The sequence below is a fragment of the Furipterus horrens genome, unplaced genomic scaffold, assembly GCF_987537825.1.
Source record: "Furipterus horrens unplaced genomic scaffold, mFurHor1.1.pri manual_scaffold_2, whole genome shotgun sequence".
Lineage (NCBI taxonomy): Eukaryota > Metazoa > Chordata > Mammalia > Chiroptera > Furipteridae > Furipterus > Furipterus horrens.
The window spans coordinates 45,121,762-45,410,119 of record NW_028327172.1 but is presented as its reverse complement, the minus strand read 5'-3'; the positions used below and the strand labels follow the sequence as shown (position 1 = coordinate 45,410,119).

Sequence of the window (288,358 nt, the reverse complement as noted above, 5' to 3'; positions counted from 1 at the left end):
ACACAAAACAACTAAAAACAGTACTAAAACAAATACAAATATATGAATATTCACAGCAGCACTATTCTTAAGAGCCAAAAGGTGGAACTGTTACAGAACCCCTGGGCTGCTCCAATTGAAAACAAACCCACAGGCTCTTTAGTTAGGGGTCCGATTGCCCGCCGCCAGAATTACAACTCTTAATACTTCAGTTGAGTGAAAAGAAAATTGTTTATTTAACAGTTACACATATCCTTGCCTCCCCCCTACCAAACCTAGCCAGTTTTAGGAAGGTCAGAAACACTGTTTCCCTACTTCCCAAACACAGTTCAGCTTTACCAGCGGCTGCCAATCATTCAATCTGATTGGGGAGGTCCTTTCTGTGCTGTGGTGCCCTTCAGCTCTCAATACAAAACTGCCAGGATTCTCAGCCTCCTTGCAAACTGCCTTCTTTCTGTCAACCATGTGGATCTCCTCTCCTTCTCCAGAGCACCCCTGCGAACACCCGCCAGTGAGGGAGACAGCCCCAGAGCACGACGCCCCCTAAAGTGTTCGCAGCTGCCTATATATCCCTGACTGCGTCCTCTGACGCAGTGGGTGTTGCCAACAGTTCTGACCATTCACAGAACCCCACGTAGGCTCTATGTGCTTTCCATACTGTCCCCTGGTTCAAGACTCCTCCCATCCACCTGAGGCCTTGAAAGCATCCAAGCAATTTTGCATAATGAAAGACACCAGCCACAGGCTTCAGGCGTGTGGAGGCATTCTGAAAGCTGCTTCCTTCTCCCCATCGCCCAGCCGCAAACTCCGGGGATTTTTGGACTCCCCTGTTTCTGTAACAGTTTCCCCCCTCTCAGACTTAGACCCTTTATAATCTTATAAAGGACAATGGGCAAAGGTCTCATACTCTTCTAACTGCTTCAAGCTGGACATGGTCGTCGCCCTACCTACATTTGGGTCTAGAGATCCCTAATAAGAGTGGGGGTTGGAGGGGAGGGTGACCTTCCCATATGGGGAAGGATCTTGCAGACTCCAGGTCAGTTGGCTGTTTCCTGGTAGTGGCATGTTCGGTTTCCAAGGGCTGGCACTGTTGGACTAGTTGGCATCCTTGTCGTATTCTGAGGGCAATAGAGTTAAAAGGTATCATTAACATAACTACTAGATGACAAGAGGCATGAATTAATCTCTCAATGCCCTACATTAGGAAAAGAAATGGCTTCTTTGGAGAAAGATGTACAAGGTGTGTCACACCTGTCCAAAGCCCTTTTGCCCACTTCATTTAGCTTGGGCTGAGGGGTGTACTTTAAGATTTCCCCCCTCTCAGACCTCTGGGCCCTTTCTGTCCAAACCACTATGACAGAAAAGAGAGACCAGTTTTAAAGTGAAGCCCACAGACCACCCCATACTTCACCAACTCAACCACTTAGTTCAGGCAAACCGTTGAGTCTCAGGAGGTGGGGATGCAGATGGACTTCTTAAGTGAGGCCTATATGTATAGATAATCACTCAGGTAGAGATCATAGGCTTATGCCCTATGAAAACAGAAAACACACACACACACACACACACACACGTTAATTCACACAACACGATTCACAAACCAGGCTCTAAATTTGTGAGACTGTCTTATTGGGAAGACCTCCAGTTGCAAGGCACTTGCTATTCTTCTTGCCTGTAAATAAAGCATCCTTTATAATGTCACAGACCTGGTCCAACTTTTAAATGAAAACAACCTTTAAATGAAAATAAACTTTAGGGACAGTTAGCTGCACTAGTTTATGGTCTACCACTGAGCATTGTGATTTTCTTTGAGTCTTGATTTTTCTCCCTAAGATCACCTTCCTTGTCAGTAAAGGGACTGCATTAAGTCCAGTTTTAATTTAGCTTGTTCATTTGCATAAAAACAACAAGAGCCGTGATTGATCACATATGATCTTTAAGTCTACTTTGCTGGAACTTACACTAGGAACCTTCATGTTGACTTTTAGTCTGCCCATCAGGGCACAGAAGCTGAGCCACACACCTGCCATTCAGCCTTGCCTGCAAACACCTGCTTTCCCAAATCCTTCAGGTTTTCCATTGTGCCTTAAGGTTCCTTCTAGCCACCTTTCAGGAAAGCAACCTTCGTTCCTTCCCTGGAAAGATTGCCATGAACCGCACAACCAACCAAGGTGCCAAGCTTTTTCTTCTGGACTTTCCTTAGCTTCAAAAGTCAAGTCTAGTTCCTCAGGGCTTTCTGGTGACAGCCAGAGCCTAAGCATGCCTCCCTCAGGCATGTCATTCCAGTCAAAGCCTTGGTTAACCACACCTTTATTAACAACTGGTCTTGTTAGTTTTATGCAAAGAAGCCTAATGTCATTACTTACTCCTTTAAATTGCCAAATTCTGGAGGGATCGGGTAAGGAGAAAAATATACATTGTGAAGGAAAATCCTTGTCCTTCTAATAGTCACTTAAAATTGCATTTCCATACCTTATACATTCGTTTGTTCACTGTCCTACATGTGAAGTTTTAACTTTCCCTGGGAAACCTCAATTTTCCTTTCAGATTATATGGCCAGTACCAATACAGAGAATTCCAGACCTCTCCTAGGTCTCAGAGAATTCTAACCAATACAGAGAATTCCAGACCTTTCCTAGGTCTGAGAATTCTAGACCTTTCATAGGTCTCAATGACCAATACCAATACAGAGAATTCCAGACCTTTCCTAGGTCTGAGAATTCTAGACCTTTTGCAACATACACAAACTTTCCATATATACTTACCCATTCAGATTTAACCATGACCGATTTTCCAATTCTTGTTCTTTTCCACACTGTAAAGAACTCTACCCAAACTCAGTATTTGGCAGCTAAAATTTTTTCTAGATTAGCAAGCACATGCCTAAAGCAAAAGAAACATTTTTATTCTGTGTTGCGGTTCACTGTCCTTTTTCGAAAGAGTAATTTCAAATCTTCTTCCGGAGTGCAGGCCCAGCTTTCCCTTTCGGTGTCAGTTACAGCAGCAGGGTCTGTGTCCTCCTCAGGCGGTGCACATTTTACCCGTGTGTGGTGTATCCACACACTCCAGCATCATCGCAAGATGTCGATTTAACACGGGGGGGGGACAGACGCCGTGTCACTCCCGAGTCGGACTGCACAGCCATTCTCAGCGGTGCAGATAGACTCTTAAGAAGCTACACCATCGTCTCTCGAGACGGACGGCTGCCGACGACGATGACGACGGTGTATCCAGGGCTTGATTCCTACTAGCTTCAGCGAAGAATGTATTGTTAACAAAACATCATAGGGACCAGTCCATTGTTCAGCCAGCTGCTGTTTGGGAACTTGCGTCTTCCAGGTCTTCAGTAAGACTCTGTCCCCAGGTCCGAATGGGTGCAAGGGTTTTCATTTCTACTTCCCTTCTTAAGATTTGGACACTCATTGTTCCAATTTCCCTTCTTTCTGCAATAGGCACACTGGTCCTTGCCCAATGGCTCTTTCCTCCTCTCTTTAGGGTCCTGTTTCTTCCTTTGGCCCCTCCAGCCTGTTTTAAAGAACATCAAGTCCTGTCTTCTCTTTCTACTCCCCTTGCATGGTAAACTTTAAGTGCAATGTCCACTAACTGAGAGGGGCTCATTCCTAATACCCCATCTATACGTTGGAGTTTCCGTCTAATATCTGGGGCACTCTGCCCAATAAATGTCATGTTCACTATTCTTACGTTCTCTTGTGCCTGTGGATCAACATCAGTGTACTTTCTATAGGCTTGATAGATCCTGTCTAAAAACTCAGAAGGATCCTCATTTGACTTGTGCTGAATAGTCTGTACCAAATTCAGGCTTTTTGACTTGGATATCCCTTTTCTAAGTCCTTCCAATATACACTTCCTATAATGTTTCAAGGGGACTAGGCCTCCACCATTTGGGTCCCAGTTAGGCTCTGTCCAAGGAATTGCCACAGTTGGGTCAGGGGTTCCATGGGGATCTTCTCCATGGAGACGCTGAGCCTCTTCATTAGCCTTACTTATAACCAGCCGCTTCTCATCCCCAGTTAGCAGAATATTTAGGAGAGCCTGTACATCTGCCCAGTTTCAGTTATGGGTGGCAAAAATGGAAGCCAGACACAAAAGGCCACATGTTATATGAGTCTACTTATATGAAATATCTGGAGTAGGCACAGGAGCTCAGAGGAGAAGGGAATAGGGAGTGACTGCTTTACAGCTATGGGGTTTTCTTTTGGGGCGATGAAAACATTTTGAAACTAGGTAGAAGGGATGGTTGAACAACACTGTGAATGTATAAATGTCACTGAATTATGCACTTTAAGAGGGTTAATTTTTCCCTGGCTACTGTGTCTCAGTTGGTTGGAGCATTGTCTTGTATCCAAAAGGTTGCAGTTTCTATTCCCAGTCAGGGCCCATACCTAGATTGTGGTTGTGCTCCCTGGTCCAAGTGTGTAAAATCTCTGGTTTGGGTTCATATGTGACGCAACCAATCAATGTTTCTCTCTCACATTGATGTTATTCTCTTTCTCTTCCTCTTTCTCTTAAAGCACTCTGGTTTGGGTTCATATGCGATGCAACCAATCAATGTTTCTCTCTCACATTGATGTTATTCTCTTTCTCTTCCTCTTTCTCTTAAAGCAATGAAAAAGAAAATCTTCAGGTGAAGGTAAAAAAAAAAAAGATGGTTAATTTTATGTTAAGTGAATTTCACGTCAGTGAAAAATATGCATCTGCAAAAGAAAAAGTCCAATGCACTCAACAGACAGCCTTGTGGGGTATTGGGGACCCTGAGATGAATGAAACCTACCTGCTAAAGCTGGTAGAGCCCCAAACCTTTGACATTGAGAGGGGGTTACCTTCTGGGATTCACACTGTGGATTCCTCTCACTGCTTATTATTGTCACCACCATGCAGACTTCCAGAGCTGCTGCCCCTCCCATCTTAGCGATTTGGGTTGGTATGACACAGAATCCATCCTCTTAGTAACTGCAGTGGAGAAGCCTGACAAATATAACCTTAGCCATGTGATCAAGGTTAACATTAACAGTGGTAAGTCATGTTGATCTTATGTACCCTTGATCTGATGGAATGAGAATGGCGCTTTACCTCTGTGATCCTGCTCCTAAGAACACGTGAGTCCCATCTAATCATGAGACAAATATCGGAAACACCCAAGTTGAGAGATAGCCTACAAAATATCTGGTCAATACTCCTCAAAACTGCCAAGACCATCGAAAACAAGGAACATTTGAGCAACTGTCTCAGGCCAGAAAGAGGGCAGGGAAACATAATGATTAATGAGATGTGGTATCCTGGGACAGAAAAAGGACATAAGTTAAAGCTAAAGAAATCCAAAGAAAGTATGGACTTTAGTTAATATTAAGGTATCAATGTTGGTTCATTAGTTGTGACAAATATAAATGTCACAATAGAGAAAACTGAGAGAGGGTATATAAGAATCCTCTTGGCAACTTTTCTGTAAATACAAAACTATTCTTTTTAAAAGTTTATTTTTAAAGGTTTTTAAAAATATTATCTAAAAATGCATCCTTTTAAGATTCTTCATTACAAAGGTGGTAACAAGGCTGTTCAGGCAGAAATAACATGGGAAAATGGAGAGAGTAGAGTGTGACCTACTGGTATATCAGGGGACATTTGTTCTCCAGGGGGAGAAAAATAAGGCCTTGCCAGATTGCAACCCTGCTTTCCACATTCCTGACCTGCCTCTCCTGACTTGGGAGCACCCCTATAGACACCAATACCTTTAAAAATCCAGACTAAGAGAGTCGGGATCTCTCTTCCATGGCCTAGGACCCTGCTTTCCAGGCCCTGGACACATATCTTCCCTGGTAAACTTATACCAGAAAGAACCTCACTGTCTTCCCACAGCGTGGAGTCTCGAGGCCTGTTGGTTATGTTCTAAGTCAGCGGTAGAATGTCTTAATCCAACATAATATCCACAGATGTTCTCACCCCCTAACCAGGGCTATTTCCTTTTCTAAGGAGCAAATATTCCTGCATTTGGTACAGGAGGATATCATGGATGCCTTTGACTGAGGCCTTTCTCAAATACAAATGCAGGGCAGGGAAGGGTAGAATTTAAGAGGAATGGTTTGGAATAGACTATCTAGGGTTCAAATCCTGATTCCATCACTTGTTAATTTACTTAAACCCTGTAGCCCTCAGTTTCCACATCTGTAAGGTAAGGATGATAATAATAATGTCTATTTTACAGGATTGTTAGAGGATGAGATGAAATGAGATAATTCATGTAGTATGCTTAGCACAGCACCTGGCATAAGGTCTCAGGCTTCTATCAAGAATCTTGAAGCTGATGAGAAATCCACAGGCTCCAGGGAAGTGCCACCTGCCACTAAGGTCAAAAGTCCATTATAATACAAAAGCCAGAATAGAGAGAGAGGACTGGCTGGAACCTGGAGTGAGTGGAGAAAAAGGAAGGGGATTGACTCATGGCCAAACTTGACTCTGAGGATTATCAGTGAGGAGACGGTTGCAGAGTGGCCTTCGAGGGTGCGTGTCTGCACCCAATAGTACCTTACATTCACCAGTTTTACTTTATAAAACTGCCCATGTCCATCCCTGTGAGGACAAGCCTGGCACCAGACACACACCTAGAGAAGCCAGGAGGTCCAGGAGGTCCAAGATGTGCATTGATGTGGCCTGAGCTTCTGGAGTGTCCGTGATGCGTCAGACATTAACCCTTTAGTTGATGGACCATGAGGAGGCCTGGGCAGTACACCCAGGGACAGTCAGGGAGCCAAAATAATCAGAAGTCTCAGGATATATAAGCCTCAATTGTACCTTAGCACCTAGCAGTACTCCTGGCACACGATAGGTGCTTATTTGGGGGTGGGGGAGGTTACCAAATTACTTTATTTGAAGGAATGATACAAATGAAAGAACATAAGGAGATGATTTGATACAACTTATAGACAAGGTAAAGGTAACCTCAACTTGCATGTACTGGCTTGGTGATTAGGTAAGTGAGCCTAGTGAGTATGGGAAGCCAGCATAAGACTTAGCTCTTATCATTGTCTCCCAGGGAGTGCTTATCAAAGAGATAATCTGCCATGCCAGATTGTGGGAGCCTCCGTTTTGCACAAGTTGGTTAAATGGTCACCTCTTTCAGGTAATGAGTCTCAAAGAAGTCACACAAATGGTGATTGTTCTTGTCAGTGGCCAGTTGTGCAATCCCGGTAGTGACAGATTCACATTTTTTCCAAATGTAACACACACTCCATTGCATTCAACCCATAATTCCAGTCATCACAATCAGGTTTCTTGATATCTTAAAGGAAGATATGGCCAACCTTATTGGTCCTGCAGTTTCAACAGTTTCTCAGCATGTTCCCTCTCCTTGTGAGATTGGTGAAGAAAATATTTGACAAAGTTCTTCATCATGGTCAAAGTAGTAAGACATGGACAAGTAGACATAGGAAGCATAGAGTTCCAGGCTGATCTGGCAGTTAATGGAGGCCTCCGAGTTCTGGTGGTAGTTCTGGTGCACCTGCAAGTCATCATGGCAGGTGGCTGAGGAGAGGTGACAGCTGTGAGGGCCTTGTGGGTAGTTCAAGGGTGCTGTGAAGAGGTGGCTTTGAGCATCAGGCTGGGGTTGGGGTCAAGTGTGGGTTCCATCCAAGCACTGTTGAAGCAGGAAACCATGGCAACTCTCCACAAAGAGAGCAGTAGTTGCTTATTGAACACACAAATGAGAGAATGCAAGGTCTCTATTCTCAACAGAAATTTCCAATGCGAGGTGTGGAAAAAGGAGAAACTTTATTTAAGTGAATAGTTTGCAAACAGGAAAGCGCAGTCTCTTTTGGATGCTAAAAGTTTGCCTTTAATTAAAAGATTTTATTTATTTATTTTTAGGGAGAGAGGAAGGGAGGGAAAAAGAGAGAGAGAAACATCAATGTGAGAGAGTAACATCAATTGTATACATCTTGACCAAGGACCAAACCTGCAACCCAGGCATGTGCCCTGACCAGGGTTGAACCAGCAACCTTTCTCTTTGCAGGACAATGCCCAGCCTAGTGAGCTACACCAGTGAGTGCCTTTTATAGAGAAAGTTCCCACCCTGGTTCCTGATTGGTCCATTTTTATGCAAATGAGGAATCCAAATTTACACTGCTGGTTAGTCCAAATTATACAGGCTTGATTGGTCAGATTAGTGCATTCAGATTGGTTATTGTGTAGCAGTTCCGACTGGTCAGTATAGATGATATACTGAGGATATAGCTGCATGGTTCTGTCTGGACCAGTCAGGTCTCTCAGGCCATTGGTCAATATTATACCAGGAACTCTTATAAGAATTGACTCAGCAAAAGTGCAGTGAAGCAGGTTGAATGTTCGGTCTGTAAATTTTCCCTGAAAAGCAGTGTGTGAGAAGACTCTGTCACTAATGGTTGCTAGACTCTGGTTATTACCATGGGAAGTTCTTCTTGGAAGATGTATACTTTCTTGGGGTTTACAGTCCTCAGGGTGTTCATAGTCTAGCAGGGAGACATGGCACATTGCATACCCAGGAAGACGCTTGCCTAGCAGTAGGTCTGGACTGTGGCCATCGGATACCTTGAGGGAGTGCATAACTTTCTGGGGGATGTGTGGGAGGATGGTGTGAGCCTGGGTTGCAGAGCAGGAGCACTGCTGCATGCCTAGCTGTCCCAAGTGTGCTGGAGTTGCCATATGACTCAGGGCAGGGTAGGGCTGTAGGCTGGAGGAAGGGCGGGGCACCCAGAGAAAGTGCCAGTGAACCCCAAGAGAAGCCAGCCTCATCCCTGCCTTCCTGCTTTATTCCTGCCCTCATGTACTGCTTCTGGGCAAAGGCCACAGCAGGGGTTCACAGACAAGCAATAGTTTCAATGGCATCTGCAACATAAGTAGCAAAGATCAAAATGACATAAAACTGGGGTGACTTTCTGAGTGCCAAACATAAGCAACGTTCTAGAAATTACTTTAAAAAAATAATAAGGGCAGCTAAGCATAACTGAGCTGGAGCCTCTGCTTTGGGAAATCTTGTCTTAACCTAAACATCTAGTACCTCATCTCCCTAAGCCCCAGTTTGTCGTTTTAAATCTGGCACTGGAGATTATGTCTGTAGAGGAGCTGCTCATTCAGCAGGGGTTCAGTGACAAGGAGCTAGACATCGCCTGTCGCTGTCACTGCATCATCCCGACCATGGCTGTGAAGGGGACTGGGCAAACATGCTAAATGCCACAGGGGCCTCCATGTAGGGCAGAAAGTCATTCATTCATCTTTCCTAATATTGCTGAGTGAATATGATCACCTACTAAAATTGCCCCAGCAATACCTGATGATATAATTGGTTCTCTCAGACAGCCTCAAGGAGCCGATCCGTCCCAAAGCTCTCAATCAATCCATCTCCTGTGTTGGGTTCTCAGCCTAGTCCTAGAGGACAGGAGAGAAGAGGAAGACCCAGTCCCTGTCCTCCAGAAATGTAGAATCTCATAGGACAGGCCACTTTCTGAGTGGTGCCATGCCATGATGTGAAGCCTTCCCAGGTCATGGGTCCGCAGCACCAGACCAGCTGCCCAGCTCTGGCTCTTTGCCCAGTGACCTCTCAGCCCGGTCTGTACTGATCCTCAACTTCCTGTTGTTCCCTCAACATGGCAGGCCTTTGCCTGTGCTCTTCCCGCCATCTGAAAAACCCTTCTTCCTCCTCTGATGGGGAAGGCCTTCTGGGAGGCACTCCCTCCTCTGTTCTCCCTCAGCACTTTTAATATTGATTGAAGGTTGCTGGATGGTAGGAACTAAATAAAACAGCATGGGCCCTACTTGTATGATGCCTCCAGTCACATGGACTCCTCAGTCCTTGTGTAAAGGACAATTATCTTCCCATTTTGTGATTGTGTATCTGTCTCCCCACCAGTCTGTGAGCTCCATGGGGGTGGGGGCTGTGTCTGTCCCGATCACTGTTGTGTGTTCAGTGCCTGTTCAGTTGATTGAATGGCTCTGTGTCAGTGTCAGATAATGAGTCTAACAGCACTCTGAGAACTCAGAAGAGGCAGTGCTGATGCTAGAAAATAGTCAAGTGGCTTCCTGCAGTGGGTGGAGTTTGCATAGGAGGGGAAGGGGCAGGAATAGAGCAAGGACGTGGAGGTAGGAATGAGTCTGGGTTGTGTAGGAGATGGTGCGGTGACCTCCCTGCCTGATGGGAGGAGCAACGGTGAGGTTAGCGGGATTCAGGGCAGCAGGAGTTCAGGTGCTGCCTCTTGGGGCCTTGCTGCCTCTCTACACAGCTCTTGGATTCTCCTAGCTCCTGGTTCTCTTTCACTCATTCCTATACCTTTCAATAGGCATTGAGAAGTCCATGTGTAAGGGATCCAAAAAGCAGCAAGGTAGTTGGTCAAAACGCTGGTCATCTGAAAGTCTAGGACTCTCTTGAAGTCCCAGCTCCAATCACCTTTCCCACCTGGAGCTGCCATATAAAATACAAGTCACCCAGTTATATTTGAATTTCAGGTAAACAATGAATAATTCACCAGTACAAGTAATATTTGGGACATGCTTATGCTAATAAATGACTTGTTGCTTATCTGAAATTCACATTTTTACTTGCTTAACCTGACAACCCTTCTCCCACCCCCCACTCCCATTTCAGAATATGCCACTCACCTCTGCTTGAGCCTCCAGAGAACCATTAGAGAGGTTCTGAGTCTCCTGCAACATACTTGACAGAACAAGAATGTGGAGCTGGAAGAAGCATTATAGACTGTTTAGCCCCATCATGCCCCCACATGTGGACTAGGAGACTGAGGCCCAGAGGTGGCAAGCTCTTGGGCCCCTTGCAACTCCTTGTCTGCAACCTGGGCCTCCTGGAGAGCAGAAGGATCCTTAGGAAAGGCCAGGGCTCTTCCAGTGGAGGCAAGGCAGTGTTTCCATTTCTGCTCTGACACTCCCCCCCAACCCCCACCCCACCTTGGGCAGTTTCCTGGATCCTGACACCCCCAGGTGAATCATCTCTACCTGCCAGGCTAGATCTAGGGTGGCTCCCAGGCCCCGGCTCCTCAGCTCCTGCTGGGCTCCCTGCCAGGAGGAGCTGAGTTGTCCTGGGTGGAGGGGGTCTCATGGACAGGAGCAGGCAGTGTGGCTGGACATTGTGGGAGAGGCTGGTCTGTCTTCCAGATGGCCAACGCCCTCAGGCCCTTCTAATAGCTGGGTCAGATGGGACCCTCCCAGGTGACTCAGCTCAACTCCCAATGGGAAACTGAGGCAGGGAGTCGGGGGCAGGGACTTGGCCAAAATCACCCGGACGATCAGGCCCACAAGCAGGTTTTTTTCCCTATCAAACAGCCATTCCATGCTCCCCATGGAATTTGCACACCCCTACCCTGTTCCGTGCTTCCTCATCTCACTTTTCCCTCCTTGACATTTTATTATGTATTATGTATCTGTTTATCGTCAGTCTCCAGTTAAAACAGAAATCCTGTTCACTGTCTTGAGATGCTAGAACAGAGCCTGGCACTGAGTAGGTGCTGAATAAGCATTTGCTGAAGGAAATTGCCCCTGTTACATCTCACTTTGTGTGGAACACATTGCATGATGCCACAGTCCCCCTGTCCCCACCCGCGCACCCTGTCCTCAGACATGCATTGCAGCCTGTGCCAGGAGCACAGCCCTGTGTTGGGCTGTGAGGTTCCCACGTCAGAGTCTGTGGCTTCCTCCTCCAATTGCAGTCCAGCCTGTGTCCTGGGACTGAAGATGTAACAGCAAGGGCTGAGGTGGACTGAGAGTGGGTTTAGGAGTGCTGCTTGGTGAGAGGCTGGGCTCTCACCCGTCTGCCCCAGTGCTCCCCTCTGGACCAGACAAGGCCACAACACCTGGGGATGGCCAGGGTGTTCAATCTCAGAGTCACATCAAGCTGACCACTCCCAGCCGGTGTGGCCCAGGGGACAGCCTTAAGCCGAGAGCTGATGATCTATCTGCCTCATCTTGTTACCTGGCCCGTCCCCACCCCTTGCTAGGATTCCTTCTGCTTGTCTGTACAATGACGGCCTTAGGTTGATGATCTTTAAGGTCTGCCAGCCCAGCCCACCTTTGGCTTGTTCCTACTCCACCCCTCTCCAGACCTCTGCGTCAGCCACTCCTGCGGTGCCCTGGGGGTGTCCCTTGTCCTTTGGCTCCAGATTCTCCCTTTCATCCTGGCCAGACCCTTGGCTGTCCCTATCCTCTGTTCTTCTCTGGGGCTCAATTCCATGTCCTGTCTTGCAGACCATTAGTGGTTGGGGCCAGGGGACTGTTTGGGGGGCACCTGGGACACTTCAAAGTCACCCAGAGAATGTTACTGAGAGAGCATTTGCCCAGACTTGCCTGGCCCCAGCCCTCTGACTTGTATCCATCTCTAGTCACACAGTCCCTGGTATGTCCAAGGCTGAACCCCGTGCATTCCCCCAGAACTGCTGCTCTCTCAGCCTCAGCACAGGCACCTCCAGCCAGCTGGTCACCTGGGCCAGGAACCCGAGGTCCTCTCAGGTCCTCCCTGCTCTCATCCCATTTTTCATTCAGTCCTTGTCATCCCCTCTGTGACATCCTAGGGATTGCCCCCTTCTCACCTTCAGCAGTCTCACCACCTTCAGCAGTCTCACACTTCTCCCCTGAACCCTGAAAGCAGAGAGCTCCCTGATACCACTTCAATCCATGCTCCATGCAGCAGGCAGAGAGGGATCTGGCAGCGAATCCAACCTCATCACTCTCCTGCTCAAAATTCATTCATGGCTCCCCCTTGCCCTCGGGATAAAGTCAGTTCTCTGGCCTGGCATTCAAGGTGCTTCTTGATCTGGACCCTGCCAGCCTTACCAGCTCACCTCACAGTGCTGTTTCACTGACTGCTGAGCATTCCCCAGATCCCAGCCTTGGCTCAAGCCATTCCCTCCACCTGGAATGCCTCCCTCTTTCCTAATCCTGCAATTCTCCCACCTTATAGTCATCTGGAGAGTCCATTGTGAGAATCAACTTGTTATCTAGGTGGAATGGATAAACAAGGCTTTTCTCAGGGTGATATGTGAACTTTGAGAATCAGTCAATATTTATCTATTTATTAATGAACACATATCCTTGTTTCAAAAAAGGATTTGGAGTGGGATGTTAAATATTTATTGAGTGCCAGCCATATGTTGGAAAGCTCCATGTACACGTGCACATACCCACACTCCCACTTGCAGACACAAGCCCAGGGAATCACAAGGGCCAGGACACAGGGCTCCAGTGTTAGGCAATTCATGGGAGTTGGGAGGAAGGAATGGAAAGCTAGGGAGGTGGGGGACAACAGAGAGAAGGGCATGACAAGAGGCAGGAGCAGAGGCAGCAGAAGGAGCAAAGGCTGGGGAGAACCATAGCTTCCCTCTGTGACCCCTGCTGCATTTTCCTTTCCTCTTGCCTGGGTCAGCTTCAAGACCTGTTCTCTTGCAACATTGCTGGGCAGGGGACAGAGTGGGGATAGAAGCAGAGAGGGTGAAGACTGTGGGAGCCCCTCAGGCGCCAGATTCCCCATGGGAAGGAGCCAGATTTCTTACAGGAGGGAGCCTAGGTTCTCAGCCAGCTGGCAGCCCTGCGGGCACAGCTCCCTCTGGAGTTCCCAGCGCTCTTTTCACTCCCCATTCACCCTCTCTTTCCCTGCTGACCAGTCTGTATGTATCACCATATCCATCTAATCTGGTAGGAAACCAAGGATCAGAATGGTGGTGACAGAGCAAGGACTCCATTCCTTTGTCCTCAGAGGTTAAAATCCTTCCTCTATCAACTATCCCAGGTGCCATCTGCTGAATCCTTGATAGCTGGGCACAGCATGGGGTGGCATCAGGGAAGGACCTTGAGAACTGTTGCCTCTGTGCACCATCCAGGCAGGAAGTCACTAATGCTGGGCTTGATGTCCACAGGCTGTTTTAGATGCTGGGTCCCTCTGAGTTTCCAACCAGCACCACAAGACCTGGACTCCAGCCTCAGCTTTGCCATCACTTGCTAATGACTCTGGCCAAGACCATGGCCCCTCTGCCTTTTCCCAAGGTCCTGAGCTCCCTAATCTCTGTGACTTCTGGGTTTCCATGGAATTTGGTTCGTCTGTCGGCAGAGGCTGAGAGCCGGACCAGCTCCTATCCCATACTGCTGGTCACCACTAAGGGGTGTTCTCCAGGCAGTGGACATGGTGGCCAGGGGTTAAGGATTCCAGTTTTATCTGTTGTAGCCAAAGCTGGGGCTGGCTTGGTCTAGACTCCAACGGACCCCAACTGACCCCAACACTGAGTGGCTGGGAACTGATCCAGCTTGAGCTGAGGCAGCTGTCAAGGCAGCCCTAAAATTAGCCCCAACAGAAACACGAGGGGGCACTGGCCCAGGCTCCAGGCTCCCAAAGCCCTAAGGGATTAAGCCCACACCTCACTCAAAGCAGGAGAGGTCAGCCAGAGTTCTGGCAGTGAGCCTGCCGTGGTGCTGAGTGGGAGAATCACAGATGAGTGTGAACACATTTCAGGAGAGGGGTTGAAGGTAGGCGCCCCCTACCAGTTGCCTGAGCCCTGAAGTGGTTCCCAGCCCCCAGCCTGTTAGAGGCTTGGGATGGACCAGGGAGAAACCTTGCTATTTATACTCTTCTAGAACAAGGTTGAGGGGGCAGCCTGTCCTTCCAAGGCTGACTTGGGTAACATTATACCTTGGCACCACTCCCAAGCAGAGAGGAGGACACAGGAGGTATAGCAGCCTACTGTGAGAGTAGATTGGTGGCATGGGAACAGGCCCAGGGCCAGCCCCCTCCCACTCAGGGATAGCAGCTGTGCTATCTGCCTTGATACTATTAGGATTTTTTTTTTTAATGTATTAATTGATTTGAGAGATATAGAGAGGAAGCACAGGGAGAGAGAGAGAGAGAGAGAGAGAGAGAGAGAGAGAGAGAGAGAGAGAGAGAGAGAGAGAGAGACCGTGTTCCACTTATTTATGCCTTCATTGGTTGATTCTTATATGTGTCTTATCAGGACAATGCTCTAACCAACTAAACTACTTGGCCAGGGCTCTGAGGATCTTATTAAAAGCAGATTCTGATTCAGAATGTCTGGGGTGGGGTGTGAGAGAGTCTTCAAGGTTCTAACGAAGTCCTAGATTGGTCTGCAGACCACAACATTGATCATGAATCTTACTTCCCAGCCACCTGGACGGACCCTCAGACCAGGCTCCCTATCTTCTCTGTTCCACAGGTGTTTCCCAACCCCATCCCAGCAGAGCTGGCTCGGGCACCTCGGCACATCATACAGCAGGTGGCTGACTATTTCACTGTGGGTTTCTGCATAGGCATGTAGGTATCTGTGGCAATCCTTGTGGGTTTGTGTACACTGCATGGGGCTTGTTACATGTGTTGAGAGTGTACAAAAATGCATGCACACAATAATAATAACATTAGTTAAAAATTTTTAAATAGGGTGCATGAGAGACCACCCAGCTGGCTGTGGGCAGGAAAATGCTAAATTTCAGTTAGAACTTAGTGAAAATCTTCATTTAGAAGATAGCTTGAGAGCCCACGGACCTTGGGGAAAGAACACCTCCCTTAGGCTCTATGTAGGCTTCCTAGAGGCAGCCTTTGGGCTTCTGAGAAGTATCTGCTTGGATTGTCCATTATTGTGCTCTTCCTACTTTTTGGGACAGCCATATGTGTTTCCACTGATGCCAGATTAAGAGACTTATGGCCAATATGCAGGTGTAGGTAAACATGCTTCACCTCTGCACACAACTACAGCAAAAATTACAACTAAACTACAAAACAAACATTACCCAGACTCATCAGAAAATCAAGCTGTAGGGAAGTCTGACAACCAAGGATTTAAAGAAGCCACATTAATTCAGGTGAGTGCCTTTTTTACAATAGGCTACGTTGCTAAGACAGGGAGTCAAAGCAGCTCTACCTAATACACAGAAACAAACACAGGGAGGCTGCCAAAATGAGGAGACAAAGAAATATGACCCAAATGAGAGAACAGAACAAAACTCCAAGAAAAGAACTAAATGAAATGGAGATGAGCAAGCTATCATATGCACAGTCCAAAACCCTGGTTATCAGGATGCTCCAGGATATCATTGGGTACTGCAACAGCATAAAAAAAGACCCAGGCAAAAATGAAGGTTGCATTAAGTGAAACAAAGAAAAATCTGCAGGGAATCAACAGTGGAGGGGATGAAGCTGCGACTCAAATCAACAATTTGAAACATTAGGAAGAAAAAAAAGCAGTCAATTAGAATAGCAAGAAGAATAAATAATTCAAAAAAAAATGAGAATAGAATAAGGAGCCTCTGAGACCTCTCCAAATGTACCAATATCCGAATCATAGGGATGCCAGGAGGAAAAGAGGAAGAGTGAGAAATTGAAAACTTATTTGAAAAAATAATGAACAAAAACTTTCTTAAGTTGGTGAAGGAAATAGAAATACAAGTCCAGGAAGCAGAGCATCCCAAACAAGTTGGATCCAAAGAGGACCACACCAAGACACATCATAATTAAAATGCCAACGATAAAGAGAGAATCTTAAAAGCAGAAAGAGAAAAGCAGTTAGCTACCTGCAGATGAGTTCCTATAACTGTCAGCTGATTTCTCAAAAAATACTTTGCAGGCTAGAAAGGACTGGCAAGAAGTATTCAAAGCGATGAAAAGCAAGGACCTACCACCTAGTTTACTCCATCCAGCAAAACTATCATATAGAATGGAAGGGCAGATAAAGTGCTTCCCAGACAAGGTAAAGCTAAGGGAGTTCATCATCACCAAGCCATCATTACATGAAATGTTAAAGAAAATTATATAAGAAAAGGAAGATGAAAACTATGAACATTAAAATGGTGACAAATGCACAAATATCAACAACTGAATCTAAAAACAAACTAAGCAAACAACCAGAACAGGAACAGAATCATAGATGTGGAGATCATTTGGAGGGTTATCAGCTGGGAAGGGGAAGGGGGAGATAGGGGAAAAAGGTGCAGGGATTAAGCAGCATAATTGGTAGGTACAAAATAGACAGGGGGATGTTAAGAACAGTATAGGAAATGGAAAAGACAAAGAACTTATATGCATGACCCATGAACATGAACTAAGGGAAGAGAATTCTGGAGGGAATGGGGGTATTGGGTAGAGGGGGGCAAAGGGGGAAAAACTGGGCAGGGCAGCTGTCATAGCAAAAACAATAAAATATATTTAACAAATTTTAAATAGCTAACCTTTATTGAGCACTCTGGCCAGGCAAACCACTAACAATGTTACACATATCTAATTTAAATCTCATAACAACTTCAGTGAGATGAGAAAATTGAGGCTCACAGAAGTTAAGTGACTTGATCAAGATGACAGCCTGATAAGTGGTCATCATGGCTGCCAGTCAGGGCTGGGCTACATGTGAGCACCCACCTTGGTGCATGTGAGCTTGGGAGCATGTATGTGACTGGGTGGGCATGGGTGAGTGCAGGAGCAGAGCAGCAGCAAGGATGAGGTGAGGGAGGAGCTGTGCACAACGATTCAGAGACTGTGCAGAAAGCAGGCGGGGAGAGGGAAAGAGACACAGGCAGGAGTCAGACCAGCCTGGGCATGAATGCTCACACTGCGGGCTGAGCTTCGACTTCCTCCTCCGTGGAATGAGTGTATAATAGGGGTTCCATGAGGTTGCTGCTGTGAAAGAGAAATGTGATAATGCACTCGATATGACTCGCCTTGGGCCAGCCGGACATACAGTAAATGCTCAGGATGTGAGCTGGTCCTTTCCGCCCCTCTTGACCGAAACGCTTGGCCATCTGGGAAGTGGTTTCTGGCCTGGCTGGTTGCAGCCAGTTCACTGATTAAGAGGAGGCATCTGGGAGGGCCAAGAGTAAGCAGGGGCAAGGCCCGTAGGGCAGTGGTGGAGTCAGAGCTGAAAGGACAACCCAGGGAAAGAGCGACATCCAGGCCTAGAGCCTGGCCCACTGCTCCTTGAGCTGGCCCAGACAGGAGAGCTTGCAAGACTAGAGATTCTCCCAACTCAGGAGAGGCCCTGTCAGGAAAGCAAATACCCTGTCCCTTGACCCAGCCTTCAGCTACACCAGACACATCAGTCCTTATGGTTCTCTGCAGCCTGTTCCCGCTGGAGACAAATCCTCTGGGCTGGGCTGGACATCAGTTAGTCCAGACCTTTGGAAGTCCTTGATGATTCATTTTCTTTTCCTCCACCCACAACCCTAACCTTGCTACTGCAGCTGAGATGACACTCCACACTAGGAGTGGCTCCCAGCATGGGCCCTGTGAGGCAGAACCCTCACCTGCCAGGCAAATTTGCTGCCTGAGTCACTCCTGTGATAAAGAGCTACCTCCAGTAGGCCTCTGTAAAAAGGTGGAAAGTTGTCTTAATGGGAATTCATCAATCCTGGGACCCAGAGTGGAGGGGTACTCAGACAGATCCCTGGAATACCCAGAAACAGGTGCTGTGGAATGGAGTCCAGGACACACTGCTGATGAGAGCAGGTTCACGGTGGGAGACGAGATTGCAGCACTGGTGGGTCCAGATAGCGCACTGCATTTACGTCCTTCATTTTCCATGAGAGGGCCAGGGTCACCAGGAGAAGGGGCACAGAACCCACCCCAACCACTCACCTAGGTTGCTGGTGGGAGAGCTTCCAGAGGAGGCTGTGAATACCTCAGGCTCTGGCGCCTCCATGCGGCATAAGGGAAGAAAGACAGGGCTGTGCAGAGGTTGGGGAAACTGGTTCTTTGGTTGGTACCACTGCAGAGAGTACTAGAGGGAGGGCACTCTCCAGTTACACTGCTTCTGCCCCGACTAATCAGAATCCAATATATACCTCCCTTACCAGACTGGGAGCCTCCAAAGAGCAGAACGGGGTCTGATCCATCACATCCCTCGGGTGTTCTGGGAACGCATTGTGAAGGTCCGAGGAGGTGGTTTGAACTGAATTTACTTCAGTATAAATGGAAGGAAACAGTGTGGAATGTGGACAAAGATTTATGCACCAGAATGTTCGTCAAATCCAAGTCTGGAAAAGCAAAAGTTATGTTGATTATTATTGAAGTGGGTGAGAGCTACAAGGGCTCGTTATACTATTCAATTCATTTTTGACTGTATTTGAAATGTTTTAAAACAAAAGAGTTGATAGAAAACATAAAAATCTAACAATAGAAATCTAAATAAATTATGATGCAGCTGTGTGAAGGGATAATTCTAGAGACATCAAAATGCTCTCATGGGGTTCTTTTGTGTTTAATCATAACAGCTTTATTGACACATAAATCACATAACATAATTTACCCACTTAAAGTGTACAATTCAATGGTTTTTAGTATATTTATAAAGCTTTTTAATCATCACCAAAATCAACTTTAGAATATTTTCGTCATCCCCCAATGAAACCCATTAACAGTCAGTTCTCATTTGTCCCCAAGCCTCCCTCTCCCCACAACCCAGCCCACATACCTACTTTCTGTCTCTAATAGATTTGTTTACTCTGGACATTTAATGAAAATAAAATCATATAATATGTTTTCTTTGTGTCTGACTTTTTCCACTTAGCATAACATTTTCAAGGTTTATCTGTGTTGTAGTATGTATTAGTACTTCATTCCTTTTTTATGGCTGAGTAATATTCCATTGTATAGCAATACTACATTTGTTTAACAATGCATTAGTTAATGGACCTTCGAGTTGTTTTCATTTGGAGGCTATTATGAATAATATTGATAATAACATTTATGTTTTTGTGTGGATATATTTTCATTTCTCTTCAATATATTCCGGGAGTGAAATTGCTGGATCATATAACTCTGTGCTTTACTATTTGAGGAAGCCAGACTATTTTCTAAAGGGAATGCACTATTTTAGATTCCCACTAGCAGTGTACAGGGTTCGCATTTCTCCACATCCTTGCCACATTTGTTATTATCTATCTTGCCATCCTCGTGGGTGTGGCCCATGTAATTTTCAATGTAATGGAAAATGTTCTTGGTGTAAAGTTAGATTTTTAAAAAATAGGCTATAGAACTGTTTATACAGTGTGGTCTCAACTGTATAAAATATATATGTCTACATAAATCACACTAAAATAATTTACCAAAATGTTAATATAGATATCTGTAGACAATTTGGGGTGATTTTTATTCTTTCCTGAGTTTTTGACAAAGTGAACATGCATTGATAGGAAAACAACACAATATTATAAAAGAAGGTAAGAGAAAGTTAATAAATATTAGAGAGATAATGCAAATAAGTTAAAATAGTACATTAAAATGTATTAAATGAAGCTGATTGAGCACCATGTGCAGGACTTTGGGCACTTCGGGGGAAGTCTGGGTGGGGATGGGGGAGGCAGAAGAACCAGGCCACTGACTCCATGTTATGAGGTGTCCAATAAAGACCATCATCCTCAGTGGAAATCAGGAAAGGCTTCACGGAGGAGACAAACTTGCTGGCTAGACCCTGAAGCAAGAGGCAGATTTAGACTCCTGGAGATGGGGTGTAGGTTGCAGATTCCAGGTACATTAGACACAGTCCTCACCTCTGTGCTCATAGCCCACTGGGGTTGCAGACTAGGGCTCCAATGTATCTATAGGCAGTGACAGTGGTCTGAGCAGGCCGAGCTCTGTCCTAATTTGAGTGACTGGCCTTGCCCAGTGTGCTGGAGGTGAGTGTCCTAATCTGCAAAATGGCCATAATAACCTCCCTTGAGCATTATGATCATGAGCATTGAGTGAAGTAGGAGTGTGAAGTAGCCTTCAGCACAAGCCAGGCCCACAACAGGTGAGCAATTTGCTGCAAGGAAAGGAGAGGCAAGAGTGACTCTATGGATGGGATGGTGGGGAGAGGGGGGGTTGAGGGGAGGAACCCCGAGCTGGGCCTTGAAAGATCGAGGGTTGGTCGAGGAAGGGGCTGACATTCCAGGCAAAAGGAGCTGGGATCCTGAGTTCCCAGGAAGAGGCTCCTTTGCTTAAATGAGAGGCTGAACTGGGGTTGGGGTGTTGGAGGGAGGGATGCCAAGCCCTTCTATGATAGAGGGTACCACCTCTTATCTACTTTCACCAGCTAAGGCCAGAGAAAGCAGAGCTGGCTCCAGGTCACATAGGGAGATCTAGGCCTCCCTGCTGAGTGCTTTTCTGCGGAAAATTGTCCCAGGACTTGGGGTGGGGATGGAGGGGAACTGCAGTGGGAATCAAGATTTGCATCTGAGCCCTGTGTGTCTTCCCCTCCCACCTCTCCAATGAGTGGCCCCCCTAGGATCATGGAGTTGGAATAAAGGGAAGAGGCAGTTTTATTTTCTTCTTTACCCCTCTGATTTTTCCAAGCCCTCCACACTGGGCAAGCACTACCTTTGTCACCGTAGTAAATGGCACATGCTGTTGTTGCTGCTTTTTAAAGAGCATCTCTAGGACAGCTGGACCAGACTTTACAAAAAGTCAGTGTCACAAAATCCTGCAACTTATTATCGAATGTTTCTTGGGGAAAAAAGTATCCAGGGAGATAAAGCAAATGCGGCAAAATGTTGACAATTGAGGCCCCCTAGGAGAAAGATATGTGTATGTGAGTGTTCATGGTGCGGTACCACTCTTTCAACTTTTTCATAGATTTGAAAAAAGTGCTTAGAAAAAAAAGCAAGATAGAGAACCATATGTATAATGTGAACCCAAAATTGAAGTATCTAGCACACTTCTAAATAACCCACAGGTCAAAGGAGACATCTTAAGAGAAATTTACAAATATTTTGAACTAAATAAGGAGCAACAAACAAAGAAACAAAATCTTTGTGACCTTGAGTTAAGCAAAGACTTTACAGAAACAATAACAAACATGATCCACAAATGAAAATACTGATAAATTGGATTTCATAAAAATTAAGAACTTCTGCTCTTTGAAAGAAACTGTTAGGAGAATGAAAAGACAAGCCTCAAATGGGAGAAACTATTACAAATTACATATCCAAGAAAGAAGTTGTATTCAGAACAACTGTAAAAGAAAACTATAAAAATATTTTAAAACTTAATAATAAGAAAACAAGCCACCCAATTTTGGGCAAGAAGGTATATGGATGGCAAACAAGCAGATGGAAAGGTTCTCAAAAGGCAAAAACTAGTTGCAGTACAGAGAGAAATGGATGAATTCACTGTTATACTTGGAGACTTCGACACCCCACTATCAGATATGGACAGATCCAGAGGGTAGAAAAGCAGAAAGGACAGAGTGGAGCTCACCAGCACCAACAATCAACTGGATATAATTGACATCTATAGACTACTTCATCAAACAACGTAAATTACATATTATTTTCAAGCTCACATGGAACATTCACCAAGATAGACCATATTGTGGGCTATAAAACACACCATAAGAAATTTAAAAGAATAGAAATCATACAATGTCTACTCTCAGACCACAGTGGAACTAAACTAGAAATGAATAACAGAAAGGTAATTGGAAAAATCCCAAATTATATGGAGATTAAATAGCACACTTAAAATATTTATTTATCTATTTATTTATTTTAGAGAAAAGGGGAAAGGAGAGAGATAGAGAGAAACATTGATTTATTGTTCCACCAATCCATGCGTTCATTGGTTGATTCTTGTGTGTGCCCTGACCAGGTATCAAACCTGCAACCTTGGCATATTGGGATGATGCTCTAACCAGCTGAGCTACCCGACCAGAGGCTACATAGCACACTTCTCAATAACACATGGGTCAAAAGAGAAACCTTAAGAGAAATTTACAAATATTTTGACCTAAATAAAAACAAAAACACAACTTACCAAAATTTGTTAATTATGTTATTACAGCTGTCCTGATTTCTCTCCCTTTGCCCCCCACTCAACCCAGCACCCCCCACTCCCTCAGGCAATCCCCCCACCATTGTTCATGTCTGTGGGTCATGCATGTAAGTTCTTTGGCTACTCCAGTTCCTGTGCTGTACTTTACATCCCCGTGGCTATTATAACTACCTATTTGTACTTCTTAATCCCCTCACCTCTTCACCCATTCCCCCACCCCCCTCCCATCTGGCAACTATGAAAATGCTCTCTGTATCCATGAATCTGTCTCTGTTCTTGTTTGCTTAGTTTGTTTTTAGATTTAATTATTGATAGATATGTATTTCATGCCATATTATTATTCATAGTTTTGATCTTCTTTTTCTTAAATACGCCCCTTTAACATTTCATATTTTACTGATTTGGTGATGATAAACTCCTTTAATTGTTTTTTGTCTGGGAAGTTCTTTATCTGCTTGAAGGGAAATTTACAGCATTGAATGCATATATTAGAAGATCTGAAGTCAATAATCTAAGTATCACTTTAGGAAACTAGAGAAACAAGAGCAAATTAAATCCAAAGGAAGGAGAAGCCCCTTTGACTGACATCAACCCATACCAGCAAGGTATGGCTTTACACGCATGTTCTCATTTAATCCTCACCATGTCCCCTGAAGTATAGCTATTATGAAGCCCATTTTACTGAGAAACCTGAGACCAGAGTTCAGTAACAGACCAGAGTCCATGTCCCACTCCTAATCCAAGGGCTGTGGCTCAGCTCCCTGGTGGCCAGAGAGATCATAGGATTGTGTCCCTTAGGATCAGTTGGTAGGCAGCCTGACCTAACCCTGGCCTTGAGGAAAGAGGGAGGCCCCAGGAATCAGGACCACCAATGGGTAACCTGTTTGAGGCAGGAGCCCTGTATCCACCAGCACTGGGGGAAGGATTTGTGTTGGCCACACATAGCTGGAGGCTGTGACCTTTCTGACCTTATAGTCTGGCACTTGCTCTTCCGTCTCACTTCTGTCACCCTCAAGCTTACACAATACACTCATTCCTCCATGCTTTTGCACAGGTATGTTCTCTGTGCATGGAATGCCTTTGTTCACAAGGCAAAGAACTATCATTCTCCAAGACCCAGTTCCAAGTGTCTGGCTCTGGCTCCCACCTCCACTTCACCCCTCTCCATTAAATCATAATTGATTCCTTGAGGGTCCCAGTACCTGGCCCAGGACCTGGGCAAAAGCTAGTCAATGAGAGTTGTGGTGTTGGTAATTCCTTTCCTCATGGCCCTGTGGTGCTCAGAGGCCCACCTCTGCTCTGGACTTCCTGCCATTGCAGCCCACTCGTGTCTGAGGCCAGAACCCCATTTTATCCCAGCACCTACCATTGAGTGGCACAGAGGTCCTTCAGTGGGCGTAGGGTGCCAGTGCATTCCCAGTGGGAGCCATATTCCACGGATTGGGCCCCAGGTGGCGCTGTCAGCCCAGGCAAGAGCTAGGGAGGGATTGTCAAACCCACAGATTCCAGAGCTGCTTTTGCTCATCCCATCCAGTGCGCCCATGCCTGATTTCAAAGTTCAGGGTGTCAGAGCTAGATTGACAGTGGGGATCCTCCTGTCCCCCAGATACAAATAAAAATGATCCTTACAAGGCCATCCAGCTGAACCGAGGGGGGCCAGATCTCCTGAGAGGTCTAGGGATAGTGAGCAACCACTTGGCGCAGTCACCCCAACTCTGCTGCAATTGGCTATTTGATAAAACAGCCCCTTTCCCTCTCTGAGTCCAAACCCTGCTGTCTCCTGTGAGTATTGAGAGCTGAAAACATGGCCAGAGTGATGGGTTTTGGTCCTGGTCCTGGTGTGCAGTGCTGGTTTATGTCCACTCCCCTGAGCCCTAGAGACCCTGGCTGTGAAATGGGGGCTGGACTTAAGAGCTCTGAGCTGTAGGAGCCAGGATCTCCACTAGGCAAGAGAGGCCTTGGTGTGGGGCCACTGCCTTGGCCAAGACAGGCCTCTCCTGGAACGGACAGACGGGAAGCTTTTTCCGGGAACCGGAAGGGCTGGCAGAGCCCAGGGCCAGGCCAAGTAACCACAATGGACCCTTGTGTGGAGGTTTAGTTTGGACCCACCCGCAGGCCTGGTCCCTGGGCTGGGGTGGGCCCTGCTTTCTGACCTGCAGCCAGACCCAGCTCCCAAACAACCCATCCTAGGCCCAGAGACAGAAGTGTGAGATGGGATTCTAGTCCAGTTCCAGAGCGACACCCACAGGCTTGTCACCAGAGCCTGAATTTCCACCACCAGCCTTCCTGGAATCCACTTGCCTAAATGACTTCACACAAAGTGAAAAAGCCCATCTTCGCAACCAGACAAGAGCCCAGGGGGCAGGGGCCAGTCTTCTCCTTAGATCAACTAAGGGGGCTCAGGACAGCTGTGGGCCAGTCGGTTCATATATGATGAAGATCCCTGGCTTGGGAGCATTGCGGAGACCTCAGCTCTAGTTCTAGCTGAGCCTCTGTGTCCTCCTCTGCCAATGAAGGGGCAGGAGGGTTGGTAATACTCATATGAGGGGACCCAAGTGCTGGTGAGGGGAGTTTCAAAACATCTGGCGCATACTCTGCCTTGGGAACGACTCCACCCAAACCAGACAGGCTCCCCTCATTCTCCCTTCCTCCTGCAGGCTCCTGACCACACTCGGTCCTGGAGTCCTGCCTGAGGGCCTGAGCTGCCTGCAGGAAGCCCTTTGCACTCCTGTGGATTGCACACTGTTTTCCCTGCTCCGAGCAGCTATGGTCTCCTACCCATCACTCCTTGCAACAAGGGATCTCACCTGCCTAATGCTCATCTTAGCAACTATTGCTGGGACCTCTGCCGTGGCCGGGCTCCCTGGGGCCACTTCACATCAGCCATATCCGTGGGGTCAGGAAGCTGCCCTAAGCATGAAAGGAGATAATGTGTGGGAAGGGGCTGTATGGAAACTGTAAAGCACTGTAACAATCATGAATTGCTAAAAAGCAAAACCCCATACTCAGGTCAAAGTTTAAAAGGCTTAGTCTCTGAGATAATAGAATGTGGCCAGTGCAAAGGTGGACCTGATGTCTGTCTGCATTAGCAGAGGCATAAAGCCTGGCACGTGGGAGGTGACCAGCCAGCTCTTCTCTGGAGCTTTGTGCTCATTCCTCAGAAATGGCTTTAGCACTGATACCTCTGTCTGAGCAGTTTCGGACCCAGATCGGAGAAGATTCAGAATCACTGTCCTCCCAGCGTACTAGAGCCATTGGGGGCCACAGGACAACTGACTTTGGAACCCCAAGGAGACAATGGGGATGTCTCAGGAGGCTGGTTTCAGCTCAGAGTGAGAAAAGCAGCTCCAGCAGAAGGGGCTGCTTCTAGAGCTGGCAGTGAGGGTGAGAGCAGCAGGGGGATGAGCCCAGCTGGGAAGTCTGGAGAGAACTCCTCTCTTGGTGGAGTGGACTGGCAGCTTGGGAGGCCCCTCGATGTTAGAGCTGTGGAAGAGTCTGTTTTTAAATCAGTCTAAGAATCTGAGCTTCTGAAGCCAGTGGTGCCTTGGCCCAAAGCCAGTCGGTAGTGGGTATCTCAGCAACACCAGAGCCATGACATCAGCTATTTGTTTTGTGTGATTTTGTTGCAGGGCGTGGATCAATACACCTTTAAAAAAATCCTGTCAGCAGGAGGCCAGTTCCTGCTGTCCCAAGGTCATTTCTGTTTATCTTTGTCTCTGGTACAACTGGGTGGCTGGGAGTCTACACAGTGCCTGGAGTTTGCCCCTGGTTTCCCCCTCCCCCCACATCCTTGCATTGTCAGCCCTGGGTCCCAAACCCAACTTAAGTAAGAATGAGAACACAGGCTTTCGAAGTGGAAGTGGGCTTGAGTTTCTGCACTGCCATCTATCTACCAGCTGTGTGACCTTGGGCAAGTTGCTTTGCCTCTCTGAATCTGTTTTCTGACTTGTTAAACATGTACATGAGCGTCTTCCTCCAAGGCTGTGGAGATTGCGGAGACTGTGGGTCAAGGACTTGGCACATCACAGCTGCTCAGTAAACTTGAGCTCTCTTCTTCTTGTACTTTCCTCTCCTTGGGAGACATTCATGCAGTGAGAATCCTGGGCTGGGGGTCATGACATTTGGCCTGATGTGTAGGTTTTGTTGCTCACTGGCTGCCTGACCTCAGTCAAGTCCCTGTCCCTCTCTGATAACTCATTTCATTACTTAAGAAATAAGGCAGAGGCACCAAATGGTCTTTCTAGGGACTCTTCCCTTCCCCAGTCCCAGAGAGAGAGCATTGCCTGCTGAGTTTGACATGCCTGAGTATGGGAGGTAAATGCTCCAGCCTGGGTGGCAGGACCCTATGAAGGCTGGACCCTGTCCTGACATGCCTTCTTCCTTCCAGACCTTGGTCTTCTCTTCTGTGTAATGGATTGAATGCCATGGGACCCCCATAGGGTCAGGACAAGGCCCAGGCCAGCCCTCTGTTCAGGAGCATCCTATTTTCTATCCTCCTGTAGTAATAATCTTAGGTTCTGTTTTCCTTGTGGTAGAATCCACCTGCATCCAGCCTCAGTGTCTTTCCTTCCACATGTCATCTAAGACCCAAGAGCTACCGAGACTCCTACCTGACTATTCCCTTCTCAGTACTCAGGGACTCATGCACCTCCAGGTCTCTCTAGGCCCTCTTCCCTGAAGTCATGAGGTTTCTGCCAGTAGGGAATTATCTTGACCCCTTCCTACTCATCTTACAAGAATAAGAAGGACGCTCACTTGAGAAAAGGTCCCCAAGTACTGAGGCACACAAGCACACTGCCTGCATTCCCACAGCCACAGAGATGCCCCTTTCCCTGAAGCTCTGCAGAAACTTATGTTTCAGGTAAGGCTATATACCCAGAGGGCTTTAGCACTTTGCATATCCTTGGAGAAGTAGCCAGAGCACTTGAGAGAATCCTGTATACTTTGGTGTCACCAGCCCTAGCATGTGATATGCGAAGAGACCTGCTGAGTTGGTCTGATTCCAGCAGCTGGCAAATGGCAAGTTCACAGCATCACACCCATTTTGTGGGCTATAGAGGTAGGCCACCTGGAATACTGAGAGGCCCTCACATGTGCTGGGAGCAAAGCCCCTGCTTGAGGTCATCATGGGGCCACCATGAGGCCCTGCCCAGATACAGCCCTGCAGCAGGAAGAGGGCTGCCCAGGTTGGGAGGCCGGGTTCACTCTGTTGGGCCCCTGGCAGAGCCTTGCTGCTTCCTGGATCTGAGTCTTCTCCTGCAGAGGCAGCCAAAGGTAGAACTCAGGGTTACCCTTCCTGCTGGGACGGCTGTCTGAGTTGGCTGCCCTGCCACCAGGCTGGCAAAGTCTGGCTAGGGAGTCCCCCCTACCCCCGCCCCGAGGCTGGGGGCCTCCTCTGGCCACCTGTAGTCCTAAGCCCTGTTTCTCATGGACTAGCTGACTACCTTGTGCATGACAGCACAGTCCCCAGCCCGAGTGCACCTAGGGACAGGGGATTGAGTCAGCTTTATCCTCACAGCCTATTTTAGGGTTTGGCACAGAATAGATACTAAGTCATTTCTGCCATCTCTGCCCTGTGTTGAGTCCTCCCAGTACTGACCCATAAATGCCCTGGCAGGGACCTCCTTCCAATAGAAACAAAGAGGCCTTGGAGTGAGTGGTCCTTAGCTACAAATGATGAAATGCTAATGTTAGCTTTGGGGCAGATCCTGAAGGGAAAGTGGGGTCCATGGAATGGGCTGTAAAGAGCCTTGTGGGCTGTATCCCCCCCCCCCCCAATCCCTCTGATTATGGTCCCAACCCACCCTCTGCGTGGAGCCTGGGCTCCAGCCCATCTAGACAGGCTGCCTGTGAAATGCTGGATTTCGGAGTATTCTATCTCAGTGCCAGGCCTTTCCCTATTTTCTCCTCGGGGATGTTCTGCTCATCCTCTTCTCCATGCAGACCCTCCTGGCTCCAAAGTCCACTGATTGTGGGACGCAGGGATGACTTTTCCTCTCCAAGTTTCCCAGCACTCCCAGTTTTTCCTGCTTATCAGCTCACCTGGCCCCAGAGTTATTGGTGCTGTTTGTCTTATCTGTCTCAGGAGGACGCTCAGGAGGCAAATATCAGCCTCTGTGGTCTCAGTTTCACCATCTATAAAATGTGGACAGTGATCCCTACCCTCTCAGATTCATGTTAGGATTAAACAAATTTATTCTGGTCAGAACCTAGTACACAGTCACCCCAGGTGTCCACATGTGGCAGGAGGTAAGCAGAACAAGCCTGCACCCAAGATGCCGTGGCCTCAGGGCTGGGGTTCTCAGCTCTGTGGAAAAGCTCCACCAAGCAGCTAAACAACTCTCCTCACCTCCAGGGCACAGGCAGGAGTGGCTCAGGGATGTGGGAGGCCACGAGGAGAAGGTAGGCACATTATTACGTCTCCAGGTACCAGGTACTGGCAGAGCAAAGATTGCTAGCCTTCACTGGGCACTAGTTATGTGCCCGGCCCTCTGCTAAGTGCATCACCGACTCCATCTCATCCATGTACACCTAGTTCGTGGGATCCTGGAGGAGCTGTGGCTGCCACTTGGCTCTTTCCACTGCCCCCACGCTAAACCGGTGATGCAGATGGATGCTTATTTATAATCCCAGATGTCATGTCCTCCCTGCAGTAAAAGCAACCCTACACCATGAGAAACTGACTTAAAAAATAAAATAAAATTAATTTTGGGATAACTTTAAATTTATAGAAGAGTTGCAAAAATAGTACAGAGATACCATATATACCTTACCCAGTTTCCCCTGTTGTTACTATCTTCCATTCCTATGGTACATTTAACACAAGTAAGACACTGATATCGATAAATACTATTAACTACACTCCAGACTTTAACTGGGTTTCATCTTTTTTTTTTTTTTTTCAGTAATATCCTCCTTTGTCCCAGGATCCCACCCAGGGTACCATATTGCTTTTAGTCATCATGTCTCCCTACTCTGGTCTATAACAAGAGGAAGTGACTTTTTTTTTTTCTCATTTTTTTTATTTTTGGTTTTTCAATTACAGTTGTCCCCTTTTTCCCCAATTTCTCTCCCCCACCCAACCCACAGGAAGTGACTTTTTAACTGATGATTTTTCATATGGGAAACAAGAGGATTTTTTGGTGTCTTTCTTCAATTTTACTTTCACTCTGTCACTTCAGAAAATCCCCATCAAGCATGACTTTGCTACCTAAAGCAGCCACTCAAGGTGACAGCCCTCCGCCTCTAGGCCCCAGGACTCCCCTCAGGGGCCCTTACCCCTCAGTTTTTCTCCTTCCTCTCTCTTTCTTACTGCAGGGATATTTCATTCTGCCTTGCCACACCTACTTACCGTCTGACCTTGTCTTTAAGTATGCCAATGGCTATTATTCTAAGAATTTAAAAACACCTGAAATTTTAGTTTTAGTCCTACTTCCCTCCTGGGGTCAAAACTTGATGCTCTTAGAGGAGCAAATGGGGAAAATCCCCAAAGCAATATTCTCCCCAACTCATTCTCTCTTCCTCCTTCCCTTGCAGTTCCCACATCCTTTTGGGGAATCCTGTGGTTCCAAGGGCACCACCTCCAGGGGTGGAAATAGGACCTTGACCAATGAGCACATCACATCCCTTGGCCACAGTGATTGGGTTCAGAAGAAGCTCTCACCCAAGATGGTCCAATCAGAGTGAATCTCAGGACTCATGCAGGCATTCTGGTTCACAAGTGCTGTCTTGCTCAGGTCGGTGGAATGCCCCCTCCGGAGATAAGAGGCCAGTGGCCATTTTGTTACTGGAGCTGGTTGTAAAGGAGTTTCAACATGCTGAGGTAGACGTATGAAGCAATTCTGTTTTTTTTTCACTCTTTAGTTATTCCTTTAGCATTTCCTTTTTAAAAACATCATAGGTAGAGTTTGTGTAACTTTCTAGTCTTGTTCAGTTATTAAAACTTAGACCAGTCTAGTTTAAAACTTCTATTTCCTCTCCAATTCATAACAATCCTCCCGCCCCACCCAGCTAGAATTGTGACTAGAGGGGTTTGATACGCCCTCACACACTCTGCTCTCTTTTCTGGTCACAAACTCCTGGGGGTGGGGAGGAAAACTTGGGGAGTTCTGCCAGCCTGACCTCACTCTGCAGTGGAGAGGGGTCCTTGGCCTTACTCTGGTTCTGTCTGCCTTGGTGGCCTCTGCGATGTGGTGGCCTCCATAGGTATGTGTGGTTTTGGGTGCTGTTCAGCTCTACCTGGGTCCCGTCATTGCCAAGGACTCCTGCAGGTGGGAGCCGCCTGGCTTTCCTTTGTCTGCCCCCAGCAGCCCCTCTCCAAGTTGAGGGTCCCACTGCTGGGCCCAGTGGCCACTGGCCGGCGCTCTAGTTCCTGCTCCGCCTCTAACCTTCATGTCCTTTCACGTGGAGCCATAGGAAGTATGAGGAACTGGGAAGGGTAGTCCCATTTTCCTCCCAAGCCCATCATATTCTGATCTTGACAAGCTTACTAGCATAGGCCCTTCCTTGGGCCTCCTACCCACCCTCTATGTTCACAAACATCCCCAATCTCATGGGAACGTGGCCCAGGTCATCCCTGCCCATAGCCCTGCTTTTTCACCACTGTTTATTCCAGCAGCAGCACCAGGATGAGCCTGCAGGTTCTAGCTCAGTGAGTGTCCAGTGGGAGAAGCTCCTCTCCTTCTGCAGGCACCCCCATTTTCTTCAAGCGAGCCTCCCGGATACCTCCATGCCCTCCCCGTCCCCATATATATACACTTAGCTTTGATGGGGAAGAGAAACAGGGATATTTAAAGCCACTATTGGTTGAAACGTGGAAGTATTAGCATTAAAAGAAGCCTGGAAAGCTAGAGAGTAGAATTTCTCAACCTGAATCCGCTCTCCCTCCCTCTGCCTCAGAAACTAGCTCAGTCCCCACATCTTTGACCGCTCCCTGCGTGCCTCAGCTCCAGCCTCCCTACCTCTCCCTGTAAAGGAGGGAAAAAATGGATTTACTGAGCTTTCGCAGAGGTGCCTGCCACAAGATGCCTTCCTGGTCACAGTAAAAATAAATGGTGGAGTGTTTCAAATTCCAGAATCCTTGGCATTTGTTAGTTTGCCCTTCAGTCTCACCAGCAAGTAAGGGACCTATTAGGTGCCAGCAAGTGCCAGTCCTCCTGGGTACCAGACTCTCCCCAGGGGAAGAGAGGATGCCCAGTGCTTTGGCCTGAGCTTTAGGTTGGGTTTGAAGAACTTATATTAGTTGCTGGCCTTCTGCCTGGCCCAGTCCCATGTCTCCTGACAGGGACTCAGATTCAGGGGGCTGAGTGTACCTGCATCCCTTCTGCTTCTCCAGTGGGTACTTACTTCTCCAGCCAGAGCTGTGCTGCTTCTTCTTATTCTCTGAGGACTGCCCCACTCACCTCCCCCTCTTCCTCCTCCCACTTAGCTAACAGGGAGAATTTCAGGGACAGTATAATTCAGGGTACCAACAAGCAACAGATGGCCCACTCAACTGAAAATGGAAGGAGGTGGTTTTATTTATAAAAGGACTATTTACAAAGGGTAAGGGAATCTCAAGTGCAATAATCTGGAGCTAGTAGCAGCCAGGCTGTCACCACCTTTAGGCCTGAATGCTCAAAGGTGGGGGGAGGGGAGAAGTTCCTGGAACCTGGAATGACAGTCATGTGGAGTCAGCCTCTTTGAGTGGAGCAGTGACCTTTACTTGAGGGCTAGAGCCAGTCACCACAAGAAGGGAGCCAAGGGAGTAAATACCCTGACCTCACTCTCCTCCCTTCCTCGGGTCTCCAGCTGGGACTTTCCATTGGCCAAACCCTACCTGAAGCCAGAAACACTGAATTAATCCTGTTAATTAAGTCTACGATTGGTCTGCTTCCTGAGACGGGGTAGAAAATGGAAGAGATCCAGCATAGGGAATCCAGTCTCGGGAATTCTGCTTTTTCTCAGTAAGATTTACTTATGAACTGCACCCCTGGTTATCTGTTCTAGCAGGGCTCAATTCTCCAAGCTTCGGCCAAGTGCATCCTGTCCTGTCCTAGGGCTCATGGCTCAAAGCACAGGTCTCGGAGGCCTATCTCCTTCCTGCTATCTCTAATTCACATGACTCCTTCCCTAATCACTGCATATCCCTTTAAGTAGCTCTGGTTGTTCTTGCACAGAGATGGAGGCATTGATTTGCAGCTTTGAATTCATATTTGATTCCTACTGCCAAAGCCTAAAGCTTCTTAATTTTCTGCCACTTCTTTTCCTGCCTCCTACCACCACCCTGTAACATTTCTGTGGGAAGCTCTAATCACAATTCAGTAACCCCTTCTCTTGTGCCTGGGGCTACACTTCCTGCCACCATCTCTCCTTTCTGGGCACATGGCCTTGACCAGAGGTTTCAATGCTGTCTGGTAGCCAGCTCCACAGTGGCAGCTCCAGTTCCAGGAAATCCTGTCTCCGAAGCTCAGGCTAAAAGGGGAAGGAGCAAGGGCCCAAATCAGCAGAGGGTATCTGCCCCAGTCCACCTCACCCCTTCCTGGAGATGCTCTAGTTTCTTAATAAATCACATGTCCTTCAAGGCTGAATTAAACAGCCATTCCCAGCCTGGGGTCACACAAGGAAGTCTGGTTTTGTTTTGTTTGTTCGTTTGGTTTCTTGCCTTCAGTCTCCTGAGCTCACTTCACAGGGTACATGTCTCCATTTTTCACTGACTGCTATTTTGCCATCCCCATTTTTGGTATCAGTGCCTTGTTTTCCCTTGGGAGACTGTCCTGCTTGTGCGCTCAGTTCAGGGAGTTTCTGTGTGGCTGACCTACCCTCCCAACTCCAGTGTTGTGTAAAAAAACCAGACAGTCCCATGAGACTTAGTCCTGAACTTTCGTCAGAACTGTTGGGAAGGTAAAACTCTTCCCAATAGGGCGGATGATGTCAGGACAGAGCTCATGGGGGCCACGTTGCTACCACATGAGGAGTGTAAGCTGAGAGAGAAGCCCACACAGAAGAAAACAGGGCAGTGAGATGAAGACAAATTCCTTGTGTGCCTGGATCTAGCCATACCTGAAGCTAGCTGATCTACTCCTGGGCTTCACTTCTGTGAGCCAATAATTCTGACTTCCCCTCTCATGTGTTTGGGTTTTGTTTGTTTGTTTGTTTGTTTAAGATTTTTAAGTCATTATTCTGTTACAGTTGTCCCAATTTTTCCCCCTTTGCCCTCCTCCGCCCATCCCACTGCCCTGCTTCCACAATTAATCCCCAAACTATTGTCTATGTCCATGGGTCACTCATACATGCTCTTTAACTAGTCCTTCCCCTTCTTCCCACCATTATCCCTCTCCCCCGCCACTCCGGTCACTGTCAGTCTGTTCCATGTTTCCATGCCTGTGCTTCTATTTTGTTCATTAGTTTATTTTGTTCATTAGAGTACTCTTATAGGTGAGATCATATGGTATTTATCTTTCACCAACTGGCTTATTTCACTTAGCATAGTATTGGGTTTTGTGTATTTGATTTGCTTAACACATTAGAAATGAATTTCCATGGCTTGCTATCAAAAGGATTCTGAATAATACTTCTAAAAAACAAAATCCATTCTTGTTCAGGCCACAATGCTAACCTCACAGCCACAAATTCCCTCTGGCATTGAGACAATATTTCAAGGCCGTCTCTACCTGGGCTGGATCAGCCTGGCACTGGCACTTTAGCGGTGATGGGAAGGGAGGATTTTCTTTTGTTTTGTTTTGTTTTTTTTAATTGTGGTAAGAATATTTAACATGAGATTTACCTTCTTAAGAAAATTTCAAGTGCACAACACTCTGGGTACAGTACTGTATGTTTGGTTCTTTATTTAGAGTGATTCAGATTCAGTTGAGAATTCCATCAAAAACCGTGGGCATGTTTCCAAAATGCAGCTCAGGTGTGTCCACACTCCCACCACAGCCCCCACTCACTTCCCTCACCAAGAAACACTTCTCTTTACCTTCACCACATGACCATAGTGACAAATGGTCATTGTATTGAATATTTCTATCTAGAGATGGAATTGGTTTTATATCAAACAGTCCATCGCAGTTCTCTGTCCCCCGAAGTGACCCCAGGCCCTACTCCTCTCCAGGACCTTCCCTGCCCCATTTTCTTGCCCTCCTCTTTTTTGCAGTACAGATAGCTCTGGGCTTCTCTTGCTTACTCATGCCGTAAGACTGTAATCTAGTGTAGGAAAGGCCAACACCCTAAACAAGACTTAAAACAAAATTATTATTAATTTTTTTTTTGAGAGAGAGGAGGAGGAAAACATAGATTTGTTGCTCCACTTACTTATGCATTCATTGGTTGATTCCTGTATGTACCCTGACTAGGGATCAAAACCACAACCTTGGTGTATTAGGACAACACTCTAACAAACTGAGCTGCCTGGCCAGGGAGGGCTAGGCGCTAATCTTTAGCTTTACCTTCTGACAAGGGGAGTTGAATGTACTGGGTGGCCTGAAAGGCTGCACCAGAAGCATATATGAATGTTACAAGGGGGTCGTGAAATATTTTCTCATAGCCAGTGCTGTCCCACAACAGTCTAGGCAGCCTTTGAAAACAGTGACCTCTCTATTGTTAGAGATGTTCAATAAAGCCTGGGTGACCCTTTGGCAAAATTGCAATGGAGAATATTTCTACAAGATTGAATTGGCTGAAGCAGATGGCCTTTGAGGACTCTTCTGGTCTTGAACTTTGATATTTGAAATAGTTAATTCAATGAATGAAAGTTGAATGACTATTTAATACTTTGTTGGTTGAATGAAGGTTGATTGTTAAAGAAAGTGAATGAACAAGTGAAATTAACTAGTTGCTCCAAAAAATACAAAACACTTGAGTGAATGAAGACTGATTCATTTATTGATTAGTTGAATAAAGATTGGTTGGTTGGTTACAAGAATAATTTAGAAATACAGGGTGTAGATGAGTAGGCAGGTTGAATGAAGGTTTGATGGCTGATAGGATTCAATTCCTTGGTTCCTACTCTGTTCTCTTATCTTGCCCTTTATCCTACTTGTCTCTTTCCTTTCCAAATGTATTCAAAAGGAAATGTCTTCATTTGTGTGCTGGGTGTGGAAAACATTGCAGTCTAAAGATTCCTTTTGCATAAATCATAATTTCACCTCAGGCAAATTTGGTTGCCTAGGCACATGCCCATGGCGACTGGTCTAACCTGCTTCAGGATTGATAGGAAATCTGAATTTAGCAACTTGGCCAGGGGAATGGAACTGAAGGTCACAGCTGAGGCTGGGCTTCTTTGGCCCTGAGCCCGGGGCCCCATCTGGGCATCCTCACGTGTAGGCAGAAAATGCTGTCTTCTCTGTGGTTTAGCAGAGCATACTTATTTGGCAAGGAAATATTTTCCCAAACTTCCTTTCAAGGTGCTTAAAATTCCATCAGTGGAATCATCCCTTCTTTGCCCAGAAAAGCCATAAGACTGTTGAGGTGATACATTCTAACAACCTATTGTTCAGATATGTGTGTTCTGGAGTAAAAGGTGAGTGGAATCAGGGATGGGATGTCTGTAAAGCTCTATTGGCTAGATTAACCAACTGTTACTGTCAATTCCTTAAGTCAATTTGGTTTGTTAGCTGAGCTCAGCGTCTCTGAAGAGGTTTGGTGGGATCTGGGCACTGGCCGGATAAGTTTTGATAAAGGTAGTGAACAGGAAATAACCTGAGCCTTGAGTACTATCTTGGGCTGTAGACCTGTGCAAGGGGCATGATGTAATCCTAAAGATGAGGAGCAGCTGGGGAGTTCTTGAAGGGTACCTGATAAGGAGTCACAGGCAAACGAAGTGAGGAAAGAGGGCCAGAGACATCCCCGTCCATTCTCCAGGGTTGTCTTGAGCTGGCCTGGGTGCAGAAAGGGATAATACACTTGTCTCCCCTTCACCAGGCCCCAATTCTTGAAGCTAGAGAAACCAAGAACATGAGAGCCACATGAACTGGTAGGGTCACTCCACCAGTTTAAGGTACAAATTATGGCCACACACTCCTCCCCATTAATTGTTTGAGCTCCCATAAGATCCTATCAAGAGGAAGTCCAAACTGCTCCTCTGGAGGCCCTTTCTCCCACCTCACATGACTGCTCAAAATCCTTGGGGGCTAGCTCATTCACACCGAAGTCAATGCTGAGCACCAGCCTTGTTCCACCTCACTGCTCAGAGCCCCAGCAGCCATGAATACATGACTCCCAAGTCTCAGCTCTCGTTCACACTCCTGTGCTCAGGAAATTTTCTGCAAGAGGACACTCCAAAGGGGCTTCTGGGTCCTCAGGTGCAGAGTTAAGCCTGGTCACCAGTTCAAGGCCCTTTCCCCACACCATTGAGCTCCCCTTGGAGACCCAGGAGTCCTTTCCCACTGACCAGTGGCGCTCACTGGGAATGGTTATCTTAGGAGAGAGTGAAATAATTTAGACTCTAACATGGGAAGGGTCTAGGTCTTCTTCCATTTGTACCCTGGGAGCTCCCTTGTCTCCTGCAAGTTTGTTGCCTTCCTCCCCAGCTCTGTATGCCATTGATCTTGGGAGAGGCAGCCTTTGTCAGGACACAGAGGGTCCTGCTTAGTTCTGCCAGGGTCTTTTTAAATCTGATAACCTCAAGTGACTGCCAGAGCAGAGAGGGCCTCCCCCAAGGTGGCAATCTAAGCCGTCTCCTAAGGACGAAAAAAATGAGAAGCTTCCTGCCACTGTTATACTTGGCCTCCTCCAGTTAGTACCCCAGAAGGGAAGTGAATTCAGTGACCATGAATCAGGGACATTTTACACTATGCTGCCAGTTTCCTCAGAAGTACCTCTGGGACTGCTGGGTGGGGCAGGACAAGGAAGGAGAGACCAAGAGAAAGTACCCTCACACATGAGCTGCACCCCCCCTACCCTCACCAGCCTGTCCCTCCTCCAGTTAACCACTGCCAGCTTCTCACCCAGACTTCATATAGCCTCTGGGTAAGTTTTCCTCTATAAAAGAACTCTGCAGCTAAAATATATATTTTTAAAACTCCAGGCCAACAACAGTAAGACATTAGGATGGTTATTATTATAAAACAATAAAAGAATAAGTGTGTCTAGCCTGTGTCCCTAAGAGTGTAACCAAAGGCAGGTCCAGCTGCCTGATGCTTCGAAAGCTAATACTCCAGAGGCAGGTGCTGATGTAAAGGGAAGTGGTTTATTTCAGGTGCCAGCCATCTGGAAGATGGGAGACTGTTGTCTTAAAGCCCATCTCCTGGGAAGATGGGGGACTCGCGTCTCAAAGCCCATCTCCCCATCTCAGTGGAGGCAGTGCTTTTTATAAGGAGGGAGAGGGTAACAGAACAAAGAGATCAAGGGAGGGGACTGAGAAGTTCTCTACGTGCAGACGAGCACAGTCCATTCTGATAAGGCAAGTGAAGGTTCGGTGTGCATCAGCCCTGCTTAGTCATCCTGGTTTTATGTCATCCTGGTTTTTACATCATCCTGGCTTCATAGTTGAAGGTCAGCAAATCTCCCGGAGCTGGGATGCCTGGAATCTGTATCTTTTGAAGTTAGTTCCTAGGATTCCTATACCAAAGTATGAACATGCTGTTTATCTACGTGCTACATATCAGTCAGAGTCAGCATTTACAGAAACAATGTCAAAAGAATGATGAGGTGGGTTACAACTCCCACTGTTTTAATTCCCACTGTTGCAGGAGAAATTGAAACATGTGTGCATTGCTGGTGGGGATGTAAAATGGTGCAGACACTATGAAAACAGTTTGGTGGTTTTGCAAAATGTTAAATGAAGAATTACCATATGATTCAGCAATTTCACTTCTACGTATATACCCCAAAGAATTGAAAGCAGAGACTCAAACAGATACTTGTATACCCATGTTTATATCAGCATTATTCACAACAGCCAAAAGGTGCAAACAACCCTAACGTCCATAAACAGATGAATGGATAAACAAAATGCGGTATTTCCATATAATGGACTGCTGTTCAGCCTTTAAAAGAAATGAAGTTCTCTCACATACTACAGCATGGATGAGCCTTAAAAACATTATACTAAGTGAAATAAGCCAGGCAAAAAAAAGGGCAAATATTGGATGATTCTATCTACATGATGTACTGGGATAGGCAAATTCATAGAGAGAGAAAATAGAATAAGAGGGTACCAGAGACTAGGGGGAGAGGTAATGAGGCGTTATTGTTATTGTTTGATGTACAGAGTTTCTGTTTGGGATTATGGAAAAGTTCTGGAAATAGATAACAGTGATGGTTGCACAACATTGTGAATGTATGTAATGCCAATGAATTATACTCCTGAAAATGGTTAAAATGGTATGTGTATATATCTTTTAACTACAAAACAAAACATATCCTGGCCACCTTTCTTTGCTTAAAGCAAAAAGTTGGTAGCCCCACCTCAGGTCAAAGGCCCTCCCTGCCCAAAGGCATGATTTCTGAAGGCACTGAAGCAGGCTGCACCCTCAGTTCCATCAGCTGCATCCCAACAGTGATATTTCTTTCTTACTCTGTGGCTGTGAGATCAGATGGAATGAGAAATATGGATCCCCCAGCCAGAATCCTACACAGAGGAGCAATTTCTTCCACTGTCGTGACTGGAGGGGCCCTTAGGCTTTACAGAGCCCACCTCTTTATCGTACGGATGGGGAAACTAGGGCCCAGAAAGGAGGCGTGAGCTGCCCAAAGCCACACGCTTTCCTGACTCACAGCCCAGTGCTCTCTCCCTGGGCTGGGGCTGAGAACAGACCACCCTGGAGCTGGGAAGTGATGATCTATGCCCTCTGGTCTCTGAGGGCTCCTCTGCTGGGTGACGGTGGGGGCCAAGTCACTGAAAGCTGCAAAGGTCCCACACCCAGGTGAAGAGGCAGCCACCCCCACCTAGGTGTGGTGGAGATGCTCCACCTACCCCCAAGCATTTCCCTACCCATACTCCCTCCACTGGTGTCCCACTCCTCCCATCTGACAGTACCCAACTCATTTTTCTGGTTGGTTTCTCCAGGAGACCCCTCCAGGTACAGGATGACAAATGACAAGACAAATTGATGGGTCAGAAGAGTAGGGCACCCAGATTAGTATACCTGGTCCACAAACTATCAAGTGCTGATATGCCTGTGGCCCAAGGTCACCGGGGCCTATGGGACAGACAGTTCCTCCTACTCCAGCTGTTCTTTCAGGCCTAAAATTCCCTGGCTAAGGGACAGAGCTTCAAACCTGTCCTCAGCAAAGCAAGAAAGGCTTGATAGAATCCCACTCCCAGCCCCACAGGACACACAGCAAGTTTACACTACAGTCATTCTGATGAAAAGCAGTGCCCAGCACAGAGCTGATCTCAGAAATTTTTTTTTAAATACAGAGCTCTTAGAATGTCATCTCCAGTGTCTAGATTCACACAGGCAGCAGAGTCTGGAGGGAGGGAGGATCAGAAAATATTTACAGTGAATCAGTGCAGAGACAGAGATCAAACAGACCATGCAGTGGAACGAGGCCCTGTCCCTGCCTGGGGTGGGGGATCTGGGAGGCTGTCCTGACAGAGGGCACTACTAATTAGAAATCTAGGCCATCTATGGGAGCTGGGCAGGCACCAAGGGGTAGGAGTTGGGGGAAGGTGGCCCAGTCAGAGGTGGATCAGCTCTGGCCCTGCCTGGGGGCCCCAGTGTGAGCTGGGATGGGGGTGTCTAGGAAAGGGTGGCTCTAATTAAGGCCCTGGAGGGAGGGGTGGGGTGGGGGAGCTTTAGGGGGGGTCCCCACACAGGTGAGGGCTAGGCTCCCTGACCTAGGAGGAGCCAGATGTGGGCCTCCCAGGGTGAGTCTCAGTGGACAGCCTGGCTGGTTGTTCTTTCTGGGCTGGCGGCTTTCTTGCTGATGAACTCCAACACGCCTCGGACTTTATCTCTGCCTGCTACCCAAACTCCTGGGGACTCCACTTCCCTGCCTGTGTCTCCACCTACCAGCCCCGTGCAGCACTGGCCTCAGAGATGGGGTTGGAATGGCATGAGGCGTGTGTGGGGCGGAGTGTGGGCTGTGAGGCGGGGAGGGTGAGAGGGTAGGTAGCTCATCCCAGTTTGGAATCCTGTCGTGTGAGAGTCAGATGGGGTCATGGGGATAGTCCAACACAAACTAACCATTTTACAAATGAAGAAACCTAGACTCAGATCTAGACTCAGGAAGGGAGTTGTCTAAAGCTATTCAGTGAGCTGGGAGCAGAGATAAAATTAGAACCCAGGCTTTCTGACCCCAGCTGAGAGCCTTAGTTCTCTGCCTAGGATCTGTTAGGAAGGAAATAAGCATTTTAGCTAAGCAGTGAGTTTCAAAATTGATAAGTCAGCTTGAGACACTGCACTAAAGTTAAATATGGTCACTTTAGCAATTCTTTGGAACCAGTTTGCTGATAAAGCGAGACGTGGTGCTAGCACTTTGAGCCACCTCTTTTATAGGATACTTTGCATTCCAGCCAAGCCAGAATATCCTCATATTAATTTGTTTAGATTATTATTAAAATGAAGGTACAACATTTAAAAATTTAGATAGAGAATTTGAGGACACTCATGGCTAAGGTTGGAAATCCTCAGGAAACTGGGGAGCCTGGTTTGAGAAACATTGGGCTGGAAGGATAGACAATCCTGACGAGGAGGTGGGGACAGGGCAAGGCTAAGCTGCAGAGTCAGTGTTGATGGAGCACAGTGTGGGGATGGACTCCTGCCCTTTGCCCAGCCCTAGCCCTCTCCCTGTGATGGGCAGGCCAGAGAGTGTACTTTCTGTGGCTTTGACCACGTGGAAATCTGTAAGTTTCAGACCGAGGTCAGAGTCCTTCCTTAGGCCTCACTGAGGGATCCTGGGCTCCTTTCTGGGTCTGGGTCTTCATTCATAACAAGATAGAGTGAACTTGTCTGGAGGGATTGGTGGGGAAGGGGCAGGCTCAGGAGCATCCACTTGTTAGAGCTGCCCCTGCAAACTGGGCAGTTTTCCTGGTGGTTGATAGGTCCAGAGAGGAACAGATCTTTTTACCCTTTACTCCAATTCTGAGACATTATCTTTCAGAAATAATGCAAGAAGAAAAGACATGGCTCTAGGAAAGACAGATAATCACCCTTAAGTTATAAGCTAGAGTTTGCCTCCCAACCCACCCCAGCTGCCCCACTCCAGCAGCCTCCATTTTCATTCATAATCATCTAGTCCTTGTAGCAGCCCCAGGAAACGAATAGGTACCCCCCCCACCCCCCCACCCCAGCTCCCCCAGGCCCACATGTGCTCCTTTGCCAAAGAGATCTCAGGGAGTTATCACTGTCTGTGTTCCCATTTCTCCCCCCACCCCGCCCAGGGTAACTTCCTTTCTATTCTATATCCCTTGGGCCCAGCAGTTCACCTGGACCACTGTAAGTACCCAAGTAGCTGACTGAGGGAGCAATGGAGACCGAGGGCACATCTTCCCACTGAGGCTCTGTAACAGCTCTGCACCTGCCAACCCAGAAGGAAGCACACCTAGTGGCAAGCCAGAGAAACCAGAGCTCGTACACAGTAGTCCTGAGCATTGGCCTCTGGGGAAAAGGAAGGCTTTAGTGAAATAAGAACCAGAACTGGGGCAACCTTTTTTGGTTCACCCTCCACTGGCCTCACAGCTTCTTTAGCTCAGCGACGCCCAAGATTCCTGGCATGCTTGCCTCTGGCCTTCTAAAAATACTCTGGCTGCCCAACACCTCCCAGATGTCTAAGCACTGAGTCTGTGATTTCCCTGCTGGTAATGGGTCAGCCCTGACATGGGCAACCAGGGGTGAGTGGCTCAAGCAGTTCCAGTCACTTCCTCTGCCTCTCCTGACCCAGCCTCCTGAAAACTTGACCCAACCCCACCTCCCAACCCCTGCATGGCATGCAGGGATAGACCTGACTGCCTGAAATGAGAGACCACAGAGATTGTTGACTCCAGTCCCTTCTTGGAACAGATGGAAGAACTGAGGTCCGAGGACTTGTCCAGGGCACACTAAGGTCCTCCCCTACCCAATTTCCCAGGACTCTGCTCAGGCCTGATGCTACCCTACTTCCCACGTGCTGCCTGCGGTCCATGTCTGTGAGCCAGATCTGACTTCCCCACACCAGCTGTAAGCTCCCGACAGCAGTGATGGGAAGAATCCCTGTGATCCCCATGTGCCTGAAAGAGCATCTGGTCCAGAGCACATGTCAGTAAAGGTAGATTGGATTAAACTGTGGAGTGGCAGCCAGGGCTGTGCACGGAGCCCTGGGCTTGGGGACAGAGCCTCTGTGTTCTAGTCCAGGGCTAGCCACTGTGATACTGTTTGTCCTCATCAATTGCTCTGGTTGAGCCTCAGTTTAATGGGGGCTGGACGAGATGGTGTCCAAAGACTGAGCCAGCTCTGCTGTCCTGAAGCCATGAACTGGTAGCTGGTAGGACAGTCCCATCCTCTCATCTGCTCCACTTTGTGTGGGGAAGAGGGCATGTGCTCTTGGCTCCACTCGGCTCCAGGCTTGCAGCTTCTGCTTCTCCTCAAGCCTCTGAACATCCCACTTCTGGTCCCAGCATCTAGGCCCAGCTCTTCCAGTGGTACCACCCTCTGACTGCTGCTGGGTACCTAGGAGTGAATACCCCCATCCCACCTTCCCTTGCTAACCATGGGATCTTGGGTGAGGCATTGACCTTCTCTGGGCCTCAGTTTTTTCACCTCTACAATGGAGATACCCTGGCTGGTTTGGCTCAGTGGATTGAGCGTCGGCCTGCGAGCTAAGTGTCGCTGGTTCGATCTTCCAGTCAGGGCACATCAGAGAAGGAAAACTCTGACTCCAAAAAACCTCCGCTGCCTTGCGGCATACCTCTTCAGGGGAAAGGCTAAGGGAGTAAACCCTGACAGAAAATCTGGAGCCGGAGTCCCTAAGGCGGTTTGACGTTGTAGTCAACACCGGCAACTCCTGCGGCGCACCTGAACCCAAGCTGTATTGACTCCGTCTTTCCCTTGGACCCTTCAGCTGCGAAGAGAGGGGGGGGGTCTGCTGCATGGGCAACAGCAGACCCTCCATATCACCCTGCCCAGGCTCTGTAGCTTCAGCTTCACTGGAGAGGACACTCCAGCGTCATCGCAAGATGTCGATTTAACACGGGAGGAGACAGATACCGTGTCACTCCCGAGTCGGACTGCACAGCCATTCTCGGCGGTGCAGATAGACTCTTAAGAAGCTACACCATCGTCTCTCGAGACGGACGGCTGCCGACGACGACGCCGACGACAATGGAGATAATGAGCCCACCTCAGAGGAATGTTAGGAGGAGCAAAGGACATTCCACATCTCAAATTTCAGTTAGCAAAAATCCTCCTGCAGAAAATCTTCCCTGAACTCCCAGAATGGCCCTGGTACCTTTGTTGCCTCTCTGGTTGTGTCCTATCCTCCCCTGCACCATGTCAGCACTGCATGGTCATTGTCTCTCTATGCATCTTTGTGCCTCTATGCACCAGGGTGGGGGTTCCACAAGCCCAGGAGTCCCAGGGCCCAGAACAGTCTTCACAGGTGAAATGCAAAGTGATTGACTAAAGCCCGGGGAAAGGAAAGGGTGGTGCAGAAGTCAGGGAGTCTGACCTAAGAGACGTCTGCTTGACACTGGGCTCTAATAGTAGGAATATAGGCAGCTCCTCAGAGCCCTTCTCTCATTTCCCTGTTTGGTGAACTTATCTTTCAAGATCCTGGGAAGCATCTTCTTTTCTGAGAATCCTGGTCACGCTCTCCCTTGGGCCCCCAACACCCTCCACTGTAGGATTTCTTTATGTGTCCATCTCCCACCTCTGGGAGTGAGTGTCTGAAGACAAAACTTTGTTGGGTCTTATAGGTCAAGCACTGGGTTTGTCATGAGTCCAATAAAAATGTTGGAGAGAAAAACTAGTTGGAGAAAATGATTTCTGAATCTGACTTGGGGTTGAACTGCCTGATCTTTTTTTAAATTTTATTTTTCAATTATAGCTTATATTTCATATTATTTTGCATTAGTTTCAGGTGTACAACATACTGGTTAGACAATCATATGCTTTACAAAGTGGTCCCCCACTATATCAAGTACCCACCTGGCACCGTACCTAGCTAGCTATTACAGTATTATTGACTATATTCCCTGTGCTGTACTTTACAGCTCTGTGACTATTTTCTAACTACAAATTTGTCCTTCTTAATCCCTTCACTTTTTTTACCCAGTCCCCTTCTTCTAGCAACCATCACTCTGATCTCTGTATCTATGAGTCTATTCCTATTTTGTTTATTTTGATCTTTAGATTACACATGTAAGTGAAATCATATGGTGTTTGTCTTTTTCTGTCTGATTCATTTCACTTAGCATAATATTCTCTAGGTCCATCCATGCTGTCGCAAATGGTAAGATTTCATTCTTCTTTACGGCTGAGTAGTAGTCTATTGTATAGATATACCACCAGTTTTTAAAAAAATTCTCAGCTGAAGATATATTTTCTAATTGATTTTAGAGATAGAGAAAGGGAGCTAGAGAGAGAAACATTGATGTGAGAGAGAAATATCACTCAGCACCTCCCGAATGTGCCTCGACTGGGGATTGAACTTACCACCTAGATGTGTGCCCTGACCAGCAATCAAACTCGCAACATTTTGGTGTACGGGATGACATTCCAACCAACTGAGCCACCCAGCCAGGGCTGTACCACCACTTTTTTATCCACTTGTCTACTGATGGGCACTTGAGTTGCTTCCATATCTTGGCTACTGTAAATAGTGCTGCAATGAATATAGAGGTACATATATCCTTTTTGAATCAACATTTTCGGTTTCTTCCACACAGAAGTGGAATTGATGGGTCATCAGGCAAATCTATTTTTAATTTTTGGGAGATTCTCCATACTGTTTTCCATAGTGGCCACAACAATCTGCATTCCCACCAACCGTGTACGAGGGTTCCCTTTTCTCCACATACTCACCAATACTTGTTTGTAGAGTTATTGATGATGGTCCCTCTGACAGGTGTGAGGTTATATCTCACTGTAGTTTTAATTTGTGTTTTTCTGATGATTAGTGATATTAAACATCTTTTCATATGTCTGTTGGCCATCTTCACATCTTGTTTGGAGAAGTGTGTATTCAGGCCCTCTGCCCATTTTTTAATTGGGTTGTTTGTTTTTTGGATGTTGAGTTGTGTGAGTTCTTCATAAATTTGGGATATTAATATGTTATCAGATGCATCATTGACAACTGCTTTCTTCCATTTAGTAGGCTGTCTTTTTGTTTTGTTGATGGTTTCCTGTGCATGCAAAATCTTTTTAGTTTGATATAGTCCCACTTGTTTATTTTTCTTTAGTTTCTTTTGCTTGTGGAGGTACATCAGAAAAAATATTGCTAAGAGAAATGTCAGTGATTTTACTGCCTACGTTTTCTTCTGGGAGTTTTACAGTTTTGAGTCTTACATTTAAGTCTTTAATTCATTTTGAGTTTATTCTCACATATGGTGTAGGAAGACAGTCTAATTTCATTTTTTTTGCATGTGTCTGTCCAATTTTCCCAACATCATTGAATAGACTGTCTTTATCCCCTTGTATGTTCTTGCCTCCTTTGTCATATATTGTTAATTGACCGTAAAGGCATGGGTTTATTTCTGCACGCTCTATTCTGTCCCATTGATCTATGTGTCTGTTTTTATATGAGTACCATACTGTTTTGATTACTACAGAGTTAGAGTATAGTTTGATATCACGTAGTGTGATATCTCCAACTTTGTTCTTCTTTCTCAGTATTATTGTGGCTATTCAGGGTTTTATTTGTGGTTCTATATACATTTTTGGAATATTTTTTCTAGTTCTGTGAAAAATGCCATTGGTATTTTGATAGGAATTGCACTGAATCGGTAGATTTCTTTGGGTGGTATGGACATTTTAATTATGTTAATTCTTCCTATCCACGAGAAGGGTATGTGCATCTATTTATTTGTATCTTCTTCAATTTCTTTCTTCAGTGTCTTCTAATTTTCTTAGTACAGGTCTTTCACCTCCCCAGTTAAATTTCTTCCTAGGTATTTTATTTTATTTTATTTATTTATTTGATGCAATTGTAAATGGGATTGTTTTCTTGGTTTCCCTTTCTGATATGAACTGCCTGATCTTTAATGCACCCCCCAGGCTTGGGGATGCTATTAAATTACCAAAGTGAAAGAAGCAGAGGGGCAAGCTGTTGTCTCCCTTCCTCCAGAGGCACCCTCCAAGCATGTGGGGGTTATGTGTGAGTTGGTGACTGACAGAGAGTGCCTAAATTTTTTTTCTCTGTTGAGGGAGGGTTGCAGAAATCAGATTTTAGGCATAAAAGGTCTCTGGATATCCTAAAGTTGTTCCTCAAGCCCTTGATCTGAGCCCATTTACTCATATTTTACACATCAGTTTTATGCCCCTGGTGATCTGGTTGTAAACAGTTTTAAAGGTTAATTGGCAGCCAGGCTGGGAGTGAGAGTTGCTGTTGTAGATAGGCAGGCACCCAGCAAGGCAGCAGGGAGAAGCACCTGATGGGCAGGTAGAAGGGAGGTGGAAAAACAAAACAATATTATATAGGAAAGGGCACTTCAGAACAAGACAGACTAAGACCATTTAGTTTAGGGTCAGGCATCCCTAGAGATAAATGCCCCTGAGTACTTCACTTCTCTGGGAAAATCTTAGTTTGACCTCAGTCACCCCATATGTAAAATGAAGAGGTTGCATCAAGGGCTCTGAGCGTTTATGATTCTGCAGAAGTTTCTGCATGTGAGGCCTTTCACTCCCCAACTATACAGGTCAAATGATGTTTTGTTAAAATCAAGACCTCTCTCTGCTGGGATTTTGGGTAATTAGGCTTTCCTGCCACAAATCCCCAAGGGTGAAGATTGTCCTGGGCTATCCGGGCTGGTCCCCCCAAGGAGAAACAAAACTCCCCAGGAGCTGGCTCGAGATTGTGGTCCTTGTTCTGCTTGCTGCCCATGGAGGGTTGTAAAGGAAGCCTGGCTCTGAAGGAAACGGAAGTGCCTGGGGTCTGACAGTTGGTCTCAGCACTCTGCAGCCAGAAGGGAAGTAAAACTGTCTGGGCATCTGGCAGCTTCAATGAAAGTCCATGAGACAGCAACAGGTGAGGCCTGGGCAGAGCTGTGGCCCTGGCTAGGGGAGGTCCCTGGAGAGTAGGTTGGCACAAGACCTTAGGGAAGGGCAGGGGGAAAAGTCCTGAAACTGGTTCATGACCTTGAGCAAATCTCTGAGCCTCTTTTGGCCCAGTTTCCCCACTTGCAAAAATGGAGTTTGAGTTAAATTTGCCTGTGCCCTGAGGATTTGCCTGGGCCCTGGGGATAGACAATTTGGTAACAAGGAATGTGGCCTGTTACCTTGCTGACAAGGGACTCACAGCCTAGTGGGAGATTGGTACGAAATTATGGGATAGTCGTGATTATCAGTGTATGTATAGAGGCTGAAAATTCTCCACAGAGAGCACCTCCTCCAGCCTCAGGGAGGGCTCCTGAGAAGCTCAGGTGGCTAGCCCAAGGTCACAGAGCCACAAAGCAGTCCAGCTGGGCCAGAGACTTGAAAGGGAGGGGAGTTCAGAAAAAGACAACAAAATGGAAGTCTAATCAGCTTGTGCTTAGTGCTGTCATCAAGACCTGAATGAAGCTGTGGAGACTCAGGGGCAGGTGGATTAATTCTGATCTAGAGGAAAGAGGGAAGGCTTTACAGAAAAGCAAGAGTTCTGAGCTGGAGTTTGAAAGATGAATATGAGTTTATCAGGCAGAGAAAATAGGGAAAGGCCAAAGGCAGAGGGAACAGCATATTCAGAAGTGTGAAGTTAACTAAAAGAACCTGATCAGTCCCAGAAAAGTGCATGCATATACTGTGTTCAGAACAAAGGGTACCTAAAACCGTGAGGCTGAGAGATAAGGTCGGGCAGGCCAGCAGGAGTCATGCGGTGAAGGGCCTAGAATGTCACTTTAAGAAGCTTGGACTTAACTTGTAGGGCAGGGGGAGCCATAGGAGTGTCTTGGGCAGAGGAGTGCATAGTCAAAATAGCACATTAGAAGGCTTGCTCTAGCTGCTAGGAGGGCAGAGGGTAGGAGACAGCCGAATTGGGGGAGAGGCAGAAATGACGGCAAGGAGGCAGTGACAGAGGACTGAGGGTACCTCAGTCAGTGTCAGGCCCAACTCCTGTCAAGAAATTGAAACTTTCAGAGCCTACACAGGTGTAGAGGAAATGAGAACTGAAATCTAGACCCTGCTATGGCTATGGTCTGGGCAGGTGCGGTTAGCTAGGGAAGTGAAAGTGTTGGGGTGACTGGCAGCCCTCAGGCAGAAGCCCAGTTCCAGGTTAGGGCATAGTAAGGGGTCATGTCCTGAGGGAGAGCAAGGGGAAGCCAGCTACTGACCACTGTGTGCCCCACCAAGTCCCTGCCTCTGGCTCATGCCCTCTGGGATCCTGCTTCTTTCTGTCAACCCTTTGCTGAACTCTCCTGAGATAAGCTTTTCTCCCCTTTCCTCTCCACCCATGCAGCACCCATGGTTCCTGATAAGCCTTGTCTGATCCTCCAGGGGGCCTGCCCTGAGCAGTGACTATTCCTGCTTTCCCTGGCCCTGCCCCTACCCTGCCTGAGTGGTGGCATGACCATGCTCTGCCTTGAGGCATGTCTTGTTCTATGGTCTTGGTTCACCACACTAGTCACTGTTACCTTGCTGCAGGTGACCTTCTCTCATCTGACTCCACCCACGAGAGTTCTTTCAGAGTGACAGTAAGTCATAATCGGACCTTGGGGCCCCCAAAGAGGCCACATTGAACATCTCTACCCAAGAGCAGGGGCGTGGGAAGGATGTTCATGGACCAGGTTGGTTGGTTCCTTGTTCTGGGGAAAGTCTTGACCTGACTGAGCTGAATAGGCAAGATCCAGGTTGAGGGTCCTATATTAGTTAGGTAGAAGCCTGGAAGGAAGCAATCCATCTCAAACAGTCCAAGTGAAGAGACTTAATGATGAGACTGCTGTTCTGAGTTGTGAGTAGGTTAGAGGAATGAACAAAAGGATGGTGAGACACCCACCCAGCACCTGGAGACTGGAGCTGAAAGAGGGGCAGGCATCATGTTACTGGAACCCAGTGAGAGGCAGGGCTGCCTGGCAGGACTGGGATCAAGGAGGCAGTGGGGACGGCACCAAGGAGGGAAGGAGCCGAAGGATAAATAGCCCAACCTCTTCCCTCAGCCTCAGTCTCCTGTTGTTTCTCAGTATCTAAACCCAAGTGGAACCCAACTTGGTGATGCAGCCCACTGGAGCCAGCCTCATAGGGCAGAGTGCAGCGCCAAGAGTCAGGGTGGGGGTGCAAGTAGACTAACCATCTCCATGCCTGAAAAACTGTTACCCAGATGAACTCTGTATGATGTTTATGGCCTTGACCCAGTCATTTCTCTGTGATCAGTGCTGGGTTGGAGAAGGTTCTCCTGGCTGCCCCAGAGAGAAAAGCTTCACCTTTACATTAATTTTGCTGCCATCTAGAAAGCACTGTCTAGTCTTGCTAATTACAGAACTAGAGAATGACAGAGCCATGTGGGACTCAAGGGTAACCACCCCAAATACACAGTAACTAAGGCCCAGAGAGTGCGAGCTGGGCCCAGGGTCACGGGGTCAATGTGAGATGACATCAGGGAGGTGTTCAGTTTCTAGATTGTACATTTATGGCCACAAAACTAGACTGCAATGAAGCCAAATTCAAATTGGTCAGTCTCACTTTTGCATTGGACCCAAGCTCTTAACCAAGACCCTAAGCTGAGGGCCCAGTGTGCAGTGAGGAAAGGCACTAGAGCTAGTGTCACCCAGCTCAAGGTGCCTTGTCCTTCACACCCGTCCATCATCCCCTTTACGGTCCAGCGATTCACAAGCCTCCCCTGAGAGGAGAAATGGTGAGGTCACAGGCCCAGTGTAGGGTGTGAGGACAGAGGGCTGAATATGAATAGACACAGGCCTGTGCAGCCCTTAGTCACGCCCTCCCTTATGGTGCCATACTGGGTCTTCTGTTCTGTGACCTGGCTGCCACAGCTGGTAAACCTCTGGGTCTTCAGGTTTTCAGACCCATCCATCCAGCATGCCTCATCCTAGGTGCCAGGGATACAGGGACAAGCAAGATATTCTCCCAGAGGTCTATGGGGATGAGGAGCACTGATAGGGTGGGTGAAATAGGAAATACACATGTCTATTACAGAGCACAATCAATACCATAAAGGAGGATCGCTTTTAGAATTTAGAACAAACATCTAAGTGGGACACCCAAGGCACAGGCCACCTTTGTAGGTTCATTTCCCAGGATTCACCACTCAGACTGTTCCCAAACATGGCTCAGGCCCACCCAACCAGTGGTTTTTGCTCTCACTGTTGCTCTTCTGGGAGTGTCTACCTTCCATAGATCAAGGCCCACATCCAGTGCTGCAGTGACCACTTACTCAATTAAAACATGGCAGCCCAGTTCCCAAGAGGAGGGGCTGGGTGAGTCCAGAAACTCTTATAGAGTGGCTAACCTGTGGACACTGGAATAAAACCATCTGGGTTCAAATCCTGCTTCTTACTAACTATGTGATCATGGTTAAGTTACTAAACTGCTCTGAGCCTTAGTTTCCTCATCCTTAAAGTCAGGGTGTTGTGAGAACCAAGCGGTTAACACAATGAAAGCCCTCAGAGCTGTGCCTGGTCATCCATAAGCATGCAAGAAATGTTAGCTATTATTATTATTACAGCTATTATTAGAAGGCAGCCTGGTGCACTGGTAAACACCTCCTCACACCCAAGCAAACTGGTGAAGACACACACTGGCCCAATACACAGCCACACTTGGAGATGGGGTAGGGTGGGGAAACATAACCCCATTTTGGAGTTGAGTGGAGGCTCTGTGGAGGGAGGAGCATTTTTTCACATAACAAATGTTTTGGGGACAGTTTTCACATGGCATGTACTTCCTCTCTTCCTACACCAAACTCACTGGATCTTCAGAGGAGGGGTCTAGGGCCCTGCATTTTAAGCAAGCATCCCTAGGTGGTTCTCAGCTCAGGCAGGTCTGAAAAATATGTTTGGATTCTAGAATGCTAGGGCAGGCATCTTGCCATATTCCAAGTTGGGACCTGAGTTTTATGGGGGATACCATCTTTGATGGCAGATTTGCATAGCAGTTAGCAGCACAGATACTGGAGCCTGATTAATTGGGTACAAATCTCAGTTTGCTCCTTATTGGTGGTGTAACTCTAGGGTAAAATGGAGCTAACAGTATCTACCACAAAGTTGTTGTAAGAATTAATTACTTATGTGAAGTGCCGACACATAGTAACTATAATTTTATAATGTATGAGCTATTACCATTACTGTGCCCAGTGTAGACAAGAATCAGAAAGAAGGCGGGGTGGTGGATCTGCTGCTTTTTACCCCAGGATTGGCTTTGCCTACAGTGTTGGCGGGGGCTCTCTCTTTTGGGAGATTCACCACCTGCTCCCTTCTGCTGGAAGAGCTTTCCCGAGCCAGGGAATTCCCTGCCATAGTGACTGGTAGCAGCTCCCAGCATGCTGATGCGACGTGCTCTGCCCACAGCAGCATAGTGGAAATCAGATCACATCTTGGGGTCGAGGCTGGACTGAGAAGACAGGCAGGTTTTGGTGTTGGAGGTGTCCATTTAAGAGGAGGCATGCATGCCCTAGAGGAGCTCCTCTCCCCACGCTGGGCCAGCCTTGGCTGTGGGTGGTGCTTAAGCTCACCCAGGCTACAGGACATGAGTGCTGCAGACGGGAAGGGTGGGTGCTCAGGAAGAAGAGGCAGGATGCCAGGGCATCTGCCAGCCCTTCAGGACGCTCATCTTGGCTTGCTGCCCTCCCACGGCAGGGAGCAGGCAAGTGTGTTTTGTTTTGGCATTAACTGGGCAGGCTGTGGGAAAATAGGCAGCAGGCTTCCTAAGCTGAGCTGGCCTGCTCCCTTTACAGGCCTGAGAATAATGGTCACAGAGCTGCCACTTCCCCTTCCTGCTGTCCCTCCCCCACAACTCCATCTCTCTCCCCTGGTCCCTGACTGACCCCTATCCCTCAACTCAGCCTGGAGCGTCCTCTCAATGGAAGAGCTCACAGAAGGGTGGCATCCCCCCTCCCCACCCTCCAGATTGGGCTTTGGAGAAACTCCTTGGTGTCACAGAGGAGGAACTGAAGGCTGATGGAGGGCTGGAATGTCTGGGGGCCTCACAGTGAGTCAGGGACAAAATCCAGGACTGTAGTTGGGCTCAACCTCCTCCCATGGGAATTCCTCTTTTTGTGTTTTATTTTTTTTAATTGACAAACAAAACCAGAACAAAATGAAGAGAAACTGAAGAAAAACATATGCACGCACAAAGGAAACTCACATGTGTGGGCCAGCACAGTTGCAGGCATTTTAAATAAACATTCTCATTTAATTCCCACCACAATCCTCCAAAAAAAAAAAAAAAAAAAAAAAAAAAATCATGATTCTCCTTTTATGGACAAAGGAACTCAGTTGAAAAGAGGTTTCAGGACTCGGTCAAGAACCAAAGCTAGGCAGAAGAGGAACGGGACATCTAACTTAGGACTGTCTGACCCCAAATCCCCGTGACGTCACCCTTCCCCTGCAACCTGACTGTCCTACCCATCAGTTCTAGTTCCACAGCATTGTACTCACAGAGCAGCCCCCAGGAGGAAGGCCCTTGTCAGCTTCCCACACAGGCAGTCAGTCACTCAGCCTTCTCTGATATACGGGCAGCCACTTGCTCACACAGCTCCTCAGCCCCTTATTGATCATGTACCTGTTATCTCGTTGGTTCTGCACCACCCCTGGGAGGAAGATGGGGCAGAATTTGGGATGTGCCAAAGGTCACACTCAACAAGTGCCTGGCAAAGATAGGACTAGAACCTTGGTTTCTTGCCTTCTGATGTCAAAACCATCTGACTGCCAACTCTTGGGACTGGCTGTTCTTTCATCCCCACCCCAAGTTGTAACACTCCCTGACAGGGGTGCCAGCTGACCAGATAATTCCCTGCCCCTGTGCCTGCCTCTCAAGGACTTACCTCTGCCCTTAGACCCCTGCTAGCACCTGGTGGAATTGGGGTTCCTATGACTCTCTTGGCCCTATATGCCCTTGACTCACTGCTATAACCTTTGGTCCATGTGTTGAGATTGGAGCTCCTGCTTATGACTGAGCCCAGAATAAGGGGCTTGTTGAGTGATGTTGGATGGAATTCAAGGTCTAGTTCTGCCACAGACTCACTTTTTGTCCTAGGGAGAGCCCTGCCCTCTTCTGATCTTGAAGCCTCATTCCAGTGGGCTGTGATTCTCTCTCTGTTCTGAGAACTGACTAGTGGAGGAGTCAGGCACACTCCCACACCAGGCTGACCAGGTTGAGCGGATGAGCTCAGGCAAGAGCAAAGGGCCGTAATATGTGTGTGTGAGATGGAGGTGGAGGGGGAAAGGTGACTGGAGTAGAGGGAGGTGAATGGGAATGGGGCCCACAGACTGCATTGTCTGCAGCAGCATCCGCAGCTAGGCTCCATGGGGCAGGGGCAGGAATAGCTGGTCTCTGTGCCAATGTGAGTAGGGAAAATGACAGAACAGGAAAGGAAGGAGACTATGAACAAGGCTAGGAACCCCAGCTGCAGGAAGGGCAGGGCACGTGCTTTGGTGCGATATGGGCAGATGCGATGGTGGCTACCTTCTCTGGAAAGAGTGCTGGGTGCCCCCTCTGGACTGGGGTTGGCTTCTGTTCATGTTCTAGCTATGTTCCAGGGGTGCTGCATACTGGTTTTTCCAATGTTCACTCACATACCTGCTCCAGGCCAGCTTTCAATCCTGGCTATGACTTACTTAGAATCATATTCCTTCTGGGAGACTGCACCATAGCACACACGCTGGAGGGAGGGCATAGCTTCAGAGCCAAAAGGAGCCAGAGGCCAGCCCCGGCTCTTCTGTCCTAGTTATGTGACCTTGGGTAGGTTGTTTCACGTCTGAGCCTCAGTCTGTGAAATCTGTGAAATGGGGTCCTATATATTATGTGGGGTTGTTGTCGGGATTAGACACAATGTAAATGGCATGCCCAGTTCAATGCCTAGAACATGGAAGAGGCAACATAAATGGTAACTGTTATTAATTTCTTCCCAGGATGAGAATCCCATCTGTGGCCTCTTTAAGGAAGGGAGCCAGTGCCTACTTACACAGCCCAAGGGATTGGGGAGCTCATCCCTTCTGGGGGCAGCTCTGCCTAGAAAACCTCCTTCTCTAGATGCAGCTGAGATCTGTCCCAGTTCTGTCTCTGGGGCTACAGTGCATGCTGTTCAGTGACATTTCCCAGAAAGAATTTTAAGAGACCTCACTGGTAACATGGTGCTTTGCCCAAGCTGCAGGAAGTAGGCTCTGAAGTGCCTAACTTGGTTCAAGGGGGTATATTTTAAATCAGGCTTGCGTAAGTCACAGAAACCGCTTTCTTCATCTCTGTGAGTTTAGAACATATGGATTTTATCTTCCCAAGTCTACTTTTTTCCTGGGTGAACTCTCCTAATTCCTTTGAACATTTCCCACGGAGACAAATGGGAGACCTGAATTCTGGTCCTAAATCCATCAATTCAGGGAAAGTTACTTATTTTCACTGTTTCCAGTTCCCCATGTGTAAAGCGAAGAAACAATACTATCTCACAGGACTACAATGAATATTGGCTTGAAAAAGTAACATGAAAGTTTGGGGTTTGAAAAAGGCACATGATAAATATCAAACATATATTTTTTTAAATCCAATTTTTGAAAAAGCAGTTAGTAGGTAAGCTTATCTGATGGGCTTAACTTTTTATAATATCTCCAAAGGAAATCATTCCAGAAAGTCAATGCTAGTCCTGGTTTCAGTATAATGGCAAATGGGTGGAGGATGCCCTCCTAAATTCATAAAGTGAAGCCTCAGGGTTTGACTTAATCTGTGAAGAGCCTATTAAGTTCCAGGCTCTTCACTTACCTTATTCCGCAGTTGGGACCAAGTTACAGCGAAGGCCCAGCAGGTCAGTGGCAGAGGCTGGATCCCAATATTCAGCACCTTTATACCCCTAGTGCTTATTGCCAGAGGAGGGAGGTAAAGGGAGGATAGTCTCTGGGACAGACTAGATACACCCCAGACTAGGGTTCAGCAAATCTTTGTTAAGCACCTTCTATGTGTGGGACACTACAGCTGGGCAACCACTGTTAAGGTGCTCCTCTGTGGCCCCCCCCCCCCCCCCAACTAGCTCAGTGTCATTCATGAAATGGTTGGTCTGGAACTCAGTCTTGGCTGAAGGCCTAGGCTGATACTGTCTTGTTTACTCCTGTATCCCCAGGGTCTGGTACAAGGCTTGGCACAAAGCAGGACCTTAGCAATATTTTTTGAATGAATGATGAATCAGTGAGAACTTGTTAGGCACTATGTGCCAGGTTCTATGGCAGGAGAAATTCTATTTAATCGACAAGCCTGCAAGGCTGGTATTATATTCCTATTTTACGAGTGAGAAAAGAAAAGCTGGAAGAGAGCAATTGACTAGCTAGAGGCCTCACAATGAATTAGTGGTGGAGCTGAGACTGGTCCCCAGCCTGGCTACTTTCACCCTGGTCCTGGGCTCTAGCTGTTGACCCACAGCTGCAGGGAGCTGGGCCTCCACCCACATATTTATTCCCTTGCCGCAGGCCTTCCCTAATAGTAATAGAAAACTCTAGTGACTGCTGACTTTTAAATGGCTTCAAGAAAACTGGAAATATTAAGCCTGCACTCCTAGTTTATACACAGCTCTGGATTAAAACTGACTCAAGCATAACTCTGATTGTATCGCCTTCCTGCTCAAGAATCTAGGCTAACTCAATGTAAACAACCTGGGTTCAAGTTCCATCTTCCCAATTTCTGACCATGTAGCTTTCAGCAAAATACTTGGGTCTCTCCAGGCCTCACTCACTTCCCTGTTTTGCCTGACTACACACTTCTGAGATGTCTGGGATGCCAACTTCTGATAAAACTATGGGCAATCTAGTTCTCTATCCACACAGGCTGTGGCTCCAGACGAGGTATTTTCATTCTACTAAGGATCCCAAGGAAAGCTGATACTCCCTACCGGCAGATAGTCTGGACAGAGCAAGAAGGTTAGGAGTGGGTGAGTGCCTGGATGAGCATCCTCATTGGCAGATGAAGAAGCCTGAGCTCACCCAGCCAGATAGGGTCAGGCAGAGCAGTCTAGCACCAGAGTTCTTGACTCCCGGGCAAAGGCTTCCTTTGCCCCTGTTGCCTCCTCTACTTTTCCTCATGGTTATTATCTGCATCTGTTTCTCTATAACCCAAAGGACCCTCTGTGACCCAGAGATTCTAGTCCTGCTGTGTGCCCTTCAGAAAGTCCTCAGTCCTCTATGGGCGATAGCCTCCCTATCTGTGAAATGTGGGCTTTGACTTCACCGACCTCAGTGTTCGCTTCCAGCACAGAGTCCATGCTCTCTGACTTGAAGCCCTGTAGCAAAGAGCCGTTTTGTTTTTCCTTGCATGGCAACTAAACTCCCCACCCCCCGCAGCAGGCACCTGCGGCCGACTGCGGAAGGACTTGTCCTTGCTCGCTCCCTTAGTGCCTATCTACCCGGGCCATCCGCTCTGGAGAGAAGGGTGTTGGAGGACCGAGAAACAGCAAAAAACTGAACTTTCCTACTGCCACAGGCATAGTGCTCCCTTCCAATTGTAAAAACTTCACTGCAGACGTCCACGTCGCCCCATCCCGCACAAACACTGCAGCTGCAAAAGCCAGAGGGAGGTAGGGGTGGTTTATGCGCGTGCGTCGGCGCAGAGCCCTCTCCCGCCCACGTGCGCGCCCCGGGTCGGAGGCGCGCGCCGCGGCGGGCTGGCGGGAAAGCGCGCGGGAAGCCCCCGGCCGGCTCCCAGTGTGGGGGAGGGAGGACTGTAGGCGTTTGGAACGTGCCACTCTGAGATAGGATGGGGGAACTTTCGTGCGATGCTAGCGTTTCTGCCTCTCCTATTCGCCCACCGATCCGTTAGTTTCCCCAGTCGCCGCCACGATACGAAGCTCCGAGCTACGTCCCCGCTCCCTCCCTGTCGCCTGGCCCGGCTCCAGGACCAGCTCTGGCCTGAGCTGTGCCCTCCGCCACCGGACTGGGGCGCTGCGCCGCGCGGTGGGGCCGGAAATTCCCGCGGCCTGAGTGGAGGAGCCGGAGCCGACAGCGTAGCGCCGCCTTCCACCTCTCCACGCTAGGCGGGGGCGTCGGGCCCAGGAAGGGCCGGGCTGCCACATTGGGGCGGGGAGGGGAGTGGGCTCTTCTGCGAGGAGCCCAGGAGCCGGCGGAGGGCGGGGAGCCGGGCGACGCGGCTGCTCCTCGAGAGCCGCTGGGCGAGCTGGGAGACCCCGCGCCCCAGCTCCTGGGCCCCCGCCCCCTCGCGGTCTCCGCCTCCTTAGCTCACACACCTCCCGGGCAGCTAGAGCCCCAGGCCTTCCCGGCGCTCCTCCTTCTCTTCACTCTAGCCCGCAACCCGGGTTCTCCTGCCACCCGCCGGCCTTGCTCCCTCCGGGGCAAATCCTGGTTCTCAAGCTCTCCTTTCTCACACACACTTGCTGGGCTGGTCCCTCCTCTCAGCCATTCTTTCTCTAGTCCTACCTAACGCCGCCGTTGGGGCAGGATTGATGTCCCTTCAGCATCATGCAGCCGCCACCGAGGAAGGTGAGGGTGCAGAAGGGAGGCTTTGGGGCTTTGGAGGGGATACGTCCACGGGACGCGGCTGGGGCGACCGCTGCGCCCCCTCCCCCTTTCTGCAACGGGCCGTGACTGCTGTATCCTCTGGCTTGTCACCGAATTGCTGCCGGTTTCAGGCGGATGAAATGTCTTTCGGACGGAGGGGCGTCCGGGGTTCCTCCCCTCCACCGTGCGGGAGACCCCCGACATTTCATAGGAGTTTCGGGTGCTCATTTGTGTGTGTGCGCGCGCATGGCAGTGCTGCTCGTTGCAAAGTGCATTTTCGGGGCTGCATCGAGGGGAGGCGGGGGAGCCCCTGCAGCTTTGCGGAGCCTTGTGCTTGTGTGATTGTTTAGTCTGCACCAGGTTTGAGCCCTCCAGCCGCTTGTCGCCACCCTCGCCCGTTCGCACATTTGCAAGAAATTTGTTTCCAGCTTAGCCTTCAGATTTGGCCTGCTTTTCTCAGGGGTCGGGCCGAAAAGAAGTTGGAAGTCACCCCCCCCCCCCCCATCCTAGGGGAAAACAAGAAATTAAGCATTGCCTTTTCCACCCCCCTCTTTGTCCCGTGCCTCTGGGTCGGGGGCGAGGAGTCAGTGGTACTGCCCCAGGGAGAGTGAGAACCCGGCAGTGCGTGGCGTGTGCATCGCGGTCTGGGCTTGGGGTGGGAGTGACGGGTGCTCTGGGTTTGTCAGCAGCTTCCTCGCGGAGCCTCTTCGAGAACTGCTTCACTGTCTTCTCCAGCTTTCCCAGGGGCTGAGGCTGTGTCCTTGTCTTTTTAATCCTGCAGATGGTTACTGAGTGTCTACTCTGGGCGCTGGGTGGAGGAGGCTGTTTCTGTCCTCACCTCGTGGGCAAACATTTGCTGAATGCCTCTTTCGGGTCTGCTTCCTCTTCTTTCTTTCTTAATCCGGGTTTCTCCAATTATGAGTACTTTTTTCTTTCACACACGTACCCCCACCCCTCTGGATAGCCCCGCTGTGGTGGAGGGGATCCCAGGCCCACTGGATCTGGAACCCTGGGGTGCCGGCCTGTCGGGCGAGGCACTGGCCAGCTTGCATTTGCTGTTCTAGCCGTTTGAAGTGGAGCCGCCACAGGAACCGGCTTGCTGGGGTGGCTTAAAAGCATTGCATATCCTAAAAGGTCACTTTTGCTTTCTCCTATGTGAGAAAGAGATTTGTGATTTGATGCGCTGTCAGCGAGTGTAGGGCATCATCCTGAGACTGTGCTTTCTCGCAGCCATTATGGAATAATTTATGTAGTCGATTCAAGCATGTAATTTCATTATTGTGTACATTTCAGTCATTAGATTTTAGGCGTTCTTATGCTCTTCTGGCTCTACTCTGCTCACCTCTCCTAGTGGTTAGTGTCTTTGTATCCTTTTTGGAAAAAATAGAAGACACTTTAAAACTTTAAGGGGACCTAGCTATATACTGAGCTTGTGCATGAAATAGGATTACTGGCAGTTTATTTTGCACCCCTTTAATCTGTAATTTTTATATTTGTGTACTTATATTTAGCTGCTGTTTCAGGTTATTTGGCTAATTTGTTTTCGTTAAGTACAATATCTTCACACAAAGTTAGGTGGCTAATAATGGATTTTTGGTCTTCAGGGGAGAGGTGAGCAAGAGGTACATATTCTGATAAGTATTTAGTATATCCATTAAGTAGTTTTTGTTGTTGGTAAAGTTGCAACAAGGCCTTCATAAATATATGGTATATTTTAGGTGAAAGTTACACAAGAACTGAAAAACGTTCAAGTTGAGCAGATGACAAAACTTCAAGCCAAACATCAAGCAGAATGTGATTTGCTTGAAGATATGAGGTAAGGTTATAGTGAATTGTTTGAGAACTTCTATATCTCTGTTTCAAAGAACCTTTTAGTTACCAAACCCCAGGAACTGATGATGGAATTTCCTTTTGGATTTCCTGCTGTAAGGCTGTCAAAGCTTTGACTTAGCTGGAAATTATAACTGGCATTAACACAATACAAATTTTTTTCTTTTAGTGCAGGAACCTCTAACATACACATAGTTTTGTGAAAAAATAAAGAGTCTTAAAACTTTATCTGTCAAAATACAATCATTGAAGTAGAAATTCTTACTTAAATAATCTTTCTACTGAGTTGTAACATATTTGTTGACCTTAACGATTTCACACGGATTTTTAAACTTAACACCTCTGGTTAATGGTTAATATCTGGGGGTGAGCCAGTCAACCTCAGATGATTAGATACTAGTGTTATTTGTTAGAACATGACAAATATTACTTTGTTTTTGAACATTAAGTTTTGTGCGAAATGTGTTTATCATATTTTATCATTAAAGTTACCTGTATTCATGATCAAGGTAACTTTGAATTTAATGGATAAAACATTGTGTTAGCATTGTGAAAATCAGTATTTTTCTTTACAGAAAGAAGCATAACTCATTTTATTGAAAGAAACACCACTATTTTATTTCACAATCCTATAATACAAACTGACAGTTTAACAAACATACTTTGGTAAAGGATGAAAGATGATTTGCATGTTGAAGCTGAGTGGCTGCAATTCTTATTTTCTTTAGTAATATGTTTATCAATTGGAATTGGGTCTGCAAGCCCCAATTGGGTCTCAATTGCCTTTTTTTCCTGTGGTGACAACGTGTTGGTTTTATGAAAGATATTAACTATATGTTTTAATAAAATTATGTGTTTGGATAGCTGAATTGTTTGTAGCCCAAAGATTTTAATAAAGAGTCCCCCCCATACTTAACTTATTTATGAGTATTTCTACTGTATACCTGTATTTTCTGGTTTATTTTAAAAAAAGATTTTTTTTATTCATTTTTTGAGAGAAGGGGTATAGGAGGAAGGAAGAGAGGGAGAGGAACATTGATATGTGAGAGAAACATCAATTGGTTGCCTCTTGCACACCTCCAGTCAGGGACCTTGTCTGCAGCCCAGGCATGTGCCTTGACTGGAAATCAAATTGGCAACCTTTTAGTTCACAGGTTGGCACTCAACCTCTTGAGCCACACCAGCCAGGGCTCAGGGTTTCTAACTAAGGCATATAAATTTAGTCTCATCCAGTCTTGGATGTACCAAGATCATTGTTTTTTAATTCTGTATTTGTTTCTTTTATTTTTCTTGTGGCTGCAGGGACATTTTTAGACTTAAATAATCCTGTATAAGATACCTAAAACTCTTAATATGGTTAAAAATTTTAAGTTTTTAACATCTATTAAGTGAACTGAGTTTGTAACACCTATTTTAGTAGAAACCTCTAGATGAAGAAAATAAGTTTTCAGAAGCAGTTTAGGAAGACAAAATTAGTGTGTAAATGAAGATATTCTTCAGTTTTGTATGGTCACCGGTCATTAAGGCTGTTGATTATATCTTTTTTTTTAAATTGATCTTCATTTTTTTTTTTAAATTTGAATCTTGACTCTGAATTTCTTTTTTTAAATTTATTTATTTATTTTTAGAGAGAGGGGAAAGGAGAAAGAGAGGGAGAGAAACATCACTGTGTGGTTGCCTCTCACGCGCCCCCAACTGGGGACCTGACATGCAACCTAATTATGTACCCTGACTGGGAATCGAACCAGCGACACTTGGTTCGCAGGCCGACGCTCAATCCACTGAGTCACAGCAGCCAGGGCTTGATTATATCTTATAAAGACTTCTTGCTTGCCTTCTTTTATTTTTATTTTTTCCTTTGTTTGCGTGTACCTTGGTAAGGGAGCTGTATGGTCAAATATATGGTTACACAGTCACTGCTAAATTGATGTAGGTTGTTGCTCCTCTTGCTATTGTTTAGTTGTTTGTATTATTGCTGACCCCACCACATTTTATTTCCAGTATTGCAGTTGTATCCTAAATGTAGTAGTGTTCTCATATCTCCCAACCCGCCCACCCCCCTTTTAAGTCAGGCCTTCCACATTGTCAACAGTTAGCTTTCAAAAAAACATTGCTTATTATACATCCATCAGGTTCTCTGTGACCTTTTGGATAAAGACCAGACACCTCTACAACCCAGCTGCAAGCTTCCTTTCCTGACTTAATTACTACCATTTCATGCCCATGCGACCTTCCTCCTTAATCCTCCCCGCCCTGGTCACTTAGGACTTCTGGTTATCTAACTGTGTTCTTTATATTCTTGCCTTTGCTGTGTTGTTCTCTTTGTCTGTTGATACCCTCCTCTCACTTTTTCACCTGACAAGTTCTGGTTACCATTAAGTTAGCAAGTTTGTTTTTCTCTATGATCTCAGGAAATAATTTTGATTTTGCACATGATTCTGACTTTCCTTCTCATGTGAATTCCTTGAATTCAGGGTCCAAGTTACTCATTTTTATATCTTTGTACCCTTTATTTAGGCTGAAAGAATTGTTGTTTTTTTCTTTTTTAAAGATTGTATTTATTTATTTTTAGAGAGAGGGGAAGGGAGGGAGAAAGAGAGGGAGAGAAACATCCATGTGTGGTTGCCTCTTGTGCGCCCCCAACTGGGGACCTAGCCTGCCACTCAGGCATGTGCCTGAGAATCGAACTGACGACCCTTTGGTTTGTAGGCTGGCATTCAATCCACTGAACCACACCAGCCTGGGCAGAATTGTTAAATTGTTGTACAGGTAACCTGTGTATAACACAGTTGTTAGGTTCCTAACAAATGCCATGTTATGCGAATCCATGTTATACGAAACCAAGAACTGGAACAAAAAAGGGGCTTAGGTTCCAAAAATTTTCAAAAATACTATATATATATATATATTTTAAACATTGGGCATTAATTCTTTTTTTTTTGAATTAATTATTTATTTGTTTGTCTCTTTATTAATTTTTTTAGAGATAGGGGAAAGAAGAAAGAGAGAGGGAGAGAAACATTACTGTGTGGTTGCCTCTCACTTGCACCCCAAACTAGGGAACCTGACGTGCAACCTAGTCATGTGCCCTGACTGGGAATCGAAGGGCATTAATTCTTGGTACTTTCTTTTCCTTTTCTTCTTCTTTTTTTTTTTTTTTTAAGATTTCATTTATTTATTTTGAGAGAGAGGGGAAGAGAGAGTGAGAGAAGCATTAATGTGTGGTTGCCTCTCGCACACCCCCAACTAGGAACCTGGCCCACAACCCAGGCATGTGCCCTGACTGGGAATTGAACCAGTGAGCCTTTGGTTCGCAGGCCAGCGCTTGATCCACTGAGCCACACCAGCCAGGGCCCATTGTGTTTTTATAATTAAGAGAAATATCTTGATTAAAGCAATTTTCATCAAAAGTATTACGTATTAATATGAATTAAGTAATGTTTTCTTTGTCATCACTACTAAGCTCCACTAACCGAATGCGTTTTCTTTTTGACAAGGTATCCTCATCCTCTGAACTTTCTTCAACATTGTCTTGATTTCTATGCTCTACTTTTTGCAAAAAGTCTGTTATTTTAGATTGCTTGCTTTTAGCTGAGAGATCTTTATTAAAAAGTGCTAAGCACTTTTGCAGTTCTGTCTTAAACTTTGTGCTCCTTTCAGTGCAAGGATCTTCATTTAAGAAATATGACTAACTGTTCAGCTAAGTCTAGGCCTTTCTTTAGGCTTTTTAGAGTAAATTGTTTAACTTCTTCGTATCCATCAGTGCTATCGTCCCGTAAGTTACCTTGGCACATTCCGGATGTCACTTCCACCAAAATTGCTTCATCAGTTTCTTCTTCTACCAGCAATTCTTGGATATTGTCTACCGTCATATCATGTTAAGAGTGAAACCGTGTTATAGAGGTACCATGTTATACGGGGAGTTCCCCCAATTCTCTAACTGTATTATAGAAGTACCATGTTATATGGGGGATACCTGTATTTAACTGCACCGTATTTGTTTTTAGGTGAGATATTTAGAAGCTTTATTTGTAGAGGCTCTAAGGGTGTCTGTAGAGCTTGTGTTATACTTTGATTCATGTGGGCACTTTAAAATGTACTGTGCTATTTTATGTAGATTATATCTATATTCATATATAATGTGTAAATACAGAGATTGTTGGTGCTCCAAGGATTTTTTATTATTTTGAAGGAGTCATTGTGTTATTTTTTTATATTAATAGAAGGAATTCCTTTACTCCTATATAGCTCTGAGCAGAACATTATACCACTTACTAAAATGAGTTTAGGATTCTGATTTGCCTTCTTTTTTTTCTGTGATAATACTTAATTGGAAGTTGAAAATTGCCTACTCTTGTTATTCATGATATTAGTTGCTTGAGGAGGAAAATGGTCTGGCTTTTCTGGTCCATTCTAGAAAGTGGAGTGACCTTTTAAAAATTCATTGGAAATCTCTGAACTGGGGTTTTTACATGTGTTATGTTGTAAAGGACCTTGCCTGCTTTTCCTTTTTTGAGGCTCCTACCACCCTCTTCCCCCAAATCCCATAGACAGCACTCCTTCTAACCCATGGCCCCCCAAACAGTGTTATACTCAATTTAAGTTAGTATGAATTCACTAAAAAAGGTGCAAATAGATTTTTTTATTTTAATATAAAGAAATTAGTAGTGGAAAAGTTTTTATGACTTTTAAAAAAGTTAAAAAAAAAAAAAAAAAAGGCCACAGCACATTGAACTGTAAACAGGAGAATTTTATACTTGGTAGTCCCGCCCAGCCCCCACCCCCCTTTCTCTCTGGTCATCTGGAATTTTGAAGGGAGGAGACCAATTATGATACAGTTTTTTTCCTTTGCTCTCTTCCACTTCTTCATTTCAGTTGTTTCAGTGGTGCATTTGGAAGCTGGTGTGTTGGGAGTAAAGTAATGGAAGGAGAGAGAACTCATTTGTTGTTAATCAGGTATCATTATATAATATGGAAAAATCGTGGAATTTTAGAGTTAGATGGATACTGTCACACTTGTTGATTTTTATAGATGAAAATGGAAACTGAGGCACAGTGAGATGAAGTGAACCATATTAAGTAGGGTCCTAAGACATTTCTACTAATTTCTAGACAAGAGCACTTATCTGTATTTCCCAAGCTTTTAACCAAGGAACTCATTATGGGTCCCATTTTTTGGAAACATTTTTGCCTATCAAAAAGTACATTTTAATTAATAGTTTGTTTTTCTATTATTTTTACTTCTCATACATTAAGCTATTAGTCAGCTTTGAATCAGTATTTTATTTTGTTTTATTATTTTATTATAATTTTTAAAGCATATTTTATTGATTATGTTGTTACAGTAGTTCCAATTTTCTTCCCCTTTGCTCCCCTCTGCCCAATACCCCCCTGTCCTCCAGCAATCCCACCCCCCTTCGTTCATGTCCATGGTCATGCATATAAGTCCTTTGGCTTCACCCTTTCCTATATTATTCTTAACTTCCCCCTGTCTATTTTGTACCAACCAATTATGCTTCTTAATCCCTGTACATTTCCCCATTTCTCCCTCTCCCCTCTCCCAGCTGATAACCCTCCAGATGATCCCCATACCTATGATTCTGTTCCTATTCTGGTTTGCTTAGTTGGATTTTGTTTTTATTTTTTAGATTCAGTTGTCGATAGTTGTGAGTTTGTTGTCATTTTAGTGTTCATAGTTTTGATCTTTTTCTTAAGTAAGTCCCTTTGACATTTCATATAATAATGGCTTGGTGATGATGAACTCCTTTAGCTTTACCGTGTCTGGGAAGCACTTCATCTGCCCTTCCATTCTAAATGATAGCCTTGCTGGATAGAGTAATCCGGTTGCAGGTTGCCTTTCATCACATTGAATACTGCTTCCCAGTCCCTTCCTGCCTGCAAAGTGTCCTCTGAGAAATCAGCTGATAGTCCTATAGGCACCCCCCTGTAGGCAACTCTCTGCCTCTCTCTTGCTGCCCCCAGGACTCTGTCTTTATCTTTCACCTTTGGCATCTCAATCATGTGTCCTGGTGTGGTCCCCTCTGGGTCCAGCACGCCTGGGACCCTCTGTGCTTCCTGGACCTGTATGTCCATCTCCTTTGCAAAATTTGGGAAGTTTTCCACATTTTTTTCAATTCTTGCTTCCTCATTCTGCACTGGTTGACTGTTTTTTCTTCCTTCTGTTCCAAATCATTGATTTGAACCCCGGTTTCCTTCCCTTCACCATTGGTTTTATGTGGATTTTCCTTTGTTTCATTTAGCATAGCCTTTACTTCTTCACTTATGCGTCTGCTGTACTCAAGCATATCTGTCAAGACCGTGAGCATCTTTATCACCAGTGTTTTGAATTCTGCATCTGTTAGGTTGTCTGTTTCCTCATCGGTGAGGTTGGCTATCTCCTTGTCACTTAGTTCTCCAACTGGAACCTTGATCCATTCCCTCTTTTGGGCCATACTACTGTGTCTCCTCATTCTGACAGGCTCCTGTGTTTGTTTGCCTCTGCGTACCAGGTAGAGCTGTTGCTCCTGTTACGTAGTAAGAAGTGGAGCCTTAGGGATTCAGGACAGGGTGACCCGTTTCACCACGTTGTGGTGCTGTATGTGGGGGAGCGGTCTGAGAGGGAACAATGCTGCCTGCCCGGCACTTGCCCCTTTTCCAGGCACCTCTCCCACTTCCGCACCGGACTGGAGCCTCTCTAGTTGCTGCCCTGGCCGTCGTTCCCAGAGTGGGTGAGTCTGCGAACGTTCTAAGACCGTGGGGGTCCTTTAAACAAGCGGACTCTGCTGAGAGACCCACAATTTCTGCCTCCACCCTAACACCCACTGTCTGCACAGTCAGAAGCAATGAGGCTTGATTTTCCCTGGTGCTGGGACTGTAAGCTGCAAGGTCCGGTGAGGAGGTGGGAACGCTCCCCAGGTGTGCCTCCCGACTTTTTAAAACGTGTGACTGCGCTTTCCACCCGCCTGCTGCTGCCGCCGCTGCTGCCACCACCACACCGCATCCTCTCTGCCCTGGCTCCACCCCTCCTACCTGTCTGGATGAGTATTTGTTCTTTATATCTTTGCTGGACTTCCATGTAGTTTGATTTTCTGGAAGTTCTGGTTGTTTCTAGTTTTGAGGTAGTTGTATTCCTTCTTAGTTGTGGAGGGAGACGCAACATGTCTGTCTATGCCTCCATCTTGTCCGGAAGTCTTCTTGAATCAGTATTTTAAAACTATCACATGAAATCAGCCAGAGGCAAAGATACTTAAAACTTTACCTCAGAGAAGGCTGAGTATGGTTTCTCTTAGATTTTCTAAAAAGCTGGAACTAGCTCAAGAAGCACCTGTCCCTTCCTTTGTTAACACCTGGAGGCCTAGCGAATTCAAGTGAGGAGTTACTATACTATATGGTACTTTCTCTAAACTGTAAGTTCATGGGAGTCAACTGGGGATTGGATTCTGAAGTCTGTTTACGGATTCTCTGAGACTTTTATGTCTAGAAAGGAAACTCAGAGGTAATTTGGTCAAGAAGAGTTTTAAAAATATTTTATTTACTTATTTTTAGAAAGAGGGAAAGGGAGGGAGAAAGAGGGAGAGAAACATGAATGTGTGGTTGCCTCTTGTGTGACCCCAATGGGGGACTTGGCTTGCAACCCAGGTATGTGCCCTGACTGGAAATAGTACCAGTGCCTTCAGTGCGCAGGCCAGCACTCAATCCACTGAGCCACACAAGCCAGGGCTAAAAACAGGTTTATTGAGATATAATTCATATACTATACAATTAACCTATTTAAAGATGTTTAGTAATATATTCATGGGGTTGTACAACTATCACCACACTTTAACTTCAGAACATTTTTGTCCTGCTTAAAAGAACCTCTGTACCTATTAGCTGTCACTTCCTGTCACCTTCTTCAGACTTAGGCAATTACTTTCTCTCACTATAGAAATGGAATCTATATAAATGGAATCATACAATATGTGGTCTTTTGTGACTGGCTTTTACTTAGTATAATGTTTTCAAGGTTCATCCATGTTATAATCTCAGTACTTCATTTTTCTCTATTGCTAAATAATGTTCCATTAATCAGTGGACTGGCTATTATTAATAATACTCCTTTGAACAGTCATGTACATATTTTTGTGTGGACTCTTATTATATACCCAAGATATTATATATCTTGGGTATATAATATACCTAGTAGTGGAATTGTTGTGTTGTATGGTAATTATGTTTAACTTCGTAAGGAACCTTCAAACTGTCTTCCAAAGTGGCTATATCATTTTATATTCCCAATAACAATAATGTATCAAGTCCAGTTTCTCCACATCTTTGCCAATGCTTGTTGTCTGTCTTTCCATTATAGCTGTTCTAGTGTGTGTGAAATGGTATCATATTGTGGCTTTGATTTGTATTTCCCTAATCGCTTATGATTTTGAGCAGTTTTTTCATGTGCTTATATATATGTTCAGCTTTATGATTTGCAAATATGTGCAGTATTTGCAGTATTTTTCCTGCTCTGTGGAAGAATCACCTGACGTGATTTTTATGTGCATTAAATTTTGAGAACCAGTTTAGTGGGGTAAAGAATAGGGACTTTGAAAGTAGACCAGAGATTGAAACTCAGCTCTGCCACTTATTAGTTGGTTAATCTTTGACAAGATACTGAAGTTCTCCGAGCCTCATATTTCGTGCACATGAAACAAGTTTAATGCCTTCCTTTTTGCATTTCTTTAAGTGTTAAATGAGATATGTGAAATGCCCAGTGTGGTAGGTATTCAGCATTGGTAGCCACTATTGTTAGTGGAAATTGAAGGCCAGGAAGGATGTTGTCTTTTTCGAAGTAACCAAGGAAGTTGATGTTCAATTAATTCTAAGAGAAACAGGGTTTTTACATTCTTACACTTCTGAAATCCAGATACTTCTCACAATTGCTTTTGGCTATGATACAGTTGCCCTTGTCTATTTGTGCATAGAACTTGAAGAATAGTTATCAGCAAGATTGGAAGAAAATCCCAGAGATAATTGTTGGAATACAAATCTTGGGTCACCTGGCCTTTTGGTGGCACAAAGTTTGATATTGTGTGGAAAAGCATGGTGTCAAAGACTGATTCAAATTTTGATTCAGAAGAGTTTGACTCTGAATGTGACCAGTTGATGCACCAATTTGTTTTATGTTTTTCAAATTATGCACAAGAGTAATACATACTAAAAATCTAAGTTTAAAAGAGATCTTTTAATAAGTATAAATAAAATTGTAAGTGCTAGGGCATTCTATCAATTTAATTGGCAGCATTTTTCTTTTTTTAATCTTCACCTGAGGATATGTTTATTGATGAGAGAGAGAGAAAGAGAGAGAAATATCGATTGGTTGCCTCCCATGTGCGCCAAAACTGGGGATTGAACTTGCAACCTTGGCAGCATTTTTCCGCAATGCAACATAATGTGTCTTGCAGTCAGTGGTGTTTTAGAGATGATAAAAACTGGAAGCAACAGACTGGACTCCAGTCTTTTTTCATTTATTTAGCAATCACTATCGCTTCTCAATCTAGTGTTCTTTCAAATTAGAACTTAAAAATGATGTAAATCATGAAATGAAAAATTTTTAAAAACATGATTACAAAGAAAAAGATCAAGTAGGACTATAAATGTTTCTCTGAGAGAGAGGAAAAATAAAACATTACCTGATTTTAAAATTAAAAGATAACATGGAACTTCAACTGACAAATGAATTTAAAATTTAAATATACACTTCCCTGTTATGGTCAGTTATGAAAGAGACTAAGAATAGGAGATTCAAACTAGGCAGAGGAAGAAATAGGGAAATATAGTTTGAGAGGGTCTATTTAATAAAACTTTTTGTCACAGACCATTGCTTACTTTCATTGAAAGAGTCAGGGTTTTAATAATACCCTTTTCTATCGTTATTTAATGATATAGCAGCCAATAAGCCATTATTCATAGATATTTATGTACTCCTAAAATTTGAAGATTTGGTTCTGAACGGGATAGCCATTGCAGCCCACTGTGGGGAGAAGTTGTTTTATGATTTATAGATTTGAATGGAGGATATTTTCATGAGCCAGATGGAATTAAACTTGGAAGTAATAATGAAAGTTACCCACTACTCGGGTTAAGAATAGAGGTTGAAGAATTTTTGTGTGCATTTTTCCTTGATTTGGTCTTTTTGCCACACCCAGGTACAGTAGTCCCTCTCTATATCACGGTTCACTTATCGCGGCCTCACTGTATTGTGGGATTTAAAAATATATATTTAATTATTTATCGCGGATGTTTTGCTATATCACAGGATTTTGCGGTACTGTATACGTATGTTGTTAAAGTTACGTAGGTTTAAGAGTGTAGAATATGTTAACATAAGTAGTGTTTATATAAGTGTGGGAAAAGTTACTAAGGAATTGGGAAAGGTTAATAAGGGACTAGGAATGGTTTATAAGTGTGTGGGAAGGGTTTATAAAGCCTTAAAATATATATAAATACTAAAATAAATATAAGGTTCCTACTTCGTGGATTTTCACCTATCGCGGGGGGTGGGGCGGCGGAGGTCTAGAACGTAATACCCGTGATAAGTGAGGGAATACTGTATATAAATAAGTAAAAGAGACGGTGAAGGTGATCTATGTGGTAGAGAAGCTGTAATATATTGAAACAAGCACTAGTTTAGAGACCTACAACCTGGGTGGAATTCTAGTTCTTAATCTCCTATTAACTGTGTGACTTTGGCCACAAGTCCCCTAAACTTCTCGGGGCCTAATTTTTCTCATCTGTAAAATGGCAATATTTATAATACCTTACGGGATTATTTTGATAATTAAACGTAGTAATGTGTATAAAAACTCTCTGGCACAGTGTGTGCAACATAATAGATGCTCAGTAACTGTATGTGGACTGTAATTTTGTTAAGTAATTGAGAACATCAATTCAAAAATTATGGTCTGTGACTTATCCCCTAAAGAATTAATCTGTGGATTAAAAAATATAATGGACCTCAAAGATAAACTGTTCAAGTAATTCTAAAGAATTTTCTTCACCAAATTCAGCACTCCTAGGTACCTTCCATCTTTTTTTCTTTTTTTAAAAAGATTTTATTTATTTTTTTAGAGAGAGGGGAAGAAAGGGAGAAAGAAAGGAAGAAAAACATCAACTGATTGGTTGCCTCTTGCATGCCCTCAGCCTGGGAACTAGCCTGCAACTCAGGCATTTGACCTGATTGGAAATCAAACCCGCAACCTTTTGGTTTGCAGGACAACGCTCAACCCACTGAGTCACACCAGCCAGGGCATTATCTTCCCTATTTGTGTGCGTTGGCAATGATTCTCCTCCTGATTGTTGGATGTGTTCCAAGCATGATATTCTCATTCTTTCCTTCTATTAGGGAAGATAGTTTCTACCAGAAATTAGCCAATTATCCCTTATATTTTATTGGCTGAGTTTGCTTCACATGCTTGTGCATGCCTAGCTGCAAAGGAGTCTGGGAATGTGATTATCTTATAGAGGTGGTCTTTGCCAGCAAGAAATAAGGTATTTGGTTACCAGTACTATAGCTTTTGCTACATTACTGTTTTGCTCTGTTTCCCACAGGGACCCATTTCTGATTTACTCCTAGTGTTGTTCATAAAAGTGTAAAAAATGTGTTGGGGTTATATTGTGAAAGATATAGCCAGAATTCCAATTTTCCCAGATGGGAGTAAGGAACTATAGAAACCATTGTGTCCCCTCCTCCCAACTACTTTTGAATTACATGTCTTAGGTCTGGAGTAGGTTTTTGTACTGCCAAAGGAAATGGGCCAATAGGCCAGGGGTCTCTTAGGATCCTCCTTTTAGGAATATGAGTGGTTAAATATCTTGCCACTTTTGGTTTTCTGATAATTTGGAGAAATGGCTAAGGACTGACAGGCTGTTGTAATGTATTTCTGTCTGAATTTCTTTTACATCTCAAGAGAAAGGATTAATATGTAGTGAAGTGGCTAATCTGAAAGCAAAGAAGGACAAATTGGAGCTAAAAATATGCCTAGCTGAATAATTTGCCTCTTAATTGAGGATTGGCAAGTCAGTGTTGGAAGTATCAAGTATAAAGCCTTTATACCTGAGGAGGCCTGTGGTGGTAAGTTGATGTTTTCCTTTGTAAATTCTTCGAATGTTCATTTGAATCCCACGGATGCTGTTCTGTTCTGCTGGCGTCGGTCTGCAGGACGATGATCTGCTACAGAAGCAGGAGTTAGTTTGTGAGTCCGGTTTGTGCTGTTGTCTCTTCAGTGACTAATTTGGGAACTAGGCACAGAAACTTGTAGTCCTGTCCGTTGTTCCATTGCTGCAGATTTCCTGTCATGTGCTGGTCAGAACTCACTTCACAGGACTTTGCTGATAATTTTATTTCATTTTATGGTGTCCTCGCAGTTTCCCTTGATCATGCTGTATTTTAACATTCCACGTATCTCCTTTTTGGCATTCATGTATAAGTGTCTTGTCATCCAGATGTTTTCTGTTTTGCAAACTTTGCAATAATCCCAGTTCAAAAAGAAAATGTTACTTCTGGTGTTATGAAAAGTGTTATTATGCCTGTGGTCCCACAGGAAACAATTGGGAGTATATGTCCCTCAATTATATTTTAGCAGTATTTGTTTTACGCCCATTGGAGGCTGGAGAATGGAGGTGAGAGGCAGAGGCTTTTTATTATATACCTTTTTTGATATGTTGTGAATTTTTGAACTATGTGAATGTTACCTACTCTCAAAACTAAAATTAAATGATTCTCTATTAGTAACATGTTACTGCATGTGTAGTAATACAACACATTGTAAAAGTTCACATTAATTGATGCTAAATGTCATTTTAGGCTTTTAATTAGTTTTTAGTGGAGTTATTTTTATTAATAGACTTTACTGTCTATTACTAATGTTTACAAGTATTAAGAATACTTGGTTTACTTCCCTGACTGGTGTGGCTCAGTGGGTTGGACATTGTCCCGCAAACTGAAGAGTCACTGGTTTGTTTCTCAGTCAGGGCACATGGCCAGGTCCCTGGTTGGGGGCATGTGAGAGGCAACCGATCGATGTTTCTCTGGCACATCAATGTTTCTCTCCCTCTCTTTCTCCCTCCCTTCCCCTCTCTCTAAAAATAAATAAGTAAAATCTTAAAAAACAAACAAACTCGATTTACAAACTTCTCTTCATAAAATGAATGGCCTCCAGATGGTTATTGCTTGGAGTTGGGGAAATGGGCTGTGTGTGCTGCTGTGTTCCTTTTCTTCTGCATTTTAGAATTGTTTTGTCCCCAAACAGGCAAACTTTTAAGGTGATTGGATTCCTGTCCAGTCTAATTTTATCTTATGTAATTCTATTCAAAAGTTTTACATCAAATCATTTAAAATATTGTTTTGTGGTAAAATGTTTTTTGCATTATTAGCCAAGTTGCTCCATGGGGGAGCTGTTATGTCTGTTTTACTATAGAGGTATTTTATATAATAGTTTTCTCAGCTATATTGAGCTAATTGAATATCTTTTAGTATTCTATTTTTAACTCTTGCATTTTTAGCTCTACCTCTTTCTGTTTTTTAACTGATTGTTCTTGTTACACCATGCGTCTCTAATTTATCACTTATATACTTAGAGTTAATATTATGCCATTCTACATAACGTGCTTACAATAGTTCAATTACTCCATCACAGACCTTATAATACAATGATAGCTGTGCTTTAAACACAGTTATATTTTAAAGAGATTAAGAGAAGAAAAAAAGCCTTTTATGTTTACCAATATTAGCTCTCTTCTTTCTTTCTCAAGACCAACATCCAGTTTTGAGTTTCAGTCTGGTTTCATTTCCTTTTGGGCTGAAGAACTTCCTTCAGTGTTTCTAGTGCAGTTCTATTGGTGACAATTCTTTTAGCTTTCACTTATCTGAAAGTGTCTTTACTTTACCCTTATTTTTGGAAATAATTTTTGTTGTATACAGAATTCTGGGTTGACAGTTGGCCATTCCATTGTCTTCTGGACTTCATTGTTTCTCATGAAAGTTAGCTATTATTTATTTACTTATTCTTTTCTGTGTAATGTACCTCCCTCCCATTAGCTTTTTCCTCATTATCTTTAGTTTTCTGTACTTTGAATGTGATGTGACCAGTGTGGTATCTTTGTAATTATCTTGCTTGGGGTTTACTAAGTTTCTCTTTTTATCCATAGGTGATATTTTTCAACAAAAATTGGGAATTTTAGAGGCCATTATTTCTTCAAATATTTTTTCTGCCCCGTTCTCTGTTCTTTGCTTTTTGGACTCCAATTACACTTATGTTAAACTGATAATAATCTGTGTTCTTCAGGTTGGATAATTTCTTTTGATCTCTTTTCTGGCTCTTTAGTCCTTTCTTCTGTAGTTTTCAATCTACTTTTAAGCCCATCCAGTAAAGTTTGCACTTCTGATCTTGTATCTTTAAGTGTTAGAATATTTATAATATTTATAATAGCTATTTTAAAGCCCTTGCCTGCTATTTCCAACATTGCAGTTATGCCATGGTCTGTTTCTATTGAATGCTTCTACGATAATGGGTCATGTTTTCCTGCTTATTTTCATATCTAATAATTTTCGATTGATTGGACTTTGTGGATGACACATTATAGGAATTCTCCGTTGTGTTGTCTTTCTTTAAAGACTGTTGAATTTTGGGGTTTCAACTGAAAGCCTGAGTGTCCAGGGTATGCAGCCATGCCTCCACCCTGGCTAAACTGGAATGCCAATGTTTTGCAGCTGTGTGCAGCTTCTGGCACTTGTTTAGCTCTCAGGCCTGCACCAGTGACTCAGTTACGCCCTATGGAGTCTCACCCTGGCTTATGTGTAGCTCAGTACTCAGACAGGGGTGGTTCAGGAACCCCCATGCAGATTGCTGAGGCTACCCCTTCTGCATTGTTGCTTCCTTACTAGTATGCTGTCCTGTCAATTCTAGCTTACTCCCATAGCGGAGAACTCAGATCTCTGCATCTCAATACAGTGAGACCATCATGCTTGGCTTACGCTCCACTTCCCTGTGATATAGTTGGGGAGGTGTCCCAGGCAGAAAGCTGGAGTGAATGTGGTTCACACCTCCTGTGCTGCCAGCTGTTTCATACCTGAAAAGAGTGGAGTTATATATTTTATCCAGTTTTATAGACATACTCGAGGGGGACTAGGCTGGTACCAGTTACGTCATCATGCCTAGAAATGGAAGTCTTCTTCTTGGATGTAGTGGAAGGAGATATTTAACTGTCAGTAAGATTGTGTATTTATACATATTTAATATCTATGTAATCTTAATCCTCTGCATTTGGATATATGTTTGGATATTCCATATTTAAATGTATGTACAGTAGTCTCTAGTATATCGTGGTTCACTTATCATGGCCTCATTGTATTGCGTGGTTTTAAAAAATATTATATTTAATTATCATGGATTTTTTGCTATATCATGGGATTTTGCGATACTGTATACATATGCTGTTGAAGTTACATAGGTTTAAGAGTGTTTTTAAGTATGGAAAAGGTTAATAAGGGAGTGGGAAAGGTTAATAAGGGACTGGAAATGGTTTATAAGTGTGTGGGAAGGGTTTATAAAGCCTTAAAATATATATAAATAATAAAATAAATGTAACGTTCCTACTTCGCGGATTTTCACCTATCGCGGGGGAGGGTCTTTAAACAGCTTTATTAAGATATAATTTATACACCCTGTAATTCACTCATTTAAAGTGCATAATTCATGAAGCCAAAGAACTTACATACACTACCCATGGACATGAACTAAGGGTGGGATTGCTGTAGGGAAGGGGAGTACTGGGCAGAGAGGAGCAAAGGGAAAAAAAATTGGGACAACTGTAACAGCATAGTCAATAAACAATAAAAAAAATGAAGTGCATAATTCAGTGGCTCTTGATATATTCATAGAGTTGTGCATCCATTAACACATCAATCTTAAAACATTTGCATTACCACAAAAAGAGTCCCACACCCCTTAGCCATCATCCTTCTTGTCTCCCTCCATTTGCCCATCCCTAGGCAACTACTAGTCTACTTTCTAGAGATGTATTTGTTCTGTATATTTCATATAAATAGAATGGTCCAGTGTGTAGTTTGTTGTGACTGGGTTCTTTCACTTAGCATAATGTTTGCAAGGTTCATCAGTGTTGTAGCATCTATCAGTACTTCATTCTTTTTTTTTTTGCTAAATGATATTCCATTGTTTGGATCAATCACATTCTATTAATCCATTTATCAGTTGATGAACTCTTGGGTTGTTTTGCTTTTGTCTATTGTACGTAACACTTCTGTGAACATTTATGTATAAGTTTTTTTCGTATACATGCGTTTTCATTTCTCTTGGGTATATGCCTAAGAGTAGAATTGCTGCGTAATCTGCTAACTCTATGTTTAACTATTCTAGTAACTGCCAGACTGTTTTTCAAAGGAACTATGCCATTTTACGTAATGTATGAGGTTTCTGATTTCTTCATATGCTTATAAACACTTGCTTCTGAACATTAATTATATGTCAAAGCCTCCCAGCAACTATGTATTATATTATTATTATTCTCATTTTATAAATGAGGAGTCTGAAGCTTAGGGTGGTTAAGGTACTTGCCCTAGATATAGAAGTAAGAAATGGAAGAACTGGGTTTGAACCTGGGTTTATGCCTGACTTTTTTTTCTCATTGAAAACTATCTCTACAGATACAGCAGTTGAAATCAAATGAAATTTTCATAGTATTCCGAGCAGTGAGAGAGCCTAAGTAGATAGATATTTTCTCAGCCTTTATTAGGTCTTGGCAGGAATCCATTGAACATAAAAGAACATCTTTTTCCTGGTTTTGATAGCTGTACTCAGTTTTCTTGAAAGTGGAAGACAGCTGTCTTTTTCACTCAGGATTATTTTAAATAATTGGAGGCACAGCATTTTTAATACCCACCACGTCCAGACATTGTGGATGGAGTATAGTATCTTCTTTCAAGAACTACCACTTAGAATAGATACCAAAGAAGAGGTGTAAGATTCAGTGCCTTGCAGATCTTTCAGTTGGCCTGATTAGTACAGGAGTGGAAGAAGATCCATTGTCTGGAGTTTCATGTTTTTTCAGATCTAGGATTGTTCAATGATTGTATGAAACCCTGAACTTTTAGGGATCTTTTGGCTCTTCTGATAATTATATTTAGGGTTTAGGTTTTATTTTGAGATATTTCCATAGTTGAAAATGCTCGTCTGTCTTTTTTGTTATAAATTAAGAATAGACAGTTTTATGGTGATTGAGTGAGGGATACAAAGTTTCCAAATAGCAAGTTTTTTTTATGGCTACCTAATTATATTTATTTGCAACTTTCTTACAATGTACATAAAATAAGCTATACCCCATAAATAGCTTAGAATCACCTCATATTGTTTGGTAGAAATGTATATAATCTCATGATCATTATATTAGTAAACTCACTTTAATAGAAAAAATTCTTTACATGTTTGAAACCAATAGGTTACAAAAGTTATTGAAGTGCGTCTTACCTAGAATATGAATTGCTGTTAGCCTGTTATATTGTTTCATTTTGTATAGCTATATGTACGAAAACAAATATTCTCCTGAGGAGACTTAATGATCTTAAACTTACTTTCAGGAAAATAACCAGATTTTCAAAGCTCCATTAGTTTATAAAATAAATAGATAAAAGAATAATAGCAAATTGTAAAACTCTTAACAATTTTAAAACAGTTTTGACAGTGGCCTATTTTGTTAATGTGCCTTTTGTCATTGATCTAGGTCTAGTCTTTGTATGTTAGCATATGTGTTGAAATTAAGTATCCAAACCACCTATCTGTTATACATCTGTATCATTTTAAGGAAGGAGAAAGCAAGGAAAAAGACTTCAGTGTTTAATTTTATGTAACTCTTCCAGGCAGAAGGCTGTGAGAGATTTTACCTGTTATACATCCGTATCATTTTAAGGAAGGAGAAAGCAAGGAAAAAGACTTCAGTGTTTAATTTTATGTAACTCTTCCAGGCAGAAGGCTGTGAGAGATTTTACAATGTATCTTTTAATTGTACAATGTAATTCGTGGATAAGGGGTAAGATGTATCTTGCAGTAAATATGTTTAAAGACACATCATGTAGTAAAAAATGTGTTAACATTTATTTGCATTCTATAGAAACATCAAAATTTTTCACTTGATTAAAATGTTTGATATGTGTTGTCTGTCATGATCTGAAAGGAATGTGTGTTCCACTTTAATAAAAGATTATCTCACTAATAAATGTCTCCCACTCTTTTCTTGGCAAAGAAAACTTGGCACCTTGAAATGGGTTTTAAATGATATATTATAGATGAAAGTATTTAAAGTCATGGTGTTTAAAGGTGAATCTGATTATGGTCTTCTGACAAAATGATTTTGGCAACTTGGTTAATATTGATAAATCTTAATAGAAATTAATTTTTTTATGCACCACATAATGACATTTGGGTCAACGCTGGACTGCATGTACAAAGATAGAGATGAAAAATTCCTCTTGTCTAGTGACATTGTAATGTTGTAGCACAACACATTACTCATGTGGTTGTGGTGATGCTGGTGTAAACAGACCTACTGTACTGCTAGTCGTAGAAAAGTATAGTACATATAATTAGGTACAGTACATAATACTTGATAGTGATAATAAACAGCTATGTTACTGGTTTGTGTATTTACAATACTATACTTTTTTATCGTTATTTTAGAGTGTCATCTTCCTACTTATAAAAAACATTCATTGTAAAACAGTATGTTGTATTACACACAGCTGCCTCATACATTGTGTGTTCACCTCATCTCTTGATTGCATCACTTTTTCTTGCACTTGATTTAATCTTGTATTACTCTGTACAGTGACATGCTGTAGAGGCTTGTAGCCTAGGAACAAGGGCTAGGTTTGTGCAAGTACACTCAATGTTTGCACGATGACAAATTTGACTCATAGCATTTTTCTCAGAATATGTTTCTGTTGTTAAGGGGTGCGTGACTACTTAAAAATGCAGTTTTGAGCCAGTCAAGATGTAGGCATAGGCACACATGGCTCGCCTCTTCACACAGCCACATCAGAATTACAACTAAAATGTAGACGATCCATCAGCCAGAACCATCAGAAATCGAGTTGAATGGAAGTCTGACAACTACGAAATTCAAGAAACCACATGCATGGAGACGGGTAGGAGGGGTACAAACGTGGAATGGGCTGGTCTCTCACCCACGAGTGGTAGATAAAAATTTGGGAAGGTATCTCAGGTGTGAGGAGTCCCAGCCTCATGCCAGGGCCCCTCAGCCCAGGGTTCCAGTGCCAAGAAGATAAGTCCCCACAACTTCTGGCTTCAAAAATCGGTGGGAATTGAGTCGGTGGAAGAAACTGCTGGAACCCCAAGCAGTTCCTCTTAAAGAACCTACACATGGTCTCACCCACTCAGATTCACCCCTTCTGAGCTCCAGCACTGGGGTAGCAGCTTGAAAGACACCAGTGGTATACAGGCAGGAACTGAAGTGTCTGGCATCAAGGCGAGCAAAGGCCATTGTCCCTCTGCTAAACCCTCCCCGAACAGAACCAGCAATCTGGTGCCATATCCGAGACTCTTATCAACGTGGCTAATACTGTTTGACCCGACTTGGAGATCCCCAGAGACTGCCCCACCCAACTTACAGGCCCATCAAAGTCCTAAATCCTCTCAAACACGCAAAAGCTGGTCTCAGGAGCCCCAGGCCTGGCACTACCAGCAGCCAGCTTAGATTCAGCAGTTTAGTTTTGCCAGGGAAACTCCAAGCCCAGCACAAGTAGTAGCCATCTCAGATTGCTTTATAGCTCAGGCAGGGTGCCCTGTGCAAAACGTAGGTGAGGGCTGCACCACCTGGGAAACACCAGTGCCAGCGCACCCAATGGACAGCTACAGACCATGTTGGAGCACCACCACCCTGCCCCTGCACAGCTGATCTTCCATGGAGGGCGGAGGTTGGTGGTCAATGGTCACAGCCAGTCCTTGCAGCTGACTGGCCTGGGTAAATCCCTCCCACTAATCTGCCAATGGCAACCAAGTTCAACTACAAGAGGAGAGTGTACTCAGCCCACATGAAAGGTGCACCTCAAGTACTCAACTTGGGTGATAGGAGAGGCTGTGCCACTGGACCCTGCAGGATACCTACTACATTAGGCCATGCTAACAAGACACAGAGTCAAAGCAGCTCTACCAAATACACAGAAACAAACACAGGGTAACTGCCAAATTGAGGAGGCAAAGAAATATGGCCCAAATGAAAGAACAGAACAAAACCCCAGAAAAAGAATGAAATGAAATGGAGATAGCCAACCTATTGATGCAGAATTCAAAACTATGCCCAGAGAAATGATTGAGTACAGCCACAAAATAAAGGAAGAAGTGAAGGTTATACAAAGTGAAATAAAGAAAAATACATAGGGAACCAGCAGTGACGGGAAGGAAGCTGGGATTCAAATTAATGATTTGGAACAAAAGGAAGAAATAAACATTCTCCCAGAACAGAAAGAAGAAACAAGAATTGAAAAAAACAAGGAGAGGATTAGAACTTCTGGGACAACTTTAAGCATACCAACATCCAAATCATAGAGCTGCCAGGAGAAGAGAAAGAGCAAGAAATTGAAAACTTATTTGAAAAACTAGTGAAAGAAAACTTCCATAATTTGGCAAAGGAAATAGACATACAAGTCTAGGAAGCAGAGGTCCCAAATAATTTGGACCCAAAGAGGACCACACCAAAATACAACATAATTAAAATGCCAAATGTTAAAGATAAAGAGAGAATCTTAAAAGCAGTAAGAGAAAAAAAGAGTTCCCAGAAGACTGTCAGCTGATTTCTCAAAAGAAACTGCAGGAAAGAAGTATTCAAAGTGATGAAAAACAAGGACCTACAACCAAGACTACTCTATCCAGCAAAGCTATTGTGTAGAATGGAAGGGCAGATAAAGTGCTTCCCAGGCAAGGTAAAGATAAAGAAATTCATAATCACCAAGCCCTTACTATATGAAATATTAAAGCAGCTTATTTAAGAAAAAGATCAAAACTATGAACATTAAAATGACAGCAAACTCACAACCATGAACCACTGAATCTAAAGAAACAAAAACAAAAACTAAGCAGACTAGAACAGGAACAGAATGATAGGTACGGGGATCATTTGGAGGGTTATCAGCTGGTAGGGGGAAGGGGGAGAAGTGGTGCAAGGATCAAGAAGCATAGTTGGTTGATACAAAATAGACAGGGGGAAGTTAAGAATAATATAGGAAAGAGTGAAGCCAAAGAACTTTCATGTACAACCCAGGGACATGAACTAAGTGGGGGATGGGGGGAGGATTTCTGGAGGGATGGGGGTACTGGGCAGAAGGGGGCAAAGGGATAAAAGTTGGGGTAACTTAACAGCATAATCAATAAAATATACTTTAAAAGAGATATTTAAACATCCCCAAGAGATTTTTTAGAATGCAAAATATGATAAAGTGATCAGCTTTGGGAAAAAATACAGTTTTAGTTGGGGGTGATTAACCCCTGCTTCCCCAGGTCTTTCTTGTGTGTGTGCCGTGATATCAACACTTTTGAAAAATATGAGGATATAGTCATCTTCTATCACCATGCTATTTCTTACTAAAATGACCTGAATACTACTTAAAGGATGTAATGTTTTTTTGAAAATTGGAAGATTTCTTGTGACTCTCTTCATCTTATGGCCTGTTTATGACGAACGTGGGCTTTGGATTTCTTGATAAAATTGTCTCTTTTCAGGTAACTCAGTTTGATGACATTATTTTTTAATTTATGGTGCATCAAGAGCTGAAAGGAAAAGAAGATTAAAGATGTCCAATTAAAATGAGTCAGCTGGTAAACACATGTAACTAGAAAGAAAGCAGCTCTATTTAGACTGTATTTGATAAATCTGAGAGGTGATGCCCCCCCAACCACTTTGAGACCACTTTGATGCTGGGAAGTGTGGAGTAGGGGAGGGAGCTGGGGAAGGAGGGTTATGTGATGAGGGAGATCAAAGAACTTTCTCAAATTCCTGAATATTGCCATCACAATGTGATGACATTATCTTCTTTGAAATATTTTGACTTCCCAGAATTAAACATAGCTTATTTAAATGTAGGTGCCAACAATGCATTGTATTAGTAAGAGAGTCACCTGTGAACTTTACAATATTACAGATGCTTATGTCCTGCTTATGTCCTACTCTTAAGATTCAGAGTTGGTAGATTTGGGGAGAGGCCTGGACACTTAGTCCATGTCTTGGCTACTGTGAATAATACTGCAATGAACATGGGTGTGCAGATATCTCTTAAAGATGGTGATTTCACTTCCTTCAGATACATACCCAGAAGTGGGATTACTGAATCATATTCATATTGTAGTTCTGTTTTTAATTTTTAAGGAAACTGCATACTGTATTCCATGATGGCTGCACCAGTTTACATTCCCACCGATAGTGCACATTGACCAACATTTATTTCTTGTCCTTTTGGTAATAGCCATTTTAATAGGTGTGAAGTAATATCTTATTGTAGTTTTGATTTGTATTTTCTGGATGATTAGTGATGTTGAGCACCTTTTCATGTTGGCCATTTGTATATCTTTTTTGGAAAACTTTACAGGTTCTCTGCCTTAATAGGAATTTTTTTTTGCTATTGCATTATATATTTTGGATATTAACTCCTTATCAGATATATGATTTGCATATATTTTCTCCCAAGCCATAGATTGCCTTTTCATTTTGTTGATTGTTTCTTTTGCTGTGTAGTTTTTTAGTTTGATGTGGTCCCAATTACTTGCTTTTGCTTTTGTTGCTTGTGCTTTTGTGTCATATACAAAAAATGTTGTCAAGACCAGTTTCAAGGAACTTTTGCCCTATATTTTCTTTTAGGACTTTTACAGTTTAAGGTGTTACATGTAAGTCTTTAATTAATTTCAAGTTAATTTTTGTGTGTGGTATAAGATAGTGGTCCAATTTCATCTTTTCTATGTGAATGTTTAGTTTTCCCAACACCATTTTTTGAAGATACTATTCTTTGCCCTCTCAGTATTCTTGCTTCCATTGTCAAATATGAGTTGACAGTACATGTATGGGTTTATTTCTGGGCTCCTTATTCTGCTCTGTTGGTTTATATGATGTCCTTTATGGCAATATCATACTGTTTTGATTATTATAACTTTGTAATTTAGTTTGACATTATAATTCTATTTGGAAGGGGTATTTGCTTCATTCATTTTTTTAAATTTTAGTTTTAAAAATTCATCTGAAATATTTGGTTACATATTTCATCTACTTCATGGCAGCATTTTTCTCATGAGTGTCCTTTGGCTGTTCTTTCCTGTTCTGTTTTTTCTTTTTTAAATTTATTTGTAGAGATTCTGTTCCTGCTTCATTTTCAGTTATTTCTTTTTGAATTATGAGTGTTTTTTTCCTATACTACATTTTGGGATATCAGAAGTAGGTATTTCAGGGTAGCTATTGTCTACCAAATTTACACTAATTTTCTCTGTGACTAGGATTATGTGTATGAATTTATTTCTCCGTAACAAGAGAAGATGGGCTGCTGCAGCACCATTCATAGTGCAATTGTCCAACTATCTTTTTGCTACACTAGCAGCCAGATTTCTGCCAGCATAGCTTGTTTGTGTGGTTCTCTAGTACAGTATTCCCTCACTTGTGGCAGGTATTATGTTCTAGATCCCCGCCCCCCCCATGATAGGTGAAAATCCATGAAGTAGGAACTTCACATTTATTTTAGTGTTTATATATATTTTAAGGCTTTATAAACCCTTCCCACACACTTATAAAGTATTCCTAGTCCCTTATTAACCTTTCCCACTCCTTTATCAACCTTTTCCACACTTTTATAAACACTACTTATGTTCTTAAACATATTCTACACTCTTAAACCTATGTAACTTTAACAACTTATGTATACAGTTCCGCAAAATCCTGCGATATATCGAGAAATCCGCAATAAATAAATATAATATTTTTAAAAATCCCGCGATACAGTGAGACCATGATATAGAGAGGGACTACTGTACTGTCCCCTCTACTTCTTCAAACTGTGAACAGCAAAGCTCTCTCTACCAGCCCATGTCCCCTGATTTTTTTAAAAATATGCTTTATTGATTATGCTGTTACAGTTGTCCCAGTTTCTTTTCCCTTTGTCCCCCTCCGCCTAGTGACCCCCTTCCCTCCAGTTGTCCTCCCCTTCTTAGTCCGTGCCCATTGGTTGTGCATATAGTTCTTCTCAACATCTTCCTGTCTACTCCACTCCCTCCTACTATGCTTAATTCCTGCACTATCTCCCTCCCTTACCCTCCTTCCCCCTCCCCGCTGACCTCCCCCAATATGTTCCCCATACCTATAGTTCTTATCCCACTCTCGTTGCCTACTTATTGTGCCTTTGTTTCAGTTCCCTAGCTTCTGTCATTGGTTGTTGTGATACAGTCTTCATTTTAATGTTCATGGTTTTGATCCTCTTTCCCCTAAACAAGTCCCTTTAACATTTCATCTAACAGTGGTTTGGATCTAATGAACTCCTTCCGTTTTACTTTGTCCTGGAAGCACTTTCTCTGCCCTTCCATTCTGAATGACAGCTTTGCTGGATAGAGTAAATGTGATTGTAGGTTTTTGCTTTTCATTACTTTGAATTTCAATTTCTTTCCAGTCCCTTCTTGTCTGCAGAGTTTCTTTTGAGAAATCAGCTGATAGTCTTATTGGGACCCCTTTGTATGTAATTCTCTTCTTCTCTCTTGCTGCTTTTAAGACTCTCTCTTGATCCTTAATTTTTGACGTTTTGATTATAATGTGCCTTGGTATGGTTCTCCCTGGGTCCAGCTTTTTTTGGAACTCTGTGCTTCCTGGACCTGTAAATCTCTTTCCTTGCCCAAGTTAGTCAAGTTCTGCTTCATTATTTTTTCACATAATTTTTCAGTTTCTAGTTCTTCTTCACCTTATGGCAACCCTATGATTTGGATATTGGCCCACTTGTAGCTGTCCCATAGGTTTCTGAGCCTCTCCTCCTTTTCCTCACTTCTCATTTCCTCTTTCTGCCCTGGTTGACTGTTCCTTCCCTATGTTCCGATTTGTTGATTTGATCCCTGGTTTTCTTTCCCTCACCACTAGTTTCGTATGTGTTTTCATTCATTTCAGCAGGGCTAGCCTTCATTCCTTCCCCATCTTGTTTAAGATCTGCTATTAGGTCTGTAAGCATTTTTTATAACCAAAGCTCTGGACTGAGCCTCAGAAAGATTTCCTATCTGCTGCTTCGTTAGATTACATATTTGCTGTCTGGTCAGCTGAGTCATCGGGATGTCTCTCATGATCTGTGCCATCCTGACAGTTTGTGTTTACCTTTGCTTCCTGGACGGGGCTGTCATACCTCCTACGCTATAGGGGGCGGAGCCCCATGCACTCCTCACAACCAGGCGACCCTTCTCACCACACTGTGGCGTTTTGAGTTGGGGTGGGGGTCCAAGATGGATTCCTGCCGTTTACTCTCCGCTGAGAGACCTGGAGCCTCCTCCTCCATCCCCATGCCCTCCAGCCCTCACAGTCTGAAGCAATGCGGGTCTGCCTTCCCCAGCATTGGAATTGCAAGCTGACGGGTCTGGTCTGCAGCTGGGAGTGCTCCCCAGGCGCTTCTCACCTCCCTTTAAATACAGGTGTCTGTACTTACCGCTGCCCTGCTGCTGTTGCCGCAGCTGCCGCCGTTGCCGCAGCTGCCGCCACCAGCACAGCTTGACCTCTCCACCTCGGCTTTGCTCCTCATACCCATCCGGATGAGCACCACTTGTTTATAACTTCATACGTTGGACTTCCATGTAGCTTTATTTTCTGGAACTTCTGGTTATTTCTTGTTTTGCGGTAGTGTATTCCTATTTAGTTGTGGCAGGAGATGGAGCGTGTCAGCCTAGGCCTCCATCTTGACTGGAGTTGCCTCCTCATCTTGACAGGCTCCTGTGTTTGTTTGCCTCTGTGTGTTAGTTGGAGCTGTCGCTCCTGTTATCTCATATCCCCTGTTTTTGTTGTTGCATATGTGGTTTAAACTTTATACCTCAGGAAGTGCACTTAAAGAAATATCCTCTTCCCATCCCCTTTGCCTTTTGGAGCCTCATGCCTTATATTTACCTTTATTCTTCAGTTCAATTGTCTCTTTTCTTGGCCTATATTCCAGTTATTTTTATATGTTTCTAGTTTTTTTGGAGATCATATTTGTATTTATGCTTTTCTTTTCTTTGCTTTTGGGTAATTTCTTAGAGAATATGTGAGATTCTGACTTTGCTCTGTTATCTAAGACCAGAAGTACGTACTTAAAATGTATTTTTTGTCAGTGCTTTGTATATTCATTTAGTAAAAATGTTTAAACTGTATTAACTTTTATAATTATAAACTGCAGGATGTTATATTTTCACTTATTTACCAATACTTTTTCTAGTATTTTATGTGCCAACTCTAAGTGCTTTGCAAATATGTACTCATTTAATCCTTATAATAATCCTGTGAGGTAGGTGTTCTTTTTATACTCGTTTAATTGATAGGAAACTGAAGCACAGTCAGGAAAATTAACTTACCCAAGGTTACCTAATTAATAAGTAAGAACACTTTCTGCTTTTCATTCAGTGACTCTAGCATTTGTGGTTCTTGGCATAATCTATTTATACCTTATGCTAATGAATCCCTTGAGAGCAGAGTCCATCCATGTCTCTTTCATCTTTATAGTCCCACTGCATATTTAGTAGAATACCTGTAATTTAGAAGATACCCAGGGAATGCTGGGTATTAGAAGCCAAATAATTGCCTTTCTGCCAGACTTATGTAGCTTCAGTTGTTCATTCTACTTGCCTTGTTTAAAAAAATATTTGTTTTCTCATGTCATCATTTTAATGCTGTTGCTATATTTGCTGTAATAAAACCTCTAAAAATAGCCACTGCATTCCAGAACAAAATTATAAAAGTTTCTCTATAAAAGAGCTGCAATGTGCTGATAACATAAGCACTAGATCTCTTACCCCAGTTTACTGTCCATGTTAAAAATTATTTTATATTTTAATATTAGTTATATTTAAACAGTATCATGTGTAAAATAACAGGTCAGCTACTCAAGGTAGTAAGAATGTGGTGGTCATCTTGTAGTTCATTTGATTTTATTGCTGAGGTTTATTTTATTGTAAGAATATACTTGTGTCACCAGTTGTTGATCTGTTATCCTACTGATGGATGCTGGGATGTTTCCTGTTTTTGCCTATTTATGAATAAAGGTGCTACAAATATTTTTTGTCAAGTGTTTTGTGGCATATGTTTTTATTTCTCTTGGTAAATATCTAGTGTTAGAATTGCTATGTCAAGATAGTTTTTTGTTTAGTTTGTTGACATAAGAAACATTCAAACCTGTTGAAGATTTTAAGTTCTTTTTTAAAATTTTTTAAATTATATTTTATTGATAATGTTGTAACAGCTGTCCTAATTTTTCCCCCTTTGTCCCCCTCCACCCAGCACCCCCCACTCCCTCAGGCAATCCCCCCACCATTGTTCAAGCCCATGGGTCATGTGTATGAGTTCTCCGGCCACTCCATTTTCTATACTGTACTTTACATCCCCATGGCTATTCTCTAACTACCTATTTGTATTTCTTAATTCCCTCACCTCTTCACCCATTCTCCCACACCCACCTCCCTTCTGGCAACCATCAAAACACTGTCTGTATCCATGATTCTGTCTCTGTTCTTTTTGTTTGCTTAGTTTGTTTTTTAGATTCAATTGCTGATAGATATGTATTTTTTGCCAATTTATTGTTTATAGTTTTGATCTTTTTCTTTTTTTTAAAATATGCTTTATTGATTATGCTGTTACAGTTGTTCCAATTTCTTTTCCCTTTGTTCCCCTCCACCTAGTGACCCCCCTCCCTCCAGTTGTCCCCCCCCCTTTAGTCCATGCCCATTGGTTGTGCATATAGTTCTTCTCAGCATCTTCCTGTCTACTCCACTCCCTCCTACTATGCTTCTTAATTCCTGTACCATCTTCTTTCCTTTCCCCCTCCCCACTGACCTCCCCCCAAAATGTCCCCCATATAATTCTTTTCCCACTCTCATTGCCTACTAAGTGTGCCTTTGTCTCGATTCTCTAGCTTCTGTTGTTGGTTGTTTTGATTCAGTTCTCATTTTAATGTTCATAGTTTTGATCCTCTTTCTCCTAAGCAAGTCCCTTTAGCATTTCATATAACAGTGGTTTGGATCTGATGAACTCCTTCAGTTTTACTTTGTCCTGAAAACACTTTCTCTGCCCTTCTATTCTGAATGACAGCTTCGCTACATAGAGTAATCGTAGTTGTTGATATTTTCCTTAAAGAAGTCTCTTTAACATTTCATATAATAATGGTTTGGTGATGATGAACTCCTTTAGTTTTTTTCTTGACTGGGAAGCTTTTTATCTGCCCTTTGAGTCTAAATAATAACTTTTCTGGGAAGGGCAATCTTTGTATAGGTCTCTGCTTTTCATGACTTTGAATACTTCCTGCCAATCCCTTCTAGCCTGCAAAGTTTCATTTGAGAAATCAGCTGACAGTCTTATGGGAACTCACCTGTAGGTAAGTAACTGCTTTTCTCTTGCTGCTTTTAAGATTCTCTCTTTAACCTTTGGCATTTTAATTATGATGTGTCTTGGAGTGGGTCTCTTTGCATTCATCTTGCTTGGGATTCTCTTTGCTTCCTGGACTTGAATGTCTTATTTCCTTCACCAAATTAGGGAAGTTTTCTTTCATTATTTTTTCAAATAAATTTCCAATTTCTTGCTCTTTCTTTTCTCCTTCTGGCATCCCTGTAATGCAAATGTTGGACCTCTTGAAGTTGTCTCAGAGGCTACTTACCCTATCTTCATTTGTTTGGATTCTTTTTTCATCTTGTTGTTCTGATTGGTTGGTTGTTTTTCTCCTTATGCACCAAATCATTGATCTGATTTTCAACTTCAATGACTCCACTGTTGTTTCCCTGTAAATTGTTCTTTATTTCAAGTAGTGTATTCTTCGTTTCTAACTAGATCTGTTTTATGCTGCTGAGTCTTCTTTTTTTTATGCTACTAAGATTCTTGAGCATCCTTATGACCAGTGTTTTGAACTCTGCATCTGATAGATTGTTTATCTCCATTTTGTTTAGCTTTTTTTCTGGAGTTTTGATGTGTTCTTTCATATGGGCCGTGTTTCTTTGTATCCTCATTTTGGCAGCCTCCCTGTGTTTGTTTCTATGTATTAGGTAGAGCTACTTTGATTTTGTGTCTTGGTAGTGTGGCCTAATGTAGTAGGTATCCTGTGGGTCCAGTGGCACAGCCTCTCCTATCACTCAGGCTGCATTCTCGAGGTTCACTCTTTGTGTGGGCTGAGTACACCCTCCTCTTATAATTCAGCCTTGATTTCTGTTGGCAGGTCCATGGAAGGGATTTCCCAGGCCAGTCAGCCGCAAGGATTGGCTTTGACCACTGACCACCAACCTTTGCCCTCAGTAGGGAATCAGCTGTGCAGGGGCAGGGTGGTGGTGCTCTGGTGTGGTCTGTACTTGTCCCCTGGGTGTGTAGGCTCTGTGATTTCCCAGGTGGTGTAGGTCAGGGTCAGTCCCATCTGTGTTTGCCTGGGGCCACCTTCAAAAACTGTAGCGCAGTCTGAGAAGGCTGCTACTTGTCCTTGGATGGGAGATCGCAGGCAAAGCCAAGCTGTGAATCTAGGCTGACTGCTGCTAGCGCTGGACTGGGGCTCACTGAGGCCAGCTACTGCTTGTTTCAGAGGATTTTAGAAGTTGTGAACCATGAGCCAAGATCGACCATTCATATGGAAAAGCAGCTTGGGTGGGCCCATAAGTTGGGTGGGGTGGAGTCTCTGGGGATCTCTAAGGCCGATCAAACAGTGTTAGCCAGGTTGATGGCAGTCTCAGATGTGTCACCAGCTCCCTGGCTCTGTGGGTGGAGGATTTAGCACAGGGACACTAGCCTCTGCTCGCCATGATGCCAGACACTTCAGTTTCTCCCTGGATTCCACCAGTGCCTTTCGAGCTACCAATTGGTGCTGGAGTTAGGGCGAGTCTGAGTAGGTGAGTTTGTGTCTGAATTCTTTAAGAGAAACTGTCCGGGGATCCAGCAGTTTCTTCCACTGATTCAATCCCTGCTGGTTTTTGAAGCCAGAAGTAGCGCGGACTTATCTTCCTGACACTGGAACCCTGGGCTGGGGGACCTGGTGTGGGGCTGGGACTCTTTGCTCCTGAGATATCCTTCCTGAATTTTTATCCACCACACATTGGTGAGAGACCAGCACATTCTGCATCTGCACCCTCTTACCAGTCTGGATGGATGTGGTTTCTTTAATTTCGCAGTTGTCAGACTTCCATTCAACTCAATTTCTGATGATTCCTAGTGATGCTTGTTCTATATTTTAGTTGTAATTTTGATGTGGTTGTGCAAAGAGGCGAGCCATGTCTGCCTACTCTGTCATCATGACTGGAAGTCAAAGAATTTTTATAGGAGTTTATTTGAATCAAACTGATAACATGCTGGGAAGCAAGATTCAAATGCTTTGGAGAATGAGTTTTGCAGTTTCAGGTATACGTTTGAAATTAAGGAGGGAACTAAGGAAGATTGTATGAAAGTGGGAGATAGCAAGGTAGGAAAATTTATGATAGGATTACAGAATAGTTTGCAAGATTAACTGCTTCCTAGAGGGTAATTACTCTTATGAGGGATCTGTGAAAGAAGCATTTCTAGGGTTGTTAACCTAGATACACAAGAACAATGAACAGGGCTGGCTTAAATTTAAGATAAACTTTTTATAAGCCTAGGGTGTGAATGCCCACCGTGCATGACCTGCCCAGTGAGGAATTTATGATCAGTTCACCTCGTGAGGTTACTTTTGGTTAGATTTATCACAAAGGCCTTTTTGTTTTTTTTTAAATCCACAAGTTTTATAAGAAATAACCAGTTTTTTTTTCCTGAAGTAGTATCAATTTACATTCTTACCAACAACATGTTAGAGTTTCATTGCTCTGTATCCTCATCAATGTATATATCCTATACACACGCACACACACAGTCTTGTTACCATTCTGGTGGGTGTGTTTGTTTTAATATTTTATTTATTTATTTAATTTGTTTGTTTATTTTTAGAGAGAAGGGAAAGGAGAAAGAGAGGGAGAGAAACATCACTGTGTGGTTGTCTCTCACTTGCACCCCCAATTGGGGACCTGATGTGCAACCTAGTCATGTGCCCTGACTGGGAATCAAGCCAACGACACTTGGCTTGCAGGCCGACGCTCAATCCACTGTTTTAATATTTTAAAATTAATGTATTATGTTTTTTTAGAGACAGAGGGGAAGGGGGAGAGAAAGAGAGGGAGAGAGAAACATCATTTGGTTGTCCTTCATGTCTTTTCTGACCAGGGACTGAACCTGCAATGCAGGCGTGTGCCCAACGGGGAATTGAACCTGTGATCTTTCAGTTTGCAGGATGACCACTGCCCAATGAACTGAGCCACACTGGTCAGGGCCTTTTATTTTAATTTTTAACAGTCATTATTATGCTTATTGATATTCCATCTCAACTACAACCATTAATATGAATTTAGGTGTTCTGCTTATCTTAGTAATGAATTACAGAGTTCAGGAGTCCCCAAGAGAACTCTCATTTCTGACACCAACTTAAGGTTTGAAGGTCCCCAAGACCACCCTCATTTCTGACATGACTTGTAAGGTTGCAGGTCCCCAAAACCACCCTCAGATTTGATAATTTGTTAAAAGGACTCACAGAACTCACTAAAAGTTTACTAAAGGTTATGCTTTATTATAGTGAAAGGATATATTTTTAAATCAGCCAAGAGAAGAGTCGTATTGCTTAGATAAGATTCACTGCACATTGGCTGACCTTAGTCTCTGACTCCTTCAGAGGTGGCCCAAGCTCCAATCTCCCTGCGTTTGTGCTCCCAATAAATCACATTGTTACCCTGGGCTGTGGAGTGGCCTAATGTCCACAGGTAAACAAAAATGTTTTTATCAGGCGTGACATTCCAAAGGTTTTGGACAAGGTTAATACTTTACACTTATCTACACTCCTTGTTTTTTTCTTTAAGTATATTTTATTGATTATGTTGTTACAGTAGTCCCAATTTTTTTCCCTTTGCTCCCCTCTGCCCAGTACCCCACTTCCCTCCAGCAATCCCATCCCCCTTAGTTCATGTCCATGGGTTGTGCATATAAGCTCTTTGGCTTCACCCTTTCCTATATTATTCTTAACTTGCCCCTGTCTATTTTGTACCAACCAATTATGCTTCTTAATCCCTGCACCATTTCCCCATTTCTACCCCTCCCCTCTCCCAGCTGATAGCCCTCCCAATGATCCCCATACCTATGATTCTGTTCCTATTCTGGTTTGCTTCGTTGGATTTTGTTCTTATCTTTTAGATTCAGTTGTTGATAGTTGTGAGTTTGTTGTTATTTTAGTGTTCATAGTTTTGATCTTCTTTTTCTTAAATAAGTCCCTTTGACATTTCATATAATAATGGCTTTGTGATGATGAACTCTTAGCTTTACCTTGTCTGGGAAGCACTTGATCTGCCCTTCCATTCTAAATGATAGCTTTGCTGGATAGAGTAATCTAGGTTGTAGGTCCTTGCTTTTCATCACTTTGAATACTTCTTGCAGTTCCTTCTTGCCTGTGAAGTTTCTTTTGAGAAATCAGCTGATAGTCTTATAGGCACCCCTTTGTAGGTAACTCTTTGCTTTTCTCTTGCTGCTTTTAAGATTCTCTCTTTATCTTTCTCCTTTGGCATTTTAATGATGATGTGTCTTGGTGTGGTCCCCTCTGGGTCCAGCTTGTTTGGGACTCTCTGTGCTTCCTGGACTTGTGTGTCTAATTCCTTCACCAAATTTGGGGAGTTTTTCTTCATTATTTTTTCACATAAGCTTTCAATTTCTTGCTGTTCCTCCTCTCCTTCTGGTACCCCTATGATTCGGATATTGGCATGTTTAAAGTTGTCCCAGAGGTTTCTAAGCCTCTCCTTATTTTTTTTTTCAGTCTTTGTTTTCTTATTTTGTACTGGTTGACTGTTCTTTTTTCTTCCTTATATTTTAAATCATTTATTTGAATCCCAGTTTCCTTCTCTTTACCATTCCTTTGTGTGGATTTTCCTTTGTTTCACTTTGCATAGCCTTCACTTCTTCCATTATGCGTTTGCCATACTCAAGCCTGTCAAGCCTGTGAACATCTTTATCACTAGTGTTTTGAGCTCTGCATCTGTTAGGTTGCCTATCTGCTCATTTTTTAGGTTGGCTATCTTCTCATCTCTTAGTTCTCCCACTGGAATCTTGATCCTTTCCCATTTTTGCACCATACTTCTCTATCTCCTCATCTTGATAGGCTCCTGTGTTTATTTTGCTCTGTGTCTTAGGTAGAGCTGTCACACCTGTTACATTGTAAGGATTGGAGCCTTAGGTATTCATCAGTACGGGGTGACCCATTTCACCAGGTTGTGGTGCTGTGTGTGGGGGGAGCGGGGAGGGGCCTGTCTGGATGAGTATTTCTTCTTTATATCTTTGTTTGTTGGACTTCCAGGCAGCTTGATTTTCTGGAACTTCTGGTTGTCTCTAGTTTTGAGGTAGTTGTATTCCTTCTTAATTGTGGAGGGAGACACAGCATATCTGTCTAGGCCTCTGTCTTGACTGGAAGTCACATGTGTGGTTTTTTGTTGTTGTTTTTTTTTCCTTATATCTGACTTCTTTCATTTAGCAAGTATTCTTTAGGTTCATCCTAATTGTAGCATGTATCAGTACTCTATGAATATACCATATCTTGTCTATCTTTTCATCAGTCAATGGACATTTGGGTTATTTACACTTTTTTGACTTTTATGAATAATGTTGCCATGAACATTACTTTATAGGTTTTATGTAGACGTATGTTTTAAGTGTTTTTGTTTATACAATGGTCACCTCTTACCCATTGTTTTGCTTCCCACAGTTTTAGTTACTCATAGTCAACTGTGGTTTAAAAATATTAAATGGAAAATTCCAGAAATTTAAAAAAATTGTAAGTTTGAAATTGCATGCCGTTCTGAGCAGGATGTTGAAATCTTACACATTCCTGCTCAGTCCTGTCCAAGTCATGAATCATCCCTTTGTCCAGCATATTTATGCTGTATACTCTCTCTGCCCATTTGTCACTTAGTAGCCCTCTCAATTATGAGATAGACTGTCATGGTGTCACAGTGCTTGTGTTTCAGAAACCCTTATTTTACTTAACAATGACCCCAAATAGCAGGAGTAGTGATTCCGATAATTTGGATATGCCAGAGAGAAGCCACAAAGTGCTTCCTTAAGTGAAAAGGTATATATTTATTGGAAAAAACATAATGTATATAGGGTTTGGTGTTATCAACAGTTTCAGGCATCTACTGGGGTGGGGGGACAAGGTCTTGAAAAGTATTATCTGCAGATAAGGGGGGACTATTGTATACCTATGAATAGAACTGCTGGATCATATAGTAAGTCTATGTTTAACCTTTTGAGGCATTCCCAGACTGTTTTCCAAAGCAACTGTACCATTTTACATTCCCTCCAGCACCATGTGTGAGTTCTAATTTCTTCACATCCTTGCCAACACTTGTTCTTGTCCATCCGTTTAATTATAACATCCACCAATATTTTAAAAGAGGTTTTATAATACATTGGTAGTGACTTTTAACAAATACCTTTACATTTTATATGAAGATTATCAGAAGATTTTTTTGCTTTGCTCTCTTCATATAGTGAATCATACTTTATTTCCTAATATCAATAATGTTGATTCTGAGTAGTTGTCATCTGGATTTGTTTTCTTTATTTAGAACAGGAAATTACTTAGTAAACATGGACTTGTTTAGTAATAACTAAAAATTCCATTGAGAATTTTAAAATTAGTTGATATGCATGTTCAGAGTAAAAGACTTAGTTCCCATCTTCTTGGAGACTTTAGTTGTTTCATTCTTATTTCCAGATGAGTTTAAAAGGGTAATAAATAAACAACCTAAGTATTTACTTTTATTTTTTAAAAATATTAGAAATACCACCTCCTTCAAAATATAGGTAAATTTTCAGGTTTTTTTTTTTAAATGATGAAAGTGTAAGCTATTTCATTTAACTTAGTTTCTTTTACCTGAGTATTTACATTGGGTAGGGAGATAATGTATTTGGTAGCACTAGTCATAATATTCCTAAGTCCAATTTAAATTTTTACTTTTTTAAACTAAACTTATTGGGGTAACATTGGTTTATAACATATAACATTATATAAGTATACAACTTTATGCTACATAAACTGTGTTTTTTTTTTGTGTGCTCACCATCAAAAGTCTAGTTTCCTTTTGTCACCAATATATTTGACTCCCTTTACCCTCTTCTTCTTCCCCCACCTCTCTTCCCCTCTGGTAATCACTATACTGTTGTCTATGTTTAGAGTTTGTTTGTTTTGTTTGTTCATTTGTTGCTTTTTGTTTTATAGCCCACATATGAGTGAAATCATATCGTTCTTGTCCTTTGCCATCTGACTTATTTCACTTAGCATAATACTCTCAAGATCTATTCATGTTGTCACAAATGGCAGTATTTCATCTTTTTAATGGCTGAGTAGTAGTCCATTGTATATATGTACCACATCTTTCTTACCTAGTCATTGGTTGAAGGACACTTAGGTTACCTCTTTCCATGTCTTGGCCATTGTGAATAATGCAACAATGAACATAGGGGATAAGTGTTTTCAGTTTCTCGGGTAGATACCCAGAAGAGTCATTGCTGGGTCATATAGTAGCTCTAGTCTTAATATTTTGAGGAGTATCCATACTGTTTTCCATAGAAGCTACATGTGCCAATTTACATTTTCACCAGGGGTGTACAGGAGTTCCCTTTTCTCCACATCCTCTCCATCACTTATTTCCTGTCTTATGGACAATGGCCATTATAACGGGTGTCAGGTATCTCATTGTGGTTTTGATTTACATTTCCCTTATAGCTAGTGAAGTTGAGTATCTTTTCATCTGTTGGCTATCTGTGTGTCTTCTTTGGAACCATATCGGTTTAGATCCTCTGCCCATGTTTTAATCAGATTGTTTTTTATTGTTGAGTTCTTTATATACTTTGGAGAATAGCCCCTTGTTGGAGGTATGCTTTGGAAATATCCTCTTCCCTTCTGTTGGTTGTCTTTTGTTTTGTTGACAGTTTTTGTTGTTGTTGTTGTTGTTGTTTTTTGCTGTACAGAAGCTTTTTAATTTGAATTAGTCTCCTTTATTTACTTGTACTTTTACTTCCCTTGCCTTTGGGGTCAAGTTCACAAAAACCAGCTTCTCTGAGACCAAGTTTAGTACCTATGTTTTCTTTCCTTTATTTTATTGTTTCAGGTTTTATATGCATGTCTTCAATCCATTTTGAGTTATTTTTTGTGTATGGTATCAGATAGCAATCTAGTTTCATTCTTTTGCATGTGGCTTTCCAATTTTCCAGCATTATTTCTTGAAGACTTTTCTTGCTCCATTGTATGTTTTTGGCTCCCATTGTTGAAAACAGTTGCTCATATATGTTTGGGTTTATTTCTGGGCTCTGAATTTTGTTCCATTGATCTCTGTTTATTTTTCTCCAAGTACTGTACTGTTTTGATTATTGTCACTTTGAAGTATAGTTTGAAGTCAGGGAATGTGATACATTCAGCTTCGTTCTTTTTTTTTTTTCAAGATTGCTGTGGCTATTTGGGATGTTTTGTGGTTCTATATAAATTTGAGTATATTTTGTTCTATTTCTGTGAAAAATGCCAGATTTTGAATGGGATTACATTCATGCTATGGAAGGCTATGCACCACCAAGTTCAGTAATGTAAAAGAAATGAACAAATTCTTAGAAATATATAACCTTCGTAGACTGAACCATGAAGAATTGGACAACTTAAATAAACCAGTCAATGGTAAGGAAAATGAAACAGCAATCAGAAACAAAAGTTCAGGAATTCTACCAAACATTCAAAGAGGATTTAATACCTATCCTTCTCAAACTCTTCCAAAAAAATTGAAGAAGAGGAAATAGTGCCTAACTTATTTTATGAGGCTAATATTACCCTGATACCAAAACCAGGCAAGGACACACACACAAAAAGAAAATCACAGGCTAATATCTCTGATGAACATAGATGTAAAATCGTAAACAAAATATTAGGAAATCAAATACAACAGTACATTAAAAAGATAATACATCATGATCAAATAGGGTGCATTCTGGGGATGCAAGGATGCTTCAACATATGCAGAAAATGCATTTATAAGATACAGCATCCATTTGTTATTCAAATATTCAATAAAATGGGTATAGAAGGGAAGTACTTTGTACATAGTAAAGGTCATATATGACAAAGCCTCAGCTAATATACTCAACAGTGAAGAACTGAAAGCTTTTATTCTTTGATCAGGAACAAGACAGGGGTGCCCACTTTCACCACTGTCATTCAACATAGTACTGGAAGTTGTAGCCAGAGCAGTCTCGAGAATGAAATATAAAGCTCCAGATTGAGAAAGAAGAAGTAAAACTGTCACTATTTGCCCATGATATAATTCTATATATAGAAAACCTTCAAAACTCCACCAAATGACTATAGAAACAATACAAATACAGTAAAGTTGCAGGATACAAAATCAGTATACAAAAATATGCTACATTCCAATATACTAACAATGAAATATCAGATAAAGAAATGAAGTAAACAGTTCCATTTGTAATTACAACAAAAATGATAAAATACCTAGGAATAAACTTAAAGGAAGTGAAGGACCTATACACTGAAAACTATTAAGACATTGATGAAAGAAATTGAAGAAAAAGAAATGGAAAGATGTCTTGTGTTCATGATTTGAATAAATAACATTGAGATGGCCATATTACCTAAATCTGATTTTATTTTATTTTATTTTTTAAGTATATTTTATTGATTATGTTGCTACAGTAGTTACAATTTTTCCCCTTTGCTCCTCCCCTCTGCCCAGTACCCCACTTCCCTCCAGCAATCCCACCCCCCTTAGTTCATGTCCATGGGCTGTTCATATAAGTCCTTTGGCTTTACCCTTTCCTATATTATTCTTTTGTTTTTTAAAATTATTTGTTTGCTCGTTTATTTATTTATTTTTAGAGAGAGGGGAAAGGAGAAAGAGAGGGAGAGAAACATCACTGTGTGGTTGCCTCTCACTCACAGCCCCAACTGGGGACCTGACATGCAACCTAGTCATGTGCCCTGACTGGGAATCGAACCAGCAACACTTGGTTCGCAGGCTGATGCTCAATCCACTGAGCCACAGCAGCCAGGCCTATATTATTCTTAACTTCTCCCTGTCTATTTTGTACCAGCCAATTATGCTTCTTAGTCCCTGCACCACTTCCCCATTTCTACCCCTCCCCCCTCCCAGCTGATAACACTCCGAATGATCCCCATACCTATGGTTCTGTTCCTATTCTGGTTTGCTTAGTTGGATTTTGTTTTTATTTTTTAGATTCAGTTGTTGATAGTTGTGAGTTTGTTATCATTTTAGTGTTCATAGTTTTGATCTTCTATTTCTTAAGTAAGTCCTTTTGACATTTCATATAATAATGGCTTGGTGATGATGAACTTTTAGCTTTACCTTGTCTGGGAAGCACTTGATCTGCCCTTCCATTCTAAATGATAGCTTTGCTGGATAGAGTAGTGTTGGTTGTAGGTCCTTGCTTTTCATCACCTTGAATACTGCTTGCCAGTCCCTTCTTGCCTGCAAAGTTTCTTTTGAGAAATCAGCTGATAGTCTTATAGGCACCCCTTTGTAGGCAACTCTTCGCTTCTCTCTTGCTGCTTTTAAGATTCTCTCTTTATCTTTCACCTTTGGCATTTTAATCATGATGTGTCTTGGTTTGGTCCCCTCTGGGTCCAGCTTGTTTGGGACTCTCTGTGCTTCCTGGACTTGTATGTATATTTCCTTCACAAAATTTGGGAAGTTTTTCTCCATTACTTTTTCACATAAGCTTTCAATTTCTTGCTCTTTCTCTTTTCCTTCTTTCACCCCCATGATTCGGATGTTGGCATATTTAAAGTTGTCACAGAGGTTCCTGAACCTCTCCTCATGTTTTTCAATTCTTGTTTCCTCATTCCGTACTGGTTGACTTTTTTTCTTCCTTATGTTCCAGATCATTGGTTTGAACCCTGATTTTCTTTCCTTCACCATTGGTTTTTGTGGCTTTTCCTTCGTTTCACTTTGCATAGCCTTCACTTCTTCTCCTAGGCATTTGCCGTACTCAAGCATATTTGTCAAGCCTGTGAGCATCTTCATCACCAGTGTTTGGAATTCTGCGTCTGTTAGGTTGTCTATCTTCTCATCTGTTAGGTTGGCTATCTCCTCATCACATAGTTCTCCCATGGAACCTTGATTCATTCCCTCTTTTGGGCCATACCTCTCTATCTCCTCATCTTGACAGGCTCCAGTGTTTGCCTCTGTGTCTTAGGTAGAGCTGTCACTCCTGTTATGTTGTAAGGGGCGGAGCCTTAGGTATTCATCAGTATGGGGTGACCCGTTTCACCAGGTTGTGGCGCTGTATGTTGGGGAGGGGTCTGAGAGGGAACAATGACGCTTGCTTAGTACTCGTCCCTTTTCCAGGGACTTCTTCCACTTCCGTATGGGACTGGTTCCTCTCTAGCAGCTTCCCTGGCTGTTGTTCCCAGAGTGGATAGGTCTGCAGATGTTCTAGGACTGTGGGAGTCCTTTAAGCAAGCAGACTCTGCTGAGAGACCGGCAGTTTCTGCCTCCGCCCCAACCCCCACTGGTTTGCACAGTCAGAAGCACTGAGGCTTGATTTTCCCCGGTGCTGGGACCGTGGGCAGTGCAGTCTGGTGAGGAGCTGGGATCACTCCCCAGGTTTCCATCCTGACTTTTTAAAATGTGTAACTGTGCTTTCCGCTGGCCTGCCGCTGTTGCCACTGCTGACACCACCACACCGAGTCATTTCCACTCTGGCTCTGCCACTCCTACCTGTCTGGATGAGTATTTCTTCTTTATATCTTTGTTTGTTGGACTTCCATGCAGCTTGATTTTCTGGAACTTCTGGTTGTTTCTAATTTCGAGGTAGTTGTATTCCTTCTTAGTTGTGGAGGGAGATGCAGTGTGTGTGTCTAGGCCTCCATCTTGGCTGGAAGCTAAATTTGATTTTAATAAAAAACATGGTTGTAAAAAGGTTTGTGCATATGCTTGTGAGGGTTCATTTATTTACTTAAAAATAAGGACTATATTTTTATCAAACACAATACAAATTCCTACTCAAACATCAGAAAATATAGAAAGCAAAAGCAAAAGAAGAAGGTTAAAGCCTATAATCCCACTACCAAGAGAAAACTGACATTACTATTTTGGTATATCTATATGTAAAGAGAGAGACAAATATAACCCCAATACACACACATACACACATGTGTGTATCTACATATGTAAAATACAATATATAAATGTATATATACATTGTGTGTGTATATATATATATACACACACATTTATAATACATAGTTTATGTGTTTTCTCTTAAGGTGAGTAGACTAATTGTATTGTAAAGGACTGTTAAATGCTTTATAATGTGCTGTACACCATAAGGAAAATGTTTTTTCTTTTAAGTATATTTTATTGATTGTGCTATTATAGTTGTCCCAATTTTTTCCCCTTTGTCCCCCCCCCCCCCACTCAGTACCCCCATTCCCTCCGGCAACACCAGCCCCCTTAGTTCATGTCCATGGGTTATGCATGTAAGTTCCTTGGCTTCACCCTTTCCTCTACTATTCTTAACATCCCCTGTCTCTTTTGTACTTACCAGTCTTAACTATTTTTAAGTGTATAGTTTAGTGGTATTACGTACATTCATATTGTTCTGCACCTTTCACTATCATCCATCTCCAGAACACTTTTTATCTTGCAAAACTTAACTCTGTGCCCATTAGATAATAACTTCTCTTATCCCCTCTTCCCAGCCCTTGTCAATCAGCATTCTACCTTGTCTATATGATTTTGACTACTTCAAGTACTTTATATAAATAGAATCATACAGTATGTGTCTTTTTGTTACTAAATTATTTCACTTAGCATACTATCCTCAAGGTTCATTCATATAATAGGATAAGTGAGGATTTTCTTACTTTTTAAGGCTAAACAATAGTTATTCACTCAAAACAAATGTAGTAGAATCTCAAATGATTGTAATTCGTATACAAGAAATGAATGACATTTTAAATACTTGTTACAGTGGGAATTTTGGCTTATTCCCTTTTTTTTTTTTTTAAATTCCAGCTCTTTATATTTTTTACTTTTTCCTGTGATATCTTGCCTTAATGAAGTGCTTTTAAGAGCACACATATCTGGCACCTATAGAAAAAGTCTTTAAACTCAGACTATTCAAGATAATTTGCCAATATTATCATATTTCATTGAATCTACCTTGTCTGTGGTTTGTAAGATATGCTGTTATTTCATTACTGTTAAGATAGAAGAAAATAATACCAATCATTAATAAAAGATGAACCTCAATATAATAAATGTTAAAATGTGACAAGTGTTTACCATAGAATCTATGAAATATACATGTATGGAAAGGGTGTTCCCATCATACCACAACATGTATTTTGTTTTAAAACTCTTATAAAAGACTAGAATGAAGTGATTCAGCTATGTTTTTATGTTGAGAAGCTGATCAAAATTTTATTTTAACCTTGCTTTCTGTAGTTTCATCTACATTGGTTAAGTTAGTAAATATTTTTAGTGCCTACTATGCACTGGCCATTTCTAATAACAGTAGCAAACATTTATATAGCTTTTATTGTGTGCTAGACACTGTTTTGAGCACTTTATGTATTTTAATTAACTAAATCTTACATTATCCCTGCAAGGTGAGTATTGTTACTATCCTCATTTTACCAAAGAGAAAACTGAGGCACAGAGAAATCATGTGACTTGGCTGAGGTCATACAGCCAGTAAGTGGTGGAGCTAGGATTTGAATGTAGGTTGTCTGACTCCAAAGTCTACTATGTAAACAGTATTCCTACGCACATAGGATGAAAGAAAATTGTCTCTTAACCAGCTTACCAGGAAATATTTGAGGGTGTTTTGATAAATTTAAATGAAATTATTGTTATATATTTGGTAATGAATTTTTATTGTGTTTTTTAGGACATTCAGTCAGAAGAAGGCTGCTATTGAAAGAGAGTATGCACAGGTAAGCTTGGAAATGGAGGTCCCCATCCTAGGTATACCTGTTCTTTATAAGGCATAAGGGCATATATTTGTTGGAGAGAAGCCTTGGTATCCCTGCAGTCGCGTTTTCTTCTTATTTATGGCTATCTCACTTTGATTTCTATTTTACTCCATTTGAATCTTCAGGTGAGGATCTAAGTTGTTCCTTACTACAAAGAAGATTGTGAACATTTTGGGAGGAGATAATATTTATAATGTTTATAAAGTAATTACAAATATACATAATAATGAGTACAATTATCTCTTCTCCCTTATATATCCCACTCTCTGCTGTTTTATGAAAGGTAAATTGTTATTTTTGTTCAATTGGGCATTTATTTCTCATTAGGATAGAGAATGATGTGCTCTCAGTTGTTAGTATGGCACAGAAAATGTAAGGATTTTCTTCTTTTATTTTAGTTAAATTCTTACTTTCTCCCAGATAGCTAAATGTGCCAAGAAAAAATTATGTTCATGTATCATTTCATGGGTATGTAAGAATTAATAATGTACCCTTCCTTGTACAAAAATAGTTTAACATAATTCTGAAATTTTGGCCCTTGTAAGCATCACTTTCTATGTGGAGTAAAATTCTAAAATTGGTCACTCCTCCAAAAAAATTATAAAGGTAGTGTTTATAACAAAATTTTAAAATACAGGGTAATGTTAGAAGGAAAAATTAACACACAGGAAATGCTCTGTATGGTAACCACTATTGCTGCAGCTGCCATTGATATTTTTACTATAAAATTGGGACATGATTTTTTTTTGTTTGTTTGTTTTTTTGTGCCTTGTCAAGTTTCCATTTTAGTTCTATTCTTATGCCAAGTAGCTCTTTGTCTGTATTTTATTTGATAATCTTGGAAGAGAATTATCTGTTCCTTGAAAGCTAGATAGACTTAATTTAGTTAGTTTTTGAGTGCTTCTTATATATCAGGGATTTTATATAATGAATAGCATCAGTTCTAATATATTGGTGTTGTACCTTTATGCATATACAATAAATACTAGTAATAATAGCTAACATTTATTGAATCCTTACTTTATACCTGGAGCTTTGCTGATTATTTTACATATACAATGCCTTATTTTTGTTCTCCTGGTGATCATTTCCATGTCTTTAAATAATGTGCATGTAATGTTCTTGATTTATCAACTCTAAACACTGCTTCGTGACCTCTTACAATAAATGAAAAATTAGCTTTCTAAGCCATTTCTTTCCATCTTGTTCTTTCCAATATAATTTGGTACTATTTTAGTGCCTTTGTTACTTTTCTAACTCTAAATGCTAAATTTAGACTTCTATCTCTTTTTCTATTAAATATATGTATATATTTACGTATGTGTGCATATATATATTATGTGTTGTATGTACACAATAAAATGAAATGACATTTTACAGATCAGTCAAATTTACCCTTGAAAAATTTATTTAGGGGAGTCTCCAGTTCGCCCTCATTTGTTTCAGGAGCGCAATGGAGACCAGAGTTATAAGCAGACTCAGTCGCACCAAGTTTTTGTCTTTGGAAGTGGAGGTTTTCTTTTTTTTTTGAGGCAGTTTTAATTGCTTTCAATAAATACTCCCTTAAGTGGCTAAACATTGGAAGAGGAGAAAGAACACGTCGGTTGTTAAAGAAGGGAAGGAAATCACTACCTGATAAGCGTGATTTCTCTGGAAAGTAACATATATATAAACCAGAGTATTTAATAAATCCCTAAAATGTCGAGATTTGTGCGAGATCTTAGCAAAGCAATGTCTCAAGATGGTGCTTCTCAGTTGCAAGAGGTCATTTGACAAGAGCTAGAATTATCTGTGAAGAAAGAACTAGAAAAAATACTCATTACAGCACCATCTCATGAGTTCAAGCATACTAAAAAAGACCTTGACGGATTTCGTAAGCTATTTCATTAGATTTTTGCAAGAAAAGGGACCTTCTGTGGATTGGGGAAAAATTCAGAGACCTCCAGAAGATTCGATTCAACCCTATGAAAAGATAAAGGTCAGGGGATTACCTGATAATATATCTTCTGTGCTGAACAAGTTGGTGGTGGTAAAACTCAGTGGCAGTTTGGGAACCAGCATGGGCTGCAAAGGCCCAAAAAATCTGATTGGCGTGAGGAATGAGAATACATTTTTGGACCTGACCGTTCAGCAAATTGAACATTTGAACAAAATGTACAATACAGATGTTCCTCTTGTTCCGATGAACTCTTTTAACACAGATGAAGATAGAAAAAAAATACTGCAGAAGTACAGTCATTGTCGTGTGAAAATCTACACTTTTAATCAAAGCAGTTACCTGAGGATTAATAAAGAATCTTTACTGCCTGTAGCGAAGGATGTGTCGTACTCTGGAAAATACAGAAGCTTGGTACCCTCTGGGTCATGGTGATATTTACGCCAGTTTCTACAACTCTGGTTTGCTCGATATCTTCATAGTAGAAGGCAAAGAGTATATTTTTGTGTCTAACATAGATAACCTGGGTGCCACATGGATCTTTATATTCTTTATATTCTTTTTTTTTAATTATATTTTATTGATTATATTGTTACAGTAATTACAAGTTTTCCCCCTTTGCTCCCCTCTGCCCAGTACCCCCTTCCCTCCAACAATCCCACACCCCTTAGTTCATGTCCATGGGTCGTGCATATGTTCTTTGGCTTCACCTTTTCCTATATTATTCTTAACATCCCCCTGTCTATTTTGTACCAACCGATTATTCTTCTTAATCCCTGCACCATTTCCCCATTTCTCCCCCTCCCAGCTGATAACCCTCCAAATGATCCCCATACCTGTGATTCTGTTCCTATTCTGGTTTGCTTAGTTGGATTTTGTTTTTACTTTTTAGATTCAGTTGTTGATAATTGTGAGTTTGTTGTCAATGTTCCTAGAAGCCGTTTTCTGCCTGTCAAAACCACATCAGATCTCTTGCTTGTGATATCAAACCTCTGTAGCCTTAATGCAGGATCTTTGACAATGAGTGAGTAGCGGGAATTTCCTACAGTGCCCTTGGTTAAATTAGGCAGTTCTTTTACAGAGGTTCAGGGTTATCTCAGGAAATTTGAAAGTGTACCAGATATGCTTGAATTAGATCACCTCACAGTTTCAGGAGATGTGACATTTGGCAAGAATGTTTCATTAAATGGAACCATTATCATAATTGCAAATCACAGTGACTGAATCGACATCCTACCTGGAGCAGTATTAGAGAACAAGATTGTATCTGGGAACCTTCTTATCTTGGACCACTGAAATGAGAAAATACTGTGTACAGTACACTTTATACTAATTATGGGCTAGTTTCTTTCTTATGATGAAATGTTCTCTAGGATTCTAAGATAGGTAGGTACATTACTGTTTTACTGTAACCTGCAGTGTTAATTTTTAAAATAGTTTTCTGCAGTATGCTTTTAGCCTAAGAACAGCACAGATGGAAGCAATAATTTTCTTGTTGGAAGAGGATCCTGAAAGTTCACCTTAAAGTGCAATATTATTTAATCTTAAAACTGGGGCAGCTCTGCTGAAAAATCTTTTAACAGAGGCTTCAGTGATAGTCACTTTGAATTGCTTGTGATTTCAAAAATAAAGCTGAAGCAATACATGTGTACATTTATACTTTTCAATTAATTTAAAAAAAAGGAGAATATAGGAAAAGGTGAAGCCAAATAACTTATATGCACGACTCATGGACATAAACTAAGGGAGGTGGGACTGCTAGGGGAAAGGGGGTACTGGGCAGAGGGGAGTAAAGGGGGAAAAAATTGAAACTATTGTAACAACATAATCAATAAAATATACAAAAATTTTTATTTAAATGTCCATCAAGTAGATTATGCCTGGTTTTGTTTATTCAATTTTATATAATGTATGTAAACTAGATAAGGTACCTAATAACGTATATTTCAAAATTCATAGAATAATCATATTCAGAAATTAAAGTGTTCTAGTGTCTCTCTGCTTGGGCCAGACATATTAATTGAGAGCCAGTTTGCTGACTCTTCTTGTTTGTTATTTTCCCTTTTAGATGACTTTTCTTAGTTCTTCTCACTCTTCAATGTTTTCACAATTTTTCAGTTTATTTCTTCAGTTTATTTCTCCATCTTCTTTGGTTGGCAAAATGGTGTTTTTACTTCTTGTTAATAGTAGAGAAACCCCTAAAATAATTGGTACATTCTTCCCATGGATTTTGTCTGTATACACTGATTATGTCAGGCTCATTACTGCATTACCAATCTGAAGACATGCCCTCTTTAGTGATATGGTGTGCCCAGGGAGGACAACTGCTCCATTTAGGTTAATTCCTTTTCTTCTCTGGCTCAATATAGAATTGAAAGTTTCAAAATCGAAATAATAACATGTATATATAAATAAGATGAACAGATCTTGTGTATACCATTTGACTTTTTATGAAGCAAACAGTTTCAAATAACTACTACTTAGATTAAGATATAGAAGAACATTACCCTGTAGCCCAGAAGCAGTCATTATTCATAGCTTCCAGTACACTGACTTTTATCAGAATAGTTGTTACCTTTGGATTTCTGACTGTTTTGGAATTTAAATTGAATGGTATCATGCAGTATGCATTCTTCTGTATCTGATTTCTTTCATCCAGCATATGTTTTTGAGCTTCACACATGTTGCATGCAGGAGTACGTAGTTCATTCTTTTTTATTACTGTATATTGTCCACTGAATGAATATATCACAGTTGTTTTCCCAGTTTACTAATGATTAAAATTTGAGTTGTTTTCAGTTGTGGATGATTTTGACTAATACTTCTAAGCAAAAGTTTCATACATGTCTTTTGATGGACATATGTATATTTCTGTTAGGTGTACACCTAGAAAAACTGCTGGGACATTGGGTATATATATATCTTTGTTCCACTTTAATTGTTACAGCCAGTGTTCCAAAATGGTTGTACCAATTTACACTCTCAACGGCAATGTATGAGAGTTCTGGTTACTCCATATCTTTGCTAATACTTGGTATTCTCTAAAATTAAAAAGTGACATTTGATTAGCATGCATACAGGAAAGTGTGCAGATCCTAAGTGTACAGCTCTGTGAATTTTCAAAGTGAACACACTCATATAACTAGTACCCAGATCAAGAAACAGAACATTAACACTGCCCCAGAAACCCCTGTTGTTCCCCCGGCATTTGTGCCCTCACTGTCACACAAGTAGCCACTATACTTTTTTTTACAAACAGCCTTATTGAGATAAATATTTGATATATAGTAAACTGAACAACTTACAATTTGGTAAGTGTTGACATGTGTATATCTGTGACACTACCACCACAGTCAAGGTAATGAACGTGTCTATAATCTCCAAAAGTTTCCTCATATGCTATTTATACTCCCTCCTTTCCACTCACCCTGCCTTGATTCCTCATTCCCCATAGTCTTCAGACAACCTCTCATGTACTTTTATCATTATAGATTAGTTTGAATTTTTTAGAATTTTAATTTAATGCTATATAAATGAAATCATATAGTATGTACTCTGTTTAGTCTGTCTTTTTCCATGCAGCATAATTATTTTCCAATTTATCTACGTTGCTGTGTATGTTAATAGTTTAGTTCTCTTTATTGCTGAGTAGTATTCCATTGTATGGCTATAGCACAATTTATTCAGCTGTTGATGGGCATTTGAGTTGTTTCTTTTTTTGGTTATTATAAATAAAGCAGCTGTAAATAACTGTGTGAAGACAGTGGTTTCATTTCTCTTGAGTAAATGTGAGTAAATGCATAAGAGTAGACTGGATGGTTCATTTTTAACTTCTCAAGTAACTTCCAAACTGTTTTCCAGATAGGTTGTATCATTTTACATTCCTACCAGCAGTGTATGACTGAGAATACCAGCTGGTCTATGTCCTCCCCAAGACTGCTTATGGTCATTCTTTTCCGTTTTAGATATTGTAATAGATTTGGAGTGGTATTCATTGTGGTTTTAATATGTGTTTATCCAAAAATAATGATGTTAAGCATCATTTTCATGTGCTTATTTACTATCCATCCCATATTCTTTTATGAAGTGGTTTGTTTTCTTATTTAAAAAAAAGCTTTTTATTGTGAAAAAGTTTCAAGCCTCTATGAAAGTAGAAAGAATTAGAACAATGGATTCTTATTAGCCATTACCCAGCTTCAACTATTACTAATGTATTACAAAACTTGTTTCATTTATAGCTCCCCACTGAGCAGTCCTTGCTAGTTCCTTTTTAAAAATATTTTTTGTGAGACATAACATGTATGTCATTAAAGGTTTATCCATTTTAATGTATAATTAAATGATTTTTAGTAAAAATATAGAGTTATTCAGCCACCAGCACAATTCAGTCATAGAACATTTCCATCAACCCAGTGAATTTCTTGTACCTGTTTGCAGCCAATCTTTGTTGCCTGAGGCAACCATCAGAAGACTATTTCTATAAATTTCCTGGACATGTCATAAAAATGTACTCTTATGGTATATAGTCTTGTCGGGCTTCTTTCCCTTAGCAAATGTTTTTGAAGTTCATACATGTGTTATCATGTACCAGTAATTTATTCCTTTTTATTGGTGTTGAGTATTTCATGGTAAGATACATATTACATTTTGTTTACTCATCCACTAATTGATGGATACTTGGATTGTTTCCAGTTTTAGCTATTATGTATAATGCTGCTGTAGACATTCACATATTAATCTTTATTTGGACATATGTTTTTAGATTCTTGAGTGTATACCTAAGATTGGAATTATCAGGTCATTGAGTAAGTTTATGTTTAACTTTTTAAGAAATAGCCAAACTTTTTCAAATTGGCTGTACAATTTTGCATTCTCACCAGCAATGTATGAAGGTTCCATTTCTTTTGCATCCTTACAAGTAGTTACCATTGTCTGTGTTTCTAATTATAGCCATTATTGTGACTGAAATCATGGTGAATAGTGCCGCTGTGGACAACTTGTATGTGTCTTTTGGTGACTATGAGTGTTGTCTGTTGGGTTATTGGGTATATGAGGTCTGTCCAGAGGTATCCAGCTGTGTAATGTGAAAAACAGAGACATTTATTGAAGAAGATACAAGATACAAAAAGCATTGTACGTAGGACAATGATGCCTTAGTCCCCTTCGAAGTAGGCACTTTGGGACTTCACACAGTTCTCCCAGTCATCATCAGCTGCCTCATTGTAGTTTCCTGAATCTCATTGATGGTCTGAAATCTCTTCCCTTTCAAAGATGATTTTAGTTTTGGGAAAAGCCAGAAGTCGCAGGGCACCAATTCTGGGCTGTAGAGGGGCTGAGGGCCCTGGGTGATTTGATATTTCACAAAAAAACTGCACCAGACGTGATGCATGAGCAGGTACATTGTTGTGATGAAGCTGCCAATCACTAGTTGCCCATAGCTGCGGCCTTCTGAATCATGTGAATAGTCCCCATGAAGAAATGTTCAAGCTTAATGCAAAAGTTGATGCAGATTTGTTGCTCTACTCACTCTGTCATTTTGAACGCAATGGCCACACAGTATACACGCTCACTCAACAGTGCCTACTGCCCCCACTGTCTAGTACAGTGAAGTCATCTTCGTTTATGCATGCGCATTCCAGTCCACTCTCCTTGGCTGCCAGGTTACATTGATGTTGCACAAATCATTCTCATTATGTTAACAATGGCTACACTTTTTCCAGCCAGACCTTGTATACCTAAGGAGAGGATTTGCTGTGTCACAAGGTATGTGTTCAGTTTTGGAAGATACTACGCAACGTTTCCTAAAGTGATTGTTGCAATCACTACCGGCAGTGAATGAGAGTTACAGTTACCTTAAAACCTTGGTTTTGTTTGTGTTTTTCATTTTGGTTTTTCTGGTGTATATTGGGGTAAAGAATTGTGGATTTGATAAGCATTTTCCAGATGATTGATGAGGCTGAGGAACTTTTCACATATTGATTGGACATTTGTATGTTTTGTTTAGTGAAGCACCTGTTAAAGTCTCTTGTTGGCCTTTTCTTATTGATTTATAGTGTTTTTAGATTATGGATTTGAATCCTTTGTCATATGTACAGGGTGGGGCAAAAGTAAGATTGAAATTGTGAGTGCATTAAAACAAGAGTTTATTCTTGTATTATTATTTATTAATTGTATTATTTATTTGTATTAGAACTGTAAACCTACTTTTGCCAACCCTATATGTGTTATAGATCTCTCTTCAATTTCATGAAGAAATGTCATGTTTTGTGGCTTGCTTTTTATCTATTAGTTTATTTTGATGAAAATGAGTTCTTAATTTAATGAAATCTAATTTATTTTCCTTTATAGTCAGTTTTTTTATGTCTTATTCGAGAATATGTTGCTACCTTAAGGTCTGCCTAAGATGTTATATAGTGTTTTGCAATTTTTATTGTTTAATCTTTTACATCTAGTTTCATGAACCATCTCAAGTAAACATTTATGTATGGTGCTGCATTGAGGTCAAGATTTCATTTTATATTTGGATATCCAATATAGACAGCACCATATGTTGACAAGTATACCCCTCCCCCTTCACACTGTATTAAAATGATATTTTGTGGTAAATTGGGTAAGTGTATATGTGTAAGTCTATTTCTGTTCTTTATTTCATTAATTAAAAAAGATCTTTTTGCCAATATTGCACTGTTTTAATTACTATAACTTCATAATAAATTTTAGTATCTGGTAGTATAAGAGCCTTCACTATTCTTGGCCCTTTATATTTCTATATACATTTTAGAATCAGTTCATTTGTTTTCCCAGCATGCAGGTTGGGGTTTGGATTAGGATTGCTTTGAATATTTATGTCAATTTGGGGAGAATTAACATCCTAACAATATTCAGTCATATAAATCATGAACATCTCTATTTAGTTTTTCTTTGATTTTTCTCAGGTTTTCTACTATTTTAAATACTGGAAAGGTTTTGAGTTCATGAAAACCCTTATTTTGTTGGAGACCTCTTTTCCTGAGCCTGCAGCCTCTTGTTTTAGTCTGGGTTTTCTCTGCAATCACTGTATAGATCTTACTTGAATATGTTTTTATTACTTTCTTGTGTTGGATTCATTGATTCTTGTGTCCTATTTTTCTTCTTAGTTTCCCTTTTAAAAGAAAAATCTTTATTGATTTGAAAGAGAGAGGAAGGAAATGGGGAGGGCAGGGGAGAGAGAGAGAGAGAGAGAGAAATATTGATTTGTTGTTCCACTTATTTATGCATTCACTGGTTGATTCTTGTATGTGCCCTGACCAGGAATGAGCCCACAACCTTGGCTTATGGAAACAATACCAGACCAGGGCTTTTTTTGTTTTGTTTTGTATTGTTTTGTATATATTTCATGCAGTAATTTCCTAAGAAGGTTTTATATTTGTATATATGTGTTTATTATTTCACTATAACTTAATAAAGTTTTGTGAACAACAGGCTTTGAATACACAGAATACTTTTAAGTCCCTATTGTGATTATAGAGAGCTGCACACTTTCCTTCATGTGGATGTGACAAAAATGAAAGATATTTTTTGTAGAATATTCTGGAAATCAAATAGAAGGAATAAAAAACTATCACCCATCTTGTAGCTATTGCCTTTATTAATTAATTAATGTTTTATCATACAGCCTTGTAGTTTTCAGATGAATATGTATACAGTTTAAATATAGAGTGAATTTATTTAAAATTTATAAACATACTGTTTTGTTCACGGTATCCTCTCTTCAGTTACCAATATTTTATTAATAATTTTCCTTCTGTGTCATCATTAAAATAGCTTCATATAGAATTTGAGGTAATTATATTTAGTTTTATTTGGTATAAATAATTTAATATTTTGTTGGGTATTTCAGTGTTCCTAATTTACTTTTTATATAAATAATGTTATTTTTCTAAATTTAAAAGCCTATATATTCTTTTTTACTTGAGATTTTATTTATTTTTAGAGAAAGGGGAAGGGAGGGAAAGAGAGGGGGAGAAACATCAATGTGTGGTTGCCTATCGTGCACTCCAACTGAGGACGTGACCTGCAACCCAGGCGTGTGCCCTGACTGGAAACTGAACCTGTGACCCTTTGGTTTGCAAGCCGGCACTCAATCCACTGAGCCACACCAGACAGGGCTATATACATTTTAAAATCAACTGAAAATGGGAGCATTTGTCATTATTGTGGGAATTTCTTTTAGAGAGCCTACTAGTTGTTAAATCGGAAGTATGTGAAATACCTTTGTTACCAACTGTCTAATAATCTTTGGTAATGACAATATTAAAAGCTTTCTTTTCTGAAAGTTTCATAGGTTTCTCTGTAACTATATTTATCATTGGTACATCATCTACATAGTCAAGATTATTTAAATACGTCAAAAGAAATTTAATTGAAATTTATATGCGCAACTGCTTTAAACTTCTTATTTCCTCTGTCAATTTTATCAGTTTTAAAATGGTCTTTAAAAATAATGGTGGTTGTGTTTTTGGTTCCTTTTCAATATTTTTGTCTGGTGGTTCATCTCTGTCAGAGCTCAATCTTGTGAATGTTGATGTTTCTTTACTTAGACCATAGTTGAATTGGAATCTATTCTCTGGAAAGATTTACTACATTTAATTTTTTTATAAGTACTATTTTAAAATTAAAAGTTTATTTTAGGATAGACAGTTTTCATGTGTTACAATATTTATTGAGCATTCTTCTAGGTACTATGACTATAGCAGTGCCCAAAAAAGAAAGAAAAGCCCTAGCACTCATAGAGTTTATTTTCTATGGTTGTGTGTTGTCTTTCAATTAAATATATTAACTTCTTTCTCTTCAAAGCCACTGATGGCATTATAGTCAGTTGGGAAAGATAACCTTTATAGAATTATTGCTAGGGGTGTATGTTGTCATCCTCTATACAGAGGATTGATTGGTCCGAAAGGTTGAGTTTTGTGAAATTTAGAGAATATACAGATGAGCCATCCCAACAGAAAAATATTAGAAAGGAAAAGAATTCAAGTGGGATTGATCATATGACAGCATTTTGAAAAATTGTACCTCAAGCACATGCAGAGTAAACTTGTAATGCATTTTTAGGGGAATGTTAGGAGAAAGAAAATAATATTGCATAATCTAATATTTACACTTGAAGGGATTTGAGCCCTGGACTTTTTCAAGTTGCTTGGTTCTTTCAGTTTCCTACAAGAGTATTAATGTTTATTTTTAAACAAAGTTTGTGAAATTCACTTTGTAATTCTCCAGAAATAACAGATGTGTTGCATATCTATTTATACAAACAGAACAAATGAATCTCTGAAAGTACAGAAGGTATACAAGTCACTAAACGTTAAATATCAGGATAAAATCAGCTCTGGCTTTTGACTGCACTTAGCTAACCACTGAGGTGTTGGTAAAATCATTTGCAATACTCAAGCTGAAATTGCTAAAGGCAAGTTCTGTGTATTAATATACTTCCTGTAGTCTTTGGCAGAATGTTGCTAGTGAAGGAAGGATACAAAAGGTTACTGTGGCTGGAGAAAAAGAGCAGGAAAAGATTGTGGACTTTAAGGGCGGCTCCTTGCCTCAGGATAAACACAGAGCAAACCCGGACACCCTGTCAAATAGGCTGCAGTATCACACTGTTGCACTTAAAGTTTCTACTATTTATATTATTAAAAAAATAAATTTATAAAGAGTTGGGCATACTACCCATAAAGTTAGTGTTCACATATATATGTGGTGGTATTCTTTTTTGGTAAATTTCATCAGCATAAAAGTTTAAAATGTAACTTACTGGTAATTTAGCTTGTGCAGTTAGCTTTCTTGCCATTGCTATTAAAGAAGCACTGGTAAACTTATTAGAAATGGTGGGCTGTATAGTTGGAGCTTTCTGTTCTGCCAGTATCCTCATGTAGAACAATAAGGATAGCTATCTTGAGAGAAAATTGAGGGTTCTTTTCTTTTTAAGATTTTATTTATTTATTTTTAGAGAGAGGGGAAGAGAGGAAGAAAGAGAGGGAGAGAAACATCAATGTGCGGTTGCCTCTCACACTCTCAACGGGGGACCTGGCCCGCGACCCAGGCATGTGCCCTGACTGGGAATTGCACCAGCAACCCTTTGGTTCACAGGCTGGTGCTCAATCCACTGGGCTGCACTAGCCAGAGCAAGGGTTATTTTCTGTGTTCATGTTGATACTTCTCTTTTTTTTTTTTTTTTTTAAGATTTTATTTCTCTATTTTCAGAGAGAGGAGAAGGGAGGGAGAAAGAGAGGGAGAGAAACATCAATATGTGGTTGCCTCTCGCAAGCCCCCAACTGGGGGACTGGCTCTCAATCCAGGTGTGTGCTCTTACTGGGAATGGAAACAGCAACCTTTTGGTTCGCAGGTCGGCACTCAATCCTCTGAGCCACACCAGCCAGGGCAATACTTAAAAAAAAATCCCTACCTGAGAATATGTTTATTGATTTGGGGGGGGGGGGGGGCAGGAAGGAAGAAAGGAAGAAAAGAAGGAAGGGAGGAAGGGAGAGGGAGGGAGGAAAAAAGACAGAGAAACATTGATGTGAGAGACAAATATCAATCATTTCCTCACATATGTTCCCCAACCAGGGATCGAATGCACAACCTAAGTATGTGCACTGACTGGGAATCGAACCCGCAGCCTTTTGGTGCACAGGACAACACTCCAGCCAACTGAACCACCTAGCCATAGCATGTTGATACTTATTTTTAAAAATTGTTTATTTTATATTGGTGTGCCTCAGCTTGCAATAATGGTTAGAAATACATTTGGAGAGAAGAGTAGACTAATTTTTTTCTCAAAATACTTGATATAGTTTGGTTAAAAATTTTTTTAACCTAACAGTATTCCTTCTATCGCAGTTCACTTATCGCGGCCTCACTGTATTGCGGGATTTTAAAAAATATTATTTATTTATTATTATTTAATTATTTATTGTGGATTTTTTGCTATATCGTGGGATTTTGCGGTACTGTATACATATGTTGTTAAAATTACGTAGGTTTGAGAGTGTAGAATATGTTTAAGAACGTAACTAGTGTTTATAAAAGTGTGGAAAAGGTTAATAAGGGAGTGGGAAAGGTTAATAAGGGACTGGAAACAGTTTATAAGTGTGTGGGAAGGGTTTATAAATCCTTAAAATATATATAAATACTAAATTAAATGTAAGGGTCCTACTTCGCGGATTTTCACCTGTCATGGCGGGGTCTAGAACGTAGTACCCGCAATAAGTGAGGGAATACTTTATTAAAAGAAGAAATGCTCAATTTGAGTAAATGTTCATATTCTTGGGCACATAAATTTGCTATTTAGCTTTGTCTTTTCATGGCTGTTCCCGATCACACATCTCAAATGAGTGAAAGGAAATTATTGCTTATGTTGCTTCCATTCTTTTTCTCCCCAAATATCATTTATATTAATGAATTTAGTGTTAGACCAGGATAAAACAGGGAATATGTAGAGGGGAGAATTCAAACTAGAGCTGTTCTTTCTTTCTTTCTTTCTTTTTTTTTTTTTGTATGTTAATGTTCCTTCCCTACCCCCTCCTTTCACATAGTAGACACTGGTCTGCACATCTCTTCACTCACTAGCTGAGTTTGGGCCTCCTGCTTCAACCATTGATCAAAAACCATGATTTTTAAAAAATAGTTCCCCATCTCAATCTCTCTGTATAAGTTTCAGTTTTATCTTTTAGAATCTTAACTTTCTCTGTATTGTAGGTTCAACAACATATGTAGGATGTTTTGTGTCAGACACCATTCTAAGCATTTTACATGCATTAACTTATTTATGTTTTTCCAATAATCCTTTGGGGTAATAACTATTATTCTCATTTTACAGATGTATAAGTAAAGTAAAGTAACTTGCTCAGAGTCTTCTGTCCTCTACCTATGCCACCACTTTCCTTCAAGTAATCTATTTCTGGGCACATTTTCAAAGAGACATGTGTTGCCATCTTGACCTGACTCTTCATATGCTAAACTCTTAATAAAATGTTTTTGCGGGTGGCAGATGGGCATGCAGAAGAAGATGACCAAGAATGATAATGAGTCTGGAAATCATGCTATTTGTGAAAATGGTTGACGAGACTGCAGATTTTAAATAGCCTGCATTATGGATTTTGTGTGTGTGTGTGTGTGTGTGTGTGTGTGTGTGTGAATTTACTATGACTAATTTTTTGGAACTCTGAAGTGTAGAACTAGGAACAAGAAGTAGAGGTCAGAATGACAAAAGATGTTTTCTATTTAGAAATATTTAGAGCAGAGACAGAATGGGAGGAACTGTGTCTTCCAGAACTGTTGAAGTAAAGCAATTGGTAGATCTTTATATAATATATTCCTCTCCTTAGAAGTTTTTGTTTAATACCCCTCATTGCTTATAGTATTGTATGACAAATAAAACATGTGGAAAGGCCTTTTCTGTCTGAAGGGTACCAATTTGCCATCTCTGATTTAATTGTTGTAGATTTTAAATTTGAATCAGACTGAATTCTGAATTTTGGGATCACATTATTTTTACTCAGCAGAACTGCTTTCCTTCACCGAGGTAATGCTTAGACATATGAGAGTCACTATTCACTTAGTAATTTGTTCAGTCTTAATATTTAAAAAAATCTTAATCATTTATCAAGCACTTACTGCATCACTGGTAGGCATGATGCTAGGTGCTAGGAATATGAAGAGACTGAATGGTGTGTATGTTTGTGTGTGTGCATATTCAGGAGGTTGGAATATAAACTGGTTAGTGCTGGGATGTTATCAGGTAATATAGGGAGTGGTGTGAGGTGAAGCTGAGGAACAGATAGGAGCTATATCATGTAAGAGCCTTATAAAAAATAGCCTGATAAAATAGATTACACTTATGGTAGGGATATTATTGTGGATATTGCTTATCAGATCATTAACAAACCATATATTATATGAAGGGTAGGAACATCTTTGCTTACCCTATGCTTTCTCCTTGGGAGAGTGCAATTCTTATTACTGATAACGTACCCATTTTGCTTTGACCACCTGGGAATTAGTCTGAGAAACTGTAATCTTTATATCCATATTCTAAATTTTTACCTGGTCTTTATTATTATGCTTAATTTTCTCTGATTCTGTTTTTTTTGTACATATTTGAATATGCTATTATACATAATCTGATAATCCATTTTAGATTCTTTGTGAAATGAAATTGTCGACCAATAAAGATTTGAGGCTGTAAAACAAGTCAGGAGTTTATTTGGGGTCTTAAAGGATTTGAATCTGGGAGACAGATTCAGGGGAAAACCTGAAATATGCTCTGGGGAAGACAAGGAAAGCCAGATATTAAAAGGCAAAAACCACAAGTTGTAACAAAAGAAACTTACCCTATTGGCTGTCTAACATGATGTGATGACTACTTCACAAGGATTGTTCAGGTCTGGGTGGCGAGATGCTGGGGCAACCAAGTTCCAGCACGTGCTTCTATGGAAAGCATGAAAGTACAATAGTGAAAACCTCATTTAGGTCCTCTATGCAAATGAAGGATCCTGGCTAATGAAACAGATTGGTTCCTTTCAAGATGAAGAGTGCAGACAATCTGATTGCAACAGTGAGGAGGAAGTAAAATTCAGGATGTGGTCTTGCAACTGGTTCAAAAGTTCACAGGTGGAATAAGCGTAAGGCAAACCTCTTCATGACCTCCTGGCTCCATTTTAGTTCCCTTGACACAAATGACTGTCATGGCAATCTATACTCACAAACTAAGACAATAAACTTTACTCTTTGTTGGACAATGCAGCATACACTTATGAAGAGTATAATGCATGAATTAAAAGGCAGAACAAGTTTTCCTGTAGGGAAGCTACAAGGAATTTACTGAGAACTACACCAGCATTAAAAAGGACATAGAAACAACCAATAGGAGCCAGGAGGAAATGAAGAGTACAATTTCTGAATTGAAGAACACAGTGGAAGGAATCAAAAGCAGTCTGGATGAAACAGGATCAGATCAGTGAGCTGGAGGACAACATAGAAAAAAGAATGAATAGATTTTAAAAGAGCTGCAGGACAATATGAAACACAATAATATACATATAATAGGAATACCAGAAGGAGAAGAAGAGCAAAGGATAGAAAACCTGTTTGAAAAAGTAATAACAGAAAACTTCCCTAACTTGATGAGAGAAAAAGTCACGCAAGTCCGGGAAACACAGAGGGTCCCAATGAAGATGAACCCAAACAGGCCCACTCCAAGATACATCATAATTAAAATGGAAACATTCAAAGACAGAGAATCCTAAAAGCAGCAAGAGAGAAACAGGTAATAACATACAAGGGAGCTCCAATAAGGCTATCATCAGATTTCTCAACAGAAACACTACAAGTCAGAAAGGAATAGCAAAAAATATTGCAAGCAATGAAAAACAAAGGCCTACAACAAACAGTACTCTACCCAGCAAGGCTCTCATTCAAAATGGAAGGTGAAATAAGGAGTTTCCCAGACAAAAGAAGGCTAAAAGAATACATCTCCACCAAACCAGCATTGCAAGAGATGTTAAAGGGTCTGCTTTAAGAAGATGCAGAAGCAGAGAGAGACAGAGAGGAACACAGGTACAAAGGGTAAAAGTGAAAATGAATAAGTACCTATCAGTAATAACTTTAAATGTAAATGGATTAAATGCAGCAATCAAAAGACATAGGGTAGCTGAATGGATAAGGAAACATGACCCACATATATGCTGTCTACAAGAGGCCCACCTCAGCACAAAACATCTATACAGACTGAAAGTGAAGGGATAGAAAAAAAATATTTCAAGCAAATGGACATGAAAAAAAAAACCTGGGGTAGCAATACTAATATCAGACAAAACAGATTACACAGCAAATTCCATAACAAGAGACAAAGAAGGACATTTCATAATACTTAAGGGAACAATCCATTAAGAAGATATAACCCTTGTAAACATATATGCACCCAACATAGGAGCACCCAAATATATAAGGAAAATCTTAGAAGACTTCAAGAAGGGTATTGACAGCAACACACTAATAGTGGGGGACTTTTTCACCCCATTGTCAATAATGGAGAGATCTTCCAAGCAAAGAAACACCAAGGATATTGTGGCACTGAACAGCACTGTAGATCAAATGGACTTAATTGACATATACAGAACCTTTCACGCCAAAGAAGCAAAATATACATTCTTTTCAAATGCACATGGAACGTCTTCAAAGATAGACCACATGGCAGGACACAAAACAAGCCTCAACAAATTCAAGAAAATTGAAATTATATCAAGCATCTTCTCAGATCACAGTAGCTTGAAACTAGAAACCAACCTCAAGGAAAAAACTCAAAACATTCAAATTCATGGAAACTGAATTACATGCTATTAAATAATGAATGGGTTAACAATGACATCAAGGAAGAAATCAAGAAGTTTCTGGAAACAAATGAAAATGAACACACAAGAGCCAAAAACCTATGGGACACAGCAAAGACAGTCCTGAGAGGGAAGTTCATAGTAACACAGGCCTACATAAAAAGGGTAGAAGAATCTCAAATAAAAACCTAACCCTACAGCTACAAGAACTAGAGGAACAACAACAAACAAAGCCCAGAGCAAGTAGAAGGGAGGAAATCATCAAAACTAGAGCAGAATTAAATGGCATAGAGATTAAACAAACAATTCAAAAGATCAACAAAACTGGGAGCTGGTTCTTTGAAAAGATAAACAAAATTGACAAGTGTTTAATTAGACTCATCAAGGAAAAAAGAGAGAGGACCCAAATAAATAAAATCAAAAATGAAAGAGGAGAAATCACAACCAATGCCACAGAAATACAAAGGATTGTAAGAAATTACTATGAAGAACTATATGACAAGAAATTTGACAACCTGGGTGAAATGGACAGACTTCTGGAAAAACATAATCTTCCAAAACTGAATCAAGGAGAAGCAGAAAACCTGAATAGACTGATAAGAACTAGTGCAATTGAAGCAGTAATAAAAAATCTCCTGGTTCACAAAAGCCCTGGACCAGATACCTTCACAGGCAAATTTTATAAAACATTTAGAGAAGAACTAACTCCTATCCTTCTCAAAACTATTCCAAAAAATTCAAGATGAGGGAAGATTCCCAAACTCTTTCTATGAGGCCAGTATTATCCTAATTCCAAAACCCAGTAAAGACAACAAAGAAAGAAAACTACAAGCCTATATCGCTGATGAACATAGATGCTAAAATCCTCAGCAAAATGTTGGCAAACCGGATCCAGCAATACATTAAAAAAATCATACACCATAATTAAGTGGGATTCATCCCAGGGATTGTATGGTATTCACAAATCAGTTAACATAATACACCACATAAAGAAAATGAAAGACAAAAATCACATGATCATATCAATAGATGCTGAAAAAACATTTGATAAAATTCAGCACCCATTTATGATAAAAACGCTCAGCAAACGGATTAGAGGGAGCATACCTCAACATAATAAAGGCCATATATGAGAAACCTGCAGCCAACATCAACTCAATGGGCAAAAGCTAAAAACTTTTCCCCTAAGATCAGGAGCAAGACAAGGGTGTCCACTCTCTCCACTTCTATTCAACATAGTCTTGGAAGTTCTGGCGACAGCAATCAGACAAGAAATAAATAAACGGAATCCAGATTGGAAAGTAGGAAGTAAAACTGTCATTATTCGCAGACAACACGATAGTGTACATAGAAAACCCTCTATACTCCACACAAAAAAATACTCGACCTAATAAGTGAATATGGCAAAATAGCAGTGTGCAAAGTCAATGTTCAGAAATCGAAGGCATTTCTGTACATCAACAATGAAATAACAGAAATAGAAACTAGAAAAAAAATCCCATTTACTATAGCAACAAGAAAAATACTGAGGAATAAACTTAACCAAGGAGGTAAAAGACCTGTACTGAGAAAAGTACAGAACACTGAAGAAAGAAATTTAAAAAGGTATAAATAAATGGAAGCATATACCATGTTTGTGGGTTGGAAGAATTAACATAATTAAAATGTCCATACTACCCAAAGCAATTCATAGACTCAATGCAATTCCTATTAAGACACCAATGACATATTTTACAGATCTAGAACAAATATTCCCAAAACTTACATGGAACCAAAAATGACCCTGAATAGCCTCAGCAATCTTGAGAAAGAAGAACAAAGTAGGAGGAATCACAATACCTGATATTAAACTATATTACAAGGCCACTGTAATCAAAACAGTCTGGTACTGGTATAAGAACAGACATATAGAGCAATGGAAGAGAATAGAGAACCCAGAAATAAACCCAGGTCTCTATGGTCAATTAATATTTGGTAAAGGAGAAAGGAGCATAAAATAGATTAAAAATAGCCTCTTCAATGAAAGGTTTTGGAAAATCTGGACAGGGACATGCAAAAAAATGAATCCAGATCGCCAACTTACACCATACACCAGAATAAACTCAAGATGGATAAAAGACTTAAATGTAAGCCGTGACACCATAAAAGTCATAGAGGAAAACATAGGCAGTAAAATCTCAGATCACCCAGGCAGCATTATTTTTGCCGATATATCTCCCAGAGCAAGGGAAGTAAAGGAAAGAATAAACAAATGTGACTACATCAAACTAAAAAATTTCTGCTTGGCTAAAGAAAACATGAGCAAAATGAAAAGGGAACCTACCGTATGGGAAAACATATATGCCGATGATACCTCAGACAAGGTTTTAATCTCCAAAATATATAAAAAATTTGCTGTGACACCATACCAAGAAGACAAACAATCCAATTTAAAAATGAGCAAAGGACCTGAACAGACACTTCTCCAAGAAGGACATACAGAGGGCCAATAGGCATATAAAAAGATGCTCAACATCACTAATCATCAGAGAAGTGGAAATTAAAACCACAATGAGATATCACCTCACACCTGTCAGAATGGCCATCATCTATAAATCAACAAATAACAAGTGTTGGTGAGGATGTGGAGAAGAGGCAAGTCTCATGTACTGTTGATGGGAATACAGATTGGTGCATCCCCTGTAGGAAGTATGGAGCTACCTCAAAAAACTAAAAATGAAACTGCCTTATGACCCAGCAATTTTACTTTTGGGAATATATCCAAAGAAATCCTAAACACTAATTCAAAAGAATATATATACCCTCATGTTCATTGCAGCATTTTATATATAATAGTCAAGATTTGGAAGAAGCCCAAGTGTCTATCAGTAGATGAGTGGATAAAAAAGCGGTGGTACATTTACACAATGGAATACTACTTGGCCATAAAAAGGATATCTTACCCTTTGCAACAGCATGAATAGACCTGGAGGATATTATGCTGAAATAAGCCAGAGAAAGGCAAATACCATATGAATTCATGCATATGTGGAATCCAATGAACAAAATAAACTAACAAAATAGAAAGAGACTCATAGATGAGAACAGACTGACATTTGTCAGGGGAGGGGGGTTGTGGGGCTGGGTATAAATGGTAAAATAATTAAGCAAAACAAAGCAACCCTCATAGACACAGACAACAGTATGGTGATTATAAGAGGGGAATGGGGTGGAGGAGGTAGAAGATGGTAAAGGGGGAATAAATGAGAATGGAAGGAGACTTAACTTGTGGTGGTGATCACACAATCTAATAAACAAATGATTTATTTGAGAACTGTACACTTGAAGCCTATATAGTTTTATTAACTAATGTCACCCCAATAAAGTCAGTAAGAAAAATAAATTTAAAAAATTTTTTAATGTTAAAAGGACATGGTTAGTATCTCAGATTAAGTCTTAGTCTAATAAAGAAATAGACCCATAAACAAATAAAGCTAGCTCATCTTGTTATGCCTTATAGAATTATTATCCATTATTAAATAAATGCACCTTTAATGCTTCTCATTAGAACACTGCTTCATAGTATTGCCCATGTGAGAGAAACTTCTGTACTTTAAATCATTAGTTGAGGTGAGTTTGGATTTGGGATTCATATCTAAAATTACTTTTTTTCTGTTAATATGTGTTATGTCATTTACAATCAACAATCACATAGGTCTCCTGTTATATGTGAGAATTAGTTGTTCTGTAGTAGGACTGCTTTTCTCTTTGATGCACTCCTTGCGACATGCCACAGGGAATTTGGATGAGCCACAGAGATGGTACAGTATTTTAAATCAGCTGTTCTCAACCATAACTTCCAGTTTGAGAAAACGTGGTCTAACCGTTTACTGTGATGTATGGGAAAAAGTAATGAACAGAAATTTTATTTTATAAGCCAGCCTTACTCTAGCCTAAGCAGTTTTCATTTCTAATTCTCTAAATTGGCTTATTTCATGACTTTCTGAGAAAGGAGGAGGTGATCTAATGCTTTTACTTTAAAAGAGAGAACCATTAACAACTGTCCAGGAAACATTCCATGATAACATCCATACCTCACTTCCCCACCTATAAAGTTCTTGAATGCAAGATTATATTTCCCTCGTGATTTATGTCTAGCTCTTAGAATATCTGACACATCATAAGTGCTTCAATAACATTTGATGCATGAAATAAAGAATGTACTTTTTAAGTCTGCTGTGTTGAAAATTACAATTCAGAGTAAGAATCAATAAAATATTATTCGTAAGCTGAGGAAGTGGTGTTGCTAAAAGGAAATCGAAGCATGTTTTTTAACCAATAATTGAGAGCTGCAAGTAGTTCCTTTATCTTCGCAGAAATTAATCATTTTGAAGTTTAGATATAAACAGTTTGCAAAAACTTTATTTCTGATAATATGGTCAAACCCTTATATCTATTTAGTGACTTTTTTTTCTTCCATTTTAAAGCATTTTATATATACATATATATGTCATACATATATATATACATATATATGTGAATTATACCCTTAGTCTTCATACACTAATAAATGTAAACCAAACATTGATTCAAGGAACATGAATTTTTAATAATTGTTACTAATGTTATTAACTGTCATTTTAATGAATGGTTATTCAAAAACATTTTTAATTAGACATTGGAACTTGATGAATTGTTGAAAATGAGCAAGTAGACCTTTTAAATCAGGTTTTCAGAATAGATGCAAAGATAAATAAAACTTGATTCTTATCCTTGAAGGGTTTATAATCATGTAGGATAAATAAATGTGTAAGTGAGTATAGTATAACAAAATGAAGTAATTTTCAAATCAGTTATATGCAGCAAGATTATAAGCAGACAGAAATAATCCATACTAGTAATGAATGATTAGGGAAAGCTGTGGATTAGGCATTCAATATCAGTTGCTGTTGGAATAAGATAGCCAGTTCTTTAACACTGAGGCTTCCTTTGTCCTGGTTCGCTGTTTTTAAACACTGAGGCTGGTTTTTAAATTTCATGATTTCCTAATCTTGTCTATTTGCTAAAAATGGGTCTGGAGGATAAGAATTTTGTAAAGGGGCAGTATCGTCGTCGTCGGCAGCCGTCCGTCTCAAGAGACGATGGTGTAGCTTCTTAAGGGGCAGTATAGCCTGATGGTTATGAATATGGTTTGAATCCCAGCACTGCCACTTATTAACTGTGTAACCTTGATCCATTTACTTAACCAGTTGGTGCGTCAGTTTACCAGTCTGTAAAAGAGAAAAATAATACCATGTAGGTTTGTTGTGTGTCTTTATTTCTTATTAGAGTATGCTTTGTTGTGGATAGACACCTCATAGCAGATTAGATGGGTGGAGATTCTAAGATGAACAAGACATTGTGTGTGTGAGAGACAGAGAGGGAGAATACGAATATGTGTGTGTACTAAAAATTCAACTGTGTAGTGCAGTGAAAACAAGGGCAGGGAAAACGTATTTTAGAGCAGGTTTTTGAATCTGGGATTTTTATATTATGTCCCAGATTTCAGGAAGAGAGCAAATGCTTTCTTGCGTTTTTTAAAAAAAATTTTTTATTACTTTATTTGTTAATTTTTCTGTATATTTTAAGTATATTTTATTGATTATGTTGTTACAATAGTTACAATTTTTCCCCCTTTGCTCCCCTCTGCTCAGTACGCCCCTTCCCTCCAGCAACCCCACCCCCTTTAGTTCATGTCCATGGTCATGCATATAAGTCCTTTGGCTTCACCCTTTCCTATATCATTCTTAACTTGCCCTTGTCTATTTTGTACCAACCGATTATGCTTCTTAGTCCCTGCACCATTTTCCCATTTCTACCCCTCCCCCCTCCCAACTGATAACCCTCCAAATGATCCCCATACCTTTGATTCTGTTCCTATTCTGGTTTGCTTAGTTGGATTTTGTTTTTATTTTTTAGGTTCAGTTGTTGATAGTTGTTTGTTGTCATTATAGTGTTTATAGTTTTGATCTTCTTTTTCTTAAGTAAGTTCCTTTGACATTTCATATAATAATGGCTTGGTGATGATGAACTCCTTTAGCTTCACCTTGTCTGGGAAGCACTTCATCTGCCCTTCCATTTCAAATGATAGCTTTGCTGGATAGAGTAATCTTGGCTGTAGGTTGCTTTTCATCACATTGAATACTGCTTCCCAGTCCCTTCCTGCCTGCAAAGTGTCCTCTGAGAAATCAGCTGATAGTCCTATAGGCACCTCCCTGTAGGCAACTCTCTGCCTCTCTCTTGCTGCCCCCAGGACTCTGTCTTTATCTTTCACCTTTGGCATCTCAATCATGATGCATCCTGGTGCGGTACTCTCTGGGTCTAGCTCACCTGGGACGCCCCGTGCTTCCCAGACCTGTATGTCCATCTCCTTCACAAAATTTGGGAAGTTTTCCACATTTTTTTCAATTCTTGCTTCCTCATTATGCACTGGTTGACTGATTTTTTTCTTCCTTATATTCCATATCATTGATTTGATGCCGGTTTCCTTCCCTTCACCATTGGTTTTGTATGGATTTTCCTTCGTTTCACTTAGCATAGCCTTCACTTCTCATGCATTTGCCATACTCAAGCATATCTGTCAAGCCTGTGAGCACCTTTATCACCAGTGGTTTGAATTCTGCATCTGTTAGGTTGTCTATCTCCTCATCTGTTAGGTTGGCTATCTCCTCGTCACTTAGTTCTCCCACTGGAACCTGATCCATTTCCCCTTTTGGGCTATACTTCTCTGTCTCCTCATTCTGACAGGCTCCTGTGTTTGTTTGCCTCCGCATCCCTGGTAAAGCTTTTGATCCTGTTACGTTGTAAGGGACGGAGCCTTAGGGATTCGTCAATACAGGGCGACCTATTTCACCACGTTGTGGTGCTGTGTGGGGGGGAGGGGTGTGAGAGGGAACAATGCCGCCTGCCCAGCACTCGCCCCTTTTCCAGGCACCTCTTCCACTTCTGCACCGGACTGGCGCCCCTCTAGCTGCTGCCCTGGCCGTTGTTCCCAGAGTGGGTGGGTCTGCGGACCTTCTAGGACCATGGGGGCCCTTTAAACAAGCAGACTCTGCTGAGAGACCCGCAGTTTCTGCCTCCACCCCAACTCCCACTGGTCTGCACAGTCAGAAGCAATGAGGCTTGATTTTCCCCGTGCTGGGACCATGAGCTGTGAGGTCTGGTGAGGAGCTGGGAACGCTCCCCAGGTGTCCCTCCTGACTTTTTAAAATGTGTGACTGCACTTTCTGCCAGCCTGCTGCTGCTGCCGCTGCTGCCACCACCACACCGAGTCCTCTCTGCCACGGCTCTGCCCGTCCTACCTGTCTGGATGAATATTTCTTCTTTATCTCTTTGTTTGCTGGACTTCCATGCATTTTGATTTTCTGGAACTTCTGGTTGTTTCTAGTTTTGAGGTAGTTGTATTCCTTCTTAGTTGTGGAGGGAGACGCAGCGTGTCAGTCTACGCCTCCATCTTGGCCTGAAGTTACTTTCTTGCTTTTTTAGAGAATACTGACTTTTAGGTTTGGAACAGTTCTGAAATTCTGAGGATTATAAAAACCTGGATGCCAGTTATCTAAGAATGTTCTCTGCTTTTAAAAACATTTTCTTGACTCTTTAAATATGATTAGTGCAAAATTAATGGGACCCCTTTCTATTTAATTTCCCATTATTATTTTTTAACTAGATGTCTGTATTTCTGTATTAGTAATTTAAATCATTTAATCTGTTGTGAAGAAAATTAGGCACATTCCAAATTTTTTTTTTTGTATCCTATTATATCGTACTCAGTAAATTCCTCAACTGATGTCATACTGAAAGGATGTTAAGTTGTTAATATACAATTTTTGCGTTGGCTGGTGTGGCTCAGTGGATTGAATGCCAGCCTGCAAACTGAAGGGTCGCCAGTTCAATTCCCAGTCAGGACACATACCTCAGTTGAAGACTGGGTCCCCAGTTAGGGGCATGCGAGAGGCAACCCATCAATGTATCTCCCACACATTAATGTTTCTCTCCCGCTCTTCCTCCCTCCCTTCCCATCTCTCTAAAAATAAATAATTAAAATCTTTGAAAATAAAAGTGTACAAACCTTTTAAAAAAAGATGTCAGTATACAATGTTTAAATGTTTAAAAAGTTATATATGTCCCCTTTTATGTATATCCAAACATATATCAAAGTCAAAAGAATATGACAGTTAACACCCATATATCGATCTACATTCTACCATTAACATTTTATATACTTTATTACATAACTCTTCTTCTATTAATTTGTATCATTCACTAATCTATTACATTTTGGGGTGCATTTCCAAATAACTTGCAGATATCAGGACACTTTCCTCTAAATACCTCAAATATACTTTTTTTTTTTTTTGAGAAATTTTTTTCTCCCCTTTTTATTTCATTTAGAGTTGATGTTGTAATACTTTTTCCTCTCCATTTATGAGCTTTATTATAATTTTGGACTGAATCCACTGTGGTTTATTCTATTACTAAGCCTTCTCATTGTTAATGCTCAAAATTAGATCTGCTTTTTTTTGTGTGTGTGTCTGTTTTTTTAAAAAGGTACTCAATAGTCCAATTCAGGCAGTTTTTAAAAGTATTTTATGGCTTATGTAATTGTAGCTTTTTTCTCTTGCAGTTTGTAATACATGCTTTAGAATATGACTGCTGAAACGAGTTTTGAGGACAAACTCTTCTGTACCATTAGACATTTGAAGTATTGTTTACTTTCTTAAAAAAGATTTTATTTAGTTTTAGAAATACGGGAAGGGAGGGAGAAAAAAAGGGAGAGAAACATCAATGTGTGGTTGCCTCTCATGCACCCCCAACTGGGGACCTATCCCGCACCCCACAGATATGCACTGACTGGGAATCTAACCAGCAACCCTTTGGTCTGTGGACCAGCAGTCAGTGTTTTGCTTACTTTTAAACTATGTACAAGGCTTCAACTAGGTTATGAACTGTTTGTAGCCAGGAATTATATATCTCATAATTCCTTGTGGCTCATACTTCTTGAAAGGAAGAACTCAAATACTTACTGATATATAGACTTTTTTTATATCAATGCTCAAATTATTTTGGACACTATTTATTTTTATAAAGTTGAAAGTTCAAAAACAAAGCCCAACTTATAGTTTTCAGCAGCTTTCAAGAATTTGTATTCATTATATATATAATGTATTTTATAATGGAATTCATAAAAATCATAATAGGAAATTATGACTAGTAAGGCATTGTTTTCAGAATTAGAGGATAGCCATCTATTTTATAGACTTTGAATTTTCAGCTCATGAAAGAATATAATGACCTACTCTGCACATAAGTTTTTACAAAAATAATTGACCCATGGACATTGAATTAGATAATCATTATAGATTTAACATGTTATTCTAAGACTGGATTCCAAGTAGCAAATAAAATCCAAAACACATCAAACTAAAATTATCTTTTCTACTGTTTTCATGGTTTCTTCTATATGAAATCTATATAGGATAATGGTTTGAAAGTGCGGTTAGATAAAAATTACAGTTGGAGAAGATTGATCCTTTTTCTCTCTCCTCCATTACACGTTCCCTGTAGTTGGAACTCTTTATGTGTCTGGCTTGAAGATTCTTTGTGTGTCTTCCAAATTTAGTACTTCTCCCCCTTTCTGGGTCAGATTTTGATTCTTTTAAATCAAAAATAGGCATGCAAATTAGAATTCTGGATACCAAGAGACAGAGACCATATAAAGGCGTTTACATGTCTTTAATTCCCTGTCGATGATAATACCTGAATAATATCTAAACTTTAGTTTTCCTAGACCTCTATCTTCAGGTAGAAATGTTTAATCATCTTAAAAGTACTGAGCTCTGCTGATGTCTCTGTTTTTTGAAGGATTGGGTTAGAAAAATATGCCTCCCCAATGTAATGTTCAGCCATCTAGAGCAAAGGTTGGCTATTGGTTTGTTTGTTTTTTTTGTAAAGGACTGAATAGTAAATATTTTAGGCATTGAGGACCATACGGTATCTGCTAGAGTTGCTCAACTACACTGTTGTAGAGTGGAAGTAGCCATAAACAACTGGTAAACAGATGTGATTATATTCCAATCAAACTTCGTTTAGAGAAACAGACAGTAGGATGTAATTTGCCAATCTGCGTACTAGAGTTGTGCATCTTGAAATATCTGTTGCAAAGACTTTGTTTTCCTAATAATTTGTAGGTGGACACTTTGGTAAAATATAATAAAAATGAACTACTAGAAAAATGAAATTTTTAAAGACAAAATACAAGGTTAAAATTTTAGATTGAATGGATAAACAAATTACATTTTAATAAAAACAAAACAGTCATACATAAGGAAAATTAGAAAAACTAAATGTGACTTGAAATTCTTTTCTAGCCTATTAATGTAGAGTTGCTATTAAATTCATAACATTTTTGTCATTCCACAGTACTAACTACACACAAAGTTGAGTAAAATTACAACTTCCATTTAGTAAATGCTTGTATGTTTGCTCTAAACAAACACTGTATATATCAATAAAAAATTTAATAGGACAAATGAATTTGCTTTTTGCTGTTAATTTATCTGATGTAGGTTGGATTAACAACAGTGCTACTGACAATAGATAAAGTATATCTAAATTATCCCTACATTTTAACAACATTCAGAGTAGAGAAACCAGACTCATGTATGTTGATGAGAGTTGGAGAAGAGATTTCAAAGGAATTTCAGCAAACCAGATATTTATTTCTAACTTCTCCTAAACTGAAACAAGTACTTTTTTATTTTCAAAATTCAATTTTCAGTTTTTTATTATTATTGAGTTCTAACAATTTTTCCTCTCGAGCTATAGTGAAATTTAAATTACTTTTCAATTAAAGAAATGGATTCTGGGTTCATAAGTTTCCAATATGTGGATCTTCTCTTGATGGGAAAAAGACTGAAAATGTTCTATAAAATTTGTAAGGTGTGTAGTGATAATCTTTCAACAAATCTACAATATCTAATCATATTGACTTCATTGAAAATTATTGTTAAATATTGGAACATGTCATAAATATCTGTAGGAATGTGGATCTTTCATGCTGTATTAACTTCCTTTCTTGCTTTGATCTTAGTGGCCATTGAGAAACATTTGTATACCTACCTTACATGGAAGTATGGAGACCATTAAAAAATACCAAATATGTAAGACAAATAAGTCTGGCTGTCCAATTCACATCTTTAAAATGTTGGTACCAATTTTTTAAAATCTTACAGAAATACAAAGAGTTCATTTCATAATTCATTTTCTACAGCACATTTCTCCTTGATAATTTTGGAACCTCAGCATATAGTAACAATAGTATATGATCAGTTTTTATATTATCAATGAAGAGAATGCTCTCTGATATATTGCACTAACCTTTAAGTAATTTAACATTATCAATGTCACTGAGCATGCAGCTTAGGTGACTTTTTAAAAAATCATAGCAATGGTTTCTTGATGAAGGAAGCAATGCATTGATTTATACTCTGTAGTAAAATTGTTAATCTGAGTAACTGTCCAGAATATGTTTCTGTTATTACATTTGCACCATCAGAATATACCATTACACAAACTTTAAACTCCAGATCACATTTGTTGACTACATAATCCTTTATAGATTTATACAATTCAAAATTAGTTATGTTTGACAATGAAGCTGAAAAAAATTTTTTCCTTTTCAATGCCATCATATTGAAATCATGCATATACTAAATTAATTGCCATATTTTCTTTGTATTTATAATGGTTCAATAAAAAACATTTTGCTAGATTAGTGTATTCTGGAAATTATTTTTCATGTTATTAGCCAGTTCCTGAATGCATCAAACTATGGTATCATTAAAAATTGGTTCTTTGTTGCAGATTCACTGAATATTTCCAAGCATACATCTTTGATGTAGTGTTTCTGTGTGTATGTGTATATGTATATATATATGTGTGTGGACTGAGCGTCGGCCTGCGAGCTAAGTGTCGCTGGTTCGATCTTCCAGTCAGGGCACATCAGAGAAGGAAAACTCTGACTCCAAAAAACCTCCACTGCCTTGCGGCATACCTCTTCAGGGGAAAGGCTAGGGGAGTAAACCCCGACAGAAAATCCGGAGCCGGAGTCCCTAAGGCGGTTTGACGTTGTAGTCAACACCGGCAACTCCTGCGGCGCACCTGAAACCAAGCTGTATTGACTCCGTCTTTCCCTTGGACCCTTCAGCTGCGAAGAGAGGGGGGGTCTGCTGCATGGGCAACAGCAGACCCTCCATATCACCCTGCCCAGGCTCTGTAGCTTCAGCTTCACTGGAGAGGACACTCCAGCGTCATCGCAAGATGTCGATTCAACACGGGAGGAGACAGATACCGTGTCACTCCCGAGTTGGACTGCACAGCCATTCTCGGCGGTGCAGATAGACTCTTAAGAAGCTACACCATCGTCTCTCGAGACGGACGGCTGCCGATACGATACGATACGATACGATATATGTGTGTGTGTGTGTGTGTGTGTGTGTGTACATATATATACACACACACATTAGTTTTAGTATCCTTAAGAGCTACTATATAAGGAGCTTAGAAAGCACTAATGTTTATATGTTAAAGAAGGAACATCTGCTTTTCTTGGCTGTGTAATTCAGTATTCCTCACTTTCATATTAATTTTTTTGTTTTGAACTTACATCTTTATGTTTTTTATATAAATGCCACTTTGGTTCATTATAATATTTTATAGCAAGAATACTTCTGCAAATAACACACTGTGTGTGGCTTTAGCACTTCACTGTTGATTTTATTTAAAAGTAAAATTAGATGGAACTCTTTGGTCTTCTTTGTTTTCAAATAACTTCCATTGTTATCATTTGATTTGTTACTTCTGCCCCACTCAGAGAAGGCTGTATCTTTTCTTGCCAGAAAAAGGCCAGTTTTAAACTTTTTGCAATCTGTAAATTAGAGGTGAAAATACCTATTTGCTTAATTAATTTAACAGAAAATATTAACTTATAAGTTACAGGCTTGATTAAAATTTTAAATGGTTATAAAATGACAAATTATGGAAATAAATGTTTACATTTTCTCAGATTGTTTTATCTCTTGCCTTATAGTTGACAAATTACCAATGGCAAACTACTGTAAAAGTATCTAAGTGCCTACATTTAATTTCTGTACTAGGTTATTGTGGATGAGTAACTGTTGGTCTAGGGATTACTGGGGGGCCATTGTGAGATGTAATGACTTGTTACTTTTCCTAGGGTAGAAATTCTGAGTCTTTGGTGAAACCCAATTACAACTTTCTTTTGCCTTGCTCGATATGTATTAGAATAAATTTCTTCCCATGCCTGTGTGTGGAAAATAATATCCAACCAACATAAAGGGGTTCTAGGTAGGCAATTTCCATATGTCCTGTTGTCTCCCTGTGTAAACACGAAAAGCTTGCTTAAGGGCTGTGGTTGTAGTTAATGTCTTATTTGTTCACTTGATACTGAGAAATCATTATGGTGGTGCCTGGGTTCCTATGTCCATTTAATGATTATTCCAATGTCCTACCGTAATGGGACCTGTTCAAGAGCCTTGTATGTTCAGCAGCTACCTCTCAAATCTATTTTAATGAAGAGTGACCTATTCTATATATGTTTTTAGCAATCTTGTTTCTGTATATGACTTATATATGGATGCACATATCTATATATATGTGACATCTCAATATATATAAAAATGTCCCTTTGGTTCTACCTATCTCTATATATCATGGAATTGCTTTAATGACTTTTAATGGGGCCTTGAACCATAGTCAGACCTGTTTGTTTACATGTTATCTATGGTTGCTTTCTTGCTACAATGTCAGAGTTGACACAGGGATCAAATGGCCGGCAAAGCCCAAAATATTTACTCTCTTGCACTTTACAGTAAAAATTGGCCGATCACTACAGGCCTTGCAGCCTTTGTTGAATTCAGCGATAGTAATTTCACTATCTATCAAAGCATTCATGTTCTAGTTGGAAAGTTCCTATTTATATTGAGCAAAAATCTTCCCTTCCCATTTATACTTGAATGACCTATGTGACTCAGTTTTAAACCTTTTACAATACCTATCTTGTTTTCTGTCATTATTCCTCAGGTATTGATATTCATATCAGAACTCAATTTAATAATCCTGTAGATGTGATTGACTCAGAGAAGGGCAGACTGTTTCTCCTGTGTTTTATTATTTTTAATTTTACTAATGTATTTCATATGTACTGGTCACTCAATGGTGTTATTACTGTTAACATAGGCTAAGTTGCATTATCCTTTCAGGTAGCTTAAACTAAAAACCACTAATCTTTTACTTATATTACCATTAAATTGGATCTTCACCATCCTGTACTGAACCCACAGCAGGACTTCTATTCCTGTACAACTTTGTTGTAATGAGTTTAGTCCACTGTGTCAGTATATTGAGAAGGCTTTGACTTCTGATTAAGAGAGTGGCACAGGCAGACATGGCTCACCTCTTCACACAACCACATCAAAATTACAACTAAAATCTAGAACAACCATCACTAAGAACTGTCAGAAATCAAGTTGATTAGAAGTCTGACAACTATGGGATTAAAGAAACCACATCCATCCAGACTTGTAGGACACGGATGCAGACATAGAATGGAGTGGTCCCACCTACATGTGGTGGATAAAAACTTGGGAGGGATATCTTGGGACCAAGGATTCCCAGCCCCACATCAGGACCCCCAGCCCAGGGTTCCAGTCCCAGGAAGATAAGTACCCACAACTTCTGGCTGCAAAAACCAGTGGGGATTGAGTCTGTGGAATAAATTGCTGGAACCCCAAGCAGTTCATCTTAAAGAACCTACACATGGACTTACCTACTCAAACTTCCTTCCTCTGAGCTCCAGCACTGGGGTGGTGTCTTAAAGGGCACCAGTGGCATCCAGGGAGAAATTGAAGTGTCTGGCATCAAGGCGGGCAGAGGCCATTGTCCCTTTTCTGGGCCCTCACCCTCGTAGGGCCACAGAGCCAGCAAGCTGGAGCCATATTTGAGACTCCATCAACCTAGCTAACGCTGTTTGACCAGCCTTGGAGATCATTAGAGACTCCACCCCACCCAACTTATGGTCCTCACACTCTGCTTTTCCATACAAATGGCTGATCTTGGCTCATCCTGCACAACTTCCTAAATCCTTTCAAACAAGCAACAGCTGGCCTCAGTGAGCCCCAGGCCAGCCACTAGCAGCAGTCAGCCTAGATTCACAACTTGGCTTTGCACAGGAATCTCCAAGCCCAGCACAAGTAACAGCCATCTCAGATTTCTTTATAGCTTAGGCAGGGTGGCCCTGGGAAAAACACAGGTGGGGACTGAACTTGGCCTGCACCACCTGGGAAACCAGGGCCAGAGCACCCAGTGGACAGCTACAGACCACATCGGAGCACTACCATCCTGCCCCTGCACAGCTGATCCTCCACAGAGGGCAGAGGTTGGTGGTAAGTGGTCACATCCAAACCTTGCAGCTGACTGGCCTGGGTAAATCCCTCCCATTGACCTGCCAACAGCAGTCAAGACTCAACTACAAGAGAGGGATGTACTCAGCCCACACAAAAGGTGCACCTCAAGTACCCAGCTTGGGTGATACGGGAGACTGTGCTACTGGACACTACAGGACACCTACTACATTAGGCCACACTACCGAGACATGGAGTCAAAGCAGCTCTACCTAATACATAGAAACAAACACAGGGATGTTGTCAAAATGAGGAGACAAAGAAACATGGCCCAAATGAAAGACCAGATCAAAACTCCAGAAAAAGAGCTAAATAAAATGGAGATAAGCAATCTATCAGGTGCAGAGTTTAAAACACTGGTTATAAGGATGTTCAATGAACTTTGTGAGGACCTCAGCAGCATGAAAAAGACCCGTTCAGAAACTAAGGATACACTAATTGAAATAAAGAACAATTTACAGGGATACAACAGTGGAGTTGTTAAAGCCAAGAATCAGATCAATAATTTGGAACATAAGGAAGAAAAAAACAACCCATCAGAACAACAAGAGGAATAAAGAATCCAAAAAGAAAAACAAAAATTTAGGATAGTATAAGCAGCCTCTGGGACAACTTCAAGAGGTCCAACATTCACATCATAAGGGTGCGAGAAGGATAAGAGAAAGAACAAGAAATTGAAAATCTATTTGAAAAAATAATGAAACAAAACTTCCCTAATTTGGTGAAGGAAATAGGCATGCAAGTCCAGGAAGCACAGAAAGCCCCAAACAAGGTGGATGCAAAGAGACCCACTCCAAGACACATCATAATTAAAGTGCCAAAGGTTAAAGAGAGAATCTTAAAAGCAGTAGATTACCTACAGGGGAGTTCCCATAAGACTGTCAGCTGATTTCTCAAAAGAAACTTTATAGGCTAGAAGGCATTGGCAAGAAATATTCAAAGTCATGAAAAGCAGGAACCTACAGCCAAGAATGCTCTTCCAAGGAAAGCTATCATTTAGAATCAAAAGGCAGATGAAGAGCTTCCAAGACAAAAAATCCTAAAGGAGTTTATCATCACCAAGCCATTATTATGTGAAATGTTTCTTATTTAAGAAAAAGAAGACCAAAACTATGCACAATAAAATGGCAAAAATACATATCTATGAACAATTGAATCTAAAAAACAAACTAAGCAAACAAGACAGGACAGAATCATGGATATTGAGGATGTTTCAATTGTTGTTAGATGGGAGGGGGATGTGATGGAATGGGAGAAGAGGTGAGGGGATTAAGAAGTACGAATAGGCCCTGGCTGGTATGGTTCAGTGGATTTAGCACCGGCCTGTGAACTGAAAGGTAGTTGGTTTGATTCCCAGCCTAGGCACATGCCTGGGTTGCAAACCAGGTCCCTGGTTGGTGGCATGCAAGAGGCAACCAATCTATGTTTATCTCACACATCAATGTTTCTGCCCCTCCTTTCTCCCTTCCTTCCCTACTCTCTTAAAAAAAAAAAAAAGAAGAAGAAAAATCTTTTAAAAAATTTTAAAAAGAAGTACAAATAGGTAACTACTTACTTAATAGCCATGGGATATAAAGTACACTATAGGAAATGGAGTAGCCAAAGAACTTATACATATGGCCCATGGACATGAACAATGGTGGGAGGATTGTCTGAGGGAAATGCGGGGTGCTGGGTGGAGGGGACAAGAGAGGGAAAATCAGGAAAACCATAATCATATAATTTTAAAAAGAGAAGGTTTTGCATGTTGATTTTGTCATTTACATATTTACTGTTCCTCTTAGCTCTTAGTCATGTGAGAATTTGATAGCAATGAGTTACTTGATCAACACCTTGCTATGTTTACATGTTCATTATTCAACTCGAAATTTTCTGTGAACTTCTCTTGGAGTTTATGGTACATTGCTCATCAACTAGTCATTCCTCACCTTTTCCCTTGTGCTGAAATATACATCCCTGACTCACTGACTTTGGACCTGTTCATATGGCTTCTTGGACTAATAGAATGGAGGTGGAAGTGACAGCAGGCCCCTTCTGAGATGAGGCTTTAACAGGCCTGACAAATTTCTTCCAATTCCTTGTACTTCTGCCATTTACCACAAGAAGAGCTTGCCCCAGGTAACTACTGCCCCTTCAGACTGGGTCCCAGAACGAAATATAAGTGAAAGTGAACTGAATTCGACCCACAGCCTGAGGCAGTGTAAGAAATCAGCATTTAATGTTAGACATTGGCATTTTTGGAGTTGTTTGTTACACAACATTAATTCAGCAATAGCGATGCATATATAGTTAACCAAGCCATTCTATTTGTAGGGAATCATCTCTGAAATGCCTATTACCTGTATAAATAACAAAATATGCCAGTTAATAGGTTGTCATAAACCCTGAGTAAAGGGAGTTCAGAGGTAAATTTTGGATATTTTATATGGTGAGGTACATGGCATGGGACAAGGTGAGAGATCATTGTTGATGAAAGAAACTACCATTACTAAACAGAAGACACAGATATATCCTGCTGCTCTAGCTATGCCACAGATGTTTTAGGTCAATTCTTTACTTTTTACCGTTTGACTTGTTATCATTGTCAGATTTCCCACTTCTTTCTTTTATGTTTTTCTGTCTTTCCTCATGCCCTGGGAATTTTGGTTTTTTTCCACTTTTTACCCTTTTGGAAATAGCTCATATTTTTACAGGCTATATGTACTATGTAAAGAAAAAACAAGCCCCAGCCAGTTACCTCCGTTGGTTAGAATGTCATCCCAACACACCAAGGTTGCAGGTTTGATCCCTGGTCAGGGCACATACAAGGATCAACCAATGACTGCATGAATGAGTGGAACAACAAATTGATGTTTCTCTCCCTCCCTCCCCACCTCCTCACTCTCCCAACCTCCCTTCCTCTCTCTCAAAATCAATTTAAAGAAATTTTAAGAACCCCTGACTAGTGTAGCTCAGTTAGTTCGTCCTTGTCCCGTGAAGCAAAGGTCATCAGTTCAATTCCTGGACAGGGAACATGCCTGGGTTGCAGGTTTGGTCTGGGTTCGGGGAGTGTACGAGAGGCAACCAATCGAAGTTTCTCTCCCTCTCTTTTCCTTTCCCCTCTCTCTAAAAATAAATAAATAAAATCTTTTAAAAACTAAAATAAAAAAGAAATAACAAAATAAGATCATTGGAGTTCTAATTCTAGGTCCCATTTGTTAACACAATCGCCCTAAATAAATTATTTACTCCATTTCCTCTTCTACATAGTGAGCTTAATAAGTAACTAACAGTGGTTGCTAAGCTGAAATGAAATGACAACATCATCAGTGTCATTTCTATTGTATATACAGACATTTAGCACATGCTGAATGAATTCTGAGAGATTCAGTGTTTTGCACATTATAAAAAAACTCAATATGTTTTATGGCATTTTCAAAAGCATAGTCCTACAAAGTACTTGTTAGTATCACAGTGATGCCAAGTGAAAAGAGAGCTCCACTTCTATTTATAGAAAAAGGGTACATAAATATTTGCCACTAGAAATCATGGAACAGTTTTATAGATAAGTTTTATGTTACATCATGGCTAATACTTTATTTCAGGACTGTGCGCATTATCTTTGGCAGCGAAGAGGTACTCTCAATGGCTGGTACCTTTTGTTGTATCTGAAGATAAGAATCCAAGGCAGAGTATAAGATTGCGTATGTTCTATTTCCTCTTCTAGTTACATTTATTCAAAATATAAATTCAAGTATATATATATCATGTCATTTAATATTATGGATGACTATGTTTGTTTTCTTATAACCTGGATAAAATACAGTAAAAATGATGAAGCTAACAACTTTTCTATCCCATTATTTGAGCACATGTCATATGTTTTGACTCCGTTTCACAAAATTTTTTTTAATTTAAAAATTGTCACTCTGGCTGCTGTGGCTCAGTGGATTGAGCGTCGGCCTACGAGCCAAGTGCCGCTGGTTCGATTCCCAGTCAGGGCACATGACTAGGTTGCACGTCAGGTCCCCAGTTGGGGGTGCAAGTAAGAGGCAACCACACAGTGATGTTTCTCTCCCTCTCTTTCTCCTTTCCCCTCTCTCTAAAAACAAACAAACAAATAAATAATTTTTAAAAAATTGTCGTTTTAACAATTCAAATAATACAGATGTACATAAGGTAAAATTGATTGCTTTTTAAAAATTTCTTTTGAAATTCACCCTCTTATGTTTGGTATGAATCTTTTATGTGTGCTCATTTAATATGTATAGTTTTTTATAAAAATAGGATTATACTTAAACTTAATCTACATCTTTCATATTTAATAGTATTTTTATCATTGATATTTTTCTCAAGTGAATAAAGATTTCAATTTTATTGGTAACATCATAGTTCATGTTATGGGTATAAATTACTTAACATTCACACCAATTTAAATTGTTAAGAATAATACTGCAATGAACATTTTTGTTTATCTTGCTATACTTGTGCTTTTAATTCTAAAAAATAACATTCCTACAGCAAAGTATATCTGCATTAAAATTTTTAATATATTATCCCTAGCTGGTGTGGCTCAGTGGATTGAGTGCTGGTCTGTGAACCAAAAAGTTGCTGGTACAATTCCCAGTTGCCAGCCAGGTCCCAGTTAGGGGCATGTGAGAGGCAACCGACTGATGTATCTCTTACACATTGATCTTTCTCGCCTTCTCTTTCTCCCTCCCTTCCCCTCTCTCTAAAAGTAAATAAATAAAATCTTTTTAAAAATTTTAATATATACTAATATATGAAACAAAAAACATTTTCCTAATGAGTAAAATCTTTTAATTTTTCAACAATTTATATTATTATTAATGGGTTTATAATAGTTCCCCTTTATGTGCAGGGATACGTTCCAAGACCCCCAGTGGACTCCTAAAACTGCAGATACTGAATTCTATGTTTACTATATTTTCTTCCTATGTAGTAGTCTGCCACTCCCCCCACCCCCCACCCCCCGTTGTCTGCAATTTCACTTTATTTCGTTTCAGTTACCAGTGGTCAACTGTGGTCCAAAAATATTAAGTGGAAAATTGCAGAAGTAAACAATTCTTAAGTTTTAAATTGTGCACCATTCTGAGCAGTGTGATGAATCTCACACAACTCCCCTCTCTCCCTTCCAGGATGTGAATCATCCCTTAGTCCAGTGTATCCATGCTGTGTACAGTAACTGCCTATTAGTCACTTGGTAGCCATCTGGTTGTCAGATTGACTACTGTGGTATCCCATTGCTTGTTTTCAAGGGAATCTTATTTTACTTCATAATGTCCCCAAAACGCAAGAGTAGTGCTCATGGCAATTTGTATACACCAAGGAGAAGCCATGAAGTGCTTCCTTTGAGTGAAAAGGTATGTGTATGTGTATAGGAAAAAACATAGTATATGTTTCATATATCTACTGGGGGTCTTGGATCATATACCCCATAGATAAGGGAGAACTACTGTACATACATACCTATGATGAAGTTTAATTTATACATTAGGCACAGTAACAGATTAACAACAATAACCAATAATAAAATCAAATAACTATACTGTAATAGAAGTTATGTGAATGTGATAACTCTCAGCAAAACTAGCACAGATGTCTTTTCTTTACAATTTCACTGATAGAAAATTCATTCTTGCCATAGACTTTTAGCAACATCAAAATATGATTTTTTTTTCTCTTGAATCACCAGCATCACTACTCTTGAGTGTGGGGGCCATTATTAAGTAAAATAAGGGTTACTTGAACACAAGCACAGCAATATCTTGGAAACCGATCTGTAACCTAGATGGCTACTAGTGACTAATAGGGGGGCAGGGGTCACTGAGGCTGCTGAGAGGAAACAGCGGATAAGGGAGGACTGCTGCACAGGAGGATCCGGTGCGTCTCACCCTTACCAGTAGCACTGATTGCCAGTCATCACTTTTTTTGCCAAGCTGGGTCAGAAATAGTATCTAATTTTAAGTTTCATGTCTCTGAACGCTGGTGTCTCTGCATGTTCTCATGTTTATAGCTATTTGCAATGCATTTTGCTGTATTTGCTATTTACATATTTTTATTATTGGTTGTTTTACTTTTTAAAATCAATGCATAGGGGCCTCCCAAAAGTTCTTGCAGAAATTCAGGCAAGGGACCTTTTTAACTTTCCTCCCCATCTTTTGTTTTAGAATATTTTTATATGACATACTAGAAAATTAATGAATTTTTTTATATATAATGTGTGCATTATTTTATATACAGTATTTATACACCATTTGCCTAATTTTAAAAGATTTTATTTATTTATTTTTAAAGAGAGGAAAAGGGAAAGAGAAAAGGGAGAAACATTAATGTGAGAGAGGAACATCAATTGGTTGCCTCTCACATATGCCCTGACCGGAAATCAAACCAGAGACCTTTTCCTCTGCAGAATGATGTCCAACCAACTGAGCTATACCGGTCAGGGCTTGCCTAATTTTAATGTATGTCTTTCTTTCTTTCTTTTTTTTTTTCAGTATATTTTATTGATTATGCGGTTACAGTTGTCCCAATTTTCCCCCTTTGCCTTCCCTGCCCACTACTCCCCTTCCCTCCAGCAATTTCTTCCCCCTTAGTTCATGTCCGTGGGTCATGTATGTAAGTTCGTTGGCTTCACCTGTCCTTATACTATTCTTAACTTCCCCCTGTCTATTTTGTTCCTACCAATTATGCATCTTAATTTCTGCACCATTTCCCTCTTTCTCCTCCTTCCCCCTCCCAGCTGATAACCCTCCAAATGATCCCCATACCTATGATTCTATTCCTATTCTGACTGCTTGGTTTTAGTTTTTTGTTTTTTTTTTTTTAGATTCAGTTGTTGATAGTTGTGGGTTTGTTGTCATTTTACTGTTCATAGTTTTGATCTTCTTTTTCTTAAATAAGTCCCTTTAACATTTCATGTAATAATGGCTTGGTGATGATGAACTCCTTTAACTTTACCTTTTCTGGGAAGCACTTCATCTGCCCTTCCATTCTAGATGATAGCTTTGCTGGATAGAGTAATTTTGGTTGTAGGTCCTTGCTTTTCATCACTTTGAATACTTCTTGCCAATCCCTTTTTGCCTGTAGAGTTTCTTTTGAGAAATCAACTGATAATCTTATGGATAGTCTTAATAGGTAACTCTTTTCTGTTGCTGCTTTTAAGATTCTCTTTATCTTTAACCTTTGGCATTTTAATTATGATGTGTCTTGGAGTGGGCCTCTTTGCATCATTTTGCTTGGAACTCTCTGTGCTTCCTGGACTTGTATGTCTATTTCCTTCACCAAATTAAGGAAATTTTCTTTCATTATTTTTTCAAATAGATTTCCAATTTCTTGTGTTTTCTCTTCTCCTTCTGGCACCCCTATGATTCGGATGTTGGTGCTTTTGAAATTGTTCTAGAGGTTCCTAATCCTCTCCTCATTTTTTTGCATATTTGTTTCTTCTTTTTATTCTGCTTGAATGTCTATTTCTTTTTTATGTTCCAAATCATTTATTTGAATCCCAGCTTCCTTCTTCTCATTGTTGATTCCCTGTATATTTCTTTATTTCAATTTGTGCAACCTTCATTTCTTTGCTGTGTCTTTGATTTCTCTGAGCATCCTTATCACAAGCATTTTGAACTCTGCATCTAATAGGCTGGCTATATCTGTTTCACTTCATTCTTTTTCTTTGATTTTGTTCTGTTCTTTCTTTTGGGCCATATTTCTTTTCCTCCTCCATTTGGCAGACTCCCTGTGTTTGTTTCTGTGCATTAGGTAGAACTGCTTTTACTCTCTTAGTAGGATGACCCATGTAACAAAGGCATCTGTAAATTATGTGGTGCAGAGCTTTAGGTAATTGCCAGGGCAGGGCTACCGGCTGTACTGCTTTGTGGCTCTGTTTGCGGTAGGCGGCTCAGGGGGGGACAATGCTGCTGCATGGCTTCTGGCAATTTTCCTGGCTCTCCCCATTTCCAGTCACTTCACCTGCTTCCTGTGTGCGAATGGCGCCCTTCAAGTTGGTGCTCTGGGGTTTGCCTATGTTCTAAAACCATGCAGGTCCTTTAAGAGGCAAAAATTTGGCAGTTTCATCCGCTGCCCCAACCCCCACTGGTTTTTACAGCCAGAGGAGATGGGGGTTTATCTTTCCAGTGCTGGAACCTTGTGCTGTACTGTCTGGCCTGGGGCTGGGATCTCTTGCTCCCAGGTTACCCCTCCCAGTTTTTATCCACCACATGTGAATGTGGGACTGTCTGTTCCACCACCACCACTTGTATGAGCCCCACAGGCTCTCTGCCCCGTCTCCACAACTCTGCCCCTCCTACCCATCTGGCCGAATGTCGCTTCTCTAAATCTTTGGTTGTCAGACTTCCATACAGTTTGATTATCTGACAGTTCTGGTTATTTGTTTTTGAGATCTGGTTGTAATTCTTCAGATGCTTGCATGAGGAGACGTATTTTATGGTCAAGCTTAAGAATGAAGTGATAACTTATTCAGTATCTGTGTCCTAGGCACTGTGCTAGGCGTTGCATGAACTTAATTTAATACTCACAATAATTGCATACCTTTGGTTGAATTTCTGTGGGTTTGACTTGAGGAAATTTGTAACAGGAGATATCCTGTCTGTAATTAGACATAACCATTATAACTCTTACTCAGATAAGCAACCTTGGCTCCTAAGAAGTTGATTTTCTTGAGTAAGTAGTGCTATAGCTCAAATGTCTTAGCCAGCTGGATTCCTTCCACCATCCTCCACAGTAGTTATCCTCGCCTTAATTTTACAGTGTCAGAAAAACTGCACTTGGAGTAATATTAAATTAAGAACAATGAAAAGTATGTCTATACTTTGCTTGCAATGGATTTTACTTAACAGATGAGAAACTTAATATTTACTTTATATATTTTTTGAAAAACAAATTGGGTTTATTCTTGAAATGTATTAGAATAAAAGAAAAAATTGACCACCTAAATTTAAATCTTAATTTTAAGAATTATTTTATGTTTTTTAACCTAAAAATTACCTTACATATATGTAGAAAAGTTATATATCTGTTTTACTGAATTATAGTTGATACAGGAAATATCATAGAAACTTTAGGAGCACCATGTTCTTGTTGTTGGAAAAGGAATAGTAGAGAAGTTTGTCCAGGGCCTTCTAGAATGGTTGTACAGTTTATGCCCTTGCTTAGTTAGGGTTCAGTAGGAAATTGAAATCCAGTTCTATCTTTCCTCAGCAAGCGGAATGCCTTATCATAGGCCCTTTGAGAAAGGGACCTCTTTCCTTCACAGAGATAAGGTTGCCTTTCCAAGCTTTTCCTGTGGAATTATATCCTCCCAGAGGGTGCTCCTTTTCCTAATGTGTCTACTAAAATGGTCTCTAAATCATACAAAGGTGACATACAGGGTAGCAGCAGGCCCTGAATGTATCAATAGTAACACATTTGGAAACAAAAAGAGTTACTGGTCACTTTCGCTGGTAAATATTCTGTTTTCATCGGATAAGCTAATTGCTGTAACCAACAACCAAAAAAATCTCTAAGGCTTTGCAAATAGAAATTTATTTCTCATTCATTTAACACTTTATTGCACACATTTGTGTGTATGTATGCATATATATTTAGAGAGAGGGGAAGCGAGGGAGAAAGAGAGGGAGAGAAACACCAATGTGCAACCGCCCCTCATGTGCCCCAACTGGGGACCCAGCCTGCAACCCAGGCATATGCCCTGACTGGGAATTGAACCAGCAACCCCTTGGATCAAAGGCAGGCACGCAATCCCTGAGCCACACCAGCCGGAGCTGCACAAATTTGTTGAATGACCTTCATGTGATGAGTTAGTGATCTAGGCGCTTTTAATCTTGAGGCTCCAAGATTCTTTAGAGCTCATGTCCTCTGCATCCAATTAGCAGAGGGGGGAGAAGGAAAAGGATTGCACATGGGAGATCTTAATAGGCCAGACCTGGATATGTATGCATACTTCTCACATCCCATTGGCCAAAACTCAGCCAAATGATCACATCTAATTTAAGAAGAAGCTGGAAAAACTCATCTATGTGTATGCCTTGAAGAAGAGGAGACTATGGATGCCACTAAAGCTAGCAGTCTCTGACACATTTTTGATTGAAAAAATACAGAAATAGTATTTTAATCTGAAAATATTATTTTTATCTATATACAGTATACACTGAGTCAGAGAAAACCATGAAAGTTGTATATAATTTAGCTGATTAATTTCTTTAATTATATAAATGGTTGCTGGATCTAGTAACCAAGATAGGAAGGATCAATTAAACCAATAAAAAATTTAAATTATATATTACTTGACAGGTATCCCAGAACACTAGATACAGTGATGAATACTTGCTAATGAAAATTAATAATTTTTGCATTCACTACTGAATAGAGCCTTTTAGTGGTTTAATCCATGATGCAGAAAAGTGAAATTTGATATAAATGTTAAATATTAATCTGCACCTTTTTAAAGGTTTATATATTAGCCTATATTCTTAAATATTTCTAATGTTATTATTAAGGTGACCCTTTTAAGTGATTCATGTGATCTTATGATTTGCTACTGCTGTGTTCTGAGTTAATTAAGAAAGGGAGTGGGAAATTACCATAATTAGGAAATAGGATTCTTCCCATTGAGCATATGAGTATAAATGTATATGCATAAATTTATATAAACCATCTAAGATCTAATGATTTGATGGTCCAGGCATTTACAATAAGGAATTATTTGAAACTATGAAACATAATAGAAGTAATTTTTAAATGACAGCAATAGAAATGTACACTAAATATATAACTATAGAGCAGATTGCCATGTAATTGCCATTGAAGTAAAGAAATATAAAATTTCCAGCTCCTGGAAGCTAGCTCCCTGTGTGTCCTTTTATAAATTATACCCTTTTTATTTGCCTCCAGAGGTAAGTACTACTCTAACCTATGATAATCATTGCTTTTCTTCATAGCTGTGAATGCATCCTTAAAGAATATAGTGTAGTTAACCCCATTTTCAAACTTTATGTAAATGGAATCACACCGAATGTGTTCATTGAATCTCATATCAGTCATCATGTTTATAAGATTCACGCTCCTGTTTTGTGTTGCTGTATTTGTTCATTTTCATCATTCTATGGTTTTCTTTTTCTTTTTTTTTCTTTTTTTTTTTAAGATTTTATTTATTTATTTTTAGAGAGATGGGAAGGGAGGGAAAAAGAGGAGAAGAACTCCCATGCATGAGAGATACATCAACTGTTGCCTCTTGCACATCCCCAGCTGGGGACCTGGCCCGCACCTCAGGCATGTGCCCTGACTGGGAAACAAGCAAGCAACCCGTTGGTTCGCAGGCCAGTGCTCAGTTCACTGAGCCACACCAGCCAGGGCTATGACTGGCTTCTTTTACCTAGTGTACTGTTTCCAGGGTTCATCCATGTTGTAGAATGTACTTCATTCATTTTTATTGCTTAATAATATCCCACTGACTGGATGTACCTATGGATATACCATATTTTATTTATCCATTCTTCAATTGGGTTCTTTTTACTTTTGGGCTGTTATGAGGAATGCTGCTATAAAGTTTCATGTACAAGTTTTTAACTGAACATATATTTTCAGTTCTCTCAAGTATACAATTAGGAGTGGAATTACTTAGGCCATTTGATAACTTCAACATGTTTGAAACTGCCAAAATGTTTTCCAAAGTTGTTACACCATTTTATATTTTCACCAGCAATGTATGAGGGTTCCAGTTTTTCCATATTCTCACTAACAGTTGGTATTACTTGTCTTTTTTTTTTTTTAGCTATTCTGGTGGGGTAGTAGGGAATGTTTTGAACAGTATAGTTTACCACATTCAATTTGTGTATATCTACTCTATACCTGCATCAGAATACATAGACAACATTTTTAAAGAATCAGGTATTTCTCTCACTTGAATGTAGAGACTGACTTACTCATCTGTTTGAATTTAGGGCTGAGGAATGAATAATTGAGTGAACGAATGTATTGAAGAAAGGGTTTGATAAATGCTATAAGAAACATAAGCAAAGCACTTTGTGAGGGTTTACTACAAGGAATAATAATTTCAAAACTGGAGCCAGGTCATTTTTAAAGGAGTTTTGAATATGAATTTGTGTCATGAACAGTGAAGTTTGTGTTAACTTAATCTTATATCTGTGATGCTATTGAGGTAAAAGAAGTTATCTGTTTATGGTTGGTTTAACCCTAAACGGTACATGTATTCTTAATTAAACATTTACAAATTGGTAATGTCTTTTAATATACATATATATTTGATATCTATGAAGAATAGCATAATCTCTGTTTCTAAGCTTTGGAGAAAAATCCTCCCTTAAATATCATAACTTGATTTCTAGAAATTATCAAGTGTTGTATAGGTAGATGAAGTAGCATCTTAGCTTCTTGTTAAATAAAGCAGGTAATGTCCCTTCATCTTACAGAGGAGGGAATTAAGGGGTGAGTATGTCAAGAGAGGTAAGTAAAAGGAAAAAAATACTGTTTTTGAATCCTGTAGAATCAAAAATCCAACAGCAATAATATTTGACAGAACTAATTCCAGAGAGAATTTAAAAATCAAGTGTTAGAGCAGATAACTTAAAAACTACTAGTTAGAAACTAAGGAATCTGGTAACTTTTTAAAATAAAAAACAAAACCCAAAAAATCTTTGATGAGATAGTACTAGTTAATAAATGCTAGGTAACAGCATTCCCTCATCAGTGTTGTACTTCAAACTGGATGGGTTTCTACCTTCAGCCTGCTTCTTTATGCCCCTGGATGAAAAAGAAAAACACTGCATGTATGGAGTAAGAATGGTTCTTATCCCAGCTTTGCCGGAGAATATTTATTTCATAGTTAACAAGATGCAGTGGTCGAAGTTAATGCATTACTGTATATATCTTATTGGTAAGGGAAGGTATAACCAGCAGAGGAGACTTGGTATTTGTTAAGAAGGCAGAGCTGCCTAGCAAGGAGAGCTTGGGGGAATACCATGTAATAAGCTGTGTATGGTGTTTGAGAAATATATCTCAAACACAAGTACACATACATGCACAACCTTACACAGCTCCCACCCCACCCCAGTATGTAGCCTTCTTTTACTTAGTAATATATGTTTAAGGTTCCTCCAGGTCTTTTAATGATGTGTGTTTGTGTGTGTGTGTTTGTTTGTGTATCTCACACATTATAGTTGTGCCCTTAATGAAAACACTCTGCTTCCAGCAAAAAAAAAAAAAAAAAAAAAAACCTGCTTGTTTTTCCACATGACTGCGGAACAATTATAGCTTCTAGGAGCCCTTCTCCTGTTCCTGGGAAAATAGCTGGGTTGGCTGGTATTTGCATAATCGTCTTTAGGGCTATTGTGGGCGGGTTTCGGCTGCTGACACAGAGCTACAGACTGGCCACCTGTCCAGAGCAAATGAACTCAGCTTTTGTGCAACATTATTATTTGTTTCTCTACAGTGTTATTTCTGAATAATGAATAATTTGATTAAATATTGTAAAACTGTTATGTAGGAAATGTTTGTGTTGAACTTAAATCTTCTATTTTAGGGAAATAAAAATTTTCTGCATATTCCACTGGCACAACTATATTATTTCCTAACCCCCTCTGGCATAGTTTTGTATCTGCTTTTGTGAAATTGCCCTCATGAATATTAATTAGGGATGTGAGAATTTAAAAAGAAACTTCAAAATGATTTGTATTCATCCTTCTATAAATTATAAATTAAATGTCTGTTTTCAGGCATCCATTTCACTTAGTGAAATAATTAATGAAATATTTAAAGTCAGCAAAGGAAGAAGAAATATCTGTGGTTTTGAAATAAATACTAACCAGTCCTACTTCATTCATTATCCTTGATAATTAACCTCTTTACTCATTTAGGAAAGTTTTGTCCTAATGATGCACATGTTGCTATGTTAACTAATTTTGTCAATCATTTACATTCATCCTGTGATAGGAAATTTCTCAGTTTTTTACATGTGACAGTGTTGATGTTTCTTGTACATAATGATCATCTGAACTGAATATTTATGTTAGAATTAACTTGTAATTGATAGACCCTATAATCATACTATATAAGAAAAATCCCAGGGGTCAGTGAATTAGTAAACACTTTTTAAAATTACTTGCCAGTTATTTTTAGACAAAGTTTACATGGCTATGACAGTGATCACTTCTCTTAGTTCTCATTAAATATATATTAATGAGTGAAAGGTTGAGTACTGCTGGTAGACATTTTGAGTACCTATAGTATACACATCAGGTACTTTGTATGTGTATGTTATTTCCTTTGATTATTATAACTGTCTTTTGACATAGATGGTATTATACTTATTAAAATCAACTTTAATTTTTAGCAGTTTTATGGTTATAGCAATTTAGAGCAGAAAGTACAGAGTTCCCGTATGTCCTCTCTCCCCACACAGGCACAGCCTCCACCGCTACCAACACCCTACACCAGAGAGAGTGTTATGTTTGTTACAGCCATTGAACACACATCGACACATCATTATCACTCAAAGTCCACATTAGGGTTAACTCTTGGTGTTGCACGTTCTGTAGTTTTTAGCAAATGTATATAATGATATGTGTCCAGCATTATGATATCATACAGAATAGTTTCACCACACTAAAAATCCTTTGTGCTCCCCCTATTTGTTTCTTCCTCATCACCTAACCCCTGGACACCACTGATCTTTTTACTGTCTCCATAGATTTGCCTTCTCCAGAATGGCATATAGTTGGCATCACACAGTATGTACCTTTCAGATCAGCTTCTTTCACACAGTAAAATGCATTTAAGGTTCCTCTGTGTCTTTTTATGACTTGATAACTCACTTCTTTTTAGTGACGAATAATATTCCGTTGTCTGGATATTTGACGGTTTATTTATACATTCACCTACTGAAGTATTATCCTTATTTTACAGATGATGAGACAAAAGGTAAGATCAAGTGACCTGCCCAAGCTCACATGTATAATACATGTCAGGTCTGAGACCAAAGCCTGTGATATAATCAGTGGTCTCTGAAGAAGGTTGTTTACACTGCTGGGGGTGTAGAAGATGAGTGTATATATATGAAGGGGGCTTAATGGCACTCTGTTTATTCACCTTTGTGTATTGTACTGTACTGCAGTTTTCATCTGATTAAGTTGATTTACAGATGATATTCTCTAATTAAAAGTAAACTATTTTGAAGTAACTAAGGATCAGGCAGTTGAAATTATTATTTGCTTGTTGATCTCTCACATTCCTGTTTCTGCTTTAAAGAAGGAACTGCTTTTACAGCTGTCTTGAGATCAAGTGGGCCGTTCAATCATGCTGACTAATCTAATACTTTTCTTATTGTTTAAAAACAAGAGCAACTAGCTTGTTTTCCCCCCAAGTAAAACCTTCCTGTCAGAGAGGTATACATTTCATACAAATAGTTATCAATTAATGTAAGTCTTGAAACATAACTAACAAAATATTGAAACACATTACAAATTCTACAATGTTTAGTGACTTTTTAATGTTTTAATAAGCCAAAACATATACATTTTGCTCTAAAAATTGATAAGCCATAATTTATGTTTTCTAACTGATGGTTAAATATTATAAAATAAACTTCCCCAAATTCAGTTTTTGCCAACAAATAATATTAATCTTTATTAGGCAATGACTGTAACACACAGTGGAAAAACATTGCTTTTCTTACTAATAGCTTCCGGCAATTTGGAAAGAAAATTTCACAAAATGTGAGGGAAAGGAAAAACACTCATAAAAGTATAACCATCATTTCTTGGTTAAACAATCTAGATTTGCAAAATGGAAAATGAAATAAAAGCTGTTAAAATAGTAGAGGTAAGCTAAGTAAGTGCTTTTTAATTATTAGGGTTTTCTCTTAAAGCTTGCATATAAAGTTCTTTGGGAATAAATGGAGGGACTCTACAGGAGAAACAAGACTGGAGGGGGAAAATTATTGATGTAAACTTGAAAATGATTAAATAACTGACATTTAATATTTAACACTGGCCTTATGCCTCCTAAAGGGAATATACCTTTTATTAAACAAACTTCCAAGTTATATACACATATTGGTACCAGCATTATATAAATTGGACATTTAATATTTCCTCTCTGTTTAAGTCCGACAAGATTTATACACATACTTGCTTTTATGAAATTGTCATAATATTCAGTGGAGAAGTAAGCATATTTCAGGCAGATGCTGTTATGTCTCATGTATATGAAAGCCAACACTGTGTTTTGTGTATGCGTAGTGAATTAACTTAAGATGATGCATCACAGTTCCAAGGAAACATCTTTTTTAATGTGTCTTAATGATTCTATTATAAGTGCTGCAATAGTAATGGTGCTTTTATTCTGAACCGAATAAAAGAAAGATATTGGAGAGTCTTTCTTAAAGAAAGAGAATAACCTTATGTAAAACTACTTTGAGAGTAGATATCTCCTGGGTACTAAAAAGAAAAGAATTCACTGTATGTGTAAGCATCAGCTTCAAAGAACAAATTGGATGCTTACAAGTTAAAATTTACTCCACCAGCCCATCTCCCACATTTCCCCTACTATTTTTTACACCACCTATTTTTCACCTAACTTATGCCAAGCCCTTTTTCCTTTCTCAGTTGGTCAAATTTATGTTTGCTTTTTTCAAATCTAGTTCTAATATAGGTATGTTTATTAAGATTCCTGACATATCTCACTTTAGGAGAGGGAGTGGTTTTCCTCTTTTCTTATACTTCTGCTAAACCTAATATTGTTTATATTATAATCCAACAACCTTTTCTGTAATTAAATAGCCTCCCCCTCCCACAGGATATACCATCATCCATCCAGTTGTATAAGGTCAAACTCCAAAGGATCATTTTTGTTCTCTCCATCCTTCTTACCTCTTCCATAGCTAGATAGACCATTCCAATCATGTCAGTTTTCCCTGCTGCATATTCTTGTACTGGTTTTCTATCTTAGTGTCTCCACCACAGAGGAAGATATTATTATTTCTTCCCCAACACTGTGATAGTCTTCTTTGGATCTGAAGAGTCTCTTATAGATAACATATAGTTGGGTAATTTTTAAAAATCTGTTGTGCCAATCTGTCTTTTGAATGGAGAGTTGCCATTTACATTTAAAGTAATTATTGATAAGGAGGTACTTCTGTCATGTTGAATTAGTGTCTCTTGTGTTGAGTATTTTTGCAGTGAAATGTTTTAATTTTCTTCTTATTTCCTTTTGTGTATATTGTATAGCTTTTTTCTTTGTGGTTACATTTAACATTCTAAAGTTCTGACACTCTGATTTGAATTTATACCAGCTTAACTTCAGAAGCATACAAAAACTCTAATCCTTTGCAATTTCATCTCCACCCTTGTTATTTATGGATGTCAATAATTACATCTTTGTATATTATGTGCCCAAAACCAAAAAGTTGGTTCTTATTGAATTAGTCAATACAACTAAACTAAAGTTAATAGTAATGCTAGCTTTTAGACTAACAATTTTTTAAAGTGTTATTCTCTTAAATTATGTAGAAAACAAAAAGTAGAGTTATAGACCACTTTCACAATAATACTAGCTTTTATAATTGCCCATATATTTACCTTTAGTGAGATCTTTATTTCTTCATACAGCTTCAGGTTATGTCTACGGTCCTTTCCTTGCACCCTGCTTTTCTTACAAAACAGGTATAGTGGTTATAAACTCCCTCAGCTTTTGTTTATCTGGAAATGCCCTAATTTCTCCCTCACTTTTGAAGGCCAGTTTTGCTGGATATAGTATTCTTAACTGACAGTTTCTTTTTTTTAGCACTTTGCATATTTGGGAAGGCACTGTCTTCTGCCCTCCCAAGTTTCTGTTGAGAAATTTGCTGATAATTTTACTGGTGAACCCTTGTATATGGCAATTTGCTTCTCTGATGCTACTTTCAAGATTTTCTTTTTGTCTCACTGTGGGTCTCTGTGTTCATCCTGCTTGGAATTCATTGAGCTTCTTGGCTGTTTATATTCTAGACAAGAAGACATTTATCAAATTTGATAATTATTTCTTCATATAATCTCTCAGTCTCTATCTCTCTCCTTCTTCTGGTATTCCCACGGTGCATATGTTGGTCCATTTGATGGTGTCCCAAAGGTTCCTTAGGCTCTGTTTACTTTTTTTCAGTGGAGAATAGGAGTGCAACCATGGCTGGCCACCTCTCTCTGCCTCCACCTTCTTGATCAGAAGCAGCAATCAGTGGTCAGAGCACAGATCTCTAATATTTGGAGGACAGGGCTCTTATTGCTCACCCTGCATGCAATCTGCTCCAGGCACAAGTGCTGCCTACCAATAGGCTGCGATGTGGGAGTTAATTAGTGTTGAGCTAAGTACAGAGATAGGCCAAAATTAACTTCATTTAATGTCCAAGCAATCTCCTGGAAGTTACAAGTCTTTAAGAGATTTTGGAGGTGCAGAATAGTCACATGACACAGATTCTGCCATTGCGTCTGTGGACTGGGTCAGGAGATAGATTCCTGGCACTTCCTGCTCCACCATCTTCCCAGGATCTTCTCATGCAGTAGTCTTCTAATTGGGGATATGTAACTCAGAAACAGGCAGGAGGAAGAGATACTTAGGGCAGTGAAAGATACTTCAAAACTTTCCTTAAGCATGGGGTGAAGTTCTCTATTACTATTAAAGTAATTTAATAATACTAAAGACAATCATTGTATAAATTACATCAGTTTGAGAATTGTCCAACTTATGCAGTAGACTTGTAAATTTTTGAATGTCATTTGCATAATGTTGAGAATTTCATGACAAAATATATAGTATAGAGATAATGTTTTCTATAATTTTATAGAGCCATCTGTATTTTGGGGGAAAGAAATGGATACAGAATAACCTGTTCAAGAGCCATGGAGCACACTCCCGCTCAGCTTGCTGATGTAAATGGTCAAAAGGTTAAGCCATCAGTCCATTTCCCAGTGTCTACTGAACAGTGGCTTTCTTTGTGTTGCTTCACTTGTTAGAGCAATATTGAGAGATAAAACAAAGCAGGTCTTACATGAGACACTAATGGCTTTTTTAAAAGTTGGAATGGGATGTTATTGGATGTCCCAAAGAATATATTGATAGTACCTTTTTATGGAAACCACTGTTCCAGAGTAAACTATATTTAGAAATCAAATCAACATTTTACATCAGTGATGCTCAGGTGAACATAAATACATTTGTATGTCTAGTGCACCAGTTTTAGAGAGTATTGTTGTGGGCTAGGGGAGTGATTTTAAAAACAAAAACACTTTTTGAAACAGCCATATGTTTATTTTCCTTAGCCACTTAATTGGGGTAGATTTTATATCTACATAAATAAATCTTTTATTTAAAAGATGTAGCTTTATGCATAACATAAAAGGGAAGCCAATTAAGTATAGAATGCTTTCGGAGGCATGAAATGCTATTTAGGACTTTTCCTATAATGGCCACAGAGTATTTCTTGAGCGTCCATGCAGATGAGATCTTGAACAGCTGCATGGAACACACAGAAGTCATGATTCCTGTCACTGTGAACTAACTTGAATAAAGTCTTTCATCTAAAGCTCTCACTGTTTGTCTATTTCTTGAATCCTTCATCTCATCTCTGAAGGGCTCATTCAGTTTAATACAGTTCAACTTTGTGGTGATGTAGAGCTCTAGGATTGCTGTTGTGACTTATAATGCACAAAAAAGGTAAGTTAAAAGTAATTTAAGAATTTTTTAAAGATTTAGATAAAGTCCATACTAAAATGGTGGGGTTTTGTTTTTTTTTTGCAAAGATTTAGAATAACTAGATTCTAAATTCAAATATAACTAGTTATATGATCTTAAGTAAATTCTATATCCTCTTAGTGTCCAATTTTTCTGTGGTTCTAACAAATCCTAACAGAGTGCAGAGGAAAAAAATCCTTTGAAATGCTTTTAAGTTTGTTTTATATAATTCAGCCCTGTTCATAATCTGAGGCTCATATCATATCTCATGTTCTGTATGATGTGTTCTTCAACCACTTTAGCAGTGATTAAACTGAAAAAAGTCACTATCAAATTATTTAGATGTAAAATTTTTTGTATAATAAGGAGGATCCTTTTCATTTTTAAAAGATTTTGTTTAGTTTTAGAGAGAGAGGAAAGGAGGGAAAAGAGAGGGAGACAAACATCAATGTGTGGTTGCGTCCCAAGGGGCCCCAACTGGAGACCTGGCCTGCAACCCAGGCATGTGCCCTGACTGGGAACCAAATCAATGACCCTTTGGTTCACAGGCTTGTGTTCAATCCACTGAGCCACACCAGCCAGGGCCCTTTTCATTTAAAAAAAAAAAAAGGATTTTATTTATTTATTTTTAGTGAGGGGGAGTGAGGGAGAGAAAGAGGGAGAGAAACATAGATCAGTTGTCTCTGGCACTCCTGCAGCTGGGAACCTGTCCCACAACCCAGGCATGTGCCCTGACAGGGAATTGAACCAGTGATTGGCCTCTTAAGTTTGCAGGCTGGTGCTCAGTCCGCTGAGCCACAGCTGCCAGAGCTCATTTATTTGTATTTTTAGGGGGAAAGTTTGGTGATTTATTCATTCATTTATTTATTTATTTGTTTATTTATTTATTTAATTTTATTGTTCAGTTACAGTTGTCCTAATCTCCCCACCCACTTGCTCTCCCCGCCCCAACAGAGCTCATTTAGGTATAATTTAAGAAAATATCAGGTGATCTTCCCCTCATCTCTGCACTTATATCACATATTGCCATTTATTTGGCAGTAACCTATATGCTGCCTCCCATTTTATGTTGCATACATATTCCTGCCTACATATTATGAGTTCTTTAAATTCAGGGAATATGACTCATTTGAACCTTCACAAAAATTAATATATAGTGCTAACGATTTGATTTTTTGTTGTTGTTGTTGTTGTTTTGGAGTATACATACATGTTCTCTCCCCGTAGTGGAGAATGTCAACTTTGACTTTAATTTTACCAAGGAAATTATTTCTTATATTAAAACTATCTGGTCATAATCTTAGAAATCTGCTGTGGTTCCCCCACCACCATTCCCCACCTTTAGCATATGAAAATTAGGATCCAGGAAAACTTTGACTCAAACATTTCTGACTGAGAATGGCAAAAATACTGAAGGAGTTTCAGTATTATACATTAGAAATAAAATAATGTAGGTGGCATTTATTTATGTAGTAAGTGAATATTATTGGCATCAACTAAATGTTAGGCTTTTTGCTGCTATAGCCTGAAGACATAGTGATTTTCTTTTAAAAAAAGGCAAGATTTCTACCTGATGGAGTTTATAGTTAGTAAACAGACAAAATAATATTTAAACCAAACAGTAACAGTGTGATAAGGATTGTGAAGGATTAGGGTGGTGTGAGAGAGAACTGGCTAGAAGGTGAGGTACTTTGTATATAGCAATTAGAAAAGGCCTCATAGAGAAAGACACAAAGTAAAACCCAAAGGATAAGGAAGTGTCTACGTTGTGGTCTCTGAGTATGGTTTTTCTCTGAAAGGACTCAGAATTTCTTGGAAAATTAGCTTACTGAAGATCTGGACTAGAAACTGCAAAAAAAAAAGAAACTATCGAAATCTGTTGGGATCACATGATAAGGGAGCCAACTTGGAGGGACTCCAACTGACCACAGGTGTTACAATTAGGACATGAAAAGGATAGTGACTGCAATAAATTGAAACATACCTTTTATCCAAAATATATTAGTTCATAATGTTACTTTAAAATTTTATTGTCCACCTTAGGACCAAAGTTGAGCAATGAAATATTTATCTTGCCTTTCCTCTGAGATAACCAAATTGTTCAAAAATAGATAGCTCTTTAAAAAGAATTTTAGCTAGTGAACGCAGAAAGAATGATAAACTTCTGTTTTAATGAAATGAAATACCTAGGCAATGAAACTTCTCACATTTTCATATATATTTTGAATATTTTTTGTGCTAGAAAAATTTAAAAATAAGTTTAAAGGAAGAACAGTGAGAATTCAGCAGGTAGGAATGGGAATGGTGGAAAGATGTTTCCCTCACATAGAAACAGCATAAACAAGATGTAGAAGTGAGAAAATACTGTACATATCCAGAGAAGACTTGGTAATTGGGTTCCCCAAAGTACAAGGTATGTAGGTGGTAGTAACGTGAATATGCAATTATATGTGAGTTCTCAGAATTCACAGTCCCTGGAAATAATGAAACTAAACTATTGCCAAGTTCAGAAGGAACTTGAGATTCAAAGGAGCTTCTCTACAGTTCCTGCTACCCTTTGGCTCATTGAAATGGTAACCAGAAGCATTCAACAATGGCTTTAATGAAACCAAATTGATTTGGCAACAGACCTTAGTAAAAAGGTATCATGTAGAGAAAGCAGCATTAAATTGACTTGGGCAACCTCTGCTTAAAATATGCAGTCTATTACTGTGATTGCACTTTATCTCAGCATTTTATTCATTTTTTAAAAATTTGTATGTATAGAAATGAGCATCCCAAAGTTAATGATTTCTAATCCATTACATTAGGCCCTGAAAAAGTGTTAGAGGACCAATATGTTCCCACCTAAAGGCAATATGTTCTGTGTTCACAGTGAGTAGTTTAAACCTCACTTGCCAACAAAATAGTCTCCTCTGTTCAAATCCTGACACCCGCCATACCTGTTATAGATAAATATTCTGTTTTGTTCAGGTTCATGTTGTATGGATAACAGTAAGTTGGTGGGCATATTTCCTTGTGAAACTAATTTTTTCATTTGAAGTGATTTGTGCCATAGTGTTTTTTAAGAAGTAAAAAAGCCCTTAAAATCTGTCTTGAAAAGTATCGGCGTGGAATAACACCAAGGTTTATTCATTGATTTTTTAAAAAATAAACAATGTATATATCTGTCTGCTTCAAATGTTATTACCATTCCTGGTATATGAAAATTTGGCTGCTGGAGTTTAGAAATGCAGTACATGTCACAGCAAAGGAATAGCGGGAAGCTGAGATGCCAAGCTGTGTAATCAGAGCCTTGTGGAGGTGGGCAGCTGTGTTCCCTGGGATATAACAGAGGTAGTGTGTTTTTATGGCTGGTCACATAGTTTGGTGAAGTAAAAAGCATATCGATTTTCAATTTTCTCATCCTTAATACTCGCCCTTTTCCTAAAAATGGAGACAAGAGAAGACTGTGACAATAATGAAATACTGTGTTCTAACATTCAACATTGATTTTTTAATTTCAGAATTAAGCTTATATTTGGGAAGATAGGATTTGCTAAGTACTGTATTTTAGGAAAAGAGTCTCCTTTCCAACACAATACCTATTTTATAAAAAAATATATGTATTTTTTAAACAGGGTATCCAGAAGTTGGCTAGTCAATATCTGAAGAGAGATTGGCCGGGAATAAAAGCTGATGATCGGAATGATTACAGGTAACATAATTAAGTAGTTCTTGCCTGTTTTCTTTAAAAAATGGTTTCACTGAGAGCCATGTCACATATAGATAATGTAGGCACTGATGTTTTTTAAATTGCTTCCTTTTTCTGCTGTTTTTAGACAATTTCAAAATTATCAAAAATGTTAATGTTTCACAACACATGTGAATAATCTATATAAAATAGATCATTTTATATGTCTTAGACTAAAATTACATTTGTTTAATTAATACCCACATAAGGAATTTAAAGAGTAGATGACAGTGAGACACAAATTATTTCCTCAGCAACCTATAGGTGAAACACATTGCAACAATAAGGCAACAAAATTGAAATAATGAAACCATGATCATTGATTCTTTATTCCAAAACAAATTCTAAATTTGTGAAGATGGGATTTTGTGAGCCTAGAGGAAAAGAATTTCTTAAGTTTGTTTGCTTGCTTTTAAAAATAAGATGTCCAGATTGATTGATTGATTGATTTAAAAAACAGGGCATCCAGAAATTGGGTAGTCAATATTCCACATATACACTTTAAAGAAAGTAGATGACAACAGAATATAAATTCTGTCCTCAGTAACCTACAGATATCTTTAAAGTACTTGTAATTTTGTTTAAAAGTTAATATTTTTTTATGAGGTTAATTTGGAAGTATTTATTGGCTTTTGTGCTCAAGACTGTCCATATTGTTGAGGGAACCAGGAGTCAAAGACATATTTCAGAGTTTGCCCTCTCATTGGCATTAAGACTAATGCCCATGAAACCATAGCAGAGAACCCAAGATAATTAAAAACTCATGTTGAAGTGTGTGGTTGGAAGTCTGTATATGAAATCATCAGATAATGATCTCATCCTCAGATAATTTCTTAATGAGCCTAGAAAACTGAAAGTACAGGAGAAACCCTAATAGTTCTTCACAATTGGAGGAATGATAACTTGGAAGGCAGCATGTTACTGTAAACAGTAGATTTGTATAGTTGCCATATAGAATAATAAAGGAAAACAGGAAAGTGAAAATAGAGGTTTTCTTGTGGACTTGTCAGTATCTACAAAATGACCCCATGAGGTACATACTTGTATAAATTATATAGATTATGTTCTTTTTATATACTGGGAAACTAAGCCTCAGGTTACATGCCTTACTCAAGATTACACAGCTATTTAAACACACAGTCATTTATTCTTTCATTCTTTAACCATGAGATAGATGTGTAATCTACTACATGCTAGCTATCAAGTAGACTTTAGGATTAGAGAGCCCAGTGGATATGGTACCTGTCCTAAGGAAGCTTACAGGAGAGAGCCACTATAAACAGTTGCAGTATGCAGTAGTAGCATAGGTACATTGGGACCACAGAGAAAAATTAAGCTTCTAGAGCTGAGTCTTAAGTGATGTTTTGCCAGGGTTGTTCAAAAGGCAGTCTAAGCAGGTGTAATTCTTTAAAGGTATGGAGGCATGAGAAAATATAAATGTTAGGTAACAATGAGCAGTTAAGTGTGGCTGGTGTGACATATGAGGGGGGACCCCAAAAAACCCAGAATTTATTTGTGAAGAAATTATGTATTTATTCTCACATGTTTAAATTTCAGTCACCTTCAAAGTACTCTCCATTTGATGCAATACACCTATTGAGATGTTTTTCCACTGCTCAAAACAGTTTTTGAACTTGTCGATTTTGATGCCTTTTAGCACTTCTGCTGGCTTTTGTTTTACCTTTCACATCAGCAAAACATTTTCTTTTGAGGACTTTTTCATTTGGGGAAACAAAAAAAAAGTTGCTCCTGGTGAGATCAGGTGAATAGGGAGGGTGGGGTACAGGGGTCATGCCATTTTTGGTGAAAAACTGCTGAGCACTCAGCACGGTGTGAGCAAGTGCACTCATAAATCACCCATTATGAATTGGGCAAATGTGTTGAAAGAATCTTCAAATAAAATTCACTGAAACCAAACAGTCTCTCACTACAGTGCCAGCTGGTACACAGATACAGATGGATTCCTAGAACACTCACTTAGCAAGGAAGCCTGTACTACAAAGGGCCCACCCTCCATAAGATAATTCTGGTTTTGGGGGGGTCCCTGTCTTGGAACGTGAGAGGAGTCATGGAAGGATACATAGGTAGGCATTATGAAGGACTTTGCATATCACGGAGTTTCTTTTTTTACTCAGAGCATAATAGAACCATTGAAGAATTTCCAAGAGAGGAATAACATGTTCATCTTCCCTTAGTGATAGTATGAAGGTGGATTAGAGGGATATAAGGAAGAATTTGGAAAGAATAGAATTACAGGAATTCCTCATCATCTCTCATTTGAACCATGAAAATTACAGTAGAAACTAGGTTGAGGGGGAGATTTCAGAGATACTTAGAAAACTGAAGCGAGAGGACTTGTGATTGATTTGACGGTTTTGTTTGTGTTTGTCAGATTTGTTCTGAGGCAAACTATAAATGGTTTTCTGTAACTACCAAACTATAAAGTAGTTTTCTCAGTATCTAAAAGAGCTCTTGGAACATAGAGAGCATTTGATCAATATTTGCTGGCTGAAGAATGAAGTAGAGGAGGAAGAGGAAGGACTATAGAGTGAGTGACTCCCAGGTTTTTTAACTTAGGCAACTGAGAGGGTGGTGGTACCGTTGGGGGAAAAGACAATATAGAAAGATCAGGATTGAGCGTAAGAATGGCAATTGTCTTTTTGTTTGTTTGTTTATTAGGAGTTTGTTTTCATTCTAGTTACTTTACATTTTCCTTTTAACTTATTTCTAGTTACTTTACATTTTCCTTTTAACTTATTTTTAAAAATAATTTATTTGTTTGTTTGTTTTATTTTTAGAGAGAGGGGAAAGGAGAAAGAGAGGGAGAGAAACATCACTGTGCGGTTGCCTCTCACGCATCTCTAACTGGGGACCTGACGTGCAACCTAGTCATGTGCCCTGACTGGGAATCGAACCAGCGACACTCCTTTTAACTTATTTTTGTATTTATATTTGTATTGGTAGCTTAAAACTTCTTATCCCAGAAATGCATGTGTGTGGCACATGCAACAGTATGAAGTGCAGCCCACACTTCTTTCCCAGGCTGCTTCACTCACATTCCCATTTCCCTAGAGCAGCTGCTGCTAAAAGCATACGGTCTTTCCCTCCATAGTTCCCTGTGTGATGCATGAACATACAGTTTTGCTGTTCTTAAAGGACTAGAAACATTATATACTTACGTTTCTGCAACTCCCCCCTGCTCACACACTCACTTAAGAAGTCTATTTTAGGTCTCCTTTTATGTCAGTAGTTCAGGTCCCACATGCTTTTTAATGGCTGTGTTAGGGCCATAGTATGAGGAAATTGTAGTTTTGCTGTTTCTCTGTTGGGGTTATTTGGTTTATTACTATTACAAATAATGCTTCAGTGGATAACTTGTGTATGCACATAATTATGTCTTTGTGGACTGTGAAAGCATATTTGTAGGGAAAGTTTGTAGAGGGGGAAGTGCTGGGTCAAACTGTTTATATATTTTAAATGTTGGTATAAATTATCCTTCATCAACTCCATATCAATATACAGGTTGTGGCAAAAGTAGGTTTAGAGTTGTGAGTATGCAAAATACAGAGTTTATTTTGCATTATTATTTGTTAATTATTGTACTATTTTCCATATGAACAACTGTAAACCTACTTTTGCCCCACCCTGTGTTTTACGTTTCTTGTAATTTGATTTGATATTGCTCATTCCTTTTAATTTTTTGCCAACAGGACATGTGATCAGTCTTCTAAAATTTTTGCTGGTATAATACATGCATCATTTAATGCCATTAAATCACCTTCAGCCCTGGCTGGTGTGGCTCAGTGGATTGAGTGCTGGTGTGAAAACCAAAGGATCGCCAGTTCAGTTCCCTGTCAGGGCACAGGCCCGGGTTGTGGGCCAGGCTCCCAGTTGGGGGCGCGTGAGAGGCAACCCACACTTGATATTTCTTTCCCTTTCTCCCTCCTTTCCCCTTTTTCTAAAAATAAATAAATAAAATCTTTATTAAAAAAATTAAGTAGTGGTCTTTAAAAAAAAAGCCCTTCATTTGCTTGGAAAGTGAACTTTTGTAACTCTGCTTTTTCTTGGGCCTTTTTTTAAAAAAGTCTTTGAGGACAGGTTTTCATTTCTGTCTCATTTGTTCAGGTGCTATAACAAACTTCCATAGACTGGGTGGCTTATAAATAACGAAAACTTATTTCTCACAGTTCTGTGGGCTGAAGTCCAAGAACAGGGTACCAGTGTGGTCAGATTTTAGTGAAGTTCTAGTGAGACTCCTCAACTTCTGGTTGCATCCTCACATGGGGCAAGGGGTTAGGGAGCTCTGTGGGACCTCTTACAAGGGCCCTAATCTGCTTTATGACCTAATCACTTCCCAAAAGCCTGACCTCCAATAACCATCACCCTTGGGGATTAGGATTTCTATGAATTATGGTAGACACAAACATTCAAACCATAGCAAGTTATTTCTATATAAATGTTTCTCAAAGTTCCCTCAGTTCTCTGGTGACTGTTTTAAGAACTCTTATCTATATCCCTATCTTTTAGTATTGCTCATATATTAGTAATGGTGATATGTTTTATTAACTCTTCATCTCCGAAAACCAAAAAGTCAGCTGCCTCAAACTCTTACTTCTCATCCTTTGTTTGTTTTTAAAGAAATGTTAAGTTGCTGCTTATGTGCTTGTAATCTGTCCCTTTCACATTTTCATTTGCTACAAAACCACCAACTATCTGTATGTCTTTGTAAAATAGGCCTACTTCTGTTTGAAAATCTATTGTTTCTTCTTACCAACAAGATGAAAAAAATTTTTTTTCTTACGATATTCAAAGCCATAAAGAAACATGGCTCCAAATTACCTTTCTCTTCTCATCTCTGGCCATGTCTCCTTTCATCCTTGGTTCCCAATCCCTGGGCACCTCCAGCTGCAGTTGTATTACAGCTCCCATCACACCTTAACTTCAGTCAGTCATCCTACCTGCCTTTACTTCTGTTACCTAGGCTCAGGATACTCTCCCTTCCTATCAAGAACAATAATACTTGAACACTTATTTATTAAACAGCATGCTTTTCCCTTGTTATCAGTTGCTGTATAAATTACTCTTCGGTTATGAACTTATCACATTTCTAGAGTCTTGATGTGCAGCGCTATATTCCTGGGCCTAGGTTTGAGATGGGAGGAGATGTGGAAAATCATTACCTAGAAGAGTGACAGAATAAGTGGATCGGGGGAATATAGTAGGGTTGCTGGGCAGTAGCACTGAGGTGCTGCTCGAATTTACTGACATCAATTTAGAGTGAGATGAAGCACAGCATGATTATGGTTTTCTCAGCAATGTTCTGCTGCATAGACATCTGTATGGTATACACAGAATTTGGGATTTAACCAATGTGGAAAATTATAGATTATAATGTTGAAAAGATAGGGGCAATAAGAGTATACGTATATAAGGGAGTGATTTTTAGTTGTGGACCATGAAGCCAGACAGGGGAAGGAATTGAGAAGGGAGATCATGACAGCTTTATGCGACTGTGGGACGGGGGAGGATCAAATGGATTGTGGGTTCTGACAGGGTTGAGTAATTGTTAGAATCAATACCCTAAAGGGAGTGAGGGGAAACAGGAAGCAGTGGTCAGAGAACAGATGATAAAATTGGAATTAGAGCAGAGGGATAGTTATTGGCAATGGCAAAGCCTAGGTTATGACCAGTGAAGTGCTATTTCCAGGTGGATAGATAGCCTTAGAAAAACTTCACAGCCTCTCTGCATCTTACTTTTCTCCTTTGCAAAATGGAGATAATACCTGTCTTACAAAGGTGTCACGAGGATTAATGATATGATAAATGTAAAATACATGGCATAGTGCCTAGCATGTGATGGGTTCTTAAAATAATTTTCCTTTCTTTCGTAATCTTGAGCCTCATTTCCTGACCTAAGCAGAATAGCAAAATACCTTTCCTTATGCTTTGAAATTACTTATATGAAGCCTAGTGAAATGAAAACAATTTTTAAAATCACTCTACAATTCATTATTGTTTTTCTCTAATCAGAATGGAAACACCACTAGCATTGGAACTACCACTGTTATGTTAACAAGAAGTACTTTTATTTTTACTACATCATTTGCATTTAATTGTTAAAATAGGCCTGTGAGTTACATGGTGTAGGTATTTTTGTTATTTCTTCATTTTCCAGTTGAGGAAATGAAAGTGTAGTGTAATGTGTTATATATTAATATATTTGTTAAACTAGAACTTGAACTCAGGTCTTCGACTGACTAGTAACTGAATTCTGTGTTATTCACGGTGTCTCATTGTTGAGAATATGATTCCCTACTGTAGATCTGCTAATCTTTAAAGATTTCTTTTTAAACTCTATAATAAAAAGATTTTTTTATTGTATAGTACTCATTTTACAGTAGTAAAATGAATTTGTACATTCATCCCTTCATTCATTTTTCATTCATCACATAATTATTGTAACATTTTTTGATGTTAGGTCATGTGCTAGGTCTTAGGAATACAATAGACATATACTCCTGCCTTCATGAAATGTTCACTATAGTGAGGATGGACTTTAAACAATTACATAAGTCTATTTATAATTGAAAGAAAAATCTTTAAGCCATGTGAACAAATAACAGAGGGACTTCATTGAGTCTGAGGGTTGGTTTGGTGGTGATCGTAAAAGACTTCCATAAGGAAGTTGCCTTTAAGATGAGATTTGAAGGATGAACAGCAGTCATCTAGGTCAGCGATTTTCAGCCTGTGTGCCACAACAATGTTTAAAACACGCAATACCTGACTATTTACTTAGTCAGCAGCACTGACGTCTTTTCCCTTAGATTGTCAAATAAAAATGACAGCAGCCAACACGAGAGCCATCTGGTGTGAATGAATCAATATTGTACCCTTTTTTCTTTTTTTTTTTTGTTAGATGACCAAAAAATATTTTCTCACTTTTATTATAATTTTAAAACATGTTTTAATATAAATTAATAGATTACAAAGCATGATACTGAGTTTTTCCTCAGTGGATTCTTTGAGAAAATCAGTTTGGACTGCTTAGGAGGGCCTGTGTGAGTTTACAGCCTGAGTTCCATTGGTTGTCATGGAGAACATGAATTTTTCTGTTTTTTTTTTTTTTTTTAAGATTTTATTTATTTGTTTTTAGGGAGATGGTAAGGAAGGGAGGGAGGGAGAAAGAGAGGAAGAGAAACATGAATGTATGGTTGCCTCTCGCACGCCCCCAACTGGGGACTTGGCCTGCAACTCAGGCATGTGCTCTGACTGGGAATCGAACTGGCAACCCTTTGGTTCACAGGCTGGTGCTCATTCCACTGAGCCACACCAGCCAGGGCGAATTTTTCTGTTCGTAAGTCCATCAGTGGTTTTATGCTGATAGTTTTTGCTGGCACACCACTGAATCTTTTTTCCAAAAGGAAAGTGATATATCTCTCTTTAAATAAATGAATATTTCCATTTAAACTGATTTTGTTGACATGTTACACAAACTAATTCTTCACACAAACTAATTGTTTCCTTGGCTGAAAAATAGTTTCAAGGTCTTTTTAGTCTAAGTAGGATGGGGACCCAGCTAATTTTTCTTTGTTTTTATACTGTCATCCATTGACTCCCACGTAGCATTTTATGTAGCACATGGGCCTGTACATTGCTATGGTAGAAAATCCACATGACACATTAGAGGGAATTTCAGGAGATGAATATTATAATCTATCAGTGCAAGTATCTCATTTTAAAAAAACAATGTACCATTCATTGTTGTGGTAAGTTGTAAAATATATTTATAACTAGTGTTGGGGCATATTAGAACTGGCTAAGGCATTTAGCAAAGTAAAAGAAAAGGTTTGAAAAGGAAGTTGGCTACAAAAAAAGCAAAGATGAATAATTCTTTGACTTTACCAAGAGATTGCTGAGCACATTTATCAAGCAAAGGTGATGGGATTTGCTTGGAGTGACTCCAAGCCAAAAAGTGAGGCTGGCTAAGCATTATTACAACAGAGAAAGAGATATAGAACAATGATACCATAGACTTCTTTTGTCAGACAAATAGATTTCTCCAGCACATATGCAATTGTTCATGATTCCAGCCCCCCAGCCATATCAGTTTATGTAAAAGAGTAACATGATGTAGTTCAAAGAGAATGTACTTTAGAGGTACCCAACGTTTATCTGTGTGACTTATTTCTCTAAATCTCTCTTAGCCTTAGTTACCCATAATGACACTTGATATTCATAATGATGACCCTGAGACCGTGAAAGGCCTGTACAGTCTTATTCACTGATTTTTGTAGTGTTAGTTTTGTCTAGAATTATAATCCTTGTGTCACTTCACACGAGTAACCTGAATTACCTAATCAAAGCAGCCAATTCCTAAGCTATAGAGAAATAGAGTATATACTATTTCTACTTATGTATGCTAAAAATATTGCTACCTATAAACCAGTATAAATACACTTTTAAGTATAAAGACAACATTCGTTCTATTTGTCAGTATTAGCCAGTAAGCAAAAGGTTAGCCAACTTTTTTTTTCCCCTACCTAATACTTTTCTGTCCCTCTTTGAACTTAGGAGCATGTATCCTGTGTGGAAATCTTTTCTCGAGGGAACAATGCAGGTAGCCCAGTCTCGGATCAATATATGTGAAAATTATAAAAACTTCATTTCTGAGCCTGCAAGGACAGTGAGAAGCTTAAAAGAACAGCAACTAAAAAGGGTATTGTTTCTATTTGTTCTTTTTTTATATGCATTTTAATATCTCAGTGTTACATTTGTAATCTGCAAGACTATATTAAATTGCATTTACTACTTGAAGCTTTTCTATTTGTTCACAATTGATTCTGATTTCAACATAGATTTTCTGATTACAAGATGTACCCTCTAACTACTGTATTTTATTAACTGACAATGGTGAGTGTTATTACTCTGTGGACATTCTGAGAGCTCTGTAAACACTTAACAAATATTAATTTTCAACTTAACTCAAGTAAATTGATCTTAGTTTCATAATGTTGGTATAGTTTGGTATATATTTAAATAGTTACAATGTTATTAATCTCACTGAGTCTTAAAAAATTGATCATAGCTTCAGCTTGAGCCATGTTACGTAAAGGAAGTTGACACATTTTGATAAAATATAAAATTATTACCAAAAATGATGTACTCTAAAGTTTGATTATATACTTTATGTAAAAGTAAAAGTTTTCAAGTAGGTTTTTCTTTGATTATACAGAAATTAAAAATTCACAGAAAAATCATTTTTAAATGTGACTTTTATGAAAAGCTTGCTATTGGAAGTGATTGAACTGTGTCCTTTTTTGGAAGTAGAGTTACAAAAATAGAGATTATGATGACACCTAATAAGTAATTAAATTTCTCTTATGGAAGTATTAATACTTTAGAAAATATTGAGGTGATTATATAAGGAAAGAATATTTCAGAAGCCATCCAGTATGCTTCTAATTGTCATTTAGATTTTCAGAACTTTTGTACAAACAAAAAACAAAAAAACTAATCTTTTTTGTCAAAGATAATTTTAGTAGCATAAAATTAGTATGTCAAGTGTATATTGTGTGTATAAAATTTTGATCTCTTTTGAGTACTCAGATAATATCAGTTTTAACATCCTTGTATAAGAATGCCTTTGTTTTATCTTTGGTCAAATACTTCTTTCAAAATAAACATGGTGAATAAATTATGTGACCACTGACTAAACAATGCTTCTGATTTAGAAGAAAATATTTTGTGTGTGTGTATATCTGTATATCCATTTGTGCATGCTGAGAGAAGACAGAAAATTAATACTAGTGTAACTTCCTAACCAAAAATACTGCGTTTCAGACAGCGGGTGCATTCACCAAATCTAATTGAATTACTGGTATGTTCCACCTCTTTCACAATCAGTGTATTTTGAAAGAGTTTATTACTTGTACATTTTTCCTTCAGTGGTAGAATAGTCTCTGACCTGAATTTAACCAACATTCCTGAGCAAAGAATGTCTGGTGAGATTTGACAAGCCCTTGTATGTGAATTAACTTGTTTTATATTACAACTGATAATGATGTTTATGTTTCATCTAAGCAATTGTTAAACATTAGGTTCATATTGGACATATCTGTCAGGACTCTGATTACAAATGACACAAACGTACTTTAAATTGGTTTAAGTCAAGAAGAGACTGTTTTAGCTTGTAAATTTCAGAATCCAGGCAAGGATGGATCCAGGTGCTCAAATAATGGTGTTAGAATTCAGTTTTTCTTCCCTTCCGTTAGCTCTGCTTTTTCCAGTGGCTTCATTCTTTAGCACCTCTGTCCATACAGTGGCCCCAAAGTGCCAGATTTACAAATCTTACAGCTAACCCTTCCATGCTTTCTAGTTTTCCCAGTAGTTGGTAGTTTCCCAACAAAACTACCTGAATTGAAACTCATTGGATTATCTTGGGTCACACTATCCCACGCCCCCACCCCACTAGTCAGGGGTTAAAATCCTCATGCAAACTACATGGACTAAAATGGGGAAAGAGATTCTTCAAGGAAAAATGGAGATGGGTTTCCAAAGAAGCAGCAAGCAAAAGCAGCAGATGGCCGCTGCGATTGGCTTCTCCAATTGTGCCTCCCAAACTTTACAACAAACTATAGGCTGAATAAACCATCTATTCTTTTTCCTCTTCTTCTAAGGCTCTGCCCCCATTTTTTGGTCTTTTTTTGAATTTTTTTAAAAAATATTTTATTGTGATAAGAACACTTAGCATGAGATTTACCCTTTTAAGAGACTTTTAACTGTGCGATACAGTATTGTCTATAGACACAATGTTGTACAGCCGACCTCTAGAATTTACTCGTTTTGCACAGCTGAGATTTTATACCTGTTGACTAGCAACTCCCTCTTTCTTTTTCTCCCAGTCCCTGCCAACCACATTCCTCTTCTTGCTTCCATAAGGTTGACTATTTTATGAGACTGATATACTACCTACAGTGCTAACGAGGCACCTAAGATTGACTATTTTAGATACTTCATGTTAAGTGGAATCATGTGGTATTTGTCCTATGACTGGCTCATTTCACAACATACTATCCTCCAGGTTCCTCCATGTTGTTGCATATTGTAGGATTTCCTTCTTTTTTAAGGCTGAATAGTATTTCATTGTATGTATATGCTGCATACTTTTTTACACATTCATATGTTGATGGACATTTTGGTTGTTTCTACATTTTAGTTTCTGTGAATAGTGCTGCAGTGAATGTGGGGGTGCTGATATATCTCTTCTACATTCTGATTTTAGTTCTTTTGGATAGATATCCCAAATTGGGATTGCTGGATTATAGGATAGTTTCTGTTTTAATTTTTTGAGGAACCTCTATGCTGTTTTCCATAGCAGCTGCATTATCTTACGTTCCCATCAACAGTGCACAAGGGTTCCAATTTCTCCACAACCCTGCCAACACTTACTTTTTGTTTTTGTTATTTTTGTTTTTGTTTTTAAATAACCATCTTGCTCCTGCTGGTGTGGCTCAGTTGATTGGAGCATAGTCCATGGACCCAGGGGTCATGGTCAGGGCATAAGCCTGGGTTGTGGGTTCAGTACCCAGTCAGGGCAAATATGAGAGGCAACTGATCAGTGTTTTTCTCTCACATAAATGTTTTCCTCTCTCTCTTCCTCCTTTCCCCTCTCCCTAAAATCAATAAGCATGTCCTCAAGTGAGGATAAAATTTTAAAAATAATAATAACCATCCTAACAGGTGAGAGGTAATATGTCATTGTGATTTTAATTTACATTTTCCTGATGATTTGTGATGTTTGACAATCTTAGTTTTTATTATCAGTTTTCTTCACTATTAGCTTTTTAGTTTTATAATCTTTTTTAAAGTATATTTTATTGATTATACTGTTACAGTAGTCCCAATTTTTCCCATTTGCTCCCCTCCACCCAGTATGCCCCTTGCCTCCAGCAACTCCTCCCCCCCCTTTGTTCATGTCCATGGGTTGTGCATATAAGTTCTTTGGCTTCACCCTTTCCCATATTATTCTTACCATTCCCCTGTCTATTTTGTACCAACCAATTATGCTTCTTAATCCCTGCCCCATTTCCCCATTTCTTCCCCTTCCCCTTCCCAGCTGATAACCCTCCAAATGATCCCCATACCTATAATTCTCTTCCTATTTTGGTTGTTTGCTTAGTTTGTTTTTGTTTTTATTTTTTAGATTCTGTTGTTGATAGTTGTGAGTTAGTTGTTATTTTAATGTTCATAGTTTTGATCTTTTTTAAAAATAAGTTTCTTTAACATTTCATATAATAAGGGCTTGGTGATGATGAATTCCTTTACCTTTACCTTGTCTGGGAAGCACTTTTATCTGCCCTTCCATTCTAAATGATAGCTTTGCTGGATAGAGTAGTCTGGTTGTAGGTCCTTGCTTTTCATCACTTTGAATACTTCTTGCCAGTCTCTTCTTGCCTGCAAAGTTTCTCTTCTTTTCTCTTGCTGCTTTTAAGATTCTATCTTTAACCTTTGGCATTTTAACTATGAGGTGACTTGGTTTGGCCCTCTTTGGGTCTACCTTATTTGGGACTCTCTATGCTTTCTGGACTTGTATGTCTATTTCCTTCACCAAATTTGGGAAGTTTTCCTTCATTATTTTTTCACGTAAGCTTTCAATTTCTTGCTTTTTCTCTTCTGGCACCCCTATGATTCAGATGTTGGCACTTTTAAAGTTGTCCCAGAGGTTCCCAAGCCTCTCCTCATTTTTTTCAATTCTTGTTTCCTCATTCTGTACTGGTCGGCTGTTTTTTTCTTCCTTATGTTTCAAATCATTGATTTGAACCCCGGTTTCCTTCTCTTCACCATTGGTTTTGTGTGGATTATCCTTCGTTTCACTAAGCATAGCCTTCACTTCTTCCCTAATACATTTGCCGTACTCAAGCATATCTGTCAAGCCTGTGAGCATCTTTATCAGCAGTGTTTTGAGTTCTGTGTCTGTTAGGTTGACTATCTCCTCATCTATTAGGTTGGCTATCTCCTCGCCACTTAGTTCTCCCACTGGAACCTTGATCCATTCCCCATTTTGGGCCCTACTTCTCTGTCTCCTCATCTTGACATGCTCCTGTGTTTGTTTGCCTCTGTGTCTTAGGTAGAGCCGTCAGTTCTGTTACTTTGTAAGGGGCAGAGCCTTACGTATTCGTTAGTATGGGTGACCTGTTTCACCATGTTGTGGCGCTATGTGTGGTGGAGGGCTCAGAGAGGGAACAATGCCACTTGCTCAGCACTTGCCCCTTTTCCAGGCACTTCTCCCACTTTCATATGGGACTAGCACCTCTCTAGCTCTTGCCCTGGCTGTCATTCCCAGAGTGGGTGAGTCTGCAGACGTTCTAGGACCGTGAGGGCCCTTTAAACAAGCAGACTGTACTGAGAGACCGGTAGTTTCTGCTTCCGCCCCAAACACCACTGGTTTGCACAATCAGAAGCAATGAGGCTTTATTTTCCCCTGCACTGGGACCACGAGCTTCACGGTCTGAACAGGAGCTGGGAATGCTCCCCAGGTGTCCCTCCCCACTTTTTAAAATGTGTTACTGTGCTTTCCGCCAGCCTGCTGCTGCTACCGTTGCCACCACCACCGCTACCACACTGCATCCTTTCCTTCCTGGCTCCACCCCTCCTACCTGTCTGGATGAGTATTTCTTCTTTATATCTTTGTTTGTTGGACTTCCATGCAACTTGATTTTCTGGAACTTCTGGTTGTCTCTAGTTTTGAGGTAGTTGTATTCCTTCTTAGTTGTAAAGGGAGACCCAGTATGTCTGTCTAGGCCTCCATCTTGGCCAGAAGTCCCACAGGCGACATATTACTTCTTTATGTCTTTGTTTGTTGGACTTCCATGCAGTTCGATTTTCTGGTAGTTCTGGTTGATTTTAGTTTTGAGGTAGTCGTATTCCTTCTTAGTTTTATAATCTTATATTATTATTTTAGTAATTACCTTAGAGATTCCAATGTGCCTCCCTGACTTATTATAGTTTACCTTGAATTGGCGGTTTTACTATTCCTCAGACTTTACTCTAAATTAACTTATTACCTCAATAACAATATAAAAATCAGGGAATCACCAGGTTGGGTTGAACCTTGTTAGCTATGTTGGTGGAGACTCAGATATGGTGCCTGCCTGCTGGCTCTGTGGGAAGAGGGCTCAGAAAAGAAACAGTGGCCTCTACCAGTCTGTCTGGGAGAAAGCTGCCCCCCAGCTCTTACCCCAAAACAAACAGTTCAGTGCCTCCCTTATATCCCTGGTACCCTTTGAGCTGCTGCCCAGTGCTGGAGCTCAGAGCAACTGGGTCTGAGTAAGTCATTGCATTTGCCCTTTAAGAGGAACTGCCTGGAACTCTAGAAGCCCTCTGTCTCACACAGCTCCTGCTGGTTGTCACAGCCAGAAGTTATAGGGACTTTCCTTCCTGGCACTGGAACTTTCCCCAGCTAGGGGTTGCGACATATGGGGCAGAGCTCTTGCTCCTTAAGAGAGACCTCAGAAGTTGAGATATTTCTCCTGGTTTTTAACTGCCAGATGTGGGTGTATGACCAGCCTTTTCAGCATCCCTGCCCCTCCTACCAATCTTGATGTAGCCTTTTCTTTTTCTTTTTTTAAATATTCACTTGAGGACAGGCTTTCTTTGATTTTAGAGAAAGAGGAAGGTAGAGGGTGGGAGAACCCCAACCAGGGATCGAACATGCAACCTTCTGGTCTACGGGATGACACTTGAACCAGCAGAGCCTCCCGGCCAGGGCTAAGGCTTTTACTTTATATGTTTAGTTATAAGACTTCTGTTCTGCTACATTTCAGGTGATTCCGAATGATGTTTGTTCTGTAATTTAGTTGTAATTTTGATGTGACTGTCAGAGGTTCCAAGTACCACATTCACCTGTGCCACCATCTTGACTAGAGCTACTCATAGTTCTATAAAGCTTTTATGCTTATTTTTTAATTTCTGAATGACTTTTATTTATTGTGCTTTTTTTAATTATACCTCTTTTTAATCATGCCACTAAATCTGCAATTAAAGTTAACTATTTTCTTTTAAGTTTTTTTCTTAGTATAAATTTCCAGGACGTGACTACTGGGTCAGAGAACCTCCTAGTTTATAGGACTTTGATGTATTGGCCCAAATTACTTTTATTTTTATTCCTGCCTTCAAGTTATCAGCAAGTCTGTCTGTCCTATCTATCCATCTCTCTCTCTCTCTCTCTCTCTCTCTCTCTACTATTTCTGTGTCATACTCAGAGATCATACTTTTAATTTCTTCACTAGGATCTGAATTATAATATTCAAGTCTGTCATCACTTTGTATTATCCCTTAGCATTAATGTAAACTTATACACTGATTTCTGTGTCTGCTTAGTGCTGATAACTCATGGAGAGGGGCTGGGCATATATCACACCAAGGCATTTCTTAACATCGGCAATATTAAGCTTCTTTTTAAGTATATAACTTAGTCCACCCCAGAAAAGTGGATTCCTACAGAAGAAATTTATTTTTAAAATTGGAAAGAAAATCCTAGGTAATCTTTTCCTTTGCACATTAAGTTTGATGACTTTTTTAAATAAATATTTTTGGTATTTTGTTACATGGAGAGCACTTTCCTTTAAAGAAGAACCCTAATTAGTCTGACTTGAAATAGTCCACTTGGGTGATGGAAAGCATTTGGTTGTAGGTTTACTGAATGCCGGGGAAGAAAGGATCACAAGAGATCTCTTCTGTGTAAACATAAGCTATCTCTAATATTTTGATAAACAGTATCTTAGAATCTTATATAAAGGAAAAGAAGAAAGTAGGAATAGTCAACGAAAGTTTTCTTGTAAGATTTTTTTGAGAAATGTTTTTAAGATATGAACTGTCACAATGCATCATCTGTATATTGCATTGTGTGCTCACCACCCGAAGTTTAGTCTCCTTCTGTCATTATATATTTGGCCTCCTTTACCTTCTTCATCCTCCCCCAATCCTATTCCCCTCTGGTAACTACCATACTGTTGTCTGTGAGTTTCTTTGTTTTGTTTGTTCATTTGTCGCTTTCTTTTATATCCCACATATAAGTAAAATATTATGATTCTTGTCCTTTTCTGTCTGGCTTATTTTGCTTAGCATGACATGCTCAGGATCCATCCATGTTGTCTCAAATGGCAATATTTTATCCTTTCTTATGGCTGAGTAGATATATGTACCACATGCGGTTTTTTCAGTCATTCATTGCAGGACACTTAGGTTGTTTCCGTGTCTTGGCTACTGTGAATAATGCTGCAGTGAACATAGAGATACATATATCTTTAAAAATAAATGTTTTCAAATTTTTCAGGTAGATACTCAGAAGAGGGATTGCTGGGTCATAGCAATAGCCTGGCTCTAACATAGCCTTTTATAGATGAAAGTGAATTATGTAATCTCTATAAGATGTTTGCCTATCCACAGCTAGGGAAAGCTCTTATTCTTCAAAGGGACTGGGTGTAAGGAGTGAGTGGCTCTGTGTGTATGTGCACACATGTGTATACGTATTTGCTCATGTACAGTTACCCGTGATGTTCACTTATTCACTTTGTGTGAATATATTGAGACCGTATCCACGTGGTTTCCAATCCCCTGGAAAACCTTTGACCTGCTATGTTTAGTTTCCTCTCAAAATATTTAAATTAGCCAATCCTTTCTTTGCATACATATCTCCACAGAACTCTTGGGCTTTCCTTCATTGATTAGGTTTTGTGAGGCCCAGCTTGTTTTGGGTGAACATTATGGATATAGATGCCTTACACCTGAGCCCTCTTTTAAATAATTGACACCATTTTCCCATTAAACACAGTTGTATCTTTCAGAAATGTTCCAGTTGGGTTCTTAATATCTAATTGTAGCCATGGAGCTCTGTCTCAGCTCTTCACACCTGCAAACATGGCATTATTAGGATGTTTATCACCTCTTTATGGGATTGTCAGGTTGTCATGGTATTATTTATTAAACAAGAGGTTTGCATATGATAAGGACTATTAAAATTAAGGAGAAAGAAATGTTTTTCTGCAAGATAAAAGCTTACTATTTAAGTATATTTTTACAATGTAATGTTATGTAGCCATAAAAAGAAATGAAGACTTTACACCTACTATAACATAGATGAACCCTGAAAACATTTTGCTAAGTGAAAGAAGTGAGACATATAAGACCACATATTATATGATTCCATTTATACAAAATGTCCAGAATAGGAAATTCATAGAGACAGGAAGTAGATTAGTGGTTGCCAGGGACTCTGGGTAAGGGGCAATGGGGGGTAACTACTAATGGGTGTGGAGTTTCTTTTGGGGCTAATGAAAATGTCCTGGAGGTAATGGTTTTACATCTTTGTCAGTATACTAAAAACCATTGAACTGTACACTTTAAAAAGGTGGATTTTGCCCTGGCTCAGTAGATTGCGTGCCGGCCTACAGACCAAAAGGTTACTGGTTCAATTCCCAGTCAGGGTACATGCCTGGGTTGTGGACCAGGTCCCCGTCGCGGGCATGAGAGAGGCAACCGATTGCTGTTACCCTCTCTTTCTCCCTTCTTTCCCCTCTCTCTAAAAATAAATAAATAAAATCTTTAAAATGGTAGATTTTGTGTTAAGGGAATTGCATGTCAATGTTTTTTAAGCTTACTATTTTAAGATAAAGCATCTCTATATGAGACCTTAAAAACATGGTTATCACAGAACTGGAATACATACTATAAGGTTACTCTATGACTTTGGGTAAATTATTTCACCTCTTTAAATCATATAACCTCTGTGTCCTCATCTTAAAATTGGACTAATAATATGAATACTTTCATCAGAGAATCATTTGGAGGACTAAATGAATAATACCTATAAAGTGCTAAGCACAGTGCATTGTACCTTTGCATTGCCCACAGGGAATCTTCTTAAGTGTAACTAAGCAGTCAGACTCTCATGATTATCACGTGCCACACATGGCATGAGGTTTAGAAGGACATTAGGACAGGGAACACGGTTAACCAGTAGGGTGGCATCCAACATTAGTAGAATTAGTACTTCCACCAGTGTATAGCTCAGTCTACACAGCCAACTAGAGTTACTCTATTTGGTTCCCAGGTGACATGTCTGGGGTAAGGGAATGAGACTCACATGTGCAGGGGTAGTCACAGGTCCTAAAGGAGACTAAAATCTTTTATTACAACTCTATAAATAGAGTTTCCAAGGTTCCTGTAAGGGACGCGTCCAGATACGGGAATCACCAAACTCAAGCCCAAAGCCAAGGCTTCTCCATCAGCCATTATAGTCCATTTGTAGTTTCTCCAAACTGATGCAATTTACCTTTTGGGATTCATAAGCAATGTTGCCAAGTAATACAGTTGACATTGTGTCTTCATCAGGTTTCTACTGAAACACAGACCTAAAGCTCTAGTTTTCAAGCTGAGGGGAAAGAAGTGTTTTTAACCCTTTTTCACAGCTTGACACTTAAGTGCTCAATAGATGTGCCCATGGGAACTTTCCAGATCTCTCACTTCTTTGTAAAGTAGTATCACTTTGGCCCCAATGTATTATGAGTATTGATTAAACATTTATTGGAGTTATTATTATGTCTGTTCTGTCTAGAATGTATATGTGTATCCAAAGAGTTGGGGAGTTTTGAGTAATTATTATGATGGTACCCAGGTTTCTTGCTTTTCTCCTTCATCTTGGGCTTATGTCAGACTTCTCAGATTTCACTCCTTTTCTAGGGGTGAATTCTTCAGTACCCTTTGCACCATTGGTTCCCCAAATATATAGAGAAACTTTATTAAGATCATGAAGAAACACAGAATTGCTTTATTCTTTTGCCTTTATTGCCATAGTAGTTCCAACAGTAAGAGCGTTTTCATTGTTGCTCTCCTCATGCCTTACCTTAATCTCAGCCATCAGCACTCAGAGACTATTTCTCCAGAGTTGTTAAGCAAGCTGTGGCACTATATCATACATTACTAGAAATTGGAGTACCAGCTGTTCACTGGGTTTTAATTTGCAATTTGAAGGAGACTAGAAGTGCTGATTCTTCTCCTGCATTTCCATCCTTAGGACAAACCCATTTCTGTAAGCCTGAAAACTGAAATCATAATAATTGCACTTTGTATTTTACAGTGTATGGACCAGTTGACAAAGATCCAAACCGAATTACAAGAGACAGTGAAAGATTTAGCTAAAGGCAAAAAGAAGTACTTTGAGACTGAACAGATGGCTCAAGCAGTGCGAGAGAAAGCTGACATCGAGGCAAAGTATGTATTTTAGCATTTCTGAAAAAGTGATTATGCAAATAAATGTTATTTTTGCCAGTGCTTTGTTTTTTATTAATATCAAGCGTAGGCTCATTCTTAGATTACAGTGGTTTCATCTGACCTATATTTGTTACATACTTGAAATCAAAATTTTCCTTTATATTAGCTGACTTTATTTGAAATATGTAATGTAGCAAAATGAGAAGATTTGATCAGTTTTTACATTAAATTGAATTCTCTAGAGAAGACAAATGAACATTGTATTGAAAGCTTAGCAAAAGTCTAGTAAAGGTGCTATTGTGTGTGATTATCAGAGTTTAAGAGCCTCATTTTTCTCATGCTAGAGACTAAGTTAATTGTAGTAGGGAGTCCCTTGTGCCCAGCGTGCCACTGAGGGCCATGGGCGCATCAAGTAAGCAAGAGCACAGACCTCGGTGTAGACACTCTGCTCCAGTGCAGTTCCTCTCTTATGTGAAATTCTAATACATATACTTTTTTTATGTCTGCCTTACCAATTATGTGAATTTTACTTCAGTATTTGTGACTTAAATTTTGCTTTTTTTTTTTCTGAGACTAATTAGGAAAAGAAGGAACTGGCGATGGGTAATAGAAGGAACTAATAAAGCAAACATTAGAGTAGAGATTCCTGCAATGACAACTTGAAAAAAGATAAGTTTTTGAGGAAAAAAATAAGCCAATGTTATAGGCTAGGACTCAGAAGAGGTTTGTGAGGAGAGCTAAAATTCCCACTCAGTGAGCTCACTGATGTAAAATCTGAACTACAACTCATGAAATCTGAAAGGCTATGAACACTTGTACAGACTAGCAAGGCCTGGGGAGTGTCTTTCTAATATGTTTTTTGTTTGTTTTAAATCTATTTGCAAGAAATTAAGTAATCTCGTAAGTATCCTGTGAAAATTTAAGTTCTCCTGTGGAGTGTATTTGGTACCAAGGGATGGTAATTGAATATTCATGAAGTACTTTATGTTACTGGGAAATATATTTACTATATACTGTTTCCCTAATTTAGTTTATTGTCTTTATTATTTTATTTTTTGTGAGCATACAAATATTTCCTGTAGAGTGAATGAACCCATCTTCCAAATAAGACCCAATTTTTTTAATTGATTTTTTTTTAGAGAGATAGAAAAGGAGAGAGTGAAACATAGATTTATTGTTCCACTTATTTATGCATTCATTGGTTGACTTCTCTATGTTCCCTGACCGGTGATCGAACCCACAACCTTGACCTATCTGGACAATACCTTAACCAACCCTCTAAGCAAACGAGCTACCTAGCTATGTCTCAGTAAGACCCAGAATATTTTAGATCAGGTGATCTCTATTAGGAACATCCTGTTATGGTAGTTTTGGGGAACTTGTTTAATAAAACTCTCAGGAATTCTAGAACAGAGTTGACAGATTTGTAGAACATATAGAAATCCCCACATTAGCTAGGGCCTCCAGGGTTGAAAATGAGGACAGTTGCAGGGCTGCTCCTGAGAAGTGTGGGTTTTACAGGGTCAGATAATCACAAATGCTGATCACAAGGAACTGCTTTCTAATGTGGCCCAAACTCAGAGGGGATACAGCAAATTAGACATTTTAGTTCAGCGTGTAACTTTTCTGGAAAATTAATTCAACTACAGAGTAAGAAATGCCTTTTCATCTTCACTCACTAATTGTTTATTGAATGATTACTTTATATTGGTTGCTGTAAGTACAGATAAAATTTGTGCCCTGAAGAAATTTAAAATCTAGAATTAAAGAGAAATGTATTTAAAAGTGACTTTATGATTTGTTTATTCACTAAATTTTAAGAAGTGCCTTAAGTCGCTTACCTATTTACAATAGTTGTATGATAATATATAAGCATGGAAAACAGATTAATTTGCCTAATGTAAAAGGAAACCTTTATAGAAGAAGTGATGTTTGGACAGAGTCTTGGAGAATGAATATGATTTTTCTAAGTAGAGATGAGAGGGAAGATCAGGAAAGGGGACGTGAACACTGGACTGCGTGTAGTTTTGATAGATGACTTGACAGATGATGAGATGTGCACCTTAGGAGAGAAGTGCACACAGAGGGAAGAGGGAGGCAGTTTGAAGGCAAAGATTAGTTCTATTTGGGGTATAAAGGTTCTAAAAAACCTGTGGAACATTGGTGTGAATATATTCGGTAGGGAGTCATATAACTAACTCATTTTCAGATGAGAATCTGGGTGGAAAGGTCTCACTTTGGGGGTTAATTGCCTTTCAGATGATAGTTATAAAGAGGAAATCATATAGAAAATGAGATGAGAAGTTGAGTTTGGAACCCTACGTAATATTAACATTTGGGAGGTAGGTGAGGAAGAGTTTATTATTTGTATATATCTCATTTGTTCTAGATAGTAACTTTGAGGACAGGGACTGTATTATTCTATTGATTATTAATACCTGCTTTAGTACCACACAAGAACTATATGAGGATTCACAAATGAAGCAGAAGCCAGAAACTTAAAGCCTTAGGTTGGAAAATCCAGGTGCAACTCAGACTATTTGGATAATGGCAACAAAAAGAGGAGAATTGAGAATACCCCCAAACCATCTTTCTTAACCCTGAACAGGCCCTCTCAAATTTTAAAATCTGTGGCCTTTGCTTTTCTAGATCAAAATGAATATGAATCTAATTAATAAAAACAAAAAGCCCACAAAGTATGAATATAGCGAGGTAGAATATAACTGGAATACTTTGGACCCAATTTTTTTAACAGTGGGGAAGTAGTTTGGATGCATACATGTACATCCCTGAATGTTTCTCTCTTGTTTGGAGATGAGAGGCTGCTTTTGCTAAGCTCCTCACGTGTTCTGCAGAGACTGGCTTGCTCTGTGGTCTGCAGCTTTACTTCATGTTATGGCATAGCTGCTAGCACATGCATTGAAGTCTCCCATGGCAATCACCATGACACTGCAGTCAAGACAAACATTGGTCCTGGGAGTGTTGATTGTTTCTTAGCATTTGTCTTTTGACTTTCCTCTTGGTGGTTATCTCTGGTTGTTTGGGTAAAACCAGCATATTTTTATTACTGACTGCTAGATTTTGGTTCCCCTCTCATAGTGAAAGGAATTGAAGGAAATGATGATGCCAGATTTGGAGAAGATAAAGTAGAACAAAATCATATAAGGCAGAGAGTCCAGAGACTTTCTCATTGTATTCCAAATACTGTATTAAGAGTAGAGACGGCACACAGGCAGGCACCCAAATAAGAAGAACTTTTAATGGGAGAAAGAATGGAATTAAGGACTTTGTTGAGCCTGGTCAGCACACACTGTAGACTGCACTCTGGCATTGCTGGAGCCTGTCACACATTGCCCTGATAACCTGCTGATCTTTGTTTCCATAGGTCGGTTATTCCTGCACTTTAAACTTCCTTGCAGGAACTAAAGTGTATGTAATTGTATGCTACGGGAATAACTATAGTTTAATGCCTCTTGTTTATTGTGAAACACCAATATATTGGATTTGTCTAATTGAATTTTTTTGTCACTAAATATTTTTATTTTATTAATCTCAATATTTCCTGTTTCACCATAATATTAATTCTTCCTGTAGTAAAATAAAGGAAGATAATCATTAATCTTGGTTTTCCATTTTTTAGTTCTCTTTTAGAATAGTTCTGTGAAAAATGGTAACTTTTAAAAAGTTTAGTAATTATAATATTTAATTATTTTATTATGGTATAATTTGGTAATTTTATTTACCATACTTTTCTATTTTTATTACAGATCTAAACTTAGTCTTTTTCAATCAAGAATCAGTTTACAAAAGGCAAGTGTAAAGGTGAGTTTTTGAAAACTATATCTGAGAAAACTTATCTTGAAAAAAATAAAAGAATTGGGTCTTTTTGATGGGTCAATTATTTGCAACTAATTTAGAGAAGCATTTTAACTTAGGGAGGAACTTTCCTTCCCAGTTCAAGGGCACGTTTTTCAGCCAGGTGTCAACACTTCCAACAGTGCTTGCTTCTCAAGATTGCTTTGCTGATAGGTTTCTGTACTTAATTTGCTTGGGTAGCTTTATGTCTTTAACTCTTAGTATAAGAGACTTAGTCCACAGGATTTAGAAATCTCTATAAACTCCATTTCATTGAGCTTTACACCCTGAGCACAAATTTTGGGCCAGATGCAAGCGATTTTTTTCCTGTGGGGCCCTCAGGCTGTGAAGTACTGATAAGAAAGCTTAGTGACCTGGCTTTGACTGCCAGGCTCCCAACTAGTAGCAGTCCTTTTGGCACATTATTAGTATGGAATTTTTAAAAACTATTTTCTAACTCCAACAGATTTACCCATGTCTTTGAAGATAGGATAAGGTACTTAATTTGGGAACCCTTATTTTCCCATTTGGATAAAATGAACAAAATACTTTGAAGTTCTCTATAAAGCTTTGGAAGTATGTTAAGTATAAATAACAAATATTTGAAAATACTCTTATCAGGTTTAACAGTTATAGTCACTGTTTATTTAATTCCTCAATAGTGCTGAATAGTTTTTATAAGCATGTAAATGTTTCTCCACATGGTTACCTTTACTCTTATGGAGGACCCATCAATTGCCAACTAAAAAAGGTTATTCTCATATGTTTTGCAGTGTAATATCAGTTTGCACTGATTTTTTTTCTTTTATTATGTTTTAGTTAAAAGCCCGGCGAACTGAGTGTAATTCCAAAGCTACTCACGCAAGGAATGATTATCTTCTTACATTAGCAGCAGCAAATGCACACCAGGATCGCTACTATCAAACAGATTTAGTTAACATTATGAAGGTAAAACAGTCTTAATATCTATGGTAATTTTGTTTCATTAAAGACAAAAACAACTGATAAATTGGGTGTTAAGTACACAGGATTGAGTTGGCAGAATAGCATCCAGGCTACTTTGTATTTTCTTGGAATATACTTGATATTGCATGGGCAACCTGTTTCACGTAATTCTGAATCAATTTTTAGTGTAAGAAAATGTTTAAAACCAACACAAGTAAAGGATTGTATTATTCCCTAACAGCAGCAGATATTTACTATAGGGGTTATTAATATATGAGATTATTTTTAAAAGCTTCATTTTTAAAAATTCTATACTTTTTCATTGGTAGGTAAACTTGTACATTAAGATTTTATGATTTTGATGTGCCTAAAGAAAAACAAGAAAAAAATGTCTAGTAGTTATGTGACAATACCTCTCCCCTGGGTATCTCCCTGAAAGGCAGATAGATAGGGTTTCAGTTTCTCATGTACCCAAACTCGATCTTGGTCTTTTCCTGTTTATATACTATATGTAGTTTTTACTTTCACTGAAATTGAGCAAAAGGGGTGAAAGAGAAGAAAACTTTTTTAACCTGCTGCCAGGTTTCCCCTTGTTGCTGGTGGACAAGTTTTAGTTTGAATTATATCTCATTCTGTTTTGTCTTCTCAAGAACCCAAACATTTGATTATTCTTTCTCTTACATGTTCAATCCATCCCTCTCCAATGCATTGTCCCTAATGACTATCAAATACATTGCTTTCATTGAATTGCTTGCTTTATGAATCAGAGGTGTTGAGAATGGGGATGCAACAGGAGTGGAAACTTTTTTCTCCAGTGTCTCTGGGACGGTTCTTTCCTTGAGAATAGAGACAGGACATTTCCTGAGAACTTCAGAGAAAAATGGGAGTGGTAAAGAGTCAGACTGGACTAAGAAGTATCCTATTGTATTTCTTTTTTCTTTCCTTTCTGTTCACTGCCTGAAATCCTGTTTTCCTAGTTTCTATCCTGTTCTGAACTTCTGCCAGTTAGAATACAGGGGGTGAGAGAGACAAGGGATTGTTTGGGCATCTCACATGAGAACTTTGCATACATTTTTCCCATGAAACGTGGGACCTAGGGGTTTAGGCATTTTACTTTCTTATTGGGTGCTTTAGAATCTCCTATAGTGCTTCAGACTTGACCTCCCATTATAATATGGTTTCAAACAACTTAGTAAAGGTTTTACTTAAGACTGATTTCCTCTGTCCTTTTATTATTAAATCAAAGCTGTTAACTATATATTTTTCTTCTTTGCATACTTTAAAATGAATATTATATTAGTTTAAGCAGCAGCAAAACCAAAATCTTTATTTTAAAAAAAAAAATCGATTCTATAGCCAAAAAAGATCTCTTAAAACCCTATGTATGGCCTTTGATAAACCAGGAAAGGTTACAGTATTATTTTAGAGATCTACCCTCTACCCAAAACATAGAAGTTATTGGGCCTGGTCTGCTCTCATGCATGTTTTCGATCAGCATTTGAGTAGATTATGCTTCAGATTACTCATTTCATGAAGTATTATAGGGTGCTGAAATGATAAAATAGAAGCAGGAGTTCATCCTATTCCTTAAAAATGAAAAAAAAAAAGTATCTTAATTTTCATGTTGTGCATGTTAATTCATTTTCTTGCTCATGCTAAATCTATAGTCTACAGTGTTGGAAAACTCTCATTTCATCCTGTTAGCTACTTACTAAGTTTCTATCATTGAATTGACAGTGGAGTGGCTGGCTGGCCCTATAGTGCCTTTCTTGGAAATGTCTATTTTTTGATTTCTTGTTCAGGTTATAATGCCTTAGCTATAATCTTTTTAAAAAATTATGTGAATAGCTTGGAAGTCTGAGATTTGATTCGTTGATTTAATCATACACATTTAATAGTCACTTATAGTACAGCAGCTACTGGACTAGACTTTGGGAAGAAGCAAAGATGAGTAAGGCATTCTCCTCAAAGAGCTCAAGCAGGAAAGGAGAAAGAGAAAGAGAGATGGAAATGATTACAAATTAGGATAATCAAATCACTTACTGCTAGAGGACCATGATTAGTAATAGCTATCTTTTTTTCTTTTTTTAAAAAGAAATAATGCTTTATATTAGACTGGAATTACCCAAATCACTTTAGGCATCTTATCCTTTCTCATTTTTCTGTTTAGAGTTCATAGTTCATTATTTAAATAACACTCTAGTTCATTATTTAAATAACACTCTAGCCCAGTGATTTTCAACCAGTGTGCCACAAGAATATTTAAGATATGCAATACCTGACTATTCAAGGGCACTGACCTCTTTTTCCTTAGATCGTCAAATAAAAAAATTACAACAGCCAACACAGTAGCCAGCCAGTGTGAATGAATCAAAATGATACCTATTTTATTTTTGTCACATCGGCAAAAATATATATACTTTTTGGTGTGCTGCAGAATTTTAGTAATTTATGTGTGTCATGAGATGGAAAAGGTTCAAAATCATTGCTCTAGCCTATAAATGAAATGAAATGAAATCCCAACTCTGAATGAACTCAGATAACCTCTTTCTCTGTATCTGCAGCTAAGTAGCCAAGTACTACTGAAGAAAATCTTTCAACAGCAGATTCATAATCATAAAGTAATGTGGAACCCATCTCAAACTTACCCTTAACACTGCTCAGATTTCCTACTGCATTTTTCAGGTTAACTTCCCCTTCTATTTTTAATGATTTTTTTCAACTTCTTTCCTTCTTCTCAAGCCATAAACTTACCCTTTTACTTTCACACTTAGCAAGTGGTCTTTCTTCCTAATTTACAGAGAAAACAGAAGCCATTAAAAGGAAACTCCATTATTGTCCCATTACCTGCCTTCATCTGTGTTCAAGACTCCAAGGAGTTTCAATAGCAGTTATTCCTCCTTTTCACCTTCACTTTTGGTAATATGTCATCCCCTCCTGCCTTCTCAGAATCAAAACAATTGATAATCCTGTTTTCTCCTCATCTTTCTGGAACATTCCATTCTTAGATTAACAGTTGATGGGAACTTAGTGATGACATTATATCTGGTTTTTGTGTTACACGTCTCTAATCCAGATTAATGGCCTTCTGCATCCGCTGCAGTGCCGTTACTCTGAGATCTTCCTTTGCCTCTCTCCTGTGTTGGATCTCCAGTTTTCTGTATCATATGTGTTCTTTTCTCCTGGTTTACTCTGTTCTTGGGAATATCTCCTCCAGTACCTTCTTGAGAGAGTGAACATGGGAGGCAAGTCTTTTGAGATACTATGTTTACGAAATGTCATTATTCTGTGCTAATACTTGATATAGAATTAAAGGTTGAAATCATTTTTATTCAAATATTGAAGTCAATACTCTTATTTTCTTGTTTCCTATGTGGGTATGGAGAATCCAAAGCCATTCTGATTCTTGATTCTTTTTATCTGGTCTAGTTCTGTTTTGTTTTGTTTTGTTTTTAGAAGCTTATGTAATATTCTCAGTATGCCCTTTGATTCTGGATTAATTCTTCCTCTCTGTTTCCTTTTTCTGAAACTCCTGTTATTAATATATTGGATCTCCTGGCCTAATTCTGTAAATTCCTTTTTTCCCTTATTTTCCTCCTTTGTCACTATACACTACTATCTGGGAGACTTCAACTTTGTAGTGCAACTCTTATTAAGTGTTTAGTTTTTTCAACGTGCTTTTAATTTCCAATTGTTCCTTTTTATTCCCTGAATATTTCTTTCAAAAGCAGATTTTTGTGCTTTATCTTCTTCTTTTAATTCTGATGATATCAAAGTAGGATTTATTTTAAAGTTTTTTTTTTCCTGCATAGTTTTTGTTTGAGGCAGTTGTAATAAATTAATAGTAGCTAGGTAGAATGCTGGGCCAAGAAGAACTTTGTGGATGCCATGATCCATTAGCAGTCTGTGTCCTTGGGTGTAAAAGGAGCAAATACCAGCACGTGGGCCCCATATTTGATGCCCCCAGCCTAGTAAATCTCTGCTTTGGATCCATTAATATTATAGGAGCAGTAGATAGATAGATAGATAGATAGATAGATAGATAGATAGATAGATAGACATACATATACATACATACATACACTGTATTACTCTGTATTTGAAGTAAGTAGTTTCTTTCTATATATTTGTGTTTTAAAATATATCTTTCTCAAAGTTAGACTGAAGTCAATGCATTAGAATGTCTGAATTTTTAAAATATATATTTTATTGATTATGCTATTACAGTTGTCCCAATTTTTCCTCCTTTGCCCCCCTCCACCCAGTACCCCCATTCGCTCCAGGAATACCCCACCTTAGCTCATGTCCATGGGTCATGCATATAAGTTCTTTGGCTACTCCATTACCTATACTGTTCTTATCCCCCTGTCTAGTGTGTATCTAACAATTTATACTTCTTAATCCCTGCACCTTTCCCCCCCATTTTTCCCCTTCCCCCACCCAACTGATAACACTCCAAATGATCTCCGTATCTATGATTCTGTTCCTGTTTTGCTTGTTTGCTTAGTTTGTTATTTGAATTCAAGTATTGATAGTTGTCAATTTATTGTCATTTTAATGTTCATGGTTTGATTTTCATCTTTTTCTTAAATAATTCCCCTTAACATTTCATGTAATAATAGTTTGGTGGTGATGATGAACTCCTTTAGGTTTACCTTGTCTGGGAAGCACTTTATCTGCTTTGCTGGATAGAGTAATCTAGGTTGTAGGTCCTTGCTTTTCATCACTTTGAATGCTTCTTGCTAGTCCCTTCTAGCCTGCAAAGTTGCTTTCGAAAAATCAGCTGATAGTCTTAAGGGAACCCCTTGGTAGGTAACTCTCTTCTTTTCTCTTGCTGCTTTTAAGATACTCTCTTTATCTTTAACCTTTGGCATTTCTCTTTAGTCTCCTTCAGTCTGAAAAAGTTTCTCCATTTGTTCCTGTCTTTCATGACTGACAATTTAAAGAGCACAAGCCTGTGCTTCTGTGGGCTGTCCTTTGAGCTGGATTTGTCCAGTATTGCTACATGTCCAACCTCAGGTCATGCATTCTTGGCAGAAATACCCCAGGAATGATCCTGTGCTCTTCTCAGACATTTTATCAAGAGGCATATGATGTCAATTTGTCCTGCCACTGGTGATGTTTATCTTAATCACGTAGTCATTTTGGTATCTGCTTGGTTTTTTCCACTGTAAAGTCATCATTCTTTCCTATGCAATGGCAAGTATTTGCAGAGGCAGACTATCCCAATATTATATTCCCCGTCAAACCTCTGCCCACCAGCCTTACTTAGCATACTTTGATGAAATCCTTTATGATGGTTGCCAAATGGTGAAATATTTTCATCATTTCTTCTACATTTATTAGTTGTCATTCTATCATAAGGAATACGTTTTTACTCTTCCCTGTTCATATATTTATTTATATTGTCATGGTCATTGATTTCTATTTTATTCACTGGAATGAAATGTGTTGCTTTTATTATTTATTATTATTCTCAAATTGCTTCATACCTGACCAGTAGGAGTCTCTTCAACCTGGCTCCTCCTATCCTTCACATAGACCCCAGTCATTCTCTGAGCATTTCCTTTCTGGTACAAGATGTTCTAGGACTATCATTTACTTAACCTTGCCCCAATTCTGGAATCAAGCATTTCTTCAAGGATCCTTATTTCATTTTAATGGAAGATAGTATTTAGAAACTGAAATCTGGGCACCTGATGTGCTCATTGCTTCTGGATATTATTGCTTCTTATCCCTCTCAGTGGGCAGAGCTATGAAATTTAGATTATGTATGTATACTTGTATGTATGTATGTATGTATACAGCTATATTTCTGTATCTATACATGTGTGTCTAAACATAAATTCACATTGAGATGTTCAGTTCCAATCCACTACCTCAGGATTCTTTCTAGCCTTCCCTTTTCTATATTTGTATGTAAGTGCCTTTGACAGTGAGAAATTTGGCTCCCGTTATCCTCAATATATTTATTTATTTGCTCAATCTATTTGTATATTACTCATGTTCTGACTACTCTTGCCACCTACTCAGCCTTTGATTTTTCCCTTCGAAATTTACTACTCTCGAATCTTCGCAGTCTCAGTAATGGCAACTACATCTTTGCAATTGCTCAAGACAAAAAAAAGCCTTAGTGTCATTCTTATCATCCCTCCCCAAGCCCCACATCCATCCTGTCAAGTAAATTCCTTCCTCTCTCCCTTTAAATGGAACATTCTCCCCCACCTCCACTACTGCTATTCTAAACCAAGCCCTATTATTATCTTTTTAAAAAAAATTTTTATTGATTTGAGAGAGGAAGAGAGAGAGAGAGAGAGAGAGAGAGAGAGAAACATTGATTTGTTGTTTCACTTATTTGTACATTCATTGGTTGATTCTTGTATGTGTCCTGACCTGAAATCAAACCTGCAACCTTGGCATATTGGGACAATGCTCTAACCAACTGAGCTACCCAAGCAGGGCTCACTGTTATTATCTCTTACATGTACTTTACCAAGAGTCTTCTTTTTTTAATTGGACTTATTGGGGTGACACTGGTTAACAAAATCATACAGGTTTCAGGTGCACTACTCCACAACACATCATCTGTACATCATACTGTGTGTTCACCACCCCAAGTCAAGTCTCCTTCCATCACCATTTATCCCCCCAAACCTTCCTCCACCTCTCTCTTCCCCACCTCCCAGGATCACCCCACTATTGTCTGTGTCTATGAGATTCTTTTCTCTTTTTTCTTTTTTTTAGCAAGTCTTCTAATGAACTTTCTGCTTCTACCTTTGCCCTCAATGTCTGTTCTTCACACAATAGCCAAAGTGATTCTTTTCAAGTCTGAATCTCAGATTATGTCATTCTTTTCTCAAAACCTACTGGTAGCTTCTCTTCTCACATAGTTGAAAAGTCAGAATTCTTATCAAGGTCTACCACTTGTTCCCTCACTGTAATTCTGCCATATTAGTTTTCTTACTGTTCCACAACAATCATATTCTCACCTCAGGACCTTTGCCCTTGCTATTTCCTAAGCAAGCTGTTCCCCAAGATATCCACATAACTCCCTCACTTCATCCAGGTCATTGTTAAACGTGACTTCATCAGTAAGGTTTTCCTGACAACCTGATATAAGATGGCATTCTTCACTCTGTTTCTTTACTTTGTTTATGTTTATTACATATGTATTTATTACAACCAGACATTATATTTAAGAACAGGGGTTTGGGCCTGGGTTTTTCCATGCCTGGTTTATTCTACATCACCTAGAGTAACATCTGACAAATAGACTCTTGATAAATATTCAAATGATTTTGTTGAATGACTTTATACTTGCTGTCTGATACATTTTGTTGGGTGGAATTGATTTGGGTGATATATTAGTGATCTGTTTTATAGAGCTGAAAGTAAGATAGATGTTTTACAAGGAAATTAGTATCACATAAGCTATTACCTGGCCTTAAGAGAGAGAGTTCACAAGAGAGGGGTATAAGGTAACTAAACAGTAATGGAGAAAATTACAATAAAGATTAAATAAGAAAAAGAGAAGAGTTCACTTTCGGGTTGTAAATGTTTTTAGAAAGCATAATTAGAGATTGGAGACATTTTGAAAAAGAAACTGTGATGAGCACCAGATACACGTTTCTGAGATCTGGAGCTTACCTTACTGGCTTAGTAAGGGTCTGGTTGGCAGACGCTTCCAAGGCCACTTCTCAAAGAATGTCCTTCTTCTCCAACCGTAACTTTTCTTTCTTACCCAAGGCTGTTAGGCAGCTTATGTTTTCTGGCATATTTTATTTTTCTTAATATCTAATACCATGTTTAATTTTCAGTTGGGAGTACAGTAACTTCATAAATTCCTCTTATTCTTAATACTCTCAATAATAAAATTTTTTAAAGTTCAAGTGCATTAGAACTAGTAAAGTACTGAGTAGTTCTGTTTCCTTCAGGGTAGGCTCTGGAGAGAGTAAACTATTGACTTTAAGAAAAAGCAGGTATTTCTATCAAGAAAGCCTTCCTTTGGAAGTAGGCTTTCATTTCCTTATATTTTTTAACCTTTGAGATTCTATTTCTTCATCTCAAACGACCAAAAATAGAACTATTTCATGAATTGTGTATATATGTAAGTGGTTGGCATATAGTAGGTGTACCTTAAGTATTCACTTCTCTTTCCACCTTCCCTGCTCTTCCACTAATTAATACATCTTAATGCTTTATTTATATTAATAAGCTATTTTGTATCTTAACCAAATTTTCTTACCAAAATAGTTAAGGCTGGTAAACACAACTAAACAAAAAGTATATGGAATTGTTTTTGCTCTAAAAATACTGAAGGCTAACATTAGATTAGTGTTTTCCCTTACAGACCTAATATATCTTTCTGGCGTTAAAATAGAGAAGAGAGAGTTACTTCGCCTGAGTGATCAAGCAAGACCAATATAAATGAAGCCATGGGGAGTTTCCAGGCATTAAAGTCATGAGTGCTTTCCCTCCCTAATTTTATTTTCATCTGGTAAAACAAGCAGAAATACCATGAAGATTTGGGGGGGGTTTTGTGTGTGTGTTTTTTTGCCAAAAATCAACATGCTCTAAACATGTGCATGTTGAGAGGGCCAACAATGTGTGGATTCTGAATGTTATCTTTTAAGTGAAAGAGTACATGTGTTATACTATCCTTGTCAACTAGAATTTTCCCTAAGCTTTGTGAGGTAAGAACTTTATCTGCTATATTGAACTCTGGCCTCACTTCCTCTGCGAGCATAGTTGATTTCAGCCAGATATTAAGAACTTATAAACAAACTCTGAAAAGCCAGACATCAAATCAGTGGGAAAATCGCAGATTATAAAGGCAGTGATGTTGAGGCTCTGTAGAAAAAAAGAAGAAAAAAGATTCCTACATTATACCAGGCCAAGTTATAGATTTGTTAAAGATAAATATAACAGAAAAATGTGAAAAAATATTTATCTGATCTCAGTTTGGGAAGATTTTAAGTTGTCTGGCAAAGGCAAACACTGTGGAAGTACTGTGATAGATTTGACAATGCCAAATTTTAAAAATATGTATACAATAATAACAACAGCTAACATTTATTAAACTAAGTATAAAACCTTAGAGTAAGTGCTTTAAGTGCCAAGATTGAGAAACTTTGCCCTAGAACTGCATGATCTGTACCCTGGTCTGCTTTTCATGTTATCACAGGCAATACTATCACCTGATGTTTTGCCATGGTATAGCAAGTATTAATTACCACTTTCCCAATCTGCAGCATCTGTTTCCTCACTTTTTGCTACTCAGCTGCTCAGCAGATGCCAACTCCTATGGGGAGCTCCCTTGTAGGTAACCTAACTGCTTTTCTTTTGCTGCTTTTAAGATTCTCTGTTTGTCTTTAACCTTTGGCATTTTCATTATGATGTGTCTTGGTGTGGGCTTCTTTGGGTCTAGCTTGTTTGGGATTCTCTGTGCTACCTGGACTTGTATGTCTTTTTCACCAAGTTAGGGAGGTTTTCTGTCATTACTTTTTCAAATAGGTTTTTAATGTCTTGCTTTCTTCTCCTTCTGGCACTCCCATGATGCAAACGTTGGTTTGCTTGAAGTTATCTAGAGGCTCCTTGCACTGCGCTCATTTTATTTTCTTTTTTTCTTTTTTCTTCTTGCTTTTCTGATTTGTTGTTTTTTGCTTTCTTATATATTCAAAATTGCTAATTTGATTCTTGGCTTCATCCACTCTACTTTTGTTTCCCTGTAAATTGTTCTTTATTTCAATTAGTAAATCCTTTATTTCTGACTGGAGAAATTGGGTGGGAATGTAAAATGGTGCAGCGACTGTGGAAAACAGTTAGTTTCTCAAATTGTAACAGATTATGTATGACCCTGTAATTTCACTCTTAGGTAAATACCCAAGAAAATTGAAAACAGATTTTCAAACAAAAACTGTATACATATGTTCATAGCAGCACTATTCATAGTAGTCAAAAAGAGAGGATACATTTGAAGATGTGGTATATCCATGCAATAGAATGTTATTTGGCCATAAAAAGGAATGAAATGCTGATACATGTGTTAAAACATGAATAAACCTTGAAAACACATTAAGTGAAATAAGTCAGATGCAAAAAGATCACATATTGTATAATTCCATTGGTATAAAATGTCCAGAGTAGCCCCTGGCTGCTGTGGCTCAGTGGATTGAGCATTGGCTTGCGAGCCAAGTGTCGCTGGTTTGATTCCCAGTCAGGGCAGATGACTAGGTTGCACACCAGGTCCCCAGTTGGGGGCGCATGAGAGGCAACTGCACAGTGATGTTTCTCTCCCTCTCTTTCTCCTTTCCCCTCTGTCTAAAAACAGATAAATAAAATAAAAATAAAAAATAAAGTAACCTTGTTAAAAATAAATTAATTAATTAAAAAATAAAGGTTCAGAGTAGGCAAAGCCATAGGGACAGAAATTTGATTAGTAGTTGCTAATTTCTCAGGGGAGAGTGAAATTGCTTAATGGATATGAGATTTTCTTTTCAGGTGATGGCTGTACAACATTAAAATGGTGAATTTTATGGTACTTGACTTATACTTCAATAAAAAACAAGAGTAGTGACTGAAAATTTTTTATTTCATCAATGATCAATAAAGTGGAAATTATAACAGTGTTTTATGTCAGTTGGGTCTCTCAAAATAGTAAGGTAAAAACTTTAATCCATTCTTATTCTCTTATTGAGAGTGTAGATTGATATGGTAATTTTGGACAGCCTATTGTTTATATATGTCAAATGCCTTAAAATGAGCCATGCTCTGTCTCAGCAATTATATTCTAGGAATTTACTTTAAGAATATAAATAGGTATTTATGAAAATATATGTCTTGCATGATGATTACAGTGGGAAGAAAAATTGAAAGCAACTAAAATGTTTAAAAATGAAACATTTAATAGTTTGAAGTAATTTAAATATTTGATAACAGAGGATAATTTATGATATCCAAATGATGTGTGTAGTTCATTTTTATTTTTTATTTATTTTTACTGTATTTTGTCCATTACCATTTATTCCCCCTTTTCCCTTTTGCCCCATGCAGTCACCACTGTTGTCCATGTCCATGAGTGCTTTTTCCTTTTTGCTCAACCCCTCCACCCACTAACCCCACCCCGAGCTGTCACCCTGCTCTCTATCTATGAGTCTGTGACTGTTTTGCTTATTAGTTCAGTTTGTTCATTAGATTCCATATATGAGTGAAATCACATGGTATTTGTCTTTCTCTGACTGGCTTATTTCACTTAGCTTAACATTCTCCAGGTCCATCCATGCTGTCGCAAGGGTAAATTTTTCTTTTTTATGGCTGAGTAGTATTCTATTGTGTAAATGTTTTATTCATTCATCTACTGATGTACACTTGGGCTGCTTCCATATCTTGGTGATTGTAAATAGTGCTTCAATGAACATAGGGGTGGTTATGTTCTTTCAAATTAGTGTTTCATGTTTCTTTGGATAAATTCTCAGAAATAGAATTGCTGGGTCATAAGGTAGTTCCGTTTTTAACGTTTTGAGGTAACTCCATACTGCTTTCCACAGTGGCTGCACCAATCTGCATTCCTACCAATGGTGCAAAAGGGTTTGTTCCCCTTTCTCCACATCCTCACCAGCGCTTGTTGTTTGTTGATTTATTGATGATAGTTATTCTGACCAGTGTGAGGTGATATCTCATTGTGGTTTTAATTTGCATTTCTCTGATTAGTGACATTGAACATCTTTTCATATATCTGTTGGCCATCTTTATGTTGTAACTCATTTTTAAATGATCTTGTAGAAGATTAAAGAATAATAGAAAATGCTCACACTGTATTAACTGATTAAAATAGGTCATAAATAATATACAAACTGTAATCCTAAATTTGTTTTTAACCCTTTGAGTGCCATGCGTAATTGCTAAAATTCGTGTGAGAAATGCCAGGCTATTTTGCTGAGAAATGCAGAGTTTATGAAAAATGCCTATAAAAACATTATTATTCATAATAATTTGCTGAAAATTTCATCACTTATAGTAAATACACTCTTCTTTTGTAAGCAGTGTTCTTTGATGCAATTTAGCAAAAAAATTATTGCATTAAAGTTATTTTATTATAACAATTATTTTAGAAAAAATTCTTCAGTATGGCTTTTGAAGTATAATATATGACATAATATGAAACCTATGATTACAATTTGAAAAAACACATAGCAACATGGATAACAAGCAAGAAGTATGCCAAATATTGCATAAATTTTTGAAAAAAAGGAAAACTTAACGTACTAAAAAAATGAACACAGACGACATTCACACTAGAGACATACAGCATTCCCTCACTTATTGCGGGTATTATGTTCTAGACGCCCCCGCAAGGTAGGAACCTTACATTTATTCTACACTCAAACCTAAGTAACTTTAACAACCTACATAACTTTAACAACATACATATACAGTACTGCAAAATCCTGCGATATAGCAAAAAATCCGCGATAAATAATTAAGTATAATATTTTTAAAAATCCCACAATAGAGTGAGGCCACGATAAGTGAACCGCGATATAGAGAGGGACTACTGTATATCAATAGATATCAACCGTGAAAAACAGTTTATAAACGAAATGCTAACGCTGTACTGTGAAGCAATGAAAATGTCCATTAGCAAAAGTTTCCTTATCATGCACACTGCATAGAGTTTTGGTGATTATTGCAAAGATAAATGAAATTAAAAGGACCGTTTAAAATGTAAGTAAAAATTATAACAGAATTAATATGTCAGTATTTGAACAAACAAACATAAAAATTCAAATTTTGGATCAACATGAGAAAAGTTTTTATCAATATATAACCTGGGGTACAAAAAAAGAGAACAAAACACAAAATATGCATTGTTCCATTGTTATTTACATTTATAGCCATCGAAAAAAGAGTCGCTGGGAGCGACGCTGGCACTTTTGGGAAAATTTGTCAGCGTCACTCCCAGCGATGTTGGCACTCAAAGGGTTAAAGTCCATTTTATAAATATATGTTCACATACTTATATATACAGATAATCATCAAAATAACTTAGAAGTGATTATCTCTAGGTAATAAGATTACCTATGGTCTCTGGACCAAAACAACTTCCATATATTCCTCAAACCCATGAAATTTTGTTCCCCCTATTCCAACTTCTCTTGTATGCAGTGTACAATTCAAAATCTGTGTTCGTTTCTGGTGCTGTCTCTTCAATAGCCTGGCATTTGTGTCTTATATGACCAACCTACCACACCAAAGTGACTAAACTTAGAACGTATTTTAGACTGCACTGTAGTTACTTCTGCCTACTCAGTTTGAACTTATCTATATGTGTATATTGCTTATATATTTTATGTATAGTATTATTTTTATGTTACATATTTTCATGTAATTTATGTTGTCTGTATATTATTTAACTGTATGAAGCTAAGCAGTGGGTGAAATAATATTCTGCAACAGGTAATATTTTTTCATTGGTAAGCATAAATATCCCTAGATGTTGTAAATGGATATAATTAGTATATATTTTAAGTGATGGGAATAACGCTGAGCAGAATACAGCTACTCAGAATTCTAATTCAAAATCAGTTAGTAGTGTAAATGAAAAGGGAAGTTAATTAATATATTCTTTGGTTATTTATAAACCTCATCAGTCATTTCCTTTGATATCTTTGCCTTTCATTAAGACTATTAAAAACTAACAAAGATGTGTGAATTTCACCTCTACTGCCTTCCCATAATCAAAGGTGGAAACCTTAATTATTAGTGAAATTAGGGAAAACCAAGAAGCAGAAGAGATTTTTTTAAAGTCCCTAAGTTATCCATACCAAGATTTATTTACTACAGAATTACATGTCTCCACCCCAGATTTAAACCTTCCTGAGCATCTGTGCTTCTCCATGCTAAAATATACCATACTGTCTGTGCTGCCTATGCCTGATTCAGTCTCTCTCTAATGCTTTCCTATTCTAACCTTTCATCAGGCGTCTTGGACTTCTATTCAATAATAAACAGATCCTTTATTTCCTCAACATTAAAAATATATAAAATATTTCAAACATGTAGAAGAATACAAAGAATAATGTTATAAATGTTCATGTATTCATTACTTAAAATTAGCAAATAGTCACATTTATTAGATTCACATACATTTTTTAAAGAACTCAAGATACACATATAATTTAAACCCCATTTGTACCCCTCACCTATTCCATTCCTTCTTTTCTTGTGTCCTTCCGCTCTAGAGACAGCCAGTATTTTGAAGAGAGTATCTTTCTTTTCTGACCATATTTTCAGTACTTTTTAAAAATTCATGTAAGTATGTAATCATAAACAATGTGTTATATTGTTGTGTGCTTTTCAAGAAATTATATACATCACCTTGTACCTGTTTTGCAACTTAATATTTTAATAAACACATTGTTTTTTAAATTTATCCAAATATATGTCTTACTTATTCATCTTATCTTCTTTATTTATGCCACTTCATAAACTGCAGTTGATTTATGTTTTCTGCTATTGAAAGACAAATGAGTCATTCTAATATTTCACTATTGAAACATTGCTCCTTTGAAAATCTTTGTACATCTTCAACTTCACTATGTACCAAAGTGATTATATGAATGCATACTCTCTCCAGCAGTAAAAAGATGTTCTGATTTCCCCATATCCTTCTCAATACATAATATTAGCAGATATTTTCACTTTTGCCAATTGATGGGTTCTAAATGGTATTTTCTATTGGCATTTTTCTAATCACTAGTGAAGTTGAGTGTTTTTGTCATTTCTGTTTCTCTGCTATGAATTATTTATATTTTTCATTCATTTTTCTATTAGATTAGGTTTTTTTTGTTGATTTGTAGGAATTCTTTTTTATTCTGGATACTAATTCTGTTATATGTTACAAGTAACAAAAACTATATAGTCTTTTATTAACAGAAGTTTTAAATTTTTATGTACTCAAAAATTGTCTTTCAAAACAGAATTTTATTATTGCTATTTTTATACCCCTAACTAGTATCATACAGATATTATCTAGATTTTTTTTATAAATGTTTTAAAATTTTGTTTTATAAATGTAGGTCTTTAATCCTTTTGTAACTTACTTGTGTGTATGGTTTGATTTTTTCCCTTATTAGAGAACAACTTGCCCTAATGCGATTTATTAAAGATTTGAACTGACCTCTATTATAAACCAATTTTTTAAAAAGATTTTATTTATTTAGTTTTAGAGAGTGGAGAAGGGAGGGAGAAAGAGAGGGAGAGAAACATTGTGTGGTTGCCTCTTGTGCACCCCCAACTGTGACCTGGCCCACAACCCAGGCATGTGCCCTGATTGGGAATTGAACCTGTGACCCTTTGGTTCATAGGCCAATGCTTAATCCACTGAACCACACCAGACAGGATACCATAAACCAATTTTTTATATGTACAGATGTATTTCTAGTTTTTGTATTCTGTGTCATTTGTTTCTTGTCTATTCCTGTCCAGTATTACAGTAGCCTTCAAAATTATGTTGGTTCATAATGGTTCTTCATTCTTACCTTTTGAATCAACTTGTTGGTTATCCTTTGTATATTTTGATTGCAATTACATTGAATTTATAGATTACTATATTTGTTTCCTAGGGCTGCCATAACAAATTACCATAAATATGGTGGCGTAAAACAACAGAAATTTATTCTCTCACAATTCTGGAAGCCAGAAATCTGAATTCAAGGTATCAACAGAGTTAGTTTCTTTTGGAACCTCTGAGGCAGAATCCATTCCATAACTCTGTTACTCTGCTTACTTCTAGTGGATGCTTGGAATCCTTAGTGGTTCATTGGCTTATAGGCTGACATTATAGCAGTTTCCACTTCCGTTTTCACATCATCTTTTCTCCTCTGTCTCTGTATCTTTCTCTTCTGACCCTTTTAAAAGACAGGCTATTAGATTTAGGACCCATTCAAGCAACACAGGATTATCTCATCTTAAAAGTATTAATTACATCTTCAAAAGCCTTTTTCCAAATAAGGTCACATTCACAGGTTTCAAAGGTTAAGATGTGGACATATCCTTTTAGGAGTCACCATTCAATCTACTGCACTGACCAATGGGAAAAAAGAAGAGTTAAATAACATAAATCAGAAATGAAAGTGCAATATTACTGACCTTACAGAAATCAAAAAGATTATATGAGAATACTATAAGTAGTATACCAAAAAAACAGATAACCTAGATAAAGTAGACGAGTTCCTAAAAATACAAACTCAAAACTGACCAAAGAAGAAATAGAAAATCAGAATAGTCCTATAATAAGTAAAGAGATTGAGTCAGTAATCAAAAAACTTCCAGCATAAAGAAGTGCAAGACCAGATGGTTTCATAGGTGAATTCTCCCACATACTTGAAAGACTGACACCAGTCCTCAAACTCTTCTGTAAAAGAGAATAGGAAGGAATATTTACAAGTTCATTTTGTGAGGGAAGCATTATCCTGATACCAAAGCCAGACAAAACCATCAAAAGAAAACTATAGACCAGTATTCCTTCCTTATATAAATCATCAACAAATTAATAGCAATTTGAATCCAGTAGCATATTAACAGGATTTTACACCATGACCAAGTGGGATTTAATCCCAGGAATTCAAGGGTGGTTCAATGTATGAAAATCAATACAATATAATATGCCACTTCAGTAGAATGAAGAAAAAACACATGACCTTCTTAAATGATGCATTTGATGAAATCCAACACCCTGTGTTGATTTTAAAAAACACATACCAAACTAGGAATAGAAGGAAATTCCTTAAACTGTTATGGACATCTATGAAAAACCCATAGTTAATATACATAATGGTGAAAAACTGAGTTTTCACCCTCAAGTCAGGAACAAGACAAGTATGTCCTCTCGCCACCTCTAGTCAACATTGTACTGGAAGTTCTATCCAAGAGAATTAAGCAAAAAAAAGAAATAAAAGGCATTCAGATTGGAAAGGAAGAAGTAAAACTATCCTTATTTTCAAATGACATGATCCTAAAAACAGAAAATCTTTTTTTTTTATAAGAGTAATTAGTGATCTGAAGTGATTTTACTTTTATTTCCTTCACTTTAACCGAATTATGAAATTGCACAGCGATTCTGGGGTGGGGGCAGAAGGAAGGCGATGTTAAGAACCCTCCGGGCTATGGCCCACATGGCCTGAGGAGGGGCAGGTGGGACAGGCCTCACTGGGGCAGCTGGAGGAGCACTGACAGAGCACGAGAGCTGGTATGCGATGTCCTCTGAGGCTTCCAGCTTGCGCAGCTCAATCAGGCCATTGCCCGCACTAGCAAGTGAGTTGGCGATCAGCTCTGCAGCCTTAGAATCGCCCTCAGCAGAGATGATGGCCGCTTTCTTCTGCTGCTCAGCCTTTTCCACCACAAATCTGGCCCTCTCCGCTTCCTGCTGGGCCACCTGTTTGGCTTCTACAGCTTCTGTGAACTCCTTCCCGAAGGTCAGGTGAGTCAGGGACAAGTGACCCAGGATGAGCCCAAAGGTTGCCGCTCGCTCAGTAAGGTCATTGCTCACCTGTTTGGAGACCAGCTCTCTCCAGGTGATGAGTTCTCCAGCGTCAAAGCGAGCCACCACTGACTTGAGGATCTCTGTAGTGATGGACGGCAGCATGCGCTTGTCATAGTCCTCTCCGATGCTGGTGAAGATGCGGGGAGGCTGGTTAGCAACTGGACGGAAAAGGATACGCAGGGTCATGTTGACGTTCTGTAAATCTTTGCTACCAGTGATTACTGGCACGTTACGTGGTCGAGAGCAGCAGTCAAAGATTATTGGTTTCCGTACCTAAGGGATGAGAAAGTGTGTCCCTTCCCCTACCACGATGTCCTGTACTCCATGGAACCAGTCAAAGATGACAGCTCTGTGCCCAGCATCCACATTATACAGGGCGGAGTTCACCATGCCTCCCGCAGCCGCTAAGGCCAGGCCGAACTTGCCGATGGACTCAAACACTTTCACAGCCATGTTTCCTTCTGCTGGACCCACTCACACCTGCTTCCACTCTGACCTCCACATAAATTCCTAAACAGAAAATCTTAAAGGATCCACAGAAATACTATGAACTCAACAAATTTCCAGGATATGAAATCAACACAAAAATCAGGTGTGCTTACTAGCAGTGAACAATCTGAAAATAAAATTAAGAAAATTCCATTTATAATAGCATCAAAAAGATGAAAATACTTAGGAAGGGGTATAACCTAGAAGGTTTAAGATTTGTACACTGAAAACGACACAACATTTGTTGAAAGAAATTAAGGAAGATCTAAATAAATGGAAAAACATCCCATGTTCATGAGTTGGAAGGAAATATTATTAAGATGACAGATTGGTCTACAGGTTTAATACAGTCTCTCTCAAATTTCCAACTGTATTTTATGCAGAAATGGAGAAGCTGCTCCTAAAACTCTGTGGTACTGTAAGAGCCCTTGAATGACCAGAACAATCTTGAAAAAGAACAAAGTTACAAGAGTCACACTTCCTGATTTCAAAATTTCCTGTAAAGCCACAATAATCCAAAACAGTGTGGTGCTGACCTAAGGAAAAACCTCTAGATCAGTGGAATAGAATTGAAGAGTCCAGAAGTAAGCTTGCATATATATGGTGGCTTGATTTTCTACAAGGAAAGGGTACAATAGTCTTTTCAGCAAATGGTACTGGGACAACTAGGTATACATGTGCAGCAAGAAGTTGGACCCTTAGCTTTCACCATATATAAAAATCAGCTCAAAATAAATAAAAAAACTAAATGTAAAAGCTAAACTGTAAAACTCTTAGAAGACATGGAACAAATCTTTATGATCTTGGATTTGGCAATGGATTCTTAGATGGGACACCAAAAGCACAAGCTGCAAAAAGAAAAATATCAAAATTAGACTTCATCAAAATTAAAACTTATGTGCATTAAAGGACTCTGTAAGGAAAATGAAAAGACATCCTATATAACTGGAGAAAATATTTGTAAATTATATATCTGATAAGATTCTAGTATCCAGAATATATAATGAACTCTTAGGACTTGAGTAGACATTTCTCCAGAGATAATACAGATGATCAATAAGCACATGAAAATATGCTCACCATCATTAGCCATTAGGGAAATGCTAGTAAAAACCACAGTGAGATACTACTTCACACCCACTAGAATGGCTATAACAAAAATAAAATAAAATGAATAGTATAACACATAACATAGCATTCCATAGCATGTTTGTAGTAGAGCCAATACCTTTTATCTCTAATTTTTAAAAAGATATTTGCTTTGTTGATTACCAAAGTACCAGCAGAAAATTTGCAATGTGCAGAGAAACCCAAAGATAAAAAACCTAACTTCACTATGCAGCAGCAAACCATTCTTACTGCCATAAACATTCAGTATTCCCTCACTTATCGTGGGTATTACATTCTAGACGCCTCTGTGAAGTAGGAACCTTACATTTATTCTACACTCTTAAACCTACGTAACTTTAACAACATACATATACAGTACCGCAAAATCCCGCAATATAGCAAAAAATCCACGATAAATAATTAAATATAATATTTTTAAAAATCCCGCAATACAGTGAGGCTGCGATAAGTGAACCGCGATATAGAGAGGGACTACTGTACTTCAAAATTGGTATTTTTTGTTTACATGAGTGCTTTTTTTTTCACAAAATACATTGTGAACTATTCCTGCCTTTAAATATTACTTAAAAATGTGATTTTAATTACCACATAGTATTTGATTATATTAATACGCCAATAATTTTCTTGTCCCTTTTTTCTGCTTTTATAAATCTATAATAAATATTCTTTTACACAAATATTTGTACACCTTTTTGATAACTTTCTTAAGCTACCTTTTTAAAAATGTATCCCCTGGTCTAAAACAAAGATTTTTTAATACTTTCCATGTAGACTCATTACCTTCTAGAAAGGTTATATCAATTTATACTTCTAAAAGCAGTGTATGAAAGTACCTATCTCTGGCACTCTTATCAAAAATGTGTTTTATAATTAAATAAGTATGAACAATAATTTGGATGAATGTATAATAATTTATTTTTTAAATTTTTTGCTTATTAATAAGTTAAACATTTTAATTTTGTGCTATTTATACAACTCTTCTGACCAGTTATAAGTGGAAGAAAAGTATGGATTATTGAAAGAACAAGACAGCTAATGCTGAAGATAGTAATGATATATTAACAGAGTTGGAGTCTGTATTTTAGGTCGAGCAAACTGACATCCAGCATAATTTATTAAGTACTTACATCCTCTTAGATACTATTTTAGACATGGAAGATACAGTACTGTTAGAAAACATTTTATTTCAGGCCATTCATGCATTCATAATTTAACAAATATTTACTGGGTGCCTTCTTTGTGCCATTTACTGAAGACACAATAGTGAACAAGATCCCCATGGCCTCTGGCTCCTACAGGGGAATAAAAATAGAAAAATAGCCTTATTCATTCATTAACTATTTATTACTTGCCACACATTGTACTAACCTCATGACATGTATTATTTCCTTTAATAGTAAAATGAGATTTAGAAACTGCATTTTGGAGACATGCATGTGTCTGATGAAACATGTTTACATCAACTGAAATACTAACATGCTTTATAAACGGCCTTTCAGTATCGAAAGTGTGTTCATTTGTAATAAGCATAGAATGCGAACATATGCAGACAAAGCCTCATTCTGTTTAAACATTGTTGTGAGACTTTCAGTCTTAAGAACTGTGGTAGCAATGAGTTTAAAAGTCTAAGGATGATAACAAAGCTGATTCCCACTTAGGACTAAAATCTATTTGTCCTGCTTCTGTGAAATTAGAGCTAAGAATCATGTGTGTTAAACCTAAGTGCCTTTTCAGTTTGGCTTTGTTTGCGCCCTCTATGTAGAGGCTATAGGGCTGTCACACAGGACGCTAGGGGCTCTCGCCAGGAGGCTGAGTCAGCAGTCCACAGATGTTGAAGAAGCTCCCTGGGACTTGACTACTTGCTTACAGAAGGAGTCACCCACCATCTCACTGGTTTCCTACAAGCCAGGAAGTTTTCTTTAAAAGATTAAAATCTGACAGAAACTGGAATGTTTTTGCCAAATGGGCAGCTTTTAAAAATCTAAATAAACCTCTATAGCTCCTTTTTAAAAATTAAGTTACAATTGTAGGTACCATTAAATTTTAGAATAAGAAAGTAGAAATTTAATTTTTGTCTCACAATTTTAAATGCATTACCTAATTAGAAAGGTATTTGAGGCACAATCTATTACAACTATAGTCTTGCTAAGTAGGGGGAAAATGTTTAATTTTAACTTTTTTAAAAGGGGAATTATTGTCATTGCTGCTAAGAAATGAATCATGTCTTTCTTGACCTTCCTTCCTTTCTTCCTTCCTTCCTGACTGAATGTCCTCAGCTAATGTTTTTTCTGTGATTCAAATACTGCTGAGCACAGCAGAGGTTGCTGGAATTGACTTCAGTATGGACATGTGAGTGTTTATAATAAGGAAAGACAAATTCTTTCTTCACAGACTCTGTATTTAAAAGCTTTGATATTCTGAATAACTATGCTAAATAAAGTACAGTTTAGCTACTGTATCAAAATTTGAAAATACCCAGCTTTACATGTTTAGCTCAGAGGCCATTTTTATTAAGTGTGAAAAACAAAATTTCTGTGGCTCTTACCCTTACTGTATTTTCTAGAAACTATTTATAATTTTAAGTCTGCTTTAAGGTGCAACTCAAAGACCGTTTAAAACCCTACTACTTGATTTATTAGGAAAACAAAAACAATCAAAATGATCAGTTAGATTTAGGCAAGCTTTGAGAAATACTGATGTGAATACTTAATAACTGAACCATTCTCTTAATAGAAATTGTGACTAATGTAATTCTTAAGGACTTTCAAATGTACTTTCAAGGCATCATTCCCTCTAGGAAGTCTTCCTTAAGCCTCCACGTTTGTCTAGGCACCTCTTATAGCACCCTGTGTAATTAAAACCCGCCTATTACATGCTTGTCTCCAGTACTTGGCCAGATTCTTCATGGTTAAGTATCCAGATACACACATGGAAACGGACTCTACCCTTAGCCTAGTTCTTGGCACAGAGTTGGTGCTCAAGAAATATTCTATTGAACTGTTGAATAATTTATTATTATGTTTATCACAGGTTTCTTTTGTCATAGTATTCAAAATCACATTAAAATATTAGGTGCAAAGAAATTTAGCTGTCAATGTCAGTATACCATATGCCTAAGATTGTTCCTTTCAGAGGCTGTATTAGGGCTCTAAAGGGTCAGACCATGTTCAGTGCAACCACCAATTATAGTTCGGAAGAGAGCATTGAAAACATCTAAGGGCGGCAGACTATTTTCTTTCCATTAATGGTCCCATATGTCCAAGAAATGTGTATTACCTTTTCACTAAAACTTCCAATGTAAAGAACTTTCATATTGCCAACATCAGGGATATTACTTCCTGAACTAAAACTAAGGCTACATTCTTTGTGCTAAATACTTTCTGGTACTTCAATACTTTAATGTCAAATATACACACAAAAGATGCCATTTAAATAAGAAAAATGTTAACTTAAATTGTGTGATTTTGGGAAAGTTTAACTGCTTTATAGTTCAGGTTTTCTGTTGATTTTTTTAATGATGAGTTGTAGCTATAATGAGAGAATCAGTTGATATTGTGAATAAGCAGAACCTGATTTTAAATATATGCTTAGTAAATGGTAACTAAAACCATTTCCCTATTTTCTTTTCTTTCTTTTTTAATCTTTACCTTAGAGTATGTTTTTCGTTTTGTGTTTGAAACATCAATCTGTTGCCTCCTGCACGCAACCCACAACCTATGTATGTACCCTGACCGGGTATCAAACCAAACTGGCAACCAACTGAACCACCCACCTGGCCAGGGCAGCCATTTCCATATTTTCACAACAAAAAATAGGCTTATTCTTTTTGTTACTCTCCTTTGATGTTTCTCCCTTTAGTTCTTTCACTGTTAGTTTTAAAATGTTAACTTGCATGATACTGAATCACATTTCTACTTTAAGTTGTTGGAGATAGTTGAGCAAATAAAAATAGGTACTGCAACCCTGGCCAGTGTGGTTCAGGTGGTTGGGCATCATTCCACAAAGTGAAAGGTCACTGGTTGAATTCCAGTTAGGGCATACGCCTGGGTTGCAGGTTCTATCCTCAATTGGGCGCATATGACAGGCAACCAATCAAAGTTTCTCTCTCAAGTCTCTATCTCTCTTTTTCCCCCCCTTCCCCCCCCCATAAAAAATAAAATCTTTTTAAAAATAAATAACTGCAAAAAATAAATAAATGAATAACAACAAAAGATGAATTTGAGAGAACTTTAGGTCTAAACTGGAATGCCCCAAATTCTTCTGTTTGCAGCAGTCCTATTTATTGTCTGATATGTATCTTTTTATGGTTTATATATATCTAAAGATCTAAATTTATGTTATAGTTTCTCCCAGGAGCCTTTATAGTTTATCCACTGGGCCTTTTGGCCCTCCAGTTCTTCTGCTTCCAGCCTGTGCCCAGGATATCACTACCTGTTGGTCTTTGGGACCACAGCTAAGAAAGAACCCCTCTTTGCTATTGGGGTGATATGGTTGGTAAACAGAAGTGTGCTGTTTAACTAAACAGCAGGCATACCCTTCTGAAAAGTCCTGTGGGAGAATAAAAAACTGGGACAGTGCTGAAACTTTACCTCTTTTTCATGGGCAAAAATTACTCTCGGCTCTTAGATTATTTTGATTAAAATGTACTTAAATATGCACAAACAAGACAAGTAATAACTTATGCTTAAAGGTTTTATACAACCAAAATAGAATTATCATTTAAATACAAACAAATCTATAAAATCAATACAACCCAAATTGACAAAATATGATATTGATAATGATTAATTGACCCTAAATGGCTACTTGAAATGTGAATTATGGTATTGTCTCTAGACTGTTTAGAGTTTTTAGTGACTACTAACATATACCTGTGATTCTTTTCTTTCACCACCCTTTTCACTTCGTTAGTATAGCCTTCACTGATGTCATTTGATCTCTATGTCATTTGCATTTTAAGTGCAAGATCATTTTAAGTTTAAGATCTGTTCTCATTAATTTAGAACCATTGGAGTAACGCTGTTGGGTACATTGACTATAAATACAAGCACAGGCATGGCAATACTCCAATAAAAGGTGATTATCCATATAATCCTGGATTAAATTATATTATTTTAAAATTATGCATAAAAATAAAAACAAAAAATTTAAATACCCCCAGAGAATTTTTGGATAACAAAGACTATGTGATTACATCTTCAGCTTCCATTTTAAGGAAAACTACTGTAATTATTTTTACTTATACAGTGTGCATGTGAGAAACAAAAGAGATTTGCTGCTGCAGAGACTGGGACAGGAAGCAAAAGAGATTTCCTAAAGTTGTATACACAAGGCAGTCGAAGTTTCTTGAAGTATACTGCTTTAAGTTCATCTGGTCAAGTCAGTCACCTTTATCAGATAATTTTACTTAACTTTACTAGAGTTTATTAGTTATGTTAATTCTAGCAGATTTGGTAGAAATGAAAATTAATGTTTGGCAATAGGGTGAGATGGAAAATAATGAATGGCTAAGGAACTAAAATAAATTTATGTATATTTAAAAAGTAGTCAAATCGGTGCATATTAAAATGTTCAAGTATTTGTCGAGTCTGTGACACTTCTTGCAAAATTGTGAAATTTCCTGAAACACAAAGATAAAACATGGTCACTAAATAAACAGCAGCAACAATGACAATTCCTGGGGAAAGAAAAGAACCTGATTTCCAGACTTGCCACATTTCATTATTTTAAATGTCCAGTTCTTAACAAAAAATTAGACATGCAAAGAAACAAGGAAGTTTAGTCCATACCAAAGGAATAAAAGGAGTTAGTAGATACTGACCCCAAGGAAGCCCATGCATTGGACTTACTAGACAAAGATTTTAAGTCACCTAAAATGCCAAAGGGCTAATGGAACCCATGTCCAAAGAACTAAAGGAAAGTATGAGAACAACGTCTTACCAAAGAGAGAATGTCAACTGATAGAAATTATAAAAGAATCAAATAGAAATTCTGGAGTTGAAAAGTACAATAACAGAAATAAGAATGCACTAGAAGAGTTCAGCAGTGAGCTGGCAAAAGCAAGAATCTGTGAACTTAAAGACTGGACAATTGAGATTGTCCAGTCTGAGAAAGGAGTTGATAATTTGGTCTGATTTAAAAGACAATGCACAAAGCAGTAATTATAAAATGTTGTTGATGGACCTATAATGTATAAAGGTATATTTGTCTGACAGTAATGTCATTGAGAAGGGAGAGAACAGAGCTATGTAGGAGCATAGTTTCTGTATATGGTTGAAATTGTTTGCATTAATCCAAACCAATCTGCTTTAAATTAAGATGTTCATTGTAATACCCAGGCAACCAGCATGCAATAACTCCAAAAAATAGAGTAGAAGAAACAAGGGAATTAAAATGATACACTAGAAAATACCTATTTTACAAACTTCATGAGGAGATGCTATTATTATTTCTGTATTTTGTAGATGAGAAAACTGAGGCTTAGGGAGGTTAGACTGTTTATATAATAGAATCAAGACTCAAAACACAGTCTGTCACCAAAGTCCCTTACTGTAAGGAAAATAGATGACATTTTTGGGTAGAACATAGAAATGGCTTAGCTTTATTATTTCAATAACCATCTTCTTTACAAGTACCGTTGCTCTTTTGAATTCATCAGATCAGGAATTTAAGATCAGAAGGTTTATAGATTTCCCAGACTGAAATTGCTAGTAAGTCATAGAACCGGTGTTTGCATGTGAGAGTAGATGGTTCAGGGCTTTCTTTTGGACCCTGTGCTTTGGCGTTGCAACCTACATATTGATGTGGTTTTACACACTCACAGCCAGATGATGCAGGCTAGTAAATAACTCAAGAGAACCGTGCAGACTGTATAGGAAAGCAGTATTGTGTTTTCCTTTCCTGGCTTTGTAATTCACAGTCAGAAACTTTGTTTCCTCTTTCTTAGAACCTGAAGTAACTCAGTTCTTTTAAAATAAAACAACCAAGTATAAAATTAGGTGATGTGTTTAAATTTTACTTTATATCAATTGACAAATTAAGCAATGTATTAAGATATTCACTTGCTTCGATTTCTTTGAATTTGTAAAAATCTACTTCCTCTTTGCATCTTGGTTAAGTACAGCATGAGGTCTTCTCAGAAAGTTAAACAAATGCTAGCAGGCAATTGTTTTCGCCATCAACAAGGGAGGACTGTGGAATTTCATGATTTAATTTTAAGATAGTTCATATATATTATCATCTTCATATTTATATCCTTGACTTTAGTGTAGACTATTTAGAACACCAATTGCTGTTACAAAAAGAAGAGTTTGCATTTCTAGGCTGCATTAAGGAAACTCAAGAGATTTTGACATAACTCTATGACTGCAGAATCCATGCCCTTCCAGGATCTAAGAAAGGAGGCTACTGTTTAAAGTAAAGTTCTCCCTTAAGGGGAAATTGCATCAAATGCTTTAAAAGATGACACCTTTTCTTCCTCCTAACTCTGATTCATAATTGTTCTGTTCAGATAAGTTCCAAGGAATTTACACTTTACTGTAAAATAAATGTTTTGTGAGTGGAACATCCTAGAATTCTGTTTCTGAATTGATCTTTAAGATATACCCCACCCCACCATTTTTTTTTCTTACTATTATGAATATTTATTACTGAGTTTGGGTTCCAAACTCAACCGATATTGGAGATCAAGTTGATCAGATAAGTAAAGAGGACAGAGAAAATATATAAGGGAGGGTGTGGTCTAGGTAATTAAAAAGAATGTGGCTGCTTAAAAGCATTTTAATGCAGTTTTTTCAAAAACACTGTTAGACCATTAAAACATATTGCTGATCAGAGACCCCATGATTTCTCAATTTAGATACTACATACTTCTTCACCTAGCAATTTGCATCAAATAATTTTTTTTAAAGTTTTACTGTATTTTAAATGCATAGTTGGTTGAGTTACTTACCAAATTTTTTCATAGTGGAGACCACCAAGGAGCCAGATTAACTCATATTTGTATAAATCTTAAAAGAATGCTTCTCCTGACACTTCTAAGCATATATGTGAATTCTAGTGTATCACTGATTATGAAATTTATGGCTCTTCACACTGATCTCTGTAGGAATTAAAGTCTGTGCACATCAGCTCATTTGAAATTGAATAAACAAGTATACTTAGAGAACATTCTTGTGCCTTACAGAAATGGCAGCTCCGCCTGGTGTGGCTCAGTGGATTGAGTGCCAGTCTGCTAACCAAGAGATCACTGGTTCTTTTCCAAGTCAGGGTACAGACCTGGGTTGTGGGCCAGGTCCCCAGTTTGGAGGCATGTGAGAGGCAACCAACCGATCGATGTATCGCTCACAAATCGATATTTGTCTCCCTCTCTTTCTCCCTCCCTTCCCCTATCTCTAAAAATAAGTAAATAAAATCTTAAAAATTAGAAAAAGGAAAAGAAATGCCAGACAGGGCTCAGATGTATCTTCACCATGTATATCCTCATCGAACTGTTATAGCTGTGATGGTTTTATCATTTATTGTAAGCTTGAAGTAGTTCTTACTGTATTTTAAATTTATAAGAAATACATGTAGCTTTTGGATTGTGTTTGTGATTGAACTTTGAAATAAAAATTATCTACTTTAAGCTTTTAGATTTGTTTAATTGAGGAGAACTGGTAATAAGCTATTGGATTATTATTCATTGCAGTTAATTATCTATATGAATCAACATTTTTTTCTTATAATGCAGCCAGTTATCATCCAAAACCTTTAGTAAGGAGTCTTAATTGCAAAAAGCAAATACTTAACTCAAAGTAGCTTGAGCAAAATGGGAATTTGTTGGCTCAGGTAAACAAGTCACAGAAAGGACAAGGTAATACTTTCTCGGGAACCATCCAATCCCAAGACACTCCCTGATGCTCTCCTCTACCCCCCATTCCCAGCTTCACTCTGCCCAATTTCTTGTCACTGCTTTTCCTTTTAAGTTGGTTTAAGTCTCTCCAACTACAGATGGGTTTTCTCTATTTGATGGAAAGAATAGCCACTTGGTGGAAAGAATAGTCCATTTTGGATTCATCTTTCATCTGCCATCCCAGGAATGGCCTAATTTAGGTCAAGTGCCCACCTCTGCCCAGTAACAGTGTTCTGTCTTGCATACTAGTTTGGCCTACAAGTTCATCCATGTGGTCAAGAGAGCAGGATCTGTTGGTAGAAGGAGAGAGAAAGTATGCAGAGTCATATATGTTTTATGCCTTGGAATTCCATATAAAAAGATGTCACTACCAAAAATATTTGAAAGTATTGCATTAGACAAAGTTTTGTGAGAATAGCTTCTTCTCTAGCTGTATAAAACTTTACCAATGTTACATAACATCAGTAGGCTTACTTTTCAGTCATGGAACTTAACTGTGAGCTTGTTCATTTTTTTTAAACATATGAATTCTAATTGATATGTTATTTGTTAAACAGAACATATATTATTAAGCACTACCAGTATGTCACACCCTGCACTCAGCACAGACAGACATGGTTTCTCCGTGCATGGAACTTAACAAACCAAAAGGAGAGACAGACAGATAGACAGTGCACTATTATATGCTGTGATTAGGGGTTTTGCAGCCAAAAGACAAAAGGGATGTCCAGAATAGATCATCATTAAGTGAAGTCTTAACGATAAGGAGTTAGCTAGACCAAGAAGGAGAAGATAGAGGGTAGTCAAGAAAGAGGAAAAGCCTTTATGAAAACTCAGAGGCAAAAGTAATATTGGAGGAACAAAAGATGTGCAGTGTAGAGAAAGGGTAATGGAAAATAAAATGGGAACAATAAATGAAGAAGCTGAAGGGTTAAGCCAAGTTCAGATCATGAAGTCATGAAGATTGTTTTTATTGATACTTTATCTTAAGTGCAGTGGGTAGCCAGAGAACATTGTTGAGCAGTCCAGTAAGATATGCAATTTAGAAAAATCGCCTTAGCCATAACATAGAAACTGTTGGCAAGAGGAATAGCTGGCTGCTGGGCAGCAGGGGCCAGCTGCAACCATCCAGACGAGACAGGGTGGCAGGAGAATAGGTGCTGTGGAGATTAGAAGGAGGGGTTGGATTTGATCAGTATTTAAGAAATAGAATCAAAATGTAGTCATTAACTGGATGTCAGGGGAAAGGCAGAGGGGAAAGTAAACCTATCGCTCCAGGCGTCTGAGTTAGGCAGGTGAGTGGATAGTGGCATTGCACACTGAGCTAGGAGCACTCAAAGAAAGAGCAGTTGGAGAAGAGAATGGTTGAGTCTAAGAGGCCGTTTAATATATTGCTGAGAAACTCAGAGGAAGGAAGTAGTGCTTGGTCAAAATCTAAGTCTGAATAATTACATATTTTTTCACCAGAATGAAGCTGACCCAATTAAGATAAAATGAATGCCTGATTTTCTAATTCACTTTGGTGCCTTCCCCCGTATACAGTTGGGGGCCTGTTTTCGTAGCTCCCACTCTTGCCCGCTTAGCTCATTTCAGTCATCATTCATTGCAGGTTTCTCTGCAAAGTTTAGGGATAAAGGGAAGAAGCAAGTGCTGCCAGCTCTCGAGGAACTAATAGTCTGTAGGGGGAAATCGGACGTATGTGAATGATTTCAATATGTAATTTAGAAACATCCTCCCAGCTGCAGAACAGAAAGAGACAACAGGAAATGGCTGCAGGGATCTACATGAGACAGGTACTAAGACTGTGATAGGCAGCGATAAGTATTCTGATAATATGGTGGAGGAGTTTGTAAAAAAGCATTTTTCAAGCTTGCTTCTTTGATTCCTGGTATTCACTCTATTTCGGGGGACTGCTTCTTTTCTAATTATTGACTTTAGTCAAAGTCCATATAAATATTTATGCAGTATGCCTTCTAATCACAAAACCGCACTGAGATAGTACTGCCTGGAATCGCTTTGAACTTCATCTCTTGACACCACAACTGGTTCAAACAATTGCATTTAACTTGAGGGAGGGGGCTGGAGCCAATCACAGGGTAATCATCCACTTCCTGTGCTTTGATCCAGCAGTTTCTTAATTTTCATACCTCCTGCATTAACTCTGCACACACTAGCAATAATCCACATAGAACAGGAGGCCTCTAACTATCTTATTCTCACCTTCCAGAAAAATTGTCACATGTGCAGGTTAATGAATACCGCAACCCTGCAAATATAATAATTAAGATTCAGGGAATTTTAGGTGTTGAATAGGACAAAAGAAATACTTTAAGATTAACCTGTCTGTTGAAGAGGCTTCCAGTCACTTGGCCCACCTCCCACCTAATGAAGTTTCATTGAGCCTTACTTGGGTTATAGAAGCCAAGAGAAGCCTTTTCTGGTGCATGATGACAAATGGTACATTTTCTCTTAACTGAAATGTGTGAAGTATAGCTGGCCTGTGGGGTAACTAATTCAGGGCATATTTATTGCTATATTAACTCTAGCATAAAGCATTTATTTATCCTATAAATACTTTTGAGCATCTGCTATCTACCAGGCTCCATGCCTGAGTAAGATTCAATCCATGATTTGCAATACTACCCATACATTATACAGAAGGTTGTGGAATCACTATGGAGGAACTGGTTGAGTCAGTTTTGTAAAGCATTTGGAACATGGTAAGCCATTAGTAAATGTTACTTGCCTGTGTTAGCCATCATTATTTCTATTTGAGTGGGAGAGAAGAGGAAAAAAAGCATTCCAGGTAAAAAGTAACAACTGGAAACATGAAAGTGAATGTCATTGTCCAAAGTGGCTTGATGTGATTGGGATGTAGAGTCAGTACAGACAGCGGTGATGAGAGATGGTGCTGATGAGAGGTAGTTTGAGACTAGATTTTAAGAGACCTTAGATACCAAAGAAAGAATTTTGACTTTTCCAAATATAAAGGAGTTATTGAAAAAAAAATTTTTGGTGGATCCCTGGCTGGTGTGGCTGACTTGGTTAGAGCATTGTCCTATAAACCACAAGGTCACATGTTTGATTCCCAGTCAGAGCATATGCCTGGGTTGCAGTTAGTTCCCCATTGAGGGTACAGGTTGCTAGAAAATACAGATTGTCAGGTGATACCCCCAGCTGCTGAATCAGAAACTTTAGAGGTGGGAGCTGATGATGGCTATATTGCCATTTGCTGTCTTCAACTAAAACAGTGGTTTCCGGCAAAGACAATGTTATGATCATCTACCAAGAGCATTTCTTAGGCAAAAACTTCATAATAGAATTTATATGCTTCTTTTTTAGAAAACTTATGGGAAGCATGTTCTAAGGCAAGAACTTTTATTCAGACTTAACACCAGGAGTCTCTCTGGGGTGGGAATATTACATAACTACACAGAAAGGAATCTTAAGGAATTTGCACTGCCTGTATTTAAAGTGCTTGATGGTGCCATCTAGTGGTATAAGCACTATAGAATGTGCTTTATTACTCAAGGCTTTGGGAACAGAATTGGTATATTTTTTATTTTTTATTGATTGATTTTAGAGAGAGAGAGAGAACAAAACATCGATTTGTTCTACTTATTTATGCATTCATTGGTTGATTCTTTTATGTGCCCTGACCAGATATTGAACCTGCAACCTTGGCATATATGGTTGATGCTCTAACAAACTGAGCTACCTGGCCAGGGACCAGGATTTGTATGTTTTTTAAAAATCAGTTTTATAGTAAAAGTTAATGGAATAGTCAACACAATATATATAACAAATTTCTTTACTATAACACTTCCATTGAGGATTCTTAGATATGACAGCAAGACACAAGTAACAAAATTAAAATAGCGAAATTAGACTTCATCAGAATAAAAAATTTTGCATATTAAAGGACACAATTGAGAAACTGAAAAGATGGCTCACCAAATAGGAGAATATATTGGAAAATCATATATCTGATAAGATACATATATCCGCATATACAAATAGTATTCAAATATATAGAGAACTCCTACAACTCATCAACTAAAAGATCAAAGAACCCAATTTAAACATGAGTAAAGAAATGGGGGGGGGGGTGAGTAAAGGACGGCTCAGGCTGGTGCAGCTCATTGGATCGAGCGCTGACCTGCAAACCAAAGGGTTGCCTGTTCGATTCCCAGTCAGGGCACATGCCTGGGTTGCAGGCCAGGTCCCCAGTAGGGGGTGTGAGAGAAGCAACAGAACAATGTATCTCTCTCACATCGATGTTTCTCTCCCTCTCTCCCTTCCTTCCCTTCTCTCTAAAAATAAAGTCTTTGAAAGAATAGTTCATTTTGTGGGAAAATGCTCATATATAGTAAAAAGACAAAAACAAGCAAACAAATTAAAAAAAACAATAAAATTTTTAAAAATGAATAAAGGACTTGAATAGACATTTCATTCAAAGATGATGTATGAGTGGCCAATAAGCACATGAAAAGATGTTCAATGTCATTAGTTATTAGAGAAATGCAGATTAAAACCAAATGGGATACCACTGGGATGGTGTGAATAATTTAAAAAAAAACAAAAAACGTGTTGATAAGGATGTAGAGAAATTGGAACTTTCATACATTGCTGGTGGGGATATAAAGTGCTACAGCCATGGTAGAAAACAGTTTGGCAATTCCTGAAATAGTTACACAGAATTACTATAGGACCCAGCAATTTCACTACTAGGCATATACGCAAGAAAATTGGAAACAGATGTTCAAACAGAAACTTGTACACAAATGTTCATGGCAGCATTATCTGTAATAGCCAAAAAGTGGAAACAACCCAAATGTCCACCAACTAATGAATGACTAAATAAAATATGGTGTATCCATACAATGGAATATTAGCCATAAAAAGAAATACTAATACATTGATGAACCTTGAAAACATGATGATGAGTGACAGATACAGGCATAAAAGGCCACATATTGTATGATTCCATTTCTATAAAATGTCCAGAATAGGAAAATCTGTAGATATAGGAAGTAGATTAGTGGTAGCCAGAGGCCGGGGAAAAGGAAGAATAGGAGTGACCACTTAATGGGTATGGGATTCCTTTTTGGGGTGATGCAAATCTCTTGAAATGAGATGGTAGTGATGGAGGGACAACATTGTGACTGTACTTAAAACCACTGGATTCACTATTTTAAATAGTTTAAATGGTGACTTTTATGGTATGTGAATTTTACCTCAATTTTTAAGAAAACTTCCATTGACTGGCAAGACTCCAGAAACTTTTTTGCTTATTGATGTGTTTTTCCCATAGATGTTGCTAGTATGTATGTAGTCTATTTATTCCCCCTTTTTTATTAACCTAAAAGTATTTGATACATACTTTTCCATCTATACAGTTGCCACAGTTTTTATTTCGGTGGCCGTATATACTTTAGTCATTATATGTATCCTAGCTTAATCATTTCTCACATGTTTGGCAATTTTCTCTCCTTTATTTTTTTCAGTTTTACAGAGTTCTGTTCTATGCCTTAAAAAATAAAATGTTTTAAACTCTTCATAGACATTACACTGGCGCTTCTTCCCCAAAACAGGAATTTAGTCACTTTTTTTTTTTTTTTTTTTTTTTTTTTTACTATTTCAATTGTATTTTTTCCCTGAGTATTATAGTAAGGATATGCTAATTTGTAATTCTACCAAAAATGGACAAGGGAAAATGGAGGTGATTGATGTCTATTGAGTGTCTGCTTTGTTCCAGGCACTGTGCTGGATCCTTTCACATCCATTATTTCATTAACTTCCACACCTATTCCCACTAAAGTGACAACAGAAGGTGACACAGCTAATAGTAGATGAGCAAAGGTCAGAACCCAAGCATCTGGTCTCCCAAGTTTTGTCCTCTTCCCACGGCTTTACCAATATTGGGTTTTACCTTTTTTTGTTCCTACTTATTAGAGTTAACATTTTCCCAAATGATTATTTATTGTTTATCTTTACTCTTACATAATAACTTGTACCTTTTGTTAATTTACTATAAATAAATTTTAAAATGAACTTACCTTGTAGGCAGTAGGCATTATGTGTCAAAGTTTTGTCATAACTTTTTATTCCTCCTTTACAGGCTCTTGATGGAAGTGTGTATGATCACCTGAAGGATTATTTAATAGCCTTCAGTCGGACTGAACTAGAAACATGTCAAGCTGTGCAGAACACATTCCAGTTTTTATTGGAAACCTCCAGTAAGGTAAGTTACCTTTAGCATGACATGTGATGTTAACCACTTTCGAATCTATTCATTTTAGAATCTAAAAATTTTTTTAAAAATATTTTTACATACAAACTAAATGAAAATACCAATGACATTAGAAGAATGCTTTAGCCCTGGCTGATATGGATCAGTGGGTTGAGTACCGGCCTGCAAACCAAAGGGTTGCTGGTTTGATTCCCAGTCAGGGCACATGCCTGGGCTGCAGGCCAGGTCCCCAGTTGGGGGCACGTGAGAGCCAACCACACATTAATGTTTCTCTCCCTCTTTCTTCCTCCCTTCCCCTCTTTCTAAAAATGAATAATTAAAATCTTTTTAAAAGATGAAGAATGCTTTAAAGGGCAAATTTCCTAGAAACAGTATTCCTTCTAACAAAGTTGGAGGATATTGTGTTCTTGAAGAATTGACACAAAGGTCAAAAGAGAAAGTGATGATACGGGCTAGCTCAGGACATCAGTCCATTGCCATGTACATTGCTTTTGAAAAGAGTAGTTTAAAGAGCTTTACCTTCCACTCAAATTTTAAATGCACTCTTCTCATTCCTATGGGGGAACAAGGTCATGTGTCAGTGCAAAGAATAATAAAGGGACACTAAGGGGTAAATAGCATTTATAATCAATAAAGGTATGAATAAAAATAAATAAAGGAATGAATACTATAATATCTTGTTTTATAAACATTAACCTTACCTCTAAAGTCTTTGATAGTAATCTTTTCATTCGAAAGTATTGCGATCATCAACTTTGTTGTCATGTCACATTGTGTACAGAGAAAATAAATGAAATTTTTTTCTTTAGGATCTGGCAGATTAAAATTTCTTGTAGTAGAAAAACTGTCCTTTGGAAGATAAATTGTTCCTGTAATTAGTAAATGTTTTCTTTCTAATAAACCAAGTACATAGTAAACATTTCCTAACTGAATGCATACATTTTTTAAAATATATTCATTTTATAACTGTTATTTTTAAAAAGCCAGTTCAATTCTTTTTTGGCAAGGAGAGTGGGAAGTGGCTGATACCATAAGAAATTGTTTGGAAAGGAATCAGTATCCATCTCACAGGATAATGTCCAAACAGGAAAGAAAAGGGCATAGACCCTTCTTCCTAAATTCCTCCTTTTGTACTTATTCTCATTTTCCATGTAACATAGCTTTAATTTTAGTTTGAGAAAAACATTTAAAATGTTAAGTTGATATGGAAATGTAAGGCTCACTAGTCTGTTGCTCTGAAATCCTGTCATACATAGTTTATTTTCCTATATTTCCTCCCCAGGAGCCCATAAAAGATATAAAAGGACTGATGTATAGAAAGAACAGATGGATAGGTAGATAGTTATGTGAAAGCAAATGTAAAAAAATATTAATTGAAGAATCTAGGGTATATGGGTGTTTTAGTACAATTCTTTTTATTTTAACCTATGTATATTTGAAATTTTCCATAAGGGATTATTAAGGGGGAAAGGCTATGAAAACAGCTTGGCTTTGTTCCTTTTTATGGAGTGGTTGATTTTGACTATTGATCAAATTGCTTATATGTATTGGTCCATTCAGGTTTCCTGTTTCTTCTTTAGTACATTTTGGTAATTTATACTTTCCTAGACAATTGCCCATTTCATTTATCAAATTTGATAGCATAAATTTGTATATAAACTTCTTTGCTTCTGTCGTTTCCCTTTTTATTTTTAATATTTGCTTTTTCTCTTATTTTGATCAGACTTAACAGTCTGTTTTTAAAATATGTTATTGATTATGTTATTACAGTTGTCCCAATCCCCCCCCACACTCAATTCCTCCATTCCCTCCAGCAACCGCCACCACTCACCCCCCGCCCCACCCAGTTCATGTTCATAGATTGTGCATATAAGTTCTTTGGCTTCACGTTTTCCTATACTATTCTTAACATCCCCCTGTCTATTTTGTACCTATGAATTTATGCTTAAGATCCCTGCACCTTTGCCCCCATTTTCCCGCTTCCCCCGCCCAACTGATAACCCTCCAAAGGATCTCTATATCTATGTTCTGTTCCTATTCTAGTTGTTTATTTGGTTTTCTTTTTAGATTCAGTGGTTGATAGTTGTGAAGTTGTTGACATTTTAATGTTCATAGTTCCATCTTCTTTTTCTTCAATAAGTCCCTTTAACATTTCATATAATAATGGCTTGGTGATAGCTTTACCTTGTCTGGGATGTGCTTCATCTGCCCTTCCATTCTAAATGATAGGTTTGCTGGATAGAGGAGCCTTGGTTGTAGGTTCTTGCTTTTCACCACATTGAATACTGCTTGCCAGTCCCTTCTTGCCTGCAAAGTTTCTTTTGAGAAATCAACTAACAGTTTTATGGGAATTCCTTTTTAGGTAACTCTCTTCTTTTTTCTTGCTGCTTTTAAGATTGTCTCTTTATCGTTAACCTTTGGCATTTTAATTATGATGTGTCTTGATGTGGTCTTCTTTGGGTCCAACTTGTTTGGGACTCTGTGCTTCCTGGACTTGTGTGTCACTCTGTGCTTCCTGGACTTGTGTGTCTATTTCCTTCACCAAATTAGGGAATTTTTCTCTCATTCTTTTTTCAAATAAGTTTTCAATTTCTTGTTCTTCCTCTTCTCCTTCTGGCAACCCTATGATTTGGATGTTGGTACGTTTGGAGATGTCCCAGAGACTCCTTTTTCTATCCTTATAGTTTTGTATTCTTTTTTCTTCCTGCTTTTCTGATTGAATGTTTTTTCCTTCCTTGTGTTCCAAATTGTTAATTTGATTCTCAGCTTCATTCACCCCATTGTTTGTTCCCCGTAGATTTTTCTTTATTTCACTTAATGCAACCTTCATTTCTACCTGGGTCTTTTTTTGCAGTTGAAGTACCCAATAAGTTCCTGGAGCATCCTGATAACCAATGTTTTGACTGTGCATCTGATAGGTTGTTTATCTCCATTTCATTTAGTTCTTTTTCTAGAGTTCTGTTCTGTTCTCTTGTTTGGGCCATATTTCTTTGTCTCCTCAATTTGGCAGCCTCTCTTTGTTTTTAGATAGAGCTACTTTGACTCTCTGTCTTAGTAGCATGGCCTATAGTAGAAAAGTGGACCTATAAATTGTGTGGAGTGGGGCCTTAGGTGACCACCAGGGCAGGATAACCCATTTCACTGCATTGCAGTTCTATGGGGGTGGATGGCTCAGAGAGGGGACAGTGCTGCTGCCTGGCTTCTGGAGGTTTGCCCAGGAGGAAGCTGTCTTCCAGCACTCACCCTGTTTCTAATCTCCTCATTTTCTTCCCATATGCTACTTGTGTCCTTCCAACTGTTGCCCTGGTGCTGAATCCCAGAGGAGGTGAGTCTGTGTAAGTCCTAAGTCCATGCTGGCCCTTTAAGATGAGTCTCCTGATAATTGGGCAGTTTCTTCTGCTGCCCCAACTACCCCTGGTTTTTACAGCCAGAAGTTATGGGGACTTAGCTTCCTGGTGCTGGAACTCTGGGCTGCTGGGTAGTCTGTTTTGGATCTTGGATCCCTCACTCCCGAGGTATCCCTCCCAAATTTTTTTCCACCATACGTGAATGTGGGACTACCTGTTCTGCTGCCCCTCAGCACCACTCCCGCAGCTCTGCACCTTTCCATCTTTCTGTGTCTCCACTCCTCCTACCCATCTGGGTGAATGGGGCTCCTTTAAATCCTTGGTTGTTGGACTTTCATACAGCTCGATTTTCTGATGGTTCTGGGTGATACAGTAGTCCCTCTATACCATGGTTCACTTATCACAGCCTCACTGTATCACAGGATTTTTAAAAATATTATATTTAATGATTTATCGCGGATTTTTTGGTATATCATGGGATTTTGCGGTCCTGTATACATATGTTGTTAAAGTTACGTAGGTTTAAGAGTGTAGAATAAATGTAAGGTTCCTACTTCGCGGGGGCGTCTGGAACGTAATACCCGTGATAAGTGAGGGAATACTATATTTGTTTTGTAGTCTAGATGTAATTTTTTATGTAGTTGTGCAAGGAGGCAAAGTGTGTTTACCTACGCCTCCATCTTCAACAGTCTATTTTATTAATCTTTTTCAAGAGCCAGCTTTTGTTCTACTTCTCAATGTTGTTTTCTGTTTCTTTCATTTCTGCCTCTATTTATTATTATCTCTTTCTACTTTATTAGAGTTTATGGTCTTATTTTTTTTCAGGCTTATTCTTCTAGCATGTCCTATATTTTCAGCCTTGTTTTCAAATAAATCCACTTAAAGTTAAAATATTTCTTTTTCTACTTAATTGCATTCTGTGATAGGTAGGGCTTTTGCATGAGTTTCAGGTTTATAGCATAGGTGTTAGACAGTCATATACTTTATAAAGTGTTCCCTCCAATATTTTCAGTACTCACCTGGCATCATACACAGTTATTACAATATTATTGATTATATTTTCTTCCCTGTGGTTTTTGTACTTCTCAATCCCTTCACCATTTTCACCCAGTCCCCAACCCTGTTGTGTCTTCTTCCCACCCCCACCCCCTCATTTATACATAAGTTATTTAGAAGTGGGTTTTTCCAGTTCCATTCAATGGGAGTATGTAGTGAAGTAAGATTTTTCATTTCTAATTTTATTAGAAATTATTCTTATTTTATTGCATTCTTTTAATTTTATCAGAGAGATTTTTCTCTGACCAAATTCTTTAAAATTGTTTTTCAAGAATAAGGTTAGATACACTACTTTTAGTTCATAAAACAGGTAAATGTATAGTATTAAAAAACAGTTAATATTTTATATAGCACTTAGCAACTTTCTAGGAATTTTTAGACATCTTCTGAAGTTGGCATTATCATGCTTACTTTACAGAGAGAAAAACGGACTCAGAAAGTTTATATGGCTTGCCTGAGCTCCCACAGTCACACATAGTGTTTTCACACATGGTCTATTACTATCCTTTTTTCTGTCTTTCGCTTATATTATTTTCATCAAAAATGAATTAAAAATGTATAAACTGATTTAAACACATAAAGAGATAAGCTTTCATTTTTCTCTGCGTCCACTCATGTGAATATCTTGTTCCCCAGGGATGAGAAATAAATGAGATGCTCTTATGTTTAGATTGAAAGTGCTGGTAATAAAAATTTAATAAAAATGCTGTAGCTCAGTGATGTGCCCTTTTGTTCCAAGTACCAGAAGAGCTCACATTCTCCAAAGTTTTATTCTATGTACTTTCCTGTTACAAAGACCTGTTTATGTTGCTCTTGTTACGCTGTTGAAAGCCACCCAGTGATTTGATAACCCAAAAAGAATTTTGAAAATCTTTAGGTTTTTATTCTACATCATTATTAGTCTTTTGGGGAGAAAATCCATTTTTTCCCACTTATTTAAATTGTAACTACATATTCAGAAGTTATTTTAAGGTGCTTCACAGGGTCACACTATAAATGTTATGGTGTTCTCTATCTCTTTCATCCCCTAAAGGGAAACAGCTAGCCCTAGGAGCTTTTGTATAATTTTAATTATTTATGAAGCTTGCTTTTCTCCTTAATATTTTATGAAATGCTTTGTACATGTAACTGAAGCAGATGTCATAGGTATTTTCTCTAGAATAGTAAACTCTAAAGATAGTTCTGCTGGCCTTTCTAATTTGTGTGTGCTAACTTTCTGTCTGCTTAAGGAAGTGCCTTAAGAAAACCAATTAATAATGTGGCTCTTCTAACAATTCAGAAAATAAGAGTGTTATTCTATATTTCTTTGAAAATTAAATTATTTAGTATTGCCATTCTTAATAACTTGAAGACTAACCAAAAAACATAAACCTAGTAAAAGGGGAGGAGAAAGACTACATGATTATTTCATAAGATACAGGAGAAGCATTTGACAAAATTCAACATTCTTATGATAAAAACACTCAGCAAATTAGAAAAAGAAGGGAACTTCCTTAACATAATGAAGGGCATTTATGAAAAACGTACAACTAATATCATAGTCACTGTGAAAGACAGAAAGCTTTCTTCACCAATATCAGGAACAAAATTACTATTGCTATTCACCATTGTACTGGAGGTCTTAAAGCAATTAGGCAAGAAAAAGAAACAGACATCAAGATTAAAAAGGAAAACAACACCAACAAACAAGCAAAATAGAACCAGAGGCATGGAACAAGGAACAGACTGACAGTGATCAGAGGGAAGGGGGGATGGAGAGAAGGGGGAAAGAAGGGAAAGGGTCTAGTCAAGGAACTAGTATAAATGACCCATGGACATGGACAATGAGGTGGGGATTGACTGTGGGAGAAGGGGTGGGTGGAATGAGGGAGGGAGCAATGGGGGAAAAAGTGGGACAACTGTAATAGAAAAGCAATAAATAAATATTGAAAAGGAAGAAGTAAAATTATTTGTAGGTGATATGATTCATATAGAAAATCCTCTAGAATCCACAGAAAAAGATATTAGAGCTAGTAAATGAATTCAGCAAAAGTTGCAAATACAACGCAGCTCAGTTGTGTTTCTATACTTCGTTAATGAGTTAACCAAAAGAAAATTAAGAAAACAATCCCAACTACAATAACCTCTGAAAAATAAAATACCCAGAAGTAAATTTAACCAAGAGCAAAAAAGGCTTGTACATTGAAAGCTACAAAATGTTGCTAAAATCAATTAAACTTAAATAAATATGATAATTACTTATGGATTAGTAGATTTTATATCGCTAATATTGCAATATTCCCCAAAGCAATCTACAGATGCAATGCACTCCCTATCAAAATCCAATAGTTTTTTGTTTGTTTGTTTGCTTGTTTTTTTCAGAATTTCAAAACTCATTGCAAAGTTATAATAAGATAGTGTGGTACTGACATAAGGATAGACCTATAGACCAATGAAAAAGAATTGAGATTCCAGAAATAAACAAAAACATTTATGGCCAATTGCTTTTTGACAAGGTTGCCAAGGCCATCTGATGGGGAAAGGTGCCTGGACAACAGGATAACCATATGTAAAAACATTAAGTGAACACCCATCTCACTCCATATACAGAAATTAACTCAAAATGGATCAGTGACCTAAAACTATAGAAGAAGACATGGAAGTAAATCTTTAGGGCTTTGGATTTGACACTGTGTTCTTAAATTTGACATCAAACCACAAACAACAAAAGAAAAAATAGATAATTGGACTTTGTCAAATTAATAGCTTTTATGTATCCAAGAACATTAAAACTGTGAAAAAGACAACCCACAAGATGAAGAAAATATTTACAAGTCATATGTCTGATAAGGACTTTGTATCCAGAATATATAAAAAATTCTTACAATTCAACAGCAGAAAGACAAATGGCCAAATTTAAAAATGGACAAAGGACTTGAATAGACATTTCTCCAAAGAACATTTACAAATGGCCAATAAGCAAAGGTGTGTAACATTATTAGTCAATAGAAAAGTGCAGAGCAAAACCACAATAAAATACCTGTTCCCACATGCTAGGATGGCTTTTTTTTAATCCTCACCCAAGGATATGTTGATTGATTTTTAGAGGAAGAGGAAGGGGGAGAGAGAGGGAACAGAGAGAAGCATGAACATGAGACAGAAATATTGATCTATTATCTCCCATACACACCCTGACCAGGTATTAAACCCACAGGCTTTTGGTGTAAGGGACAACGTTCCAACCAACTGAGCCACCTGGTCAGGGCTAGAATGGCTCTAATAATGAAAATAAAAACACCAAACACACTCAGAAAATAATTACTAGCAAGGATGTGGAAAAATTAGAACCCTCATACATTATAAATGTAAAATGGTGCAGGCAAAGTGGAAAACAGTTTGGGAGTTCCTCAAAAATGTAAAACATGAGTACCATATGACTTGGAACTTCCACTTCAAGAAAATTGAAAACAGGTGTTCAAACAAAGACTTATATATGAGTATTCACAGCAGCATTATTCGTAATAGCCAATAAGTGGGAACAACCTAAATGTCTATCAACTGATGATTGGATAAATAATGTGGTATATCCATACAATAGAATATTACTGTTTATAAAAAGGAGTAAACTACTGATATATCATACAACATGCATTGCACAGAATAAAAAATATAAACAGCTATTAGCATATAATAAGATGTTATTGTGGGCTGCGTTGTGTTCTCCTAAAATTCACATGTTGAAGTCCTAATACCTATTACCTCAGAATTTGACTGTATTTGGAGCTAAGGCCTTTAAAGAGGCTATTAAGGTAAAATTGTAACTGGGCAGCCTGAGGTCCGGCCACTTGCCACTGTGTACAACTCTAACAGGAAGATTTGTGGGGAAGGAAAGAGGTTATTATTAACAGGGTACCCAATTTGAGGGAGCTGGGAGCATTTCTGCTCCGAGCCAACCTCTCCTGCAAAGCACAGAAATTCCCTTGTTCCCAGAAAAATTGAAGTCCAAGCCTACACCTAGAATTCTCCATTATTGCTTACCTGTTAAGTCCCATGGTGGCTACACAAACAGGTCTCCAACCTCTCTCTCTCTCTCTCTCTCTCTCTCTCTCTCTCTCTCTCTCTCTCTCTCTCTCTCTCTCTCTCTCTTTTTCTCTCTCTCTCTCTCTCATATTTTTTAGAAGGTTGAAGAACACTGTTTTGGAAGGATGAAAGGTGCCATTGTGATAGGAGAGGGTAAACTGTTTTCAACAATATTGGTAATGTTTTATTTAATCTCAGTGGTGGATACACAGGTGCTCTTAAACAGCTATTTATTAAATGCTACTTTAGGCCAAGTCACTGTGCTGGGTACTGAAGGAGGCACCAGTAACAGATACACGAAATTCAAGGCCTGATCTCAGTTGTCACAGGGATGACAGACGGGGTCAGGAGGGGACTGGAGGAAAGGATTACAAGGAAGATGAGGAAACTTTTCAGAGTGAGGAATATGTTCATTGTCTTGAATGTGGTAATGTTTTTACAGGTGTGTAGACATGTTAAAACTTATCAAATTATAAACTTCAGATATGTACAATTTATTGTATGTCAGTTATACTTGGGTAACACCTTTAAAGAGAGACTGGGCACATATCCCAGAGAAAATTAAATTTTATTTTCACACAGAAACTGGCACGTAAATGTTCATAGTAGCTTTATTCATAATAGCCAAAAACTGAAAACTGCTTAAATGACCTTTCAGCAAATGAAGGAACAAGTAAACTGCATATGTTCATACCGTGGAATACTACACAGTAATAAAAAATAACAAACTGTTGAAATATGCATCAACTTGGATGAACTTCAAGGAAATTATGCTAAGTGGAAAAAGGGCATCTCAAAAGATATATACTGTAGGATTTCATTATATAGCATTTATGAAGTAACATAGTTATAGAGATAGAGAACAGATTAGTGGTTTCCAGGAGATAGAAATGGTGAGAGTAGATGAGCGATTATGGAGTAGCACAAGGGGGTTTTACGGTGATGGTTCAATTAGAGTGTCTTGACTATCCCAGTGCCTCCAATGTCCAGATTTTGTTTTCTAAATAACTTTCTTGTATTTACTTTAAAGAAAAAAAAAAAAAAAGACAGAGCGCTTTGGAGGGAAATAGGACTGGTTTAATGTCTGGAACATGAAATAGATGATAACCTTGAATAGTTTGTCCTAATAGAGAGCAAGACAACTATCAAAAGCTACTTAGTCATGTCAAACGGACTCAGGATGAGATCTTGATAGCCAAAGATGAGATAATTTCAGCATCGATTATGCCTGTAGTGGATTAAAACACGTTGAATATTTTTAAATCCAGAACTTTATAATTGTAATTTATTAAAGCTATAATTGATCATTCTTTAGAAGTTGCTAAAGGGAAAACTTAATTTGAGAACCAGATAATAAAGAGAAATAATTAAACATTTATCTTGCTTTATACAAACTGTACTTCATGGTAACTAAGTAATTGACTTGGGTAGTTTCTCTTATGGAAGCATGTTAGCTAATAAATGAAAAAAGAGTAATAAAATTCTTTGATAAAATGATAGAAAAAATTTAAAAACCTCTAGTTTTTGCAACCCATAATGAATTTAGACATTAATCATCAGAGGCCTGTTTATAGGGCTGCTATACCAATTTCCATGAACTGATGGCTTAAAACGACAGAAATGTATTCCCTCCTAGTTCTGGAGGCCAAAATTCCGAAATCAAAGGGCCATCAGGGCTGCACTTCCTCCAAAGAATTTAGGGGAGGATCAGTTTCTTGCCTCTTTCAGCTTCTAGGTCTCCAGGCATTCTTTGGCTTGTGGTCTTCTCACTCCAATCTCTGCATCCAAGGTTACATCATCTCTTTTGTCTGTGTTTTCCTGTGTATGTCTTTTATAAGAATATTAATTAGATTTAGGGTCCATCCAGGAAATTCAGAATGATCTCATTATCTCAAAATCCTTAACTTAGCTAAATCTGCAAAGGGCCTTTTCCCAAATGAGCTAACATTCACAGGTTCCAGGGATATATCTTTTGAGGGGGCCCCCATTCAGCCCACTACAGCTGTTAATAACAAAAAGGGGGACTTCCGGCCAAGATGGAGGCTTAGACGGACACGCTAGGTCTCCCTCTACAACTATAGAGGAATACAACTACTTCAAAACAAAGGATAACTAGAAATTCCAGAAAATAAAACTACACGGAAGCCCAACACATGAAGTTATAAACCAGCGGTGCCATTTGGGCAGAAAGCACCACAGGGCTGCGAAATAGGTCGCAGACAGACACCGGTCGCTAATTTGTGACGCGTACACAGGCACCGCCCCGGACAGCCGGCCCAGGAAAACAAAACGCATCTGTCAAAATGTGGCAGACAAATATGGAGATCCCGGTGGCACAACTCACCAGACAGCAGATAGAGAACCTGACAGATGAACAGATAAGAAACCTGTCAGAGGCTCAGTTCTGGGCCATTGTTATCAGGTGGCTTACAGAATTCACAAAAGAGCAGGAAAAAGATATGAAAGAAGCGAAAATCTTTCATAACGAAAGGAACAAAACCACATACGAGACAGAAGGTGAGGAATCCAGAGTTCATTTCAACAAACTGGAATATGGAGAAGGAACAAGCAGTCAACCAATGCAGCGAGAGGAAATAGGAAGCAACAATGAGAGGATCAGAAACCTCTGGGACAGCTATAAAAGGCCCAACATAAGAATCATTGGTTTGCCAGAGAATGAGGAAGATGAACTAGAACTTGAAAAATTGAGTGAAAATATAATAAAGGAGAACTTCCCAGACTTGGGGAAGGGAATAGACTTGCAGGTCCAGGAAGCAAGGAGAGTTCCCAAGAGACTGGACCCAGGGAGAACCACTCCAAGACACATTATAATCAAAATGTCAAAAATTAAAGATAAAGAGAGAATCTTAAAAGCAGCAAGAGAGAAGAAAAGAATTATGTACAAAGGGGTCCCAATTAGACTATCAGCAGACTTCTCAAGGGAAACCCTACAGGCAAGAAGGGACTGGCAAGAAATATTCAAAGTAATGAAAATCCAAAACCTACAACCACGAATACTCTATCCAGCGAAATTGTCATTCAGAATAGAAGGACAGAGAAAGTGTTTCCAGGACAAAATAAAACTGAAAGAGTTCATTAGATCCAAACCACTGTTATATGAGATGTTAAAGGGACTGGTTTAAAAAACAGAAGCTAGGGAGATGAAACAAAGGCAAACGAAACAGGCAACGAGAGTGGAAAAGGAACTGTGGGTAAGGGAAGCATAGTGGGGGGAGGTCAACAGGGAGGGGGAGTGGGGAGAGGGAGGGAGATGATATAGGAATTGGGGATCATGGTAGGAGGGAATGGAATAGACGGAGAGAGGTTGGGAGGAACTGTATGCACAACTAATGGACATAATCTAAAAGGGGGGGACAACTGGAGGGAGGGGGGCCACCGGGTGGAGGGGAGCAGAGGGAAGGGAAATTGGCACAAATGTAATATTTTAATCAATAAAACACATTAAATCTAAAAAAAAAAAAAAATAACAAAAAGGGACAAGTCAGAGGCAAGCCTCCTCATAGAAGTAAACACCACCTTGTCAAAACAAACAAAACAAAAACCTGAAAGTAATCAAGTATCAGTTTATAGGAAACAACACTACAAGGATGTAGTCAACAAAATTCATACTGCAGGAAACTGCAGGGAAAAACCCAGTTTCTTCAACAACTAAATTGCAAGGGTTGAGCAAAGAAAAAGAAGAAACCTAAGTACCATCATCCAGTTGTGCTGTGGGGACCTTATTTTGATCCTGATTTTTAAAACTTTTAAAAACATGAAAAAATCAGAGAAATTTTAACACTGTTGGTTATTTTATAAGTATTTATTGTAAATATTAATATGGATATGTTTTTAAAATAGTTTTTATCTTTTAGATATCATACTGAAATATTTACGGATGAAACAATATGTCTGAGGCTTTTAAAAATATATTTATTTATTTTTTTTTTAGAGAGAGGGGAAGGGAAGGAGAAAGAGAGGGAGAGAAACACCAATGTGTGGCTGGCTGTCATGTACCCTCAAATGGGGACCTGGCCCCCAACCCAGACATGTGCCCTGACTGAGAATTGAACCAGCGACCTTTTGATTTGACCCAGCATTCAATCCAATGAGCCACACCAGCCAGGGTCTGGGGCTTTTATGTTTTGTTTTGTTTTTTTGTAATTGATTTTAGAGAGAGAGAAGAAAGGGGAGAGAGAGAAATGTCTATTTGTTTTTCTACTTATTTATGCATTCATTGGTTGATTCTATTTTTGTTTTATTTTTTATATTACATTTTATTGATTATGCTATTACATTTGTCCCAATATTTCCTCCTTTGTCCCCCTCCACCCAGCATCCCTCACTCCCTCAGGAAATACCCCCAGCATTGTCATGTCCATGGGTCATACATATAAGTTCTTCGGCTACTCCATTTCCTATACTGTATTTTACATCCCCATGGCTATTCTGTAACTACCTATTTGTACTTCTTAATCCCCTCATCTCTTCACCCATTCCGCCAAACTCTTTATCTTTAACCTTTGGCATTTTAATTATGATGTGTCTTGGAGTGGGCCTCTTTGCATCTATCTTGTTTGGGACTCTGTGCTTCCTGGACTTGCACATCTATTTCCTTCACCAAATTAGGGAAGTTTTCTTTCATTATTTTTTCAAATAGATTTCAAATTTTTTGCTCTATATTCTTCTGGTACCCCTATGACGTGAATGTTGGAACACTTGAAGTTGTCCCAGGTATTGCTTACACTATCCTCAGTTTTGGATGGTTTTTTGTTTTTTTAATCCTTTTTCTTCTTGTTCTGATTGCTTGTTTTTTTTGTTGTTGTTGTTGTTTCCTTATATTCCAAATCATTGATTTGATTCTGGGTCTCATCCATTCTACAGTTATTTCCCTGTAAATCATTTTTCAATTAGTGTATCCTTTGTTTCTGACTGGATCTTTTCTATGCTGCTGAGGTCCTCACTAAGTTTCTCGAGCATCCTTATAACCAGTGTTTTGAGCTCTGCATCTGATAGATTGCTTATCTCCATTTTATTCAGTTCTTTTTCTGAATTTTTGACCTGTTCTTTTTTGGGGCCATGTTTCTTTGTCTTCTCATTTTGGCAGCCTCCCTGTGTTTGTTTCTATGTATTAGGTAGAGCTTCTATGACTCCCTGTCTTGGTAGCATGGTCTTATGTAGTAGGTGTCCTGTAGGATCCAGTGGCACAGCCTCACCTATCACCCAAGCTGTGTACTCAAGGTTCGCCCTTCATGTGGGCTGAGTGCACCCTCCTCTTGTAGTTGAGCCTTGATTGCTGTTGGCAGGTCAATGGGAGGGATTTACCCAGGCCAGTCAGCTGCAAGGACTGGCTGTCACCATTGACCAGCGACCCCCACCCTTCATGGATGATCAGCTGTGCAAAGGCTAGGTGGTGGTGCTTTGACATAGTCTGTAGGTGTCCACTGGAAGCACTGGCTCTGAGTTTTCTTGGATGGTACAGGCCAAGGTCAGCCCCACATGTGTTCTGCCCGGGGCCATCCTGCCTGAGCTATAAAGCAATCTGAGATGGCTGCTACTTGTGCTGGGCTTAGAGATTTCTGGGCAAAGCCAAGTTTTGAAGCTAGAATGGCTGCTGCAAAACAGGGCCTAAGGGCCACTTAGCAAGAGGTACAGGGCTGGTGGCTCACTGAGGCTGGCTTTTGCTTGTTTGATACGATTTAGGAAGTTGTGAAGCATGAGCCAAAACCAGCCATTCATATGGAAAAGTAACTGTTAACAGCTTGGGTGGGCTGGAGTCTCAGGGGGTCTCTATGGTGGAGCAAACAGTGTTAACTAGGTTGATAGAGTCTCAGATAATGGCTTCCACCTGCCAGCTCTGTGGCTCTGTTGGGGGTGGGTTCAGTAAAGAGACAATGGCCCCTGCCCACCTTTCTGTCTGGGAGAAAGCTGTTCCTCAGCCCCCACCTTGATGCCAGACACTTCAGTTCCTCCCTGTATGCCACTGGTGCCTTTTAAGCTGCTACCCTGGGGCTGGAGCTCAGAGGCAGTGAGTCTGCATAAGTCCATGTGTGGATTCTTTAAGGTGAACTGCTTGAAACTCCAAAAGTTTCTTCCACTGACTCAATCCCCACTGTTTTTTTGCAGCCAGAAGTTATGGGGACTTACCTTCCTAGCACTGGAACCCTGGGCTGGGGAGCCTTGGGCAGGGCTGGGACTCCCCGCTCCTTACATATACCTCCCAAATTTTTATCCCACACATGGATGCGGGACCAGCCTGTTCCACATCTTCACCCCCTCTACCAGTCTGCTTCTTAATGCCGTAGTTGTTAGACTTCCATTCAACTCAACTTCTGATGATTCTGAGTGATGGTTGTTCTATAATTTAGTTGTAACTTTGATGTGGTTGTGTGAGGAGGTGAGCTGTGTTTACCCATGCCACCATCTTGACTGGAAGTCCCCAGGATCCATTGGTTGATTCTTGTATGTACCCTGACCAGGTATTGAACCTGCAACCTTGACATATGGGGATGATGCTCTAACTAACTGAGCTACCTGGCCAGGATCTAGGGCTTTTTAAAATTGGGGGTGGGAGAGGTAGGTGGGTTTATAGATGAAGGAACATTGGCCATGATGGGATGTTTTTGGAGGTTGGTTGATGGGTATAAAAGGATACACTATACTGTTGTCTATACTTTTATATGTATTTGAAATATTTTTGTAAGAAAAAAATTAAAAATTTTAAAAGTTGAACCCCCCCCCCAAAAAAAGAGAAAGATTTCTAGTCCCTGAGAAGAAAGGTTTGGCAACTAGAAGGATGATTGTCTTAGCTTTTTCTTTTCTTTTTTTTTTTTTTTATATTAATTTATAATGTTTATAAAAATCAAAATGTATCAAATTACTATAATTTCTTAACGACCCCTTATAAATATGCACAGATTTACTCCACAAAACAATTGAGGCCATAAATATTTTTTGGCACTAGTGACTGAAGACTCTTCCTCTCTGACTTCCGGCTGTTTACCAGGGAGTTTAAGTCACCAACAATTTTATTTTATTTATTTATTTTTTTAAGTATATTTTATTGATTATATTGTTACAATAGTTCCAATTTTTTCCCCTTTGCTCCCCTCCGCCCAGCACCCCCCTTCCCCGACAATCCCCTCCCTAAGTCCATGCCCATGGCTCACCCTTTCATATATTCTTCTTCTTTTTTTAAAAATAATTAATTAATTAGTTAAATATTTTAACAATAAAAAATAACAATCCCTCCCTCTCAGACTTAAGACCCTTTACAATCTTATAAAGGACAATGGACGAAGGTCTCGAGCTCCTCTAGCTGCTTCAAGCTGGACATGGTCGTCGTCCTACCTACCCTTGGGTCAAGAAATCCCTAATAAGAGTGGGGATGTGGAGGGGAGGGTGGCCTTCCTACAAGGGGAAGGATCGTGCAGACTCCAGGTTGGTTGGCTGTCTCTGGACAACGGCATGCTTGGTTTAACAGGCTGGCATCCTTGTTGTATTCTGGGGGCAACAGGGTTAAAGGACATCATTCAATCCGTAACCACTAGATGACAAAAGACAGGTATTAATTTTTCAATGTCCCACATTAGGGAAAAGAAGGGCTTCTTTGGAGGAAGGTATGCCAGGTACATCTCACCTGTCCAAAACCCTTTTGCCCATTATACTTAGTTTGGACTGAGGGAAATATTTTAGGTTTCCCCCCTCTCAGGCCTCTGGGCTCTTTCGGTCCAAGCCATTAGGATAGAAAAGAGAAACCAGTTTTAAAGTGAAGCCCACAGACCACCCCGTTCTTCACCAACCCAGCCACTTAGTTCAGCCAAACCTTAGCTTTTTCTTCATGGTGATTGCGGAGGCTCTCAAGACTTTGTCAAGAGCTTTCACAGCTACTCTAGCTTACACTGAAATCCTGGAAAAGAACAAAACACATTTCCCTCTGAGGATATGTTTTTCAGTCAGCTTTCCCTGACCAAATTCTACCAACCACTCCTCACCCCATTCCACCTCTTCAGTCTGGATCAAATATCACCTTTTGTACTCTCCTAGTACCCTCTACATACTTCCATAGTGTATTTTAATTGTGTGACCTGTTTGGTTCCCCCAGTTTCCAGATGATATATATTCCTTGAGAATACTAACCTTGATTATTTATCTTTATTCATTTATATATTCCACATCACCTTCACATTTAACATCGGGCCTAGTAAGCCCTCTCAATCAGTGGTTATTGAATGAAGGACAGGAGAGCAATAGAGAAACAACTGGGATTGTACTGGTAAATAAAATGCAAAACACACCTCCTGCTTTCTCTTGTCTCCTCGGTACACCCTTTTCCCAGGACTACTAAGGTATATAGCTATGGAGCTGCTTTAAACTGTTTTTTTCTTCTTCTGCCCATCCTCTGGCAGAGGTACTAATGAGCTGTAAAATACTGTAAGTGAAAGATAAGCAAAGAGTAAGCAGTGTAGTAAAATGGGTTTCTGCACAATCAAATGTTGCTGATTTCTGTTCTCTCCCAGGGTATATAATGCAATGAATTCTTTTCAGATGGCTGTTTTTCTTTGCTGTTTTGCTACTTTCTGTATATCAGAATTCCCATTCTATATAAAGTCCCTTCTAGTTTGTCTTCTTGGTATGCTTTAGAAAGGTGATTAGAATATAACCTCCTAGAAAAGGTGGCAAGAATTACTATAAAAATACTATTCTGTGCTATGGGTGGGGTTATCTGGCAATTTCCCAGCAGATAGCAATCTCTATAAAACCGACTGTAAGAGGCCTGCAGCCGGGTGAAAGAGGTGAAGGGGGTGGGAAGCACAAATTGGCAGTTACAAAGCAGTCACAGGGAAGTAAGTAAAGCATAGGAAATACAGTCAATAATATTGCTGTAACTATGTATGGGCCAGTTGGGGTACTGGAAATATTGAAGGGAACACTATGTAAAGCATATGATTGTCTAGCCACTAAGCTGTACACCTGAAACCAATACAAAATAAAATTGAAAAAAGAGACCTACCAAACATTAGAACTTGGAGAGACCTGAGAGACTAACGCCCGTCCATATTTGTGTGCATGCACACAAAAACACGCACAAATTAAAAAGAATAGCTTTTGGGGGAATAATTATCTTCTTGCTGTCTTAAAATATTGTATATTGTCTAGTCTCAATATCTGGGCTAGTTTCTAAACTAGTACTTTACAAATTTAGATTCTTGAGAAAATAGGACATATGAGTAATAACTGTTCTCTAAAATGAAAAAAAGAATGTAATTATCATTTCTTTTTTACCATGTAGTGTTGGATGATTTCTCGTTTTTGGAAAAGAGCAGAATAAATCTTAAACATTAAAATGTAATTACTGGTTATTTAAACCTAAAAATCTTAAAGATATTTTATTTTCTTGGTAGGTGGTACGTGACTATAACCTTCAGCTGTTTCTACAAGAGAATGCTGTTTTTCACAAACCCCAGCCCTTCCAGTTCCAGCCTTGTGACAGCGATACCGTAAGGGAATTCCAGATTCTCATTTCATTAGTTTTTAAGCTCTGTTCATGTTCAGGTAACTATTATTCTTAAAACAGACAGAAAAAGCTGAGTATGTCTCATTAATGTTTTAACAAACCATGAGGGTGCAGAGAAACTGTGATATTTCTTCTTTGTAAAATATGGCTAGCATACCTAGTGTCTTTATGCTAACAACTTTCTACTAAATTGGGTTAAATTATAAGGTAAGTTGCTGTTGAAAACTGAACTTAAGGAAAAGAAAAAATATTCAATAAAGTTTTTTCAATTTAAATATAAATTATACTTTCTATCCATGAAATTTCCGCACCTATACCCTTCCAAAGAAATCAGTGGTTAAATTTTAACTAGAATAGAAATAATAAATAGAATAATGAATATGTGCGTGCAAATATTTTATTGGCTTTATACAGAATTATAGTCCCTTTATGTCTTTCAGATTTCTTAGATGTTAAAGTATTAATATAGATGCCAAATTGGCAATTTTTAAAAAGCTAACATTAATCACCTATTTTTATTCTTGAGTTTACTCTATGAAAAAATGCTATTTTTGAATTAAAAAAAAACAAAACCTAATTTGATAATTAAAGAAAATTAACGTCTACAAGGTGAGAAAGCACATATCTAGCACATATCTATGTGCCAACACCTCTAGCACATGGTCTCAATGTAGTCAAGCCAAGACAGAAGTCAAATTACATTGGTAAGTTCTGTTGGTAAACCCAGAATCAAAACCAGGGGAGTTTATGATATCAGAGTTTTATGGTGTCAGTTTAATAGAAACCTTGCTAGAAATATCTTCATTACTTTTCTTTCTAGATTTTAAGTAGCCCTGTTAATAGCTGTATAAAGAAATGTAGGGGAGAAAGCATTTTCCTCTAGATTATAGTTCTTGCCATTTATAATGGTGGTGTTTTTGTTTGTTTGATTTTTGATCATTTTAAGCAATCAGCTTATGCTTAACGATTCAGTGACATTGTTCTATAATCTGACTTCGCTGAAGCCTGGGAGGAATGAAGCAGAGCATTAGAAGATACAAAGTGTACAAACGTTTGCCAGGCTTGACTTAAAAGTGTGACTAACTTGAGATTATTTTATTTTTGCTCATTTTCCTCAGAAAATCAGAATAACAGTGACACCTGTCTCACTTGTCCTAACTGCAACCTTAAATCCTTTTTTGCTTCTAGACACTGTGCTAAATGTTTTTAGCTGTGTCTCTATTTGCCTAAAATTTCTAACTATGCTGTTTTCTGTCCTTGTGCACTCTTTACTGGGCAGAGTTTAAAAGCTGCCCAACTGGTGGATATTGAGCTCTCCCCTGTCAGTGCTCTGAGAATGACCATAGCTGAGGTATATGGGGGTGTGGGTCATGGGTGGGAGCGATGGGATGTGTCGGTTTGCATGTTAATGAGGGGTGGGGTCTGCTATTGGGATGAAAGTTATATATATGTAGAAGGGACCACTGAACGCATAAGATGGGGCTTTCCATTTTTCCTTATAATTTAGGGATTTCCTTTCCTATTTATAGTGAAAAGATGGAGCTTCTCATTTTTCATCATGTTTGAAGCACCTTAGTTTTCCTCAACAGGAGTGCTGAAAAGAACCTTAGAGCTAATCATGCCTGTATTAAAGGGGAAACTGAAACTTAGAAAGGAGAAGAGACTTGTCCAGAGCCGTGCAGTGAATGAGTGACAGACACCTTACTGTCCTGATGGCAGTTCTGTGTTCTTTCTGCGTGCTGCTCTGTTTTCTGGAAGGAATGTTGAGCACTTGGGGAGCAATTTTTTCATAATGGAAAAAGATAAATGCCCATTATTTTATAAAAATCATTGTCAACCATTGGAAAAGTCTTTAGAATAATCATTTTTTAAAATGCTTTTAACCACAAAATACTTTTGTGTATACTTTTGTTTTGTTGTAAATTAAATATTCTTACCGCCCACAAAGAATAAAATCCCAAATAATTATTTTTACTCCATTTAGACTAGTTCTGCTCTTTCATGTGAGCATAGAGCCATTGTTCACTTGCTTTGTGGTTTCCACATGGAGTTGGTAGCTCTGAGCCCGTCATGGAGCGCACAGCACCGGTCAGTGCTCATTAACTCACTCTTCCTGCCTGGGGAATGTAGGACGTGCGGGAAGGACTAATCACCACTCTCTTCTGTTGTTACTTCTGTTGTAGTTCTGAAATTACTGTTGCTCCTATCCTATTTTGAAGCACATTTCAATTTAACAGACACTGAGCCTATGGACTATATTGCCTAGCTACAGCCTGCACACATTTTTTTTCAAGATTTATTCATTTATTTTTAGAGAGAAGGGAGGGAGGGAGAAAGGGGGGAAAAACATCAATGTGAAAGAGACAATTGGCTGCCTCTCGTACGTGCCCCATCTGGGGACTGAACCTATAACCTAGGTATGTGCCCTGACCAGGAATCGAACCACTGACCCTGCGCTTTGCCAGAAGACAACACTTAACCAACTGAGCTACACCAGTCAGGGCATCCTGCACACATTTTAGACATATTTACCTGTTCCTGAAATTTTGCTCAGTAATAAAAACTAAATTTCTTCATCAGTTGCCTCCTTTCTCACCTACCATACTCCCTACAAGTTCATTTTCTTTAAGACCTTTCAGTACATCTTCAGTCTTTTTTATTCATCTTTGGGCTATCAAGAACCTAGGTGTTACTTGGATTTTTAAATTTTTTGTTTAAAGTAATTTTCAATTGAGTCTTTAACATTAAAAAACCATTTATTGGGTACTTAATATATGTGAATACGATAAGAAAATTTTCAAAATATGACTTCATTTCATCCCAATAACCCCTGTGAGAGAAGCGCCATTTTCACCAATTTTCAGAGGTAACTAAGACTCAGATTAGTTCACCTGCCAAAGATCATAAAGTTAGTAAATAGCATAGAGAGGATTAAAACTCTAACTGACTTAAAAACCTATACATGTGCTCTTCAGAATACACGTTACTACCTGTGTACATCAGATTCCTCTTGCTAACATAGACTGCATTTGCATCAGCATCCAGGTTTTAACATTTTGGACTCTGACTTTTGGAGACAGATAGAAATTTAAATGCTAGATCCTTTTAAAAATCAAAATGTAATGATAAAATTGGTTTCCAGATTCCTAGTAGCCCCAAGAATGATGCAGAATATTAAATATAATTTTAAAGTTGATTAGATTTGGATTTTGATTCTTTTGCTGTTTAAATTCCTTTATCATTATATCATCTAGCTTTAAATTATATAGGCATTAGCTGAAATGTCTGCATAAAGTAAGTTTTTCAGCCTTCCCTACAATCCCAACAAAAATATTAAACTTTTAATCAAATTTATCAAATTCTACTTACCCTACCAATTTTGAGCTGTGTGACCTTGCAAAAACCAGTTTTCTAAGATCTCCCCACTCTAAATTTTGCTTCATTTTGTATTAAAAGTCTCTTTGGATAATTCATAGGAAATGTTTTCTTTTCTAATTATTTTAATAAAAATTTTTTCCATGAGTTCTTAAGAGTTTAGAGAAAGTTAAAATAGTTTAGTGGTTCAGAGTTCTGAGTCTGGAATCAGATTTGTGTAACCAAAGTTGTAACGTTAAATATCTGGTAGACACTGGAAATTTTTGCTTGATCTCTATCTTCAGTCTATGACCTATCTCATAAGGTTGTTATAGAAGTACAGAGTGGCAAACTAGGTTTACAGTTGTTTGTATAGAAAAATAAGACAATAATTAATAAATAAAACAAGAATAAACCTACTTTTGCCCCAACCTGTATATGAAACCCTTTCTACAGTGCCTTGAACAGTAGGGGTTATTGCTATTGTTTATTTAGATTTTGCAGTTTCTTCTTTGTTTTTGTTTTAAGATTTTATTTCTTTTTACAGAGAGGGGAAGGGAGGGAGAAGGAGAGAGAGAGAAATGTCGATGTGCAAGCGAAACATCGATTGGTTGCCTCTGACATGCCCCCAAATGCAACCCAGGCATGTGCCCTGCCCAGGACCTGTTGTGACCTTTCGGATCACAGAATGACGCCCAACCCACTGAACCACACCAGCCAGGGCTGCAGTTTGTTCTTTGTGAAACATAATCATAGCATTTTAGGGCTAGAAGAAACCCTTAGTGGTCATTTGATCTAGCACTGCTATCTTTGATACAACACGAAAGCCCAGAGGAAAGGTAAAAAGCTGGTTTGAGGTTTGGTGGTAAGTTGGTGACAGACCTAAAACTAAATTAAACCCATTATCTTCAGGGGCAGAGAGTTTGTGTTACTGTTAGTGTTTCTTTCCTCTCTATCCAATGATTCTTTCTTTAATCCCATTGAAAGTATTGAATTGTTTCCATTTTTATCTATGCAACTACTTTAGTACCATAGTAGGCTAGCATGATTTTTTTTTCTTTGCTTAGCTAGCTTTCTTTACACCCCAAATGGATCAATCCACAGTATCAGAGATGGAGCTTCAATGCTCAGCACTGTAAGACAAAATACCTGTGGTGGTCTATGGTTTCATTCTGTGCTCTTAGTCTTCTGTTAATGTCCCCTGGCAGTGGAGCATGTCTCGTGTTTTAAGTGCTGATTAAGTGAAGGCACTCTGATCCACCTACAGAATGGTCGTGATTTCAGTAAGGATAACAATACTTTTCTCTCTGTTCTCTCTTGTGTTGTAGAGCCGACAATTAGAATCAGAAACTGGGACCACGGAGGAGCACAGTCTAAACAAGGAGGCTCGGAAATGGGCCACGCGTGTGGCACGTGAGCACAAAAACATTGTCCACCAACAACGGGTAAGTGTAATAGAGAGTCTTAGGCTACACTTAGCTTGGCCAAATGTCTAACCAAGTTAAAAAATTGAGTTTTATTAATGTGAAGAATAGCCTCCAATGTTCCTTCTATAATTTCTCAGCACTCAGCAGTATGCTCTTGGCTATCGACTCAGCTTGGAAATTCCTTCAGCCCTCTAGCATCAGGACAGTAATTTATCCGTTTGCCATAGAATTGTCTAAGAACAGCTGGTGATAGTGTATTATAGTCTCTCAGGCAATGGAAGACACATGAATATGTTGAATTTGGCTTTTCATCCCCAAGACAAATTTTTTGAAGGCAGAATTGTAGATTCGTGAAAATGTATCTTCAAGACTAAACTAGAAGTACAAAGAAATTGTTGGGTATAGCATGTTTTTTTCTTAATTTCCATTTATTTATATCTTTATTATTCTCTTTCTTTACCTTCACATCCAGTTTCTTAAAAGAATTGTCAATATTTAGTATCTATATTTCCTAACATCCTACTTACCTTTTAGCCCATTACATTTGGGGCTTTTCCTTCTTTCCCTTCCCCTACACCGCTTCCCGGAGGCTACACTTGCAAAAATCACCAATGATGTCTATGTTGCTAAATCCAAAATGGACACTTTGATTTTTTCATCTCACTTAACCCGTTGACAGCTTCATCACATTGACAGTACCTTTCATCTTAAGGCATTTGCTTCTCTAGTCATCCATGACATAACATGGCCACAGCTTTCCTTCTGCTGCTCTGGCCATTCCTAGATTCTCTTATAGGTTCTTTCTCTATCTCACATTTAAATATTTAAATTCCTTAGATTTCTGTACTAGGCTCTCTTCTTTTCTCATTCTTTATTCTCATTATAGGCAGTCTTGACCTCTTCCATGGTTTCACTTACCTGCTTTGACATCTACTTTTCACCATCTTACTGGCATCTTAAATTCAGTGTTCCACTTATCTAATGCTGTGCAATAAAACACTTTAGCCCTGGCTGGTATGGCTCAGTGGGTCGGTGTTATCCCACAAACCAAAAGGTTGCAGGTTCAATTCCCAGTCAGGGCACATGCCTGGGTTGTGGGTTCAGTTCCCAGATGGGGCATGTATAAGAGGCAGTCGATCAATGTTTGTCTCTCACATCAATATTTCTCTCACTCCCTTCTCCTCTCTCTAAAAATAAATGATAATAAAAATAAAAATAAAACACTTTAATGCTAAAAAAGCATTGTTTATATTGCCTTTTGTGTGCTCAGCTTAGCAGTCCTCACTTGGGGGTCTCTGATTGCCATCAGATGGGGCTGGGGTTGGAGTCATCTCATAGCTTCCCCCCTGAAATATCTGATGTTTGGACCAAGAAGACTTGAACAGCAGGGAGCTAGAACAGCTAGAGCTCCTTGTGCATCTCTGTCTCTCTGTGGTCTCCCCTATGATCTCTCCAACATGGCAGCTTCAGGTTAGCTGTACTTCTTACATGCAACACAGGGCCCCAAAAGTGTGAGTCCCAAGAGTGAGCCAAGCAGAAGCTGTATCATCTTTTCTGGCCTAGCCTCAGAAAGAACATTAGTTGTGTTATATTTTCATCAACTGAGGCAGTTACAAAAGCCTGTCCAGGTTCAAGGGGAGGGAACATAAATTCCACTTCTTGGTGGGGAAATTAGCAGGGTTCTGGAAGAACATGTAGAATGGGAAATATTGCAATAGCTGTTTTTTAAAAAACATAATCTGCCATAGTGTTTTTTGGCCATAACAGTTTATATCCCTCTTGCATACAAAATATAACTCTTCTCTTCACTCGAATCCTCCAAAGCCTGGCATCAGACTCCAGCTTGAAATTCAGAATATTATCATCTAAATCAGATTTAAGGACAGATAAGAGGTTCTTGCTTACAGTCCCTCCAATATAGTTTATCTCAATAAAAGAATTTGTGAACTAGAGGGAACTATATGCCCACACATCCAATAATAGTGATGAGATTAATTACTGTAGCTTTATACTTAGAAATGTAAAACACATAAACAGATTATTTTCCACTAGATACTTGACTATATTTGAAAGTAAATGTTCAGATATTAAAAATAAATCTGTTTCCTCTCTGTTGTCAAGGCGTGTTGTGCCTTTCTGTTGAAAGGTAGAGATAAAAAGATTTTAATAAATTTTTAGTTCCTTATGGTATGAATTATATTTAATCTAGTAAGATATATTTTAAGCAATAAAATGAAGGTGTTGTGTTTTTTGTTTTTTTTTCTTAACATTAAATCAGTTCTACTTTGGCCATGTTGAAGTAACTAGGATCACACTTACTCTCCTGTATAAACAACTATAAAGTTAGTCTAAATATATGAGACAAATGTTTCAGGCATTGGGTGATAGGCAATAACAGGATTATGACACCTGAGAGAGAAAAAAAGAATGAAATTAGCCTATGACTTCCCAGGCTTTCTTCCTAGAGGCACTTTCTATATTGCAGCCCAGGAAGAGAGAACTGAAGCAGGGCACCACAGTCTTGCTGAGTTGAGGTGACAGAGATCGAAGTTCAGAGAGGCTGAAGTGACATGAATTCTCAGGCAGAGCACTAGACAGCAGGGAAATGCATATAATTTCAGATATCTACACAGGCCTCCCTTCAGTCTGTTGCTGAATGGTAACCCACACGTACATAGGCTGAAATGCCGCAGGACTGGGTAATGAAAAACAATAGAGATATAAGCTAGACAATTCCCAGTGCTCCCATGGAGCGGGGACACATTCAAGTTCCTACCAGCCAGAGTTGACAGTACTCGGGGACCACCTAGGGCATTTAGGAGACTACAGATGGATTAGTCATTGGTAGCAGAGCTATAAATTAGCCCTAGAATAAGGCTACTTTAGAACTAACCTAACACATCTTTAAAACAAGCTTCAAAGAGATCAAGCCAGGGGTTTGCAGCCAACATGGTGAAATAGGTGGACACTGCACTCATCCCTTCCTGTGACCACATCAAAATTACAACTAAATTATAGAATAATCAACCTGGATGACCATCTGAAGACTAGCTAAACAGAAGCCCTATAACTAAGGAGGTAAAGAAGAAGCCATGTCAAAATAGGCAGGAGGGGCAGAGATGCAAAATGGGCTGGCCCCACACCCATGTGTGGCAGTGGAGAATCCAGAGGTCCCTCCTTAGAAGCGAGAGGTATCTCAACCCCACATTGGGCTCCTCAGCCCCGAGCACCAGTGCCACACCAGTGTCAGGAAGAGGAGCCCACTTAACACCTGGCTGTGAACATCAGCAGGGATTCTGTTGTCAGGGTGAGATGGGAGGCTTCCGCAAACCCAGGCATTCTCTTGAAGGGCCAGGGAAATGGCCTGATGTCTGGGATTTTATTTAAAATGCTTTAGCGAAGAAAAAAAAAATAGATAAATCTGGAAAACTCTTAACTATTAAGTCTTGGTGATTGGTATATGGTAGTTCATCATACTACTCTCTTGACTTTTGAGTATATTTGAAATTTTTCATAATAAAAAACATGTTAATAGCGTTTCAAAGTTCTGGGGGAAGGCTTTATTTAATAAATGGTATTAGAGCAATTGTCTGTGTATTTGGGGGGGAAATGTAGACTCTTCCCTTCCACCAAATACAAAATAAATTTTGGGAGAATTAAAGACCTAAGTGCTAAAACAGGATTATTAAAAACTGGAAAAATTAGAATATTTCTGGTGTATTACAAATGGCTACTTAAACAAGACACAAAACCCAGGATTCATAAAGGAAAAGAATGATAATCTCAACAACATAGAAATTAAAATTTTCTGTTAAACAAAAGATCTTTAAGAAGTTAAGAGAGGTTGGAGCATCATCCCGTAACTGAAACGCAACTAGTTCGATTCCCAGTCAGGGCACATAACTAAGTTACAGGTTAGATCTCCTGTCCGGATACATACAGGAGGCAACCAATCAATGCTTTTCTCTTGCACTGAAGTTTCTCTTTCCTTTTCTCTCTTCCTTCCCCTAAAAACAATGAAAAAATGTCCTTGGGCGAGGATAATTTTTTTTTAAGTTAAGAGAATGGGAATAGAATAGGAGGAAATATTTGTAACATAAATAATAGAAAAAGGACTGCTATCTAGAAAGAAATATATTTCATATCAAAAAGTCAAAAATTAGAAAAATACATACAGGATATGAACTGCCAGCAACATAGGAGATGATGCTCTCTATTGCAGAGAAATGAAAATTGAAACAATGAGATAATCTTTGGCAAAAATTTCAAAGATTGACAATATCCAGTGTTGGTGAGATAGAAGCATGCTGTCACATACTACTAGTAGAAGAGTAGGTGTGACCTTTTGGGGGCAATTTGGTAATGTCTTTTAATATTAAAATGTACAAGTTCCACTTCTATGTTTTTATCTTAAATAGCTATTCCCATATGTATTCAAAGAGTCTTTGGCTAGGTTGTTTGTACAGTGCTATTTATAGTGAGAACCTTGCAAACTCAAATAGCAATAGATTAAGAGTAAATAAAGCATGGTACAGTTAAACTATTGAATCCATGGATTAACTACAGAAGGAAGTCAGTCTATTTTTTAAAACAAAAAGGTTTCTTAGACACATTGAGAGGATGATAGATCTCACTTAATTGTTTTTTTAAACAAACTATGCCAGTATGTATGTAGGAAGTACATAAGAAATTGTTTGGAAAATGCATGTAAATTGAGTGTACAGTGGTTATCTTAGGGAGTTGGGTGCATGGTGGCATGTGCAGATATAACAGTTTTTGTCATTTCTTATTAGTTGTTGTTTTCCAACAATACTTTATATTCATGTAGTTTTTAAAAATTAAAGGTATGCATATCAAAATGCATAATCCAAATAAGGTTTGTAGATTGTGCCAATGTAAATTTCCTGGTTTTTATATTGTATTGTACTTATGCAATTTTTTACCATTTGGGGAAGCTGAGGGGAGGAACTCTCTCTACTACTTTTGCAGCTTCTTTTGCATCTATAATTATTTCAGCCTTTTTTAATTAACAAATAAAAATTGAAAAAAATTAAAGGTCACAAGAGGAATCGTGGCCACTTATCACTAAAGTCTTTTAAATTATCTAGATACTCTAACCACTTAAGAAAAAGCAGTCATTATATTTCTGTTTTCTTTAATAGGTTCTAGATGATCTGGAATGTCATGGAGTTGCAGTATCAGAACAAAGCCGAGCAGAGCTGGAACAGAAAATAGATGAAGCTAAAGAAAATATTCGTAAAGCAGAGGTGAGATGATAGCTAATTTTGGCATTTTGCCCAGTTCTATTAATGTCTCAGCTGTAATATGTACCTTTAGAATTCAGTTTCTATACACTGATAATTTTGAAGATGATTCACCATCTTCATCTGTATGAAGAATATTATTTTTGAGTAACTGCTTTGTACAAGGTGGTACATGCAACAAAAAGATACTAAAATCTCTAAGAAGAGTTTACAGTCATGAAATATTAAATTTAAAAAAAAAAGAATTAAGTCCTGGCTGGTGTGGCTCAATGGGTCGAGCACCAGCCTGTGAACTGGGAGGTCACCGGTTTGATTACCAGTCAGGGCACGTACCTCGGCTGTGGGCCAGACCCCTAGTTGGGGCCAAGCAAGAGGCAGCGGATCCATGTTTCTCTCCCTCTCTTTCTCCCTTTCTTCCCCTCTCTCTAAAAGTAAATAAATAAATCATTTTTACAAAAATGAGTTAAGTCACAATGAAGATATTGATTTTAAAGTTATGCAAGGTACTTAATAAATCAGTCAGATTAACAGTATAGAAATTAATATATACAAGGCCAAAGCCTAGAAACATCTACCCTATATGGAAGATTCTCTGGAATCTTAGCTCTAAGGGCATAAGCTGAACTTTTAAGAGAGAAGACTTGGATAAGCAGAAAAGACAAACAAAAGTTACAACAGTGGATTTTAATTTGTGGGCTTGTCATGGGACCTTTTGAGAATTGTATGGAAGTATGAAACCCTCCCTTCCATTAAAAAAATGAACATTTTTATGTATAGTGTCCAGAATTCCATGTACCCTGACTAATAGTCCCTGACCTCAATGGAGAGGGGTTAAGATAGAAAGAAGGAAGTTATTCGAAAAGAAGGAAGACATAGGACATAGTGTGGCAGTTAGATTTGATTAGAGTAGAGGACTTTTATAAGGAAATGTGGTAGAAAGTAAATTAATTAATTGTAGTTAGGACCAGTTCATGGAGGACCTGTGCACACTTGGGTATAATTATCTACTCTGTGTACCAGGGAAGGGATATGGAAGTAGACATTTAAAAAAGATTGAGGCTCTCCAGCCCTCTTGTTGGGAAGGCTCAATGAATGCCGAAGATAACTAAGACTGTAAAGCCCAAGTGCCAGGGAGTGGTCCACAGAAGCATACTTAACACTCAAGAAACCCAGACAAGCCCTGGCCAGGTAGCTCAGTTGGTTAGAACATTGTCTGGGTACGCCAAGGTTATGGGTTCGATCCCCAGTCAGGGAACATATGGGAATCAACCAATGAATGCATAAATAAGTGGAACAGCACATTGATTTCCCTCCCTCCCTCCTTCTCCTCTCTTTCTTTAAAACCAATAAAAAATAAAAATAAATTTAAAAAAAAAGAAACAAGTCACTAGGTCACTGTGGGGGCATTGTTAGGTCAGGTAACACAGAACACGTGCTATGTAAGATGGGTTTTGACAGATCAGTAGTATTTGTTAGTCAGAGAAAAGGGATAGCACAGATTTATGCCATGCAACCTCAAGAGGCAGAACTTGAACTAAAACAAGGCAGGAAGAGGGCAGATCTGAACTTGGTACTGGGAAATACCTTCTAACAGCCAGATCTTCCCAATGACAAGATAAGCTCCCCTGGCACATAGCACAGCTTTACAATTCTGGGCAAACATCTGGACTCTATACAAGGAATTCTTGTATTGTTTGATTTTCAAATACTCCGTTAGGACTCCAGAGGTTTTGAGGACATGTTTCAGTGGTGGGGGTGGGGGGTGCGGGGCAGGGGCGAGGCAGCATTGGCAAACAGAAAATAGGAGCATGTTTTGGCACAACCTCATGGAAGTGATGTGAACTAGAAACAGATTGTCATCTACCTGGTCTAGAGAAGTCCCATAACCACAACTCGCCTTTTTTCCTGGTAAACAATTACAGCCTCCATAGTGAAGAGGGCAGAGTGCACAATAAATAGCCATTTTCCTCTCTGAGTTCAGGATCAGGACTAAACCACTACTGGAGTGTGCTGGCCAAGTACAACTGGCAGATCCTTTCCTAGCTTGAGAAACACTGGCTTGTGTTTCTTGTTTGTTTCTTCAAACTCTGGGTAGAGCCAGCTTCAAGCCTTGGTAGAACAGGACAAGTCTCAGAAGTTTCCTTAAGGGTGTGTTCTGTCTTGTATTTTCCATTTCCAGACTCCATCCATGGTGTCACCGTCTGCTACCCCAGCTCCACCAAACCCCTCAGTAGTGTGGTAGTAGGTATCAGTCACACAGAGTCTGCTTTTAGGCTGACTGACCTGGTATTTCCATGAACTTGCTAAACTGCCCTGTGTTAGCTTAAAGGTAAAAATATGAAGTGAGATGCACACACAGAATGTCTAATCTCTCCCAGTGTCAGTATTTAAGTCTGCATTCTCAAAAATAATTTTCTCACCAAAATATGGAAAATACTGAAAATCATGATGCCAGATCCATAATCTCAGTTTTGAGTATCTGTAAAATACACATATAGTTAATCCTGCTCTCTTAAAATTATCTCTCACTTGATTTCCACTTACCAGATACGGAGAGTAAGTAACCCAGCTAAAATTAGATGGCAAATATGAGAGTAGTATTGGGATAATACTTAGAGGATTGTCCTAATGAAATTTTTGGATAGACTATACCACAAGAGCCTTCAGAGGAATTGATAATAATGGCTTTATTGGATTCCCTTCTTTCTTCTGCCTATATATTATTTGCATTGGATTTTCTCTTTTCATTCAATAGTTATTTATTTTATGTACTATAAACACCTATACAAAAGGGAGAGAGCTATTTAAAACTCCATTATATCCTTCATGTTTGGTTTTTAACTCCTTATGTGAATGTTATCCTCCCTTGTTGGTTAATCTGCTTTACCCAGTGTTTTCTATATTGTGTTTCCATTCAGTGTTGCTAATTAGAATAAAAACCTTTGTGTGTTGAGTAATAGGCTAAAGAAGCTTTTTCCAGTCATAAGAAGTTGAAAATATAAATGGCCTGTGTTTTTCCAAAGAACACGGGTTATATAGTGATAAATTAATTACTGGCTGGTTCATTTGAGAGCAAATTCACTGATTGATTAGTTTAACAAATGCTTAATGAGTACTTGCTCTGTGCCAGATACTGCTGAATATTTTAGACATACAGTGATGAACAAATTATTGTTATGATCTCTACGACGGCCACAAGAATATTTGTACTAGATATGCTACTGTTTGTGGCCCCCAACCAATTCAAGAATTGAAATGAGGCAATAGCTTCTTAAACTTGAATAATAATTTTTCTAATCTGGTATTTAGGTATTTGAGTTTGTGAAATTCATTTCTCATACAGACACACATACATTCTTCATCTGACATATCATACCTATTTTAAAAGTAGCTTGCCAAGAGTTTTAAAAGCCATCTTTTTGGAAGCTGTACATAACTTATATTGTTCTAGAACACAACTATTTTTATGTTTAAATTGTACCTTTTATTTGGCTTGAGGGCAGTTCTTTCTTCTTATGACAGTGAAATGCTTAACACAAAGAGGAAAGAGTTAATGTAAGAAGTTAAAGGTACCTAGAAATGTCTAATAACTCACATTTGGTGTAAGGTCTGCAAGAGGAACTATAGACTATATGATTCTTTCCTTAAGATATTTACTATATTCTATGATCTGAATTGGTGTACATGTGAAAGCCAAACCACAAGTGAATTAACAGAGCAAAAAAAAATCAATTATTGTCTATGTAAATGCATTTTCATAGAGAATCATTTTCTCTTGAATTATCATTTTGTAAGGTCCTGTTGTACACTAGGAATCCAGAATTACTAAGTCATCATTGAGGCCTGCACAGGTCCCTGCCTGTGCGTGGTTTGGGGTTGCTATCTGCCGCGTAAAGCGAAGCAGAAGGTTTATCTCCTGGGAAGGCAGAGTCGTCTTCTCCTCTGAAAAGTCTCCTGCATAGTTGGCCTGGCATCTTCCAGGAATAGGAGGGCAGGGGTTGAGACCTTATGAGTCTGGTTTTTCAGCTGAGGTAGAGAAAGGGACAGTGGTTATAACCAGAAAGTCCAGAATGGGGTGTAGTTACCTCCAGAACACGCCACTGTTAGCCTAACCAGGGCTTCATGATAGTCATAGAAGTGGATTCTTTAATAATGAAATAATAAGAATACAGTGACCCCCTAAAAATTGCTATGTCATCCTTATACCTCAGTAACTCAAAATGGTAAGACCCTTGGCCATAATGCTGTTAAGAGAAGTCTAAAAATTTTTGTTGCATAAAACGTAAGGCTTCATTACTATGAGGTTAACAAAAATGCTAAGGGTGAGCCTGCTATTAAAACATAATTTCCAATCACATTATATCCAAATTTACCTCAGGGCCTGTTTTATGGGATTTCACTGTGCTCTTATAATATGGTATATTAGCAGACCTCTTGACTAATCACTTTCTTTAGTTTTAATGTGAAATTTTACAAACATTCAAAAAGATTAAGAGTAAATATATATTTACCAACATGATAAATTCAACTATTACTATTTTTGCAATATTGGCTTTATATGTTTATTTCTATTCTGTAAAATGGAAGTTAATTCTTTAATTCTCTGTAATTGAAGTTAATTCTATTCTGTAAAATGGCCTGATTAAAATCAATATTTTAGGCATGAGTACTTTATAGAAATGCTATGTTGTTTATCATAGTATGTTTTTATCAAGTTGTCTCACTATTAATGATGCTAAGAGTGGCCACTTAGTTAAGGTGGTGCTACCAGATCTTTCCGCTATTAAGGTTCTTTTTTTCTCCCACTGCAGTTAGCCAATACTAGTCACCTCCAGTAGTGGCAAATGGATGGTTTTCTCTCTTAAGTATCATTATGGAATTTTAAAAATCAACTCTATTGAGATATAATATACGTATTAAAATGTAACCATTTCAAGTAAACAGTTTGATGAGCTTTGAGAAATACATACTCCTAAATATCCACCATCACAATCAAGATATTAAAATTTTATATTACCCCAAAAAGTTATCTTGTAACCAGGCCACAACTGCTCTGCCTTCTGACACACATATTAACTCAACTCCAGAACATGAATATTAGATTACTTGATATTGTTCTAGGCATCATATACAAAGACCACCTTGTTTTTTATCTTAATCTCAGTTTAATGTTACTATTACTATGTACTCAAGCTCACTGATCTTTTCCTTCCGCAGTATATAACCTGCTGTTAAGGACATCCTGTAAATTTTTATTTCAGAGATTATATTTTCACCTCTATAAGTTCTATGTAGTTTCTTTTTTTTTTTTTTTCATATCTTCCATTTCGCTCCTGTCTTCATGTTTTCCTTTAAATCTTTAGGTATATTTCTAATAGTAAGTTTAAAGTCCTTGTCTACCCATTACATCATATCTGTGATCTGGCTCTCTATTGGATGATATTTTCTTTGGTTATGGCTAATATTTTTTCTGCTTTTCAAACATTTAGTAATTTTTTTACTGAATACTAAAAGTTGTGAAAATTTGGCTGTTGAGGTCTGGATTCTCCTTCCTTGTTTTAAAGACTATTGATTTTTGTTTTGGCAACCAGGTCAGTTACTTACATAATCATTCTGATCTGTTTGAGGCTTGTTTTTAAACTTTGTTTGGGCTAGGTTAGAGTAACCTCTCCAGTAGAGCTAATTTAGCCTTACTACTAGTGCATTTCCTTTCTTCAGTTTCTTATGCCATGGGTATCCCACAAGATCTCTATATACTCTGACTGGATAGAACTGCAATGTCTTTCAGCCCTGTACTCACTCTGGGAATTTTTCAGTTCACAGCTTCACAGTACATGTTCCTTGCCCAGTAGTTATTTTTTGCTTCTCATGGGGTCCCACCTTTTATATTCTAAATTTATTATGGATTTTTATTCATTTAGAATATTTTCAATTGCAGTTATCATTGGGGCTTTTTTAAGCCCCATATTGTCTAAATTTGGCCAGTGGGGATCCATTTAAGCTGACTTCTCTGTCCATTACTCCCCTTTGTCTTTGAACACATTCTTGCTCTCTAGCACAACAAGCTATCAACATATTAGGCTCACCTTGTATTTTTCCTTCTTCAAGGAGCTCTGATTTTTTTTTTTTTTTAATAGAGAATAGTAGTTAGACACCAAGGTCTAGGCTGTGAAGGTGCTTATTATTATGGGTGATATTTATTTCTTGGCCTTTGTTGTATCAACCAGGAATTTTTTTAAATCATGAAATCAGATGGATATTTTCAATTAAAATGTAAGATTAGAAGGGTTTATTAACTTCTTTGATTTTATATTTATATCTTTTTTTTGCATTAAGATCTTAGTTCCTAATAATAGTCTCATAATATTTTATTTGCTTTATACTGCAGTATATGTTAAGTAGTTTCAAAATTACAATACAGATATTTACTAATAATAAACTACTAAGTGAATTTAAGATTTATTTGTAGTTCTCTTTGAATGTAGAATATATCTCTATAAGGATTTCTGCTTCTGGTAATAATGAACTAGGTTATATCTTCTTATAGATAATTATTAATCTGGGGTAAAAATATTTCGAATACCCATTTGATAGAACTAGCAAATGATCCAGAGCATATAAAAGTTGGAAAGGAATTGACCTTTGAAAGAATGGGATGATATTTACATTGATGATATTGACATTATACAGCTCTTTTTGAAGGGCTGCACACTAGATTTCTAGCAGAGCCTTTATTGGTTTGAGGATGAATGTCAGGGAGCCCTCTAATTTGTACATCAATAACCACCCAAATCCTTGACCAAAGTTCAACACACAATTGGAGCATTTATACCTAATTGGCATTTATAGAACATTCCACCACACAGGAGTAAAATGTATCTTATTTTAAAGTACATGGGGAGCCCTGGCTGGTGTGGCTCAGAGGATTGAACACTGGCCTGCAAACCAAAGGGTCACTGGTTCAATTCCCAGTCAGGGCACATGCCGGGGTTGCCGGCCAGGGCCCCAGTTGGGGCACATGAAAGGCAATCACACATTGATGTTTCTCTCCCTCTCTTTCTCCCTCCCTTCTCTTCTCTCTAAAAATAAATAAATAAAATCTTTTTTTTTTTTTTATAAAGAGCACAACTCCTCCTCTTGACACAGAAACAAACACATCCGAGGAAGAGATCGTTAAAAACAACAAAAGAACTATGTGACAGTGGGAACTTATTTAATACCAGTCTGTGTCCCTGGCTTAGGGATCACTGGAAATATTTCCTCAGATAAATAAAATCTTTTAAAAAAAATTTAAAAAATAAAGTACACATGGAATACTCCATAAGACCAAATACTAGACCATAAACCACTGTCAGTATGTAAAAGAATTGCTATCAGGCAGAATATGTTCTCTGGTCCATCAGAAATAAATTAAAAATCAATAACAAAAAGATACCTGCAAAATCCCCAGATATTTGAAAATTAAATTACTCAAACACAATAACCTGTGGCTACCTTTAAAAAATCACCCAGCCCTGGCTGCTGTGGGTCAGAGGATTGAGTGCTGGCCTGCAGACCAAAAGATCGCCTTTGAATTCCTAGTCAGAGCACATGCCTAAGTTATGGGCCAGGTCCCCTGTTAGGGATGTGCAAGAGGCAACTGATCAATCTCTCTCTCGCACATGTTTTTCTCCCTCTCTCCCTTCGTTCCTCTCTCTCTAAAAATAAATAAATAAATAAATAAATAAATAAATACTCTGTCTCTTTACAAGTTCTAAAAATAATTTATTTGGTCAAGTTTTATCTAGAATACCATCAAGTTATAGAGAGCTATACTCTGCAAAGTTTTAAATCCATTAGCAAATTATCAAAATTCATTTTAAAACACTGGAAAATTCTGCTTATAAACAGTTAAAACTCTAAAGGAAAAATAGCAATGCTTATTCAGGAACTGTAGTGTAAAAATCTAAGTTTGCAAATATCATGTTTTGTCAGTTTGGTAAAGTACTGGCAAAAATAAATCTTACGAAAGCTAGATTATTTGGTATTGAGAAAAAAGAATAAATTAATCTACCCCTCTTCTCTGTTTCTGTGCTTCAGCAGTTAAATGACATACACTTATAATTTTCAAGAAAAGGTTTGTTGGTTCGGGTCACCCTTCTTTTTTTTAAACATTTCATTGCCTGTATGAATTTAAAATACATCCTGGGATGGTGCTGAGGCAATGGAATATCCACATGCAAAAGAAAGAAGTTGGACCCCTACACTACACTGTATATTAAAATTAACCCAAAATTATCAAACACCGAAGTGTAACAGCTAAAACTATAAACCTCTTACAAGAACTCATAGGAATAAACTTTTGTGACCTTGGGTTAATGTCGTAGATATGACATCAAAAGCCCAAACCATAGATAAGTTGGACTTTATCAAAACTAAAAACTTTTGTGCTTCAAAGACACTATCAAGAAGTGAAAGACAACCCACAGGATGGGAAAAACATATTTGCAAAGTATGTATTTAATAAGGGACTTTTATTTAGAATACATAAAAACTCTTACAATTAAAAGACAAAATAAAAAGAACAATAAAAAAAGACAACCCAATTTTAAAGTGGGCAAAGGATCTAAACATTTCTCCAAAGAATCTATAGGAATGATCAATTAGCACATGAAAATATGTTTGACATCATTAGTCATCAGGAAAATACAAATCAAAACCACAATGAGAATCCCTTTTACACTAACTAGGATGGCTAGAATCAAAAAGGCAGACATTGACAAGTGTTTGCTAGGAAGTAGAGAACCAGTAACCCTCATACTCTGCTGGTGGCATTGTCAGATGAGGCAGCTGCTTTGGAAAACAGTCTGGCATTTTCCCAAATGGTTAAAGATCACATTACTTTATGATCAAGCAATTCCAGTCCTAGGTATATGTATATACCCAAGAGATAATGAAAACATATGTTTACACAAAACTTGTACAATGTTTATAGCAACATTATTCATATTAACTGAAAAGTTTAAACAACCCGAATGTCTATCAACTGACAAACAGATAAACAAAATGTGGTATATTTATACAATAGAATGTTATTTGGCCATAAAAAGGAATGAAGTATTGATACATGTTACAACATGGATAAACCTCACAAAAATTACATACAGTATGGTTCTATTTATAGTAAATGTTCAGAAGAGGTAAATCTATAGAGAGAGAAAGTAAATTAGTGGTTGCCAGAGGTTGCAGGGAATGAGAGCTAGGGGAACACTAGCTAAAGGATACAGTGTCTTTTGGAGGTGATAGAAATGTTCTCAAATTGACTGTGGTGTTAGTTGCACATATCTGTGAATACACTATAATATATTGCATTATACATTTTAAGTGGGTGAATTTTATGGTATGTAAGTTTTATCTCAATAAAACTGTTGGGGAAAAAAGAGATTATTAGAAGAATAAGCAGATTTTTTGCAAGGCTGTTTACCAAATGGTGCGCCTCTGAGCCAGAAGTTCTAATTACTTTGTATAAAGATTCATATAATATCCAAAAACACTGAATTTAACACTTAAAATTATAAAGTTGGTGAATTTTATATGATGTGAATTTTATCCCAATGCTTAAAAATCTTAGTAATACAACAAATTCAGCAGTGAGCACTCAATGAAACAGGTCTGAGCTCAGATCCTTTTTGATACCAACTACCCCAGCTGAGAATCCAGAGAATTATCAAAATTGTGTACCAGAAGGGCTCAGTGAGCACACTGGTTTGTCCAAGAGTCCCACAGAAAGCCATCAAGTAAGGGTCCTTAAAGTTATCTTAATGAAGACTTCAAGGGTTCACTAATGGAAGAGACTACCATTCTAATTTGTGGAACAATGGAGCTGAGTGTACTACTTGCTATAGCAAAAGAGAATGATACAAACTGCAATCTCTCTGAACGAAGTAGAGCTGACATAGAGCATTTTGGGGAGTGTGGATTTCTGAAACTGGCATTTTTTCAGAACTGGGGGTGTTTCACAGACTGGCTCACTTTTAGCTGTGGTGTATGGAGAGCCAGGCAGACTGTGGGAAGCAGGCGTGATGATTACTGGAGTGAGACTGTGGTTGATTGGCTGGCTGCCTTGCAGAAGCCTGGGGCTGTCGCTGATTGCTGGACTCCCAGAGGCATGGCTCTGGGAGCAAAACAGTTGCCTTTTGACAGGGGCAGGTTTAAACTGTGGTTACCAGCTTGCCTCTTAGAACAAGAGCCCCAAAACAGGCAATCTTTCCCTTGAATTTGGAGAATAGGAACTTTTTATTCTCAATTTCTACTGTTTCTGGCAGCTGTGTAATAAATTTAAAATCTTTACTCACTAGGCAGTCAGGAGTCATGAAAGTTATTAGGCAGGGGAGTGACATGATGAGGTCATTTACAGACTCATAAAAAATGATTACAGAGAAGAAAAAGTCCAAGAGGTGGGTAGAAGGCTGTTGAAGATGCCAGATTTTAGGATGTTCTGAGGTATAGCCTTATTAAGAAGAAAAGGCTGCAGATTTTATGGCCCATTAATAGCTTCCTATTCATAAGTTATATCTGATGTATCTTGTCAATGTAAGTGTGGCTTTGCCACGGTGGGCAGCCCGATACCTGTTCTTGTGTCCTCTCCCCTCCCCCACCCCCTCTTCACCTTTCCCTCTCTCCAACTGAAAAATTAACAACTATGCCAAGGCAGACTTGCTAGTGAATATCATTGTTCTAATTAATAAGTCAGAAATAATTTTAAAACGATCCATTTGAGAAAGAAAATGCCCAGATTTCGAACCGTTTTTTTTGGTTTCCTTAGATAATTAAGTTGAAAGCTGAAGCTCGGCTGGAGCTGCTCAAGCAGATCGGTGTTTCTGTGGACACGTGGCTGAAGAGTGCAATGAACCAAGTAATGGAAGAGCTGGAGAACGAGCGATGGGCGCGCCTTCCTGCAGTGACCAATAATGGCACTTTACACTCGGTACGTTTCTGTTCTTGGATGTGATAGTCTAACTAACTTTCATTGAACGGTGATAGTCTTTGACTATGTAGCCAAACTTGATAATGACCGAACTTTTAAACAACAAAATAATGCTTTTGCTAGTGGCTTGGGTTGTTGGTTTTTTTTTTCTTTAACCTATCACTAATTGAGTTAAACTTTAGTGTAAGAAAGAAAGGGGGTCGGGGGAATAGTGCTTTTTAAAAATGTTCAGTGAAGAACATATTGCCTACTACTAGTTGGTTTATCAGTGCCATTTACAGTACTCAGTATCCTGTTCATGACATAGATACACTTCTTGTCTGGAAGTAGCAGAATACAAATCTTAATCTAGGGTTTTTGAAGTTCCCAGAAGTCTTTTCTAGTGTAAATGAAAATAAGCATCCAGAGAGTTGTAAACAATCTTAAAGAAGGGGAAGGAGCTCTCGTAATCTGTGGCTTTGCCTGTTCAGTTCACAAGGGCTTTCCCATTCTACTCATGGTATCTTGTGTTAGGGAGATGGTATCTCACAAACAAGGCCAGCACTCGTGCTTGAATTTCCAAGTCCAGTGCTCTCTCCACTCTGTTGTCATCTGGTTAAACCTTAGTTTTTTACATTGGAGATCTGAGTACCAGAAAAGTTTAGTGATTTGCCTAATATTTATATAGGTGGGTATCATGATGTTTAGCTGGTCAGACTAAAGTAATTCCTGGGCTACCTCCCCACCCATTACTCTCTGTCATCCTATTTATTTCCTTGTGGCCTTTATTATAATCTATATTTATCTTCTTTGTTTTCTTTTGTTTATTATCTGTCTTTCTCTCTTGACTGTAATCACCATGCCTCCCTGGTTCACTTCTGTGCATAACAAAGTGCCTGGCACATAGCAGGTACTCAATAAACATCTGTTGAAGGAAGAAAGAAATGAATGGGTGGACAGATAGAGGAAACAGTGGCAAACTAAAAGCCAGAATTCTAATTTCCCAACTTCCCACTATACCAGTAGTGCCCCTTTAATGCTTGTGCCCTTCTAATTAAAAAAGGCATCCTTGCTAAAGAAATTGGCCAAAGTTTAAGAACATTCCTAGAAGTTTTGTCAGTATTTTTTACATACCATTCTGCTTGCACATTTAGAAAAGATTGTGTATGGATGTGCATTTTAAGGAAAAACAATCTATTGAAGGTTTATTTTTATTTCACCATTAATGGTAACTCCACCGGGGAAAATAAGTACACATTGCCCACTTGACTTTGGGGTTAGAAGAGCTTGCCCTGTTTTCAACAAAACAGAATTGCTCCATGTTGTGGAATAGCTCCTTTTATTGCATCTTTTAAAAGGCAAATTCCCATCTACTGCAGGTTCTGTTGCACAGGAGCAAGGATGACAGCAGACTCCAGGCACAGACTTGCTCTGGGCTTCTTTGGCAGCACTGTTGGCAAACCTGTGTTCCCCTTGAACTAGCACCTTTTCTCACTAAATCAACTGGGCCAGCGCTTACTGCCTAACTCTGTGCCTACTCCCTGAGCAAACTGGGGATGAACAAGACTTGGTTTCTCTCCAGAAAGAGCTGACGTGCTGGTAGAGCAGATGTCAGTGATACATGGCAGTACATACCTCGGCTCCTGGATGGCGGACTCAGAACTGCTTACACCTGACTGAACTACACACTCAGAGAAAGTCATTTGCCTCTGGGTTTCAGAGAGGAAGTTAGGTTAAATGAGTCTAAGATCCTCCAACTCCAAATTCTCATGATTTTGTAAAGAGCCGTCAGTAAAGCTCAGTACCAGGTATAAAAAACTAGAAAAGAAATTTGCCTGAGAAGAAAATGTCATTTGAGGTAGTCCTTAAAGAATGTTAGCAGGAGATGAAAAAGGGCTTCTGAGTGTGAAGGAAGGAAATAAAGAAGTGCCTGGTGCAGTGTCTGGCAGTGAGTGTGGATTAAATTGGGTATTTTTTAAGAACTGTCCAAAGATGCAGACATATCCTGGAATGGCATTTTGCCATTCCATTCCACTCTTTTCTTTCCTTCAGTCAGTCTTTTTTAAAAGATTTTATTTATTGATTTTAAAGAGAGGGGAGGAGAGGGAAAGAGGGAGAGAAACATCTATGTGAGAGAGAAACATTGATTGGCTGCCTGCAGCACAAGTTGCAACCCAGGCATGTGCCCCAGGCAACCTTTCACTTTGCAGGACCACACTCACCCAACTGAGCCACACCAGCCAGGGCTCCTCTAGTCAGTCTGTTGGAGTTAGTGTCTTCCCACTTTTGGCTGAGGGATATATTTTGTGGAAGCTCTACTAACAATATAAATAGGGGAGAGATGTAGGCACAAAATAGCTTAATGAAGCCTCAATATTTATATAACCTGCTTTTAAATGACAGCACTGAAATTAATCAGAGGGAATTGTATCTCTTCACACCGAGTAGGAGCATGAATCAGAAATACACATTCTGGGGACCAAGTTATTTCTTCCATTATAGATGCCAATGAAAACATTAGTCATCAAGTTTAGAATTCCCTTCCATCTGGAAAACATGGTTAATACTGCTGTTAGTCATCAACAGTGCCTTAGGGAAGATAAATGTTTTTAAGATACAGTCTATTTACCTTATAGAATAAGGAAGGAACTATACTCAGTTGGGTATTAACTCTTTGCCTTCTGTATTATGCTGTACTACAGAATATAGTATTGGGAAGAAAAAAAGACAGTCATAGAATAGAGCAATATTTTTTTAAAGGAGAGCAGTCTGTTGATATAGTGATTCAATTGATGGCTAACCGGAATCTACTTGCAGCCAGTGACCCAGTCAGCCTTCACTCATCCCTCCCTTCTCTTATTTTGCTGCCTCCTCTTACTCAAAACCCCAGTTTACAACCTAATTTTGAATTTACATTAACTTTAGAATAGAAAAAGTTAGATAACCAGACTACAAAAAATATATATAAAATACAATAGACAATGACCTAAAGCTCCATCCTTAAAACACCACTGTTAGCAATTTGATGTAATTCCTTCCTCTTTCTGCTATTCTTTTTTAAAAACAAATTTATCATAATAATGTTAATTGTGTATATTTTTCCATCTAATAGTCTCTATTACTGAATGGTCTTCATAACCATCCTTTTTATGTCTGTATAGTATTCTGTCAGGAAAGTGTATTGTAATTCATGTAAGTAACTATTCCCTTACAGGTTCAGTATTCAGATTTCCTCCAGATAGACTAAATAATACTCTGAAAAACATTTGTATACATATTTCATTTTTTTCATGCTGGGAATTTTTTTTCTATACTATAGATTCTTAGGAGTAGTATTATTGAGTCAGATATTTATAAGTTCTTTGTTTGAGTTTGGTTTATTTTTGTTCTTTTTATTATGTTTTCTTTAGATTCTCAAACTATAGCTGACACTGTTCACATGACTTTCTTATCTTCAGCCACTTCCCCCAGCCACCATACAAAAGCATCCTGGCATCTGCTTTGTTATGTAGCCTAAGTGTTGAACCTTTTGTGTAGGTGCATGGAAGTAAACTCTGACTCCACTCATTATGAAGGTCATGCTGAATAATGTGTTTGCAAGGCAAAGAGATTAAATATTTTTAATATTCAGGATGATAGTTTGGTTCCCATCTGCCTCAATAATGCCTGATAGTCCTTGTAGTCCAATGGGCTTTGTTTTTGAAATAAGAAAATCTGTTGACTTGAGCTAATGCCCCCCAAAAATAAACATTGGATTTTTGTAATGCAATAAATAAAAACTGTAGAAAATTATAAACTACACCTGCAAAAATCTTCAGTCATTTTTATTTTTACAGTATTTCCAAATGGGCATGGTCTTTTTATTGGACTAAACGCCATATTTAAAGAGCCCACATTTTTTAGTGAAACTGACATTTCAAATTCCCAGCTGGGATCAGTATGTATTGAGCCTGCACTGCTTATGAAACCCTTTGCTAGATGGCTGGGAATTACCAAGCTGAGTACAACATCTGTTGAATTGGTATCTACAGGTTGAGAGAACCAATCTCATGACAGCAAGGAACCAAAAGATGGACATTGAAAATATGTAGAGACTTTCACTTCTGAGAGAAGTGTCTCCAGCTATGTCATGTTCTATGACTTTCTGCATAGCCATAAGTAAAGTGCCTAACACATCCTTATACTTAGTACATGTTCAAAAATATTAATCCGAACTTCAAGATAAGCAGTTTACTCCATCCCGTTCTACCAACTAAGCTTAAAATACTACTAAAATTAGTATTTTAAAGGAGTTTATATCATGAAAGCATCTATTCTGTACCAGGAACTATGTCTGCCTCTAAAGCCCTGCTTTTTACCATACTTTCTTATCCTGTGTGTTTCTTTTTTTCCTTTTTAAAAACAATCTGTTGAATCATCATTGAATATCCTATTTTCAGTGTAATTAATGGTCTTGTAGCATCTTCAAGTACTATGTGCCAGTTGGCATTAGAATGTTCAAGCTTTACTGATATTTTTAACAGCTCTGCTGAGGTATGATTGACATAAATAGACTGCACATATCTAAAGTGCACGGTTTGGTACATTTTGATGGATGAATGCGCCAGTGAGACCCTTGTTTCCTCACGCTCCTTCCAGCCCCTCAATCAACCACTGATCTTCTTCTGGTCCCTATATATTAGTTTGGAGTTCCTAGAATTTTATATAAACCGAATCATACAATATGTACTCTTTTGGGTGGGGGCGGTCTGGCTTTTTTCACTCAGTATGCTTATTTTGAGGACCATCCATGTTGTTGCCTGCATCAGTAGGTCCATTTCTTTCCATTGCTGAGTAGATTCTGTTCTATGCATACACCACACAGTTTGTTTATCCACTTACCTGATGATGGGCATTTGGATTGTTTGGGAGTAAAACTACTTTGAACATAGGTTTTGGGTGAGTCGTATAGTCAGTATATATTTAACATTTTAAGAAACTGCCAAACTGTTTTCCGAAATGGTTGTGCCATTTCACATTCCCATCAATAGGGTACTGGTGTTCCAGTTGTTCCACAACCTTGCCAACACTTGGTATGGTCAGTCTTTAATTTTAGACATTCTGATAGCTATGCAGTAGTATATCATTATAGTTTTAATTTGTATGTTAATAATGTTGAGCATCTATTCATATGAAGGAGTACTGTCTTCATTATAGAAATAATGGTTATTTTGCTGAGTACAAGAAGATGGCTACTGAAACCAACTCAAAAATGTTCTTCTTATCTGCCCTTGCAATAAGAGTAAGCATTTTACAACATCTAAGAAAGGAAAAATATTAGTACAGCTACAAAGAATAGTTGTGATTGAAGTTCTGTCAGGTGACAGGAAGGAAAGGGGGTAAGAGAACAGTTGCTAAGGAACAGAGCAATGCAAAAGCACATGGCAGTGACCTCTACTGCTGTCACTGCAACCTTTCGTTCCCTTTTGTGAGAATCAAAAAATAAACTCAAAATAAAGGGGAAGGAAGGAATGTTTAGTATCAAACAACGTTGCCAAAATAAAATGTTTTGGATTGGTTCCCAGTGCCAAGGCACAGTACATATTAACATTCCTTATATATTTTCGGAAACTTGTTCTACCCACATTGGCTTCAGTTTTAGTTTTTATAGATGTATGGTTGTTTTGTTTTGTTGTAATGCCAACAGTTCTATTTTTTTAATTTCTTTTTTTATTGAACTTTTTTCCATTACCATTTATCCCCCTTATACCCTCTTCCACCTCCACCCTCCCTCCTGCCCCCATAATCACCACACTGTTGACAGTGTCCCTGAGTCCTTTCTCTTTTATTTCTCGATTCCTCCACTCCCTAACCCCACCTCCAGCCAACAGATTAATTTTTTAATGTCTATAACCTTTACTAAAATACGAAAGCAATTTCTAGCATATGATCCTCATCTTTTATGACACAATGTCCTAGAAAACAGTGGACTCATAAGCATGAGGTGATCTGAAAGGTCAAGATTTGAGCCTATTTTGTCACTGACCTGACTGACCATAGAGGAATTATTTGTAAGATGAGGTACTCAATTACCTCAGTTGTGGAGATTTGCAATAGGAGTTATAAATGAGAATATACAGTGATTTTGAAATGGAGGCAATAAATGTGACAGGAAATATGCACTATTTATTCTTCTGGAAATCCGCCCCCCAAAAATAAAAATTCTGTAGAATTTTGTTAGAGAAATAACAGTTAAGAGGAGAGGCAGTTTTGAAACATTAGTGATAATTACTCAAGAGAAATCCCTTTATTAAAAAGTAGAACTTGCTCTGGCTGGTGTGGCTTAGTGGATTGAGCGCTAGCCTACAAACCAAAGGGTCACTGGTTCGATTCCCAGTCAGGACACATGCTTGGGTTGCAAGCCAGGTCTCCAGCTGGGAGTGCACAAGAGGCAAACACATATTGATGTTTCTCTCCCCATCTTTCTCCCTCCCTTTCCCTCTCTCTAAAAATGAATAAATAAAATCTTTAGAAAAATTTTTTAATAAGTAGAACTTGACAATATAGGCAGCCTCTACTTTTTGACTCACTGATTCCCAGGAAACCTCTGACCTTCTCCAGTCACCCCTTCCGTATTCATGCTTCCCTGCGCACGCAGCACTTAGTTGTGGTAGATTACCACTCCAGACTGTGAACTGCAGAGCATTGAGGGTGTCCTTCATTCCGTATCTGAGACCCTAGTGTAGTGTTAACAGGTAGTAGGTATTTGATATTTTAATTAATTGTTCTACTGTGATGCCCAATTCTGATACTTCATTCCTTAAACCCTTAAATTGTAAACATTGGTGCCTTTATATGGTTGAGCAGTGGAAAAAGTAGCCCAATAAGTGCTTATATGAAGCTAGAAACAAAGAAGCCTTTAAGCCTAGTTTTGTATCTTCTCTGTTGGATTTTTAGTCTAAAAAGTAAAGCATGTTTATCCTAGTACAGAGGTATTATGGAAACCAAGTCAGTCACCTCTTCTATTCTTCAATCATTATTCTTCTTACTCTACCTCCCCGTCAGATACTTGTGTTCATATAATATTATTTGTACTTTACTCTCATGGACAATACTCTGCGTAAATACATTTTTTAAATATATTTCATACCAGCTTCTTTTCACTCAATACCATTTTACTTAATATATGCCTTTTAGCTGTGGTGGGTAATATACATTTAAACTTGGTTAAAAAATGATTTTCCTTGTGCTATATTTCAAAAGGAAAGGTGCCCCTTTTTTTGTGATAAAATATACATAACGTAAAATTTACCATTTAAACCATTTTTTAAAATTTATTTATTGTTTTTCTATTACAGTTGTCCCACTTTTTCCCCCATTGCTCCCCACCAACCCACCCACCCCTTCTCCCACAGTCAATCCCTACCCTGTTGTCCATGTCCATGGGTCATTTATACTAGTTCCTTGACCAGACCCTTCCCTTACCCGCCTTCACCCCGGCCTGCCCCCACCCCACCCCCCACCCCCGGTAACTGTCAGTCTGCTCCTTGTTTACATGCCTCTGGTTCTATTTTGCTCATTTGTTTGTGCTGTTCATTAGTTTCCTGTATTAGGTGAGATCATATGGTATTTGTCTTTCACTGCCTGACTTATTTCACTTAGCATAATACTACTCTCCAGTTCCATCCACACTGTCGCAAATAGTAGGTTTATTTCTGCTGCCTAGTATTCTATTGTGTAAAGGTACCATAGTTTTTTAATCTGCTCATCTACAGAAGGGCACTTCAGCTGTCTCCAGTAAGTGGCTATTGTGAATAAACCATTTTTAAGTGTACAATTTAATTGCATTAAGTACAGTCACATTGTTGCACAACCATAGCCATCATCCTTCTCCAGAACTCTTTTCATCTTGCAATAGTAAAACTCTGTACCCATTAAAGTCCCCATTCCCCCAACCCCCAGTTTCTGGCGGCCAACATTTTACTTTCTGTCTCTGTGAATTTGACTACTCTAGGTACATATCATGTAAGTAGAACCATACAGTATTTATCTTTCTGTGACTGGCTGATTTCACTTAATGTTAATATCCTCAAGGTTCACCCGTATATGTCAGAATTTCCTTCCTTTTTAAGGCTGAATAATTTTCTATTGTATAAATAATTTTCTATTGTATGTATTTGCCACATTTTGTTCATCCATTCATCTGTCAATGGGCACTTGGCTTGCCTCTACATTTTGGCTATTGTGAAAAATTCTGCTGTTAACATTGGTGTACACATACCTACTCAAGTCTCTGTTTTCAAATTCTGTAGGGTGTGTATGAGTACCTAGAAGAGAAATTGCTGAATCATATGGTAATTCTATGTTAATTTTTTTAAGGAACTACCATACCATTTTCCACAGCAGCTGCACCATTTTACATTCCTACCAGCAGTATACAAGTGTTCCAACTTCTCCACTTATCTCCACTTATTTCCCCTTTTTAATAATAGCCATCCTAATGGGTATGAAGTGGTAGCTTAGGTTTTTGATTTGCACTTCCCCAATGGTCAGTGATGTTGAGCATCTTTTCATGTGCTCATTGCCCACTTGGATGTCTTCTTTGGAGAAGCGTTTATGCAACTCCTTTATAAATTTTTGAATTGGTTTTTTTTATTGTTGAGTTTTAAGCATTCTTTATATATTCTGAATATTAATCCCTTATCAGAGCTATGATTTGCAAATATTTTCTCCCATTCTGTGGGTCTCCTTTTACTCTGTTGTCCTTTGATGGACAAAGTTTTTTTATTTGATCAAGTCCAGTTTATCTATTTTTTTCTTTTGTTGCCTGTGTTTTTGGTGTCATAGCCAAAAAATTGTTGTCAAATCCAGTGTCATGAAGCTTTTCCCTTATGTTTTCTAGGAGTTTTATAGTTTTGGCTCTTATGTTTAGGTCTTTGAACCATTTGAGTTAATTTTTGTAAGGTAAAGGTCTGACTTCATTCTTTTACATGTAGATATCTAGTTTTTCCAGCACTATTTATTGAAAAGATTGTCTTTGCCCTGTTGAATAGTGTTTGGACCTTTGTTGAAATCACTAAACTATCTATGTGAGGGTTTATTTCTAGGCTTTCTAATCCCTAACTCATTTTTAATGTGTTACTGGTCACAGTTTAGTCAATCATTCCTCTACTGGCTCTACATCCTGGTGCTTTTATTTCTCCATAATGGATTTACAGAAGTGAAATTGCTAGATCAAGTGGTATGTTTAGTTTTTATTTCAGTAATCAGGTTATTTTTTTTTAAGGATATGTCGATTTACATTTTTCCGTAGCATTTAGAAATCTTTTTAATGTTCCCCAATATGATCAGTTTAAAATGGTAAGAAGAGTTTATTATTCAGTATTTAACAGTGAAAAGTGAAAGGATACTGATAAATATTTCTTATATATTTGAAAGACATTGACTCTTGGTTTAAAAAAAAAAGACAACCTCTGCCCTTTCATAACAAAAAAATGCAAGTGAGAACAAATAACATTTCTATATGCAGTTGAATAAGTTAATATTTTGAAATAATCAGGTTTTAAGTGTTTCTCTTGTTTAAACCATTTTCTTGAAGTAAGCAAGCTAGCCAATGGCTTCTAATTTTTCCTAGCTTAATGCAGATACAGAAAGAGAAGAAGGAGAAGAGTTTGAAGACAACATGGATGTTTTTGATGACAGCAGTTCCAGTCCTTCTGGCACCTTAAGAAATTATCCACTCACCTGCAAAGTTGTTTATTCCTACAAGGTTTGTATTTCTCTAACTTATTGCTCATATTAAATTATAACTGCATCCACCCAGCCTCTCATACTGTGCTTAACATAAAATTTGTATTCAGTTTATATTAGAGGCAACGTAACATAATGGTGAGGAGTCTAGGCTCTGACGTCAGACTGCCTGGGTTAAAATCCTGTCTCAGCCACTTCAGGAGCTGTATGACCACACTAGTCCCTTAGTCTCTGTGAGATGCAATTATTTAATCTATATTATGGGGACGTTATTATAAGGCTAATTTGAGATAAAATGAGATAACACTTTTATAGCAAAGCACTTAGCACAGTGCCTGGCGTCTAGTAAATTTTCAGTGCATAGAAAGAGCTCTTACTTGTTATTGGTGGTCTGCTTAGCACAAGATCCTCCCTTAGGGTGATCCTCACATTGATATTAAAAGAAAATTGTTTACAAAGCAATTTTGTTCATCTTTACCTTTCCTAATCTTAACATAACTACCTCTTGTTTCCATGTTAAGCAGGGATCTGGATAAATACATGCCAGGATTTCCAAAACCGATTTAGTGCAATAGTTCTTATTCCCATTCACCCCTGCCCTGCTTTCACATTAACTTTTTACTCATACAGAGCAAACTGAGTTCCAATTCCCCGCGTCCTCCCTTTCCCTCACTCTCCTCAGCCAGTCCGTCAGCCAGTCCTGCTTAGTCCACTTTCAAAACATATCCTGAATCCATTGCCTTTTCACCAAGCTGGTCTGGGCCACTGCTTTGAGTACAATAAATTTTTTAAAAACTCATCATTGCTATCCCTTCTTCATACTTGCCTCCCAAAAGTCCATTTTCCATTCTGCAGCCAGAATTTTCTTTAACACATAATGAAGATTATTTTGCCCCGCTGGTGTGGCTCAGTGGATTAAGTGCTGGCCTATGAACCAAAAGGTCATGCACAGGTTCAATTCCCCATCAGGGCGCATGCCTGGGTTGTGGGCCAGTCTCCCCCTGGAGGCGTGAGAGAGGCAGCCAATCAATGTATCTCTCACATATAAATGTTTCTCTCCCTCTCTTTCTCCCTTCCTGCCCGCTCTCTAAAAATAAATCTTTTTTTTTTTTATATTATTTTTTTCCCCTGCCTAAAACCCTTTTTAAGCTTTCCATCACACTTAGAAAAACAAACTCTTCACCAGGGTCTATAATGTCCTGATTGATCTGGCCCCTGCCAATCTCCCTAGCTTCATGTCAGACCATCCCCCACCTAACCCACTCACTCGCTATACATTAGCTACTCAGACTGCCTTTCAGTCTTCAAAGGCACCAGGCTCCTTCCTGACTTGACAATTTTGCACTTCCTGTTCCCTCTACCTAGAACAGTCTTTCCCCAAATCTTGATTGGTTGCCCACTGCGACTCACTGAGGCTGAGCTCCAAGAGGGCCTCCTCAGGGCTCCCCTGTCCCCCTGAACACATAAGCAGCTCCTCAGTCACTACTCATATCCTATTGCCCTTTGTCCTCTTTTATTTACTACACAGCACTCAACATTAGCTAAACTTAAGCGTATTTGTTTTCCTATTTCTTTGTCTGGTTCCCCACAAAAAGTCCCTGGAGGCAGAAACCTTGTCTGTGTCGTTATACCTTGTGATGTGTTTTCAGCATGTAGGACAGTGCCTGGCACATTGTAGGTGCTCAGTAAATAATTGTGGAAGGGATAAATGAAGTAAGGAAGGCATGGACGAGTGACTCCTCTGGCTCCCATGGTGATGGCAATCCATGCTTAAAGGCCAACAAAAGAGGGTGGATCTGGGGAGAATCAGCAATCATAAACAGACAGCCTCACTCCCACCTTCTGCATCGCTGGGTAGCCAAAAGCTGGCAGTATTTACTCCTTGACATTGGTGATTTCCAGACTTTTTAGTTTAACATCCTTTTATTAGATATTTAAATTAAAAGTATTCCCTGTTTTCTAAAAGAGTTGTTTTCTTTCTTTTTTTCAATGTACACTGTTTTGATAATCTTGAAAATTTGAAGTCACCCTCTGAGATACTTGGAAAGTTGTTATAGAGTATTACATAAAACTAGCTTTGGGAATGTTTCCCCGTCTCAATAGTATATTTACTTGAAGTTCCAGAATTAAAAGTTAAGATCCTTAAGTGAGAAGGGTCCTATGTGTCTGAGTGATTACAAACACCTCACGTTCATCCCACGTCCCCTCTGCTGGAACATCCCAGGCATGTCTGTGTGATCAGTTAATCATTGAACATTCACTGAGTGCCCGTTTCATGATAAGTTTTGGGGATACAAGAATGAATGAGATATAATCCCTGCCCCCCAGACATGGATAGTCTGGGGGGAGTAAATATTAAACTGAAAAAAGAAAAAAAAAGAATGTGTATGAAAACATTTATAGTAGAGGTAAAACCACTAATTCTTCCTGTGATGGTTGGGAGAAATTTTATAGACAAGGTGGCAATTAAATTAGGTCATGAATAAGATCTTTCTAGATACAGTGAGAAGGCAGCGAAAGCAAGGAGCCCTCTAAGCAAAGAGAACAATAGAAACAGACACAGTCTGATGAGCATACGGGTATTTGGGAAATTCAGTGGTGCATGAGCATCTGGGGTGGGGAACAGGGCAGCTAGAAGTGAAGATGTTTGCTGTCAGGTAATAAAGGGCCTGGTAGGCCAGGCTGAACTTTTCCTTTTATCCTGTCTGGGAGCAGCCATTGGATGGTCCCAAATCAGATGGGGCTTTTAAGCCTCGAGCGGTTGTGTGAATGACAATAGTCATCCATGCAAAATAATCGTATGAAAAATTGAATTAATAGAAGTTACTTAGATGATTATTAACAAAAAGTGTTTAAAAATTTGTTCATTTAAATTCCTACTTTAAAAGTGGATGACCAATGTCATCCACACGACCTCTCACGCTCCGTTCAGAAGCATGACTACTGCAGGGTTAAGAAAGTAACCCTGGTCCTGATAAAGATACTATAGAGGACAGATTAGTATGAAGAGACTAACTATAAACCTAATAGTGATTCCTATAGTCCAGATCAGCAAAAAAAGCCTGAATTAATCTTGTGAAAATAAAGAAAAGTTCTATTTAAGGAACAGATTCAAAAGCCTTAAAGATACTCATAGCTAGCTATTCAAATAATATAACAATAACAAACTATTACTAAGATGATTGAAAATTACAATAGTGAAATTTTTTATGTAAGAAGAAAGCTGTGATATGTCAAAAGAAGTAAGATATCAAATTGTATGTACCTGAAATTCTCAATTATGCCTATTTCTAGCTTTTCTACAGAATGACATACATTACTTTTTAAATTAAATTACTTTCAGAAAAAAGCATATAGTGTTAAAAGAAAAAGGGACATCTAGAGAGGCAGTGGGGGTAATTGAGGGCATGCTGCTTCTGGAGTTCTGGCTATCCCTAGGTTTTAGGACTTCAGGAGGCAGTGTGAGACCATGTCTTTCTTTAATAACCATATACCGACCACTTGCTGTCTTTAGTTGGGGTGAAAAGAATTACATCCCCTGCCTTAGTAAGTCATTCTAGTAGGAAGTACACAAGGGCAAACAACTAAGCAGAGTGCTGTGGTAGTCATGTTAGAGGCGTGTGCAAAGCCTTATAAGAACAAAAGGAGGAAGAAGCAATCAGCTCCTTGTGGGTAGTCAGGGAAAACATGAGCTGGGCCTCAAATCATGTGAGTAATAACAATTGCTACCATTTATGAAGTACTATGTGCCTGGTACCATAAATAATTTTTTTTCTAATCCCTTCAGTCCCTAACATGAAGATATTATCAACCAACCCATTAATTCAACAAATATGACCTGAGCACTTTCCATGTCCCAGGAGAGCTAGGCTCAAGGATAGAGCATTGAACAACACGGATGAAAATCTGCCCTCATGGAGCTTACATTCTAATAGGAATAAAAAGAAAACTGAGGTTCAGAGAGATCTTATGGTCACTTTCCCATAGAAACAGGTGAAGTTGGACTTGAACTCACAGTAATCTAAATCCACTCACCAGATGGGAAAGAGGGAGCAGGGCCTGCTGGAAAGAAGGAACAGCCCAGTAAAAGCACAGAGGCAAAGAAGACATGGTGTGGTCAGGGAATAGGGAATGGTGTGCTCGGGCCAGAACAAGAGACCATGGGGACCAGACTCTATAGGGTCTTGAGTGCCGTGCAGAGGACCTGACCATGTCAAGGGGAAGAATTGATCACTGCTTGGGGTGGTATGATCCAGATAGTGTCTGCTTATATAACAATGTTGGACATTTTGCATGGAATTCCATGACTTTTTTACAAAGATAGCAATATATTTAAAGGTGTTCTTCTCTCTCCTGCTTTGCTCTCGCACACATTGAAGTCTGGTTGTGTTGGTACTTTTTAAGTCTTGCCAAGGAATCAGGAAAAATATCTTTGTTATACGGGTGCCTTTTGCTGGTATATTCAGGCATAGCGTGATTTCAGATTAGCAAAGAAATACCATTGGAAAAGCTATCAAGGACCAGGGAGGTTTTTTTCTCATATTTTGAGATCAGAGGTAATATACTTAACATTCATATTTTCTGTGATTGGTCAGCCATTTTCAATACTGTTGTTCTGTCCCAAGCAATGTCCAGGATCTGGGTTTGATTAAATGTTACAATGCCCATGAAATGGAAAATGAGTTTAGGAAAGTACCCATTTTCTTACCTTGTTTTTGCTTATGTAACTTAGAGATATCTCACACATTGAGACTATAAGGTCTGAAAAACTGCATGGACTCAGGTGATAGTTTTAACTGGTCTTAGGACTTGGGGCTTTTTAAGACTGTTCACTAGAAAGCCAGAAGAGGCTAGCAGGCACCTCCCTGTGTACAGGTGACAGGCAAGTCTCTTTAGGAAATAAAGCCACCTAGTCTCTCTGCAGCACCTCTGCAGAGCCCCTCAGATTCTACAGCCTCCAGGACAGTCTCTGGGTGGCTGGTGCTGGTGAGCTCCCACTGTCAGGGAAAATAAAAGGCACAGTTAGTAGCCTGTGCAGAAGCCCCTGAGTGCATCAGCCCAGTCTCCACAGTTAAGTTGGAGCATAATAGATCCAAATTTTGACAAATCTCAGTCATTTTGTTTCCTACAACTCTCTTCTCTTGGCCACTATTTTCCAGCGAATCCAGATGCATTCTAGGCGCTGCCCCAGCTGTCATCCCACATGTACATAGTTCCTTGCATCTCACAGCATGCTCTCCATGGTCGCCCTCTGTGCGGTTCAAATCCAGCGCTTTCTCCTTGCCTGTGCTTCCCATATCATCATGGCTCTGTGCTTATTCATCCCACATTGATTCCCCAATCCTCCTGAGAATGGCAGGATTGTCATTTTAAAGAAATGGAGGCATCAAGAAGTTGAATGACTCACCAGTAGACACAGAAGCTGGAGCTGGAACCCCGCTCCTCCTCCTCCTCCAGCGGCCTGCCATGCCCACTGAACCTGACGGCCTCCTCAGGATTCTGCTCCTCCAGTTTTGGTTGTGGCTTTATTTTGTTTAGTTTTTTAAAGTAAAACTTCACCTCATTATGATAGTTTTACAACACTTCAATTTTTATGTTCGACACATCTTCAAAATCATTTCAATGTTTTGATCCCCAATTTTTGTTTGATCAGCTCACATCTGCTCTTTATCTAACCTTTTTAATTTTGTCCATGACCATCCTACATTGCAGGCTTCTCAACCAGATGAGTTGACCATTGAGGAACATGAGGTGTTAGAAGTGATTGAAGATGGAGATATGGAAGACTGGGTAAAGGTATATTCCTTTGCTCATATCACCCCTTCTTGTGACATTTTTAGGAGTGTTTTGGTTCTTATTATGCCCTCTCCAGGCTCTGTGTGCAAATCTGTTTTGTCGCATGTCTTTTCCTCAGGCTCGAAATAAAGTTGGTCAAGTGGGGTATGTGCCAGAAAAGTACCTACAATTTCCCACGTCGAACAGCCTGCTGAGCATGCTGCAGTCCCTGGCTGCTTTGGACAGTCGGTCGCACACATCCAGCAATTCCACGGAGGCCGAACTCGTCTCGGGCAGCCTCAACGGAGATGCCAGCGGTAAAGACTGAAACAAGGCGCTCTTTATTCACTCACGTTGGCCCAAACTGTATTACCCCGAGTCAGCCTTCAGGAGGTTAAAGACCGCAGCTCGATTCCTGTTCTGTAACTTGTTTTCCTTTATTTGGTCCCATTTGTCCTTTACAGTAAACCTTAACGTTGAGCTTGAGCGGCTAAAACAATTACAGCTTTACTCTTACTCTATATGATGCTCTTTTAGTTGTCACGTGAGCATAGAGGTGGCTGCAGACGTAACCTGCTGTCATCGTTCTTACTGCATTTTTCTCTCTCTTGCTACCTAGTCTGTTTCGTGAAAGCACTTTATGACTACGAGGGTCAGACAGATGACGAATTATCTTTTCCTGAGGGAGCAATCATCAGAATCTTGAACAAGGAAAACCAGGATGACGATGGCTTCTGGGAGGGGGAATTCAACGGGCGGATTGGAGTTTTCCCATCGGTGCTAGTGGAAGAGCTCTCAGCCTCAGAAAATGGTGACACTCCATGGATGAGAGAGATTCAGGTACATGGGAAGAGGGACAGCTGACTTCAGGTATTTAAAGGAAATGACTCCCAAGGGGTCTGGTGACCCACACGGGAATGGGCTGTAGTCTCAGTCCCAGCCTCACCACTCCAGTCCTCAGTTGCCCGGATTTTTCAAAAGTGAATTTGGGAAGACAGGGCCTCATTGGTCAGGCCCTTGTGTAATAGCTGTGTTAGACCTCTGCAGTTCCACATTCTGTTCTCTGAATCTGTTAACCAAAGGGCTAAATGGTATGTGACATACAAAAGAATGGTTTGGTGGAGAAACAGAAACAAACCAGAGGAGGGATGTGTGGTCTCTGTGATGAGCTTATGCAGTAAAATATTAGCTTGCTCTTGCTCTTCCCTCGCTGTCAGAGCCTCCTGCCCAGCCTGCTGTGCCTGTCCATTTTCAGAGAACTTAGCGAAGCATCATAGCGAAGCTTGCCTTTACAGGAAACCCTGAATTCGGATCTGTCACAGCAGGCCTGGCAGGTCCAGCACCATAAGGAATATGTCTTGTTGTGTCACATTGTGACCACTTAGCCTGACATTTACAAAACCTGGGGAAGTCAGAAACTCAGCCAGTTATCTTATTTCTCATAAAAAATATGTAACTTGTCCTCTTTTTTTGTTCTTCACTGAATTAACTGACTTGACTAATGTTTTTAGTAGAATTCTAGAGAATGGTTTGACTTGATAACCAAGATGAACTATAATCAGTGGTATAATGAGGAGACCTGTGAGAGCAAAGAGTTATATGCAACACAGAATGGAAGTTTGGCGTGGCCAGTCTAGGCTCATAGGCTTCTATTAGTCTAACAAAAAAATGTCAGGTCATAACTTAGCTCCAGAGCAAAGTAACTTGTCTAAAGTAGTCAGAGAAGCCAGCTAGTCTGTCCTTCCTGAGGTGAGCACCTTGTAACCTCCTTCCCTTTATGGCAGGTCTCTCCATCCCCCAAGCCACCTGGCTCCCTGCCTCCTCTGCCGCTGTATGACCAGCCTCCCAGCAGCCCCTACCCCAGCCCAGATAAGAGGACCTCCCAGTACTTCCCCCGCTCTCCTTCAGCAAATGGTAAGGGTTCTCCTGGACATGGGTCAGAATGGATTTTCATTCAGAAATCCACTTGTTCACCTGAAGAGCAGACAGACACGCACTAGCCTTCTCATCGCTCAACAGCACAAATAAAATGAACTTCTTTGGTTTTCTCCCTTAGAAAACAGCTTCCATGCCGAATCGCCAGGATGCTCACAGGCACCGACGAGGCCTGCTCCTGAGACCTCACATGGCAAACTGCGACCTGTAAGGCTCTTACCTGGCAGGGCTGTGGAATGCATAGCTCTTCCAAATTGAAAATTAGAAATTAGTGTTTCTCCAGGCCCCTGTGTTGTTGATAATTCCCCCATGCGAGGGTGAGATGGGCGGGGGAAGGGACAAAGAGCACTTGGAAAGAAAGAGTAGAAAAATCAACATATCTCGGAAGGTCCAGTCTACATTGGCACTTTTTTCTGAGTCACGGTGAGATTCACGATGATAGCCATGAAAGTGTATTTAAATTGTAATGAGCTCTGTGAGCATTCAAGTGATCTAATTGTGAAACAGAAGCACACTTTTTTCAGCAAAAAAATATTGAGAACCTATTTTCCAGGCCTATATTGCGTCTTGAAGGGACACTGAAGTGGAATAAGATATACTTCATGCCCTTTTAAGGTTTGAGAGCTCCTGTTCTCAAGGAAAATCTACTCTGCTTATTCCTCACTCCCCACCAGCGTTGACCCCACCCCCAGCCCCTCACCTCACTGTGAAGCCGCTCTTCCGGGGTCATCACTTTCACATGCTGATCCAGTGGTCCTTTGAGATTCTATTTTCCTTGACCCCTTATCAGCATCTGACGGTGTTCCTCAAATGGCTCACTGCCTTTGGTTTCTTCATTCAGCAGATGTGTGAGTGCCTTTAAAGGACTTGGTTCTTTATCCTAAATGTGGTATGAGGCCAATTGTAAGATTATAAGCAGGACAGGGATATGACTGGATTTGCATTTTTAAAACATTACTGTGGCACCTCAGTGGGGAATGAATGGAAGGTGGCAGAATGGACTTGGGGAGCTATTAGGAGGCTGAAGCAGTGGGCCATGCAGGAGGGGCTGGTAGCATCTGGACTGGTGGGAAGTAGCAGTGGAGAAACGTGGGCCAATGTGTCTCACCAGCCTTTCCTGGTTCGCTTTCTACCTCTCTGGCCCTTCCTTTCCATTGGCCTCTGCAAGCCTCTCTGCCTGTGTTCATCTCTGCTGATGCTTCCTGGGATTCTGTCCATGGGCTGCTTCTCTTCGAGTCATTAAACTCACTCTCCTTGTGTAATCTCATCTACTGCCATCGCTTTGACAACTATTTACTGGCAACTCCCAGACTTATAGCTACCAATCTGATCTCTTCCCTGAGCTTCAGACTTGTGGGCCTCTCAATGTATATGTACCAAACCCCCAAAACTCAACAAAAATGCGTTAATTATCCTCCTTACCAGTGCTCTGGCCTCCCACAAACAGTCATCACCAAATCCTGCCGAGTTTCCCTCAGAGACAGCTGTCAATCTTTCTACTTCTCTATTCCGCTCTGCTGGCACCAGTGCAGGCTAACAGTTACTCTCATTCTGACGACTACGGAAGTCTGCTAAGCTGTCTTTTTATCTGTACCTTTGCCCACCTCCACTCTTTTCTCCAAACTGTTACCTAACTCATCTGTTCACACATCTGGTAATGCTGTTTAAAATCCACTAAGGACTCTTTTGCCTACTTCTCTAGTGTTCTCTTTCACAACTCTCCTTCCAACACATGCTCCAAGGGTTTCAGTTCTCTAAGCAGTGCCTTCTCGTACTTCCAACTCCAGGCCTGTGCTGTGGACAAGGCCTTCAGAGTCTCAGTCACTCTTGTGCCCATGAGGCTTTCAGCCCGAGCAGGAACCTGATTCATAGGTTTCACATGTCATCCAGAACAAAAGCTCCTTCTTAGCGTGGGAAAGAGTGAAAATTAGGTGGAAAGACATGCTCAGAGCATTTCTGAGACTCCTGGGGGCCCGTGTCCTTGGATGAATGACTGGTTGGGGTTTGGATGCTTCATTCAGGCACTGAATTTTGGAGGCTGACTGACAATTTGTGTAATTGTTTCCTGCTCAGGTCCGGGCAGCTCCCCCTCCGCCTACACAGAACCACCGAAGGCCAGCAGAGAAGATTGAGGATGTGGAAATCACACTGGTGTGATGATGGCTTTGCCCATCTATTACTGCTACAATCAAGGCCAGGCTTGGAGTGTGGCCAGTCTTGTTTTTTAGGCACCTTTGCATGATGATGACTCTTGAACAGAGCAAAAACCAGGAGGATTGTTTGTGACTGGATGGCCTGGTGAACTCCTCCCACATTTTGAATATTTTGTGCCTTTTTTTGTTGTCATTTTCTATGTCATCTCTCTACCATAGCACAAATCCTAGTGGGCCCTCAAAACAGAGGGGAACAGCCCTTGTGCCTAACAGTGGCCCATTTTTATATGAGACTCAAGACCAGGCCTCATTCAGGGCACAGTCACAGAGATACTGATCATGTGCACTCGTACAGTATATTACTGTGGCCACAGGATGTGGCAAAGATTCTCATCTTCAAGTGGCTTTTGCTCATCTGATTAAGTTTAATCAGATCATGTTGGCTACATAAGAAGGAGAAGGAGGGATTTCAGGGTGGCTGGCTCCTCCCCACAGTTAGTCCCCAGACTGAGAAAGTGGAACCTTATTGGAAACAAGTGGACTGCCTTGAGTTTAACGCCAATTGCATTAATGCACATCTCTTCCACAACTAACAGATTTAAAACAATAACAGTGTCTTTTGTATTAATATTTATGCCATTCATTTAGTATTAGTGGAGCTAATATGGAGAGGCTGAACTAGTAGCCAAATTTCATCCATCACATAAACTAATAGGAAGGAGGCTGCGGCTGAAGCAGAAATGGAGCTTCCAGATCTGGAATGAGCCGATTTAATGTTCTTTTTGTATTTGGGTATTTTTCAGCTTAATTTTTGCAGCACGTACTCTTCTGACCAGAATCCTTAGAATCTGAATGTCTAGATAAATTGGGGACACATACTTGCCTTGTTGAGCTTCTCTACTGGAGAGCCCCTAGCATCATTTTATTCCCAAGCCAATGTACTGGCCCAGCCAGCTGGGTTGTGACTGGTCCAGAACAGCGGTCAGCCCCAACGGAAAATGCAGCTTCCCGAGTCCCACTGACCTGACATTTCCTTGGGAGGAAGAACCTGTGGCTCATGGAGGAAACCAGCTTCCTAAAGGACTGCACACCCTGCACAAGTGCAAACGGATGAGGAAAAGACAAGTCCTCCATGTCACAGAGAGAGCCACGGGCTAGCACGCCCACAGCAGCAGGTGTCCCCAAGCAGGCCTGTGTTGGCTCTTCACCTCCTATAGAAGATCAGGAATGCATTATCTAGGGACTAAGGGATATTTGCCAGTTGCTTTTTTTTTTTTTTTTTTTTTTTTTTAAGAAATCAAATTTGCAGAATTTAATCTAAAAGTTGCGTTATGCTTTGAAAACTCCATCCCGCCTATGACTAAAAACTTGAAATGCTCGCCAAATGTCCCCATGGGATTTTTTTTTTAAGATCATAGCTGAAGAAACTTTCAGTTAGCAATCTGAACATTTCAGTGACAATACCCATTGATGAATCTTCTCCGTGGCTTGGGGTTTTTCGGTTTCTTTTTTGCTTTTGTTTTTTGTTGTTATTTTTGCATTTCTTAACCTGTTGATCTATTTGAGGTCTTTTTTGTTATCAAACTTATTCTTAAGTTTAAAAAAGTAAAAGGGTGGTTTTTTTAAAAGATTTTAACATTTGCCTACATGTTAAACATCTTCAAAGTGCTTAAATAAGGCAGTTCTTGCCACCCAGTCTTTTATTCTTTTTAGCTAGCCAAATTGTCCTTGAATCTGGGTTTTCCACGTTCTCAGAGGGTTATTTGAAATTTTTTGTTATATTTTAAATATTTTTTTGGAAGAGCTGCTACTTTTATTTTAAGAAAACAAAGTTGTAAAAATAAGCCTCCTTTTTAAAAAAAACCCCTCCCTCCAGGACATGTAATCCAGCATCACGGCGCATGGGGCCGGCTCAGAAGGAGTGCCTCTGTGCAGATGCGCCTTCTTTACAGTGGCTGTAAAAAAAATTTGTATTTATTATGTATAAAATGTTGAATAATAAAAAAATGGAATTGAGTTTTCTAAGTTTAATTATTAAAAGATTTGGGTAAACAGACTTTTCTGAACAGATAATGCTTTTTACAAAGACACAGTCCTAGGCCCTCATTTTAACCATAGGACAGATACAGAGACGGGGAAGTAAATTAATCCATCCATGGGAAAAACGGTCCCTGAAGCCACCCACCTGCCAGGGATAACATTCTGGATACTAGAGATAGTAATAATAACTTGCGGTATTTGCTTTCAAGGTTCTTTCCAGGTGGGAGGGGGACAGGTGCACACAGTAGTACCGTGTGACATGCTGGGAGAGGACGGTGTGCTGAGGGAGATGAGCTTGGAGCCAACTCTACAGCTGGAGGGATGAGAGGAAGGTCACCGAAGTCCCCTCAGAGGATGTGACCGTTGGCTTCTAGGAAGGGGGAATTCTGGACTTCTCTGCCCTTTCGTCAGCCTCCACGCTCAGTAATGAATCAAGCAGAGGAGATTTTATGGGTCTCAGGGGTGTGGATGGACTCCCAGGGAGAGACTGAGTCCCTCTGGCTACCAGCTGGCCACACCCCAGGGCTTGGCATGTTTGGGGAGAGGCCCACCGCTCTCCTCTTCCGAAAGCTGCACTCATGTGATACGCATTCTCCCAGGTATTTTCTGGGTGTAAGACTCATACATATACACATTGCCTTTTTATGTAAGTGGAACTGTATAATAAATACATTTAGGCTTACCTCATTCTTTTTGATGGCTACATTATATTCCATTACTTGGGCATTATTTAAACATTCCTATAGTGACAAATGTTTAGGTTGTGTCCATCCATTTGCTGTTAGTTGAAATTAACATCTTTGTAATAATTCTTTATTAATTTGTTCCAGTAAAAATAGTGAGTAAATTTCTAAATATGTAATTTGAGAGTCAGAAAGATATGTGTGTATTTAATTATTTAGATTTTGCCAGATGGATCTCTAAAAGTATTGCATCCAGTGACACCCCCTCCAACAGCGCAGGAGATGAAACGTGGACTTTGGAGTCAGAAGGTCCGACTAAAATCCTGGGTCCCACTTGGCAGCCACAGGAACTGACCCTCAGCATGCTCATCGGACACCTGAGCAAAATACTGTGGCTCCAAGGACGCATCAAGTGAGCAGCACTGGGCAGTCACCACAAACATTCCTTATCACCGCCTATTCCACATGAGGCATCCTCGCCTTCAGAACCAGGGTCTCACCGCCCTTCCAGCCTCGTGGTAACACAGGGCTGCTGTGAGGCCCAAGGAAAGACATGGGTGTGAGAGTGCTTTACCGTAAGTATGAGAAGGGCTGTCAGTGCATCTTAAATGTCATTTCCGTCTTCTGCCTTCCCCTGCTAAGGAAAGCTGCTCACATTTGAGACTGCTGTTGGCATGAGCGGCTTCATCTCTGACCCAGCAACAGAGTTAAGTTCACTGCCCCACTTCAATGTCATGGCTGCATTTTGGCCTCCATCGAGTCAGATCCACAGCACATGCCCTGGATCCCTGTCGTCTCAGCCCCACCACCCCAGCCCATGTCCACAAGCCAGACAGAGACTCAAGGAGAGGATGCCATCTGGTCTTAGCCCTGCCACCACTCAGTGGATGACCTTTCCCTCCGAGCTGCCACATCCCCAGCTTTAAAAGGAATAAAATCAGATGACTTACAAGGACTTATCCGACCCTTATGTTCTACATAAGTTCACTCTCTAGACACAGAGTGAGAACATCACACAAAAACACTGCCGTATCTGAGAACAGACGGACACACACAGACTTCTCAGGATGGCCAGAAATTGGCAAGAAAATCCAAGCCACTGGACTGTCCCCTGGGACAAAGCAAGCCCTTGCCTTCCTTCCAGCTTGTGATCACACCCCAGGCTGCACTCACTGTCCACTCGCCGCCCGAGGAGCTCAGCCGCAGCTTTTGGTGTGGGGCCAGTAACTGCCTGACCCTGTCTGAGTAGCCTTAGAACAAAATCTGGCTGCTCTGAATCTGTGCATTTATTTTGCTCATTATTAAGTTGTTTTTCATGACAAAAATACAACCGAGTTACAGAAATTTTAGTTAAAGGGGAGAATTATCATTTTCCCCAAAATCCTGTAACTTGCCACAACCAGTATGTTTCTTCCTAGACTCTCCCTGTTTGCTCTGTTACTGCCTGATGTGCCAAGAACCCTGTGAATGCCAAAGAGCATCTTGTTCCTGGACCATTTTCCTGGTTCCACTGGCCAAAAAACAAATGTACTTCTCCTATGTCTGGTTCAGAGAGCTCTGGTCTGGGAACGTTTTCCTGGAATATTATTCTGAAGCAGAACAGAAGTGAACCCACATCCTTTCCACACCGTGTGTTAAACACCTAAGCATCCTTCTCATTCTCATCACCTACTTGCTCCTGTGAGGGGCAGGGAAGAGCAGGTCAGACACCCTGTATTCAAGTCCCTGGGCCACGTCGATGAGCTGTGCACTTACACTCGTCCCCTCACCTTTCTGGGCCTTGCCTTCCTCATCTGTAAAGTGAGAATGAAAAGGTAATACAAACTTCCTAAGGTCCAGGTGGATCAAATAAGATAATGTACCGATGAGCTGGGGAAAAAAATGACTGTGGATGTGCATCCAGCAAAAGAAAACAGCCTGCACCAAATGGTCTGTCTGAGTCTGAGATGGGTCCATGCCTGATGCCGCCAGGATTCCTCCTGAGAACATCTTAGGGACCAGGACTACCACCACTATCCAACTGCTGCTTGTCCTATCAGCAAACTTAACTGCCCCAAACCATGTTCTGGGCACTGGTGACACAAATGACTCAGATTCACCCCTGTCACCCAGGGGCTCACATCTGGTGGGGGACTCAGGAATGTCAGGCTCAAGCCATGGTGTTTCCCAGGACAGGAAGATGACCAAGGGGCCATAGGAGCCCAAACTAGGGTTCCTCCCTCTCAGGTCTCAGGCTCATAAGGTCTGAGACTGGGCAGAGCAGGCAGTATCACACCAGCAGAAGAGCCCCAGCATGGAGCTGGGCCACCTTTGGGGAGGCCCAGAGCCATGGGCGCAGGAAGACGCAGATGGGGATACTCCTTACCCTGGAAGACAGTGACTCACCCCAGGTAGCTCAGGAAGACAGTGGGAGCAGAACCCAGAACTGAATCTCAAGAAGACCAGGCCAGCCCTATGCAGAACCTGAATCCAGTTTTCAGAAAAGAGGGAATCAGGCCTGGGTTCTTATCCCAGCTCTGCTGGGTAACCCTGTACAAGGCCTTGCCCCTCTCTGGGAAGCAGCCTGAGCATCTGAGTCTTAAAAACCTGGGGAGTACTCAGTACTGAAAACTTGAGTACCAACTATTGAAAGCCTGGACCAGTATTCAGCACAGGGCTCTATCCCACCCCTGCTGAATAGGGGCTGCAAAGGCAAGGTACAGCCTTCCCAGCAGCATCCGTCCTGAGCCTTTGCCCCGCTCAGCCTTTGCCAACCATTTCTCCAGGCTCGCTTCATCCCCTGGAACACCTTGGCCTATCTGCCTCCTCTAGGAGGCATTCCTTCTAAGTAAGTTAGGGTGTGTTCCCTGAGGTGAGGCAACTGCACCCCAGCAGTGTGCTATCAGATTTGGCCCATGAAGAGGAGGCATAAGGGTAATAGAGGGGTCGCTGTCCCAGGAGCTGAGTCAAATCACTTCCCGAGCACCTTTTCTGGGTTATCTAAGCAGTCTTCACTGCAGTCTTGTGAGGCACTTGCCCCAAATGGCGTAGCTGTAACAGCTTCCTGTTCACCTCACCCCTGTGGCCCTGCATGTTCCTCACTTCAAAAGACACTAACCCTCCAAGCTGAGGCCCAGAACAGAAGAGAAGATGCCGGGAGGGATATAGGTTGGGCATAAAGCTGGACACACCACTGGCAGGGGTGTGCCCCGGGGGCAAGGGGTGCCATGCAGCTCTGCCTAACTAGAGCCCAGATTCTCTGACATTTTTTCCTTTAAAGTATAATAGTCACAACCCAGCTGTGCAGGCTCTGTGATCTCACATCACTTAACCTCTCTGAGCCTCGGTTTTCTTACCTGTGAAAGACATACTTATATCACAAGGTGGTTGGGAGGAAGAAGGGAGATACTGCAGGAAAAGCAGAGAGCACAGGGCCTGACCCAGGAGCAAGCGCTGGGTAACGGTGGCTACTGGAAGCACTCGGCTTTCTGGCCATGAATCCCAGGACACAGAGTGGCCTCGGCAGATACTAGGCAGCTGGTGACTCCTGCTGGCCACCAGGAGCCAGGGCATGAGGGCTGGGCCTTCATGAATTTTAGATGGAAGAATGCCGGACTCCTAGTGTCTTCAACTGTTAGACTTGCAGAGTCGAGTAGGGGAATTTAGCCACTTAAACATTGCCTGAGGCTTTCTCTGTGCCAGGCCTGATCCCAGGGGATACTTGGTTCCCTTCCTGGTCTCCAAGAGTCCCCTGCTGAAAGTGGAAGGAGGCAGACACAATCGGGTGCATGAGGCTGGAGGAGACCCCTAGCCAGCCTGGCAAGTGAGGGAAGGCTCTCAGTGAGGGGACCCCAAAGGACAGGTTTGAATTGGGGGCTGGGAGGGAAGAGCATTTTGAGTAGAGAGAAAATCACATGCAAGACACATTCAGAGCAGCAAAGAAATGGAGATGCAGTTAAGGCCAGCAGGGCAGCTCCGAGGGCAGCAGGGGAACTCCAAATGGTTAAATGTGACTGTGACACCTTAGAAGGTTATGATGGCAAGAAGAGGACTAGATGGGGCGACAGCAGGTCTAGAAGGTGGCCTGTAGTGGCAGAAGGGCTAGAGAAAGACACAAAGGCCCCAGGCCTTGGTGCCGAGAGAATGTGCAGTGTGAAGGAAAGAGGAGCTTAGGTCAGGGCGCAGGAGGCAGCTGGGTGTCACCTAGAGGTCAGAGCAGTCACTAGTCTAGGAGTCAGATAGGTATTTAACCAACACTTACACAGCCTTTGACATATGCCAAGAGCTTTACAAACACTAGCACATTGAGACCTTATAATAATTCTTGAAGTGTATAATTTCATCCCATTTTACAGAAAAGGAAACTAAGGCACAAAAATATTAAGCAACTTGCTCAGAATTATTCAGCTACTAAATAATGGAGCTGAGGTTCACACCCACAGTCTGGCTGCAGAGTCCAGGCTTTTAGCTCTCTGCTGCCCAACCTGGAAATGGATTCCAGAACACTGGGACTGGCAAAGATCCCCAAGGGAGACTGTATGATGATAAAGGAGGCTGAGGGTTCTAGACTGAAGCCTCTGACTCAGCTGAGCAGATCCCGAGAGGTCAGCCTCCATAACTCAGGACACTGGCCACGCTGCTGACTCCTCCACCATGCCCCAGGCTGATGAAGGAAGTAGGGTGCCCAGGCTCCCTGCTGGGTCTGCCTTGCACCTCGGAGCCTCTTGTACAGATGCCAATGTAAGTGAAGGCCCGGCCCAAGTCCCATCTACTGCTGCCCTCCTAGACTCACAAACACATAGAGGCCATTCCCTGCCCGCTGCAGCTCTGCCTCTGGGACAAGAACTTGGCTGATCTAAAGGCAAGCCTGGCGTAACAAGTGCATGACATCACTCTCCAATTTGTTAGAACCCTTTCCACCAGGGCCCTCCTGAGCTGCCTTCCCTACTCCCTCCTCCAACTCCCACAGCCCCGCCTCAGTCTCAGGCTACCCTGGGTGCCTGAGGGGGCCCCCGAGGTGCTGGCTTGGCCTCAGGACCAGCTTGGACCAAGGGTGAAATTCCATGGCTCCAGCAGCCACTGCCCTTTGCAGCCTCTGGCCTTTCTCCATGCTGTCTCCACTCAGACTTGAATAGCATAAGGCCAGGCCGGCTCTGCCCAGCTGTGTAGGAGGAGGAAAGGGGGCCAAGCCTGGACTTCCTCACGCCATCCACCCAAAGACCTCTCTGTTCCCTAAATGCTGCAGAGAGGCAAGCAGACACCAGTTTAGATGCAATTTTTTTCCACTTTTGGCAGAGAAAGTGAGGAGATAGAGATAAAAAAGTACTATAATCCCCCCACACACACACCAACCCACACTTCGTTGTTTTTTAAGATTTTATTTATTTTCAGAGGCAGGGGAAAGGAGGGAAAAGACAGGAAGAGGAACATCAGTCGGCTGCCTCTCACACACCTTCAACTGGGGACCCAGCCCACAACCCAGGCATGTGCCCTGACCAGGAATCAAACTGGCCACCTTTCAGTTTGCAGGCTGGCACTCAATCCACTCAGCCACACCAGCCAGGCCCAAACTTTGTTTTTAAACAAACAGGCCAGGTCCTGCCAGGCCTTCTTCCCCACTAAACGCCCTGAGGCCACCCCCACCACGCCCACACCTCAGGGGCCCACTGGCCCTGGAGCTCAGTGGAGCAGTGGGAAGCTGTTCTCTGGCTTCAGGCTTCAGACTAGAGCTCCAGCCCACGCAGGGGAAGTCATGGCGCTAGTGCCAGAGCACAACCTTCCTGGCCTGGTCCACGCTCACCACATGGCTCCCAGAGTAGCACCAGGCCACAGCGTTAACAGCAGCGCTGAAGAGAGGGAGGGCAGGCTTCAGAGGGATGTCAGGAGCTGGGCCTGCAGCCTGGCACTGCCCCTCACTCCTGGACCTGGGCAGTGTGAGCCCTCTCTGAGCCCATCTCCTCACCTATGAAACGGGCTTACAGGGCGTGATGAGGATGGACTCAAGCGCATGTGGCGAGGCACAAGCGCTCTGGGAGGTGGAAGATGTGGAAACCAGGGCTGGGGACTCCAGTGTCCAAGCATGTCAGACCTTGGAATTGGCTCAACAGGACTGGGGCTGGGGCAGCAGTGACCCTGAGGCTGGGGTGGGCAGGTAGGCGGTGCTCACCAGTGGGGTCCCCGTAGGCTACTCTCCAATTTCCCAGTGTCTACGTCCCAGATATAAAGGGCTCCGTCCGAGGAACCTGCTAATGCATAGCTTCTGTCTGGGCTGCAATGGCCACAAGCAGAGCAAGAGAGAGATTAGACGTGAGGACACACTGACACACAGACACAGTCAGATGGGGCACACTTGGGCACAGACATGTGCTCTCACACACCTGAACACGGCTTTGGTCCAGTCAGAACCGCACTTGAAGCCATCAGCGCTGAGGACAGACAGAGTCAGGTCAGAATGGAGGTGGCCGCCAGTCCCTGCCCTCACCCAGGAACTTCAAAAGATTCCTCTCCCCGTCCAGGGTTCAGGTGCCTCAGCAGGCCCTGGTCCAGAAGGACCTCCAGGGAGGGCTCCTCATTGACAGGCGCTGGAGAGCCTTTTACAGAGGACAAGAGGCCCAGCTGCTCCAGCCAAAGCCACAGGTTCAGCAGCCATGAGGCAGGTACCTACCTGAACACCTGGCGGATATTGCTGACACGCAGGTCGATGACCTTGAGTGTGTTGTCCCGGGAACAGCTGAGAAGATGCATGTGATCATGGCTGAGGTTCAGGGAGGTGACCCGGCCCTGCACAGGGATGACCTGTGTGCAGCAGGGGCCCCTGAAGAGCAAGGACAGAGATGGGCATGAGAAGCAGCTCCCCCTGACAGGCTAACAAGTACAGAGGCACCGCTGGTCTCAGAGCCCTGGGGCCAGGCCTGACAGCGACTCCTCCCACTGCAGCCAGCCCTCTCCAGCAGCAATGCAGGCAGCCCTTAACTCAAAGCTGAAGCCGAGCCCCTGAAACCTGTGAGTCCCCTAAATAAGTGCCAGAGGGAAAGCAGTGGGAGTCTGTCTTACGTGTGTGAGAGGCCGAGGATGTCAAAGGACAGTCCCTGCAGCCCAGGGAGGAGGGGCCTGAGGTCGGCCTGGCACTGGCTCCAGCACTGGCCTTTATCTACCATTCAAGCCCAATGTTGGGCTCTGGGATTTAAAACACAACTAAAACTTGTGTTCTTTTTTATTCAAAAGTGGTAACTAAATGGGAAAGGGTGCTTCTAAGGCTTGGTTGTCCAGGCCCAGGCAGAGTCCAATGGTTGGAAGGAGAACCACTAAGGTGGCCCAGGTCCACCAGCCAAGCCTTCATGGGGCCAAGCCCAGCACAGCCTCACTTCCCTGAGTGCTTTCTATGGCTCCATAGACAGAGAAAGGAGAGAGAACCTGGGATCCCTGTCCCTATGCCTCCACCATGCATAGCCCACACCTGTCACCTGCTGTCCCAGAACCGGATCTTCTGGTCATTGTGGCCACTAATGATGACATGGTCCCCACACACCACATCGTTACAGTAGGAAAGGACATTGATGGTCCTGGAGCCTAGAGAACAAGGAGCAGAGCCCCAGCCTCAGAGAAGGGTCATCAGGAACCAGCCCACCGGACATGTAAGAAGCTGAGGCCCAGAAGCCCCAGAGGGGGCAGTGTCCTCCCAAAACCGGAACCTGGACCCCCTACTTCCCAGCCTAAAGCCTGAGATCATCAAGAAATGACAGAAAACACCATGGGGGATAGAGAAGGAGGGTCCTTGGGAGGTTTCACCCCAAATGACTGTGGGGGTGGGGAAGGTGTGCGCAGGGGGTGCGGGGACTGGGCCTCACAGTAGGCACGGACGAGGTCCCACTCCTTCACTGTCCGGTCTCGACTCCCAGTCACCGCCTGATGCCTTGTTAGCTTGAATTTGGCAGCTGTCACCTTGTCTGTGTGTCCAGACAGTGTCTCCTGTCCCCCATCCCAAATATGGTTTCAAGGGCATGGTCAAGACTCCATAATACCACATTCCCCTCTAGCCAAGGCAAGACCAATGACCCCCAGGCTGTCTCCCCAGTCAGACCTCACCTTGGACTGTGCCTCTCCCACCTTCCAGAGCTGAGCGGCCTGACTGTAAGTAGCTGCCAATACCTGGGAGCCCTGGAGAGAAGGGAGTAGGAGAGGTCCTAGACCTGGACCTGGCCTGGGGCAGGGCTCCCAAAGCCCTGGGTCCCCCAGGCAAACAGAGGAGCCTCTGGGCCCAGGGAGGAGGATTTATGTAGGATCATGAGGGCTCAGCTCTAGGATACTGGGAAAGCCATGTTTCCTCAGGTCCCAGAGCCTCCACCTGCCTGGGATGGAGCCTGGGGGAGGGAAGCATCCCATGCTACTGGGGCAAAGTCTCCTCACCGAGGGGTCGAAATCCACACTGGTGATGCTTCCGCCAGCTCCGTGAAGGGTTTGGTTGGCCTTCAGGCGACCTGGGGTGGGGGTGCGGGGGGACCAGAAAAAGGGACAGGTACAATGAGGTCGCTAACCTCATGAAAATGAGGAGCTGGGATCAGGAGTGGAAACACCAGTCTTTCCCAATTGAGAAGTCAAAATTGCTGGGCCCCAGGGGACAGCTGGTCATTTCACAGGGCTAAAGATGGCCAGAGAGAAGAGCTGCCCCTAGGTCACACAGCAAGCCAGGGCCAGGCCAGCTGGAAATTCACCTCTTCTAGGAAACCTCCAGGAGCCGGCTCTGACTTCCCAACAACCCCCGTCCATTGAGCCCAAGGTAGCTAGCTAATCTTGGTCTCCTAACTAAGTTCTGAGAGTTCAAGTGGAACAGAAGAAGTGGCCTAGAGAACCCGTCTACCTCTCCTAGCAGGGACCATCCGAGCTCAACCATCCCCATCCTGCAGGCCTGGACCCCAGGAGCTGGAAGGCTCTACCCTTTTCTTCAGAAGGGAACCCAAAACCCTTGCCAAGGGGTCATCTGGCCACCGCCCACAAGAATGTTCCAGTCCAAGACCTTTGCCCACCAAGGAACAAGCTGAGGTGGGGTCTGGAGAGAAAACACGGGGTTGGCCTACAGCAGAGGGACCCTCACCTCCCACGACATTCCAGAGGTGGATGAGGCAGTCAGCCCCTGCAGTGGCCAGGAGGCGGCTATTGGGACCAAAGCAAACTGCATTGACCTCAGAAAGGTGGGCATCCTGTGGGGAAAGGGGAGGTTGAAGCCCCTGAGCCTTCCATACAGGCCTCTTCATGAGCACTCACAGGCTCGCTCACAGGCACCCATGCCCACAATAGTGTCCGACCACCTCTGCCTAGACCCCGGCAGCAGCCTCCCCCAATGACACCCCATACTCCCAAGTGGCCTCCTGGTCTCGCAGCCTCCTGTCTCTCCCTCTCTAGTCCATACCCCCATTATAAAGAACTGAGGGGTTCCCACCACAAGCTGTGGCAGGAAAACTACTCCTGCTGAGGAGCCCAGCTCTGCTTCCCTGGCCTCCTTGGACCACTCTGGGGGCCCACACTCCTGTATCAGCACCCCATGCATTTGGCCCAGCTCCTCCTTACCAGCACATCCTGAGCCCCGGTAGGAAGTTGGGCAGCCACGCACACAGGGATGCTCTGATATCGCTGCTCAGAGGCTCCCCCAATTGAGTGTCCTCTTCTCTTCTTAAAACTGGGAAGAGAGGGAAGTCAAGAGGGCATTCAGCAAGGCCTTCTGATATGGGTACCTCAAGCTCCCCTGAGGCAGTAACAGGAAGCAGACATAGAAGGCAACAGAACATGGCCAGAAAGTGCAGGAAGCACAGTCCCCAACGCAGCCTCTGATCCCTGGGGTCAGTGTGGAGATGGGGTGAGC

The 288,358-nt window shown here is 39.8% G+C and overlaps 2 protein-coding genes, 1 long non-coding RNA gene and 2 pseudogenes across 4 annotated transcripts in view; 2 read left to right on the top strand and 3 right to left on the bottom strand.

Annotated features, from left to right (window-relative positions):
* Positions 1 to 53,105: 53,105 nt before the first annotated feature.
* LOC150018448 (uncharacterized) lies at positions 53,106 to 53,453 on the bottom strand. Its single transcript, XR_016509204.1, has 2 exons — positions 53,403 to 53,453; positions 53,106 to 53,174 (listed from the first exon to the last, which is right to left on the bottom strand). It is a non-coding gene; the product is annotated as an uncharacterized LOC150018448 (long non-coding RNA).
* Positions 53,454 to 58,034: 4,581 nt separating this feature from the next.
* Positions 58,035 to 277,816, top strand: FCHSD2 (FCH and double SH3 domains 2). Its single transcript, XM_090265153.1, has 20 exons — positions 58,035 to 58,433; positions 60,170 to 60,267; positions 102,513 to 102,558; positions 158,750 to 158,826; positions 167,434 to 167,578; positions 177,998 to 178,131; positions 181,899 to 181,953; positions 182,806 to 182,934; positions 217,108 to 217,230; positions 235,106 to 235,201; positions 239,901 to 240,017; positions 245,162 to 245,266; positions 256,068 to 256,229; positions 265,822 to 265,956; positions 271,650 to 271,733; positions 271,852 to 272,029; positions 272,332 to 272,552; positions 273,497 to 273,626; positions 273,769 to 273,854; positions 275,721 to 277,816. The coding sequence occupies exons 1-20, from the start codon at positions 58,413 to 58,415 to the stop codon at positions 275,802 to 275,804; spliced, it is 2,226 nt and encodes a 741-aa protein (XP_090121279.1). The 5' UTR covers positions 58,035 to 58,412; the 3' UTR covers positions 275,805 to 277,816.
* Positions 104,127 to 106,008, top strand: LOC150018447 (UTP--glucose-1-phosphate uridylyltransferase pseudogene; annotated as a pseudogene).
* Positions 198,618 to 200,978, bottom strand: LOC150018446 (prohibitin 1-like; annotated as a pseudogene). Its single transcript, XR_016509203.1, has 2 exons — positions 200,480 to 200,978; positions 198,618 to 198,839 (listed from the first exon to the last, which is right to left on the bottom strand). The product of XR_016509203.1 is annotated as a prohibitin 1-like (transcript).
* Positions 277,817 to 283,884: 6,068 nt separating the features above from the next.
* ATG16L2 (autophagy related 16 like 2) overlaps positions 283,885 to 288,358 on the bottom strand; it is a 14,085-nt gene continuing 9,611 nt past the window's right edge. The window contains exons 9-18 of the mRNA XM_090265142.1: positions 288,067 to 288,175; positions 287,594 to 287,699; positions 286,909 to 286,979; positions 286,588 to 286,659; positions 286,350 to 286,470; positions 285,966 to 286,071; positions 285,167 to 285,316; positions 284,880 to 284,927; positions 284,669 to 284,770; positions 283,885 to 284,348 (exon numbers count right to left, since the gene is read on the bottom strand). Coding sequence (XP_090121268.1) covers positions 284,261 to 284,348; positions 284,669 to 284,770; positions 284,880 to 284,927; positions 285,167 to 285,316; positions 285,966 to 286,071; positions 286,350 to 286,470; positions 286,588 to 286,659; positions 286,909 to 286,979; positions 287,594 to 287,699; positions 288,067 to 288,175 — 973 coding nt within the window. The 3' untranslated portion in view covers positions 283,885 to 284,260. The remainder of the gene's footprint in view (positions 284,349 to 284,668; positions 284,771 to 284,879; positions 284,928 to 285,166; positions 285,317 to 285,965; positions 286,072 to 286,349; positions 286,471 to 286,587; positions 286,660 to 286,908; positions 286,980 to 287,593; positions 287,700 to 288,066; positions 288,176 to 288,358) is intronic.

Coding starts and splice junctions, on each gene's coding strand:
- FCHSD2 (XM_090265153.1), top strand. CDS start 58,413: ATGCAGCCGCCACCGAGGAAG. Junction 167,579..177,997: donor AAGAACAGCAACTAAAAAGG/GTATTGTTTCTA, acceptor TGTATTTTACAG/TGTATGGACCAGTTGACAAA. Junction 178,132..181,898: donor AAAGCTGACATCGAGGCAAA/GTATGTATTTTA, acceptor TTTTTATTACAG/ATCTAAACTTAGTCTTTTTC.